The following is a 288,358-nucleotide window of genomic DNA, read 5'->3' on the forward strand; positions in this document are numbered from 1 at the left end:
GGCTCCGGCCCCCAGGCCCAGGGCAAGCCCCATGAACCACGCGGGACAGGAAACCAGGTCGCGAGCGTCCTTAGCCCAAAATGCCTTCTGTTCTAGAATCAAGGGGAGGGCGCCCCAGCTTATCAGAGTTGGCCCCTAAAACTAGCACATTATATGAAAATCACCAATTGCCAAATGACTAAAATCCCTGAAAGGATTTCCCTATTCCACATCCACAAACCATCCCCAGAAAATGCACCACAACCCCTTGCCCTGAGAACCCGAGGAAGGCGGGCGCTGGCAGCCAAGTCGGGTGAATGCGGCTCTGGAGTCCCTTTAGCTGGGGGAAAACGGGGTCTCACCTCAAGGGGGACAGGAATTAGGGCCCAGCAGAGGGACTTGGCGTCCGTGAGTCCTCGGGACATCCTGCATGCTGGAGGAACGCTTCCACATTTGGACGCCCCCACCCAGCGGCCTCCGTGGCACACACCGCAGGGCGGGCGGTGAAGATGTCTCCTGTTTTACTCTTGTCTGAAGGGTTCCCATCTGAGAGTGGGAATCCCAGCCACTCTGGAACCGCGTGCACCTGGAATTTAATCTGGTCTCTAACTGTCTCAGAAATTAGCTTAAGTGTTTGCCAGGCCCTCACCTGCACCGTATCTGAATCTGACAAGCCTTTCAGTTGCACACAGCTTGCAGGTGGGAGCTTCCCCACTCTGCCCAAGGTCCACCTTACTCTGGGTTTTACAGTCTCCCCCCAAGTTCTGCTTTCCCTCGCCTGGGGTTACATGCAGAAAGGGAGAGCTCTTCCAGGGGGTAGAGACTCGTCCATCCCAGGCTGGAAACCCCCAGGGGCCCTGGCACCTGGAGATGCTGAGTCTTGCATGGGAAGCAACCGGGCCTACGAATGGCTCACTGACGTCACACCCCTCAGCCTGGTGTTGGAGACCAAAGAATGACCACTCTGTTGATGCCACAAACAATAGCTATTTTTTTACAGGACATTGCTTGGGAATTGTTGCAATATATATCTTGCTGCCGTGAGTCTTCTAAAACTCATAGGTTATTTATCAATTAAATAATTTGCCCATGTGGACTGATCTCATTTGTCACGCTGTAGCGAGCTTTTGGGATTCTGAGCTGTCTCCCACTTGCACACTTTTATGATTGTGTAATTCGGCTCCTGGGGTGTGGGTGCTTCTTTCTGACTATCTCTGAAGCTCTGGCTAAGCTTTGGGTGAAGGAGAGTTGAAAATGCACGAAAAGATGCACACACACTCGAGCTTCACCAGGCACCAGCCTTGTGCGGCACGCAGCACCTGGCAGCACCAAGCAGCTCATGGGGACTGGCTGCTGCCACGCACCCCGATGCGGCGGCTGGAGGAGCTGCTGGGATGGACCCACAATTCACATCATTTCCATTAGGGTCATTCCAGTCACTTATGAAAGGGGAGATGGCCCAATGCAAAACACCACAATTCCTCATCTCCAGCCTGCCCGCTCCTGGGAATGGGTGAGAGCTCACAAAAACCTGAGCATGCAAGAGTCAGTCGCAGAGCACAGGATGGGGGCCTGGGAGGCCTGCGGGCCGCCCAGTCTCCACAGATGAGGACCCAGCAGCAGAAAGTCCAACTCCTGCCCTCCTCCCACAATCAAGCAGCAAGGTGGGAGTGTAAGGCCCGGGGCACTTTGCAGAGTGCCTCGTGGGACTCCAGTTGTCAGTGTCTGTGAATGCACAAGCCTGGCCCAAGGACATTCAAGAAATACAGGTACTCACCCAGGTGACATAACAGCAGAGACACCCAAGAGGACTCGTACTACCTCCCCCAGAGCCTGGAGCATAAAGAACACGCTGGAAAGCCCTAACTGACCTCCTTCTCATTCTGTGTCCAAAGCTATAGCCTTCCCACATCTTCACAGCACTAAGCCACTAAGAGCTGCTCTGCTCGGCCTTTATTGGCCCCAAAGCTCTAAAACCAGAATCTTTAATATTGCCCAGTGCAACACTTCAATTTAGTAACCTTCTCCAATGCCAGCAAACGACCATAAAACTCAGAGGTCAGCTTAGGGTTGGCAGCAGGTGAGTTATAAGCCAGCGATAGAGGGAGGGAAATAGGTAGGTCTATGCCCTCTGAGACCTTTCTAGACATTACTGCTCTTTTATTCACCTGCAGCCTCAGCAGTACAAGGCATCGAGGAGGGAGAATGAGAGGCAAACAGCCTGGGCTCAAATCGCCCAGTGGGGAACAGTGGTCTTTGCGAGCCATCACCTCCCCTCCCTCCTCTCGATAACATAAATCTGATTCATGTTAAGTCATTCACAGATTCACTGAATTTATCTTCCCAGATAGAATGCAGAGAAGGGGTGGTGTTGGCTCCAAATAGAGTATATTGAGTTGATACAGCTGGATAAGCTGCAAGGAATTGCCCTAATTGATACCCACGGGGTAGATGGGATGGAGCAGAGTCAAAATGCTTTGCAGGGGACCTATCAACCACCACCCTCCCTGGTAATCTGATTATTTGAAATTGCAAGGAGCAGAAAGAGGAGTAGAATTTGCAAAATTGTGTTTTCCAGAAATCAGTTTTGCAGGATATCAATTGTAGTAATGGGGGCAAGGGGGGAAGGGTGTCATAATTTGGGAAATGCAGGGTTTGTTGTGGTGGTTATCATCATTGTTACGTGGAGGCTTCTGGAAGCTGTTAAGATACAAATATGCATTGTGAAGCTCCAAGAAAGGCATTAAGCAGGCAGCACCCCTCCCGTGGCCTTTGTGGCTGCTGCACTGACCTGTGGCACTGCCGTGGCCCCACACTGGCCCCTCGCCTGACCTGACCGTGGTCTGCTCTCTTCCACCACCACACTAGCCCGAATGATGCTGTCCGATCAGAAGTGCAATGAGCTCACCCTTCTGTTCCAAACCCTCCAGAAGCTTCTCAAGTCACTTGGGAACAGAGCTAAAAGCTTTACCTTGGCCTGGAACACCTGCACACGTTGCCCTCCCTCTTCCTTTTTTTTTTTTTTTTTTTTTTGGTTGTTGTTGTTGTTGTTACTGAGACGAGGTCTCACTGTATTGCCCAGGCTGGTCTCAAACTCCTGGGCTCAAGTGATCTGCCCGCCTCAGTCTCCCATCATGCTAGGATGACAGATGTAAGCCATTGTGCCTGGCCCCTCCCTCTTCCTCTTGCTGTTTCTCAAACCCCCAGGTTGACTTGCCCACCAGGTCCTTTGTCCCATCCCTCAACCTGGATGCTCATCCCCAAGTTGTCCAACTGCTCATCCCTCACCTGCATCAGTGCTTCCCCGAGACCTCCCTGTGTAAACTAGCACTGTCGCCCGTGCTCCATCTCCCACCATGCTTTGTTTTTCTTGTTAATGCCAACTACCGCTTAATAGAACACGATCTGTCTCTCTGCACGAGAACATGAGTCCCACCAGATCAAAGTCTTGGTCTTGTCCATGTTGTATTTCCAGCACCTACCAGTGCATATATTAGGGATTCAATCAGTGTATATTTGACAACAGTGTCCATATCACAGGTTCTTTCAGAAGGCTGGCATTCCATTTCCACTCTTCCTGGAAGTTAGAAAAATCTTAGCTCTTGCCCCTGCCATGCTAACCTCTGTATGGCTTTGGGTAAGTGACTGCACCTCTCTATAAAGTCAGAGGGTGGGGCTCAATCCAAAGTCACCAACTGAATGTCCTCAGGGGCCAGCAAGGAATGACACTGTGTGATGTAGACAAGGGGTCAGACAAGAGGGAGTGGTAGGGACTGGGGTAAACTGGAGAGTGTACATGGACACCTAAAAGTATTTAAAACTGTTAAAGGGCAGCCTACAAGAAATACTTCTGCAGGCCACAAATCAGCAATGCTCGGGCCACACGGTCTCTAAAACCCACTTTACATAAAACTTCTCACTTCCAAGATTTATATGAACTGAGACAAATCATTCCCCCAAAGAAATCTGATTTTATTTGGTTGTCTGGGATATGATTTATTGTAGGGTACAGATTTCAGGGATCCCCAAAGTAGCTGGAGAAATAGGCACAGGGGTCCTTCTAGGGACCTCAGCCAAAGGATTCTATGCTCTTCAGCCTAGTGACTCCCATTAATGAAATGAGCTACCATGCAAGCACAAGCTTCTCCTCTGTTCCTCCACTCTTGGCTCAGTCTGTAAGTGCCCGCTTTCAAATTCCTATGGGACGATCCTCTGGGCCTGTCTCAGAGCCAGCTCTGGAGCAGCAACGACCCAAGAAGGGCCAGGACATGAAGTCCAATCCTAGCCATATGAGCACACTTATTAATTAGACAGCATGATATAGTTTGGCTGTGTCCCCACCCAAATCTCATCTTGAATTGTAGCTCTTTAATTCCCATGTACTATAGGAGGGACCTGGTGGGAGATAATTGAATCAAGGGGGTGGTTCCTCCATACTGTTCTCATGGTAGTGAATAAGTCTTATGAGATCTGATGGTTTTATAAGGGGAAACCCCTTTCACTTGGTTCTTATTCTCTTGCCTGCCACCATATAAGATGTGCCTTTCACCTTCGGGCATGATTGTGAGACCTCCCCAGCCATGTGGAACTGTGAGTGCATTAAACCTTTTTTTTTTTTTTATAATTACCCAGTCTCGAGTATGCCTATATCAGCAGTGCAAAAACAGACCTGGTGGGGGTGAGCAACAGAACTTCCCAATACAAGATCAAAATGGACAGTTTCAAGTTTCCCAGTTACATTTTCTCTGGACATTTCTGGTTTTCCATCTGTCTAGTGGCACCCTCAGGCTGTAGTTGCTGCTTTCTTCCCCTCCTAAGCTCGAGGATGGGATCGGTCCTGGTGCCACTCTGGTGGGCGTGGCTTCCCACCAGCACCCAAAGGGCTGCCTGCCTCTGTCTGTCTGGCGTTTTTCTGTTGGGTGGGAAGGGAGCCTTGGCCACTGAGCACATGGATACAGTGTTCTCCTGTGAGCAGCCGTTTTGCCTCCTTGTCATTCATTCTCAGCACATATGAGATGTCGTGGGACTTTATGAGTACTAAATCAGTTTTATTGGCCATATGATTTGATTGATCTTGTTAGACCTGACAAGAAATCAATTGGAAAAAAATATATGTACCTTCCCGGAATGTGCTCTCCACTTTAAGGTAAAAGAACAATCTAACACGCAAAGAGGAAGATCCAAGAAGCAGCCTTGGTAAAATATCACCATCCCTGTGGCCTGGAAAGAGGCTACTTTATGACCTCCAGAACCTAGAAGGAAATGAGGAGGGAGGCAGATGAAGGGGACTCCATAAATTTAGGAACGTCACCTAAATTTAGGAATGTCAGGAAGGCCCTGAGAGCTTCAGAAAACGGGAGCTGCACTGTGCCCAGATGTTCTCCAGGCTCCTACCACAAACACCAGAGACAAGGGCATAGCCACGGAAGTCAAGGGAAAGAGACTTGAGGGGACCCCTGGGGAGGTGACAATGTCAGCGTCCACCAGCTGCCCCATGTGATAAAAAGATGAAGGTCATCTTGAATCACAGTCGTGCTGACTCTGCCATTCTCTGGCTGGGTGACCTTGAGCCAATAATTTTCTTTCTCTGGCCCTCAACATGCTTATTCATAAAATAGGGACAGTGCAAATATCACACCATACAACCCTGCAGCATGGCATGAGGCTGACGTGAGATCACGTGCAGAGCACTGCATAGCTGGGAACATACCAAGCCCCATACATGCTCCTTGCTTCCTTGAGTTGCCAGTTATGAAGGTTAGTCCAGTGTTGATTCAACAGAGAGGCAGAATGACCCCATGTAAGGAACCAGGCTGTGGAACCTAACAGACCAAGGTTCAAATGCGGATCCTGACAGCATGACCAGCTGTGACTCCCCAGGTCACTATTTCGACTTTGTTTCTTTGTCCATCAAATGGCCCTGTATCAGAATCACCTGTATGGCTTGGCAAAAGTTCCCATTTCTGAGGCTGGGCATCTGTAATCCCAGCACTTTGGGAGACCGAGAAGGTGGGATCGCTTGAGCTCAGGAGTTCAAGACCAGCCTGGGCAACATAGCAAAACCCTATCTCTACAAAAAAAAAAAAAAAAATTAACCAGGCATGGTGGAGCACGCCTGTAGTCCCAGCTACTCAGGTACTAAGGCGCGGGGATCACTTGAGCCCCAGGAGGTCAAGGATGCAGAGAGCCATGATTATGCCACTGCACTCCAGCCTAGATGACACAGACCCTGTCTCAAAAAAAAAAAAAAAAAAAAAGAGTCCCGATTTCTGGGTCCCAGGCTCACAGAATCAGACCCTCTGGGGGTGAGACCCTACATACTAAATTTCTAACAAGCTGCCTCCACCCCCACTCCAGGTGGCTGGATTGCACAGTGGATTTGAGAACTACCAGGCATGTTACAGGCAGGCTGGGACTGCTGTCGCTGGCTCTCCAGTGGAGCCTTTCATAACGGGGGCTGAATTACCAAAGGTCTCTTGTAAGCCCCCAATTTGCCCATCAGACATCTACGCAGGGGCTGCAGTCATCTCTGTGCCCTTCCCGTCCCTAGGCCTCCCTATCCTGCTGCCAGGGAGACTCTGTGGGCTTGAAATTAAATTCAGAGGAGCTTTTCAAGACTCCGACATTTCCGAAGTGAAAGGTGGGAGGAAATGGAAAAGCAAGAATGATCTCCTCCCTCTGTGGCAAACACTCACCATCCCGACCACTGCCAACACTGTTCTCTTCGTTCCATTTCCTTTCTCACTTTTAATCATTTTGGCCAGATAAGACTTTAGAAATTAATCCTTAGATTCTGATAGGGTCATTTTACAGGTGAAGAAGAAGAGATTAAGAGATCTAGGGATTCTGGTTTCAAATTAATTTGGGTCTTTAGCAGCAAAATTCAGAACAAATGAGAGATTAGTATTTTCAAAATGCAAATATCTAAAGAATTCAGGGGTTGTGAGTCAATCTCACGTTTCTGTTAAGTGGACAATTGAGCACCTTTTCTCTAAGCCCCCTCAACAACTGTGACAATGGGGGTGAAGGGGGAGGGAGATGGGGAGAAGTAGCTACCTGGAACATGGGACACGTCTCGTGACACCAGCCTGGGTAGAGTGCCAGAGTGGGATGGGTGGATACGAAAGGTACCCTGAGGGTCCTAGGACTGTGTTAGCCAGGAGTAGAGTGGGCTACAAGGTGAGATGGGCTGTGAGGAAAAAGATAAAAGGATTAGAATGAGAACTTCACTAGATTCTTTGGCAACAATGAGACACTACTACACACCTCTCAGAATGGCCAAAAATCAGAACATGGACATTACCAAATGCTGGGGAGGGTGTGGAGGAACAGGAAATCTCATTCATTGCTGGTGGAAATGCAAAATGGTACAGCCACTTTGAAAGACAGTTTGACAGCTTCGTATAAAACTAAGCATACTCTTAGCATTTGATCCAGCGATCTCACTCCTTGGTATTTGCCCAAATGAGTGAAAACTTAGGCCCACAAAAACCTGTACGTGAACATTTGTAGCAGTTTTCTTCATAATTGCCAATACTTGGAAGCAGTCAAGATGTCCTTTGGTGGGTGAATGGTTAAATACGTTGTGACGCATCCAAACAACAGAATATTATTCTGCACTAAAACCAAAGTGAGTTGTTGGCTGGGCAAGGTGGCGCATGCCTATAATCCCAGCACTTTGGGAGGCCGAGGCAGGTGTATCACTTGGGGTCAGGAGTTCAAGACCAGCCTGGCCAACATGATGAAACCCCATCGTCACTAAAAATACAAAAATTATCCAGGTGTGGTGGTACACACGTATAGTCCCCGCTACTTAGGAGGCTGAGGCAGAAGAATCGTTTGAACCTGGGAGGCAGAGTTGCAGTGAGCCGAGATCACACCACTGTACTCCAGCCTGTATTTAAAAAAAAAAAAAAAAAATTAGCTGTCAAGACCTGAAAATACATGGAGGAAACTTCAATGCATATTCCCGAGTGAGGGAGGCCAATCTCAAAAGGCTACATACTATATGATTTCAACCTTATGGCATCTGGAAAAGGCAAAACTACAGAGACAGTAACAGGATCAGTGGTTGCCAGGGGTTGGCAGAGGGAGGGAGGGGTATAGGTGGAGCCCATAGGATTTTTAGGGGAGTGAAACTATCTGATATGACACTACAATGGTGGATACATTTGTCTAAATCCATAGAATGTACAACACCAAGAGTTAACCCCAATGTAAACTGTAAACTTTAGTTAATAATGTATCAATGTTAGCCCACAAATTGTAACAAATGTGCCACATGAATGTAATTATTATATTGCATAATTATTTATTATTGCATAATAGAATAATATTACTATTAATATATTATTAATATATTAGTAATAAGGGAAACTAGGGGTGGGGTTTGTATAAGAATGCTCTGTACTTTCTGCTAGATTTTCCTGAAATCTAAAACTGATCTTACAAATAAGCTCTATGAATAAAAAAAGAAATTAGGGCAGCCATGGTGGCTCACGCCGGTAATCCCAGCACTTTGGGAGGATCACGTCAGGTCAGGAGTTCGAGACCAGCCCGGCCAACATGGTGAAACCCTGTCTCTACTAAAAACACAAAAATTAGCCAGCCATGGTGGCACATGCCTGTAATCTACTCGGGAGGCTGAGGCAAGAGAACCTGGGAGGGAGAGATTGCAGTAAGCCGAGATCGTACCACTTCACTCCACCCTGGGCAACAGAGAGACCCTGTCTCAAAAAAATAATAATAAAGTAAATAAATTAGAAAGAAAACACATGCAGAAATTTTTTTAAATTGTGTTTGAGCTGGCCCCGTATCCGTTAAAAAAATAATTCTTTCATCCCCAAGTCCACAAACTCAGGCCAGGACTGTGCTTGCCGCAGCTCTGCTGCACTGTCTATGGGGAAGGCTGTCAGCAGGTAAGCATCACTGGGAACAACGGATCTTTGAGCTAAAAGATCTGGGCTCCAAATGACCAAACTGGAATCAATCTTCAGAAAAGCAGCTTGTTCCAGAAGTAGCCCCAAGGTGCAGATGTGGAAGGCGGTTTTCTACTAATGGGAAGCACAGGAAGATACCCGTCTCCTCTGTTGTTATTATCCAGGAAAATGGCGGGGAGAACATCACATCACTTTTCAGTTACCCCTGAGGGAAGAAGGCTGAGGCCCCTCTCCACATGGAGGTCTGGGGCCTGGGAAAAGCCCTCTCTGCCTTTCCAACCAGTGGACATTAGAGGAGCAGCCTGTGGGCCCAGGGTGAGTGGAGCCCTTGGTTATAAGTGGGAGGACAAGCTGGTCTCCTGCACTCAGCTTCCTGGGTGCTGCACAGCCACCAACAGCAATGGCCACTCCCTTGCTCTGTCCCAGCACCCCAGCCTGGCCAGGAGTAAGAGGAAAAATGAGGAGGAGGAGGAAGAGGAAGAAGAGGAGGAGGAGGAGGAGAAGAAGAAGAAGAAGAAGAAGAGGGGAGGGGGAGGAGAAGGAGGGTGAGAAGGGAGAGAAGGGAGAGGAGAAGGGAAATAGTGAAAAGGAGGAAAAAAGGGAGGAAGGGGGAAGAGAGCAACAAGAACAGCATTTAACATTGATTGAGCTCTTACCATGAGCTATTATCATTGTTTTAAGCACTTTACATGTATTATCTTCTTGACAACCTGGTGAAGCAGGTACTATTATGATCTACATTTTACAGTCCTGGAAAGTTGTCCAAATTGGAAAACCCTGGGGTGATGCACTTCTATTCATAGCACCCACAAACTTTTCTTTGCTTCCTTTTATTTCGGTAACAATTGAAGTTTGCATGGGTCCTTCTATCACTTTCATGAAGTCCTGTCCCCTCTTTCCTTACTGTCTTCTTGTCTTGTTTCTGACCTGAGACTAGAGATTGTCATTGGTTGTCCAGGCGCAGTCAGCTCCCATGACCAGTGGCTCCAGATTCCATAGACCACCTGTGGGTGGGACCATGCCCTCCAGAGGATGCCTGCAGCTGGGAGCCACGTGTGCCCTGATTGGCCCATCGTGAGCCCTCCAGGCTCTATGTTATGTTCTCTAGAGCACTCATTTTTGCCATACTTGAAATCAGGTGGCCTAGGCTCTGATCTTCCTGGGCCTCATTATTCTGCCTATAAAATAAGAATAATAAACCATGCCTTGGAGGTCATGCAAATTTATTACATTCTGACTGTGAAACTACTTTGTAACCTTCAATGTTCTGCACAAGTAAGGATGATGATGGTGTTGGTGTTGAAGGTAAGAATAATGATGCTGCTGATTGTGATGATGGTGATGATGATGATGGTGGTGGTGATGATGGTGTTGGTGATGGTGATGATGTTGATGATGATGTTGATGATGGTGATAATGATAATGATGGTGATGATGGTGATGATGATGATGATGTCAGTGATGATAATGGTGATGATAGTGATGGTGATGATGATGATGATGCTGATAGTGATGACAGCAATGATGGTGGTCATAGTGATGATGGTTATGATGATGATGATAGTGATGATGGTATAATGATGATGACAATGGTGATGATGATAGTGATGATAATGGTGGTGATGATGATGATAGTGATGATAATGGTGGTGATAATGATGATGGTGATGATGGTGGTGATGGTGATGATGATGATATGATGATGGTGCTAAAATTTATTCAATGTTTCCATGCCCCAATTGTCTTTTCATTTCACCATCTTTGCTATTATAGGGCATACTTTCCCACATACCTGTCTTTTCATTTGGGGCAGTCTCATTTCCTTTTATTTGCCCATTCCTAACTTTGAATTTTCTCCAGCAGCACATCACAGTCCTTGTTGTCCTCTGTCACGGACCCTCTTTGGATGTCTCCCAAATGCAGTCATCAGCTTCCTTCATCTCCTCTCTTTGTCTTGTTTGTCTGTGAGAGACTTTAGACTGTGGCATAACCAGGACTGGAAGCAAGATCTTTGTATTAATCTCCTGCTGCCTCCCTGAGCCCACAGCACAGAAATGTGTGTGATTCATTCCCAGCTGGATTACCTCCCCATGATGTCCCTTCACCTCCCCCCCAATCAATTTGTTAGAGGCAAAGACAGAGTCACTGGTTGTGGGTGCTCAAGTCTTATGGTGGGAGTGGGAACAGATCCTCTGCCCCTTTCTATTAATAATGGTAAAGGCAAGTGTTGTAAAAAAAAGAAAAAGAAAAAAGGTTGCAATTAACTTTGAAGTTTGCATTCCTTAATGACCTTCTTTCATCCATCAAGTTTCAAATGCTGGCGCCTTCTGTATACCTCACTTCTAACTGACAGAGCCTGGAATTAAATGCAGCTTTAGGCTCAGGTGGTGCAAAAAACAGTTATCTGTCTTCCAGCAGCCTTATGGGACACTGCATTTCTCACCTGCTGCTGCAGTAATGAGCCACACCCACTGCATACATCTGGAAGACTCAGGCGATACTCGGTGGAGAGTGGCCTCTCCATTGGGCTGAGACTCAGGAGAGCCTGGTTCTCCAAATCACTACTGTCTTCAGAACATAGTTTCTCTGACTATAAAATAAAGAAGCTCTTCCAACTGAAGCCTCTAGCTCCCTGGTCCACATTCCTCAAGTCCTAGCTCAGGCTCAGCAGTCCACGTAAACCTACAGCCTGAAGCAAATACCACCTGGCACGCGCACACACACACACACACATCTCAACTCACACACATACACACACCACAAACACACACCAGATGCACACACTAACATACACACTACCACCACCATCACCTTACACACAAATGCAACACACACTAACCACACACATGCATACACACACCAACTAAACACATACACTAACCCACACACTAACCACACACGCACACACACACACCAGATGCACACTCTAACATGCACACTACCATCACCGTCACCTCACACACAAACAACACACACTAACCACACACACAACTCACACACATAAACACCAACTCACACACTAACCATACACACCAGATGCATACACACACACTACCACCACCATCACCTCACACACAAACAACACACATTAACCACACACATACACATGTATACACACACCAGCTCACACACACACACACATACACACCAGGCATGCACAACCACACATACAGATACACACACTACCACCACCATCACCTCACACACAAACACATCACACACATTAACTATACACACACATGCACGCACGCACACGTCTGCACACACATCCCCCTGGAAACTAGAGGGTAACCAAGGATGGCCTGGGAGGAGGAAGGCCTTTGAGAGCAACCCTAGGGAAGTGCACAGAAGGGCAGTTCTGTACCCCTCCCACACCCCACACAGAATGGTCCCTGAAGGTTAAAGAAAAGGAGTCACATAGGCTGAGCTCATCAAGGCGTATGGTGAAGGCTGCTCCCCTGTGCAGGGGCCTCCTGCTCTCAGGCCCCTCAGCCAGCAAGGGAGCCACCCCTGGTCTGCAGGGGGATGCAGCCAGCTCTGAGGCAGCCTCATCCGTGGTCCTGGGAGACATCTGCGGGGAGCTGTGGTCAGCACGTGCCAGGCACCATTGCTGACCTACTTATGAACTGGGGGCCACCGCTCCCCACACCACAACCAGCCTCCTGCCAGGGCCCTGGGAGCTGGACCAGCCAACAACCCTCTGCCCATTCCAGGCAACCCTGGCTGAGTTAAACATACTGTACGGTGGATTTCACTTTCAGCCGGTGTGATTTGTCACAAAGGTATTTTTCACTAGGTGACAATATATGCCAGTCAAAGGGTGGTCGCCAACTGAGTATATTGGTGCTGTGGATCTAAATCGGTTGCTTTGTGTCTGGGTAGGGCGGTGATCTGTCAGAGTCAATGAGTGCTAGATCTGGTTCAGTGGCTGATGTATGTGAGTCCGGGTGATAAATCTGGTCTGGTGGGTCGTCTATTTCTATTTCCAGCTGGTAATTACACATTAATGTGTGATATATCCTTTTCGGGCTGAGGTGTATTAAATCCCTGATAACTGCGTATTTACCTCCCGTGTTATGTATGCATGCAGCTATTAATATACATTTCCAAGTTTAAAGCGCCCGCTTTAGCATGCCAAAGATCCCTGGCTCTTTCTGAAGTTCAGGACTGAATGGCACCTCATAAAACGCCACTTCATTAAGAATCAACAGGAATAACCCAACCAGAAACATTTTTTATTGATGAAGGTTGAACAGAGAAATATCAAGTTCACTCATCACTTTTCACAGGGGACGGAGACAATGAAATCTTTATTGGAAAGTTCTGTGCGTCAGGAATGCACTTCATCTTGTCGGGGAAGCACAGCCAGGAAATATATGGCCTGACGTGAATCATCAGCACAGGAGGAAGCCCCAGCCAAACACGCCGTCTCGGCAGCTTCCAGGGCTGTGTCCGATGGCTTCGACATTTTCATTCCTTGGTGACTTTTTTGTCAGTCAGTCTGACATTCCAGTCCCTTCCAGAAGCCCCTGGATGCTGAGAGAGTTGAGCCTCCTGAGTACCCTATTCCCTGCCCCACGCTGAGATGGCTCCAGGTGAGGGGTACCTGTCAGGCACGAGCACCTGTGGAGGGCTCAGGAGAGGGACACGTCAAAAGGAGACGCAGGCCCTGTGAAGGGAGGCCTGGGGTGATGTGATGCCACAGAGTCCTCTCGCACCTGCAATTAGCCCTGGGAGGTGGCCACCCCAGGGAGGGGTGACCGCAGCAGCAGTGACCCCCGCAGAGACAGATCCTGGCAGCCCTGCCCCCGGCAGTTAGAGCAGCAGATCCCTCCTGGGGGTGCTGGGTGTCGCATCTCCACAGCCCCTACAAAATACACAAAGTACATGCCACTAGCTCTAATGAGGCTCTTGGCAGTTGTCCAGCAAGTCCCGCTCCATTCGACCTTCTGAATTTGCAGAAAGAATGCTGTGAACGCGTTCCTAGAGATCAAGGTCAAGCACACTTGTGGAGCGAGTGAGGTCGGTTTCCAGCACCCCCATTCCCCTCCCTGTGCTTTCCCCTCAGCTCCCCCAAAAACTCACCCTTCCCATGAGATCCTAGTCCTGCCTGTCACCAAAGAAGGATGTAAACATGAACAGCATAGGAGAAATGAAGAAAGAATCTTCCCTAAAAGCCAGCACAGCCCTGCAAGCAGTTGGGAAGACTGTGCTGGGTGGGCTAGGAGTTGGCCACAGCCGGTAATTATGCTTAGTAATTAGTACATTCCTGACACACGGGATTTTCCAATAAAGATTTCTCTTTCTCCTTCCCCTGTGAAAAGTGGTGGCCACCCGAACCTTCATCTTTTCCTGAAGTTCTCAATGTATGTATGTATGTAAGTATGTATGTATGTATGTAAGTATGTATGTAACTATGTATGTATGTAACTATGTATGTATTTTTAGGGGCAGAGTCTCTCTCTCTCTCTGTCACCCAGGCTGGAGTGCAATGCTAAAATCATGGCTCACTGCAGCCTCAAACTCCTGGGTTCAAGCAATCCTCCCGCCTTGGACTACCAAAGCATGAGGATTATAGGTGTGAGCCACTGCACCAGGCCTAGATTTTGATTTTCCAGGGTTATCAGTTATCCTCCTATAAAGCTGTGATGCAGGAAGAGAAAAAACAAAGAACCCTTTCTTCTTTTCTCTTAGGCCAGGGTGCCTCACTGCGGGCACCACTGACATTGGAGCCCCGAAATTCCTTGTGTGGGGCCGTCCTGTGAGTCATAGGACATCCAGCGGGTCCCTGGCCTCTCCCCACTAGATGCCAGTCACACCATCAAAACTGTCCCCAGACATGAGTTAAAAGTCTCCTGAGAAGCAGAACTGTCCCTAGTTGAGAACACTGCCTTAGGCTAATTATTTTCTAATGGAACATAACTAAAAACTAATGAAAGGCAAAAATGATAAGTATGGGAAACATGAGCAGCATAAAAATAACCAATCTGAAGTCTACGTTTACTTCCCAAGAATCCCATTCAAATCCTCAAAGAACTTCATGACATCCAAACGCCCTCACTCCAGGGCGGCGGCGATGCAGCTCTAGTGGCATAGGCTGCCTGGCGTCCCTTCCCCTGTGCCGTCTCTTCACATGGGAGCAGAGTACCCGTGCTCTTCTCGACACTGTCAAAAAGCAATGCCTGCTCCCCAGTTCAGAAAAATGTTTTTTGAAAAGTCAGAGGAGGAGGAGAAAAGAAAAAAGTAAGAAGAGGAGGAAACTGTTATAAACATTTCAAAGATTTCAAAGACATTTCAAAGGCAAAATTGTTTTCTCTTTAATAACTCGTAATTACCAGTATGCAGCTATAAAAAAGAATGAGTTCATGTCCTTTGCAGGGACGAGGATGAAGCTGGAAGCCATCATTCTCAGCAAACTAACACAGGAACAGAAAACTCAACACCGCATGTTCTCACTCATAAGTGGGAGTTGAACAATGAGAACACATGGACACAGGGAGGGGAACATCATACACAGGGGCCTGTTGGGAGGTGGGAGGCAAGAGGAGGGAGAGCATTAGAACAAATACCTAATGCATGTGGGAATTAAAACCTAGATGACGGGTTGATGGGTGCAACAAACCACCGTGGCACATGTATACCTACATAACAAACCTGCACGTTCTGCACATGTATCCCAGAACTTAAAGTAAAATTAAATGAAATTAAATTTAAATTTAAAAAACTCATAATTCCCATCAGTTTAATACAAGTATTTTCATTTTTGGATATTCCTATCCAATATGGGCCCAAGTGCACGTGTACTTTTACGTAAGCATACATCAAACGCAAGCAATGTTGTAGCCTGAATTTCTCACTTAACCTTGTATTATAAGCATTTTCCCATGATGCTATATCACTTTTTTTTTTTATGAGACGGAGTCTCGCTCTGTCACCCAGGCTGGAGTGCAGTGACGCAATCTCGGCTCACTGCAAGCTCCGCCTCCCAGGTTCATGCCATTCTCCTGCCTCAGCCTCCCGAGTAGCTGGGACTACAGGCGCCCGCCACCACACCCAGCTAATTTTTTGTATTTTTAGTAGAGACGGGGTTTCACCATGTTAGCCAGGATAGTCTGGATCTCCTGACCTCGTGATCCACCTGCCTCAGCAAAGTGCTGCGATTACAGGCGTGAGCCACCACGCCCGGCTGATACTATATCATTTATTGGATTATAATTCATATCAGTTGAGCAATACTCAACAATGGCAAATCAGCTGAGCTAAGCTGGGTTTTGCTGGGATGATCATCGGCTCTGAACTATCCAGTGAGGTTTATCTTGTACTCACGCAGAGCCCTGTGTGTCTGGGGGACTGTCCCGGTGCTGTACCGCAGGTGACTGCTCACGACACAAATCGCTTGGGTCTGGCGGTCCCTCCCTCTGAACGTGACTTCCAGGCTAACTGCAGGAGGGAGGGAGCATAAAGAATTGCACACCAGTTTTTCCTGCTTCACCCGGGCGACACAGTCACTTCTACTTCCAGTCCATTGGCCAGAATCTGTCACCTCCATGGGGCTGGAAAATAGTCTTCCACGTGTCCAGGAAGGGAAGAAGGACCTGAGCTACCTGAGCCCTGATGCTGCCTGACCCACTTTAGCTTTGCCGTAAATGAACTCTTCGTTCCCAGTGCTGACCTTTGTTTTCAAAAGTCAAACTTTGATGAACCAAACTCCCCATTCCCTGTAGGAGACTCCCAGTCACTTAATCTTTGATCTCAAACACGTCGGTCCTTAGAACAGCCAGGGCGACACTCCGAAGGGACGGGGTGAAGCCTGGGAATCGCCATTTTTAAAGGGCTCGGTGATTTTGCTCACCGGCCAGGCTGGAGACCACGACTTGAGTCCCAAGTCATCTTCAAGGCTATAGTAATTGTGCTTCTCCACTCCAATCTCCAGTGATCCATCAGACGGATTGCTAGGCTCACGGCTTTGGATCTCTGGTGGAGCCTGAGAAATAGTTACAAGGGACCTAACCCAAGCATTGATTGAATCGTGAATAAATAGGAGGGACTGTGCATACAATTTCAGAAATATACGTAATGCTATTGTGATTTATCAAATATAGATTCACTAAGCACATTCCTAAAAATGTAGCGTAGTTCTGATTTTGTGAATTGTTTCAAGATAGACTGTATCAGTTGGGGTCCCAGAAGGAAATAAACAGCACGCTCAAAGGGGGAGATTGAAGAGTTTAATAGAGGGACTACTCCTAAAGGTGAGGGCAGGGTTACAGGACATCAAGAAAAGACGGCGAGGTTCTCACAGCCAGTATCAGTGGAGAATCTTATCATCCGCAGTCAGAAGGCATAAGGGAGGGAACAGTCACCACAACCCAGAGAACAGTTCTGAAGGTTTTCATCAGAAACAGATAATCAGATTTCATCAAATATTCTTTCCACATCATTGAGATCATCATTTGTTTTCTTTTTTAATTTGTGAATATGGTGAGTTACACTGATTTTTGAATGTTAAACCAACTTTACATTCCTGGGATAAATTCCTCATGGTGGTTGGATTAGGGTCTTCCAGAGAAACAGAGTGAAAAGAGAGAGCGATTGATCAATCAATAGATCAATCGATCAATAGATAGATGATTGGTAGGTAATTGATAGATGATAGGTAACAGATTATAGATGATTGATAGAGATGATAGAGAGATGACAGATAATAGGTGATAGGTAGATTAGATAGAAGATAGATAGATAGATAGATAGATAGATAGATAGATAGATAGATAGATAGATGGATAGGGGATTTGCTATGGGAATTAGCTCACAAAATGATGGAGACCAAGAAGTCCCACACGGTGCCATCTGCAAGCTAGAGACCAGGAAAGTAGGTGATATAATTCAGTCTGAGTCCTAAGACCTGAGGGGAAGGGGAGTGGTTGCTGGTGTAAACCTCAGAGTCCAAAGGCTGGAGAACCTGCAGTTCTGATGTCCAAAGCCAGAATAGGGGATAAATTTGCCCTGCTTCTACCCAGGTCCTCCGTCGGGTTGGATGGTGCCTCCCACACTGGTGAAGTGGGTCTTCCTTAGCCCACTGATCCAAATGCTAATCTCTTCTGCAAACCCTCACGGCCACACCCAGAAATCGTGCTTCACCAGCCAACCGGGTGTTCCCTAACCCAGTCAAGAGAACACCTGAAATAAACCATCATGGTCATGGTGGGGATATATAAATTTATTCATATAATTAACATATGTATATAACTAGATAAATATACAAACCTATTTTTATACATTTTTAGATTCACGTTACTAACATCTGAAAGCATATGTGCCTCTGGGTTCATGACGGATAATGACCAGCAGCTTCACTTTCTGATGAAGTCTCTTTCTGGCATAGGAATCCAAGCAATGCTTGTAACGCTGGCCTTATAGAGTGAACCAGAAGCTGTTCCCTCCTCTTCAGTTTTACAAGTCTGTGTAGAATTCGTATCATTTCTTCTTTAAGTTTGGCACAATTCAGGAATTAAGCTATAGTTTTCTTTATGTGAAGACTGTTAATTACAAATTCAATTGTTTAACAGACTCAGGAATATTCAGTAGATCTAATCCTTCCCGAGTCAGTTCTGATAGTTTGTGTCTTCCAAGGAATTTTTCAATTTTATCTAAATTGTAGAATATTTTGGCATAAAGTTGTTCACAATATTCTCTTATTATCTTTGTAATGTCTGCTGAACCTGTAGGATATTCCCTCCTGTTCTGACAGTGGTAACGTGGACTTTATCTCTTCATTTCCCAGTCAGTCATGCCAGTGATGTATCAACTCTGTTAATCTTTTCCAAGAACCAACTTTTGGCTTCATTGATTTTCTCTACTGTTGATCTTCTATTTCACCGATTTCTGCTCTTATCTTTATTATTCCTTTCTTCTGCTTACTGAGTTCCATTTGCTCTTCTACTAGTTTGTCTGTTAGGAAAAATCACCTGTGAAAATGTAACATCTGCATTACACTGAAAACATTCTATTTGCCACTTGCATGTGGTTAATTCACGGTATAGCAACACGCACTGTGGCAAAACAAAACATTCTCTCTGCCAAAGGGGACAGGTTTCCTTTAAGATTAAATTGAGACCAGGCGCCGTGGCTCACGCCTGTAATCCCAGCACTTTGGGAGGCCAAGGCGGGCGCATCACGAGGTCAGAAGATCGAGACCATCCTGGCTAACACAGTGAAACCCCATCTCTACTAAAAATACAAGAAAATTAGCCGGGCATGGTGGCGGGCACCTGTAGTCCCAGCTACTCAGGAGGCTGAAGCAGGAGAATGGCCTGAACCCGGGAGGTGGAGCTTGCAGTGAGCCGAGATGGCGCCACTGCACTCCAGCCTGGGCGACAGAGCAAGACCCCGTTCTCAAAAAAAAAAAAAAAAAAAGATTAAATTGAATACGCTCTGTGTCAGATGAGTGTAACTGCATGCTCTGCAGAGGATATGCAGCCTCCATCCTCAGGGAGCTTGTCCTTCTTACCTACCCATGACCTTCAACCTACATCAACTCATGCTTCCCTTAAACATCAGTGATAAGAAATTGCATACATTAGAATATGCTTGTTATAGCAGATCACGTAGTTCTCTTAGAGTTATGAACGATGTTTGCCATAGAAAATTGAATTCATTTGCCAACCTTGTTACAATTAATTCAGTAACTCTGACCTAACCAATCTCTTGAGAGTGAAATTACCTTTATATAAACTGAATACATTATCTTGCTAGCTTACAAAATATCTTTGATTCAGGGTCTAGGCCTTTCTTATGGAAAACTAAACAAGTAAGATTTAATTGGAGGTATGAGTGTTCATTTCCGAAAACGACGTGAAATCTCGTTCCCCACCATGAGCACCTTGCAAACGGGCACCCAGTGGAAGTGTCTGGATCCGATGGTGACAGCAGCTCTCCTCTCTTTAGGGACTTTTCTTCAAAGCCTTGGAATCCTCTGGCACCCACGCATGCGGGCTGGCCCACAGGACAGGACAGTGAGCTGCAGCTCGTGGGGTAGAGTAACCCCTAACTGCCCACCCGCCCGCTAGGAAGTCCTTCCTGTTCTTTTGGTCTCCACAGCTCTCTCGGGTTTTCCTGCACTGCCCAGGGGGACTGGCTTCTCCCTATCAAGCCGCTTACCTGACAAGTCACATCATCTTCAGGAAGCTCTGGCGCCAAGAACCACACAAGGCTTTCTCTTTGCGAGCAGGTGTGATGCGATGAGGAGACATAAACAAAGAGAGACGGTGGAACCACCAGGCAGGCTTTGCCCGCCTGAGAGCAGAGGACCTATGTGAAGAGAAGACTTGGCCCCATCTCTGTTCCGTCGGCATCAAGTCTGAGCCTCAAGAAGTTGCAGTATCGGCTCCTTTTCAACACCGTTGTCTTGGTGATGTCGTCACGATGACCCTTCTCTGCTTCTGCTCCCCATTCCTTTCCCTGTGCCTTTTTCCTTCATCCACCGCCAATCTCAGAAATGAAAGACATCACTTGCATCTCTCCCGCAAGCCCTACAGACCTGTGAAGGTAAAGGAAGCTGCACCCATATTTCTTCTCTCTTCCATTTTATAGGGAACATCTTAAACTAAAAGTTATTAAGCATTTATAGTGAGCCAGGCACTGTGGAGCGTGGAAACTCATTTAACTCTCACAAGAATCATATGAAGTACATACCATTATCGTCTCCATTTTACAGGAGAAGAAACTGAGGCACATGGGAGGTAACGTAACCTGCCAAAGATCTCCCGCCTGGCAGGAAACAGAGCTGGGACTGGGTCTCAGTCTCTCAGAACTCCCTACTCAGCCCCACACTGCAGGTTATATGTTTTTAATGTCACTTCAATGTAGGTTATTATCTAATTATTGAAAATATTATGTGGATAGATAGTGGAAAATACATAAGGACACGTCTATGAGTGCCATTATTTTCCATGGCAGAATCCATGCTGACCCGTGTAGCCTCCTGTGAACTCATGTCTGTCACATGAAGCAAGAACTGCCGGGTGCCTTCCAGTTCTACTGGCAGCCTGCAGGCCAGAGCGGCCAGTGGTCTCCGTGACCTCGGATTTCATGTTGCCACCGCAGGCAGTAGACAGTGTGGTTTTGGTCATGGCATGGTCAGAATGCCCACATGTTCGCTGTGACAGCACACGCCCACGGGAATTGACAAACCACAAGCCAGCTCCCAGCCAGGCTGCTGTACAAAGGTCACCCGTCCTGTCTGTCATAACGCCAACCTCATAAGGTCAGTGCCATCGTCTGCCACCCTGGCCTGCTACTCACCTAACGAGGTGCTGCAGTGAACAGGTGACAGGCGGGTGTGGAAGGAAAGCCCTGAGAGAGGCGACACAGAGGACAGGACATGGCTCGGAATGGCGGGCGGCGTGCAGCCTGAGCGGGAAGGTCTGGGGCTCACTCCATATCATCCCTAATGGGAAGGAATTCTTCCCTAGGGTGTGATGGCCGCCCCAACGGATGCAGCAGGGATTCCATTTTGGAACAGAGACCCCCTACCTCTGTTCAGATGTGACCTCCTGGAATATTCAAGCACCTGGCCAGACCCCAATGCTGTGTATGTGATGCACGGACCCACCCCACGGCCACCTCAGGCCTGAGGACCCTCGAGGCCAGTGCCCACCACACACCACACGGCCAGGGCAAAGTCCAGAGGCAGCCTCTCCCTTCCTCCACCTCGCCCAGCACACGCCCTGCCGTCAGATCCTGCGCCCATCCTCCACCCCTTCACCACGAACTCACCACCCTGCCCGCAGTCTCCAAGGCCCACTTCCCCCCGAAACGTGTGGGCATGTAGCTCTCCCAGGAGTGTGTCCAGCCCTCCACTCCCTACAGCAGTGCCCACAGGTTTGGCACCCAACCTGCTCTGATCGCCTGCTCAGCTGCCCCACACTGCCCTGCCCTCCACTCCCAGCACCACCCCTCACAGAGCCCTGGCATCACCCAGCTACCCGGGGCTCCAGCATTCAGCCGAGGCCGGACCCCACAGCCCCCATGAGCCTCGGACGCCTTCTCCATACCCGTCAGCCCTGCTTTCAGGTCCCACAGGACAGATGGGCCCCTCGGTCCCTGACCCCCACAGCCCTGCCCTCCCCAACCACACATCCATCCACCTCTCCACCTCTCTCAGAAGTGGAGAGAATGTGGAGAGAAGTGAACAGAATGATGACGATTCAGGGAACCTGGTGGCCATTTTTAGGGACACAAATAAAATAACAAAAGCAGGCAGAGTGGAAACACAGCAGTGGCTGGGGGTGTGGGGGGGCAGTGATAGTGGAGTAGTTCTGTGAGTGACGCAGCCAGACGTGATTATCTATCTTTCCAGAATCTGATGTACCTCATGGTGAGGGAGGGAAGGGACAGGCCCAGGAGGATCCTTGCACTCATAAGCTGTTAGCTGTTAGCATCGCTTCAGAGGTTCCCAACAGAACACTCTAGAAGCATATAGTTCTACAGGGGAGCTGCAGCATTCTTTTGTTTCGGAGCTGCTCAGGTCAGAAATGCAAACACTGACTTCTCTGATGAGGCACGGGGTCCCAGTGCCCAAGGGGCAGTGGCTCCACTACAGAGAAGAGAGTCGCGTAAACCAGGGTGATTTTGTTCCTGCATGTGGCCAAGGCCTGCTCCAGCTGCACAGAGCCGGTTCTTACAGACTCCGTTTTAAATAAATCATCCTGCAAAACAGCTTGAAACCCAACACCAGTTTCCGCAGCTCTAAACTAGAAGGTTTGCACAGGTAATTTAATGTTTAAAAATAGTCCAGGTAACACTGCAGATGGTTTCCAGACTGCAAAAAGAACATTTGCAAGCATATTCCTAAAGCCACACAGCCTCCTTTCCTTTTGCCCCGGAAGTCACTCTCCCATGGGGAAAAAATTGCCCAGGAAGGCACTGAGTCCTCGCCGGGTCCCTGCTGTGGGCCCAGCCCTGAGACAGGCATGGAGGGGGAACATGATCTGACCGCGTTTCATGCAGCGCATGCTAGAACTGCAAGTGTCAGACGTGTTTGACATTTTCCCACCTGAGAAAAAGTTATTAGCTCCAAGCATGACTCAGAAAGTTTTTTCATTAAGGAAAGGACACAAGAGAGGCAGCTGGAGTCCTGGTTCAGGACGGGGCCACTGGACCCAGCACCTCCAGCTCCTCAGCAAGAGAAGGTCCAGGGAAGAGATGCTAGAGGCCACGGGCCGGGGTGGGCAGGTGTCTGCGGAGAGGGAGACGGACCCACATGTCACACAAAACCACCCCAGCAGAGGAGTGCCGGTCACACCTGCCCCGTGTCCCTCTCCCCAACACGTCACCCCTGACACTGAGCTGGTTATGGAATGAAATCCACACTCACACGTTCTCAGGAAGTCTGCTGCTACTTTTTGCAAATTATATACATATAGACACGAGAGACATTGATGTTGATATTGGTTGGTTGTGTCCCCACCCAAATCTCACCTTGAATTGTAGCTCCCAGAATTCCCTTGTGTTGTGGGAAGGACCCAGCGGGAGATAATTGAATCATGGGGGTGGTTCCCCCCCATACTGTTCTCGTGGTAGTGAGTAAGTCTCACCAGAGCTGATGGTTTTATAAGAGGAAACCCCTTTTGCTTGGTGCTCATCCTCTCTCTTGCCTGCTGCCATGTAAGATGTGCCTTTCACCTTCCACCATGATTGTGAGGACTTCCCAGCCACATGGAACTGTGAATCTATTAAACAGCGTCTTCTGGATAAATTACCCAGTCTCAGGTATGTCTTGATCAGCAGTGTGAAAACAGACTAATACAGATGTCAATATAGACAGAGCTATAGATAGATATAAATACAGACATAAATATAGACATCGGCATGGGCACAGGTGTAGATAAATATAGACACAGACCAAGGTAAAGGTGATGTCCTTTCCCTTTACTGTGTGTGTCTGTCTGTCCCCACAAACCTGCCCCCCCCACAATCATCTGTCCCTCTCTCCACTCCTCCCCAGTGTACAAGTGAATAGAGTGATGACAACTCAGGGAACCCGGTGGCCGTTTTTCAGGACACAAATAAAATAACAAACACAAAAGAACGGGGGAGTGGAAAACATGGAGTGGTGGCTGGAGGGGGAGAGGGGAGCCGAAACCACCTTCTGAGCAGTGGCAGGGCGAGGCCACCTCACGGAATAGTGCTGGGGCAGAGTGATGCAGCCTGGCAGAGAGAGACACACAGTAAAAGGGAAAAGAACATCAGACCTTGTCAACCATTACAGGTTAAACTGTGCCCCCCAAGCCCCCAAAATTCATATGCTGACGTCCTAACCCCCAGCACCTCAGGATGCGAACTTATTTGTAGACATGGTCTTTGCAGAAGTTAAAATCAGGGCAGTAAGGGCAGGCCCTACTCCAATATGACTGGAGTCCTTATTAAAAGGGGGAGTCTGGACACAGACACCCAGCAGGGAGGGTGTCAGGTAGAGACGATGACAGCATCTACAAGCCAAGGAGAGGGGCCTCAGAAGGAGCCAGCCCTGCCCACAGCTTGGTCTTGAGCATCAGGAACTGCAAGACAAGAAATCTCTGTTGTTAAATGTAAGCATCCAGATTGTGGTGCTTTGATATGGCAGCCACGGCAAAGTCCAGTGCAGGCAGATAACAGGTCCTCTACTAATATCTGAAGGACTAATAAATCATGTAATGCTTGCTACTTGGGAAAACTCCCAAAGGGGACTGAAGCGCGTGGTGCTTCTTTGTCATCCTTTTCCCGTCTTCAGGAGCGAGTGGGTCTCACCATCTGACCCTGGCTCTGAAGCAAGGCCCAGCCCAGGCACCAGCATTCTCCCGGGACAGGCCCTGCACTGCGCTCAGGAAACACAGGGAGCACCCACACATCCCTGAGCTTTGCTCCCTCTGGCAGGAATCCTGCTTGCTTGTTCTTTCTCGTGGGTACTGTTAAAAGAAAAACTTCACCTGAATTAAATGTTAAGGAGTTTAACTGGGCAATGAATAATTCATGAATCGGGCAGCCCCCAGAATCACAGCAGATTCCGAGAGACTCCGGGGGTGCCTCGTGGTCAGAACAAACTTATAGACCAAAAAAGTAAAGTGACCTGCAGAAATCGGAGGTGAGGGACAGAAGCAGCTGGATTGGTTACAGCTCGGCGTCTGGCTTATTTGGACACAGTCCGAACACTCGGCAGCATATGAGTGGTTGAAGTGTGGCTGCTCCGATTGACCAAGCCTCAGCGATTGTGACAGGTACACACTCCTAAGTCAGGGTTTCAATCTTGTCTACCTATTAAGTCGGGTTGCAGTTTGTCCACAAGGACTGAGATATAGCAGCACGGAGTCCTTCTCAGGCCACATTTAGTTCGCTCTAACAGTACAGATTAGAGACAAAGAAAGCTGTAACTGGATTTCTCCAAGGTGGACAATTTCTGCCCAGAGAAAAGTCATACATCAGGGAGAGATGCACCCTTTGTATTCCAAAGAAGGCAGAAGGAAGTTGTCCTTGGTGCTCACCTCGCATCTTTGGTTATCTGAAAATGCCTATTTGCCATCGCTGGAAAGGTGGCCGGGCTTCCCTCTGCCCACGGCCCTGTGCCCGCGTTCCAGCACCTCAGGACAGGGCGCTACCCAGACACCTGGAGGTCCCCACCTCAGCCGGGGCCGAGCGCCGCACTCCATGGCACATCAAGGGCACCCCACAGGCTGCCAGCTTCTGTATCTTGGTTTTTCGAAGCATCTTTCTTATCGTGATTAAAAGAAGCCAACGTTGGATTGGATCTATCCAGACAGCCCAGGCAGCCCCAAGGATGGCACAGCCTGTGGCTGAGGACTCTACAGGGACTGCCGGCGATGCCACAGGATGGGCTGTGGACACACAGGATTCCGCGAGCCAGGCTGTGTGCTGCACACAGGGAGGTCTGGTGGAGTTTAGGAAGGGAGAAATCCATGCAAGGAAGATGGGATCAGGTGCATCCTAAAGGCCCAGGAGCATTTAAATAGGCAGAGAGGAGAAACCAAGGCTTCCAGCCATCAGTGGAGACCTTGCTTCCCATCCCCCGGGCTGTGAACTGTGTGGCCCGAATGGTCTTTCTTAAGATGCTCATAACACCCCAATGCTTGAATTCCTTCCTACCCCCAGCTGCCCCCGCCACTGTCTACAGAGCACAATTGCCACTCCTGAGCACGGCCCTCAGGCTCTTGACAATCTGTCCCCAAACTCCACCTCCTGCTCATCTTTCCATGTTCCCTCACCACCATCCCCACTCTCTGGCTACAGCGCTCAGCTTCCTCCAGCCCCACCCATCCGTGTCTTTGCCTCTCCGTACAAGGCCATCTCGGAAACTCCTACATCCTCAGAAGTCCTTAAAGCTTCAGCATCGATATGACCCAAGAGTGGAGGCTCCAATGCCCATGAAAGCCCCTCTGGATTCTCCCGTGCTCCAGGTGTGCACATCTCTGGGCTGCGTCTGCCTCCTTTGCAAAACTGTGAGCTCCTATGTCAGGAAGGTTCCAGGAAGCCAACTCGGAGATGGAGATGAGCTTACTGGGGGTATACTGGGGGCTGCTTTTGGGATTTGCAAGAAGGGAAGGGAAAGGGGCCACACTGGGCCCAGGGAGAAGTTGCGCTGTGGCTGGGATGCAGTCTGAACGGAGACCTCGCCGATGCTGGGAGGCAGGCATGGAGTCAGAGACAACATTTTAGAATTGTCCAGGTTGAAGCAGGAGGCGGTGATCTTACTGCCCCTCCTCCCCACACTTCAACTAGTCACTGACTCCAGGAAGTGGGGGTGGCGAGGCGTGGGGGTTAGGGTTAGGCTTAGGGTTGGCTCTCGGCAGCCCAGGTAATCCCAGAGGGAGCCAGCAGCTGACAGCTGTCTGCTGGGGGACCAGCCCTTTATTCTGGACAATCCGGGTGACACATCACTGCATCCACTACTCCCGGAGGGTAGAGTCTGACTCAATCAACTTTGAATTCTTATTACTTAAGCACAATGTCTTTAAAAATGGAATATGACAAATTTTTGTTGCCTTAAATTAAATATCCTCCCATCAAGGGCTTTGCTTTCCTCTCATCATCTTCAGTAAAGCAGACCTCGCGAGGCTATCTCAGGTGTCTCCTGAGGCCAGCACTCAGCTCCCCAGGCTCTGATCTCCAAGCGCCCAGCTAAAAAGGAGCAGCGGACTTCACCTGCTGCCCGAAGCCTCTGGCTGTGGAGCCTGTTGGGGACAACGCACGCTCAGATTTCTCAGATCTCGAAGGGCCCAAGGCGGGCAGCACTGCACACATTTCCAGAGCCAGAGCTCCATGCACAAGACATGCAGAAGGCATGGAAGCCCAAAAAACATATCCCACCCAATATTCTGGCTTTAGTGTTTCAAACCCGACTGACACAGATTACATGCTCTTTCGAACAGAACTCCAGTTAAATCTACTGGTCAATTTCAGACTCCTGTGGAGGCAAAGCAAAAAAGATCTGCCTGGCATCACAGCCCAATACTTCGTCGTCAGTAATCTGCAGAGGGCCAATGCACTAAGCCTGAGACTGCAGAACTATAAATCGCCTTTGTGGGGTCATAAGCTAAGTCTGGGGCAGACGCTGGCCTGAGGGGAGCCAGCCTAGAGGAGAAGGTGTGATTGGTATGTGCCTGGGCTGTATCCATGGAAGCTTCTGGAACGACTTTGACCTGCAGCGAACGCTCCAGCGAGAGCCCTGCAGTCCCAAGAGTCCCAAGGCCACCTCCTCAGAGCCCCCAGCCGCTGTCATCCCACCCTCTGCTCTTGATACCACATGAATGTGCATGTGTATTTATAGGCAAACATATTGTCTATGCTCTGACGGGGAGGAGCTGTGTTTTTCCAGTTCTCCCTTTGGATGAAAAGTGCCTGAAGTCACAAGTGTCATTCCTCTACATCATCACACCAGTGGGGCACACCACCACTTCCCCCCTAGTCCTGCAAACTGAGAACCACGCCGGGATTAACCCCAGGCTAAACCACCCAAAGCTTCTACCCAATATTCAAAGCCCCGTCCAGTACCACCCTTTCCCTCTCTTCTCTGAAATTCTACAGCATTTAGAGATAGATCAGGGCCCTCCACCTTGATTGCATATTAATTTTTAGAGTTTCCTTTGTGCGAACTATTTCCTTGATCATTAAAATTATGAAATCCTCCAGGTAGAGAATGTGCCGAATCTTCCCTGTCCCCACAGTGCCTGGCACAACGCTGGGTGTCTTGGCACTCGGCAAAGGGGGCCGTCGGCTTTGTGTCTGGTCAACAGATGGAGATGGGGAGGCAGCCCCAGTCAATGTGTAGTGGGGGGCACCTCAGGTGAGGTCCAGCCAAGGATGCAGCTGCCGTACCCCAGGTTTGCACACTCTGGTGCAGAGCCAACATCAGAAACACGGGATGAAGGCAGCCACGGTGATGGGAAGTTAGTGTTGCCATGGGGGTGGGGAGGGGGCTCACCAGGTGGACATACCTGAGCCTCGCAGTGGGGCCCCCTCCCTCCACTCACATCCTTCCTTGAGCCTCTGTGCTGGTGTCCCTCAGGTGCACCCTGGAGACCTCGCTTAGCTAGGGGTGGGTACAGCCCAGCGAGCTTAAACCTGGGAAGATCCAGGGCTCAGTGTTAGATGGCAAACCACACCTCCTCAGCCTCTTTCCTCAGCCGTGTGGACAACTGACCACATGTCTGACACATCGGAACCGTCCACCCATCCTCCGGCATTATACCCGATGGCAGAGCTTCCCAACAGGTGTGTGCAGGCGTCCCAAACTCTGTTCACCTTTCCGTTCCTAAGCCTGTGGCCTCCTCCTCTCCTCCTCCCCTCCTGCCAGGGAACCTCAGTGTTACCGGGTGTGGACAACAGCCGGGCAAACATCCACCGCCACTCTCTGAAGTCACCCCGGTGCCCTCTCTCAGCCCCAAACCAACACACACGTGCCCGCTCACTAATAACCAGAGGCGTTGGAGAAATGTCTTTAAAATCATTACCCTCCATGTAAACATTCAAAGCCTGACATGCTGCACAGCGTAGAGAATCGTCATGAGAACACGATCGCTGCAAATGGGCACAGCAAGGTCTTCATTTCCAGGCCACCCTGTGTAAATAAGATATTAGCTGAGTCGCAGCTCCAAATGGGTTAATGGGTTAAACCCATTAATGTAAAAGCTTTCCGAGACCCACACACACCTTCATGCCTTCCGAAACAGTGAATCCTCCTTAGCTTTCAGCCTCACCTTCAGCCACAGGGTGAATACTTAGGCCGTGCTGAGCTTCTCGCCTTCTTCCTCATCATCAGTAGACTTTTTCTGTGTGTGTGTGAGACAGGGTCTGGTTCTGTCACCCAGTCTGGAGTGCAGTGGCACCATCTCAGCTCACTGCAACCTCCACTTCCCCGGCTCATGTGATCCTCCCATCTCAGCCTCCCAAGCAACTGGACCACAGGCACACATCATCACGCCTGGCTAATTTTTGTATTTTTTTAGAGACAAGGTCTCCCTATGTTGCCCAAGCTGGTCTCAAACTCCTGGCCTAAAGCGATACTCCTGCCTCAACCTCCCAAAGTGCTGGGATTACAGGCCTGAGCCACCGCGTCCGGTCCCAGTGGCTGTTTCTGTAGTTGGTGGCCAGCCGCTTCCTCCTCCTTCGCACTTGTGAATCTGGTGTGCAAGGAGAGAGATGCTAGGAACTGTAAGAGATCACAGGCTCTGGGAGAGGGAGGCCTGGCCTCGCAGCAGGGAGCTGGGCAGCAGCCTGGCGCCACAGTCGTGGTCCAGGGCATTCGGGGGCCCACTTCTCAGCACCGTCCTAGCAGCTGAGGGCTGCTGGATTCGCGGCCAACAGATGGGTACAGCGTCCAGGGTCTGCCTCTGGGTGCTTATTTCCAAAGAGCGCAGAGGGGCTTTTGGGCACATTTACTCCAAAGGCAAAATCACAAAATCCTTCGCTCTCTCACCCAAATCCCACGTGGTTCATTGCTGCTGCACATAATGAAAAGATTTTAACATCACTTAAAAGGGCTGCTGCAGGCCGCTTTTGCTCCATTCCTTCAGATTTCAACCCAAGGGACCTCTGAGAATGAACGGCCATGCATGGGTTCAGGACTTTAAACCCCCAGCGCTCTGCAGACAAAGGGCGGAGCGTGGCGGCGGCCCGGACGCGGGCAGGAGTGGGGGGCGCGCGCCCTCTGGCGTCCGCCTCGGGTACGGGCGGGTCTGGAAACCACGGCCCAGGTCAGAGGCGCCCACCGAGGGCCAGGGGGACGGGGAAGAGCCCCAGCCTGCAACCCCCGCCCTCCAGAACCTTGGGGGACAGAGCACAGAGCCGAAGGCACCCGGCACCCAGAGGGGTCCCGGCCAAGCATCCTCGTGTCCCCTCACCGTTCCTGCCACCAACCTTGACCTCAAGCCACAGCCTCCATTTGGAGGCCTGGAAACCGGGTTAAGAAAGCTGCTGAGGTTCACCCAATTCAGAATCCACATCGCTCTCCGACTCTTCCGGCAGGGTTCACAAGTACAGCTGTGAACGAGTGATGAGGGGAGCGCATGAAAGGCGGAGCCGGGGTTAGGAGGGCAGGATGCGGGCACCGGGCCGAGTGGGCACACTGCAACGGAGAGGAACCCTGAGCTCTCGGAGAGGTGCGGGGCGCTCAGAGAGGTGCGGGGCGCTCGGAGAGGTGCCGGGTGGTCGGGGAGGTGCGGGGCGCTCGGGGAGGTGCGGGGCGCTCGGGGAGGCCATGTAGGGAGGAGTTGAGTTCTATGAGGGGGAGTCATGTTCATATCTGTATCATCACTCATAAAACCGTTAAATTGCAAACTGAAGATTAACCTACCCAATCAGTAATTCATACAATTCCACAACACACACTTTTTTTTTTTTTTTTTTTTTTTTTTTGAGACAGGGTCTGGCTGTGTCGCCCAGGCTGGAGTGCAATGGCACAATCTTGGTTCATTGTAGCCTCGATGTCCCGGGCTCAAGCAATCCTCCCACCTCAGCCTCCCGAGAAGCTGGAACTACAGGTGCACGCCACTACACCCAGCTAATTTTTTGTATTTTTTGGTAGAAACGTGGTCTCTCTAGGTTGCCCAGGCTGGTCTTGAACACCTGGACTCAAGTGATCTATCTGCCTCGTCCTCCCAAAGTGTAGGATTACAGGTGTGAGAGACCACACCTGGCCACACATTTTCTTCCAAAAAGTTGTTAAATCCACTAATGTCTATGTTTGCAGGTATGGTGGCCAGATTTAACAAAGAAAAATACAAGTCACCCACGTAGTTTGATGTTCAGATAAACAATGAATAATGTTTTAGTATAAGTATGTCCCATGCAATATTTGTGCTGTAAATATCATACGGGACATGCTTATGCTAAAAAATGATGTGTTGTTTATCAGAAATCTAAGTTTCTGCTGGGTGTCCTGTCTTTTTTCTGCAGTTCTATTTGCAAGCTGGCTCGGGCAGTGTTCCGGACTCAGGAGTGACTTTAGGGTGCCGTACGTGAGGACTAGAATGTGGCAGGAGTGTGGGGAGGGGGTAGCAAACAATGAGAGAAACAGGAGTACCCAAGAGAGTAACAAGGCACCCCTTCAGAGCCAGTCTTCACATATTTGACAGTTCAGGTAGGAAGAAATGACTTTTCTATTCATAAACATGTAACAACTCTTTGTATTCCAAATAAGACATGCATTAAGTACCCTGAACGTAATATATCATTTTGCCCTATTTGGAGTTGCTGGCGGTGAATTATTTTAAAGATAGTCTCTGAGATGTGTGAAGCTATAGCTTTGTTCATCATGGACAAACAAACATGGGGAAACCAGAGGCAACTGGCCCCGTGTTTCATATTATTCACGTATGGTCTCAACACATATCAGTGCCTCAGGCAGCTTCCTGGCAAGCCCATCCCTTAATTCACTATGAATAACATCTCATTACATAGAGAGGAGCTTATATCTTTGCCTAAACAATGTATTGAATAATATAAATACGGCACATTACCTGAGCTGGCTTTGCCGAGTTTCTTTCTTTCTTTCTTCCTTCCTTCCTTCCTTCCTTCCTTCCTTTCTTTCTCTTTCTCTCTTTCTTTCTTTCTTTCTCTCTCTCTCTCTTTCTTTCTTTCTTTTTCTTTCTTTCTTTCTTTTATACCTCTCTATGCCTCGCTTTCCTCATCTGTAAAAACAGGGCATACACAGAGTTTGTGAGAAGCAGAGTCACTGATACATGCGAGGCACATAGAGCCACGCCCAGCACAGTAAGCACTCAAACCAGCCGGTATCGTTATTATTATTTAAAAACAATGCAAGACAGCATCCAGGGGAAGATAATCTTTCTAAGTTTAAGCAGAGTTCTCATGTTATTTCCCTTTTCCAAGCTGGCTTGGTCAACATCCAAAAACGTCCACCCCAAGATCCCTGGTCCAGCCGGGGGGAAAGTCTGCAGGCAGCTTTTACCAAGTGACCTCTATCATTTGAAACTTCGCAGGTCCGGGCTGTGGTGGCACACAGACCATTTTGGTTTGGTTCGACAGGCATTTGCGAAGATTTTAAATACTGTACTCGTTTGCTAGGGCTGTTGTAACAAAGTGCCACAGATGGGGTGCCAGAAACAAGAGCGGCTTCTTTCCTTGCAGTTCTGGAGGCTGGAAGTCAGAAATCAAGTGTGGCAGGGTGGGTTTCTCCTGGGCCTCTCTTCTTGGCTTGTAGATGGCCGTCTTCTCCCTGTGTCTTCATGTGGTCGTCTGTGCATGTCTGTCCTCATCTCCCCTGGTCATAGGAACACCAGTCCCACCAGGTTAGGGCCCACCCTGATGACCTCGCTTTAACTTCATTACCCTTCATTACCCTTGAAAGACCCTATTTCCAAAAGCAGTCACATTCTGAGGTCCTGCAGGTGAGAATGCAACACACAGATTTGGGAGGCACCATTCAGCCCACAGAGGTGCCTTTGCATGCCTCAGTGCTCTGTGGGGACATGCTGTGGGGACGCCCTGCGTGTATGCTGTGGGGACGCTGTGGAGGCACTGTGATGTGCTGTGGGGGTGCTGTGGGGACGCACTATGGGGATGCTGTGAGGACGCCCTGTGTGTATGTTGTGGGGACGCTGTGAGGGTGCACTGTGGGGATGCTGTGGGGAAGCGCTATGGGGGTGCTGTGGGGACGCGCTGTGTTTATGCTGTGGGGACGCTGTGGGGACGCCCTGTGGGGACGCTGTGAGGGTGTGCTGTGGGGATGCTGTGGGGGCGCTGTGGAGACGTGCTGTGAGGACACTGTCGGGGCACTGTGGGGACACGCTGTGGGGACGCCCTGTGGGGATGCTGTGGGGATGCTGTCGGGGCACTGTGGGGACACGCTGTGGGGACACCCTGTGTGTATGCTGTGGGGACGCTGTCGGGGCACTGTGGGGACACGCTGTGGGGATGCGCTATGGGGGTGCTGTGGGGACATGCTGTGGGGACGCGCTGTGGGGACATGCTGTGGGGACGTGCTGTGGGGACATTGTGGAGACACACTGTGGGAACGCTGTGGGGATGTGCTATGGGGACGCACTGTGGGGACGCGCTATGGGGGCGCTGTGGGGTCACGCTGTGGGGACGCACTGTGGGGACTCCCGGTGGGGACACGCTGTGGGGACGCACTGTGGGGACGCGCTATGGGGACGCGCTGTGGGGTCACGCTGTGGGAACGCACTGTGGGGGCGCTGTGGGGATGCCCGGTGGGGACGCTGTGGGGACGTGCTATGGTGGCGCTGTGGGGACGCCCGGTGGGGACGCTGTGGGGACGCCATGGTCCTGCGTTCGCACAGACCCCACCCATCTAAATCCTGCCTCCTGCATTCACTTGCTGCTCAGTCATAGGCGAGTCAGCCTGTTTCCTCATGAATGAAAGGACAATAAGAATAATAAGACCAGGCCAGGCGTGGTGGCTCAGGCCTGTAATCCCAGCACTTTGGGAGGCGGAGGCGGGTGGATCACCTGAAGTCAGGAGTTCAAGACCAGCCTGGCCAACATGGTGAAACCCCATCTCTACTGAAAATACAAAAATTAGCCAGGCGTGGTGGTGCGCACCTGTAATCCCAGCAACTTGGGACGCTGAGGCAGGAGAATCACTTGACTCCAGGGGGCAGGGCTTATAGTGAGCCAAGATCACGCCACTGCACTCCAGCCTGGGTGACAGAATGAAACTCCATCTCAAAAAAATAAAAAACCAGAATCCTAAGTCCACAGGTGGATCTGCGGATTATATGACCAAACCTCCACGAAGCCGCCAGTTTGGTGCCTGGCACACAGCAAGGATTCCAGAGAGGCAAGCCCTGGCCTCTGCAGTCTTGAGGAATTGTGCTTCTGTCGCAGGGGTGATGGAGCGCTGAGAATCCACCCGCTGCGGACTGCATGCTTGTGTCCCTCAAAATTCACATCTTGAAGCCCTCATCCCCAGTATGATGGTATTTGGAGATGGGGTCTTTGGGAAGTGACTGGAGTTAGATGAGGTTACGAGGATGGGGTCTGCCTGAAGAGATGAGTGTCCTTATAAAAACAGAAACACAAGAGGTCCTTCTCCCTCCCACCCTCCCACCAGGCCCTGAGTGCACCCACCAAGGAAAGGCCATGTGAGGACATATGAGAAGACAGCCTTGTGCAAGCCAGGAAGAGATCTGGCTTCCAAACGCCAGGCTCCAGATCTGCCCAGTTTATAGTATTCAGCAGCCCAAATTGACTAAGACACAACCTTCATAATGCAATTTGCCTAACTCAGTGGTTATAAACTCTGGAGCACCTTACAACCACTCTGCTAATCTTAAAAGATGGTACCCAGGCCGGGCACGGTGGCTCACGCCTGTAATCCCAGCACTTTGGGAGGCAGAAGCGGGTGGATCATCTGAGGTCAGGAGTTCAAAACCAGCCTGGCCAACATGGTGAAACCCCATCTCTAATAAAAATAAAAAAATTAGCCAGGCATGGTGGTGGGCACCTGTAATCCCAGCTACTCAGGAGGCTGAGGCAGGAGAATCGCTTGAACCCAGGAGGCAGAGGTTGCAGTGAACCAAGATCACACCATTGCACTCCAGCCTGGGCAACAGAGCAAGAAAAAAAAAAAAAGACGGTGCCCAAGCCCCAAAAACAGACATCCAGGCCCATGGAAGAGAATAGAGAGCCCAGAAACAAATCCACACAGTCACAGTCAGATGGTCTTTGACAAGACCAGGAACACACGCTGGGGGAAAGGACAGGCTCTTCTATAAAGGGTGCTGGAAAAATGGGACAGCCACATGCCAAATAATGAAACTCATCTCCCTCCATCTACAAAAATCAACTCAAAATGTATTAAAGACTTAAATGTAAGACCTGAAGCTAGACATCTACTAGAAGACAACAGTGAAAAAAATTCCATGGCATTGGTCTGGGCAATCATTTCCTGAATATGACCCCAAAAGCACAGGCAACAAAAGCAAAAGAAAATTTTAAAAGACACAAAAATCACACAGAAGCTAGCCGCTAACAATCAAAAAAGCTCCTGATGTATGAGGTGTCAGACGTCCAAGACCATTGTCCACTGTTCCAGTGCCAGAGTCCCCCTTTGTTTCCAGGCCCCTCGGTCCTTCACTTCCTTCCAAGCCTTCAATGGCCCTGCTCACACTTCCCAGCAGTCACCAGACACTGTTCACAAGGTCAGGCACGTCCCAAGAGCATCAGAGCAATGCAGGCCCAACGCAGGACCACCTGCCCTTTGACGCACCACGGGATGGAGTGAGAGGGAGGGCTGGACAGACAGAGTAGGACCGCGGCCCAGCAGCGCACCCTCGGCAGCAAGGGCTGCAGATCCTACGTTGCCTTCCTTGGCACATTCTCTAAGATGTTTCAAAGATGACTACTTGGGTTCAAAAGTGAGCACGCCAACTCCCCCAATGCCCGAAGACGCCGGCATCTGAGCCCGCTGATTGACACTGGCTTCACACGCACTAAGAATTCCCTGATCTCTTCTCTTTAATAAGCCATTCTCGAAAGGTCTTCATTACTTCCTAATTGTCGGAATTCATTTGCTTCATTTTTCTGGTTAAGAAACATTTAAAAAATTAATCTCCAACCTTGGGCTGCTGTTAATTTAAAAGCTCCTCCACGCTTATTAATGGCATCATTTGTTCTATCAGTCTTACCCTACAACCACAGTGCCACCCGTGTGAATGCACACACACGTGCACACACACACACTGATTTCAAAGTCCTTCCTTTGTTCTCTCTCTTTCTGGTTAAAAATTTGATTCACTGGGCGCAGTGGCTCACTCCTGTAATTCCAGCACTTTGGGAGGCCGAGGCAGGCGGATCACCAGAGGTTGGGAGTTCGAGACCAGCCTGACCAACATGGAGAAACCCCGTCTCTACAAAAAATACAAAACCAGCCGGGCATGGTGGTGCATGTCTGTAATCCCAGCTACTCGGGAGGCTGAGGCAGGAGAATCGCTTGAACCCGAGAGGCAGAGGTTGTGGTGAGCTGAGATCGCGCCACTGCACTCCGGCCTGAGCAACAAGAGCAAAACTCCGTGTCAAAAAATTTTTTTTTATTCTTTCATCCATCCCATAACCACTGTCCCTGTAATATCTACTTGACTTTTATTTTGTAGCTATTTATTTTTATATATTTAGGAGGCAGGAGTGCAAGCTTCTTACTTGTACATATTGCATAGTCGTGGAATCTGGGCTTTTAGTAGATCCATCTCTCAAAGAGTGAACATTGAGATGTCAGAGGTCACTCTGTGAACACCAGAATGCAAACAGGGCAGGTGGGCACGCCCTCTCTTTCGAAGAACCCCAGGCTGCTCTGGGATCAAGTTCACAGGTGGCTACAGGTCCACTCCCAGCTTCCCTCCTCCCTGCAAGGGGTGCCGTCCTTGCCTCCCTCTCTCTTCAGTTCCTGGAAAACCATCATGATGGTGAGGTCATGGGAAACTAGTCGGACTCCACCCCTGCCTCATCCTGCTTACCCCACCCTGTACTCCAGGACCTCCCGCCGAGGGTGTGGAAAGAAATGCTCCGCCCAGATCTCTGCTGCTCTGTGTCTCATCCCTCCTGATATCCACCATAACACTAAACACAGCACTTGGGCATCAGAAGCCCACAAATATTTGTTGAAAAATTAATTAGACGGTACCTAACATGAGAACGTCCATTTGTTTTATTAGTCAACATCCAGGAAGAATATCCACTACAATTAGAAGAGCAAGCACGTTTCCTCTCAAGTGCTGACTCCAAATCATCACAGTCCCCCCAACCTGCAGATGATACTGAAGCTGCATCTGGGATCAGAAGGAAGGAGCATCAGCAGCGGCTACGACCCATCATCACGCTGGGCCTGAGAGAGCGGCTGGTGGTACGGGCGGGGTGCCAGTCAGCGTTCTCTGGAGAAATGGAACCAACAGGAGAGAGAGAAAAAAAGATATACACTCAGATCTAGACATAGATGGAGAGGGAGAAATGCTAAAGAATTGACTCACAGCATTGTGGGGGCTGGCAGGACAGACCAGCAGGACTGGACACTCAGGTAAGAGCTGATGGGCCGGGCACGGTGGCTCATGCCCATAATCCCAGCACTTTGCGAGGCTGAGGTGGGAGGACTGCTTGAGGCCAGGAGTTACAGACCAGCCAGGTCAACATAGCAAGACCTTGTCTCTACAAAAAATTTAAAATTAGCTGGGTGTGGTAGCTTGCACCTATATAATCCTAGCTCCTCAGGAGGCTGAAGCAGGAGGATCACTCGAGCTGAGATCACGCCACTGCACTCCAGCCATGGATGGTGGTGTAAGACCCTGTCTCAAAAAAATGTTAAAAAAAGAACCAATGATGACTGATGTTTCAGCACTGAGTCCAAAATCTGCAGGGCAGCCCAGCAGGCTGGAAACTTAGGCAGGACTTCTATGTTACAGTCTTCAGACAGGATTCCTTCTTTGCTAGGAGCCCTCAGTTTTGGCTCTTAAGGCCTTCAGCTGATTGGGTGAGGCCCACCCATATACTGGAGGGTAATTTCCTTTACTTAAAGTCAACTGAGTGTAAACGTTAATTGTATCTACAAAATATGTTCACAGCCAGGCACGGTGGCTCATGCCTGTAATCCTAGAACTTTGGGAGGCCAAGACGGGAGGATAGCTTGAGCCCAGGAGTTTGAGAACAGCCTGGGCAACACAGTAAAACCCCATTTTTACAAAAAATAAAAACATTTATCAGGCATGGTGGCACATGCCTATGGTCCCAGCTACTCAGGAGACTGAGATGGAAAGATCACTTAAGCCTGGGAAGTTGAGGCTACAGTGAACCATAATCGTGTACTGCACTCCAGCCTGGGTAACAGAGTGAGACCCTGTCTCAAAAAAAAACCAAATATATATATTCACAACATCTGGACTAACATTTGACTGCACAGCTGCACAGCCTAGCCTAGCCTAGCCTGGTCAGGTTGACACCTAACATTAACCATCACAGGTACCATTAATTTTCCATCCCTAGTGTAGGAGTTCCCCCTCATCTAATCTGCTGTACCTCTGAGAAACCCTTGAGACAGTGCTGATGACATCCATCCAACAGGTTCTCAATGACACCACCTCTTCACGGAATAGGGAATTCATAAAGCTGATGCTTGATTGTAGAATTTAGAAGCCTCAAGGACTTTCAGAATTCAATCAGAAAGTTCCTTGAGGCCCAAAGACATGCCAGTGTGTGTGAGTCTATCCCGATTTCCTGGGAAGCCCCCCATTCACAGCCTTCAAAGTCGACAGTTTCCGCCCCTGTAACAGAAAAAGGGGAAGTGGGAGAGAAATGTAAAGAAAAAGGCAAAGTTCATATCCAACGGGCACTAATGGTTTAATGTGCCAAAATGAATTGATTTTCTGTTAAAAGCCAAAAGGCAGCAGTTAGACTAAATACGCCTTCCCTTGCTTATGGCCTGTGTGCATGGTAATGTATGGATGCAATACAAGTTAATTGGTTTTGTTGGGATTCACCAAAGAAAAAATTGCAGAATCCAATTGTTACCACTAATTAGAATTTCTGAGAGCACCGTAGTAAAAACCGATTATCCACTTCCTCGGTCATTTTCTAATCTTCTTGATCAAATTTATGCACTCAGTCTCTCTAGTGAGTCCCCAGTACAGCCTTCTATCAAATCTGTATAATTAGTGCACCCTGCAGATAGTCGCAGATTTTCTGCCCTGGCTAACAGTTGGGAACCAGTGAACGTCTCTGTTTGCTCAGCTTTCTCTCTCCAACCTAGGAGAGCCCCGGTTAAGTCTCACACCCTCCATAAGACTTTGCCCAGTCATGGAGACCACGTGGCCTCACATGGTTTTGGCCCTCAGAGCCCCTCCCCATAGCCTCGTTTGACATTAATATGTTGTGTTGTTTAGCACGTCGTGACGATAACTTCCCTCTGCATCAGAACTGCACATTTTTAGAATAATAGCTGTATCTTCTATCCCATTATTTTGGTCAACAAATGCTCCGAGAATGATGTCCCTTTAGAGGGGCATCTTCCACACTCTAAAAATCATCGTAACAATAGTCATTTGGCAGATACCTGACAAAGTACTTCTCCACATTATTATCCTGTTGGGCAGTCCCAATGCCCCTGTGAGGTCAGTCGATGTCTCTGTCACGCACGTCCGTGTGAAGAGACCACCAAACAGGCTTTGTGTGAGCAACAAGGCTGTTTATTTCACCTGGGTGCAGGCAGGCCGAGTCCAAAAAGAGAGTCAGCGAAGGGAGATGGGGTGGGGCCATTTTATAGGATTTGGGTAGGTCGTGGAAAATTACAGTCAAAGGCGGTTGTTCTCTGGTGGGCAGGGAGGGGGTCACAAGGTGCTCAGTGGGGGAGCTTCTGAGCCAGGAGAAGGAATTTCACAAGGTAATGTCATCAGTTAAGGCAGGAACCAGTCATTTTCACTTCTTTTGTGATTCTTCACTTGCTTCAAGCCATCTGGATGTATTGGATGTATACCTGCAGGCTTTGGCTCAGAGGCCTGACACTCCTGTTGTCTTATATTGATAAGAAAAACAAAAAAAGATAGTGTTGAAGTGTTGGGGTGGTGAAAATTTGGGGGGTGGTATGGAGAGATAATGGGCGATGTTTCTCAGGGCTGCTTTGAGCAGGATTAGGGGCGGTGTGGGAACCTAGAGTGGGAGAGATTAAGCTGAAGGAAGATTTTGTGGTAAGGGGTGATATTGTGGGGTTGTTAGAAGAAACATTTGTCATACAGAATGATTGGTGATGGCTTGGATATGGTTTTGTATGAATTGAGAAACTAAACAGAAGACACAAGATCTGAATAAGAGAAGGAGAAAAACAGGTATTAAAAGACCAAGAACTGGGAGGATCCAGGACATGTAATTACAGAGTGCCCAAGGGGGTTCAGCGTAATTACTTGCTTGGTTGACGAGTTGTTGGGCTCTATCCTTGACAGAGTCCTCCTTTCTAAGTAGGAGGCTGAGCTTGGTGAAGAGTGTTTTTAAAAGACCATTAGTCCATTCTACCTTTCCTGAAGACTGAGGACAGTAAGAGGTATGAAGGTTTTACTGAATATCAAGAGCCTGAGAAACTGCTTGGGTGATTTGACTAATAAAAGCCGGTCTGTTATTGGACTGTATAGAGGTGGGAAGGCCAAACCAAGGAATTATGTCTGACAGAAGGAAGAAATGATCACGGTGGCCTTCTCAGACCCTGTGGGAAAGGCCTCTACCTATCCAGTGAAAGTGTCTACCCAGACCAAGAGGTATTTTAGTTTCCTGACTGGAGGCATGTGAGTAAAGTTAATTTGCCAGTCCTGGGCAGGGGCAAATCCCAAGCTTGATGTGTAGGGAAGGGAGGGGGCCTCAACAATCTCTGAATAGTAGTAGAATAGCAGATGGAACACTGAGAAGTGATTTCCTTGAGGACAGATTTCCATGATGAAAGGAAATGAGAGGTTCTAACAGGCAGGGTAGCAGCGTGTAACCTACATGGAAGAGGTTATGAAATGACGACAGAATAGAATGGGCCTGTGAGGCTGGAAGGAGATATTTTCCTTGGTCCAAGCACCATTTGCCTTGTGTGGGAAGAGATTGATCGGTGGAAGTTTCAGTGGGGGAGTAGGTGGGAGTGACCGATGAGGAGGAGAAAAACTGCTGTAAGGGATAGAAGTTGGAAGCTAGCTGCTTTTTTAGCTACCTTATCAGCATAAGCATTACTCTGAGCAATGGGATCTGATGCCTTTTGATGGCCCTTGCAGTCAATGACTCCAGCTTCCTTTGGAAGTAAAGCGGCCTTGAGGAGAGTTTTTATTAAAGAGGCATTAATGATGGAAGACCCTTGTGTAGTGAGGAAACCTCTTTCTGCCCATATAACAGCATGGTGGTGCAGGATATGGAAGACATATTTAGAGTCAGTATAAATATTGACACATAGTCCCTTTACAAGAGTGAGGGCTCGAGTTAAGGCAATGAGTTTGGCTTGCTGAGAGGTAGTGGAGAGGGGCAGAGCAGTAGCCTCAAGGATAGATGTGGAAGATTATACTATAGCATAACCTGCCTTTGCTGGTGAGTGGTAATTAGGCCTGGTGGAACTGCCATCAATAAACCAAGTGTGATCAGGGTGAGGAACAGAAAAGAAGGAAATATGGGGAAATGGAGCGAATACCGGGTGGATTAGAGAGATACAGTCATGGAGGTCAGGTGTGGTATCAGGAATAATGTGGGAGCCAGGCTAAAACAGTAAGGTCAAGTTGTTTGGACAGAAAGGCTACAGGGTGCAATCCCAGCTCTTGTGTAAGAATTTCGACCACACAGTCCTGCACTTCGGCTCTGTGTAATGAAAAAGGGTTGGGATGAGTTAGGGAGAGCTGGTGTGGGAGCAGCTTCCAGGGCTGTTTTTAAGGAACAGAAAGAGGAGTGGGGAATGGATTTAGGATCTATGGGGTCAGCTAGGTTTTCTTTTGTAAGTTCATATAATGGTTTAGTCAGGATGGTAAAACTAGGTATCCAAAGGCGGAAGTACCTAATCATGCCTAGAAAGGAAAGGACTGGACTTGTTGCTTTGTAGAAGGGGTTGGGGTTTGGGAGATTAGCCAGACATGATCAGCAGGGAGAGCATGTGTGTTTTTATGAAGAATTATGCCAAGATAGGTAACGGAAAAGGAAGAAATTGGGCTTGACTAAAGTAACGGGGGCCGTCCGTGAAGCCTTGCGGCAGTACAGCCCAAGTAATTTGCTGAGCCTGATGGGTGTCGGGGTCAGTCCAAGTGAAAGTGAAGAGAGGCTGGGATGAAAGGTGCAAAGGAATAGTAAAGAAAGTATGTTTGAGATCCAGAACAGAATAATGGGTTGTGGAGGGGTTGTGCAGGGAGGTATTGAGGGTAGGAGAGGATATGGGTTTGGCACCATGGGGTGGATAGACAATTTGGTTGATAAGGCACAGATCCTGAACTAACTTGTAAGACTTGTCTGGTTTTTGGACAGGTAAAATGGGGAATTGTAAGGAGAGTTTATAGGCTTTAAAAGGCCATCCTGTAACAGGCGAGTGATAACGGGCTTTAATCCTTTTAAAGCCTGCTGTGGGATGGGATATTGGCATTGAGTGGGGTAAGGGTGATTAGGTTTTAATGGGATGTAAGGGGTGCATGATCATCACCAAGGAGGGCGTAGAGGTGTCCCATACTTGTGGATTAAGGTGGGAAGATACAAGGGGAGGATGCAAAGGAGGCTTTGAACTGGGGGAAAAGGGCAGCAATGAGGTGTGGCTGTAGCCCAGGAATAGTCAGGGAAGCAGATAATTTAGTTAAAATGCTTCCACCTAATAAGGGAACTGGGCAGGTGGGGATAACTAAAAAGGAGTGCACAAAAGAATACTGTCTAAGTTGGCACCACAGTTGGGGAGTTTTAAGAGGTTTAGAAGCCTGGCCGTCAATACCCACAACAGTTATGGAGGCAAGGGAAACAGGCCCTTGAAAAGAAGGTAATGTGGAGTGGGTAGCCTCCATATTGATTAAGAAGGGGATGGACTTACCCTCCACTGTAAGAGTTACCCAAAGTGTCTGTGATGGTCCAGGAGGCTTCCAAGGTGATCAGGCAGCATCAGTCTTCAGCCGCTAAGCCAAGAAGATCTGTGAAGGAGTCAGTCAGAGAGCCTTGGGCCAGAGTTCCAGGGGCTCTGGGGAGTAGCTGCCAGGCGAGGTGGACAGTCAAATTTCCAGTGGGGTCCCACACAGATGGGACACAGCTTAGGAGGAATCCCAGGCTGCGGGCATTCCTTGGCCCACTGGCCAGATTTCCAGCACTTGAAGCAAAATCCAGCGGGAGGAAGTCCTGAAGGAATCCCTGACCGCTGTGGCTTAGGCATTTTGAAGTTCTCGTGTGTTGGAGATGTGGCTGGGGTTTCTCTTACAGCAGAGGCAAGTAATTGCAACTCTTCTCTATTATTGTACACCTTGAAGGCAAGGTAAATTAAGTCCTGTTGTAGGGTTTGAGGGCCGGAATCTAATTTTTGGAGCTTTATTTAATATTGGGAGCAGATTGGGTAATAAAATGCATATTGAGAATAAGATGGCCTTCTAACCCTTCAGGATCTAGGGCTGTAAAGCATCTCAGGGTTGCTGCCAAATGAGCCATGAACTGAGCTGGGTTTTTATATTTGATGAAAAAGAGCCTAAACACTAACTGATTTGGGAGAGGTCAGATAAAGAAAAAGGAACATTAACCTTGACTATACCTTTAGCTCCAGCCACCTCTTTAAGAGGAAATTGTTGGGCAGGTTGGGGAGGGCTAGTTGCGAAACAAAACTGTAAGACGTAAGCTGGACCGGGTGTGAGGAGGGGAGGTGATAGAAAGATTATAGGGTGGGGGAGCGAAGGCTGAGGAAGAATTGGAGCCTGATTCAGCCTGGTGGAGAGCGACCTGAGGACGAGCAGTCTGGGGAGGAGAGGTAAGGTCAGATGGGCTGGTAGAAAAGGAAGATTGAAAAGATTCAGTGACGCTTGGGGTTGGGACTGAGGGGACAGGCCACTTGGGGTTGGGACTGAGGGGACAGGTGGGAAGGAAAGGAGGAAGATTTGTGACAAGTCACATTGGGAACAGAGACTACAGAGGGACCGATGTATAAAACAATGCCTGGACATCAGGCACCTCAGACCGTTTGCCTATTTTACGACAAGAATTATCTAAATCTCGTAGGATGGAAAAATCGGAAGTGACATTTTCTGGCTATTTGGAACCATTATTGAGTTTGTACTGGGGTCAAGTGGCATTGCAGAAGAAAATAAGGCATTTAGGTTTTAGGTCAGGTATGAGTTGAAGTGGTTTTAGGTTCTTGAGAACACAGGCTAAGGGAGAAGAGGGAGGAATGGAGGGTGGAAGGTTGCCCACAGTGAAGGAGGCAAGCCCGGAGAAAAGAGAGGGTAGAAACACGGAGAGAAGCGGCAGGGGGTGCTTGCCCCCTAGGAAAGTGGTACTTGCCACTAAGGGTGAAGGACCAAGGCAGGTGTCCCCGTGATGATTAAACACCTCTGAAACGTGGGTGAATAATCAAGCAGGCATCCTGCAGTGATTAAACACCAAGGGAAGATTGTCTTCCCAAGTCCGTGACTGGCGCCGGAGTTTTGGGTTCATGGATAAAACGCATCTCCTCTGTCTCTACCAGAAAAAGAAAGGAACTGAAATTAAGAGAAAGGAGAGATTGAAGGATGGTGCCAAGATTGAAAGGAGAAAGAGGTTGAGGGATAGTGAGAGAGGTTGGATAAGAGAGTAAAGAGTCCACTTACCCGATTTAAATTTGGTGAGATGTTCCTTGGGCTGGTTGGTCTGAGGACCTGAGGTCGTAGGTGGATCTTTGTCATGGAGCAAAGAGCAGGAGGACAGGTGATTGATCTCCCAAGGGAGGTCCCCCGATCCGAGTCACAGCAACAAATGTCACACGCATCCGTGTGAAGAGACCACCAACAGGCTTTGTGTGAGCAATAAAGCTTTTTAATCACCTGAGTGCAGGCGGGCTGAGTCCGAAAAGACAGTCAGCAAAGGGATATAGGGGTGGGGCCGTTTTATAGGATTTGGGTAGGTAATGGAAAATTACAGTCAAAAGGGGTTGTCCTCTGGCAGGCAGGGGCAGGGGTCACAAGGTGCTCAGTGGGGGAAGCTTCTGAGCCAGAAGAAGGAATTTCACAAGGTAATGTCATCAGTTAGGGCAGGAACTGGCCATTTTCACTTCTTTTGTGATTCTTCACTTGCTTCAGGCCATCTGGATGTATATGTTCAGGCTTGGGTTCAGAGGCCTGACAGTCTCATTTTGTCAGCAGGAAAATGGAGGGTCCTGCCTCTGGTTACAGAGACTGAGGGGCTCACCCCGGGCTTGACCTCCAGATCTGATGTTCAAAACATACACTCTGCTCTGTCACAGGGAGCAGCGAGGGCTGGGATTCCCTCCAAGCTGCGGGTGCGCGGGCAGGTGCAGGAGCCAGCCTCTAGCCTCCCAAGCCACTGCTTCTACATCGTGGAGAATCAAAAGTAACTAGATGGGGGCCACCACGTGTCCCTGGTGTCAGCCTCCCCCTTCCCCAGCCTCCGCCCTCAGGCATCTTCTGCCTCCTGCTCCCCTGGTTCCTCATTTGTCACTTTACTACTTCAAGGAGCTCACTGTCTCCACTTGACATTTGCATAAGTAACTGTAAAATTTAAAACCTTCATCTATTAAAAACCCAGTCACTCAACAGTAGATAGTAAATTTTATGAGGTGTCAACTGGTGAGTGGGGGAGGGGACAGAGACCAGCATGGAGCGCCCAGCACCCTGCGGGGCATTTCCAGCACCCCTGCCTCTCCTGGCTCACCCCCTGCCCATGCGCACCCGTCTGCCCGACTCCTTCATGCTGGGAAGGGACTCTGCAATGCACAGTGACCTCAGCCTCTCACTGCAAACCTTCCAATGACCCCTGCAGTCAGCCCCAGGGCATACACGGCTCTGTCCCTCACCACCTACCCTGCCAGCCTTCTTCCAGTGTCTTCCCAGTGAGAGGCCCTCAGCCATTAGACCAACATCCCTTCTGGATTTAACAGGGCCAGGCCTTGCGTGAATTATCAGAGCACTTTAGCGTCAAGCCCAAGGGCCTGTGGTGGCTCTCCTCCTTCCTCCACCCTTTAGTCCAGTGTTCCTCAAACTTAACATGCACACAAGTCACCCTGCAGCCTGTACCATGAGGAGCTGGACTCACTAGGACTGGCAGGGCCTGAGAGCCCTCATTTCCAGCAAGTTCCCAGGAGATATCGATGCAACGGCTCCACCCAGCACGCACACGGCAGCAAGGATCCAGTCTCAGAGACCACCGTGCTGGGGGCCAGCGCTTCTTCCCAGATGCGTAACCAAGAGTCTCGGGAAGACTTAGGTCTTTTTCTTTCTTTTCCTCCCCACCCTTTAAGATCCTGTGCTACTGGGACCAGTAGAAGAGCTAAAAGACCAAGTGCAGGTGGGGTGTGGTGGGTCACACCTTTGGGAGGCTGATGCGGGCGGATCACATGAGGTCGGGAGTTCAAGACCATCCTGGCCATCCTGGTGATTCTGGGGTCAACAATGAAATCAAGAAGGAAATTTTTAAATTTTTCAAGATGAATGATAATACTGACAAGTTATAAAAAACCTCTGGGGTAAAGCAAAAGCAGTGCTAAGAGGAAAGTGTATACTACTAAACGCCTACATCAAAAAGACAGAAAGATCACAAACTGATAGCCTAACCACTGTTTCTTTTTTTGTTATTTGTTTTGAGACGGAGTCTCACTCTGTCACCCAGACTGGAGTGCAGTGGCGTGATCTTGGTTCACTGCAACCTTCACCTCCTGGGTTCAAGCAATCTCATGCCTCAGCCTCCCAAGTAGCTGGGAATACAGGTGTGCACCACCATGCCCAGCTAATTTTTTGTATTTTTAGTAGAGACGGGGTTTCACCATGTTGGCCAGGCTGGTATCAAACTCCTCGCCTCAAGTGATCCACCTGCCTTGGCCTCCCAAAGTGCTGGGATTACAGGTGTGAGCCACCATGCCTGGCCCTAACTCACTATTTCAAGTATGTGCTGTGGATGGCAACTGCCTCTTAACTTCCTCAAGCAAATCACTGAGGTGGCAAAGGTCAATGGGAAGACAGTCAAAATAAGTGAATTATTTTATTTACAAATAAAAATTGCCTTCTTACACCAGCACAATATATACATGGAGGAGGGAAAATTAGGCCTCTATAATCAGTATATTTTTTTTTTTTTTGAGACAGGGTCTCACTGTCGCCCAGGCTGGAGTGCAGTGGCGCAATCTTGGCTCACTGCAACCTCTGCCTCCCGGGCTCAAGAGATCCTACCACCTCAGCCTCCCAAGTAGCTGGGACCACAGATGTGCACCACCACACCCAGTTAAGTTTTAAAATTTTGTAGGGATGAGGTCTCACCATGTTGCCCAGGCTGGTCTTAAACTGCTGGCCTCAGGTGATCCTCCTGCCTCAGTCTCCCCAAGTGCTGGGATTACAGGCACGAGCGACCGCACCTGGCCTACACCCAGTATTTTTAACCAACCTCCTCTACCTCAGAAAGCTTGTTTGTAGATAATTAGATTCATGAAATGGGAATATTTTCTTACTTGCTTGACAGCAATCATTACTCACCCTGAAGGAGAAGTTAGAGAGGTACTGCAACAAGAGCAGTTTAAATTATTTCTTTTTGGTTTTTCACTGCTTTAATCCTTGGATATGTCTCATATTTCAATCTAATAGTAAAATGGAGCCTTTGTCTTCAGTTGGCCTGGGTTGTTTCTGCTCCTGGTTCTTAGTCACTGGATAGCATTTTGATTTCTAAACTTATTTTAAAATTTGATCCTACAAAGAATACAATTTAACTAAATTTGGAACTAGAGTTTACATCTCCATGTATCTCATGACAAAGGGGACAGGTGGGCCCCGGTATTTCCTTCCACACAATCGTTTTTCTTTTTCCTTCAGTTCTTCTGTCTCTTTCTGTATTATTCTGACTATCCTTTGGTTCAGCCTCTTTTGTGCCTCTGCTGCTTCCTGGGAGGAACTCAATCTGCTTTTAACTGTGTTGAAGACAGTGTGCAGGTCTTTTAAATAAACACAGGAAATAAAGTATCATAAAGTAGAACCAGAGTACTGGCAAGGAAGGTGGAGAAAGAGCTGAGGTCAGAGGCAAATTAAAGAGAACTGGAATTTCAGTTTATTTCTACAAGACGCAGCACCATGGGCAACCCACCAAGAGGGCATCATCTACCTAAAAGGGCACCATCCACCCAAGAGAGCACCATCCACCTAAGAGGACGCCATGTACCCAAGAGGGCGCCATCCACCCAAAAGGGCACCATCTACCCAAGAGGACACCATTTACCCAAGAAGGTACCATCCACCCAAAAGGACACCATCCACCCAAGAGGGCACCATCCACTCAAGAGGGCACTATCTACCTAAGAGGGCACCATCTACCCAAGAGGACGCCATCTACCCAAGAGGGCTCCATCGACCCAAGAGGACACTGTCCACCCAAGAGAACACCATCCACCCAAGAGGGCACCGTCCACCCAAGAGAACACCGTCCACCCAAGAGGGCACCGCCCACCCAATAGAACACCATCCACCCAAGAGAACACCATCCACCCAAGAGGACACCATCCACCCAAGAGGGCACCATCTACTCAAGAGGACACCATCTACCCAAGAGGATAACCATTTACTCCACAGAACAGCATCTACCCAGGAGGGCAGGTGGAGGGAGCATCTTCCTGACACATTCATAACCACAGGTTGACAACAAGAGTGCCTGTTACAACCAAATACTTTTAATAAGCATAGAAATATAATGAGATGGAAATTTACACTCAACAGAATTCCAGGGAGTTCCTCCTCACTAGAGAAAAAAACTATGTGGGCATGTGACTGCCCTTCCCAGGGGTTGTGGGCTACAGTAGGGAGGCCCGCGTGTCTGCAGTGGAATGCAGGTAGGTGTACAATGATGTGCAGATGTGGGAGAGGACAGTGAGGGCAGTGGGTGGGAATGAGGGTAAGTACAGGAGGCAGAAAGAGGAAAGACTTGGGAGCCATACTGTGGAAGTTGCTTCATGTAGCAAGCTCAACTCCCAGCCCCGGCACATGCCTGTGGTTCTCGTACAAACTGTATAGGAAGGCCAAGATCACCCAGATGCTTTGCAGCTACCATTCCACATGTGACCAGGGCCCTCCAGGCAGAAGTCAGTGTGGGAGGTGGCAGCCCACACAGGGAAATTAGATCTCGTGGCAGCAATAGGTGGACACCTGGAGCTCTCCTCCAGCAGCTCTGGAAGGGGTTTTCCCGTCCCAGCTCTGGCATTGGGAAGTGGGGAGCCCAGTGGGGGATGAGGTGGGGTTTCTGCATTTCTGGGTGGACATATCTCCTGCCTGGTTTGCCCGTGGCTCAGTGGCATATATGCCATCTCCCTGCCCTCCCAGGTTTGCTGAAGCTCCTAACACTCTCTTCCTTCAAAAGCTAACTTGGACAGCACTATTTATAACAGCAAAGCCATGGAACCAACCCAAATGCCCATCAATCATAGACTGGATAAAGGAAATGTGGCACATACACACCATGGAATACTATGCAGCCAGAAAAAATAAACAGTTTATGTCCTGATTGCATATTTAGAAAACCCCACCATCTCAGCACGAAATCTCTCTAAGTTGATAAGCAACTTCAGCAAAGTCTCAGGATACAAAATCGATGTGCAAAAATCGCAAGCATTCCTAAACACCAATAACAGACACACAGAGAGCCAAATCATCAGTGAACTCCCATTCACAACTGCTACAAAGAGAATAAAATACCTAGGAATCCAACTTACAAGGGATGTGAAGGACCTCTTCAAGGAGAACTACAAACCACTGCTCGACGAAATAAAAGAGGACACGAACAAATGGAAGAACATTCCATGCTCATGGATAGGAAGAATCAACACCATGAAAATGGCCATACTGCCCAAAGTAAATTTATAGATTCAATGTTATCCCTATCAAGCTACCACTGACTTTCTTCACAGAATTGGAAAAAACTACTTTAAAGTTCATATGGAACCAAAAAAGAGCCTGTATAGCCAAGACAATCCTAAGCAAAAAGAACAAAGCTGGAGGCATCATGCTACCTGACTTCAAACTATACTGCAAGGATACAGTAATCAAAACAGCATGGTACTGGTACCAAAACAGATATATAGACCGATGGAACAGAACAGAGGCCTCACAAATAACACGACACATCTACAACCATCTGATCTTTGACAAACCCGACAAAAACAAGAAATGGGGAAAGGATTCCCTATTTAATAAATGGTGCTAAGAAAACTGGCTAGCCATATGTAGAAAGCTGAAACTGGATCCCTACCTTACACCTTATACAAAAATTAACTCAAGATGGATTAAGACTTAAATGTAAGACCTAACACCATAAAAACCCTAGAAGAAAACCTAGGCAATACCATTCAGGACACAGGCATGGGCAAGGACTTCATGACTAAAACACCAAAAGCAATGGCAACAAAAGCCAAAATAGGCAAGTGGGATCTAATTAAACTAAAGAGCTTCTGCACAGCAAAAGAAACTCATCAGAGTGAACAGGTAACCAACAGAATGGGAGAAAATCTTTGCAATCTACCCATCTGACAAAGGGCTAATATCCACAATCTACAAAGAACTTAAACAAACTTACAAGAAAAAAACAAATCACCCCATCAAAAAGTGGGCAAAGGATATGAGCAGACATTTCTCAAAAGAAGACATTTATGCAGCCAACAGACATAGGAAAAAATGCTCATCATCACTGGTCATTAGAGAAATGCAAATCAAAACCACAATGAGATACCATCTCACACCAGTTAGAATGGTGATCATTAAAAAAAGTCAAGAAACAACAGATGCTAGAGAGGATGTGGAGAAATAGGAACGCTTTTACACTGTCGGTGGGAGTGTAAATTAGTCCAACCATTGTGGAAGACAGTGTGGCAATTCTTCAAGGATCTAGAACTAGAAATACCATTTGACCCCACGATCCCATTACTGGGTATATACCCAAAGGATTATAAATCATATTACTATAAAGACACATACACATGTATGTTTATTGCAGCACTATTCACAATAGCAAAGACTTGGAAACCAAAATGTCCATCAATGATAGACTGGATTAAGAAAATGTGGCACATATACACCATGGAATACTATGCAGCCATAAAAAATGATGAGTTCATGTCCTTTGCAGGGACATGGATGAAGCTGAAAACCATCATTCTAAGCAAACTATCGCAAGGACAGAAAACCAAACACCGCATGTTCTCACTCATAGGTGGGAATTGAACAATGAAAACACATGGACACAGGGCGGGCAACATCACACACTAGGACCTGTTGGGGTGTGGGGAGCCAGGGGAGGGATAGCAGTAGGAGAAATACCTAATGTAAATGACAAGTTGATGGGTGCAGCAAACCAACATGGCACATGTATACCTATGTAACAAACCTGCACGTTGTGCACATGTACCCTAGAACCTGAAGTATAATTAAATAAATAAATAAAGAGATCTTGTCCTTTGCAGGGACACAGATGAAGCTGGAAGCCATCAACCTCAGAAAATTAACACAGGAACAGAAAACCAAACACCGCATGTTCTCACTCGTAAGTGGAAATTGAACAATGAGAACACATGGACACAGGGAGGGGAACATCACACACTGGGGCCTGTCAGGGGGTATAGGATGAGAGCATTCAGACAAATACCTAATGCATGTGGGGCTTAAAAACTAGATGATGGATTGACAGGTACAGTAAACCACCATGGCACATATGTACCTACGTAACAAACCTGCACGTTCTGCATATGTATCCTGGAACTTAAAGTAAAATCTAAAACATTTAAAAAGCTATCTTGGCTTCCATAGTCTGTAACTAAAACCCTGAGACGGTGGGAAAGTGGAATACTTAAAATGCTGTATTTTATATGCAAACTCCTGCCCTGTTCCTTCAGGAATTCTAAACTAAATCTTTGTATTCAAGCTTTCTTCAGTTGGATCTTATTTAAGTTTGAAAAATCAAGAACAGAAGCCTCAATGCAAGTATTTCTTAAAATCCCTTTTCTACCTAATTCTTCAGCGAACATACTGTGTTTTCAATACATTCTATCTGTAGACAAGCAACACGCTTTGCAAATGGAAAGTGAGAAAAACACATTGTGAAGGATAACCTCAGTCTTTGCCAAAGCACTGTGACAAAACTCGAATAGAAGACTCTTGGAGAAAATGATACAACCTATAGCAGTAAAAAGTAGATGAATGTCGTGTGAACTTATCAAGAGTTTATAAAAATCCTTGCCTAAGATCTGTGGACACACTGGTTCTTGAAATTCTGTCTTCACCTGAGTGACCCTCCAGTTTCCAATATGACCAACGTACAGAGAATGGTTTCTTCTTTCCCTTATTGAGGCCAGATCCTGAAGCTGGGCAGCTCAGAAGTTACTCCTGATCCCCATCCCAAGCAGACCTTTGCAGGACAGAAGGATACCATCTTTCCAGGAACCTGTCTTGCTAAGTAAGCTGTGCTCTCAGAGCATCCCAGGAGTAGACATCTGTTACGTACCACAGCAGACCCAAATGGCCTCACGTGTACCTTCCTGAGGCCACCGCTGCAGCGACCAGCTTCCTACAGGTGCACCTGGCAGACATCGCCCCCAGCCCGCCCCATGCACCATCACTGCCACCCTAGCCTCCCTGTTATGTGCAGGAGAGTACATCACAGGGACCTGCTGGGCAAGTTCCGGGCATGAGTGAGATGCGACATGGGGCAAACTTTGAGCAGGAGGGGGGCAGGAGAAGTGGGTAACACTCCCTCCTCTCTCCCCAGCAAAGGGGTGACTCTGAGACACAGTCCACATGGCTTCCAGGCGCTCACAGCACAGACCCACACAGGTCACAGCATATACAGATAGATAGGCAGGTCAGAGCAGGCATCCTGCACGGCCACACAACCATCCCCCTGCGCGGCCACGCGACCAACCCTCCTGCCCGGCCACCTGGACGCCCCTCCTGCAGTGGCGGCCTCGGGAAGGTACAGGTGAGGCCGCCGGATGGCCCCTCCTGCCCAGCCACCAGACCACCCCTCCTGCCTGGCCGCCGGACCGCCCCTCCTGCATGGCCTGTCAGCACTGCCCTCCTCCCCGCCCACTCCATCCCCTGTGACCACATCCACAGCAAAGCACTGCACTTCAGTCATCACCTCACGTGCTGTGTTCTGGGGAACTTGGGCTGAGATCATCTGGCCCCCAGAGCCACTGCTGAGGACAGCAGGTAACACGACCCCACACATACAAAAGTCACGGCTGCCACAGGTTGCCCAGGAGTCTGTCATTGTGGGATCCAGCTCTAGAAGTAGAATCTGGGCCAAAGACAGTCTTCAGAATTCATGAATTCCCAAGAATCTGAGCTAAGTTTCACAGTAGTGAGCGCTGGAGTGAAGAAGTCCTGCCATGTTAGGCCCCGCTGTGTCCATCCCCCTCCTCTTGGTAACAGTACCCTGATGTTCAGGCTCCTCAACGCGCTCATGGGTGTCAGGAAATGGGCTGACCACCACAGCTGCAAGACCGGGACCTGCTGGGCTTGGGCCCTGGCTCTGGGGACTGGTTCCGTGATGGGTCATGAGTGACACAGAGGTGATTTCTGGGGTATCTGGGTAAGAAGCCTGGCTGCACGTTGACACAGTGGAAGGACGGCCTCTCTCCCTGGGGGTCTGGTGTGTGGCTACGAGGCCTAGAGCTGCAGCCGCCATTGTGCTGCCACGAGGGTGTCTATCCTGGGGATCAGTCAATCCCCAGAAAAGCAGAGCCCTGGGACCCTCGGCCAGCCCCGGCTTGGAAGGCTGCCAGGTGCTCTCCCCCTTCGGCCATGCTCAGGATAGAAGTGGCGGCAGCAGCAGGCGACATTCTGGAGCTGGCTCTGTGTCAGGCCTCACAGAGAGGCTCTGTGCCCCGGCTCACAGGGCCCTCTCACCAGGGAGGGAGCAGGTGGCCAGATGCAAGTACATGGAGTGCAGTACCCCCCACAGGGGACCCCGAGTCAGGAAGTGCACTTGCCCAAAGGGTGAGGGCATCGTCTGCGTCCCAATTCAAGAAACCAGCCCTGTTCCGGGGCCATCCGAGAGAACCTCCACTTACAAGGTTGGTGCTGCTTTTCTAGAACCTGGGCCCTTTGCCACTTGAGAGGAGCTGCATATTAAGTTGGAGAAATCAGGGTGCGACCTGGAAGGAGAGGAAGGGTCTGGACAAACACGGGTGTCCTCGGATCTCAGGAGCACAAGGCGTGAGCACTGAGACTCGCCGTAGGATGACAGAGCCTGGCTCTCCCCAGAGGCTGGCGGTGCTGGCTTTCCTCCCTCCTCCTGCAGAGACCCCCTGCTCCGGATCCTCCTGCAGAGACCCTCCCACATCCATGCTCCCCTTGCCTGGGCCTTTTCTTCAAACCACAGCTTTCTATTCATTCCTTTCTCCATCAGACACTCGCTGAGCACTTCCACGCCGGGCCTTGTACTGGAGCTGCAGAAAGGAAGCCGTTCTCTAGCAGGACTGATAGGTAAGTGGGGGCCCCTAGGATCACCTCACTTCTGACCCCAACTGTGTAGCCTGGGGGTCCCAAGACCACCTCACTTCTGACCCAAACTGTGGACCTTGGGGGTTCCAAGACCACCTCATTTATGAAACTAACTGTGGAGCTTGGGGGTCCTCAGAACCACCTCACTTCTGACCCCAACTTCGGAGCTTGGGGGTCCCCAAGACCACCTCACTTCTGACCCTGGCTGCCTTCCATGTCCAGCCCTGGGAGGTCAAGTCAATAGAGTGTGGCCCAAGGTCTCCACTATAAACACCGTTGTCAGCATGCACTATCTAGGGGGGCCTGAGGGGCTCAGGTAACAAAAACGCTCCCATCAGACAGGACACCCCAGGGGCCTGGACACCAACCTCCCAGGGACCAAAGGTCAAGGGCCAAAGCCAGGCACTCTGCTGGCAGGGTTAACTGTCTAGCGTATGGTCCATGAGCAGTGACCATGGTGCAGTGTGCCAGACAGTTAGAGGTGAGTGCAAGAGAACGCCTCACCCCTGAACCCGAGGACCCCCGAACAGTGCAGCAGGAGAAGCAAAAGGCCCTTCCAAGCAGACCCGCTGTGCTCTAAGTCATGACTCAAGTGTGAAAGCCTAATGGATGACTTAAAAAATTAGACCATATTTTTCCGCACATCATTGCGTCTGTGCTCTGCTTTACAGGGAGACGCAGGAATCGATAACTACCACGGCCCAGCACGCTGTGGCTTCTTTATCCCAAGCCCTTTGTCTCAACCACTTCTCCCAGAGGAACATGGTGCTCTCAATAACAGGCATCAGTCAGAACGCCCCAGAGGTGCTGAGGGGCTTCACACAGGTCTTCGCTCTCGGGAGGGATCCAATTTCGTAGGTGGTGACAGTCGGGGTGGGGCTGCGCCAGGCCGGGTCCTCTCCCCTGCGTGCTTCTCTGCACCCCGGGATGGCATCGCATTTTGAACAATATGTGCTTCTGGGAGACTGTGGCTTATCTGGCACCAGCCAGGGCTTCACGGGTGTCCAACCGATGGAGTCACACGCAGACCCGACACTCATGCTGAACACCTGCTCTGCCATCTTGAAATTCTGAATCATTTATAACAAGAGGCCCCGCATGTTCCTTGTGCACCAGGCCTGCCGATGAAGTGCCCACCCTGAGACCCGTCAACAAGAAGCTGCTGGGAGGCCTTGCCGTGGGGTGCATGGTGCTGACTGCACAGAGAAGGCCTCAGAACAAGGCCCTGCCTGCGAGGGGCAGCACCAAGGGGTGGATGGGCACCACTGCGAGTCCATGCACCAGAAGGCACAGGCAAGTGCCAGGGCATGTTGGGCAGATCTGGGGAGCAGCATGGCCTGTACTGAGTCTTCCATACCTGCAAGGTGCTGAGGGGCTGAGAGGAGTGGACTGGACCCGCCCTGGGGACGGGTGGAAAAGGAAGTGCTCCCTAGAAGCAAGACGCCCAAATCCCTTAGGACAGGAAATGCCTGTGTTCCTCTGCCCCCGCTCTGCATGCGGCCCTGCAGACTAGGGTTCCGCTCATGTTCTGAGGTGCTAATAACAAAAAGGCCATCAGGCTCTGGGACCTGCGCCAAGCCCTTTCCATGTGTCTCCCCTGCTAATCCCTCCAACCACAAGAAGTGCACATCCCTACTCTCCTTAGAGTGAGGACAGAGTTAGAGTTACAGTGATTGGCTCACTTGCCCAGAATTGGCCGGACAACACTCGAGTCAACCCCAGGAGTACTGAGGGTACCCATCGGTTCGCAGGAAACAGGGAGACTCGTGTGCCTGATATTAACGACGTGGATTTAAAGTCTTGCTGTGGCTTGAAGTGCATCCCCCTTAAGAACTCATGTGCTGAGGTCCTAACTCCCAGGACCTCAGAATGTGACCTTATTTGGAAGTAGGATCATTGCAAAGGAAAGTAACTGAGACAAGGTCACACTGGAGTAGGGTGGGCCCTGATCCCATATGACTGTGTCCTTGTAACAAGAGAAATCTGGACACAGAAGCAGACAGGCACACGGGGAGAACGCCACATGCAGAGAGAGCAGGCGACGCTGCCACAGGCCGGGGGACCACCGGAAGCCAGGAGGGGCCCGAGACTGAGCCTCCCCCAGCGCCCTGAGTGGGAGCCCAGCCCTGCCCACATCTTAACCTTAGACTTCTCACCTCCAGGCTGTGACAAAATAAGTTTCTGTTGTTTAAACCGCCTAGTTTGTATACTTTGTTACAATAGCCCCAGGAAACTAATACGGGTCTCCTCAACTATATTCAAATTTTTGGTATCATCATATTTTCCAGGAGGGTCATGGGCATGGAGCTCCTCATACCCACTTTAAAAAGCCATCTCAGGCCAGGCTGGTGGCTCACGCTGCAATCCCAGCACTTTGGGAGGCAGAGGTGGGTGCATCACTTGAGGTCAGGAGTTTGAGACCCCGTCTCTACCAAAAATACAAAAATTAGCCAGGCATGACGACTGCGCCTATAATCCCAGCACTTTGAGAGGCCGAGGCAGGTGCATCACTTGAGGTCAGGAGTTCAAGACCAGCCTGGCCAACATGGTGAAACCCCATCTCTACTTAAAAATACAAAAATTAGCTGGGTGTGATGGCCGCGCCTGTAATCCCAGCTACTCAGGAGGCTGAGGCAGGAGGATCGCTGGAACCTGGCAGGCAGAGGTTGCAGTGAGCCGAGATCACGCCATTGCACTCCAGCCTGGGCAACAGAGTGAGACTCTATCTCAAATTAATTAATTAATTAATTAAAATAAAAGCCACCTCAGGCCCATGGCAATGGAATGATTCGTCCAGACCAGACAGCACGTCAAGGGCAGGGGCAGGATTAGAACACAGGCCTCTGCCTTAATTTGAGGCTTTTTTCACAAACCCACAAGGCCACAATCAGGAACCTAAATTCTGTTAAAGAAAATTGTGTGATGCGGTAGAAAGGCACTGAAGGTTTGATTTCAGTAAAGTGACAGCAGTATCACAGCACAGATTCAGGATTGAGGCCTTCAACTTTTGTATTTTGAGTCACAGAAAAATGTAGAATGGACCGGCCACACCTTATTCAAACTTCCACTTTTCCAACTGAGACCGGAATACACAAATGGACAATGGTAGATTGTACATAAACCGACCCACAGTCTGCAACCCAGGAGGAGAAACTGTGACCTCTGCAGCAATTGGCCCCAAATGCTCAGGACTTGATCAGTGTCTGCCCGCTCCCCTCCTTTTAGCTGCCGCTTTCCATTTGGGACCCAACAGAGAAAGGTGCTCTCCTGACCCATCACACAAGGACCTGACTCTGGCGAGCCGGCCTCCAGCTCCACGTGCCTACAGCACCCCCTCAGCACCCCAGAGCTTCCCAGCACTTTGGGAGGATCCCAGATCCTCCCCAGATCTCCATGACGCCTCCCGCTCCTGTGCCCCCAGTAGGCTCTGCCATGCGGGCAGGACGGCGCCCAGGCCCTTGCAGAGCGGGCTTGGAGGGAACAGCCTCTGCTGCGCTCACGGCGCTGGCGTTCATTTATTCCCACACAACCATGTTTTATCTTCTTTATGACACATAATTTTTCCCAGAACTAAAAGGAAAGCCGTTCTCATCGTTAATTTTCCTCTGCATTCTCTGAAGAGGTGCTGCCACGAAGCAAAATAGCCAGGGGGGCAGCAAGACCACCAGAGTCCCCACCGCAGGAAAGCAGTGACCCAGGAGGCTGGGAACGGTGCTGGTCACCCGAGTTCCGAATCGAAACAGCCACAACACGGAGAAACTCTGTCCACAAACACGATGCCCGCTACAACTGTTCACAAGAGGTGAGTCCGGATGGCACCACAATGTATCCACGTTTATCATACGCACAGAAGGAGTTTGTTTTCCCTAAGCAGCGGACACTTCAGCTGGGCACAGCCGTGTGCACCAGCTACTTAGGAGGCTGAGGTGGGAAAATCGCTTGAGTTCGAGAGCAACCTGGGCAGCACAGGGAGACCACAAAGAAAGGGAAGGGAAACAGCAAGGGGAAGGGGAAGGAAAACGGGAAGGGAGAGGGGGAAAAAGGGAAGGGAAGCTGGGCACGGTGGCTCATGCCTGTAATCCCAGCACTTTTGGGAGGCCGAGGCAGGCGGATCACTTGAGGTCAGGAGTTTGTGACCAGCCTGGCCAACCTGGTAAAACCCTGTCTCTACTATAAATACAAAATTAGCCGGGTGTGGTGGTGGGCACCTGTAATTTCAGCTACTCGGGAGGCTGAAGCAGGAGATGCTTGAACTCGGGAGGGGGAGATTGCAGTGAGCCAAGATTGCACCATCGCACGCCTGGACCACAGAGAGTCCATCTCAAAAAAAAGAAAAGGGGAAGGGAAGGGAAGGAAAATCTGATGTCGCACTGATCACAACCACACTTACCACCAGCTCCCACTGGTTAATGCTGTCAATCACCAGCGTCTGTAACTCCTTTCCCTCCGGCGGTTTTGTTTCTATTTGAAATGGAATTCCAGCAGATGGAAATTATATCCTTTTCTAAAAGAGGCTGCTTAAGCGCATTCTGAAGAGAGTAATAGATTGAATTTCTCCGTTATCTTAGATGATGAGTATGAGCATAAAAAAGAAACAAAAAATAACAAAAAGAAATGCCAAACAGTCCATTTTGTTAATTATAATCTTTCTGCTGAGTACCAAAATACCCTGTCACTTCAGTTCTCCTTATGTATCACCAATGACCATCAAAAGCACAACAATCATTTCTCCTCAGTCCACAGTAAAATATGCCAAAGTAAAAAAAAAAAAAAATCCTTTTTAGAAACCAGCTTCTCTCTCCCACTAAACACAGTCCACCTACACAAGTCCCCCCACAGATGCCCCATCTGAAGGCGACGCTTCATGGGGAGCCCCATACGATGGCTCCCCCGCTCTGAGTTCTGGTCTGGAGGTGCGGCGGCCTGGTCTCCGGGTTCTCGTCTGGAGGTGCGGTGGCCCCGACTCTGCGGTCTGGTCTGGAGGTGCGGCGGGACCCACCAAGGCTTTGTGCCAAGTCCCCGCAGGCTCCTGCTCAGGACACAACGCAGCCCAGCACATTAACAACAGTCTCACGGCCTCGAGGAAACAAACGTTTCCCTTTGTTAGCCGGAAGTTTCCTAAACACATCTGACTTGGAGCTAGATTTTCACAACTCTGCTGTACAAGCGAAGGCAGGAGCAGCTGCTCAGTAGGAAGCCACGGTCCCCCGGGCCAGGACCGAGTAATCAGTGTTGTTCCCCTCCAGGGGGTCACCGGTTTGACTCCTGTGTAACAGTGGACTTGACTCCGTCTTATGGACACAGACTGGATTCTGATCCCATCGGCCCTTTCTCATCACAAGTCATCAATCGCCTCCTTGGTAAAAGGGGAGGGTGGGGAGAGGTGAACTTGTCAGTCTAGCAGTCTGTAATTCTGTCATCCCCATAAACCCATCTCTAATACAGGGGAAAATGGACATCAAATCCAGTTCCTGATCTATTCAAACTGGCCACGCACATCACCAGGGGGTAAGGATGGAGCAGGTGCAATTCCAGTGTTCATAGCCCAAGGCTTCCCAGAGCAATCTGCTGTAATGGTAGAGTTTAAATTAAATTATACACAGACACTCAAGATGCATACCTCTTTGTGTGAATGCATCAGTGGTTTTATTTTTAAGAAAAGGTGAAAAAAAACTGAAAATCTGTCCCTGGGTGTGGTTACTAAGCCTATCAACATTACTGTTATTTCACTTCCAAGGGAAATCAAGCACCTACTTTACTCTGCACAAATATACAACGTCTCAGAGCACTGGCACAAACAACTTAGTACACACATGATTACTAGCAGTTTAGTGATTAGCGCTAAATGACAGAGGACGCTCCCCCCAGAAACGATGCTGTTCATAAAATCTCAGCACAAGGGCTGTCAGCTCTTTAAAAGTTACCCAACTGTAAATCAACCCGGACGTGAACTGCACATTACCAGAAAGTTTATAATGCTATTAATCTTTGCCATTAGGGGACATTAAGTTACGTAGAGTGTGGCAATCACATTCTTAAACTCTAATTCAGGAGAGCTGTAATTATATCATGCAATAATGTTTTGATTACCTATAAAGTTTAATTTATCATGGACATAAGACCTAATGAATAAATATGTAAAACATGCTAATTCAGCTCAAGAAAACGATTGCATAATCAGAAATGCCCGTTCAGTATACCAACCTAATTAAGATAAAAGATGTCAGTGAAAAACATCAATTAGTCATTTGTACCTTTATAGCTCACAAAGTTACTTCTCCAATCAGCGTATTCCTAATTAGTGTCTATGTGTCTAGCTCTTTCTCACTCTGGGTTATATCCTAAGTTCTTCTTTAATAGTTCTCAAATACCCCTGATCCTGGACAAATCACAGAAGCTTTTTTCCTACAAAAGAAATAAAGCAGAGTTGGAGGGTGGAAGAGAAGACAAACTACTTCTAAATTAAGCAAGACAAATGATCTTATTGGTACTTTCCATTTTAAAACTAAAATCGAGCCACATCCAACTAGCTATATATTTTGTTACACTAAACCTCAAAAAGCTCATTCCCTTCCTTCACCTAAAGGTCGTAGTCAGTGACCCTGCTGATTCTGGAGTCTCTCCTCACACCCTTTATTAACTGTGCCCAGAGGGAGACACACAGTTCCTCCGTGGCTCCCATGCTGTATCCACCAAACCACGCGCCCTGTGTGCAGAGGGCATCTTTCTGGAGCTGCCGTTAGAAAGTGCAAGAGCAGGCCGGGTGCTGTGGCTCATGCCTGTAATCCCAGCACTTTGGGAGGCCGAGGCAGGTGGATCATTTGAGGTCAGGAGTTCGAGACCAGCTCAATCAACATGGTAAAACCCCATCTCTACTAAAAATAAAAATAAAAAATAAAAAATGAGCCAGGCGTGGTGGCACGTGCCTATAGTTCCAGCTACTCGGCAGGCTGAGGCAGGAGAATCTCTTGAACCCGGGAGGCAGAGGTTGCAGTGAGCCGAGGTCATGCCACTGCACCAGCCGGGGTGACAGAGCGAGGCTGTCTCGCACAACAGCAGCATTCCCACGCAGCCTGTGCGGCCCGCCTCACCTCTCCTCCTCCAGGCCTGCTGCATGACTCTAGAGAAAAGCTCCACCTCTCGGGCAGACCTTCTAGGTGTGTCTATGCAGCACACATCCAGGCACCCACTCTTCTGTTAAACACCTTTTCATGTGTCCCGGGACTTTGTTCCTAGGATAAGGACCAAAATATGCAGCCCAGCCCCACACGGACAAATTTACCTCTTTTCCTGAACACCCCGCACACCCGGCCTTCTTTCTGAAAAAGCCAGGCTTCCTTCTGCTCCAGGCATTTGTCTTAGTGACTCACTAGACACTGCTGACACTTCGCTACATCTGACCTACAAGAAACAGCCACTTCAAGCTGTTAGGCTGGTGCAAAAGTAATTGCGGGTTTTGCCATTAAATATAATTGCAAAAACTGCAATTACTTTTGCACCAATCTAATAATACTTGCCTCTTCCTGCACTGCTCTCCCCTCCACCTCGTGGCCTGGCAGCCTCCACTCCCCTGCAGCTCTCAGCTCCACCTCCCCTCGGCGCCTCCTTCACACCCCTCGCTCATACCCCACTCCGGGCCTGCTGTGAGTTTCCTGGCACCCTGTATTTCCTCTCACGGGCCTTTGTGGTTTGTGACGATATAGCATGACGCTGGCACCCATGTCCCTGTCTTCTGCTAGGATAGAAGCTCCACATCATCAGGACTGCATCCTCCGACGGGCACTTGGTAAACATGTGACTCAGAGCCGAGCAAGCGTTCGATAACTGACGGCTTTTCCTTCTGTGCATGGAAGGCCCTGGAACCGTGCCACGGCCGCCGTTCCACATCCACACGCCCAGTCCCTCACATCGGCTCCAGCCCCTCACATCGGCTTCCTCAGTTGCCCCTCACAGCTGATCTTTCTACCACATTCTCATTCTGAGCAGCTCAGAAATGTGGGATCCTGGGACCATGAACTCCACTACTGCTTGTTACCATCGTCTCACTGGGTGAAGGAAAGGAAAGAGACAGAAACGGAATGACGGACATGAACGCAAACGGAGAACCAGCCAATGGCAACGCCAGGGTCTGCACTCGATTCTGGGTGTCCCACTCTCTGCTCAAGCCCCCAGGCTCCTGCAATACAATTATAAAAATGTCGCATAGCTCACTGCGTCAAAAACACCTCATCATACGGTCACTATTGCCAGTCACAAATGAGAAGCAGAAAAAAGATGACTCAAGGCAAACGTACATCTGATCCCTAAATATAAGAAATACAGCCAATGTCCTAGCATTTAAATTTTGCAGGCCAGGCATAGTGACTCACACCTGTAATCCCAACACTTTGGGAGGCTGTGGTGGGAGGATCACTTGAGGCCAGGAGTTTGAGGACAACCTGGGCAACATAGCAAGACCCCATCTCTACAAAAAATAAATTAGCCGGGCGTCGTGGTATGGGCCTGTAGTCCCAGCTACTCCGAAGTCTGTGGCAGGAGAATCACTTGGGCCCAGGATATTGAGGCTACAATGAGCTATGATCACACCACCGCATTCTAGCCTGAGCGACAGAGTGAGACCTCGTCTCAATAAATAAACACATTTTGCTTGACATCATAAACCCTTAGGTTTTTTTTTTAATAATTTAAAGCTTTGTTCTTCTCTTACTGATTAAAACATTTAAAAAATTGAAATTCCTAGCAACAATATGACATTAACAACTACATACATACGTGATTATACACACATACACACACACAGAAAAAATAATCCACAGCACCCAAAATGAAAAACAAAAAAAATCAAACCCGAGAAGTCAATCTGCAGAGAATGAGCTGCTGCTTACTTTTGAGAACCAATATAGGGTAAAAAGAGCTAATATTTTTAAAACTTAAAAAAAAAAAAAAAAAAAAAGAACTTTCACAGTGATACTAAGATCAAGCTATAGTTTCTCTTTCTCTTTTTAAAAAGATTTCTATCTGACCAAGTGACATTGATGTAATTGCCAATTAGAACCCCATGCAATTATTTTGCCAATCAAGTTATATTTTTATTTAACAAGGGTGACAGTTACTTTTAAAAGAAACATTATGAAATATTCTTCAATTAAGTAAAGAATTATTTAACAGATAAATATTCTTAATGGGCCTCTCTTGCGGTTTTCAATAAGCTGTGCACTTGATTAACCCCACAAGCCTGTCTGGCACAATCGTAATTTCTACAAATGAGATAGAAAGGAGGGATCATAAAGAACGGATTAATCACCGAACGATCTGCACTTCAGTCACACGAGAGCTCATTATTCATAGGAGTAAAGTTGTGGAATGAGCTACGACTACCATAAAACACACGCACGTCTTCGAGGATCCTGCAGGGGGATTGCTCATCGGCCTCTGGCTGACAGCACTGCACACGGTGACCAGAGTGCAGGGAAGGCCACTTCGAGACAGGCGGCAGTCTTAGGCTTGATCCTCTACTCTTCAGGTTCCCGAAACCCTCCTGGAGTCTAAGCGCAAGAACTAGATTTTATGATACCACTAAACTCTCAAGGTAACGATAACTACATCCTGGGCGCTCACCATCCTACAGTTATCCAAACACACAATGTGTCTCAGCACCAGAGCACACGCAGCCTGGGAAAACCAGTGATGCCTTGTTCTTTTTGAATAGGAACTTAGCGTCTACTGGGCACCTACCAGGCCTTGTGAAGGCCCTGGGCAGTCCCAAGATAAGCACCATACGGCCCCCATGTTCCAGGATGTCAGTCCAGCGAGGGACACAGGTGTCACTGGTGCACTAGTGAAGGAGGGGCTGCCTTCTACACACAGAGGGGCAGCAGCAGAGGAGGGTGAACACCCCGGACAGGCAAGAGCACTCCAGGGAAGGGAACAAACACCTCCAGAGGGGCCACTCAGGGCACCTTCCACCATATTGCCCCCAAGTAGCAAGCCTATGGAACACGCACAGCCGAAAATAGAGACGTCCTCACATGGCTGTGATGGGATGACTCGGTCTGGAGCTCAGTGGGAGACAGCTGCCATGCAGGCAGCCCAGGGCTCCAAGCGGCTTCCTCTTCCTTACATGGACGATAAAAGTGATTCGATCCTATCAGCTGCAGTGGTAAGAAAAGGCCCTGTGAGTCTGCATTCTACTACTACATACTAGTATCTTTTTTCTAACCCTTTCTTAATGAAATTCCAAAAGGCAATACAGTTCATGAATCTAAAATTCCCTTTTCCTATACTGAAACTTTTTTAACACCATGTTGATAAGTAGAGCTCTTAAGACACAGCAACTGCTCTGTAACAGAATAATAATAATGGCTAAAATTTATTGAACACTTACTAGGGGCTAATTATGGTTCCAAGCGCTCAGATTAACAACTGTCTTGTATGTGCCTTGTGACATAAAGCCAGTGCACCTGACAAGACATATATTAACAAAGCACTGTGAACAGAAATGAAAATAATTTTACATCTAGACACCCTGCATCAGTAGCTCCCCGGAACACGTTACATACCGAGGCATCCGGATTCGAGGGGTATTTCCATCTCCCCACAGCCATTTCCAAACTCTTTCTACTCCGCTATCTGATGAAGTCATGCCGCAGATTCCCATCACTGGGTTTTACCACCCGGTCTCTCACCGGTTGCTATGACCTACTTCTACAAGACTGAAGAAAATAGATTCAGTATGCCTTCTCCGCTTCCTGGCTGTGTGGTTTTGGCACGTTGTTGAATTTCTTTCAGCCACAGCTCTCCTGTCCGGAAAATGGGAAGAGCAGCACCAACTTCACAGGGTTGCGTTCAGATGAAAGGAGCCTACGCAGCATCACTCCCGGCGTGGGTCACTCTCGGCGCAGTGCCCAGCTCACGGTCGGTGCTCAGCTCCTTGCTACCCCGAGACTGAGGCGGGACTTCAGACAGCTGGACCAGTCTTCATCTCCACCCCCACAGCCTCCTGCGTGAGCCAGCACCCACCGGACAACCTATCCAATGCTCTTCTCTCAAAATTCCCTACATTCTTCCATTTCCAGTGAATTCAATCTCTACACAATGACCACTTCGATGACCCTGTTATTGCTGAGAGGTGCTCCACCTCTGAAATCTTAGTCAGTATCGTTCTTCAGGACCACAACCTCCTAATCTTGAAGCCCAGGGCCTCCAGTCCTCAGATGCCTCCATTCCTCCCCATCTGTCATCTCCCTCTGCTCCCCACCCTACTTGGAGTCCGTGGTCCCTCATGTTAGCAGCAGAGGAACCCCGTCTACACCTGCCTGCCCCCAGGACACCTGCCCCACCCATCATCACACTTGCCTGGCAAAACCCAAACCCCAACCCCTAAGAAAGCCTTGCCCTCTTCCCTCCTCCATTTGGGCCACGTGGAAATGGAAACTCAACCGGGGTGAGTCCTCCGCCCACCTGCAGTTGGTCAACGCAAGCACCGGGTGCCTTCCGCGCTTCCCCTTCCTCCCTCTGCAGGGGATGCAGTCACCTCCCCCGTCCTCAGCAGCCCTGATCGGGTCCTCTTCTACGGCCCCCACTTCAGGAGTCTCCATTCCTCTCGTTTCTTCCCCAACCCTCACCATACGCAGAAACAAACTCATAAGCTTCATATTACTTAATCTAATCTTGGCTTAAAAGTTCATAAAACCGAAGCTAAACCCTCAGGAACAGCGGATGAATATCCCCAAAGAAGTGAGAGGCTGTTCCCACAGGTGTGTTGGAAAGAGCAGCTCTGAGCCAGCCATCGTATCTTCTTAGAAAGATAATGTTAAATATTCACATTCGCCAGGCGCGGTGGCTCAAGCCTGTAATCCCAGCACTTTGGGAGGCCGAGACGGGTGGATCACGAGGTCAGGAGATCGAGACCATCCTGGCTAACACGGGGAAACCCCGTCTCTACTAAAAAATACAAAAAACTAGCCAGGCGAGGTGGCGGGCGCCTGTAGTCCCAGCTACTCGGGAGGCTGAGGCAGGAGAATGGTGTGAACCCGGGAGGCGGAGCTTGCAGTGAGCCGAGATCTGGCCACTGCACTCCAGCCTGGGCGGCAGAGCGAGACTCCGTCTCAAAAATAAATAAATAAAATAAATAAATAAATAAATATTCACATACTAGTTGCCACATTTTAAGTTAAGGCCATTCGTATAATATTCCCACCATTGTAAAGCTGAGTTTATGTCTAAATCTGTTAAATGGGGCAAAGCAACTTCCTGCACTTTTTAAGAAGGTCTCACTGTTGCTGGAGTGTGTGGCACGACCCTGGCTCCTGCAGCCTTGAACTCCCGGGCTCAATGGATTCTCCCACCTCCACCTACCCAGTAGCTGCGACTACAGGTACTCGCCACCACACCTGGCTCCTGCACTATTAAAAGGTTTGCTTTAATAGTCCTAAAGACTGTAGACTTGTAATTTTAGAATTTAACGAGTATATTTGGTGAAATGTTTTCTACAGAAAACTGCTCACCTGGCGTTGTAATTTTGTCATAGGAGGTCAATTTCACCCATCAACTCTAGGAATACTTACCTCATTTCTAGATTATGACCTAATTAATTCAACCTGAACAAAAGGTAAGTAGAGATTTTATCAAAATTACTAACTGTAAACATTTTTCTTCCTTATAAAGTGAATGGTACACATGGCAGAATTACAGTTTGTTTCTATCTATAGTACCTGCCAGGCTTATTGAATAAACAAAAAATTATAACTCACCTCTGTTAACAGCAAAAGGACCATTACAATTCTCCCACAGATGAGCAAACAGAAAACAGGATCTCATTTGCTTAAGGAACAGCCAGAATTCATACTCAGATCTTTCTGAGTCAAAAACCCATCCTTCTGCTCATAAGCCTTTCAGATCCAGCTATGCTGGCAATGCCTAAGGAGTTTAAAAACAGAAAGCAAAAATAGGATGTCTTCCCTGGGGCCCGTATTCTGATTCTCTTAATTTGGGATGGATCTTGCCCAGGGTTGAGAACCACAGCATCATACCTGTCACATTCTAATGGATCACTCTGTCCTGTCAATGTAGGTTTAAAACAAAATGTGCTCAGCCTGGCATGGTGGCTCACACCTGTAATCCTAGAACTTTGGTAGGCCAAGGTGGGTGGATCACCTGAGATCAGGAGTTCGAGACCAGCCTGACCAACATGGAGAAACCTTATCTCTGCTAGAAATACAAAATTAGCCGGGCGTGGTGGTTCATGCCTGTAGTCCCAGCTACTCGGCAGGCTGAGGCAGAAAAATCGCTTGAACCCAGGAGGTGGAGGTTGAGGTGAGCCAAGATGGCACCATTGCACTCCAGCCTGGGGGACAAGAGCAAAACTCCATCTTAAAAAAAAAAAAAAATTTCCCACAGTCCTTTAAGTTGACAAACAGAAGTACAATCTCAAAGATCATCTTGTACCAAACATGGAAGCTTTGGTGTCCTGTGGTGGAAGGACAGGTTATACAGCTCTAGCTTAGCCAGGCTGCCACAGCACTGACATACAGAGCGGTGTTATTCCCGGGGTTTGGAGAAGGTGCAACACAGCACCTGCCAATGCCCAGATGCAGAGCAGAGGTGGGAATGACAGTGCGCACTGTGAGATGTGCAAAGCATGCTGAACCGGGTGGGGCAGGGTGAAGGTGGGAGTATCAGGTAGGTCCCTGAATAGCATAGAACTAAGAGGAAAATGGCGTTAGAAGGAATGGCTCTTGCTACCATGTTCAGGGTGCAAAGATGTGACTGAAGGCAGGCAGACCAACCGGGAATATGATGCAATAAAACGGCTGGAAGATCATGAGAAGCCAATGGTACAGCAATCCCGAGAAGCAGCAAATCTCCAAGGGAATGCAGAGAAACACTTTGGATCAGGAGAGAAGCAGGTGGTACGAGACTCTTGACTGGGGAGACTGAGGGTTGAGCACAGTGACAATATCAGAGATTTGGGCAGCTGAGGCTTGGTAAACTCAGATTTCACCATACTGAGTTCAATATTAAACTTATTTCTAAACTCAAATAATAACATCACATTTTTGTGTTGTTATTCTTGTTTTTGTTTCATTTAAGACATGGGGTCTCACTCTGTCACCCAGGCTGGAATACAGTGGCTCAATCCTAGCTTACTGCAGTCTTGACTTGCTGGACTCAAGTGATCCTCCTGCCTCATCCTTCTGAGGAGCTGGGACTACAGGGGCACACCACTGCACCTGGCTACGTTTCTTTATGAAGGCAAATTTTCTGAGAACAAAACATACTTCATTCACCTCCTTTGAGAGTGGAAGTAAGGAAAAAATTTTAAAACAGAACAAAAAAAAGCACACTTCACAACTTAGAAGAAATACCATAAATAGCAATTTTTAAAGTAACATAAGAATTATATGAAGAGCAAAATAAACCTAAATCTATTAATTGAGCAAATTACCTTTCAAGCCAACAATTCATTCAGCAAACATCAGAGTAGTTACTGAAAGCTTACAGTCATGAATCCTGAATTTCTAGGAAAGAATATCAGAAATCATTAGTCGCTCCTTCCCACTATACCCCAGATGCCAAAACCATCTCTGACAGGTTATCCAGACCCACGATACCCCAGCGATGGACTGGCCACTGCAGGGCAGGCAGCCCACACCATTCAGAAAAAGACGTTTCCTCCCACAAGCTGGGTATTAATCAAATCCGCCAATGATGTAAAACAATGTCAATATTCTTTAAAAGAAGCACAGCGACAGGGAGAAAAACAACAGACCACCACACTACAGCAGAAAGATATTTATAAATATTCTAACAGCTTTTATTACAATGGTGCAAGGAAGTATTTCATCCAACACTCACCGACAACAAACCATCATCTTCTATAAAACAGTTCCAGAAAGTTCAAACAAAAAAAACTAAAACATACAAGATCTGTAGTAATTCTCATACAATACTGTTTAGTGTTCAAACTTCATGTCACTCCAATAAAGTATAATCATTTTCTAGCAAACATGTGGCAAAAAAGTTTGCTGTTTTATTTGTTTGCCTGTAAACATATCAGAACATGCCTCACAATTAAAAACTCTGGATCACAGCACTCCATGACATCAATATCTATTCGTGCTTAGTATCAGCCAGTTGTACCAAATACCATAAAATACAAAATGATAGGAAATATAAACATCGATTTGTATTTCAAGTTTAAACATTTTATTTACAAAAATAGGCTGGGAGGAAAAGGGTTTGCACCCCCACATTCTCTCCCGGGGCAGAATGATTTTGCGCCATTTTCTAATGTTGTTTTCTCTAACAATTTTCAGTCACATTTGGATTCCTTCAGAATTGTATTTGTCAGCTAGCAGCTCGGAAGAGGAGGAGGAGGCGGGAGAGCGAGGGCGAGGAGGGCGGGTGAGGGAGGAGGCTGGCAGACAGCGGTCGCACACGGATAATGGCTTTTACTGAAGGGCCCGCGCCGCGCCTCATGCACCGGCAATGCAAGCACGCTGCTGGGCAGCAACACCGACGTCGCTATTTACAGAACGGCGGCCTTCTCTGGGTTCTGAAGGACACTTGTTCCCCAACGTGACACCATTGAACGACGCTTTCAGGCAGACACTAGGACATGACTCCGAAGACGGGGTTGTGGCGGCAGATGCTGGGCCCGTACTCTTCATAGTCCTTCTTGGTGTGGCAGACCTGAAAGAACTCGGGCTACGAGAGGCAACAGGCGGACAGAAAGACACACATTTCAGAAGAAAGTCAAGCTACCAAGCAGGCAAGACACTCTCCTCATCCCGGCCTCCACCCTCCCTCACGGGACCACTGCTGCAAGGTTTTACCTCTCTGATGTACGGAACTACTAAATGGGGGGCATTTCACTTTTTAGAAATTTCATCAGCCTCTATCTTCCCAGGACCAACCAAATGCTGGTCCCCCACTAACAATGTGTGATAATGTGTAAGCTGTTCACAGACCCCCCACCACCAACGTGTGAGCTGTTCACAGATTTGAGGGGAAAAGTAAGAATTATTTGGAAAAGTCACTGAAATTAATGATTAATGCAGGATTTGTTTAGATTATTTTTGGATTCCACTTACCATGTTATCTGTAACCCCTAATTAGCAAGGATAAGTGATAAATGTGTTGTGTGATTATTAAGACCATAGTTTATATTGGGCCGGGCGCAGAGGCTCAGGCCTGTAATCCCAGCACTTTTCGAGGCTAAGCGGGAGGGGGGGGTGGATCACCTGAGGTTAGGAGTTCAAGACCAGCCTGGCCAACATGGCGAAACCCCATCTCTACTAAAAACACAACCAAAAAAATTAGCCAGGCGTGGTGGTGAACGCCTGTAGTCCCAGCTACTCAGGACGCAGAGGCAGGAGAACTGCTTAAACCTGGGAGGCAGAGGTTGCAGTGAGTTGAGATCGCGCCACTAAACTCCAGCCTGGGTGACAGAGTAAAACTCCATCTCAAAAAAAAAAAAAAAAGATATAATTTATATTTTACAGAATTGTCTGTTTAGAGCCACACGATTAGGGCACACACTATTTCACCTTCAGAGACGATATTTACCCAAACTCAACAGAGAGCACAGGAATGGGAACACAGAGCCCGAGAGAGGGACTTACAGTCGAGGCCAGCATGGAGCCTCCGAACCACACGGCGTAGCGCTGCATGTGATGAGTGACCACCTGGACCTCCACAGGCTTTGGCTGGAAGAGAAAGTAGCTCTCACTTACTCCACGCGCACAGACACATCTGTGATCCAATCATCCCCCAGCTGATGAGACCACGGCTTCACCCGGGGCCGCCCTCCTCTTACTGGCATAAGCACAACCTCACACCCAGCACTCAGTGACTCTGCCCCTGCTGCCAAATCCCCCCTAAGACCCACCACAATCCCAGCCCCCAGGGCTCAAAGGAACACAGTGCGCCCGGCAAGCAGAACCTGCCTCTCACAAGGCTGAAAGCATTAAAGCACAAAAGCACAAAATCCAAGCAATTAACCGCACTGCTTTTTCTTGACCAAACATATCAGATGTTCTGGCACTGCAGAGATCATCCCAAATAAGATTAACCATCCCCAAAATACTAAAAGAAACTGTGCTTTTCCGGCTGGGCGCGGTGGCTCATGCCTGTAATCCCAGCACTTCGGGAGGCCAATGCAGGCAGATCACGAGGTCAGGTGATGGAGACCATCCTGGCTAACACAGTGAAACCCCGTCTCCACTAAAAATACCAAAAATTAGCCAGGTGTGGTGGCGGGCACACCTTTAGTCCCAGCTACTCAGGAGGCTGAGGCAGGAGAATGGTGTGAACCTGAGAGGCGGAGCTTGCGGTGGGCCGAGATCTCGACACTGCACTCCAGCCTGGGCGGCAGAGCGAGACTCTGTCTCCAAAAAAAAAAAAAAAAAAAAGAAAAGGAAACTGTGCTTTTCCAACAGTGGACTCGTGCGCGCTCTTCCTTGCGCCCACTGCCGCTATCGAAGCCCGCTCTTGGTTAGAAGCCCACAGTGATCACCAGCTACTTAAGAATTACTATCTTGGAGAAACGCCTTGTAACTCCCTGCTAACGTTAGTTATTTTCATTTAACGAGAACGTTTCCGAAGGAAATGAGAGATCCTCACCGTAAATCAGTCCCATCTCCTTGGGACACTGGTCATTACACCCCATGCCTGATCTCTACGACACAAAAGGAAACTGCCGGCAGGTATGGTCAGGGAGAGTGTGAAGCTGCCATTGCTGTGTCGTCAGGACCATCGGTCTGAACCACCAGCCTGGAAGGACCTCAGGCAGCAAACCTCCGCGGTCATGTCAAAATGCAGCTCAGAAAGCGAGGCACACTTGTTTTGATTTCACGCGGCCCAGACAAGCTCCTTCGGCTCTGTGTCAGGAGGGCCCGAGTCAGGCCTGGCGCAGAAGCCCCAGGCACCACGTGGAGGCCCCTGGCTCCTACCTTGATCCTCCCGCCGCTGAGCTCCTCGCTGAGCCTCAGCCTAGCATCCACCACTCTCTTCAAATCCCTCTGTAGTCGGCGTCCGAAATCCCTGAACATGGTGGAGCCTCCTGAGAGAACGACATTCTACAAGACACAAAGCAGAGGGAGCCTTGGGTGAAATCGCCCGCCCATAGTTCCGGGAACCACCCACAACAGAACTCCCACAGGTCCAATCGCTTGTGGGCATGACACACCTGCCCTATGAAAGACGTGAACAGAAGCGAACTTAACGCTATTGGAAAAGTGTAGTTTTTTTTTTTTATGGCAACAACCATGTGCCACAGATGGCTCCTTAATCCTTTCCTCAGTTACAGCAAAGCAAAAACAAGGCGATTCTCATGCCCCCCCTGCCAACCCCTCACATAGACCAGGAAGCCAAAACCAGTAACAAAAACTGTCCAGCTGACTTGAGCCAAAACAACACTGGCTCTCCCGCTGCTCCACCTTAACCATCACCGGGGGAACGTCTTCTAATGGGTGCTTGGAGCTTCTCAGAAGGACGATCTTGGGAAGAAAGCATCCGAGTTACCAGAAGGAACATTCTCAGATGAGCCACCTAGCCAGCACTGCCCTCCAGTGCCAAGACTCGCTCGGTGGCCACCCCAGAAGCTCGGTGGGGGGCAGAGGAAGGGGAAGCACTCGCCTGTCCCGCTCCGCCTGCCCAGAACCTGAACCAGCCCTCTGTCCAGCATCTCCGCATTGTCACCGTGCCTGCCTGTCAGTCATCCACACCGTCTGCTCCTGACCTGCAGCCACTGACATCCTCATGGCTCGATGGCCCAGGTCACCCAAGCAGCCGGTCCTCTTCTGGTGTATGTCAGAGGCCACAGTGGCCTAACCTACATCACTCACCTCTCGCCTCTCACCACAGGGCACTGCATCATCTCACGTCCTCACAAGATGAGGAAGGGTGATATTTTTAGACAGAGAGACCACATTTATGTAACTTTTCCTACAGTATATTGTTACAATAATTATTCTATTAGTTACTGCTGTTCAGAAGTCTCTTACTGAGCCTAATTTCTAAATTAAACTTTATCATAGGTATGTATGTACAAGAAAAAACACAGTATATATAGGATTTGGTACTATCTGCAGTTTCAGGCACCCACTGGGGTCTTCAATCATATCCCCCACTGGCAAGGGGGACCAGTGTATCTCCTGGTTGAACTTTCTTAGAGAAAACACCTTATGTGAAAACTACATAAGGAAATTAATCCTTCAAGGAGTCAAAAAGCCCTATTTCCTTTAATCGTCTAAATATGTTAGCTCTTCCCGAGTTCCTGAGCAACTGCAGAGCTCTTTTTCAGGCACTCCTCCCAGTCAGCTCTGGGTGCGTGAACAGTGAGTCCCTCACCAAGTTTACAGTTAAGCAGAAGTCACATGGAATCAGTACAGAGAAAAAAAAAAAAATGCACTTTTCTGTCCCTAGCAACCCAGGTTCTAAGTTATATGATATGAGAGTAGTCCGTTCCTGCTTACTGCTGTTCTGGGGAAAGACAGCCAGCATTGAGTGCAAAGGGATCATTTTTCTCTCGTGCCAACTCCTAGAACTGCTGTGACAGCACCCACGTGGACTCAGAATTAGATAGTGAAGTCAGAGCAGGAAGAATGAAAGGGGGCAGAAGCCATGGGAAGCCACCAGTGATCTGGCCTTCCACCTGGAGAAGTGACCAGTGATCTGGCCTTCCACCTGAAGAAGTGACCAGTGATCTGGCCTTCCACCAGGAGAAGTGACCAGTGATCTGGCCTTCCACCTGGGAGTGCCACCAGTGACCTGGTCTTCCACCTGGAGAAGCCACGAGGGATATGGCCTTCTACCTGGAGAAGCCACCAGTGACCTCGTCTTCCACCTGGATTCTGCTCCAATTCCACCCTGAGTGTCTGTAGAGAGAAATTTCACCTCCGGTTACCTGCCAGCAGCAGATGTTTGATAAATCACCTAACATGCTGTAGCTGCTCCAGTCGCTAAGGTGAAAGGCTGTCAGGAGCTGAAGGAGCCATGTCCAGCCCTTTCAATGCAACAATGGTTTTGCTCATCTGTGGTGGCAAATACCAAAAACATGATGCACAGGACCTTTTTCTTCACTCGTCAGCTATTAGTGTTAGTGTATTCTATGTGTGGCCCAAGAGTTTCTTCTTCTTCTGATGTGGCCCAGGGACGCCAAAAGGTTGGACACCCCTGGGCTAAAGCTTCTACAGTGGCTTGGCCAGGGACAGAGCCTCACAAAACTGTGATCTCATAAAACTGTGCCACAATATTTTGTTATCAGCTTCGAGAAAGTCAAGGCTAATATATTGTTAAGGGAGGATCTGGGCTTGGCCTTCAGGGCCAGGAACTGGGGTGGTCCTGAGGCCACCCTTCCAGGACTCTCTGCAGCGGTGAGAGACCCCCCGGAGCCCACGCTGTGCCCCATTCCTTGGTGTCTACCCCACACTTCTACTCACAGGGAACAGCCCTGAACACGGCAGACACTCTCAGGGGTACCCATGCCTTACGGAGACGACCTGATCATGAACACACTGAATAAAATACCTGGCAATGGTTTTCTGCCCCGGGAACTCTGCAGTCTGTCCTCATCTGGGGGTTTCACTGCTACACACTTCTTTGCTTTCTTAAAACTCTGTGGGCGTGGCCAACCGAGGAAACCGCCGTCACATCCATTTCTCGAGAGGCAACCCCGACGCCCCTCGCCACAGGGAGACCACAAGGTCACTGGACACCTGCCTTCTTGACCCACTTTCAGTCTAGTTTTCAAGCCAACATCCTGTCCCAGGATCAGCATGATGAATAATCACTGTTGTCCTCTGTCACCCTGTGGAGAAATCTCTCGTGACCAACCTGAGAGCGCCTGGCTCCTGTCAGAGTCTAGGGACCATCAACCACAGCTGCAGCTATGGAAACACCAAACTCAGGGGAGCCCCTGGTTACCAACACTCAGGTAAGGTGTCACCAAAAGGGGAGGACTGGCAGGAACAAGTCCCTGACAGACGGGGTGGCAGCTTGAAATCACATAAACAGGGTTATATTCTGATCCCTGGCTTCCTTCAGACGGGTCTCCTGGCCTGGTTGCTCTTTCAGACACACGGCATTCCTTGTTGCCATAATATCAAGAATCATAACTTAGAAGCATTCTTGATATTTTGATCATCTCATCTTAGAATAAGCCTCAGCTGATCCCTGGTCCTGCTCTCTCATGACTGGCCACGCTCGCCGATGATTTCCTGGAGAGACAGACCCTGGCTTATATCCAATTAAGAATTAAGTGAGGACTGGGGAAGAACAAGGATGGGTCAGTGCTTGGAATTAGACATTTCTAAGGGTGCTTTTGCTGAGGTTTTGTGATTTTTTTGTTCTTTTGCTATTGTTTTTCATTTACTGTTTTGTTTTTTGTTTTTGTTTTGTGGTTTTTGTTTTTTTTTTTTGAGATGGAGTCTCACTCTGTCACCCAGGCTGGAATGCAATGACGAGATCTCGGCTCACTGCAAGCTCCGCCTCCCAGGTTCACACCATTCTCCTGCCTCAGCCTCCTGAGTAGCTGGGACTACAGGCGCCCGCCACCCACACCCGGCTAATTTTTTTGTATTTTTAGTAAAGACAGGGTTTCACCATGTTAGCCAGGATGTCATTTACTTTTTTAAAGCCCACTGCAGACAACTCCTTTAAAACTTCTCCAGGCTAAGATTCCTACAGCCTCGCTCTCTGTCAGGGAATGCTGCAGCCTTGGGAACAGTTCCTTGGGACACTGTCAGGCGATCCCAAACAGTGTCGCAAGGAAGCCCGGGCTGCCTGAGAGCTTTCTCTTGGCCCACCGCAGTGAGGAGAGGGGCCACGGGGCCAGGTTTCTTGACTGTCACCCTGGACTTGGTGAGCTTATCCTTCCCTCAGACAACTGTCGAAGACACGGGTCCGCTTCTCACTGGCTGTCACCCAATGGCTGACACAGCACCGTGGGCACACCTGCTGCCTCAACTCCAAATTCTGGGCCATTGTTATTTTGAAGGATAATCTGAGGGATACACAGTCCGTTCACACCTCTGAGTCTTCTAAATTCTATCACTGGATCCAAAAGTCCCAGGGGAATGCTCCCTGTCTGCTTGGCGTTCTTTCATTATTCACTCACAAGACTGTTTCCCCTCTGAACTTCACCGCGAGCCATTAGAAGACCCAGCAGGAAGAAATCCATGTCATTATCCACTGTAGGGATGGGTGGAGGACATATTCTTAGCGAGGGTCTAACGAAGAAATTTCTCTCAGATCTCAGTGTCAGAAAAAGCTGGGCCTCTTAGGAAAACTCACTGGCCTTAATCATATGTCCCCTGTGCCTGCCATTACAGACTGGGTTCCCATCTTTCCCCAGCTGCTGAGAAGCTGAGAGCCACAAGGGGCCTCTCCCGTAGCTGGGCACGACCACAGAATGGTCCACATGGGTTCTGTCCTCGTCCCACCCTGCTGCACTATTCTGCCACCCTCACTTCTCCTCACCCAGACTCCTTCAGCTACTTCATCCTTGTATATTGGATATACTTTCCTGCCTGCTTCAAATTTTCCACACTAGAAGGCAAGCAGGCAGGAGGGGCAGGGGTGTGGGCTTGCATGATCTTCAGGCAAAATACAGTTAATCATTCCCTAAGTTTATGAAAGGATGCTGGGTCCTCATTCTGAATTCCTTTCTTCCTTCAGTAACTGAAGGACAAACCTCAACAGCCTAAACGTCCCTGTGATCAGCAGCAAACATCCCACTGCATTCAGCAGGCAGTTACTGCGTTAAAGACACTGAGCTACAAACACAAAGAAAACATCACAGTGAGCCCTGCGGAGCGGACCGCAGCCCGGGCGCCGGGGCTCACCGCGGACCGCAGCCCGGGCGCCGGGGCTCACTGTGAGACTTGAAGAAGATGCCTCAACCTCCCAAACCTAGAGATTCCTAAAAGTTCAGAAATGTAAACAGGGAACTTTAAAACACACACTTTTTCATTCTGAGGATCTGCATCTTCATAACAATCGTGAATGTTTTCAATGCTTCATTTCAGTTTTGTCTTCTAAAAAGCAATTCTATTTGTTTCTTACATTAAAAATAAATAAATAAAACAAAAATCATTTCATGGCTGAATCTTTATTTTCACTTTAGAAAACGCCCAGGAAGACAGCTGCAGGTGGAAGCTACGCTGAGCTCTCAGCGGGGCTAAGGCAGGCAGGGCCCTGGCCGATGGCAGATCGTCCCACAGGCATCCCTGTACTCCACTTTCCCCGAGGGCCGGGAGAGCTGCACACACCACCGCACGAGTAGGCCCCTAAAACAGAGCCAAGTCACTTCAGGAGTGGCATCCATTTCAAGAGATTCTGTGAGGGGAAGTCACAAACCAGCAATAGGCAAGGGCCAAAGAGCCCTCCTTCGCGCTGCTCCTCTGCAATTCCGAATCCCTGCCTCCTCACCATGAAACGTCACTTGAGCTCCAAGAGTCCAGCTCAGCATGGAATAGAGCTCCTTGTGGTCAGCACTCTGCATGGGCACGATTAGCGTGGCCACAGATAGTGAACTCTAAAACTAGGCAACAAATAAAACCTGAAGACAACACTGCACGAATACTGCAAGATTCGGGATGACCTGTGCCGTCAAGGTGCTTCTGGAGAAGTTAGGAAACTCGGAAAGGAACATCATGAGCTCAGAAAGTACTCAGCAAATGAGACGAATGTGGAACAGGAGAGACAGAAAAAGGGCAGAAAATGAAAACACTAACTGAGGGGTGCTCTGAGTCCAGGTTATAATGTATATCATATTACCCAGCATATACTGTATATAAATGTATATTAAAACTTCAAAGCAAAGACAAGTTGAAGAAAACAAAAGTCCCTAAACCGAGTCAATTAAGACACTCAAAGTTGCAAGTAGTGGATAAGACAGCAATGGGTCCCACTTGGCCATGGCAAGTGGACAAGACGGTCTCACCAACCAGGTCAACCACTGTATGAGAGCTCACTGGTTGTACTGATTTCCTCCAAATCCGCTCAGATTTCTGGCCTAGAAGTAGATAATCTGTATCCTAGCTTGTTCTGTTGACTTCGTTGTGGTAGAAAATAGACCAAATACAAAAGAGGACTTAACAAATACAATTAGATTCACATTAAATCCTTGCAGTGATACCTGAAATGAACAGTAATTCCACCCTTTAAAGACATACACGGGCTCTTGTGCAGAGGGCTCCGTAGTAACTTTTACCGCTGTAATCAAACTAGGCGACCAAAAAGATAGTGAGAGAGAAAATGTATCCTCAGAAAACTTCAAACAGGCCAGTTTACCCGGCAAAACTGAGAGCTGGATTTCAGACATTAAGAGAGAATTTGTAACACAAGACATCATCATAAAACTTTTTTTTTTGAAATGGTAAATGATCATTACCTCTAGAATGGCCATTTAGTTTTCAGAGAAATTTCTATTTCAAATAAACGTAAGCCTAACAACCTAGATTTTAAAAATCACTATTAATGGCTATTTTAATATGTTTAAATTCTACTTCCATGTAAAAGGCGAATATTAAGCCAACAAATTAATGTAATAGATTTTTTTAAAAAACATTTTATTAAAAAAAATTTTTTTAGGTCTGGAGTGATGGCTCATGCCTGTAATCCCAGCACTTTGGCAGGCCAAGGCGGCCAGATCACCTGAGGTCAGGAGTTAGAGACCAGCCTGGCCAACATGGTGAAACCCCATCTCTACTAAAAATACAAAAATTAGCTGGGCGTGGTGGTGTGCACCTATAATCCCAGCTACTTGGGAGGCTGAGGCAGGAGAATCGCTTGAACCCGGGAGGCGGAGGTTGCAGTGAGCCAAGATTGCACCATTACACTCCAACCTGGATAACAGGAGTGAAACTCCATCTCAAAAAAATAAAAATAAATAAAATAATTTTTTAATTTAGAAAGAATTTCAAGCTTAGCAAAAGTGATACATTCTTTATTCAGATTCACCTACTGTTAACATTTATGGTAGAGTGTTTTTATTTATCATTTGCATGCATTTATTCTGTCCCCTCCCACACGCACACACATCTGGGGCCGGGGAGCATCTGAGCGTAACTTACATACCTCATGGCCCTTTACTACTAAATACTTTAGTGTGTATTTACTAAAACTGAGAACATTCTTTCATGTTACCACAGTACAACTGCCAACTTCATAAACTTAACATTAATACAAAACTTTAATCTACTGTTCCTATTCCCATCTTGCCACTGGATTTATTAATATTCTTCATGGCATTTTTTTTTCTCTCCAGTCCAGAGTCCAGTGCAGGGTCAGACTGTGCAATTATTTGTCATGTCTCTGTAATAGGTTTTTTAATTAAAAATTATTCACTAGGGTATGAAAATAAATGTTCATTATAATACTTGAGAAGCATTACATGATCTTGAGTTGCCTTCAAAGATATTATATAAATTCATTTCTTTCATTTATTCATATAACCATACAAACAGTGCTATGCATGTGTGGGCAAATGATTTTACACCAAGTCACCCAGATATTTCAATAGGGAAAGAATAGTCTTTTTCAACAAATGATGTGGGAATAATTTATATCCATGGGTGAGAGGATGAACATTTATTTACTTTCTCATTTCATATACACAAATTAACTCAAAATTTATCACTGGTTTAAATGTAAGGGCTAACAGTACAAAATTTCTTTTAAAAACCATTTTTTAAAAACTTCGTAATTTTGTGGCAGGCAAAAATTTCTTAGCACATAAAAAAGCATGAACCATAAAAGAAAAAAGTTGATAAATGGGGTTCCATACATTTGTTCTTCAAAAACCACCACTAAGAAAATGAAAAGACAAGCCACAGACTAGAAAAAAAGTCTGCGACACATAAATCTGACAAAGGATTTGTATCCAGGATACCTGAAGAACTCTCATTATTGAGTTGTCACTCAATAAACAAATCAGTTAAAAATGGGCAAAAGATTCAAACGGACATTTCACAAAAGAAAATATACAAATGACCGCTAAGTACAGGAAACGACAATCAACAACATTTGTCATCAGGATCATACAGCTTAAATCCACCACACACCAAGTTTGGGTGAAGACGAACAACTGCAACTCTTGTGCGTTGCTGGTGGGAGGGTAGATGCTGTAAGTACTTTGGAAAAAGTCGGGCAGTTTTCACAAAGTGACAACGATGTACACTTACCATACAACAAAGCGACTGCACTCCCAGCTATTTCCCAAGGAGCATGAGACATGTCCAGCAGACGCTGAGTACATTTCCAGTGTTCATAGCAGGGTTTTCTGTAATAGCCAAGACTGGAAACAACTCAAATGTCCGCCAGCAGGGTACGGCTGACTTGCAGCACCGCTGCTCGCTGAGGCGCTCCCAGCAGTACGAAGGGACAAATGACACGCACACCTCAAAAGCACCAGCTGAGTGAAGGAAGCCGGAAACAGAGAATACGTGGAACACTCCATTTCCAGCAGCCCCCCATTATCTGTGGCTCACGCTGCAAGGTGTCAGTTACCCGTGGTCAACCACAGTCTGAAAAGATTAAACGGAAAATTCCAGAAGAAAACACTTTGTTAAGTTTTAAGCTGCACACCATGCTGAGAAGCATGATGAAATCTCGAGCTGTCCCACTGTGTCCCGCTTAGGGCACGAGTCTTCCCTTTGTCCAGCATGTCCATGCCACCCGCCCTGAGTCACTCAGTAGCCACCTTGGTGATCAGACCAACTACCGCACCATCACAGTGCTTGGGTTCAGGTGACCCTCACTTTATTTAATAAGAGCCCCACAGCACAAGAGTGGTGATGCTGACACACTGTTGTAACTGATCCGTATTATTAGTTATTGCTGCTAATCTCTTACTGTACCTAATTTGTAAACTTTATGAAAAGTATGTATGCACAGGAAAAAAAGATCGTATACAGAGGGTGTGGCACCACCCACAGTTTCAGCCATCCACTGGGGGTCTTGGGACACATGCCCCACGGATAAGAAGGGACTCCTGTATACGAAACTCTGGAAAGTCAAATCCCACAGATGGACGCCTTCCTGGAGCAGAGGCTGAGGAACTCCCGCCAGCCATGGTCCCCGCTGTCCCTTAACTGTGGTGATTATCACCTAAGTATGTAAACTTTCTTTTCAAACCATACACTTAAAATGGGTTCATGTGACTCTATATAAATTACATCTCAAAGTCGAACTTTTAAAAACAGAGCAACATAAGAGAAAGTGACGGCAACGGGTCACTCTGAGTTGAGACGGCAGGAATGGCCTTGCTGAAAAGGTGGCATCAGGGACTTAAATGAGAAGAAAGACGCCCTAAAGAGGGGGCACATTTAGCCAATGTGTACAGTCTCTAACTCTTCATTTCTCAATGTTCTGTAACTGTGTGAGGACGTAAGATTGAGCCAAGTCGCCCAATTTTATTTTAACATTTTTAACATTTAATCCCCCATAGTTGCTATGGACAACAGGAAAACAATACGCACTATACTTCGAGACATTTCCTAAAAGCAAACTCCAGCTCCCACTCTAGTTCCACGTCGTGCTTTGTGTTGAGAAATTCTCATGTAAACTCAACAAACCCTTTAGTATTGAAGAATGAACAACCCTTGATCTGTTACCAAAGTAACTGTCCACCCTGTTCCTTCCGCCCTCTGAATACACTCCTGTCGTCCCCACCCTCCAACCCAACTCCTCCCCACTGGCAAATATCCCCTTTCACACAGACACACTTTAGCGAGAACTCCGGGAGAAAGCGAGAGCTTCTGTGCCCCAGGCCAAATAACAGGTTTAAATCTCATGTTTTGCTCCTGCCTGAGCTTTGGAACACAACAACTCCCAGCAGACATCCCCACGTCCACTGTCTACACGGATGTGGCACGCACAGTGGGTTCCGGATCCGTAAGAACGCAGAGTTGGTGAGGTCTCCTGCACACGCTTCCTGCACAGGCAGGCTGCCGTCCTACAAGTCTTCCACTAGCTCTGCCCAGATACTATTTCTAAATTAATGCTGCAAAGTACTCTCGTTTTCGTCACGTTGAGCTTCGGCCTAGAATTACTGAACTGAACTTTAGCTCTATGCACAGAACGACAGCCTCCGGGTTAGAAGGTCCCTGTGTGGCGCATCCTGAGGGAGGCAGGCCAGAGCAGACCTGCCCCAGACGGCACCTCCCAAGGACAAGGTCAAGGGACTGGCTCGTACTTCAGCAGCCCCTGAACCCCTCGCCCTAAGCTGTCCCACACCACCCATGGGGCTGACTCCCGGATGCAACTCTTTCCCCACGCCCCGCTGCCGACGGCAGAAGTTTCAGGGGACAAGGGGGACCTGCCAGAGCGACAGTGGAGGGTGGAATACAGTCTAAAAGGAACATACAAGTGCTAAGTGATAGGCTCTATCGAACTGTCAGCCTGACAGGAACACCAGATGAGAGCAGGACCCGACAGAAGACAAGCGTTTAAGAAGACGAAGCAGTACTGGCCCCAAACCCGGTTTTCCTTACAGGGCGTTTGGAGCCCTTCACAACCTGACCCAGCCTGCTCCCTGGAGCCAGGTGGGGATGCCCAAAGGCCTCACACTTCCCTCCACTGTCTGGTGCTGGGGCCTGAAGCAAGCAGCAAACCCCCTCACCCGTGAGCTCTCACGCCCTCATCTGTGACGACATCACCAGGCCGCTGGCAGGTCTGGGGGTAAATTAGAGGGTAATGACGTCAGCACCGGCCCAGGGAAGGCAGGACGGCGACAAGCACAGTGGGTTCTCTTGTTTGGCCCTCTCCGCCCTGGGCCATGCAGAGGCTTGAGCAGGGTCAGGTCTACACCCTGTCTGTCCACTCCTCCCTGAAGCCACCACTACACACAGCGCTCGGTAAGCAGGGACCCTCCACAGCCATCGTGGAATGAACGAGGAGCATTTCATTCGCTCTCCCCTCTGGAATAAAGGGGGGGTCAGTAAAGGAAAAAAGACTCCAGCAAGTAACTCAAGAACCAGAAACAATAACTGACAATTTCTGATTAAGTCCTTGGATTCTGGTAACCTCCTAACATTTCTCCCTAGTGCACAGGTTCTCAATCAGGGACAATTGTGCCTCCAGGGGACATTAAGTAACATGTGGAGACGATTTTGATTGTCGGGACTGGGTGGGGGTGGGAAGGTGCTACTGGCACTTTGTGGGGAGAGGCCAGAGATGATGCTAAACATCCTACGATGAAAATGTCAATAGCACCAAGGCTAAGAAACCCTGCCCTAGTTAGCGCTGAGCAGTAAAACCAAAGATGCCTGCGCACCAGCAAAGAGGGCCACTGGGGAAGTGGTGTGCCACTCTGCAGCTAATCCAAGACATGTAGGAGTCCCAAAAGGCAGCAGTTGCCCGGGGCAAAAAAGCAAAGGAAACCAGGCAAAATCCCTGGGAACTTTAAAAATAGAAAAGTCAGTCGGCTAGAGGCCGCAGCAGGTGAGGAATCTGCTGCCCTGGCTTGGATGTGGAGCGCCATTTCAGAGTATCACTTGAAGTCATTTCATGGAACACAATGACAGTGCCTACTCACTGCCTGACACAGCTGAAGGCAATTCCACACACCAACTCCTTTCACCTTGCCAAAAATGGGATAAAGCAGGTACTAGTCCCATCCCCATTCTGCCGAGAAGGACGCTGAGGCACAGTGAGATCGAGTAACCTGTCAAAGTCACACAACTGAACAAGCGGTAGAGAGGGCAGCACACACACCTGGCAGTCTAGAAGTTCACGGCCACGTGGCATCCACACCTGCAGACCTCGTGCTCACCACCATGCAGGATCCACGCACTCACCACACGGGGGCACCACCCCCCACAGCCCATGCACTCAGCACAGCACTCTAACCACCAGTCCACACAGCCTCCCTTCCCGTGTCACAGAATTCGGACCCCACATTGTATAGACCAATTTGTAAAGTAGCTCTCCCTGTGCTGAGCTGAAATCTGCCACCCACCTGGCCCTGGTTTCTCTCCTTCCTCGGCACTGCTCACCGTCCAGCCAGCTGCCCATCACATGTCCCAGGACAGCCTCATGCTCCCTGCAGGGTCGCCAGTCAAACAATGCTGCTTCCCTCAACCATTTCTCACAGGCCATCTTTTCAGGGCCTCTTGCTGTTCTGGGGACCCTCCTCTGATAAACTTCAAAATCCAACAACAAGCCTCTTATAACGTGGACTCCCCTCCGCAGCAGAACACAACACCATCGACACAGCATGTCTCCCCAGGACAAACAGAAAGCAACTCTGAAGCAGTGAGGTGGAGCCCTGGCCTTGAGGGCCAGTCAAGGTCAAAAGACTTGCCATCTCCTAATAGAGCAAAAAGTGCTCTGTGGCTGTAAACACCTCCATGTCCGATGCAGTGGGAAATGGAGGAAGCGTTACTACTTTTTAAATTATTATTATGCTTCCATTCTGGGGTACATGTGCCGAACATGCAGGTGTGTTACACAGGTATACATACACGTGCCACGGTGGTTTGCTGCACCCATCAACCCGTCATCTACATTAGATATTTCTCCTAATGCTCTTCCCTCTCCTAAGAGACCCACCAACAGGCCCTGGTGTGTGATGTTCCCCTCCCTGTGTCCATGTGTTCTCATCGTACAACTCCCACTTATGAGAGAGAACATGCAGTGTTTGGTTTTCTGTTCTTGTGTTAGTTTGCTGAGAATGATGGTTTCCAGCTTCATCTATGTCCCTGCAAAGGACATGAACTCATCCTTTTTTATGGCTTCATAGTATTCCATGGTGTATATGTGGCACATTTTCTTTATCCAGTCTATCATTGATAGCCATTTGGGTTGGTTCCAAGTCTTTGCTATTGTGAACAGTGCTGCAATAAACATATGTGTGCATGTGTCTTTACAGCAGAATGATTTATAGTCCTTTGGGTATATATCCAGTAACGGGATTGCTGGGTCAAATGGTATTTCTGGTTCTAGATCCTTAGTCCGTTTGAACCCATTCTTACCATCAACAACCACGTTGCACATGACAAACAGAAAATCAAAAATTAAGTGTTATAGTAACTGAAACCAAGGAAAACCTTTCTTAACACTCAACTACAAAAGCAATACCTCCCCCCTCGCCCAGATTAAATGGAAAAACTTTAATGGAAGGGTTATTTCCATTCTAAACAGAAAAGTTGCTTTATCAAGGAAAAGGAAGACGCCCTAGACCCAACTTCGCAGCCTTCACAGCCCCTCACACTGTCAGCATCCCTTTCCCGGTGCTTGAAAACACAAGAAATAAATCAGAGAGCAAACCACAACAAAGTCGGTCTGAAGCCTCTCAGCCATGCCCACAACAAACCATTTCTCAGTGTGACAGGTACTGTTATTACCAACACACAATCCAATTTTCTCTGAGAAAATGACATGGTTGAGAGTCTCCCTCTCATGCCTAAAATGTATTCAGCAGGAGTCTTGATGGGAGATTAAACACAAGATGTCCCCAGAGCAGCTGAGGGGCGGGATCAGGAGAGAACAGACTGTCCCCACTCATTTTCTTAGTACCCCTTCTCTAACTTTAGCTAGCTTGTTTGCATCAAAGTAAAATTGGTTTTCTAACTAGTCTTTTATGAGGATTAAAACAGTATCTGAGCTTATTATTTTTAAACTCAAGTGACTATCCATCATTACTCTGATGGCTTAAATGTGGCTTACGGTATCATTTGCTTTAGTTTCTTATTAACTATGCTTGTTTCACCTTCACAGTGAGGAAAAAGCAGAAAAAAAGAGAAATATGTGAAATTACCAATAAATGCATTCTTTCCATCTCATCTCAAAGTAAAGCAACAGTGCTTATTCTAATAATTCTGTACCTCAGAAATATAAACATTTAGCCTAATAGGGTTTTTTTGTTTGTTTGTTTGTTTGTTTGTTTTGAGACAAGGTCTCACTCTGTCACCCAGGCAGAACTGCAGTGGTGCGATCCTAACTCTCTGTAGCCTCCACCTCCCAAGTTCAAGGGATACTCCTGTCTCAGTCTCCCACATAGGTGGGACTACAGGTGCACGCTACCACATCCAACTAATTTTTTAATTTTTTCTTTTGTAGAGATGGGGTCTTGCTATCTTACCCAGGCTGGTTTCCAGCTCTTGGTCGTAAGCAATCCTCCTGCCTCATCCCCCTAAATTGCTGGGATTACACACATGAGCCACGAAGGCCGGCCTGCATTCTTAATCAATTTCCACAAGGAAGAGTAAGCAAACATTTTTTCTAAGAAAGAAAGGAAAGATGTCACAAATAATAACATTTTAGTATTTTAAAATCAAACCCCTTTATTTATAGAAAAGAAGCAGATTATCCCACACAACAGTCTAGAAAGAAAGCTCTCTCGGCAGCAAATCTAGCACAGACGAAACATTTTTAAATGCCCTATTAATCTAATACTGTTTTCAAAGTATGAAAAAATAGCATACATCACTGTTTTATTTCACTGCTTATAGAGCACAGACCAACGTGACAATTTTTTTTTTTTTGAAACAGGGTCTCCCTCTGTCGCTAAGGCTAGAGTGCAGCGGTGCAATCACAGCTCACTGCAGCCTTGACCTTCTGAGCTCAAGGGATCCTCCCACCTCAGCCTCCCAAGTAGCTGGGACCACAGGTGCGGTGCATTCCACTACAGCTGGCTAATTTTTTTTATAGATGGGGTCTCCCTGTGTTGCCCAGGCGGGTCTCGAACTCCTGGGCTCAAGCAATCCTCCTACCTTGGCCTACCAAAGTGATGGGATTACAGAGGCGTAAGCCCCTGCACCTAGCTTAACATCACTTCCTAAAGTAAGATTCTGAACTCAAGGTTTACTTTCGCAGTTTAACAAATATTTACTCAGCCTATCTGTTGAAATACTTCTTTCAGTAAGATTATAGAGTTGGTCTTCAAATCTAAAGTCAAACCCCCCAGACAGCAGACAAAGGCCCCTCAGGTCTCACCCCAACCTGCACCCCCGCCCTCCAGCCTCCACATCTCTGTGGTCTTGCAGACTCTGAGCATCTCTGAGGGATGTCTCCAGTGCCTGGAAAGCCCTCGCTCACCACCTCGCCAACCTGGCAACCCCTCCTTCCCTGACTCCCCTGCGAGAGCGCAAAGCCCCCAGGCCCCACAGTGTGCCGTGCATCTCATTCACTAGGTCAGCAGCACTTACTGAGCACCCCGCACGAGCCAGGAGTGTTCTAAGCACCGCAGGTTAGCAATGAATCTGACATATCAAAATGGTTGCCCTCTTGAGACGTGTTTCAGGTAGAGAGGCAGAACTATTAAGTTTAAATAAGTAAACATATATAGCAAATTAGCAGAACTATTAAGTTTAAATAAGTAAATATATATAGCAAATTAGGAAATGAATGTCATGGAGAAAAAAATAAAGCAAGGCAGGGCAAAATGGTGTGGGAAAAAGCTCCAAGGTGCAGTCTAGAGCAGGTGGTGAGGACGCCTCACTAGAAGACGGTATTTATTGCACTTCGCCCATAATGTGTTTGTTACCAACTGAAGGTCTGAGGAAACAGCACCAGGCAGCTCTGTCAGTGCCATTTTCCCAAAAGCACACACTCACTTCATGTCTCTGTATCAGCATTTTTTGCAATAACGTATTTTTTAAATGAAGGCATGTACACTGGTTTTTTAGACATAATGCTATTATACAATTAAACCATAATATAGTGCAAACATAGCCTTCATGTGCACCGGGAAACTAAAAAATGTGTGTGCCTCACTTCATTGTGCCATTCACTTCATCGGGATGGTCCAAAACTGAACCCACAAAATCTCCAAGTCACGCCTGTAATATTATTTATCACATATCAAGCTACTACACTTCACCCTCTGTAAGTGTGACCTGGTAATTCCATGAGACGCTTACACCTGGCCCATCCTGCACCTGAGGACACAGGGGCTGGGGAATGAGTGCAGTCATGATGCTAGGAAGCAGCTTGGCCCAAGTGGAGACCCACGTGCTGGAGCCTATACTCTTAACCACGACAATCTAAAAATAATACTGCTCAAAACGCTTCCCACAAAAGCCAAAGTCCGATATGACTGATTCTAAAAAAACATTTAATTCAGAAAACAAAGTGATCCCTTATCACTTTTGATACAATGTGAGAAATCGGCAAATCTCCTGGGTTACATTCTGGCGATCGGCAGTCTTCTGGACACTTTCCTGACACCAGCCCACAGTCATTCCCTCCCACAGCCCACTCAGAACTGTGACTGGAAATCCAAACACATTCAAAAACCGGTTAAACCGGGTCAGCATTTTAGCCAGAAAATATCCGCTCCACTCAAGCCAGCAGATTCTCAAATCACAATCATTTGATTCAAAAAGCACCATTAGTTACAGACTCCTGTGTATGCCAGATTATGCCAGTGAAGCATACATATCCTGGTAATGCAGTAAATCTTGACCTAAGCTAGAAAAGTATCAAAATTACCTAAATACAAAAAAAAAGAGTTGGTGCTGAAACGGACACAGCAGGGAGCATCAGGCCTCATCACAAATCATGTTTTTAAAGAATTTTAATCGCTTAAGAAAGTGCTTACAACACAGTGGTGTTAATACACAGCATATGAAACATACATGTAACAGGATACAGGATATATCTACCTAACCATATACGGTTCACGAAAATAAAAGGGAAAGATGAAGTAAGAACACAAACAGCAATGACCAGGTGTGGTGGCTCACGTCTGTAATCCCAGCACTTCGGGAGGCTGAGGCAGGCGGATCACCTGAGGTCAGGGGTTCGAGACCAGCCTGGCCGACGTGGTGAAACCCCGTTTCTACTAAAAATACAAAAATTAGCCAGGCGTGGTGGCGGGTGCCTGTAATCCCAGCTACTCGGGAGGCTGAGGCTGGAGAATCACTTGAACCCAGGAGGCAGAGGTTGCAGTGACTGGAGATTGCACCACTGCAGTCCAACCTAGGTGACAAGAGCGAAACTCTGTCTCAAAATAAATAAATAAATAAATAAACAAACAAACAGCGACTATAAAGGAGTAACTTCTGCTTTGTAATAGTGTTTTTTACATCTCAAATTTTCTATATTGAACATGAATTTCAGATTGGAAATCATGCACTCCGCTCATGTGTAGAGTCTAAGTTCTTTTCAGTGAAACTCTGACCACCCTCCTCCCTCCAACCCTGTCTCACAGCACACCTTTCACTTCCCACCTGGTGTCAGCCGTCGTCTATTTATTCAGTTCCCCATGTCAACTGGATTTCTCAATAGCCTGCAACCTTACCTTGCCGGATAAATGTATATTTCATGATGCCAAATAAAAGTCTCCATTTTAAACCACCTCTGCAGATGGAAAGGCCGTGTCTTTAAGCTGGTAAAAGAATCCCACAGCACATACCATTATAAACACCACACATGACCCAACAATCTCCTGAAATTTATGTCAGAAAGACTGGAAATAAAATCCATATTAACAGCAAGTTCTTAATATCAAATGTGGTATGAAAATTTTTGTTATTTTTAATTCCTGGAATACTAAGAGGCTCTCTTCTTAACTCCATTTGGCAGACACGCAGTGCCACCTATCAGCCATCCTCTGTAACTGCGGGTGCAAGGCAAAGAACCGCTCACAGACACGCCTTCCCCTCTCCCTGCTATTTCCGTGCCCACGACCACGACAGGCTAAGAGGACAGCTCTATTAGAAGCCCCTGCTATTTCTATATTGTGTTCTTGAAAATTTTTACTTCCTTAGGAACTGGAGCTTTTCACTGTCGAACTGAACCCAGAGATTGCAATCCCAGCAAAGTCTGAACAAACCTATGTCTAAAATACGGGCTGTTATGATACCCAACAGTGTCCAAGGAGAAATCCAAGCAAATCTCCAGGTCCGGCTCCAAACAGCTGCCTGACGGGAAGGGACATAACAACGAATGGCAAATGTCTTATAAGGATTACCCACACATCTTCTTTCCTCTAACCACCCCCTCTTCGGCCTGCAACTGCTGTGATTTGGCCTCTGCCGGGTTTCTCTCACGAGGCTACTCACCCCTGTGTGGTGAACCCAAGGGCTACCTCTTGAGCCTCATCCTGTGTGACCTCTCAGTGTCACTTAATAGGGCCCCCTAGCTTCTAGAGATTTCTTTCTCTTCTCTGGCGACTCCTTCTTGACTTCTGTGACAGTTAATTTTGTGTGTCAACTTGGCCAGAACACAGCACCCAGTGATTTAACCAGACACTAACCAAGGTGTTGCTGTGAGGGTATTTTGTGGATGGGGTCAGCATTATGGAAAGATTACCCTCTATAATGTGGTTGGACCTCATCCAATCAACTGAAGGTCTCAAGAACACAAACTAAGATTTCCCCGAGAAGGAATTCTGCCTGAGTGTCCAGCCTGCCAGCCTTCCTACAAATTTTGAACTTGCCAGCCTCAAAGGAAGCCAATTTCTTAAATTTTATAGATAATAGAGAGATAGTGGCCAGGTGTGGTGGCTCACATCTGTAATTCCAGCACTTTGGAAGGCTTGAGCCCAGGAGTTTGAGACCAGCCTGGTCAACACAGCAAGACCCACCTCTTAAAAGAAAAAGAGATTGTAAAATACCCACTATTGGTTCTGTTTCTGAAGAGCCCTCACTGACAGTCTCTCTGGTCTCCTTTCTCTTGCCCATCCTTAAAAGCCTGACCTTTCTGCTGGTTCAGGCTAAGGCCGTCTTGTCCTCACCTGCTACTCTCCCCCGGTGACATCCATTTGCAGACCTTTTATTTCTGTTAGCACACCTTTGGTCCCCAAATCTCTATGTCTGGCCCAGACCTGCAAAGCCTTCAACCTACAAATGCAACTCAACATCTCCACCACACTAGACTTAGTCTTTCGCTGCCTCAAAAAGGTGCCCCGCCCCTGTATCTCCTGTCAGTAAATGACCCCCCGCCCTCCTAGATAAGCAGCAAGAACCCCGAACCTTTTCCTCGCACTCGTCAAGCTCTCACCTATGCTCTGGAGCCTCTCTCCTCTCCCCGCTTCCTCCAGGAGCCACCTACGGCCACTTCCCAATACAGGCGCTGTCCTGCCTCCACGTGGTTCTACAGTGGCCTTCCGCCTGGTCTTCCTGAATCCAAACTCCATCTCCAATCTACATCCCCTGGTGCAGCCCAAGTGCCTTTCTAGAACTTAAACTGGGTCACATCACACCCCTGGAGAAAATCATCAACGCCCTCAGGATAAAATCTAACTCCATGCGAGGCCCCTCCAGGTGGATGTGCCTGTCTTTCCTCGGAGGCCCAGTTGGTAACGGTGGCCCCTGTGCCTTCCCCATAAGCCCTGTGTAACCGGGCCCCAAGCACATCCCAGGCTTCACACTCCCCATTCCCATGTTCAAACATGAGGTCCAGGGAAGCCAAATTCCCTCCAGACCCACAGGATCGTGCTACTCTCCTTCACCCTAGCGCTGCACACAGATCCCGCTGCTGGAAAATCCTTCCCCTCCCATGCTGCATTCCCTGCACTGACCAGGTCACACCAGCCTTCACTCCGATCTGAGTTGATCTGAGTTGTCCCATAGGGTAGCCGTTAGCCACATACGGCAATTTCAACTCACAATAGTTAAAGTTTAAAACGCTGTTCCTCAGCTGCACCAGTCACATGCCAGGGGCTCAGTGGCCACCCTGGGCAGCACGGAGAAGACACTGCCATCACCACCGAGCACCACTGGAGAACACAGACCCGGATCCTCACACTCCTGTCCACTCGGACACCCACCCCAGCTCCTGTGGCTCTCCTAGCACAGCCCTGCCATGCCCCGCTGCTCAGTGCCCACAGGGGGACCTGGCGCTCTGCAGGTGCTCACTGACATGACTCGATGCTGCCGCAGTGGCGGAGCTCCACCATCCATGTCTCCACCAGCCTCCCACGGCCACAGGTGTCTCAATGTTCTTGTGAGCTGGGCAAGTCAATGTCCAATTTCCAGTTGTTAACATAAGCCTTCCCTTCCCAGTAAGACAAAACCATGCCATTTTGGGATGTATCAACAGGAAGCATCAAACAGATGTTACGAGGGTTATTAGTGTGGAACTGGGGCTAAAAGAGCGGAACTCTGGAACGTTCTCTGCCCACTACCCTGACAAAACCAGAGCAGCTACCTTTTTATCTGTTCACATATTACACTTCAGCCAGGACTTCATCTGAATAAAAGACCTATTTGAAAAAAGATGAAAAAAACCAATGGTATGTATTTTTTTCTGATTTTCTCTCTTCAAATATTAAAGGTATTTAAACATACCTTTAAACATTAAAAACTAAAAATAGAGCCGGCGCAGTGGTTCATGCCTATAATCCCAGTGCCCTGGGGCTGAGGCAGGATGATCACTTGAGGCCAGGAGTTTAAAACCAGCCTGGGCAACACAGCAAGACCTCAATTCCACAAAAAAAAAAAAAAAAAATTTTAATTAGCTGCACGTGGTCGCCCACGTCTGTAGTTCCAGCTACTTGAGGGGCTAAGGTGGGAGGACTGCCTGAGCCCAGAAGGTCGGGGCTGCAGTGAGCTGTGATCACACCACTGCACTTCAGCGTGGGTGACACAGCAAGGCTCTGTCTCTAAATAATAAGTATATATTTATTATAAATATAACTCATTTACCCTGCAACGTGCTTCTCTAGTTTAAAATGCATTAACATAATTATACATATTCAAGCAATTTGTTACAGAAAAATCAATCCCTTTGCTATAGTAGGATGTATTCACATCTGCTTCACAAACTTCATGAAGAGGAGTTTTTAACAACTCCCAACCCACTGGAGCAGGCTAAAGATATTTTGTTGCTGGCCCCACCCTCCCACCTAGGTTTGTTTCCCACTACCTTCCCCACCACCGTAGGCTTTGGCCAAAACAGGCACCGTAGGCACCTGCCCACTCTCCTTCTATCTGCGCTCATTATCTTCCCTCCACCTGGCCTGTCCACCCACCCCCAGCTCTGCAGGCCAAGCTCTCAGATTCAGCTCAGACGGCAGCTTCTCAAAGCCTTTCTTGATCCCCTCTAATTAAATGCAATCTGCCCCTTCTCTCAATTACCATAATTTGCATGATTCACGTTAATGACATTTAGCTTGTAGAGGTTCCCATTAGAGTTATTTCAGTATTTTTAGCTTTTTTATAAGCTCTTGAAGACAAGAACCATATCTCGTATATACTTAAATCCTCTAATTTAACAACACTGTCTTGTACCTAGTAGGTACTCAAGTACCTCCTGAATAGAACTGAGAAGTAGAAAGACATCCATTACATTACAAAGCGATTCAAATTGGCCTCCCCCTCAAGTAAAAGCTGCAAGTTACTAAACACTGGCTGATCCAAGAGTGGGCAGGCGCTGATGGCGGGTCTCAAGTTAGCTGCACATTAGAGTCACCTGGGAAGCTTTTAAGATCCAGGTGCCCAGGCTCCACCCAGCCCAAGCCCAATTACATCAGAATCTCCTGGGGTGGGACCCAGACTCCGGTCCATTTCACAGCTCCTGGATGAAGCCCACAGTGGGCCGAGGCTTATGTTCACCTGCTCTCACACGGAGGCTTTCCCACAGGCCCCCGCCCCTGTCATTCCCGGAGGCGGAACAGATAAAGCAGATGTGTAAATACCCTTCTCATCTACAAGTCAGACTGAAATAAAAATCAGCCAGATGATGGCTACTTTCATCTAAAAAAGCTGTTTTGCTTGTTTAAAGATTCTGAATTTTTAGTCAAACTCGTAGAAGCAGAGAGCGAAACGGTAGTTACCAGGCACCGCAGAGTGGGGAGATGTTAGTCACACAGAACAAACTTGCAGTTACAAGATGGGCAAGCTCTGAAGGCCTAATTCCAGCATGCTGAGTAGTTAGGAAGAGGGTATGGTGTAGTGGAAATCTGCTAAGAGAGGAATCTTACATATTCTCACTGCACACACTGAAAAAGGTAGCTGTGTGAGGTGATGGGTGTCTTCACTAGCTTGATTGTGGTAAACATTCCACGAAGTATATACCTGTATCAAATCATCACGCTGTACACCTTAAATACACACAATTTTCCTGCTCTTGATGTGTGTGTATATATAGACATATAATTTTTACTTGTCAATATACCTCAATAATATACCTAACTACTCATAAAAATTAAAAATTATATTTCAATAGAGCTAGGGGAAAAAAGATTCTAAATTTTCCAAGCCATCTTTTATTCTCCTTCTATATTCTTGTCCTCTCCTCGTCTGTTAGTCTGAGTAACATAACTCAACAGCCAGGAGGGTTTCAGCAGAACCTAAAATACACACCTCCTACTTGCTTGGTAGTGCTCAATCCTACCAACCGTCCGGTGAAATAGAAACAGGCCAGCCCCACTGGTCCAGACAAGCACCTCAAGGCGCAGGTGTGGCAGAGGGAGAGAGACCACCTCTTCGGAAGCCAAAAGCACATCTTCAGGGCACCCACTCTGCTGGTCTATGTGGCCAGCAGAGCTGGTCAAATGAGGCTGTGAAACCAGTGAAAGCACACAGGTAGCCGAGGTCAGGAATCGGCAACATCACTCCTGGAGACAGGGCGTCTTACCTGGCAAGAGTGGCCCAGCAGGTTGGAAGCGCCACACAGTGAACCAAGAGGAAAGGCACACCCCTAAGACACAGGAACGCGCGCCGTCCAGAGAAAGGCGACTGCGTGCTCTGCAGAAGTACTTGCAGCATGTCTTCTAACCAGAAGAGTGTTTTAAAATTATTTTTAAAAACCCACAAACCTACCGATCTGTGCACTTGCACACACAGATTAGGGGCGTGCTCTCCGCCGCACTTAGGAGTAGGAGTTAGAGAAGGGAGCATAGCAGGGAGTGCACTGAGCAGGAGCGAACCTCGTCAGTGCAGCTTCACTGCTCAGATACTGCTTCTGGAGGGACCCTCCTCCATCCCACACAGTGAGAGTCCACCTGGGAGGGCTGACAGCTTCCAGAAACCGAGTCAGCAGAAGCCCTAGCCGAGCATGTGTGACTACCCTGGGCTGTCAGCAGAGCTCAGCAGTGACTCTTCCAGTCTTTCCTAAAGGCGGCACTGACTTGCTGAGGAACTAGCAAGGCCACACCTCCACATGCACCACCTGAGGAGGGTCCGCAGATGATTATCACCAGCCAACCCGGACAGTATTAGAACGAGGCTTTCATAAGTATCTCCTCACATGTCTACAACAGGCTCTCTCCTGCTTTTGTAAATAAAACTTTATAGGAACCCAGACACTCCTAGTCGTTCAACACGGTCTTCGGCTGCTCTGGCAGAACTGAATAAATGCAGCACAGACCATACGGCCTGAGGAGCCAAAATGATTCACCATCTGGCCCTTTACAGAAAAAGTTGGCCAACTCCCGGTCTCATATCACCATGGGGAAAAAAACACTAGAGCAGCTGTTACCTGGCAGGCTAACGCACAGAAACGGGCATTCTTAGGCCTCAGTATTCAACTTCAACTTAGTCATCAAGCCCCATACCTTGGAAAGAAGTCCCTTTCTTGGTGGCTACAGGAGAGGCAGCGGTGCCCACCAAACATTCTATCACCCTCCTGCTTCCAGTGTCCGGTGGAGGCTGGCCCAGGTGACGGCCCAGGGAGGAGGGGCAGAATGGCCCGCCAGCTGTCTCCTCCCCGGCAGCAGGGACCCGAAGCAACGTGTTCCCAAGGGCAGCCACAATATGGTGGCAGAGCCTACTGCCGACCACACCAGATATGAACCACATGCAAAGAAAGAAACCTTTGCTGCTAAACACTGAGATTTTGGATTAATTTTTCTCGTAACACATACTGGTCTACTCTAACTTAGAAAGATGGCAAAGGAGGTGGCCTCCTTTGTGTCTCTCCTTTCCCACAGCGGGGTACAGAGCTCAGCTATGTGACAAAGGAGAAAGCATGGCCAGCCCTAGGACAGTCGATCCTTCCCCCTCTCAACCCTACTTGAATTCTCTATCACTTGCAAGGCACTTGTAACACTGGAGAGGTCCTGTACAAATAACCAAGACGGCTGAGGGAAGACAGGATTTATTCTGCACAAACTTGACAGCCAGGGCCAAGCTACACCCTTCTGAAAGCCACAGAGAATAAATGGTTATCCTAGTGACAAAGTGGTCAGGGACAGGGTTTCCCTCTTTGAAGAATAATCTTGCTGGCTGTAGTGGCATGTGCCTGTAGCTATTTGGGAGGCTGAAGCAGGAGAATCGCTTGAGCCCAAGGTCGAGTCTGCAGTGAGATGTGATCATGCCACTACACTCCAGTGTGGGCAACAAAAAGAAGAATCCTCTTCCCTCTACCTTTTACATAATTTTCGTGTGATATGGTGGGATAAGCATAAGTCTTCAAAGACGCGGGAAATGGGCTTAAAAGTCAACCATGCCACTTGGCAGCCATGTGATCTCACCTAGCACATAACCCAGGTGCCTTTCACCACCTTTTCCCAACTCTGGGGCTCAGTGTCATTATCTACTAAATAACGGACTCCATCTACCTGGTCTCCAAGACCATCTCTACTCCAAAACTTCTATAGAAGTCCAGGGAACTAAACTGTCAAACAAGAAAATTCCCACCCCATCAGGAACAATCCGTAACTGCTGGCAGTTTCCTCTGCTTTATGGTGGGATTAAGATGGAACAGTGCTCGCCTGCTGCTGCTTTCACGGATGAGAAGACACAGCGAATGTCAGCCGGGACTGAAGTGGGAAGGACATGACCTGCTATCTTAATTTTCATACTCCAGTCTCTTTTTAGTTTCCCTTTCGTTGTACTTTTTATTAGACAAGTGTTTAAGAATATGCAGTAAAAACTGAACTATAATTTGTTTATACCCACAAAAGTTATCTAAACAGAAATAAATTTTAATTATAAAAAAATTTTAACAAAATTTTAAACAACTTTAAAACACAAAATGGAGAAAGTAAAACTTACTCATCATTCTACCCCAAAGACATTTTATTTACTTTAAGAGTTTAGCATATATAGTTCAAAAAATATGCAAACTATATTTTATATCAAATGAAATATATAAATTTTACAAGTTCCTTTTTCACTTTATACTGTAGCTATCTTTTCATCTGAATTTATATTGATTTACCTCATTCTTTTTAAAGAATGTATTTAAAATACATTTTAAAGAATGTATATACAAAGTATTGCACGGTACAGGTGACGCAATGCTGAGTGCTGTCTGTTGAGCCTGATTCTCTTCTCCGTACAGTTCAGCAACCTGAGTCTGAATGAGGCGAGTGAGTCATGCCACCGAGCTGACGGCAGGACTCCCTCAAGCAAACACTGATAAAGGTGCAGGAAGGCGAACTGCCCATCACCACCCGCTCGCCATCTCTGGCTGTCAGCAGGACTTCTTTTTACTCAATAATCACATAGACTAGATTTTCCTCATTCCAGGTTTCAAAATTCCCTGCAATCAAAGAATTTTGGGGAAAAAAAAATACATGAGCATATTCTATCGGACTGTCCCATTTTGGGTTCTAACTTCTATCTGACAACACCACATCAGCACTAAACCCACATATGCATAAAACGAAATCAAAGGAGTTCACGGAAAGCATGGGAGAGCGTATCGCTCTTACTTTCAATCAATATGTGTGGCTAAAACTGTTCAACTTAAAACATATCTTGTCAGATAATAATAAAATATATTTACAATACTTAAATACTTCCAGTCGGCCGGGCACGGTGGCCCATGCCTGTAATCCCAGCATTTTGGGAGGTCGAGGTGGGTGGATTGCCTGAGCTCAGGAGTTTGAGACCAGCCTAGGCAACATGGTGAAACCCTGTCTCTACTGAAATACAAAAAAAAAAAAATTAGCTGGGCATGGTGGCATGCACCTGTAGTCCCAGATACTCAGGAGGCTGAGGCAGAAGAATTGCTTTAACCCAGGAGGCAGAGGATGCAGTGAGCCGAGATCGCACCACTGCACTCCAGCCTGGGTGATAGAGCAAGACTCCGTCTCCAAAATAAAATAAAATAAAATAAAAATTCTAGTTAACTGAGTCATTTCCATTTTCTCTTACAATTATACTGTCTTTAACAAATCCTATGAAACAGAAGGTGAAACAGGAATATCTACTAGTAATAAATAGTAATACCGTCTTCTAAGAATGATGGGCCTTTAACTGTGGAATGAAATCAAGGTACCTTACCCACACAGCTTATACCTTATACAGCGGACGCCGCACATCAATGGGGCAGTTCTGTATGACTTCATCAACAACATCTGAGATGGATTCCATAAAGTCTGGGTTGGCAAACTGAATTGTATATCAATAGAAAAGAAACATTACACATTTCTCTCAAATAGAACAACATGAACACTTTTTTTAAAGTAACTTTAACAAACATACAATTTATTATAACTTAAAAGAATTCACATTGGGGCCAGGCACGGTGGCTCAAGCCTGTAATCCCAGCACTTTGGGAGGCCGAGACGGGCGGATCACGAGGTCAGGAGATCGAGACCATCCTGGCTAACACGGTGAAACCCCGTCTCTACCAAAAAAATTCAAAAAACTAGCCGGGCGAGGTGGCGGACGCCTCTAGTCCCAGCTACTCGGGAGGCTGAGGCAGGAGAATGGCATGAACCCGGGAGGCGGAGCTTGCAGTGAGCTGAGATCCGGCCACTGCACTGCAGCCTGGGCGACAGAGCGAGACTCCGTCTCAAAAAAAAAAAAAAAAAGAATTCACATTGGAATGAAGGATATGTCAAATGAATCCCACGTGACTACATGTGCGTGGGGTGGTGATGACATATTTCTCCTCATGAGGTAAAATGTATGGATTTAGTGAAGAAAAAATACCGATAATATCAAAGACAGACCATCCCCACACCATGAGCACACAGTGATTCAGCCTAATAAGAGCAGTGGAGAGTATGTGCACGATCCACGTGATACGCAGTGAGAAACGTGAGTTTGACATATCATTTGGCAATATTCGTATTATGAGAAAATCAGGATATAAGGAAAAAGAAACAGGTTCAATGAAAGATTAATTAAACCTGGTCTAGAAGATGGAGGGAAGTGTTTTGTTTAACGAGAAGTGTTTGTTTAAAATGAAACAATCCACATGATAATCACGTTATTGAATAAACAGCCTTAGATTCAATTCCATGAGTTAAACAAGCGTCAACTCAATTACATTTCATTTGAAATATGTTAAAAATCAAAGAAAGCTTGAATGTGCACTCTCAGAGGAAGGAGGAGGCCACTCAGGGGCTCACAAGCTGTTCACTGGACATTTGACCATTCTATGTCCACTTCAAATCCATAGATTAAAAGCGGGCATTCGCTGGATTATCATTGCCATCGTTTTATTCTTCAGATTACTAGTGAGGTATACTTTCCAAGCTGTTTCTCTGCACAAAACAGCCATATACACATCTAAAACCAAACAGCAGCTTGTAACCCACCTATCGAATACAAACTGAAGTAGCCAGGAATATATATCAAATATAAATAAAATGCATTATATGTAAATCTTAAAATGTGCCTCTTAATTACTGCTTTCTGCAAAAGTACTAATAATTCCTTACAACTACTAGTTAAATGATGACATTTCTAATTCTTAAGATTACCTAAATAACAGAAATGCTGGCCTTAGACAGAAGACTAACCTAACTTGCAGCAGGGAACAGAGCAGGATCAACTGTCCAGGGTTAAAATTAGAAGTTAGGAAGGGCAATCACCAAAGATGGAAAGGTTATATGTTATCCCACTCTGAGGCACAGGCAACCTCCACACAGTCCCTGAGATTATAGCTACTCGTAATACTAGCATGTGACCACCCCACAACCCTTGAAGATTACTTTTAGTTCTATTATCGTCTATTGCTCCTATAAGTCTTCCTATTTGTGGTATAACCCATCTTTAATTATTAACACAGACAGCCAAGAGGAGAGGCAAACTGAACAATCTGTCAAGCAGACAAACGGCCCGGGGGATGCGGGGAGACAGAACGACGGCCGCCCTGCTCACAGGCCCTTTGCTGGGAAATGCTCTTTCCGCACTCTGGGTGGCAGTACCGCTCCATCCCACACACTTGAGCACACACAAAAGGAAACATCTTACCTCCGGGTGAAAGAATATTTCAGGTCCCAGGAACCTTTCATAACCAACGTCTATAACAAACTTCTTCTGGTTGATTGCGTTGATACCCGTGTACTGTTTGATCCACTTCCGGGGATCCACATCATACTTGGCAAATTCCTTGACTATATCAGGGCAAATGTAACAGTATTTCTCCTGCATACACACACAAAGATGTTGCCAGGCATTAACAACCGCCCAGTGTCTCTGCCCTCAGACAAATAACCAGGAACCCCAGGCAGTAAACACGCCCTGGGATCAGAACCACCCCCACCGTCACTCCAGTGTGGATACGTGTCAGGTCTCACATTCCATCGTCTTTCACATTAGACATGGTTACACCTGGACTCTGGACAGGTAAGTCTGCTTTCTCTGCAACTCAGCTATTAATCTCAGCCTTGGTCTATCCAATTCTATCGCTGTCATATCTGAAATGATGTCTGCAGGTGTCTAGAAAGCACGTCTTGCCTTGTTCCTCTCAGGTGCCCCCTATGGCCTGCCCTGGCACCCCTCTGTTGTCCACACCGGACCAGCAGACCCATGCTGCAGCCTCACCTACCGAGAGCAGCACTGTCTACACCCTAACACCTGACTGCAGAGGCTTCTTTCGGTCCCAGCATCCACAAGCTGGGTGGCCACTGTCAACCTGCCGGTTGTTAATCTGGTGTGGAGCTGGCCACAGCACTGTCACCGGCTCCACTGACACCATCTCTTTGCCTAGACATAGTGTACCTTGTTGACTGGGTCTTCTAAGTCCCTCAATTAACACAGATTTACTGTCTAGGCACTTGGGAGACACAAGTGAGCGAAACACACACAGATCCCTGCTGAGATTACACTCCAGCTGGGAGTCAGACAACAATAAGCAACCATAACAAGTAAATGACATGGTAGGTTATAAAGTGATAGGTCCCAGGGAATAAAGGAAAAGGAGAGTCAGGGGGGAGGACTGGAGCTGCCAGGATGCTGCTGCTGTGAGAGAACCCGCTAACGATCCCCGCCCTGCACCGACAGGCAGCCTGAGGGATGCGAAGTGTTTCCTGAGTATCTGGTGAGATTAATATTCTTGGACACCTTTGTGTTGATACGTGTCCTTAGAGCTGGCCTCAGCCAAGCAGCAGGTGACCCCCAGGTACTCGCTGCCTACGGGAAACACCAGGTGGGCTGCCCAGCTGGCACTCAGCACACCGTGGAAGGAATGGTTCTCTCAAGGACCTCCAAAGACGTTCTTGTGGTATTAAGTTTAAAGTTTCTTAGCATCCCTGAAACATATTCTAATGCCATCTTCTGGGTATCTTGGATATACTCTAGCAGAATTTTAAGAAGACTGACAGGCAAGAAGTGTTACACAACCCTGTGTTCCTTGATGACACAGAGAAACAGGGTCAGCTGATTACAACCTCAAATCAACCAAGACTGGAGACAAAGGCATTCAGTTCTCCTCACAGGCCTGGTCAACATCCCACAGCATCTCAGCTCACTTAACTCAAATGCTTCCTATGAAATGCTTCCATGGAGTTGGGTGCAGAGTAACAGGCTTAATCTTAAGGTTCAGGATTCATGATGCAAGGGTGGTGTGTTCACGGTACACACTCCCTCAGGCCTGCTCACGACCACAGAAGGCCATGGCAGTAAAGGGAAGCAGGGGGAGCTCTAAACCACGCCTTTCAGGATCTGTTCCTTTAAAGAGAGAAGTGAGGCAAGAACTAACAGGGCTACCCCACACAGCAGGGCCAGGGCAGCTGATTTGGAGGCTATGAACAGAGTCTCTTTTACTCCCAGCCTTCACAGGAGGGTGACACACAGTCACATCGAGCACACCAGCCCAGATTTCAGGGTCCAAATTGGAACTCCAACAGCCCTGAGGAGAGTGTAAGGCCCAGCATGAGGGTCAGGAAAGCCCCTCCTTAGCAGTGCCGCTCAGCAATCCTGGTGGAAATAGGAAGGACTCAGACCCACTGGAGTGGACCCTGGGTATCAGTAACAAGAGGCTCAATTCTTTTTTTTTTTTTTTGAAATAGAGGCAAGATCTCGCTATATTGCCTGAGCTGGTCTCGAACCCCTGGCCTCAAGCAATGCTCCCGCCTCGGCCTCCCAAAGTCCTAGGATTATACGTGTGAGCCACTATGAAGGGGCTCCATTCTGACTTACATTTCTAACAGAGTTGGAGTGGCAAGGGAGCTTGGATCAAATAGTCAAATATTCTTCCACTGAGGAAAGGCAAAGAAAGGAGACGGTAACCCCTTAGGAAAAATTTTAGTCTAAAAAAGAATGTCTAATGATACCTCAGGAAACCTCCCCCTGAGATGGAAGGGACCACGTCTTCCCCATGTCACCATTTCAGCACTGAGAGCCTCCTTCCCAGGAATCTCTGGTTCCAGGTAAAGTACGGCAGGTCATACCCAACTGCAGAGCCTGCCCCATGCCAGTGCTTCCTGTCCTAAAAACACCTCGGGAATCATCTCTGATGCTTCCTTTCCTTCAAGCAGCCTCAGTTACGAGGTGCTGAGAAGGGAGGAAGGCAGTGAGGAGAAGGGTGGGTGTCAGGCTCACCCTCCTCAAGCTCCACTACACTCAGAAACTGTGCAGTAAAGGAAGGAGATGCTTATGGCCACACGTCACACCCACACCTGTGTGTGAATTTTGTGCAATAGCTCTGGATTCTAGGGTGGCAGTGTTCTGCTGCTGCAGTCGCCTCCTGATTCTACAGTGAAGCATGGAGGCAGTATGGAAGGAGCGCTCTGGTAGTTGAGGCTCTGGCAGTGAGGTTCCAGCTGAACAATGCGCCTCTGCATGCTAGTACACTGCACCAGCTACCAAGCTGTTCTCAGTGATAGCTGGAACCTCAGAGCACCTAGTTTGGAAGAGGTTAAGCTTTACATCTTCAGCCCACTTAACTCAAGGGGTAAAACAAATCAAGCCCCACACTCATGGGAAGGGGAGAGGAAGGAAAGGAGGAACAGGGATGATGGCACCAAGGGGAAGTGTCCAGAACACCATCTCTCTCACCCCCAAACCAGCCGGTTTCCCATCTGTTTTTACCTTAATGGCTTTTGCTGTCTCCAGTGACTGCTCAGGAGGGATTCCCACCTCCCTCTCCCTTAGCAGCTGTTGAATGAAATACGTAATATCTCTACCTGCAATCGGGATGTGTTTGATGCAGCTTCCAATAACATAACCTTCTGCCTAGGGAAGAAGAGGAGGCAAAACAGCTGTGTTAGTGATTCTGTAGTGGAGAGCAGCCTGGACTCACAAGGTTTCCTGTCTCAGCCTCCCTGTCTGCACCTCACAGCATTAACAAGCATTTACAGAATCCCCACCCTCTGCAAGCTCGGTACAGAAGGTCTTTCAAAATGACTGCATACGTAATTCCATTTATATTCAAACTTCCAGATTATTCCAATAATCTGACGCTCTCCGAAAGCAACCAAAATGATGTCTTCATTAGGAATATGAAAAGAAAAAACACACAGGATAGTTCATTTCCAAAAAGTAATGCTGTCTGTGAGAACACTAAACCCAATAGGTTTTTTCCCTAACAAAAAGGAAAAAGTTTTATTTATAAATTGTTAAGCCAACTATAAATCTACTTATGTTTAAAAGTCAGCAATTTGGTTAATACACAGGGCTTAGATTCTAACAACCTGGACTCCAATTCCGGCTCCACATTTGCAAGTTTCACATGCTTCAGCCTCAGCGCATTTGTCCATCATATGGGGCAAACAATACCCTGCAGGGGCCAATAATACAGTTCAGATGAAACTGTGTGTGTTGAGCACATAGCACTGCTTTTGGGGGTGGGGAGCCTCTCATTCCACTGCCTCCCTGAGCCAGTGAAGGTATGTCTGTGAGGGACCAGGAAAGAAGGGTGACCACCACCTGTGCCGATCAATGGCAGGACCGGTGTAAAGTATCCACATGCCCACAGCAATGATGGGTCCAAAGCTCCCTCATCAGCCTTCCTGTGGGCACAGACCTGCCACAGGAGCCACAAGCTTGGACACACATCCAGCTTGTTCCACAGGGGTGAGCAGGATGCTGACCGTCAGAGTGGACAACGCCTACCGCTGGATCATCCGGTAAAGACCCTCAGGTTTCACGTTACAGCAATCACAGCTTCTGTGCCACACTCCCCAAGTGAGACAGAAGGGAACAGAAGTGAAACGCTGACTTCATTTTACACACGTATTCATTCTAATAGTTGCATCTAGTCACCAGTAAAGTTCCAAGGACAACTTACTGAATTCCTCCTATGGTTTTTTTCTGATGTACCTAACTTCTAGAAGCAAAAAAAGATTTAGCCTTTCTGTAGAGTCCAAGTATTTGTAAAGTATTTTAAGATGGAGCTAAAAGATATGTACAAATTATTAAAAATCAACTTAAACCCATAAAAATAATATTAGCTTTCTAACACATAAATTATTCAAAATTACCACATTCTATGCATTACACGTAATATTTTCTAAAATACTGTTAAATAAATATCAGCTCATGACAGTGGTAAAAATATTAAAACAAGATACATGTCCAACAACAGAAAAATAAATTATGTACTTCTTAAATGTATTTTCACAGAATATTTAACCACAAGACAAAAAAATTAGGGTTAAATCAATATGCAAAATATAACTTTAGGATTGTATTATATATAGAATCCCAGACCAGACATGAGACATTCCAATTGTGTTTAAAGTGTGTGCGTGTGACATGTGTCTTAGAAAAAGAGCTCAGGCTGGGCACGGTGGCTCACACCTGTAATCCCAGCACTTTGGGAGGCCAAGATGGGCAGATCACCTGAGGTCGGGAGTTTGAGACCAGCCTGACCAAGATGGAGAAACCCCGTCTCTACTAAAAATACAAAATTAGCCAGGCATGGTGGCGCATGCCTGTAATCCCAGCTACTCAGGAGGCCGAGGCAGGAGAATCTGGGAGGCAGAGGTTGCAGTGTGCCGGATCGTGCCATTGCACTCCAGCCTGGGCAACAAGAGTGAAACTCCATCTCCCAAAAAAAAAAGAAAAATAGCTTAAAGACTATACAAATAAAGGCATAATACAAGTCTTTGGGTGGCTTTACAGGTAATTTTATTTCTTCAAATTTTTCTATTTTATCCAAATTTTCAATGACAATGTAATTTTTATAACTGGGGGAAAAACCGAACTAAGATACGATAAAAAATCTTTTCAAACAACTTTCTTGGTGGGCCTGGACATGCTGTGAAATGTATTTTCTTCCCTTTTCCTAAATCAGACATAAGAAATAGGCAGAGAACCAAAGGCGGAGCAGGCCAGGGGCCTAGGGGCCTCATCTTGGATCTCAGCAGCGCAGCTCTCTGAGTAAACAGCAGCCTGAGTTCTCAGTGAGTGCTCTGCACCCAGGGCACTAACTCTTCTCGAGATCCACGGACAGGAGTGCTGAGACTGGCTTGAAGGAGGCTCAAGTCTAGAGTACACTTCACAGGGCAGGGCAGCCACCTCTCCTCCCCACGGGAAGGCCCATGGCCAGGAGTACAAGGCACGGGTGCAGGAGGTTGGCCTTTTTCTCCCTGACTGTAGGCACATGGACCATGAAGCCTTTCCACTGCAGTGATTCCTAACCTTCAAGGAATTAAAGGCATTAGTATTAGTACATCATCCCATCACCTCTCAAAATGAAATGGTGACTATTTTTTCAATTAAATGGTCTTTGAAAATCCTAATTTGCATTTTAAAAGAGCTATGTGTGTATGTAAAAATATACACATACACACACCCCCATATACATATGCAGAAACACATCTGTAACATAACAGAAGTAACTAGCAATGGTGGTTCCTGAGGAGGAGACCTCACAGGAGAAAAACCAGGATGAGTCTGACTTCCCTCTGAATACCTTCTTCAGACACTTCCGATACATTTTCCAAAAACATGAATTTAAGATAATTCCTTTAAACAGTCCATTGGACCAAAAGAAAAATTCAGAGATCTCTTGAGACCCAAATTAGGAATCACTTATCTAAAACCAAAAAGTGGTATTGCGGAGCCTTCTGCAAGCCAAAATGTACAATCTCCCATTCTTGGCTTTTAAATAACCTTTTTTTTTTGAGACGGAGTTTCGCTCTTGTTGCCCAGGCTGGAGCGCAATGGCGCGATCTTGGCTCACTGCAACCTCCGCCTCCCAGGTTCAAGCAATTCTCCTGCCTCAGCCTTCCAGGTAGCTGGGTTTACAGGCATGTGCCACCACATTCGGCTAATTTTGTATTTTTAGTAGAGAGAGGGTTTCTCCATGTTGGTCAGGCAGGTCTCGAACTCTCGACCTCAGGTGATCTGTCTGCCTGGGCCTCCCAAAGTGCTGGGATTATAGGCATGAGCCACCGCGCCCAGCCCTTAAATAAATTTTTAAAACAAGAAGCAATTTTTCCAAGCCTGAGCTGGTTGCAATTCACATCTTTTCACAGAACACAGATGTGCTCCTTCAAATGGCCATGCACTGCACCTACAAATTGAACATCCAAAATGATGTCTATCTCCCAACACGTCAGAATGATAACTCTGGAAAATATTCTTCTGATGTTACACCCATGGTGTAACAGAGGCTCTGTAGATCCAGAGACATCCTGGACATTCTCTGACATTCTGACTGTAGAAATATGCCACCATGAATTTAAAATTGCCAAAGCCACAATAATTGGCCATCTTTTTCATTCTTTCCCACATACTTGGGGAATTCAGTCAATTCCCTTATATAAGGTGGCAAAAAAATAAAAAACTTTTATTACCTTTTCTAAGTATAACTATCATCTGAAATGTATTTTCATTGCAGAAGGCTGTTTTTTTTTTATTTGCATCCTTACCTCGAATCAGGTGTTAAGCCTACAGAGACATACATACATTAACCATTCTGCTTACCACTGGGATAACATGGGTGACTCCATCTCCGCTGTCAATGACTATCCCCGTTAACGTACGTTCGCCCACTTGTCGAGATGTCCAAGATGCCGCCAAGGCCAGCACTGCCTGGAGAAAAGACATGGAAACCACTCGCACATGGGAACTCTTTCTAAAGCATCTGTGGGCCTTTCCAGGTCCAATCAACAAACTCTCTTACTAAATATGTCTGAGTAACTCTTTCCTTTTCCTATCCATTCTCTGACCCCTGTCCCTCAAATTCCAATTCAGACTTGGACAACTAACACGAAAATGTTGAGACTTAAAACTATAGGAGTCAAGTTTTCGATAAAGAAACCTGGCTGAATGTGGTGGCTCATGCCTGTAATCCCAACACTTTGGGAGGCCAAGGTAGGCAGATCACTTGAGCCCAAGAGTTCAAGACCAGCTTGGGCAACATGGTGAAACCCCATCTCTACAAGTAACACAAAAATTAGCCAGGTGTGGTGGCACGCACCTGTACTCCCAGCTACTTGGGAGGCTGAGGTGTGAAAGTTGCAGCTAGAGTGAGCCATAATTGCACCACTGCACTCCAGCCTGGACAACACAGTGAGACCTTGTCTCAAAAATGAAAGAAAAAAGAAAAGAAAAGAAACCTGAAGTTTTGCAAAGAAAAGCCAGTGAAAAAGATATTTCATTATAGAATCATAAGATTTTAATTTCTAATTCATTGGTTTCCAGTGTGGGGCCACAGATTGGCAATGAGGTCACTTGTGGAGTTGTTTAAAATACAGACTACTAGGCCTCACACCCAGGAATTCTAAACTGGAAGGTACAGGGTAATTTTTCAACCAAAGAAAATGTTGCCCCAAAGGGAACATCTGGCAATGTCTGGTACCATTTTCTTTGTCGGGGTGGGGAGGCTTGAGGTGGGGCTGCTGTCTTCTAGTGGACAGAGGCCAGGGATGCTGCTAAGTCCCCTGTAATGCACAGTGCAGCGCCCAAAACACAGGACTACCCAGCCCAAAGCACTGAGGGTGGAAAACGCTGCTCGAAGATGAAGCCCAAAATCTGTACTTCTAAAAAACATTCTCCAGGTAAACTTGCTGCACAGACCACTTTGAGAACCACCAGTCTTACGTCTCCTAAAGTGTTTCCCTATCCCATGGAATACAAATAACTTAGCCAGGGGGAAGATCTGTAGTTAAATGAATTTGGAAGTGCTAGAATACATAGATTTCGACACAGGAATCCTCAGAGCCTGGACTGTGCTGACAGGCACTGTGAATCAGCCCGAGAAAGCTGCAGGATGCAGCACCGCCCAAATTCATCTTTCTATGGAACTCTTCCTCCTTCTCCTCCTTAGAAGTGACTAGTAGTAGCAGGAAACATTTGGGCAACACCCATCTCATTTATTCCCCAAAATTTCAGTCAATTCCCTTATATAAGGTGGCAGGCAAATAATGACCAAATGCGACCAAATGCAACCAAAAACCATCATACCCAGAACAGCAGCTTCAGAACAAGTTCTGCGAGCTCATGAAAACACAGGGCCCCTCAGAATCAAGTACACCGGGGCTCATAAGAGCCCAAAATCAGAAAGCGGAAACCTCTAAAGGTATTTATTTTGTTTTTCTGATCAAAGTAAGTCAGAGATGCCAAAAGAAGAGGCACGTCTACACCTGTATCTTGTCACTCAGATAAAAATGCATTAGACTTTAATGCATGTAAAAAGAGCCAGACGACGTCTATACCAAAAAATGGCATAAATATGAAAAGAAAAGTCACAGGACACGTCCCCTGTAGTCCTGAATGGCATGGGGGCGGGGCAGGGAGTGGAAAAAGGAAGGGTGCACAGTGCAGTCTTCCAGCGGAGAACCTTGGGAAATGCCATTGCTTCCACTATTAGACAGCTCACGTGCTTCAGGAATCACAAAAACAACTGCTTTTACCTGAACTGCAATGTAGAGTCCTGGTACGTTAAACGATTCAAACATAATTTCTGCAAGATACTCTCTGTTTTCCGGTGTATTGAGTGGAGGCTCTGTCTGTAAGAAAACATTCACTATATTTAGTATTTGCCCAAATTTCATGTAAATACATCAGAACCATAAACAGGTTAACCAGAAAGTATGTTAGCAAGGACATTATACAACTCCCTGATTTTAGAGATAGAAGATGCCCAAAGTGTATTAAAGAAATCTGGCTGTGGGCCTTAAAAGCTTTAAGATGGCAGAGTAAAGACCTCTCTGAAGGCTTCTGTTCTTATTACCCACCCAAAATAAGAACAAGTTACAGAAAAAGAAACTCTGTCTTCAATAACATAACACCTAAACACCATGAAACTGAATATCCCAGAAGCAAGTTGCCAAGGGCTGTGAAAACACAACCAAGATGAGTGAGGACACCAAAGCCAAACCAGTGACTTCAGGTCTCAGCAAAGGAGAGCCAGAGGAGCAGCAAGCCCTTGCTCAGGACAGGCCCAGTGTGAGGAGCCATAGGGTGGCAGAGCAGGCAAGGTTAGGCCAAGCACCCTTACAGTCCAGTGGCAAGGGAAGAGCCCAGGGCAGAGCACAGCTTCCCCCAGACGCTGCCCAGGACCTCCCCAGCCTACCCACACGCCATTAGTTCAGAAGAACTCTGCTCATTCAGAGACGAGTAAGGGACACAAAGAAGCCAGCCAACAGTGATATAAAAACACTCAAAGAAAAAGAAAAGGGACAGAGAAAATAGGAAAAACAAATGGCAGACAAAAAAACGCCTATCTAGGGGCAGGTGGGTAGCTCACATCTATAATCCTAGCACTTTAGGAGGCTGAGGAGGGAGAATCATTTGAGTCCAGGAGTTTAAGACCAGCCTGGGCAAACTGGTCGAGACCCCACCTCTACGAAAAAATTTAAAAGTCAGTCAAGTGTGGTGGCACATGCCTGTGATCCCAGCTATTCGGGGAGCTGAGGTAGGACCACTTGAGCCTCAGAGGTGAAGGCTACAGTGAACCGAGACTGTGCCACTGCACTCCAACCTGGGTGACAGAGCAAGATCCTGTCTCCAAAAAGAAAGAAAAAAAAAACGTATCTGGAAAAATATTAAAACAAAGCAGATAAAAATTCCCAAGAATTTCCAAAGACATTTCCAAGAATCCAAGTATCTATTTTAAAATAACCATCATCAAACAGGAGGAAATGACAGATAACAGAAACAGAAAAAGAATAAATAAACCTGATTTTTGTCATTCAACAATATACTATGAACATTTTTCCTTGTCAACAAATATGGGTCTACATCTCATATTTAAAACTGAAAAAATAAAAAGTCCCTGGACCTTTGGACAAAACGTATACATTACCCTTTATTAAGAATGAACTGTGCTTCCCACACCTCCAATTCATAGATTAAAGCCCTAACTCCCACTGTACTATAGTTGGTAACAGGGCCTTTCAAGAGGTCATCATGGTTACCTGAGGTCATAGGGGTGGGGCCCTAATTTGATAGGACTGGAGGAAGGTCTTCTAAGAAGAGGAAGAGACACCAGAAATCAATCCCTCTCTCCTATTCTCTCCCCACTCTACACTCACACAGGGGAAAGGCCTGTGAGGACACAGCAGGCAAGGGGACCACATATAAGCCAGGAAGAGGGCCGCACCAGGAGCCAACCCCGACAGACCTTGATCTTGGACTTCTAACCTCCAGAACTGTGAGAAAATCACGAACTGTCTGCTGTTTAAGCCACCCAACCTGTGGTATAAACAAAATTACAGTAGCCAAGTAGACTAATACACCCCTACGACAGGGAAAGTACAGTCAGCCTCAGCCTTCAACACTGCTACATTTAACACTAGGACACATGCGGCCACACTTAGAGTCTTCAAGGGAAGAAGGTACAACCCAAGAATTCTACATCTGGCCACAGTGTCAGTCAAGTATGTTACAAAATCAAAATATCTAATATTTGAGACGACGGATATGCTAATTACCCTGATCTGATAACCACACATTATATGTATCAAAACTTCACTCTGTACCCCATAAATATGCACAATTATTATGTGTCAATTAAAAAAATAAAACAATAAAATAAAATACTAAGGAGAAAAAATATATATCCTTAAACATGTAAGAACTTGGAAAATTTCATTCCCATGAGCCAAAATGTACGGATTCATGAACTATTAGAGGATAAACTTTATCCAACCAAGAAGAATGCAGAAAGTCCAGCAAAGACTTACAGTGAGCAATGAAGCCATTTAAGATGTAGGAATAAAGACTTTTCTTTGGCCAGGCACAGTGGCTCATGCCTGTAATCCCAGCACTCTGGGAGGCCGAGGCGAGCGGATCACCTGAAGTCAAGAGTTTGAGACCAGCCTGGCCAACATGGTGAAACCCCATCTCTACTAAAAATACAAAAATTAGCCGGGCATGGTGGTGCACACCTGTAGTCCCAGTTACTTGGGAGGCCGAGGCAGGAGAATTGCTTGAACCTGGGAAGCAGAGGTTACAGTGAGCTGAGATTGCACCACTGAATTCCCGCCTAGGCAATGGAGTAAGACTCTGTCTCAAAAAAAAGACTTTTATTTTCTGGGAATTAAGAACAGAATGTAAATGTTATAAATTTTAACAGAAAAAATGGTATCAAGTTGAGCAGTGTACAAAGAAAGAAGGAGAGAGTGTAAAGACATTTGCCTCTTACAGTGAGATCAAAAGATATTATTTAAAACTGATAAAGAATCACAGGCATTAGTAAACATAAAGTTATAAATGTTAACATTGGAATAAGTTTAGTAACATCATTAATCAAAAGCAGGTGGTGGAGAGAAGGAAGGGGAGGCAAGAACATGTGGCAATACCAACCTGGTCACTGATTACAGCAGGAAGGAGATAGTTACCCCTAAACAAATACAGGGTAAATATATCAAATTATACTAAAATATGCAAAAATGAGTCCTTTTAATTATTACTAAGAACACACACCCAATACAAAGCAAAGAGAAAAATAAGTCTTCAGTTAAAAAATACTAATACACAAATAAAACACATTAAAAACATGAAGCATAACATTTTAAAAAAATAGTTAAATTAAGACCAAACATATCTGTCACACAGTAGCATGCCACACCAGTCTGATTAAGAGATCTGAGGTCAAACTGACTGGGATCAAATCCCAGACTTCCACTTTACTAGGCTTGGTAAACTATTTCCTCTCTCTCCCTGAGTCTCCTCATGGGTAAAGTGGAGGTTTAGTACCCCGCTCAGAGAGTTGCAAAGATTAAAGGCAGTCTAAATAATGTGCTTCGAGCAGTACTGGACACACAGATGTGTTCAATGGCAGTGAGTTGCTATTACTAAAATTATCAGCAAATATAAATGGGAAATGCAACTACTAAAAATCTCTCAGTTAAAAACAAAACCAAAATCAAATTACATTCTGAGGTTAAGAGACCCAACTAAAACAAAGTAGCTTTGAAAGGTAAAAAGTCAACACTGTCTGTATCAGAAGATCAGAAACAACCTAAATACCCACCACTAAACACTTTGGAACAATTTTAAAAAATGAACTCTATGAAGAAACAATCTCTATGATGAATTGCTAAATTAAAAAGAGAAAGGTGTCTTCATTCCATACACATTCTTAAATATCCTTCTGCTTCAACAATTTGTAATGAAAACTTTTTTTTTTTTTTTTTTTTTGAGACAGAGTCTCACTCTGTCACCCAGGCTCCAGTGCAGTAGCCCAATCTCGGATCTCTGGGAGACTCCACCTCCCAGAATTCAAGCAAATCTCCTGCCTCTGCCTCCGGAGTAGCTGGGATTACAGGCACATGCCGCCATACTCAGTTAAATTTTGTATTTTTAGTAGAGACAGGGTTTCATCATGTTGGCCAGGCTGGTCTCAAACTCCTGACCTCAAGTGATCCACCCACTTCAGTCTCCCAAAGTAGTAGGATTACAGGCATAAGCCACCATGCCAGGCCAAAAACTATTTTTAAAAAACAAAGTGTGGTAGCCAGGTGTGTGCCTGTAGTCCCAGCTACTCAGGAGACTGAGGTGGGAGGATCACTCCCGCCCAGGAGTTGGAGGCTGTAGTGGCTGTATGACTGCACCTGTGAATAGCCACTGCACTCTAGCTTGGACAACACAGAGACTTCCTCTCAGAAAAAAAAAAAAAAAGAAAAAGAAACAGGCTGAGCACTGTGGCTCACACCTGTAATACCAGCACTTTGAGAGGCAGAGGCAGGTGGATCACCTGAGATCAGGAGTTCAAGACCAGTCCGGCCAACATGGAGAAACCCCATCTCTGCTAAAAATACAAAAATTAGCTGGGCGTGGTGGTACATGCCTGTAATCCCAGCCACTCGGGTGGCAGAGGCAGGAGAATTGCTTAAACCCAGGAGGCAGAGGTTGCAGTGAGCTGAGATGGTGCCACTGTACTCCAGCCTGGGCAACAAGAGTTACTTCCATCTCAAAAACAAAAAACAAGGTGGGGGAAGAGGGGAAATATGGGGACTTGTTCGATGAGCACAGAGTTTCAGTTTTGCAAGACAGAAAAGTTCTAGAATCTCTTATGCAACAGTGTGAATATAGTTAACATTACAGAATTGTACACTTAAAAATGGCTAAGAGGGTACAAATAGTATTAGTTTTTTTTACAATTTAAACCAAAAAAAAAAAAAGTTTAATTCAAAATCCAAGGTGTACAACAGTATGCATACTGTGTTACCATCTGTGTAAAATAAAACTGTGTACTAGCCAGGTGCAGTGGCTCACACCTGTAATCCCAACACTTCAGGAGGCTGAGGCGGGTGGATCACGAGGTCAGGAGTTCAGACCAGCCTGACCAACATAGTGAAACTCCGTCTCTACTAAAAATACAAAAATTAGCCAGGCGTGATGGCATGTACCTGCAGTCCTAGCTACTCAGGAGGCTTGAGGCAGGGGAACTGCTTGAACCCGGGAGGCAAAGGTTGCGATGAGCTGAGATCGTGCCACTGCACTCCAGCCTGGGCTACAGAGTGAGACTCCGTCTCAAAAAAAAAAAAAAAAAAGTGTGTGCTAACCCATATGCCTACACACAATCACCCCTGAAATATGAACAATCAGCTGGCTAAGAACTGGTAAGGGCAGCTTCCTCTAGGCAGGAAAGAGGAGGGGGGGACACGCTCCCTAGAAATCTTCCAGCGCCTTTTCAATTCTGCACTGTGTGTGTATCACTTCTTCAAACAACAAGCAAGCAAATCTACCTACCAACTAGCCTGGCACTTTAAACTCTGGCACAACAGCTGGTGTAAAGTTCAAACATGCTGCCTCAAGTAAGTTTTAGTCACTGTAATTAGAATCCATCAATTCCTGGATGGGAGAGAGGAAGCCACCTCAAAATGTGGAAGAGAGAATAATGAAGTCATACTCAAACACAGGCTGCAAATAGGGAACCTAAAAAACACTCCACGACATGTTATTTATTTCAATGTGCCTACTCGGGGCTGAGGAGATTAAATTTGCTAATAGCAGTGAAGTGCCCAGAACACAGTTAATAGCATAAATGTTAGTGATTAATACTTTAAATTTCCTTCATTTAAAGCACACGAGTAAGAGCTGCAGATTCCAACAGTAGTGTGTACAATCGCTATCTTAAGGCACTTCCTATCAATCTGAAAAATGGGCCTAATAACATTACCTATCGCAGAGGGTTGTTGGTGGCATTAGAAAATGAGTTAATACTTGTGAACATTTAGAATGGGGCTGGGCACATAGAAGCACTCAATAAACAGCCATAATAGCCAATATTGTATCTCATTCCAGAAGAAATAACATATTAACTAAAGAAACCTATAAAGTTGTTTCTCATCTTGAATAGGAACCCAAGCATAATTATAAGTGAAATAAACAAACATTTAAACTGAGTAGAGGGGAGAGGTATCAGCAGAGAAACGGTAAGAAGGTATGAAGATGTCTGAGAACAGATGGGAAGGTTTCTTGCCTCCCAGCATAGAGCTGCGTATTAAACCTGAAGCAAAAACAGACCTGTAAGAAGACATCACCAACAAGAATCAGATTACCCTAGCTCCCTGCATGCTCTCTGGGTCTAAGTTCAGTGTGAAATGATGATCCAAATAAATCCCAGATGGATGAAGATTAAATACAAACATCAAAGGAAAATGAGTTTTACCACATACAAATTTAAAGTTATGGATGTCCAAATGAAATAACCAAAAGAGAAAGGCAAAAAATTAACTGAGTAAAACTAACCTGCTGCAAATATAACAACAAAAGAAGCTTGCTATCCTAATTACATGAGAGCTTCCAGAGAATAAGCAGAATGTGGTATATATGTACAATGGAATATTATTCAGCCTTAAAAAGAAAGGAAATCCTGGTGCATGCTTCAACATGGATGAAGCTTGAAGACGCTAGCTAAGTGAAATAAGCTGATCATAAAAGGATAAATACTATATGATTCCATTTATATGAGGGCCCTAGAGTCATCAAATGTATAGAGACAGAAAGCAAAATGGGCATTCCAGGGGCAGGTAAAGGAGTAAAGAGAATTTGTGTTCAATGGGGACAGTTTTAGTTTGGGAAGCTGAAAAGCCTTCTGGAGACAGACGGTGGCAATGGTTTGTGAATGTGCCTAATGCCACCAAGCTGTACATTTAAAAATGGTTCAAATGGTAAATTCTGTTATGTGTATTTTAGAATAAAAACATGTTAAGTAAAAACAAAGTTCATAGAAATCACAGCAACAAGAAAAGCAATAAAAATGATACATAAAAGAGCACAGGGCATGAATGGATAGCTCACAAAAGAGGAAATACAACTAATATGTGGAAAAATTTATAAGGTCAAAGTGACCAAAAATGCAAATTTAAAGCATATGGTAAATTTTAATCCATTAAATAATCAAAAATATTAATGCTGACAAGAGTACAAAGAAAGCAAGCCTCTTGTACGGTGCTGATGGCAGTCCGAAATAGCACACTGTGCAGAGACTGATAAAATTATTAACACTGCTGAACTCCATAGCTAGTTCTTTTTAAACAAAAAATACTCAAAATATAGGAAAAACTGTATGCACAAAGATTACATTATTTCTTATAAAACCGAGAAAATGACTAAAAATAGTGGAGCTGCTGCACAGGAAATACCTACTAGACAGCTAATCATATAGCTATTAAAATAAGGGTTATGAAAACTAAGAAAATGAGTACAATATTGAGTGTAAAATCATTTTTAAATGGGTAAAAAGATGAAATGAAAATATACTAAATGTCAACAGTACCTATGTTAATGTGATAAGACTATAAAAAGTCCCATAGACATCTTCCAAATTTTCTCTATCATACTTACAATTCTACTGTAATGGAGGGGAAATCATCTCTACAACAAGTGTTAAACTCTGAGTTAGGGCCATGGGGCAAGATCACACAAACTCCTAATATAACTTCCTAATTTCCTAATGTACTTTATCTACAGACAGAGAAACTTACGGCAGCAAGATGGCAACGCCAAGCAGGAGACGCAGCACATCTTGCCACAGCTTCCTCCTGGCCAGCGGCTCCCTAACGTGGGTGACACTCTCCAGATAGGTAAAATCCAGTCAGAGTTGTGAAAGCAGCCGAGTCTTTCCTTTGCTACTGTCTTCATGCCTGTGAGTGACATCACTACGGCAGGCATTGTGAGTTACACTTACTGACACTGCAAGTTTGTGACGGACAGACCACTGATCTATGATGGGAAACGGCAACAGGTCCAGACAAAAGCATTTCCCAGACGTCCTTGTGGACAGGGATGACTAAGTGAGTAAGTTCTGGCCAGTAAGACACAAAAGCTGGAGTATGGTTGCCAAGAAAGCTCCTTACAAAGCTGAGTAGACTTGCCTCCTGCCCTTAACACCCTCTTCCTTCGTGCAACACAGAGGCGACAGTTGGAGCTGCAGTAATCAACTTGTGATCATGAGGCATCCTTAGAACGAAAGCCATATATTCGAGACACTAGAGTAGACAGATCCTTAGCAACACCAGAGAGCTGCCGTATCAGCACTGGACTCTGCTACAAATTTATTTAAGAAAAATAAAACTTTAACTTTTTTAAACTACTGCTTTTATACTTCTATTACTTGCTGCCAAAAACAGTTCACCATCTTTGAAGAATTAAAATCTATGTACTTCCATTTAAGGGAACATTTACAATATAATGACGTTCTCCTGGTTCTTGAGTCAAAATCGACATTATTCAGGCCATGTCCTTATAGATTCTGAGGACCACAATCACAAATCCTCCATCTTCCTCAATCTCCCATTTCATCTCTATCCACCATTATTGATGTTGTAATTATTCCTTTAGGAGACAAATGTAATTAAAATTTTCTCAAACTATTATTTATAACAAGATCTAAATAGGAGATGTCCAGTTTTTCTGGGGGATTTCCTCTCTTTAAGACTAGTCAAGTGCAACAGTGAGAAGAAGAGAAAGAGAATAATCTGGTTTTTTTAAATATAGAAGCATATGATCAAAGCATCAATGAATGCAAGCTACATAAACATTTTTATACATAACAATGGTAAAATTATCACCTGGTATTGATTTAAAAATGAATAATGACTATCATAAAACCTACCCATATTTCTGGATAAAGACAGAAAATTGAACACATGTATCTAATATTACTCCACCTTCATGCCCCTCTAAAACTACAGTAAAGAAACATTTTTTAAAATACAAATCCTCAAGGAAGAGAGAATAGGAGAGGAGGCAACCATATACTGGAAGCTGGAAAGTACGTGCAGGAGGTGGCTTAGCAAATCCAAGAAAGCTGACCTCTACACTGGCTAGGTCTACACTGGCTAGGTCTACACTGGTTAGTGAAGTGCACAAGGCAGGTCTAACCATTCTCAAGAATTCAGAAAGGAAACTAGAGTAAGTCAGGACATAACGCAATTGTGATTCAGATGTAGGGTACTTCCATGGCTAACATTTTTTAATTTCACCAGGTTCATGAAGAAAATGATTTCACAGAGCACTAACTTTACCTAGAGATCTCAAAATGATCATATATTCGTACATTCATCTCTAAAATACCAAGGATGGTATGTTTTATCTTTAGTAATCAGAGTTAATTTTCCATCAACAATCAACACGTGAACGCTACTGACTCCTACATCAACACCTGCAGCTTGGAGCTGGCTGTTCCTCGGCTTCTTTACCTGTGCAGCCCAGTTAGACCCTTAGACCTCAGCATGTACAAAACCAAACTCTCCTTCTTCCTCCTCCCTCCCTCAAGTGAGTTTCTTCTCATGTCTCCCATCTTAACCAATCACATTATCATCCATGCACTGCCCCATCTCAAAATCTGAGTCAGCCTAGATTTCTCTTAACTGCTACCAATTCTCATCACTAAGACCCACCAAGTCTACCTCCTGTTTATCTCTGCTAACTATATATAACTTACCCCAACCAACTGCACATGCTCCAAAAACACAACAGCATACAAAAGCTAGTGAGGGTACAAGCCAGAAAAATGAGGCCAAATATGAGAGCAGGTGAAATAACTACATGAGTAATACGATGTCTGCCCCGGGCTCCTTAATGAGTACTGGCTCTGGGAGTCCAACTGCTCTCAGGTGGTCTCAGCTTCAACGTACTGGGACTGGGAGCAAAGTGCTGGACTGAGGGCAACCTAATGAACCATATGTGCTTCCACACACCACACTGTCCTCCTAAATGTAAGTCAACCACCCCAGCTGGTGCAGAAGAAAGTTCCTCTATGCTGAGGGAAAATCCATTTTCTCTCCACTGACTCAGAGCTGTATAAACGGGCCCTTCCTGAGGGATTTTCATGGGTGGTTTCGACCATACATATCCCATTACATAATTTTAAGAACCTCGCAAATGACAGAACTCCCCTCCACCCACTCCTGCCATTCTCACCGTATGCCCTCCTCACAGGCACCTGTTACCTCACATGGGGTCATCTTCTAGACTCTGTGTGCCGGAGGTGCCTGGCCATAAAGTCTCCCTAAAACACAAAACCGGCCTCGCGGCTCACTGTCTACACCGCACAAAGGCTGCCTGACCTCCTCTCTCCACACTCCCCTGCTCTAATCACCCTAACCCAGTCAGGTCCTCAGAGTCACCATGCCCTCTCACTGCTGGTCGTCTGCATGTGCTGCTTGTTTGCTCTTGCAGGATTTATATTCAAAAAGTTTGAAAATCCCTTCTGAAGTTCTAATCCAATTTCCACTCAGGAGCACTGCATCTCTTTGACATCTCTGAGTGCGTTCTGAGCTTTGGGCAATGCAGTATTGGGGAAGAGCGGAGTTCCCAGGTGCCGTGTGCTCAGTCCGCATAACCAGTGTAAGCTGTCTCTGCACCTCCTTGAAAACAGCCAGTGGCAAGGAGGTCATTCTCTCTGCATGTTCAGATGACTGGGCAAGGCTGTTAGGATAATTCTGTGAGCTCCTGGGGGTCCATCATTTGGGCCTCTTAGACCCTCTTAATGTCTTCAATTCACTTTGATGGCTTGGCCTTAAATCTTTCCACCTGGTTCACTCCCCTTTATTCCATCAACACACGGTTAAGGACATATACCTGAAGGAAATTTACCATTCTCACCACTTCCTCAACCACGACATGCAACAAAATGACTTGCAGAATTCAAAGCACAACACATGTAATACAGTATTTTCTTATCTTTTTAATAATAAACTTGATTGTTTTTGAACATTCATTGCAGGTACCCATTTTTAGCAAATGGCCTTTTCTATGTTCACACCAAACCTCTCCAATTCCATCCTGGCAAGTGGTTATGTTTTACTATCTCATATATGCCAGCTAAATCACAAAAAGAATCCCCTTTAATAAAAATTCTTGTGAGCTGTGTGGTGGTCCGTATTTGCTCCACATGCCTAAGATTAGATGTCCCTCTAAGTAAAGCAAGAACTCCTGGAACGGGAAGCTGAAGTAGACAGAAGGAAGCAGCTGGGCTCCGTGCCTGCTCCTAAAATCCTATCCAACAGGTAGTTGATGTGATATGCTAGAGAAGGAAAAATGCCAAATCTGACAGGTGGGAATCTGTGATTTGTTTTGGCTGTAAAGACAAAGCCACTCACACACAGTCAGTTTATTGGCTCCATTTGTTCCACATAAACCACTGTGGGCCGGGCATGGTGGCTCATGCCTATAATCCCAACACTTTGTGAGGCTAAGGTGGGAGAATCACTTAAGCCTGGGAGTTTGAGGCCAGCCTGGACAACATAGCGAGACCCCGTCTCCACAAAAAATGTTTAAAAATTAGCCAGGCTAGTGGTTTCTACCTGTGGTCCCAGCTACTCAGCAGGTTGAAGCGGGAGGATCAACTGAGCCCAGGGTCTGAGGCTGCAGTGACTGGATAGGATTGTGCCACAGAACTCCAGCCTGGACAACAGAGCAAGATCCCATTTCTAGAAAAATAAAATACAAAGCAAAACAGCAAAATAAAATAAAACTACTGTGGATGTACAGAGAAAACAGAGTGGCCTGTGAAACGCAGCAGCCATACTTGGCAATTTCAGTTGTGAAGACACAGCCAGGGAGAAAAGATCAAAGACCAGCTTTAATATACATTAAATATATATATTCGTTATAGAGTTATTCTATATTTAATAGTTATTCCATTAACTATTAGCCTTATAGTTAAAATATTTCTTATACCAGATAATTCTTAAAAACACTTCATATTCTAATGTTAGAAACAATTTTATAATTGGATCTGGGACCATTTGACAATGCACTTGCATGAAAAAAAATCCAAACCTAAATTATGTAGATTTAATATGCAGCTGACGTCACATGAAACTGCTCTCTATAAAGCAAGCATTCTGTACATGCAATTAATGTTAACTTGAAAAGAGCATCTCACAGAAGAAAACATGTAATGCTGAGTAGAACCACTAGAGAACCAGGAGAGAAGAAAACGCGTAACGCCGAGTAGAACCGCTAGAGAACCAGGAGATATTTCTTCTCATTTATCTGTGATGTTTCATTTCATTTGAATGAAATCAATTAAGTATCATAATTAGGGCCCATAACTCAGTTCAGTTATATTTTACAGTAACATTTGAACCCTAGAAAAAAATAACATCTTGACCTGGTTTCCTCTGCTATAAGTGGCAATAATTACAATCATCTTGCTATGTCTCAGGAAAACTAAAGCAGGTAGTTGGTTTATCCAAATCCATTCCTCCTTCTATTGTCCTTGCTTTTGGAGGCCTGTTTAGTTACTTACCCTCCTCCAGGGTCCAGAACATCAGACAGGTGCTCCTGGTCCCCGCACCAAGGAGAAAGTCTTCATGAATCTAAACCAGTCACAGTAAATCCATTCCTACTGCTCTAACCAGGTTAGGCATAGGCAGATGGGGCAAATCTGCTGGGAAGGTTTCTGGGAAAGGGTCTCTAAATTCTTAAAAAGTGAAAGGAAAATCTTCTATCTCTGTATGGAAATGTCCAAAGAGGTGATCTGGGAATTTGGCAGCCACGCTGGGACCCAAAGGGAACAAACAGAAGAGCTCAAGCTGTGCCCTAGGTTGCATGTGCAATTCCATCACTGAGCTGCTAAAACAACGCCCCAGAGCTGCCTCACTTGGGCTTCCTGTTTGGTGAGCTAACAAGCCCCTTTTGTTCTGAACATTTTTATTGAGCTTTCCAGTATTTTCAAAAAAGCAGCCTGATTCATGCACATATCTTTAGAAGAAATTTAAAACGCCCTAGAAAAAAATATCTTCAGTTTAAAATCTAAGCAATTTGGAACTTACAGGAATATATTCCTCTTAGTTCCAGTTACTCACCATTAAAAAATAATGGTCCTCAGGTTCAGCTCGAAGATATTTAAAAACCACTTGCTCCATGAACCTTTCCATAAGATCCCAGTCTTCAATGATTCCATGTCGTATTGGCCACTGGAGGAAGAGAAACCAGAGTTGTCAAGCCTCAGTTCATGACAATAAGAGCAGCAGTTTAACAGTGGCACAGAAGAAACTGTGTTATTACAGAATAAAGGTCTCCTTCTCATTGTAGTTTTTAATTCTTGTAAAGAAACAACAGCATTTGAAAAAAAAAGATTAAGTTATATTATTGTTCATATTCTCCTCCACTCATTTCTACAAACAAAGAATCACCTTAACAATGACAGGGAGACAGGCCAGGCACAGCGGCTCACGCCTCTAATCCAACACTTCGGGAGGCCAAGGCAGGAGGCTCACTCGAGCCCAGGAGTTCGAGACCAGCCTGGGCAACATAGCAAGACAGTCTCTACAAAAAATTTAAAAAATCAGCCAGGCATGGTGATGCGTGCCTGTAGTCCCATCTACTTGAGAAGTTGAGGAGAAAGGATTGCTTGAGCTCAGGAGGTCGAGGCTGCAGTGAGCCAAGATGGCATCAGAGCACTCCAGTCTGGGTGACAGAGTAAGACCTATCTCTAAAACAACAACAACAAAAAAAAAACAATGAGGAACAGATAGAATACTGCAGCTAATTATCATACAACTGGATCTGGAGCTTTAAAAAAAAAAGTCTGCTTAGGCTGGGCGCGGTGGCTCAAGCCTGTAATCCCAGCACTTTGGGAGGCTGAGACGGGCGGATCACGAGGTCAGGAGATCGAGACCATCATGGCTAACACAGTGAAACCCCGTCTCTACTAAAAAAAATACAAAAAACTAGCCGGGCGAGGTGGCGGCGCCTGTAGTCCCAGCTACTTGGGAGGCTGAGGCAGGAGAATGGCGTAAACCCGGGAGGCGGAGCTTGCAGTGAGCTGAGATCCGGCCACTGCACTCCAGCCTGGGCGACACAGCGAGACACCGTCTCAAAAAAAAAAAAAAAGTCTGCTTAAATAATGTTAGTGTTTCTTTTTAATTAACCAATCTACAATTTTCCCTCAACTGACAGGTTAGTCAACCTGTCAACAATTTTCCAGAGGGGGGATCTTGCTTTCATGTGTGACCTGGTGTTTCCTGAGTCTATTCTGCATTCCAGGGATCTGTTAATTCCCTTAATTCTCCAATTAAAAACACCCCCATTCAAAAACCAACCACCACCTCTATTCAAACATAATAGAAACACATTCCACAACTCACAAATACAACTTCTAGATGACCATTTTGCATTACTCATCCTACTGCTCTACACTTAGAGAAGCAAACACCCGTCGGACATTTACCTTTGTAGCATATGTAGGTTTATCGATGGCTTCATCTCCTATGAAAAAGTCAAGGTCATCAACTCCCCTCAACACTCTCCTTTGGGCTTGGTCAACTACCTTTGCCGACTCTCTGATGGCAATACCTTAAAAAAAACACACACACACAGATTTCTATCACTATCCATATCTATTTAAATGATCAAAAGGGATAATATCCCTATATACACACAAGTAAATTTTCATTGTTAGGGTTCCATGTGGGGTGAAGGATGCTCACAAAAAAGACAATGTCAATGAGTACATAAAATAATACAGAAACATGCTATTCTATTCTGGTATGATTTTCAGAATGGTACAAAGGAAATGAGCTGCTCTGCTTTTATACTGACAGAAGCTACATTACTAAATTTCTGTTTTATCTGGAAAAATCCCTCAAGATAGTAAGTGAAATGCCTATACATCAGTAGGTTCCAAATTTAAAATACAATATAGAAGGGGACAAAATTCTGTACAATACAGGAGAGTAAACAGAAAAATAATGTCTCATAAAACTCTACATCACATAACCTTAAAATGTATTTTTAGTATTGTTACAGGGAGAAAAAAAGCCACGACTTCCCATTAAAATGATAAATTAGAATGTTACTGGTTAATATCTGTAGCCAAAAAAAAGTACCATAATCAAATAACTATTACCTAAAAATTCCAAATATTAATGGCTTTATAATTCATTATTTTAGTAAGATCTTAACCTTAAATATTTGGGAATATACTTAGTAGTTAATAATCATATCAAACTTCACTCTAGAATTTAACATCTAATGAAATGTGGAGGGCATCACAAAGATTCCATTTTCCATTGAAATTCCTAACTCCTGGTCATACTCTTGAGCTCTCCCATGAGATATTTTCATCCATCAGGTCTTGACATCAACACCATCTCCTCCCTTGAAGGCTTCCTTGACAACCTGCAGTTCTGCACATGTGTTTGATGCTTCCACTGGCCCTTTTATACCTGCATTAAGGCATTTTTCAGGATGAATTACAATTGTTTAAGATCAGTCTACCAAACTGTAGATTCCTTAACGTCAAATAACACCCACCTTTCACTGTTTCTGCAGTGGGAGGCTCAGATATCAATAACTAAAAGTTTACATTTATTGAACACTCTGCTAAGTGTTTCCTTTTGCACGCTACTTTATTTAATCCTCACAACAGCTTATGAGACAGGTACTATTATCTGCATTTTACAGAAACAGAAACTTAACAATCTATCAAGGTCACACAGCTTCTAAGAGACACAGACAGGATTTGCACCTAAGCAGGCCGCTGACTATCAGAATAGGCATTAGAGAAATATTTGTTAAATTAACATTTTACTCCACTAAAATAGTTATTGTGGGTTTGAAAAATGGTCAAACTATACCTAAATAATTCTAACATAAACCTAATTCCATAAATACACTAATGGCATCTCACTATCCTTAATGTATTTTAGATGAAAGTACAACTCTCCTAGCTATACAAATACAAGTGCTAGATAAAATTTCTCCAAATTAAAACATCAAAATCTTTGTGACTTACTACCCAAGTGATGTACAGAATCAGTACAGTCCTTATCAAAATACCAATGGCATCCTTCACAGAAATAGAAAAAATAATCCTAAGTTCACATGGAACCACAAGAGACCCCAAATAGTCAAGGGAATCTTAAGCAAAAAGAACAAAGCTGGAAGGATCACACTACCTGACTTCAGAGTACACTACAAAGCTACAGTAATCAAAACAGCATGGTACTGGTATAAAAACAGACATATAAACCAGTGGAAAAAACAGCCAGAAATGAATCCATGTATTTATACTCAACTGATTTTACACAATGGGTAAAGTGTAAATGTTACTGGGGAAACTGGATATCCACATGCAGAAGAATGAAAATGAATGCTTATCTCTCAACCATACACAAAAATTAACTCAAAATGGATTAAAGACTTCAATGTAAGACCTGAAACTGTGGAACTATTAGAAGAAAATGGGAAAATGCTTTATGACTTTAGTCTGGGCAAGGATTTTTTTTGGACAAGACCTCAAGAGCACAGGTAATAAAACAGATAACTGGGACTACATCAAACTAAAAATCTTCTGCACAGCAAAGAAAACAAACAACAAAGTGAAGAGACAATCTATAGAATGGGAGAAACTATTTGCAAACTATCTACCTGACAAAAGATTAATAATTGAAATATATAAAGAACTCAAAACAGCAATAAAAAAACAAATAACCCAAGTGAAAAATGAGCAAGAGACCTCAATGGACATTTCTCAAAAGAAGACATACAAATGGCCAACGAGTATATGAAAAAATGTTCAACATCACTAACCATCGGGGAAATGCAAATCAAACCCACAGTATCAATCACCTCACCCCACTGAGAATGGCATTTATCAAAAAAGCAAAAGATAGTAAGTGTTGGTGATGATGTGACAAAAAGAGAACCTTTATACACTATAGGTGGGAATGCAAATCAGTCGAGCCATCATGGAAAACAGTATAGAGGCTCCTCAAACAATTAAAAATAGAACTACCATATGATCCAACAATCCCACTACTGGGCATATATCCAAAGGAAATGAAATCAGTATGTTGAAGAGCTATCTGCACTCCCATTTTTACCGTAGCACTATTCACAATAATCAAGATCTGGAATCAATCTAAGTGTCCATTAACAGATGAACAGATAAAGCAAATGTGGCTTTATAAACACTGGAAAACTATTCAGCCATTTAAAGAAAAAGGAAATTCTGCCATCTGCCCACAACATGGATGAACCTGCAGGGTTATGTTAATTAAAATAAGCCAGGCACAGAAAGACAAATATCACATGGTCTCATTTATACATGGGATCTTAAAAAGTTGACCTCATAGAGGCAGACTGTAGAATGGTGGCTACCAGGGTCTGAGGCTGTTCGGGGATGGGAAGGACAGGGAGATGTTGGTCAAAAAATATGTAACTACAGTTAGATAGGAGAAATAAATTACAAGAGATACAGCATACAACAAGGTGACAACAGTTAATGATGATATATTGCATTCTTAAAAAAAAAAAAATGTAGAGTACATGTTATACGTTATCACCACAAAAATGATGACTATATGAGGTAATGCATTTGTTAACTAGCTAGATTTAACCATTTTACAATGTATATATACCTCAAAACATCATTTTATATAAGATAAAAACACACAATGTTATCTGTCAATTTAAAAAATTAAAATCAGAGCCAGCTGTGGTGGCTCATCGCTCATGCATGTAATCCCAGAGACTCAGGAGGCTAAAGCAGGAGGATCGCTTGAGCTCAGGAGTTTCAGAACAGCCTGGGCAACACAGCAAGACCCCATCTCTTAAAAAGCTAAAAAATTAGCCAGGCACAATGGCACACATGCCTGTAGTCCCAGCTACTCGGGAGGATCACTTGAGCCCAGGAGGTTGAGGCTGTGGTCAGCTATGATTGCCCCACTGCACTCCAGCCTGAGCTACAGAGAGAGACCCTATATCAAAAAAGTTTAAATTTTTAAAACTGTTTTTAATCAAAAAATTTTTTTAAATCCTTGTGACTGAATTTCAGGAGAGAGTAAATAATGTTTCTAGGCTGGGCACAGTGGCTCACACCTGTAATCCCAGCACTTTGGGCGGCGGAGACAGGCAGATTGCTTAAGCCTGGGAGTTTGAGAGCAGTCTGGGCAACGTGGTGAAAACCTGTCTCTACAAAAACAATACAAAAACTAGCCGGGAGTCCCAGTTACTTGGGAGCCTGAGACAAGGGGATTGGGAAATTGAGGAAGCAGTGAGTCATGATCACACCACCACACTCCAGCCTGGGTAACAGAGCCAGACCCTGTCACAAACAAAACAAACAAACAAACAAAAAGTTTCTGATATGAACTAATTTCTTGAAACAGTCCAGGCAAGTTAATTTTTCCATACAGCTACTTCATGAATGAGCACACAGACTTTGAAGGGATGAAAACCTAGGTTTGAGCACTTACTAGTTAGCTGACTTGAGAAAAGTTATTATTAACCCTCAGTGCTCTCTCCTCTAAAATGCATATACTACTACCTATCAGAGTGGTGAGAATTAAATGGAACAATGTTTATAAAGTGTTTAGCAGAGACTGTGCTATAGAATAGTACTCAATAGGCCAAGTGCGGTGGCTCAAGCCTGTAATCCCAGCACTTTGGGAGGCCGAGACGGGCAGATCACAAGGTCAGGAGATCGAGACCATCCTGGCTAACACAGTGAAACCCTGTCTCTACTAAAAAATACAAAAAACTAGCCAGGCGAGGTGGCAGGCGCCTATAGTCCCAGCTACTTGGGAGGCTGAGGCAGGAGAATGGCATAAACCCGGGAGTAGGAGCTTTCAGTGAGCTGAGATCCAGCCACTACACTCCAACCCAGGCAACAGAGCAAGACTCCATCTCAAAAAAAAAAAAAGAGAATAGTACTCAATAAACAATATTATCTATACTAAATTGGAGACCAAATTTGTGACTGGCTGAACACTGAACAGGTACCCAGATACAACCATTCCAGAGAAGAACTGAGAAAAATATTATGTTTATCCAACAATTCCACTTCTAGAAATTCATTCTAAAGAAATAATCATTGAGTAAATAAAGGTATATATACAACAATACTCTTTGTAGAACTAATAATAGCAACAAATTGAAGGGGGAAAGTTAACTGACCTGAAATCAGAGATCAGGTAAATAAATTATATCAAATCCTTAGAAAGAGCTACTAAGGCCGGGCGCAGTGGCTCACACCTGTAATCCCAGCACTTTAGGAGGCCAAGGCGGGTAGATCACCTGAGGTCAGGAGTTCAAGACCAGCCTGAACAACATGGTAAAACCCCATCCCTACTTAAAAATACAAAAATTAGCCAGGCATGGTGGCGGGCACCTATAATCCCAGCTACTTGGGAGGCTGAGGCACGAGAATCACGTGAACGTGGGAGGTGGAGGTTGCAGTGAGCTGAGATCACATCACTGCACTGCAGCCAGGGCGACAGAACAAGACACGGTCTCAAAAAAAAAAAAAAAAACAAGAGCTACTAAGTTGCCTTTTAGAATATTCACAGTATGACTCCACTTCAGGAAATACACAGAGTTGCACGTGTGTGTTTAATGTATATAAGACGCCCAGACAAAAGATTAATACTGGTTAACCATGGATGGTAGAGCTATTGGTGACTTTTGCTGCTTCTACTGGGTATATTGGTTTTTCAACTATTAAAAAGAAGCTAACAAACAAAATAAAAGTAAAACCTAATCTTTTGTTTATGAGCTGAAGTATTTACTCTGTTACCTCTCAAAATCATTTACCCTTAACGCCTCATTTCCATATGAAAAGTTTTCAAGGTAAGTCAGGCTGTAGAATTTTCTCAGAGAGCTACTAAGCTAGCTAGAAATTTATATTTTGTTCCAAGACAAATTAGTAAACATACACAATTATTTCTAAAAGTAGATTATCTGGAATCCCCAATTTACTACAAATGAATAACAACACAGCTGTAAGAGTGAATTTGAGGCCGGGAACGTGGCTCACGCCTGTAATCCCAACACTTTGGGAGGCCAAGGTGGGTGGATCACTTGAGGTCAAGAATTCGAGACCACCCTGGCCAACACAGTGAAACTGTGGCTGAGGCTGCAGTGAGCCGAGATCGCACCACTGCACTCTAGCCTGGAAACAGAGCAAGACTCCGTCTAAAAACTAATAATAATCAAAAATAATAAAAATAAAAATAAATTAAAACACACACACACAAAGTGTACTTCTTTTAACTACTACACAGGAAGCAACTGTATCCACGCAAGAGAATAAAAGTATATAGAGCTTATATTCCAATATATACTTATATTCCAATAAAAAAAAAAATTACAAAACTTAGCTGGGCGTGGTGGCACATGCCTGTAATCCCGGCTACTCGGGAGGCTAAGGCAGGAGAATTGCTTGAACTCAGGCGGCAGAGGTTGCAGTGAGCTGAGATCATGCCATTGTACTCCAGCCTGGGTGACAGAGTGAGACTCCGTCTCAAAAAAACAAAAAAAAAAGAGTGAAACTGAAGACTTTATCAGAAAGGCATCTTGAAGTAACAGGATAAAAAGGTGAAAAGAAAAAGACACAGGGCAGAAATCACTTTCCCCACCTCCTTTTCTCATTCCAACTCACTGCCACATTTAAAGTCTCGAAGATATCAAGTTATAAACAGTGGCACAAAACTAAAGGACAGAACTTAAGCAGAACTGAAGAAAGTAAGAGTGAAGTGGAAACACTGAGGCTGAGAATGAGAAGCAAAGAGGACATCGGAGACCTTGGGCTGAACATGGGCTAGAAAAGTCTGGTGGGCCACGACAACTGCAATGATCTGCAGAAACAGGTAACACCCATCTCTGACCACACCATTCAGTGGCACACTGGCACCACACAGAACCATCTGATGCACAAGTTTGGTATTCCAAAGGGCCACTAGCCAAAGTGCCAATACAAGTGACAGATCGTATCCTCTGGGCAACATCAAACTTAATTGTGTGTGAAGTCAGAATTAAACTGTCAAGTCAATATAAAATATTGTAAAGAGACAGTCGTGTGCCGTGGCTCACGCCTGTAATCCCAACACTTTGGGAGGCCGAGGCAGGCGGATCACAAGGTCAAGGGATTGAGACCATCCTGGCCAACATGGTGAAACCCCAACTCTACCAAAAATACAAAAATTAGCTGGGCATGGTGGTGCGCACCTGTAGTCCCAGCTACTCGGGAGGCTGACACAGGAGAATTGCTTGAACCTGGGAGGCTGAGGCTGCAGTGAGCCGAGATCACACCACTGCACTCCAGCCTGGAAACAGAGCAAGACTCCGTCTAAAAACTAATAATAGGCGGGCGGATCACAAGGTCAGGAGATCGAGACCACGGTGAAACCCCGTCTCTACTAAAAATACAAAAAATTAGCCGGGCACGGTGGCGGGCGCCTGTAGTCCCAGCTACTCAGGAGGCTGAGGCAGGAGAATGGCGTGAACCCGGGAGGCGGAGCTTGCAGTGAGCCGAGATTGCGCCACTGCACTCCAGCCTGAGCGACAGAGCCAGACTCTGTCTCAAAAAAAAAAAAACTAATAATAATCAAAAATAATAAAAACAAAAATAAATTAAAACACATACACACACACAAAGTATACTTCTTTTAACTACTATACAGGAAGCAACTGTATCCATGCAAGAGAATAAAAGTATATAGAGCTTATATTCCAATATATACTTATATTCCAAATATTTTGTCTATACCTATGGAAACCAAGATGTGGCCCATTATGAACACAATGAAGAAATCTGTCTAAATATTCTATGTCACCCAAGCTATCTCTAGCACACTACAACATACCACAGTCCATCCCAACCCAGCAGTAACACAGAACTCCTCCCCAAGTGACTGTCAACAAAGGCCAAAAGAAGAACCTCAACTTTGACTCCCAAACTGGCAATAATGAAGTGGTATCCCCATTCCCCTGCTGGAGTAGTGTCAGAAAAGACTTGCTAAAACACAAAATTAAAATAAGAACCTCATAACATATTACCCAAAGTACCTAGGTTTCCATTTTAAAACTCTTACCATGGCAAAAACCAGTAACATCTCAACTGAAAAGAGAAAAGACAATGAATAGACAATGCCACCGAGATAATACAGACATTATACTTATCAAACAAGGATTTTAGGAGCCATCACAAAATGCCTCAATGAGCAGTCTCAAATACTCTTGACTCTTGAAACAAATGGAAAATAAAAGGAAGTCTCAGCAAGCAAATACAAAGCCACAGCAAAGAAACAAGATATAAAGACAAAACCATATGGAAATTACAGAATTAAAAATCACAATAACTGAAATAAAAATCTTAAGAGATGGCCTCAACAGAAGAAAAGGACAGAGGAAAGAAACACTGAACTTGAAGACAGAATAACAGAAATTAACCAGTCCAAACAAAAGAGAGAAAATAGACTGGAAGAAGGAAAAAAAAAAAAAAAAACCAGAGCCCAGAGCCTCAGGGACATCTGGGATATATAAGAAAAGATTCAGCATTCATGGATTACAATTCCCAGAAGGAAAAAAGAAAGAAGGCAGGACCAGAAGGGATGCAAAGAAATAATGGCTAAAACTGCCAAATTTGGCAAGAAAAAAAAAAAAGGGAAGAAGAAAAAGAAATAAACTAATAGATTCAGTACTTAACAAACCCCAAATAAGATAACCCAAAACAAAACAAAACAAAATCCATTCCAAAACACATTATACTCAAACTTCTAAAAAACTAAAGACCAAAAAAAGAAAAAAATTCAGCTTCCAAGGACATTTCTCATCAGAAATCATGACATACACACAAAAAAAGGTGCCACAACATTTTTGTGCTGAAAGAACTGTCCATCCAGAATTCTGTGTTCAGCAAAAATATCCCCTAAGAATAAAGAGCAAATCAAGACTTTCTATTGAAATAAAACTGACACAATTTGTCAACAGCATTCCTACTTCAAAAGAATGGCTTGGGATGTTCAGGCAGTCCATGATTTTGGGGTTTTTTTGTTTTGTTGTTGTTGTTGTTTTTGAGACGGAGTCTCGCTCTGTCACAAAGGCTGGAGTGCAGTGGTGCAATCTCAGCTCACTGCAACCTCCACTACCTGGGTTCAAGCGATTTTCCTGCCTCAGCCTCCCGAGTAGCTGGGACTACAGGTACACACCACCACGCCCAGCTAATTTTTGTATTTTTAGTAGAGACAGAGTTTCACCATGTTGGCCAGGATGGTCTCAATCTCTTGACCTTGTGACCCGCCCACCTCTGCCTCTCAAAGTGCTGGGATTATAGGCATAAGCCACCGTGCCCAGCCTATGTTTTTTTTATTATGAAAAAATAAATAAATATTAAAAAGAATGGCTAAAGGAAGTTCTCGAAAGAGAAAAGAAATGATAAAAGAAGGAATTTGGGTACATCAAGAAAAAAGAACAATGGAAAGAGCAAAAATGTGGAGAATTATTTTCCTTCTCCTCTTGAGTTTTCTAAATTATGTCTGGCAGTTGAAGCAAAAATTATAACTGATGTGAATCTCATGAGATTCAATGTATATCAAGGAAAGATTTTTTTTTTTTTTTTTTTTTTTTTTTTTTTTGAGACGGAGTCTCGCTCTGTCCCCCAGGCTGGAGCATAGTGGCCGGATCTCAGCTCACTGCAAGCTCCGCCTCCCGGGTTTATGCCATTCTCCTGCCTCAGCCTCCCGAGTAGCTGGGACTACAGGCGCCCGCCACCTCGCCCGGCTAGTTTTTTGTATTTTTTTTAAGTAGAGACGGGGTTTCACCGTGTTAGCCAGGATGGTCTCGATCTCCTGACCTCGTGATCCGCCCGTCTCGGCCTCCCAAAGTGCTGGGATTACAGGCTTGAGCCACCGCGCCCGGCCTCAAGGAAAGATTTAAGACAATTACGTTAGAATTGGGGGGGAGGCACGGTGGTTCACGCCTGTAATCCCAGCACTTTGGGAGGCTGAGGCAAGGGGATCACCTGAGGTCAGGAGTTCGAGACCAACCTGGCCAACATGGTGAAACCATATCTCTACTAAAAATACAAAAATCAGCTGGGTGTGGTGGCAGGCACCTGTAATCCCAGCTACTTGGGAGGCCTGAGGCAGGAGAATAGCTTGAACCCGGGAGGCGGAGGTTGCAGTGAGCCAAGCTCACGTCACTGCACTCCAGCCTGGGAGACAGAGTGAGACTCCATCTCAAAAAAAAAGAAGGGAAGGGAAAGGAAGGGGGAAGGGAAAGGGGAAGGGAAGGGGTAAGGGAAGGGAGAAGGAAAGGAAAGGAAAAGGAAAAGGAAAAGGAAAAGGAAAGGAAAAGAAAAGAAATGAAATGGGAGTAAAGGGACCTACAGGGAGGTAGGGTTTCTACATTTCATTCCAACTGGTAAAATGTTGATACCAGTAGACTAAGGGGGAAAATATATATTTCTTTAATTATAACAACTGGAACAACCACTTAAAAAACTATACAACGAGATGTATGCAAAAACACAATAGACAGGCCAGGCACAATGGCTCACACCTGTAATCCCAGGATTTTGGGAGGCCAAGGCAAGCAGATCACTTAAGTTCAGCAGTTCGAGACCAGCCTGGCCAACATGGCAAACCTCTGTCTCTACTATATATATATATATAAATTAGCTGGGAGTGGTGCCACATGCCTGTAATCCCAGCTACTTGGGAGGCTGGAGCACGAGAATAGCTTGAACCCAGAAGCCAGAGGTTGCAGGGAACTGAGATCGCGCCACTGGGCAACAGAGCAAGACTCTGTTTCCAAAAAAAAACTATAGATAAATGGAAATGCAATTCTAAAAAAAAATGTACAAATAACCCATAGAAGTTAGGCAAAACAAAACAGAAAAACAAAAAACAAAAGGAATAAACAGAAAAGCATTAATAATTACAATAACTATAAATGGTCTAAATATACCAATTAAAAATAGATACTGGCAGAGTGCATTAAAAAATAAAACAGAACTCTGCTGTCTACAAGAAACTCTCTTCAAATGTAATGATATAAGTAGGTTGAAAGTAGAAAGATGAAAAAAGATATTCCACACAAACATTAATCAAAAGAAAGCACAAGCAGCTATACTGCTATAAGAAAAAGTAGTCTTTCAAGCAAAGAAAATTACCACTTATAGACAGGGACATTATATATGATAAAGAGTCAATCCATCAAGAAAACACAGAAATCCTAAATGGGTATGCACAAAAAAACAGAGCTGCAAAATACGTGAAGCAAAAACTGATGGGGAAAAAAACATATGAATGCACAATTATAATTGTAAACTTCAATGTCTCTTTCTCAACACTTAATAGAACAAGTACACAGAAAATAAGCAAGAATATCAAATAATTCAATAATGCCATCAACCTACAGGCTCTGACTGACATTTTTATAGAACACTCTGCCAAACAAGAAATCACATTGCTTTCAAGTGCCCATGCAGCTTATACCAAAGGAAACCTTATGCTGGACCATAAAACAAACCTCAACAAATATAAAAGAATTTAAGTCATACAGAGTGTATTTTCTGACTACAATAAAATTAACCCAGAAATCAGTAACAAATAATAATGAGAAAATCTCCTACATATTTGGAAATTTAAAAACACAGTTGTAAAAGTCCATAGTCAAAGAGGAAGTTTCAGAGAATCTAAAAAATACATTAACAGGATGAAATGAAAACATATCAAAATTGGGAGGAATGTCACAGCTAACAAAATGCTAATACAGAAAATTTTAGCACTAAATGCTTATATGAGAAAAGAAGAGTCTCAAACTAATAATCTATGACCCCACCCCACCTTAAGAATCTAGAAAAAGAAAAGCAAAATAAACACAAGACAAGCAAAAGGAATGAAATGATGAAGATAACAGGAGAAATCACTGATATTTCAAACAGGAAATCTGAGAAAATCAATGAATCAAAAAAGCTAGTTCATCAAAAATAAAAACTTTGTGAAAAACTCTGTGAAGGTAAAAAACCAAGCTCCTGACTGGAAGAAATTATTATAAACCACACATTTGACCAATGGACTTATATCTGGTATATATAAACAACTCATAGTGAGATATCATCTCTACAAAACTTTAAAAATTTAAAAATTAGCCAGGTGTGGTGGTGCACACCTGTAGTCCCAGTTACTCAGGAGGCTGAGGCAGGAGAATCACCTGAGCCCAGGAGTTCAAGGCTGCAATGAGCTGCAATTGCACCACTGCACTCCAGCATGGACAACAGAGAGACACCCTGTTTCTAAAAAATACAAATTTTAAAATAAAAGTAAAAATAAAGAACTCTCAAAACACAACAGTAAAAATATAAATAGTCAAATTTAAAAATGAACAAAATACATGAAAAGGCATTTCAAGGAAGATGACATTCAGGTGGCAAATAAACACATGAAAAGATGTTTGACATCACTAGCCATTAGGGAACTGAAAATGATGAGAAATCATAACACACTTACTGATCAGCTAAATAAAAAATAGTGACCGGGCACGGTGTCTCACACCTGTAATCCCAGCACTTTAGAAGGCCGAGGCAGGTGGATCACTTGAGGTCAGAAGTTCGAGACCAGCCTGGCCAACATGGTGAAAATTCATCTCTACTAAAAATACAAAAATTAGCTGGGCGCGGTGGCGGGCACCTGTAATTCCAGCTACTCAGGAGGCTGAGGCAGGAGAATTGCTTGAACCCAGGAGGCAGAAGTCACAGTGAGCCAAGATCGCACCACTACACTCCAGCCTGGGCAACAGAGCGAGATTCTGTCTCAAAAAAAAACAGGCACACACTGTATGAGTAGTAGCATTACTGCTGAGTAGTATTTAGTATATGATATACCACCGTCAGTTTAAATATTAATCTATTGAGAAACATATATTATGGAGATGATAAAATTATAGAGATGGAAATAGAGCAGTGGTTAGGAATAGTGGAGGGAAAGAAGTAAGTGTAATTATATAGGAATAGCACCACAGAGATCTTGGTAGTGAGAAAAATAATTCTGTAACTTGATTACAGTGGTAGTTCAAGGAATCTACAGATAGAATTACAATGGCATACAACTATACACACACATTGTACCAACGTCCATTTCCTGGGGCTGGTCTGCTTTTGTTTTTTCGAGACAGGGTCTCACTTCTGGTTATAATATTGCACTACAATTTGTAAGATGCAACCTTCGGGGAAAAATAGGAAAAGTGTACACAGGACCTCTCTAAACTATCTTTGCAACTTCCTATTAATTTATAATTATTTCAAAATAAAATATTTTAAAGACAGAGTTTATAAATGACTTAAACTAGAAAATAAAACACTTCAGCTGTAATGATGAATCAAAACTAACAAGATTAAACTTAATAATAAAGAACAATGGGCCAGCGCAGTGGCTCATGCCTGTAATCACTTTGAGAGACTGAGGCGGGCGGACAGCTTGAGGCCAGGAGTTCAAGACCAGACTGGGCAACACTGTGAAACCCTGTCTCTATTAAAACTACAAAAATCAGCCGTGCATGGTGGCACACGTCTGTAATCCCAGCTACTTGGGAGGCTGAGGCAGAATTGCTTGAACCCAGGAGGTGAAGGTTGCAGTGAGCTGAGATGGTGCCACTGTACTCCAGCCCGAGCGACAGAGCAAGACTCTGTCTCAAACAAACAAACAAACAAACAGAACAGTTCTTTTTTTTAACAAGCTCTGCAGTTAAAAAAAAAAAATTGTTTGGGTATAGGATTACAGGACGTGGATAACCAACAAAAGATGTGACTACTTTCCTAAATGCCAAAAAAGTCATCTGAGGGCAATCTAAGGAAGGTCATCAAGAAGAGTGTATCTAAGGACTTAAGACACAGATACTTCAGAACATTTGCTACAACAGTTGAGAGACACGACAAGAGTCATTTTTTTAATCCAGCATATTTCTCAAAAGACTGTTATATATTTTTACTAAAGCCTGAAGGAATAAACAATTCCTATCTTATTCAAACTGTTCCAGAGAATAAAAAAAGAAAGCTAACAAACTCATTTTATGAAGCCCATATAATCCTGATACACGACCAGACAAAAACAAGAAATCAAAATTGCAGTCCAATCTCACTTTTGAATATTGACGCAAAGTTCTCAAATAAATATTTGCAATTACAGTTCAGCATGTACTTCATATTTCATAACCTAGTAGGATTTATCCCAAAAATGAAATAATTGTTCAAGCTGGACACGGTGGCTCACTCCTATAATCCCAGTGCTCTGGGAGGCTGAGGCAGGAGGATCACTTGAGGCCAGGAGTTTGAGACCAGCCTGGGCAACAAAGAGAGACCCCATCTTTACAAAAAGAAAAAAAAAGAAAAGAAATAACTGTTCGATATTTGAAAACGTATTAAAGTAATTCCTCCTATTAAGAGTAGGTGGGGTGGCTCACACCTATAATTTCAGCACTCTAAGAGACCAAAGTGAGAGGATTGCGTGAGCCCAGGAAGTTCAAGACCAGCATAGGCAATATAATGAGATCCATCTCCATGAAAAATTCAAAAATTAGCCAGACATGATGGCTCCCACGTGTGGTCCCAGCTACTTGGGAGGCTGAGGTGGGAGGATCTCTTGAACCTGGGAAGTCAAGGCTGCAGTGAGTCATGACCATGTCACTATACTCCAGTCAGTGTCTCAAAAAAAAAAAAAAAAGCACAAATGTCCAAAACCACATGATCATCTCAATAACAGAAAAGCCTTGACTACATGTCAATACTCACTGTCATTCATGATTTTTTTTAATTCTTAAAAAAAAACCCTCGGGGTAAACTAGGAATAGAAGAGCACTGTTTTAATCTGAAAAAGCATTTCTGCAAAAACCTACAGTAATCACTAGTAGAGTACTATAATAAAATCTCATTCTCTTTAAAGTCAGAAAGTCAAAAAGCACCTGCTGTCTCCAGTCCTGATTATTATTTTAATAGAAGCTCTAGTCAACACAGCAAGATCAAGAAAAGAAACACAAAGTATTAGAATTGGAAGATACAAAATAACCACTATTTGAAGGCAATACAATAGTCTGCATAGAAAACTTTAAAGAATCTGCAGACTATTAAAACAAATAAGAGAGGTCAATAAAGGTTGTTGGATTTAAAAAAAAAAAAAAATTACTTACAAACCTCAGTAGCATTCCCATATGCTGGCAATAATTAGAAAATATAATTTTTAAAGTATTTTGATGACAGCAACAAAAAACATAAAGGTACCTAAAAATAAAGCTAGCAAAAACTATGTAAAGAGTTGTTTTGGGGTTTTGCTTATTTTTGAGACAAGGTCTCACTATGTCACCCAGGCAGGAGCGCAGCAGGGCAGTCACAACTCCCTGCAGCCTCAATCTCCTGGGCTCAAGCAATCCCCTCACCTCAGCCTCCCAAGTAGCTGGGACCACAGATGAGTTTCACTACATGTAGCCAATTTATTTTTATTTCTGGTAGAGACAAGGTCTCACTATGCTGCCAAGGCTGGTCTCAAACTCCTGGGCTCAAGCAATCCTCCCACCTTGGCCTACCAAAGTGCTACAATTACAGGCGTGAGCCAGTGTCCAGCCCTCTGTGTAAGGCTGTAAGGGCTTTTTTGTTTTTGTTGTTGCTGCTGTTGTTTTAAGACAGCATCTGGCTCTGCTGCCCAGGCTGGAGTGCAGTGGCACAATTGCAGCTCACTGCAACCTCCACCTCCCAGGCTCAAGCGATTCTCATACCTCAGCCTTCCAAGTAGCTGCGATTACAGGTGTGTGCCACCACGCTAATTTTTGTATTTTTTAGTAGAGACAAGGTTTCACCATGTTGGCTGCGCTGGTCTCTAACTCCTGGCCTCAAGTGATCCACCCACCTTAGCCCTCCCAAAGTGCTGGGATTACAGGCGTGAACCACTGTGCCCATCCTGTAAGAGCTTTTTAAAGAATACTTTAAGGCCGGGCACAGTGGCTCACACCTGTAATCCCAGCACGTTAGGAAGTTGAGATGGGCAGATCACAAGGTCAGGAGTTCAAGACCAGCCTGGCCAACATAGTGAAACCCCGTTTCTACTAAAAAAAATTAGCCAGGCATGGTGGTGTGCACCTGTAGTCCCAGCTACTCGGGAGGCTGAGGCAGGGGAATCATTTCAACCTGGCAGGTGGATGTTGCAGTGAGCCGAGATTGTGCCACTGCTCTCCAGCCTGGGCAACAGAACGAGACTCCATCTCAAAAAAAAAAACTTTAGAACATTAGAACATTACTGAAAAACACAAGAGACATAAATAAACAATAAAACACATATACCATCTTCAAGGGTAGGAATACTCAATTCCAATCCACAAAAGTCAAATTTGATGTCAAATTTTTCCCCAATTAATCTATAAATAATAGGCCAGGCACAGTGGCTCACGACTGTAATCCCAGCACTTTGGGAGGCCAAGGCCAGTGGATCACCTGAGCTCGGGAGATCGAGACCAGCTTGACCAACATGGAGAAACCCCATTCCTACTAAAAATACAAAATTAGCCGGGCGTGGTGGTGCATGCCTGTAATGCCAGCTACTGGGGAGGCTGAGGCAGGAGAATCACTTGAACCCAGGAGGGGGAGGTTGCAGTGAGCCGAGATCATGCCACTGCACTCCAGCCTGGACAACAAGAGAGAAACTCCGTCTCCAAAAAAAAAAAAAACAAAAAACAAAAAAAAAAACTATAAATAATAATCAAGGCTGGGCGTAGTGGCTCACGCCTGTAATCCCAGCACTGTAGGAGGCCAAGGCAGGAGGATCATGAGGTCAGAAGTTCCAGACCAGCCTGGCAAACGTGGTGAAACCCCATCTCTACTAAAAATACAAAAATTAGCTGGGATCACACCTGTAATCCCAGCTACTCGGGTGGCTGAGACAGGAGAATCGTTTGAACCTAGGAGGTGGAGGTTGCAGTGAGGTAAGATCACACCATTGCACTCCAGCCTGCACAACAAGAGCGAAACTCCATCTCAAAAAAATAAAAATAATAATAATCAAAACCCCATTATAATTTTCATGGAACTTAAGCTGATTCTAAAGAGCCAAAGCTATTCTGAGAAAAAAAATGAGTAGGAATTGAATCCACTAGATTAAAATATGATAAAGTAATAGTATTTAACACTGTGAGTATGGAACACAGATAAATACATCAATGAAACAAAATAAAGACACCGAAAATATTCCCAAGCATAAATGGAACCTCAATATGATCAAGGAGGTGTGCCAAATGGGAACACACTTTTTAATAAATAGTGCTGGGGCAACCAGCCTTCCACATGGAAAACAAAATTACCTATCTCCTTCACACCATACTCAGAAGTTAACTTAAAATTTTCTTAGAAAAAATATAGAAAGTCTTTATGACTTTGGAGTAGAAATGCATTTTTTAAATAGAAACAATTTATAAAAGAAAAAGACTGAAAAGTATTACTATATCAAAATTTTAAATTTCCAGATGATAAAAGATAATTTTTTAAAATGTCCTAGAATAAAAAAGTGTCTGCAGAAAGTTCATATTTAACCTCTACAAAGAGTTCCTGTAATTCCATTTAAAAATGCAATAGAAAAATGGGCAAAGATATGAACAGGCAATGAAAGGTGCTGAACCTTACCAGTAATCTGAGAAACAGAAATTTTTTGAATGAGCCATCGTTTTACATTCATTAGACTGACCAAAATGTAAGTCAAACAATATCAATTATCAAAGATGTGTGAATGAAGCAGAAACTCTCACACACTGCCGATGGGATATACATCAGGACAGCCTCCTGCAGGAGCAATGTGGCAATACCTAATAAGGTGTTGCCTAAGGATGAAGGGGTGTACACTCTGTGACAAAACAATTCAATTTCTGATTCTTTCCTCTCAGGAAACTAGCAGATATGCATAAGGAGATTTTTACCGCACCATTTTATATAACAGAGAAATGTGAAAAATACCCAAAAGGAAAAAAATTGTTGTATATTCACGTTAGAACTCTGATGTACATCTGTATGTATCAGAACTGATACATGATAAAAACATAATATTGAGGGTTTTTCTTTTTAAAGACCACGGAGAAAGTTAGTTACAGTGTGATACCATTTTGGAAACGTTTGAACTCACAAAACAATGTATATTTGTACATGTTATATACCGATAAAAATTGAATAGAAATAGAATCAGAAAATATCCACCAGAGGAAAGAGGGAAAGAGGAGGGGGCTGATACTCGACCTATAAGAGAGAGGGAAAGAAGAAGGGGCTGATACTCGACCTATAATGTATTATTTATTCATTTACTCTGATACAGAGATGAAATACGCAGTAATGCTGATGTGTTCCTCCTCGGTGGTGAGTTCATGGCATGGAATGTGTGTGTGTGTGCGTGTGTGTGTGTGTGTGTGTGTGTGTGTGGTTTTTGTTGTTTTTTTTGTTTTTTTATTTTGAGACACAGCCTCACTCTGTCCCCCAAGGCTAGAGTGCAGTGGCTCAATCTCGGCTCACTGCAACCTCCACCTCCCGGGTTCAAGAGAGTCTCCTGCCTCAGCCTCCCGAGTAGTTGGGGTTACAGGCACCCGCCACCATGCAGAGTTAATTTTTGTATTTTTAGTACAGATGGAGTGTCGCCATTTTGGCCAGGCTGGTCTCGAATCCCTGACCTCAGGTGATTCGCCCACCTTGGCCTCCCAAAGTTAGGATTACAGGCATGATCCACGGCGCCCGTTATTATACTTTCTATCTGCAGCCTAACTCTCTTCCCTGGGTCTTAAACTTTCTCACACCTGAACTCTTCCCATATCGAATTTCCAAAATGTGTGCCCTTTCTCTTAGCCCCTCGCTGCTCCTCCTCCAGCCTCTTTCTACACCACACATTCTCTGATCACCACACATTCTCTGCCTGAAGCTGTGGCAGGACCACCGATATCCTCCAACAACTTAACAGAAAAAGTAGGGAAAAACTTTCTTCAAGCAACCAAATTCTGCACAGAAGCTTCAACAAACAGACACAAGCAGAGATGCCCCTGGAGGCAAGGATAGGGCTTGAGGATTCTCTAGTCCAGTGGGCCAGGCCCCAGAGAGAAGCCTCAAAAACAGTCTGAAAATTCCTGGTACGCAAAACAAAAACAGAATTCCTTAAGAGGACACTTGCAAGTCCCTCGCCACCCGGCCCTTCTCCACAGGTCATCTCCACCTCCTGGCGCTCTCCCCACCATCCCACAGCACCCCTGCTTCTCCACACCCCCACAGTGCCTCCCCTCCATGCCCAGCGGAGAAAGTCTTGCTCCAGCACTCACCACACATCCACACACTTGCACAAAACGGTTCCACTCCCAGTCCCAAGACATGCAGCAAGCTAACTGTCCACAGTGACCCAGGCCCTCACTTCCACATCTCAGTATCCTCACTTCTGCCCGAACATCTTCTAACCTTGACTCCTGGGGCCTCCATCTCTCGCAACAAACTCAGCCCAACAAAGTAACTGTTCTTTTACTCCCACCTCTTTGACATTTGTATTATCCTCCCAGCTTCTGCGACTGCTAAGGTTCTGACAGCCGCAGTCTGAGAGCTCTCCTGCTTTTTGACAGTGAATGAAATCCTGATAATAACTGTCTTCGCTTCCCGTCTCTATTAATGACGACAGGTTAAACGGGGCAGCCAACTGAATGCTACCGACAGCTTTAAATGGCAACACATTAAAGCAAAAGGTGCAAGGTCAGCCTTTTATAGCTGTTGCACTTAACAAGGTTAAAATCTAATCTTCTGCTTTGAAAAGTCAGGAAGTTCAATTTATCAACTCAGCATGGAATGATCGGGTTCTGGGGCATTCACATTAATGAAATTCACAAAAGACTGATTCATCCTACAGAATACCAATTGTCATGGACTGAACCATGTCCCCACAGAATTCACTATGCTGAAGCCCTAACCCTCAATGTGACTGCATTTGGAGATGAAACTTTTAGGGAGGCGGTTAGGGTAAATGTGGGGTCCCCATCAATAAGAGTGGTGGCCTTATTAGAAGAGAAAGAGACACCAGCGAGGTCCCCAGCAACCCCACACACTGACACGGAGATGAGACCATGGGATGACAGAGAGAAAGAAGGCGGCCCTCTGCAGGCTGTGGAGAGAGGCCTCACCGGAAACCAACCCTGACAGCACCTTGATCTTGGACTTCCAACCTCCAGACTATGGTAACATTAATTTCCCCAGTCTTTAGTATTTTGTTATGGCAGCCCAAGCACACTAAGACACTCATTTACGAATTCAAAATGAGGACACAGCAGACCAATCACGCCTGTCATCACGATAACCCATTCACGGCAGCACGTTTACATCTAGAAAATCACATTCATGGCCAGTTTTTCAGCAAGCAAGGAACTGGAATGAGGTTACTTAAATGTTTCCAAAGAATCTGGAGTCCACTTTCTAGTGATGTGAATACCCACATTCACCAAACACCGCTTTAGCCCTACCCTGAATAAACACGAATCAAGCACCTTCTCTCCAGCTGTTTTTTCCCTCTCCAAGTTCCTCACTCTTCGCAAAGCCTGTTATTACAACATCATAGCCCCCTAAAAACTTACGATTTCTAAAATCACAACTTATCTTATGAAAGCCACATGTAGAAAACAGAATTTCACTTACGCTTGATGAATACATCCTACTCTTCAGCAAACTGTTTCCAAATAATAACCTGAAATATAGTTAGTTCCAGAGAATTCTATCCCTTTTTTTTTTTTTGAGACGGAGTTTCACTCTTGTCACCCAGGCTGGAGTGCAGTGGCACAATTACGGCTCACTGCAACCTCCACCCACCGGGTTCAAGTGATTCTCCGCCTCAGCCTCCCAAGTAGCTGGGATTACAGGTGCCCGCCACCACACCCAGCTAATTTTTGTATTTTTGGTAGAGACAGGGTTCCACCATGTTGGCCAGGCTGGTTTCGAACTCCTGACCTCAGGTGATCCACCCGCCTCAGCCTCCCAAAGTGCCAGGATTACAGGCGTGAGCCACCATGCCCAGCCGAGAATCCCATCCTTTAACAACTGACTAACCTCGGGAAGACTCCTACAGGAAATAGTGAGTGAGCAGAACGCCCCATGCCAAACTGCAAGGACACTTCTGTTAAACTTATTCTCTACTGATTAAAACTTAAACAAAAATAGAACACTACTGAACACAATAAAAACAGTCACCAGGCCTATCATTTCCACCAAAAAAAAAAAAAAATCTTTCAATAGAGTGAATAGTGTAGTACAGGAGATATTCAGTCCATTAAGTTACTAAGCTAACAGATTGTATGTACTTAAAATTACAAATTAACCTTAACGACCAGATACACTTTTTCTAGGCAGTTCAGGCATTTATAACTGAATAAACGGACCTGCTGGCCACCCAAGCTGAGATTCCAATGACAGTGACAAGGGCTTTATCAGAATGGAACAAAAGGACTAGAAAGTTGTGGGTAACCAGAACAGTCTTCTAAAAGAAGATGGTAAGTACATAAGTACATTAATATGCCTTGAAAAACAGAATCAGAACACTTAGAACAATTCTGAGAAACACAAACCTTTATAAACCCAAGGATAGAGCTTTACTTACATGAAGGAATAATGAACTGGGGCTCAGTGTTGCCTGCGTAGCCAAGCTTGGTATACCTAAAAGCACAAAGTCATCAACACATGTTTAGATAATAATACTCTCGTCTATACTGGATTAATGTCTTTCATTATAAGCTCTCCAAGTCCTAAAATATCAAGCCTCAGAATACTCCTTGAAATTAAAAAAGAAAAAACTTGTGATTACTGAGAATCAAACACTAATTTCAAAGAAAGCAGTTTTGCAAAAACTTAAAATATTCTGCTTGTTTCTAGTAGAAAAAAAAAAAACATATATACTAACATATAAATTACATTTATGCATCCCTAATAACTTTAAAAGTGCTTTTACACTCTATCTTTACAGAAACCCTGTGAAGAAAGTAGAAATTATCCCTGTTTTGCAAATGAGAAAAGGGAGGTGCTGAGAAGTTGATTAAACTGCCCACACTAGTGAACTGCAGAAAAAGAACTCCAATCTACATATGCAGGCTAATTCCAACGCTGGCTCTCTAAGAAGTATACTTACTTCCTAGAACTTTCATACAAACTTCCTGAACTTTGCGGGGTGGGGGGCGGCGGTTAGAAAATGATTATATAATTTTCTTAAAATGTCATGGCATATGTCTAAGAAACAGCTACTGCCGTCTCCTGAGAATCATCTGACAAGAGCATCTCTTTATCATCTCATTTCAGAAGGAGCCCATTTTCTGTCAAGACACTGCATGATAGATTCCAAAAGTCTTAACTAAAACAAATGCCAAAATACTACTATCTGTTCCAAAAGCACTTGCTAATCTCCTAAATATAAAAGGGGGGGTGGTGGAAAAAAAAAAAAACACCACTCAGAACCATCTGCTGGAAATAAAGTTGAAAAGCGGTAAGTAAATTGAGAAGACTCATCAGCGCTTCCCTTCTTATTAGGATTACTCTAATTAACAGTAACGTCTGGACAACCAAGCCGTCATTCTGTAATAATGCTAGCTAATACTAGCAGTGTTGAAACTAACTTTATTCATTCATTCTACTTAAAAATTATTTCAAGATGCTTGATATTAAATTTTTGATCTGGTAATACTTCCAAATTCTAATAAATTAATTTTACAATTTTTAAATATATTTTGCCATATGCTAATTTTACTATTTTTGAACACACAGTGAATGGATAAGAGACCAAAAAAAAAAAAAAAGTCAGTTCCCCTCAAATCACATACGACTGCTGAACTTCCACAGGATCTGAGGTCTTCAAGCCACAGGAGCCAGGGCAATGCCAAGTCCTGAGACTCCTCAGGCCCTACAAGGAGCTTCTGGAGGTAAGACCATGTGAAGCCCTCTCCAGTTCCACAACTCAAGAGCTGCAAACAGAGTACGAGGCCAAGTGGACCCACAACAACTCCACTCCAGGGTTCCACCTACAAGGTGGAGTTCAGAGCCAACCGAGAGCCCACCCAGAATGGAGGCAACAGAGCCTGACCTTTAGAATTCCAGATCCTTCCCAATTTTAACATCTGGAATTATATTCCAGAAAATACATATAAATAAGTGAATTACTAACCCAAGGCTAAAGATGCCTACAGAATCCAACAAGCAGACCAGAAATCACTAAAATCATCAAATCTGTGTCTTTAACAAGCTACATCAGCTCCTTCCTACAAAAATGATGCACCTTATGCTTAAATAAATCCAACTTCCCACACTGTTAGACTGTGAGTTCCACACGCTGCCCAGAACAGGGTCCTTTCTCATAGTTATATCTACACCCCCAGCACAGTGCCTGGCACATGGCAAATACTCCAGAAATAACTGCTCAATGTATTCTCACCAGTCATAAAAAAGGTAATCATCGTCAGACTGCTAGGGGAAGGACCAATATTTGCAAGAAGGATGCTGAAAGTCAGAAAAAGAATCTGATGGAACCAGAAAAAAATCACATCTCCTACAATTTCCTACTTAAGCAGAAGCAGTGGCCTATGTGTAATGGGTTTCAGAAAAAGAAAAAAAAAAACCACTGAAACTAATATGGTAAAATGTTAACATTTATTAAAATTAGGTGCTAAGTTTGAGGCTGTTATATCATCTTCATATTTTGCACTTTGTCACCATACTGAGTTCAAATTCCAGCCCCACTATTTGCCAAATATGTATGTTCGGGCAAGTTACTTTACCTATCTGTATGTCAGTTACTGTAAAATGGGGATGATAGACTGAGGCAAGAGGACCCCTTAAGCCCAGGAGTTCGGGGTTGCAGTGAACTATGACTGCACCACTGCCCTCTAGCCTGGGTGACAGCAAGACCCTGTCTCAAAAAAAAAAAAAAAAAAAAATCTGAAAAGTTGAAAAAAACAAGCAATGTGTTCTGGGTCCCAAGTGATAGCATTCATTCTTTCCACTGTACACCATGGACAGTTTAATTTGTATAGTGGTGAGAATGAAATGTATGAAACAAATGGTAGATCTAGTAGATACCTGATAGGCCTTCAACAACTATGCCTCATTTCCATCCCAAAGTTTTGTACCCTGAAATCGTAACTACGGCCCACAGCAGGAAAATGTCAGAATACAAAAACAGACTTGAACGCTGTTAGGCCCACAGCTCTAAAATTCAACTAAGCAGCTGCTGGAACATTCAGATTCTGGAGCCACATCGTTCTTTTAGACAGTATCATCTTGGAAGGAGGCCTCTGTGTCAGGGTCACACGGGTACCTTAAGTATCAATGACATTAAGGCAATGATGATTTTCATGACTGAGGAAAATAATTTTTTTTTTTTTTTTTTTGAGACGGAGTTTTGCTCTTTTGCCCAGGCTGGAGTGTGGTGGTATGATCTTGGCTCACCGCAACCTCCGCCTTCCTGTTTCAAGCGATTCTCCTGCCTCAGCCTCCTGAGTAGCTGGAATTACAGGCATCTGCCACCACGCCTGGCTAATTTTTGTGTTTTTAGTAGAGATGGGGTTTCACCATGTTGGCCAGGCTGGTCTCAAACTCCTGACCTTGTGATTCGCCTGCCTCGGCCTCCCAAAGTGCTGGCATTACAGGCGTGAGCCACCACGCCTGGCCCTAATATTCTCATGTGCTAACAACTTACTATAAGATCCTTACCCTCCTAGCGGAACTGAAGTTATTTTAAAAAATACTGGCAAAAGCACAAATTATTCAGATCATTTTATCCTAATGTAATATCTTTCCATTTTCCTGGACTATTCCTTATACATTAATAGTATCAAATACACTTGAAGTTTTGTTACTTTGAATAATCATAACGTAACAAACATCAAACAAAATTTAAGAGACATTCAAATTTAAAATTTTAATAAAATCTGCACCGACACAGCCTCATCCATCCCAAACTTCAATGACAATCTATTAAATATAATTCAGCAGATGTCATCTAAAAAGTACGCATCCTCAAATTCTTTCCCAGGAAAATTCAGTGCTAGACTGGCCTGTCCCATGATAACATCACAGTTCAACGCCATGAAGAGCAGGACCAAAAAAGCAACAGCAAAACACAATTCTTAAATATGGCAAGTGCTCAAGACACCATTTACCAAAAAAAGAAACTTCCCTATTTCAACCAATTTACTAGCTAGAAACAATGTAGCAGGCACTGTACTAATCACTGAGCCGCACTCAGACTGAGGATGGGGAGGCGGGTGGACATGGCCCAGGTCCTCAAAGTGTTCCTCAGAATGTCTACCTATCCAATACAGGACTTCAGATTGAGTTTTCCGGTTGTATCACGGCTTACTTTACCTGGAAGGCAAGTTTAAGATCTTCGTAGGCATCGAGAAACAATAAGCTACATGTGGCTGACCAGATCACCTGGGGAACTCCTGAACAGATTCCCAGGGGCTGTGTGAGATTCAGTAAATGGGAATCTCCAGAGAAGGCTGGGCATCTGTGTTCTTAATACCTCTCCCTCACCCGCATGGTTCTGGTGGTCAACCAGCTTAGAACTCACTGACCTCAACTATACCACATGAAGTCACCTTTAGCATTTTTATATAATGCAAGCTCCCCAACCTCACTGTCACATTCTACCAAAACCTCCTTCCACCCACATTTAGCAAGATGTATCTATAATACTGAAGTTTAATACTGGTCAGAAGTTCAGAAGAAAGAACCCATATGTCCTTTTTTTTTTTTTTTATTTTTTTTTATTTTTGGAGACACAGTCTCACTGTCACCCAGACTGGAGTACAGTGGTGTGATCACAGGTCACTGCAGCCTCAACCTCCTGGGCTCAAGTGATCCTCCCACTTCAGTCTCCCAAGTAGCTGGGACCACAGGCACATGTCATCCCACTCGGGTAAGTTTTTTTTATTTTTTGTAGAGAGGGGTCTTCCTGTGTTACCCAGATTGGTCTCAAACTCTTAGGCTCAAGGGATTCTCCCACCTTGGCCTCCCAAAGTGCTAGGATTATAGGTGTGAGCCACAGAGCCCAGCTACCAAATGCAGCAATTTTATCTTATTATTTAAAACATGTGTGTGTGTAGGTACTCTATGAAAAAAAATGTAGGAAATGCTTTTTAATTCAAATTATGCAATTAAGAAGTAGTGAAAATAGGCCGGACGTGGTGGCTTATGCCTGTAATCCCAGCACTTTGGGAGGGTGAGGCGCTGGATCACCTGAGCTCAGGAGTTCAAGACCACCCTGGGCAACATAGTAAAACCTTATCTCAATACTAAAATACAAAAAATTAGCTGGGCATGGTAGCACGTGCCTGTAGTCCCAACTACTCAGGAGGCTGAGGCACAAGAATCGCTTGAGCCCTGGCGCCACTGCACTCCAACCTGGGCAACAGAGTGAGACTCTAGCTCAAAAAAAAAAAAAAAAAAAACAGAAGTAGTAAAAAAAAAAATCTAGGCTCAATCTAGGAAAGTAAAGAAAGTAAAAAACTTAAGCTAAAAAGGGAAAGATTCCTTAGGAAGAGATGATGGGGAAAAAAAAATCTCAAACCAAAATAAAATGAAACACTTAAGAATCCTTATTGAAGCCAGAATTAAGCCAAGGAGATCTACTATCATTATTCTGATTTTACACTGTTTAGGAAGAACTAGATATTACAAATCAAAAAGAACAGAGTAAAGGAAAAGATTATGGGAAGAAGGAGGAGATTAAAATTTCTTTTTTTTTTTTTTTTTTTTTTTTTTTTTTTTTTTTTTTGAGACGGAGTCTTGCTCTGTCACCCAGGCTGGAGTGCAGTGGCACAATCTGGGCTCACTGCAACCTCTACCTCCCAGGTGTGAGTGATTCTCCTGCCTCAGCCTCCCGAGTAGCTGGGACTATAGGCGTGCACCACCATGCCCAGCTAATTTTTGTATTTTTAGTAAAAACGGAGTTTCACCATGTTGGCCAGGCTGGTCTTGAACTCCTGGCCTCAGGCAATCCACCTCGGCCTCCCAAAGTGCTGGGATTACAGGCGTGAGCCGCCGTGCCCGCCAAATTTCATTCCTTATAGATGATAACTGTATACCTGGAATCACTAAGGAAATTAAGTGAAAAACTAAAAGCAATAAAAAAATTCAAAAAGATGACCGGTTACTAAATGAAGAGACAAAAATCAACAACTTCTCTAACAATAAGAACATATAATGGATGAAAACATCCCACTCAGAATGGCAACAGCAACAGAATATTACCCTTAAGAATACACTACATAACTACATGAATAAGCTATTACTCCTACCCTTAAAAATAACATTGCTCTTTAAATAAACTCTCTATATACAAGCAGACAAATAGAGACATACCTTAATCTTACACAGGAAGAGTCTTTTCTTTTTTTATATTTTTCTGGTCAATTTTCAGTTCAGGATGAGGAAGAGTCGATATTTGTAAAAATATTGAATATTACTAAATCTACCTACAAATTTAATGCAAAGCCACTCAAAACTGGTGCCAATACTGAAGGTGGTGGTAAATTATACACAGGTGATAGTAAAGGGTTAAAGAGCCATTATAAAAGATCGCACCAGCTATCAAAAAATTTAATGCATATACCCACCCTATTAGCCAAATAGCGCCTTTCTAGGAACTTACCTAACATAAGTATTTTTACATGTATGCAAAGATAGACACACAAAAAAATGTTTGGGGAAGCAATATAATAGCAAAACAAACACCAGAACCTGGAAACACTCAAAATAGAGGATATATTAAATTATATTATATTACATCCATTCAATAATATTCTATACAACCATCAAAAATGAAGATGCATAGTTACTGCCATAAACAGATGTATAATATAGCTTGAAAGTGCTTGAAAATATTATATATTTATAATGTGAGGCCAGCTTAATAGGGCCACAATGCTAGGTTCAAATCCCAGCACCCGCTATGTGATTTCAGGCAAGTAAATTAATCCGTTCATTCCTTGGTTTCTCCATCTCTAAAATGTGCGTAATAATCCCTACCTCAGTGTTAAATGTTGCCATTTTTGGATAATATTTCCTAATTCAAAAGAAGTAGGATTTCATCGTGCAGTGATTTATTTACTTACTACTGAATATTATTTTTCTGTATACTAGTGATCTCTATTTCTCTCATGAATTCTCCTTAGATTACTTTTCCACTGGAGTTTTAGTGCTTCTTATCAATTTGTGTGAATGCTTATATACTGAGGATATTTGTGCTTGCTCACAAACATTGCTAATTTTTCCCCGCTTGTTGTTTACCTTGCTCTACATTTTCTGAAATATAAATATTTAAACAGTCTAGGTGATCAAATCTACCAATTATTTTCCTGAATAATTTCCTTCCTGTTTCTACATTGAAAGTCCCTCTATATGCTAAAATTTCATATCGTTTCTCTTCCACATATATATTTTATCCCAAATGGGAAGAACTACACTAATCAATTTTCCCAAACACATGTATATAAGCATTTAAGACCATCACCTTTACATTAAAAGCCCTTGGTTTTTTTAACACTCCTTCCAAAAGCTAGCATGATGGAGGTAGGCACTACTCTCAAAAACACATAAACTATACTTACAGATTGCCAGCCATGTTCTCAAACTCATCCCACCTTCCACGGGTCCCTTAACTTTTCTGAAACCTTTTCTCATACAGAAATCAGGAAAGACAGAAGAGGAAGCCATGGAAGCAGACCCAGTCAACAGCTGCATAAAGCACTACCAATAATTACACCTCTGCCTTTTAAACAAAGAATATGTTATAGCTCAAAATTCAAAGCAATATAAAAAGGTATCCCTTAAGAAGTCTTACTCTACCCCATTTCTGCCTTCTATCCACCTTCTATTCCTGTGTATCTTTCCAATGCTTCTCTCTGTAGATACATCATTATTTGCCCCAAACTTTTTTTTTATTTTTTTTTTTGAGACAGAGTTTCACTCTTGTTACCCAGGTTGGAATGCAATGGTACAATCTCAGCTTACCACAACCTCCGCCTCCTGGGTTCAAGCAATTCTCCTGCCTCAGCCTCCCAAGTAGCTGGGATTACAGGTGCCTGTCACCACATCCAGCTAATGTTTTGTATTTTTAGTAGAGATGGGGTTTAATCATGTTGGCCAGGCTGGTCTCGAACTCCTGACCTCAGGTGATCCACCCGCCTCAGCCTCCCAAAGTGCTGGGATTACAGGCTGAGCCACCATGCCCAGCCTGCCCCAAACATTTTAAACAGTCCTTGCACAAAGACTCGTTCACTTTACTTGTTAGATGCTCCTATCTTTCAACAGCAGTAATATGTAGACTTTTCAGTTCTACAAAGTCAGGAGAATTAACCTATTGTTCACTCAACATATATATATATAATTAAAACTCCTCTTCCAAACATGTGTCTTAAGCAGAAGGTAATGACCCTAAGGTCAATTAATTTGTGTTTGAAAGTAGAACTGTTACATCTTAAAACAGTGTTTTACATCTTTTTTTTTTTTTTTTTGAGACAGGGTCTCCCTCTGTCACCCAGGCTGGAGTGCAGTGGCGCAATCATGGCTCGTTGCAGCCCTGACCTCCTGACCTCCTGGCCTCAAGCAATCATCTGCCTCAACGTTCTGAGTGGCCGAGACGATAGGTGCACGACACCACGCCTGGCTAGTGTTCTCAAACTGTGTCCTGTGATAAGTTCTTTAGATTGAGACCCCTGGTGAGGTCCAGTCTCAAACCCCAAACTTCAATCAGAATAGCTCTACTCTCTCCTAAGATTTTTCACAGTTTAAATACGGTTTTGGTCAAAGTAAAATTGTTCCCAGATCCTAACGATAGTTTTAAAACAACGCACAATCTCCATATTGTGCAATGTAAATTACATGACCTATTTTTTTAATGTTCCTTGGGTTGTTGCATAGAAAAGCATAGTCTCTATAGAACGAAGAATTCAATATATAAAGTTGAAACTTAAATGTTTTATCCAAATCCAGTATCTTTACCTGTGCTTAAATTTTCTATTTCTCCTTCTGAGTACTTTTCTTTTTTTTCTCTACGTTATTCGTATATACAAGATCATAAAGCATACTGCCCTTCTGTGGATTCTGAACATTATTATAAGGTAAACTCTGACTTCCAGTTAAAGTGTTTTAAAAGTGTTTTCACTGTTTAAATGATGGACAAAACATATTATCTAATTTCACTCTTACCCAAAGCCCCACTAAAACCAAGGCAAAAACAATTTTTAGCGATTATTTTAAAAATTTAAAAAAAAAAAAAATTTAGGCCAGGCGCAGCGGCTCACGCCTGTAATCCCAACACTTTGGGAGGCCAAGGCGGGTGGATCACCTGAGGTCGGGAGTTCGAGACCAGGCTGGCCAACAGGGAGAAAGCCCATCTGTACTAAAAATACAAAACCAGTCAGGCATGGTGGTGCATGCCTGTAATCCCAGCTACTCTGGAGGCTGAGACAGGAGAATCGCTTGAACCCAGGAGGCGGAGGCTGCAGTGAGTTGAGATCACGCCATTGCATTCCAGCCTGGGCAACGAGCAAAACTCCGTCTCAAAAGAAAAATAAATTTAAAACAATATTAAACCTTGAGGATGTGGAGAAAAGAAAAGGTGACAACAGCAAGGCTTTGGTCCTGGAAAGCTAAGGACCCATCGTACCTGACTTTAGAGATATAAGAAAGCCAGCAGTGGCAAGAGGTGAGAACCAGCCCAACATACACCCTAGATTCTTTTTTTTTTTTTTTTTTTTTTTGAGACGGAGTCTGGCTCTGTTGCCCAGGCTGGAGTGCAGTGGCCGGATCTCAGCTCACTGCAAGCCCCACCTCCCGGGTTCACGCCATTCTCCTGCCTCAGCCTCCCAAGTAGCTGGGAGTACAGGCGCCCGCCACCTCGCCCGGCTAATTTTTTTTGTACTTTAGTAGAGACGGGGTTTCACTGTGTTAGCCAGGATGGTCTCAATCTCCTGACCTCGTGATCCGCCCATCTCGGCCTCCCAAAGTGCTGGGATTACAGGCTTGAGCCACCACGCCCGGCCACACCCTAGATTCTTAAAGGCTCTGGAACTGGTTGGTGCCCAGCTACCTGTGGGACTGGAATTGGAGGACTTAGGAGCAAGTGTGGACAGCCCAAAATATTCAGGCTACAGTGAGACCCCTCTCCTGCCCCACACTGCTGGGCACTTGCCCTTCCCTGTCTTCAGCCTTCTCCAGAAGTTTTCTGGAATGTGTAAAGCAAAGGTTCTTTGCACTTACAGTTAACTGGCAGGGTCAGAGTACAATGATAAAATCAAACATTTATAAATAAACCAAAAAATAACAATTAAACCCTTGTTTCATTTAAAATTTTTTGCTTTGCAATCAATACTCATGCTTTCTTTTACTGTGCGTTTGGCTTATTTTTGAACCATCCTTTTGCTCTTTTTTTTTTTTTTGAGACAGAGTCTCGCTCTGTTGCCCAGGGTGGAGTGCAGTGTCACGATCTCCACTCACTGCAATCTCCACCTCCCAGGTTCAAGCGATTCTCCCGCCTCAGCCTCCTGAGTCGCTGGTATTACAGGAATCCACCACCATGCCCAGCTAATTTTTGTATTTTTAGTAGAGACAGGGTTTCACCATGTTGGCCAGGCTGGTCTCGAACTCTGACCTCAAGTGATCCACCCACCTTGGCCTTTCAAAGTGCTGGGATTACAGGCGTGAGCCACCCTGCCCGGCCCCTTTTACTTTCTTTTTTGAATTTTTTTCCATCCTTTTACTTTCTGAATGACTGACTTATATGTAACCAACACAGTTTTCGTTTAGTACAGAAAGTGAATTTAGTTGAGTCCATGCCAGGTGAGGTCGTCTCATGTGCAACAGAACAGTCTTACTCTTGTTTTAACTTTTGTACTATTCCTTGTTGTTGCCTGTTTCCTTTTACTCCCTAATCTATTTTATTTGCTTTTCTTCCTCTCAATTCGTACATTTCAAAGGTATACAAAGTCTGTTTTTAGTATAATAGCCTTCTCAATATATCAATTTCAAAAAATGAAACAGTATTCCTTAACTACATATTCTGAAAGATACAACAATTAGCACGGTGCTATCTCCTGCTCCCACTCCCACTCCCCGTCCCCAGCCCAATCCTAACCTAATCCCCCATGATATTGTTGACTTTCAGGAAATTTTGCTAGGGCATGTTATCATTGTGTTGACATTTTTAAGGTTGAGTCAGTATTTATTCAATTTTTTTTTTTTCGTTCTGGCTTATTTCTCCAAGAAAGATTATTCAATTATTGAAGCTGGTATCTTTATACTTCAACCTCTCTATTTCTGGAGCCCTCACTGATTCATCTTTCAGTTGGCTGGGTTATATCTGCAAGTAGATTTTTCAGTGAGGTTTCTGAATGCTATTAATTCCTGAGCTTTTGCCCATTTGTAAATGTCTTATTATGCTGCATTTTAATGACATTTCAATCCAATCACATTGTCTTCCTTCTTGCCCTAACTCCCCTACTCTTGTTTTTTTTCTTTTGAGCTATAGTCTCGCTTTGTCACCCAGGCTGGAGTGCAGTGGCACAACCATAACTCACTGTAACCTGGAACTCCTAGATTCACACCATCCTCCCACCTCAGCCTCCCACGTTACTGAGACTACAGGCACGCATCACCACACCCGGCTTTTTCCTTCGGGGGCCAGAGGAATAGAGACAGGGTCTTGCTACATTCCCCAGGCTGGTCTCCAACTCCTGGGCTCAAGCAATCCTCCTGCCTTGGCCTCCCAAAGTGCTGGGATTACATGCGTGAGCCACTGTGCCCGCACCCCACCCCACCCCCACATTCTTAAGCATTGCTTCATCACCTTTTGGCACATTACATTGCTGAAAACCCCCAGACTAAGGTGATTTTATTTTTTCCATTAGAGGTGGCCAGTTTGCTTTTTTCCTGCTTAAATATAGGATTCTTTTATCTTTCAGGCGTTTTTTTAAATTTTGTTTTGTTTTTGAGATGGAGTTTCACTCTCGTTGCCCAGGCTGGAGTGCAACGGCGAAATCTCAGCTCACTGCAACCTCCGCCTCCCAGGTTCAAGCAATTCTCCTGCCTCAGCCTCCCCAGTAGCTGGGATTACAGGTGTGTGCCACCACACCTGGCTAATTTTGTATTTTTAGTAGAGACGGGGTTTCTCCCTGTCAGGCTGGTCTGGAACTCCTGACCTCAGGTGATCCGCCCGCCTCAGCTTCCCAAAGTGCTGGGATTACAGGCACAAGCCACCGTGCCTGGTCTATCTTTCAGGTTTTATAAATTAACCAGGATACGCTTCCATTTTAATGACTCAGTGAATTTTTTCCAGTTCACAGTGAGTCCTTATATTAATATTATATGATCTTTCATTATATTCCAGGAAAACTTTGTCTTTTATTTATTAATGTTACATCTGTTCCATACACTCCGTTCTCTTCTTCAGGAACACCAGCTCTGACTACAGTAGATCCCTTCTGGACTCTTCTCCCACAGCTTCCATCTTCTCTCTAATCACCATTACCCCTTTGTTCTTTCCTACTGTGGTCTATGTAATTTCAGGAAGTTGATCCTCCATGTCAGAGATTTCAGAACCAGTGGTACTACCTCATGCAACCCCCAACATGCTTTTCACTCCTGAAATGATTTCAGTTTTCTATTTCTTTCCTTATGGATGTCAGCTCACTGACCTCCATGTCCTCCTTTTAGCTTTCTTTAATCTTTTAAAATTACTTCTTTGTTCTTTTGTTTTATTGAGCTCATGTTGTCTAAATTTAAAAGCAAAGTGGTTTTATCTAAAATTCCATTCTAGCCGGGCACAGTGGCTCACACCAGTAATCCCAGCACTTTGGGAGGCTGAGGCAGGCAGATCACCTGAAGTCAGGACCTCAAGACCAGCCTGGCCAATAAGGTGAAACCCCGCCTCTACTAAAAATATGAAAATTAGCCAGGCGTGGTAGCAGGCACCTGTAACCCTAGCTACTCAGGAGGCTGAGGCAGGAGAATGGCTTGAACCCAGGAGGCAGACGTTGCAGTGAGCCGAGATCAAGCCACTGCACTCGAGCCTTGGGGATAGAGCGAGACTCCGTCTCAAAAAATGAAGAATAAAAAAATAAAATTCCACTCTAATTACTGAAGTACTCTTTCCAAAGTATACTTTCTCATCTATTTTTGTTTATTATGTTTCTTTCCTTATTTTCTGTGCACAGTCCCATGGTGGGTCTTTTCTGCTTCACACTCAGCTTCGAATGGGTGCAGGTCTCCCTGGACCTGCTCGCTCGACAACTCTTCGCCCTGCTTACAATGATACTGAATACAATGTCTTGAAATCTCTGTGTAGTCCTCTGGTTGTTTAGAAGAACTGGCTGAACAGTGAGCAATCAGAGCCTGAATTTGGGTATACTTTCCTACTAATTCTACTAAATCCTTTGTTCTGGGCATATGTCTAATTCCGAAGTTCACTGTGGAGGACAGGCAGATTTAAGGGGAAATGCCTTATCTTAGATATTAGCAATTTCTGATCAGATGTAAGCTGGTCATCCTCACAAGTTTTCTCCTTTAGTGACACAAAGTCAAAGAACATAATGACACTGTTACTACATGATCCCTTTTTTAGCCCAGCATGCCCTGCCATATTTTAGGACGGAAAGGACCTGCTGCCAGAATATGCTTCTTTGGCAGTGGTCCATTCATCCATCAGCTCCTAGCTCTGCTATAAGGACTGTGAGTGGTACTTTCAGAAACGTATGCTTAGACACCTGCAACCAGCCAGAGATGGGCAGGAATGCCACATCTCAGTATCCTCCTGCAAATGGATCCACACTTCACTGGAAATTTCATAAAATGTGATACGAATTTTAGCTGTTTTGTTCTCTATTTTTGGTTAGTTTTGTTCATTTTTAGGAGGTTCCAGGAAGTAGTGTTACGTGAATGTGTATTTATAGCACCATATGCCCAATAAACTATTAAAGAATCTTTTAGTATGAAAAGGATATAAGACATATGGTAAAATCAATGCTACAGAGAACTTTTCTTAAATGAAGCTTTTATGGCAGTTGTAAGGGAAAAAGTATAGTAATTTATGGCTCTGTCCTCTGTCAATACAGGTCCAATGCAACATGAAAAGAATGCACATAAAATATAATAAACTTGTTGACTGCTAATAATTTCTATTAATTAGAAGGCTTTTTTTTTTTTTTTTTTTTTTTTGCAAATCAGATGCTGAAAAGGAGAAGTGGGAGCGGAAGAAGAGATGCAAGCTAATTTCATGATTACTCACAGTTGGGAGCCAACAGAAAACAGCCACGAATAAAAGGACTATATATAATGATAACCATTAGACAAAAATACAGTCTGCCCTAAAGTGCACCAAAAAAGATATAATATAAATCAAACAAAATGGACTATATGGCAAAAGATTATGTTTAAATACATATACATGTAAATATTGCAAAACTAAGGCCAAATATATAAATCATATCAATACATATAAATATGCTTAAATCACCTATCTATGAGTATAAATGAGCTTAAGTCATCCAATAAAAGGCAACATTTTCACACTGACTAAAAAGCAAAATCAAACAATATTTTGGGTACAAACAATTCAGAAAGAATAATAAAAGGATGGACAAACATACATCAGATAAACACAAGGAGAAGCAAGCAGGGATCACACATCTTGATATCTGACAAAGTAGAACTCTGCTGAGAAAACAATTAGAAGGCTACCTAATATGCTAAAACGACAACTCCAGTGAAGATACAAATTACTTCCATCTAGACAACCAACATGGCAGCAACAACTTTCATAAAGCAGGACCCACAGAAAACGCAAGGAGACCTTAATAGGAGACTAATAACAGGAGGCCTTAGTATGCCATTCTCAGTCCAAGACAGACTAGTTACACACACACACACACACACACACACACACACACCAAGTGAGTTCAGGTGCAGCGGCTCATGTCTGTAATCCCAGCACTTTGGGAGGCAGAGGTGGGTGGATCACCTGAGGTCAGGAGTTCGAGACCAGCCTGGCCAACATGGAGAAACCCTGTCTGTACTAAAAATACAAAAATTAGCCAGGCATGGTGGCAGGTGCCTGTAATCCCAGCTACTGAGGAGGCTGAGGCAAATAACTACCTGAACCCAGGAGGTGGAGGCTGCAGTGAGCCGAGATGGCGCCACTGCACTCCAGCCTAGGTGACACAGGGAGACTCGGTCTCAGTTAAAAAAAAAAAAAAAACCTGAAACCCTAAATAACATCATTAATAAGATAGTTCATATAGCTACATTAAACTCAGAACTTACAAAGATTATATCTCCTAGCCAGGCACAGTGGCTCATGCCTATAATCCCAGCACTTTGGGAGGTCGAGGTGGGTGGATCACCTGAGGTCTGAAATTCGAGACCAGCCTGGCCAACATGGTGAAATCCAGTCTCTACTAAGTATAAAAAATTAGCTGGGCGTGATGGCAGGTGCCTATAATCGCAGCTACTTGAGAGGCAGAGGCAAAAGAATCACTTGAATCTAGGAGGTGGAGGTTGCAGTGAGCCGAGATCGCTCCACTGCACTCCAGCCTGGGCGACAAGAGTGAAACTCTGACTTAAAAAAAAGAATACAAAGAACATTCACAAACCCTCTTCGACCACAATAAATGGGGGGAAAAGAAAAAAAAAACAGACTATCCCACTAAAATCAGGGATAAAATAATAATGCCCACTAACTCCACTCTAATTTAAGTTAACATTGTTTTGGAGGTACTGGCCCCTGCACTATGTCAATACAAAAGCAGTTAGAGTCCCTAAAAATGAAAAAGAAGAGGTAAAACAATCTCTTTTGCCATTGTCAGGTCTTGGTTTTGGTTTTTGAGATGGAGGCTGGCTCTGTTGGCCAGGCTGGAGTACAGTGGCTCAATCTCAGCTCACTGCAACCTCTGCCTTCCCGGTTCAAACAATTTTCCTGCCTCAGCCTCCCAAGTAGTTGGGATTACAGGCGTGTGCCACCAAACCCAGCTGAATTTTTTGTATTTTTAGAAGAGACAGGGTTTTGCCACATTAGCCAAGCTGGTCTCGAATTCCTGGCCTCAAGTGATCTGCCCGCCTTGGCCTCCCAAAGTGCTTGCAATTACAGGTGTGAGACACTGCGCTGGGCCCAATGACAAGTTTTTATACCTGAAAATCCCTAGGGATCAAGGGAAAAATTCATACAAATAACGTGAGTATTCTGTAAAGCAGCAGGTTATAAAATGAATAACTACCATGAAAAACCACCATGCAATCTAGAAATGAAAAAACTGTCTTCATATATTCAAGAAAAACAGAGGATAAAATGAAAGAGAAGGCACCATTTATGATAGCAAAAAAAAAAATCAAATACATAGATATAAATAAAGTTAACAAGAAATCTACCTGCGGAAACACCACAATATTCCTAAAAGACACAAAAGAGACTTGAACTAATGGAGAGATAAACCATGTTCTTTGATAGGAAGACTCAGTGTTATAAAGATGATGATGCTCATTAAATTAATTTTTAAGTTTAATACAATCCCAATAAAAATGCCATCAGGCTTTCTCTCCTGAAACTAGAGAAGCTGATTATAAAGATCACTTGGAGGAACAACAAGCAAAAATATATGGGAAAGCCCTAAAAAAGAATTAGATGGGCAGGGGAAGCTGGAACCATTAGAAATGAAATCATTCTAAATAGCCTAATTAAAACTGTGTGGTGCTGCTATTATGAACAGACCAATAGACTAATACAACGCCATACAAAATCCAGAAAGAAACACAATTGCATAGACAAATGTAGCACATGATAAAGGCAGCATCTCCAGTCGCTGGGTTTTTTCCATAAACTATGTTGAGATAAACAGGACAGCCATAGCCACACACACACAAAAGTGGATCCAACTGGGTTCATTCTTCATACCTTATCTCAGGATAAATTCCAAATGAATTAGAGATTTAAATGAAAAAAATGAAACCATTAAAAAAAAAAAAAAAAACTACCAGCTGGGCACAATGGCTCATATCCGTAATCCCAGCACTTTGGGAGGCCAAGGTGGGTGGATCACCTGAGGTCAGGAGTTTGAGATCAGCCTGACCAACATGGTGAAACCCCCATCTCTACTAAAAATACAAAAATTAGCCCGATGTGGTAGCACGCACCTGCAGTCCCAGCTACTCGGGAGGCTGCAGCGAGAGAATCGCTTGAACCCAGGAGGTGGAGGTTGCAGTGAGTGGAGACTGTGCCACCACACTCTAGTGTGGGCAACAGAGTGAGACTGTCTCAAGAAAAAAGAAAAAGAAAAAAGAAACCATCACATAATCTGGGAATGAAAAAAACCTTTCTTAACTATGGTTCAAAATCTAGAAACAATAAAGAAAAGATTAATAAATCCGACTGCCTAAAGAAAACAAACTTTGCATGGTAAAAGACAAATAATAAATAGGGGAAAGATATTTGCAATATATATCATTAAGGGTTAATATTCCCTACGTGCAAAAGAAAGTTAATGGGCCTGAGACTGCAGTCTCTTAGAAAGTCCTGCTTGGAGGAATGGCCTTTAATTGGCATCTAGGATCTTGGAGTTGGGGGGTTCCCATCATTCCCTAAATGCTAAAAGTAGTTCACTGCGCCTAGAGTGGCAAACAATGTGGTTTATGCCAATGCCTTGCTTTCCTTCTGGGACTCTGGAATTCCGGCACGTGCTATGCACAGGGTGCCTCCATGACAAGCCCCCAGTGAAAATCTTGGGCCCTGAGTCTCTGAGGAGCTTCCCTGGTACAGAGTATTGCACACATGTTGTCACAGCCTGATGTTGGAGGAATTAAGTGCATCCTGCGTGGCTGCACTGGGTGAGGACTCAGGAAGCTTGCCCCAGTTTCCTCTAGGCTCCACCCCACATCTTTTCCCTTGGCTGATTTGCTTTCTACATTTTCACTGTAGTCCTGATTCCTCCTAGCAAATCACTAGAACCGGGAGTGGTCTGCGGAACCCAAAAGACCCTAATACATGAAGAGCTTCTAAAAATAAAGAAGCAAAAGACCAAAACCCCAGAGAAAAGCTAGAGAAATGAAGAGACAGAAAAAATAAACCCAAGGATTATCATAATCATGAAAGTAGGTTGTTAAAATATGAAGTACAGCCCTCTCATGCTCGCAATCTCACCCGCTCTTACCCTTCCATCTTCCACCATGGGATGACACAGCACGCAGGGCCTCATTAGATGCTGGCACCATGCTCTAAGACTCTGCAGCCTCCAGAACTGTGAGCCAAATAAACTTTCTTTTTTTCTTTTTTTAAGGTGTGCACTTTTACTGAACTGGTCTCAAGTCAGTGTACAGGTATGCCCTGGCTGCCTCCACACTACTACCCACTCCCAGGGAGACCAAAAGCCTTCATACATCTCAAGTTGGGGACAAAAATGGGGACCATGATGGCTGATTATTCAAAATAAAACAAAAAGTATTCAGGTGAAGATTTTTTAAATTTTGCATTATATAATGTACATGAAAGCAATCCTGTCACCTCCCCTTTGTGGACTCAGGAGAGAACTGGGCCATTCTCTTGACAGAGAATTGGGGTAGCTTTTGGGAGGGCAAGGGACTTCCTGTAACAATACATCTCACAGTATTTGCAATGGCTATTTAAAAAAAAAAAAAAAAAAAGCCAGGTGCTCACGGCTGTAATCCCAGCTTTTTGGGAGGCCAAAGCAGGCAGATCACCTGAGGTCGGGAGTTTGAGACTAGCCTGACCAACATGAAGAAACCCCATCTCTATTAAAAATACAAAATTAGCTAGGCACAGTGGTGCATGCCCGTAATCCCAGCTACTTGGGAGGCTTAGGCAAGAGAATCACTTGAACCTGGGAGGCAGCGGTTACAGTGAGCCAAGATCACGCCATTATACTCCAGCCTGAACAACAAAAGCAAAACTCTGTCTCCAAAAAAAAACAAACAGGCCAGGGCAAGACCCAGTCTCAAAATAAAAATAAATAAGTAAAATAAAGAACAATGTAAAATCAAGCAATCAAGGTCCTCCGCCACACTGTAGAACTTTGGGAGATGCTCACTCCAACTAACTGCTGTCACCTTCACCATTCTATTCTTTTCGTTATAAATCACCCAGTGTGTGGTATTCTGTTACAGCAACACAAAACAAAGACATTTAAGATATCATTTCTCCTAGGCTGGTAATTTTACAAATTGGCAAAGGCTCTACTGGTGAATCTGTAAGACACAGGTATCCTCACACATTACTGGTGAGAATGCACACTAATGAGTGGAATTTGACACTGCCTAGCAAAATTACATACGCATTTGCTCTTTGACCCAGAAATCCCATTTCTAAAAATCTAAACCACAGATACTCAGGCAAAAAATACAAAAAGATATCTTTGCTTTTTTTTTTTTTTTTTTGAGATGGAGTCTCACTCTGTTGCCAGGCTGGAGTGCAGTGGAGAGATCTTGGCTCACTGCAACCTCCGCTTCCCAGTTCAAGCAATTCTGCTGCCTCAGCCTCCCGAGTAGCTGGTACTACAGGCGCATGCCACCACGCCTGGATAATTTTTGTATTTTTAGTAGAGACGGGGTTTCACCTTGTTGGTTAGGCTGGTCTCGAACTCCTGACCTCAGGTGATCCACCAGCCTTGGCCTCCCAAAGTGCTGGGATTACAGATGTGAGCCACCAGGCCCAGCCCCTTGAATTATTTTGATAACAGCAGAATGCTCAAAAAATGAAGACATGTCTAAAGAACATGGAAGGCCAGGTGCAGTGCCTCACGCCTGTAATTCCAACACCTTGGGAGGCCAAGGTGGGCAGATCACCTGAGGTCAAGAGTTCAAGACCAGCCGGGCCAATATGGCAAAACCCCATCTCTACTAAAAATACAAAAAAAAACAGCCATGCATGGTGGTGTACACCTATAATCCCAGCTACTCAGAGGGAGGCAGAGGTTGCAGTGAGCCGAAATCACATCACTGCACTCCAGCCTGGGCAACAGAGCGAGGCTCCATTTCAAAAAATAAATAAAAAATAAAGAATATGGGAGCCAGCCTGAATGAGCTTCACTTGGCCAAATCTGGGACAATTTAAGCATCAAAACAAATCAAGGCAATAGATAATAACCCACTAATGACAATAAGGACAGCATAATGGATTGTCACTCTTTGAACAGAACGACAACTGATACAGACAATCAAACAAATGAGGACTATGGATAAGTTCTCCCTTAAGATAAAATGTTAACTAATAAATGGAGACAGAATAATAGAGTTTAAAAATCACCATTTTGCAATCATCACCATAATAAGCAATTCAGGCAAGAATCACAGTGGGCCAGGCACAATGGCTCACGCCTGTAATCACAGCACTTTGGGAGGCCAAGGTGGGTGAATCACTTGAGATCAGGAGTTCAAGACCAGCCTGGCAACATGGTGAAACCCCATCTCTACTAAAAATACAAAAAGTTAGCCAGGCATGGTGGTTCATGCCTGTAATCCCAGCTACTTGGGAGGCTGAAGCAGGAGAATCGCTTGAACCCGGGAGACAGAGGTTGCAGTTAGCAGAGATTGTGCCACTGCACTCCAGCCTGGGCAAGAGAACAAGATTCCGTCTTTTAAAAAAAAAAAAAAAAGTCACCAATGGATGCTTAAATCTAATGGATGAAAGTTTAAGAATACTTACATAAAATACTTCCCCACAAATGACTTTTTTTTGAGACAGAGTCTCACTCTGTCGCCCAGGCTGGAATACAGTGGCCCGATCTTGGCTCACTGCAACCTCCGCCTCCCAGGTTCAAGCAATTCTCCTGCCTCAGCCTCCCAAGTAGCTGGGACTACAGGCATACACCACCAAGCCCAGCTAATTTTTGTATTTTTAGTAGAGACGGGATTTCACCATGTTGGCCAGGCTGATCTCAAACTCCTGACCTCAGGTGATCCACCACCTTGGCCTCCCAAAGTGCTGGGATTACAGGCATGAGCCACTGCGCCCAGCCAAATGACTTCTTAATTACAAAGGAAAACAGTAACTGAACAGTGAAGAAATCTCGTGGACATCACCCTCTCCAAACAATCCAAGTGGACCTCATCAAGAGTGAAGCAAGTCCCTATCTTAAGCCTTTTGATGGAATGCACTAAGAAGGATCCACAGGACTTCTGTGGCAGTCCTGACAAATATGCATATCCTGTATCTATCACAGAGAAAGACTAGGTAACAACTGGCTATCAAAAATGTCAACATCTTGAAAGACAAAAAAAGGCTAAGGAATTATTCCAGATTAAATTAGACTTAAAAGACATGACAACAACCAGATGCAATGTATGACGCTAGATGGGGAGGTCTTTTATGGGTGATATTCCATAAAACACAAGAATCTGTACTGTATACAGGATACTACTTGTACATATGTTAAATTTTCTGATTTTGATGATTAGTATGTGATTCCAGAAGAGAAAATGTGTCCTCAGAAAGTAGACATTGAAGTATTTTGGTATAAAAGGAAGTGATGTCTGCAACTTACTCTCAAACAGTGCAGGAAAGTAATAATAATATGTATGGACATACAGACTGTGACAAAGCAAATGTTAACAGTTGGTGAAACTGGAAGAAGAGTATACAGTAGTTTTTTGTTCTCTTCCAGCTTTCAGTAGATTTGAAATTATTTCAAAGTAAGTTGAAAAATGCAAAAGACTTCATTTAAAAAGTTTGGCTCAGAGAAGTGAGACTGGAGTTGTGAAATATTCTCTGAAAACTATGCAGCCTAGTCATCCCTTTAAATAGATGAAGCTTTATTTTTGGATTCGGCAGATCCCTTTGTCCATATTATCCTGGCCCCCAGCACACCAGTGCTCACTCAGTCTCAGAGTTTAGCAGAGGAGGATTCAAGGATACTGGGATGAAATTTATTTGTAAAAAATACTGTTTATCACACTGTCCAATAAATCATTAGTGCCCACTATGTATAGCTCAACATTAATGTTTTTACAATTTAGTACTACAAAAAAGGCTTTTTTCACCCAAGAAACAGATATTTCTCTTGATTTCTGATGACAGAAATTACATAACTATGACTCTTATGATGTTGTTGGATAGGAAGACTAAGCTCAAATGTGCGGACCAACTTCAGTAGCCACTGGGCTAAAGCTCAGGGTGACTTCCTAGGTCCCTTCTTTTCCTTTAGCTTGGTTATTTTTATCTGAATTTTACCATTTTTTTTCCTATTTTGAGGCAAAACTGAAGCCAAAAATCATTTTAGCTCTCTGGGAAATACAAGATGTGCTCAAGCTGGAAAATTCGGGCTCTTTCAGGCTCCTTCTGGCCATACACTGGCTATGGGGAATTTATACGGGGACTCCCTGCCACCGTTTCTAAGTCTTGACACCAACTTCTGAAGCATGACTTTGGGCCACAAAATAGCGATCTATAGAAGCTGAATCTCCAAGTGAGCCAAGCTACATTAATCACTTACCTCAAAAGGTCAAAACTGAGCATGACATTTTGGGTATTTATAGCAAGAGAGATGAGTAAGGTCCATGACTTACTAATATGAAAGGTATGACAACTCTGTGAGCATTATTTTATTGCTACTATCAAGAAATCCTTTATACTTCAATAGTTCTGCAAGACCAAAAATACAAAGCAAAAATCTCACATGCAAATATGGAAATGAAAAATACTTTCACCTGCTGGTTTCACTCTTGACACAATCAGACCTGAGGGGACGTGAGGTGAACCCACGGAGGGGGGGTGGGGAGGAGGGCATGAGTTAAGAGGAGTTGTAGTATCAACAACACTGACTTTGTCTTGTTAAGTTTTAGGTAGAAAAGCAAGTTCTAAAATATACAGCTACAAAGGTTGATATGATGTGTATTTCAAAAAGAACTCATACAAGCAAAGAGGCAGATTTTTCCAGTCCACAACCACTTCTGGTCGCTTCAGCAGCAAAAAGGAAGGAACTACCAGTAGGAGATGGACTGTAGCAAATTAAAGACGGCACCCCCACAAGGTTGTCAAGGAAACCAAACCGAGTGCATTTTTCTATAGAAAAGAATCAAGGGTAAGGTGAACATGCCGTGGAACATTCTGTGGCAAAAATGATTAAAAACCCTTCTTGGAAAAAATCTCTAAGAGACCAAATTTACTTCCACGCTATCTTACTAAGCACTACATCCATAACGCAAGCAGGCAAGCTTGTATTCCCAAACTACCAGCTACATGGATTCAGCAAACAGCTTACTACAACCAGCTAACTTGGGTCACCGATATTTCAATCCTAAGATCTATCTTTAATAGCTTAACGGCATCGAAGGGGTCACACTCAAAAAGTTAAAAACAAAAACCTGTACCACAATTCCACACACATGCTTTCCCAAATTTAGGGTGTTTTTCAAAATGGAGTCTTTTTAAACACATCCTTTTTCAGCGAAAAGGCAAATCTATGCAAACCAAAGCGAGAGCTTGGCCTGAGTGTGCCATTTCATACTGGAAAAGCGCAGGGAGGGCAGTAAAAAGGGTGTCAAGTTGGGAGATCGATGCAATTCTCTCCACAAGTAGGTGGTAAAGAATCCTCAGCCAGGAGGAATGACATGCACACGCGGGCACAGAACGAGGGCCAGTGCTGCGAACGCTGGAAGGCAGGGACACCGTTCGCTAGGAGGTGAGTGACGTTAAAGGATCTGCAGTGATCTGTGCCTCACGCTGGCGAATATTCCTAGGAGGGGAGATCCCGCGCTCCCGGTGCCCCTCAGGGTGTCCACCCCGGCGGCGGCCGGAGCCAGGCTGCGGGTCCAGGGACCCGGCCACGTGGGCGGGGGACGCGAGGAGCGCCGGGCTCGCTCAGAGTGGGCACCGCGTCCCTCCCCTCCGTGCTTTTCCTCTTGTGACCCTTCCCGGCGGGGAAGAGGGGGTTTTACGACGTCAAGGCAAGGCTTGGAGGGAAGCGGCGGCCGGCGCCCCACCTGCCCAGGTAGGTGGTCGCGGGGCTCAAGCCCGGGGCGACGGACACAGCTCGACCTCCAGGTGAGGTGGACGCCGGGGGCCGGGAGCGGGGCCGCGGAGGAGCGGGGGTGGGCGCCGAGCGGCTCTTACCCGGTGCCACAGTCCACCACGCAGGGAGGCAGGGAGCCCGCCATGCTCGGGACGCGCGGCGCTCGGCCCCGCCGGCCCCCCGGGAGCGCCCCGCCGCTGTCCGCTCGGCCGCCCGCTCGCCCTGCGCGCCGCGTCTCCCGCGAGCCTCCGCAGCGCCGCCGCCAGGAGCCCGGATGCTCGGCGGCCGACACGTGACGTCACTCCTGGGTTGGCCAATCAGAACGCGCGTGTGCCCCGCCCCCTCCCCTGGCGCGCCATCTTTAGTGCTGGCAGCGAGGCTTCTTGGCCCCACACGTTCAACGTTGCTGCTGGAGAGATTGGGGTTTATTTTTAACCGACTTACATGAACGTGACCCCATTTCCGAGGCCTGGCGCCTTTCTCATCCTGTAACTCTTCGCTCGAATGTCACCTTGCGAAGGAAGTTGTTCCTGATCACCCTGACTAGGTCCCCTAGCGGTACTGTATCCTCTGCCTCAACAATCTGTTGGTTTCATTCCTAACCCTTAAAGCAAAGTGTTTATATTTTTATATTTATGTATTTGTAGTCTGTCTCCCCTACTGGACTATCAGATCTTCTAGGATAGGGCTTGAGTCTGTCTTAATAACTATTGATGAGCAGCAGGTGCTTAGCACAGTATTTGCTGTATATGTGGAAGTGCCCAAATGCTTGTTGAATGACTGAGTAACCTTCCCCATATAGCAAAAAAAAAAAATTAGTTGGAATTGCCTGGGCGCGGTGGCTCACTCCTGTAATCTAAGCACTTTGGGAGGCTGAGGAGGGCGGATCACAAGGTCAGTAGTTCCAGACCAGCCTGGCCAACATGGTGAAACCCCTTCTCTACTAAAAAGACAGAAATTAGCCGGGGGTGGTGGCAGGCGCCTGTAAGCCCAGCTGCTCGGGAGGCTGAGGCAGGAGAATCGCTTGTACCTGGGAGGCGGAGGTTGCAGTGAGCCAAGATCGTGCCATTGCACTCCAGCCTGGGCAACAGGGCGAGAGTCCATCTCAAAAAAACAAACCAAAAAAAAAAAATTAGTTGGAATTATTATACTTAACACTGCCTAAATTTTTCTCAGAAGAAAAATCTGCAAAACAAATGCTTGGACAGCCTTAAGGAATGAATGACCTTAGACTGAGTAAATCACACCAAGATCACTCCTGGAAAATGTTTTCAAGTGTCAAAGATGGGATGATTGCCCAAAAGTTCTTACCGAAACCAAAGAAGGCAAACACCACCTACTATATTATAAAGTTACTGAAAGCCCCACTTGCCACTTGCTTCCTGCTTCTTGCCCGATCGTAAATTCTTGATACTAATTTTTTAGGAGCTTTCTGGAAACATGTCGTTTTTTTATTTTGTTTTTCGAAACAAGTCTCACTCTGTTGCCCAGGCTGGAGTGCAGTGGTGCAATCTCAGCTCACTGCAACCTCCGCCTCCCAGGTTCAAGCAACTCTCCTGTCTCAGCCTCGCAAGTAGCTGGGATTACAGGCGCCCACTACCATTCCCAGTTAATTTTTTGTATTTTTAGTAAAGACAGGGTTTCATCATGCTGGCCAGACTGGTCTCGAACTCCTGGCCTCGTGATCCGCCTGCCTCGGCCTCCCAAAGTACTGGGATTACAGACATGAGCCACCACACCCAGCTGAGACATGTTGTTTTTACAGGTACTTAAAACATTGTGTTTTTTACCTAGAAGTAATAGATATGTTGACCACTCCTAGGTAACCCATTATCATTTCTTTTTTTAACTCATAAGTACCCATTAAGGCCCAGACCTAGAGAATGTTCAGGAGAACTGAAGAGAGAAGTAAATGGGAAGAAAATAAAAGGGAGTAAGTGTGGAGGAATCCCAGTTTAGGAGCCCAAGGCTGGGGTCAAAGATTGGCTGGCTTGCTTTGTGTTTTGCCAAAGCCCTGCCTTGCTCCCTTTTCTTTTTCTTTTCTTTTCTTTTCTTTTTGCTTGTTTCTTAGAGATAGGGTCTCACTATGTTGCCCAGGCTGGAGGGCAGCGACTGTTCACAGGCACAATCCCACTACTGATCTGCATGAGAGTTCTGATCTGCTCCATCTCTGACCCGGGCCAGTTCACCCTTCCTTAGGCAACCTGGTGGTTCACCGCTCCTGGGAGGGCGCCATATTGATGCCAAACTTAGTGCAGGTCCGTCACTTGGGGTGGCACAGAACTCCTGGGCTCAAGGGACCCTTCCACCTCAGCCTCCCGAGTATCTGGGACTACAGGCAAGTGCCACTGCTCCTAGTCCAACTCCTATTTTTTCCATGGTCCTGGCCTAAACATAGATTAATTCTAAATTACAGACTGTTGACACTGCCATGTCTTTTATTTTATTCACTTAACAGACATATCAAGCGTCTGCTGTGAGTCAGGCTTTGTGTTAGACTGAGCATGCAGCAGTAAACAGGATGTTCAGAGTCTCTGCCCAGGAGAGTCCACTGGGAGACAGCAACAGGAAACAGGCAATTACAATACCGTGTAGTCAATGCGAAGACAGGGCAAGTCCAGGGTGCCCAGCAAGCCATAGAGGGGCTGACTTGGGAATCAGTAGAGACTTCTCAAAGCAATGGTATTGAAGCTGAAACCCAGAAGGTGCGCAGAGAGCAGCTAGGAGGAGACTGTAGGGTAGAAGAGTGTTTCTGGGATGGAAAACATGTATAAAGCCCAGGAAGAAAGACCTCAAGGCTTGTATAGGACCCAGCTACTACACCAGGGAAGAAGCATGTGTAGCAATTTGGGACTGACTAGTAATAAAGGGTGTGTGTGTTCAGGGAGCATCTTCTCTGCATAGGACTTACTGGGATTGATGGTTATGGTCAGCAGCTGGTAGAAAATAAAAGATTTCCTGACCTCAGTGATTTCCTCTAGATACCACTAACCCTTGAAATATCAAAGATGTTTTGTAGGCAGATATCAGAAAACCTAACTAAAAGTGGCACGAGGAAAGAGCAAATTTGTTATCTCACACAATAGGAAATCCAGTGACTCCAGGATAATTTGTCCACTCGATGGTATCATCATGGGCCTGTACGTTCAGCTCTGCCAGGGCCCTGCATGTTGCCGTTTGTCCTCAGCTTATCGCGTGCAGGTTTGAGATGGCTGCAGCCACTCCATGCACCAAAATCATGATAGACAAAAACAGTGGAAGAAATGCCCCATCGTGATGCCCTTTCTCAAAGGGAGTGCGAGGAAATGTTTCCAGAAGTTCCCAGCTGCTTCTCTTCTTGTGTCATTAATCAACTCTTTTTCTGTTCTTTTTCTGGGGTGGCCATGACAAAGAACAACAAACTGGGTAACTTCAACAAGAGATATTGATGCTCTCACAGTTCTGGAGGCCAGAAGGCCAAATCCAAGTGTCAGCAAAGCCATGTTCTCTCGAAGACTCTAGGGGAGGATCTGTTCCATACCTTTCTCCCAGCTTCGGAGGGCTCCTGGCAACCCTTGGCATTCCTTGGCTTGCAGGTGCATCACTCCAATCTCTGCCTCCATCATCACGTAGCCTTCTCCCGCTGTCTGCATCTTCACATGGCATTCTCCTTATAAGGACACCAGTCATATTGGATTAGTGCCCACCCTAATGACCTCATCTCAACTTAACTACATTTGCAAATATCCCGTTTCCAAATATCACATTCACCGGTGCCAACGGTTAGGATTTCAGCACGTTCTGTAGGAGACACACTTCAACCCACAATTCCAACCTATGCCAAAAGCAGTCACTGGATGGTTCATTGATGTTCATAGATGTGCAGCATTGCCAGCATCAAATGGTGTTTATCACAAGTTCCTTTGAAAGTGGTGCTGGGATGATGCAGGACTCAGAATAGTAGTTATAAAATAGTCACCTCTGATATACTGAATTCACTTAGATTATTGAAGAAGACCCCCTCGGGCTGGAGAGGGGCCTCATCTCCTCTGAAATATATGGCTGCCAATACCTGACTGAAATTGGGTTTGATCAACGAGAAGAGGAATAGCCACTGTGTGAAGACACAGCACTGTCTTGTGAGAACAAAAGAAGGCGGCTCTCTGCGAGCCAAGAGGAGAGGCCTCACCAGAACCCAACTCTGCTGGCACGCTGATCTCAGACTTCTAGCCTCCAGAACTGTGAAAAAATAAATTTCTGTTGTTTAAGCCACCCCATCAATGGTATTTTGTCATGTCAGCCTGAACAGTCTAAGACAATTCTCTGTATATTCTTCTGTGTTATTCTTCTTAGATTGTATGCTCCTATACATCAGAAACTAATTGCATCCGTTTTGACAGTACCTAAGGCAAAACACCCACAGAGGTATAAACCTCCTATTCTATAAGAAACACTTCACTGGGCGTGATGGCTCACACCTGTAATCTCAGCACTTTGGGAGGCCAAGGCAGGTGGATCACCTGAGGTCGGGAGATGGAGACCATCCTGGCTAATACAGTGAAACCCCGTCTCTACTGAAAATACAAAATTAGCCAAGTGTGGTGGCACCTGCCACCAGCTACTCAGGAGGCCGAGGCAGGAGAATCACTTGAACCCAGCAGGTGGAGGTTGCAGTGAGCTGAGATCGCGCCATTGCACTCCAGCCTGGGCAACAAGAGCGAAACTCTGTCTCAAAAAAAAAAAAAGCACGTCAAGTACTATCTTTATTAATTATATTGCTAAAGAGGTTTTGCCCTCTCCAATATACTTTTAAAAATTCCTGCTACTAAATGCATATTAACCTAGGAATCTTTTCTCTGAGTAGCTCAGCCTGCTTTCTGATTTGTGCCTTAAGTGTTTTAGTTGGCTTTTGTCAGCAGGAAGAAGCATCTCTTTATTGTGCTTCTACGTAACAATGGCCTCCTACTCCACCTGCTGCCAACAGTCAGAAACATGGAAACCAGAACACCTCCCATATACAATTCAGCATCTCCTCTAGCAGACGATGTGACAGTTTCATAACTACCATCCCAAGTACTGCCTTATATCCACACCACTCTCAAATGAACTTGTAATAAACACCATTTGATTCTGGCAATGCCGTATATTTGTGCATATCAAGACAGCTTAAGAACAAAATAATCAGGTCTTAGAGATTGTCTATCTAATGGGATTTAGTGCATGAGTCCCTGGACAATGGGATCTTAATGTCCTGCATTTAAGTAGTTGTGCTGGGCCAAGAAGGATAAAGAACACAAAAACTAAAGGCTGTCTTCAAAACCTGCCCACCCAGTAGCTCTGCGAATCTTAAATCTCAGAGCTGTAGGCAAGAGCAAGCTGTGTGTTCCCTGTTGCCATGAGGATGCAAACGAGAAAGGAGTACCAAAAAAATTAGAACCCCGTTCCTTTGAAAGTAGCTGGCATTCTCCTTTAAGAGGAAGGGCCTGTCACAGGACTCAATGGGCATCGCTGATGTCTTGGCAACAGCAGGAGAAAATGGTCCAAGCAAGAGTTGATTGGCCAGAGTGTGTTGAGTGTGTTCAGCGAGTTAATAACAGACCCCAAACCACAAGTCTTAAGAAAATTACCTAGAGAACTGAACGTATTCAGACCAACTCTGCTATGTTTTGTCTCTGCCAAGGGCAGTTACTCAGACTGTGACCCTCCATGCCCCCTTCTCTTCTTGCTTCCCTCCTGTACCACTCAGCTGCCAAGCCCTGGTCATTCAACCCCACCGCTTCCCTTGTGTCTCTGTCCCCTACTTTTCATTCCAACTGTCGTTCTTGCTCAACTGCTCAGTAGCCTCCCACTAGCCACCCTGTCTCCAGGCTTTTGTCTCTCCAAGACATCTTTCAGGAAAATTATACTGCTATGAGGGACATCATGACAGAACTCCAAAATGTATGTATTACGTCAGTCTTCTTTCCCTAAAACCATCAGTGATGTGTTTTTCTTATGGAATTTGATCCAAACCTTTATTATGGCATTCAAGGTTCTCTAAGATCAGATTCTAAATTACCTTTGCAATCTCATCTCACATTATGCCCACACACTGTTCTTCAAACCCTCTGTATTGTCAGGTGTTTGTGCAGGGCTCTGAGTCTAGAACATTCCTCACCTACCTCATTCTCATCATCCTTCAAAACTCTGTTCAAAGCTTCCCTCATCCTTCCAATTTCAATTCACATCCGCTTCATTTATTCATCCAACAAAGGAGGCTGAGTGCTTCCATGTGCCTCTCATCAGAATCAATCACTGATTCTATGCCCACTGCTCAGAATCCAGAGATGAAATCTGGGGAGCTGCATTTTAATAAGTTCATCCACTCTATCAGACAATATTTAGGGTTTGAGAGATAAACATAAAATTCTAAGCCCCACAACTGACTGAACAGACTCCCTCTTGGCCAAGGGGACCCCAGAGAAACCCTGAAAGCTGAGTTCCTAGCCATAATGGGGTGTCATATGGTTTGGCTCTGTCCCCACCCACATCTCATTTTGAAATGTGCTCCCATAATTCTCAGGTGTTATGGGAGGGACCCGTGGGAGATAATTGAATCATGGGGGCAGTTTCCCCCACACTGTTCTCATGGTAGTGAATAAGTCTCACAAGATCTGATGGTTTTATAAGGGGAAACCCCTTTCTCTTGGCTCTCATTCTCTCTTGCCGTTGCCATGTAAGACGTGCTTTTCACCTTCTGCCATGATTGTGAGGCCTCCCCAGCCATGTGTAACTGTGAGTCCATTAAACCTATTTATCAGCTGGGCATGGTGTCTCACGCCTGTAATCCCAGCACTTTGGGAGGCCAAAGCAGGTCGATCACCTGAGGTCAGGAGTTCGAGACCAGCCTGGCCAACATGGCAAAACCCCATCTCTACTAAAAATACAAAAATTAGCCAGGCATGGTGGCGGGTACCTATAATCCCAGCTACTTGGGAGGCTGAGGTGGGAGGATCGCTTGAACCCGGGAGGCAGAGGTTACAATGAGCTGAGATCACGCTATTTCACTCCAGCCTGTGTGAAAGAGCGAAACTCCATCTCAGAATAAATAAATAAATACATACATACATACATACCTATTTACCTTCCTAGTCTCAGGTGTGTATTTATCCGCAACATCAAAACTGACTAATACAGGGTGAGAGGCTGGACTTGGCTGGTTACACCCCCTCCCTTTCTAACTGCCTTTTGACTTTCTTCCCTAAAGGTAAACAGAAACCAGGCCTTTCAAAGATGCCACCACTGAGTTCAGTCAAAGCCTGGACTGCCACCCTTCCCTTTTTACGGTTTGTGCACAACTGAACATCATTCCTTCCTGATAAGAGACCACCAACCACAGAGCAGTTCTGGCCAGTCTACGGAAGATGCACCGTGAGGGTTTTCCACTCCTCTGCTTCACCTTTTGACATCAGAGTCCTGAAAACTCCACCCTGAGATCACACTTTCAATGCCACCATTTTTTGAACATGGGACCCATGGAGAAGCATGAAGTTCAATTGCACATGTGCATGTTTCCCGTCTCATGAATATTCATGGTTCCACCTATAGCTTATTGAATATGTATATTTACACTCCATTCAGTGTAAATCCCTGTCTCTTCTTTCAACCTTCAAAGTGCCTATTTCCAGCTTCTGGCCAGAGGCTACACTTCCCAGCCTGTCAGAATGGGCCCCTGCAGGCTGCAGGCTTTTCTGAGAAATAAAGCTCTCCTTTCCAAATATATGAACCTCATCATTCTTCAGCTGACAGTTTGTAACAATTTCCTGTTCATTTCTTATGGAGAACTGAGTTACAATAATATCTTCATTTCCAAAGCATTTTCAGCACACCATCACATTTAATCTTCCTAACATTCCCACGAGGTAGATATTATAAATACCTCTCTTAATCAAATAAGAAAACTGAGGCTCATACTTTGAAAATTAGCCTAGATTAAAATTTAATTTTGTTCTGAGCACCTTCTCTAGGCTCTCTTGAGAACAGGAGCCTCTAAAGCATTGCAAAACCAGCATCTGGTAAGCATAGGTATAATAGGTGTTAGAGCCAGAAGGAATCTCAGTGATCAGTCCTTCAGACTAACATTTTAAATACACTTTTCTACTTTTGAGCTCTTTACCTTGAATGTTGTCTATTTTCAGTAACAAATGACCATGAATTCCCATCACGCAATCACTATATGTCCTAGAGACTGAGTGCTATCCAATAAAAATTAAATTATTTTGCCAATAGGGAGGGAAACTGCTGAGTAGCATAAATTGGATTCCAGGCAATCTGGACACAGCGTACTGCCAAAAACTAGGTCCAAATGTTTCTTGCCATTGTGCAATCTCACAAGCAACAGGTTTTGGAGGAGCCGGCTTTCCAAGGGTCTCTCCTCTCCTTACTGATGTTCATTCTAGAACATTATCAGAAGCAGGACAGCAGGAATTCTCATGTAATTATAGTAGAATGAATAAAGCAAGACTATGTCATTACAAAAATATCTTCACCAGATATTAACTTGGTCCTTTCCAGCAGAAGTTGTGCTGGGAAACAAGGAGGTCACAGTGAATGGGGTGGAGCAACAGAGCAGGCACAGGATGGAGGAGGGTAAATGGGAACCCACACTTGCTGCCTTCACTGTTTCATTCAGCAGAACCTCTAGTTGCAACAATGTGTATCTGAAAACTGGGTGCAGAGTTACAATATGTTTCTGAGAAAAGACCTTTTATCAGAGGAATACCAGTCTTTTTCAACTGCCAGGCCCAGAGAGGCGCTGAAATGAGACAGCAATCGCGCCGTACTCTCCCCTTTTTGAGCTATGTATTCATGTCTTGAAACTGCTTACTATTGCCACAAGTAGCTATAAATTAACCTAATAATGCCACACTGGACACTATAGCCACAACCTACAGCTTAACAATGTAGAGCCCACCAATAGTTTATTTGATGTTAATGTAAATTGTTGGTAACAACTCAGGAATTGCCTTTTTTTTTTCTTTTGTTTTGTTTTGTTTTGTTTTTTTGAGACGGAGTCTCGCTCTGTCGCCCAGGCTGGAGTGCAGTGGTGTGATCTCAGCTCACCGCAACCTGCGTCTCCCGGGTTCAAGTGATTCTCCCGCCTCAGTCTCCTCAGTAGCTGGCACTACAGCTGCCCACCACCGCGTCCAGCCAATTTTTGTGTATATATTTTTTTAGTAGAGATGGGGTTTCACCATGAAGGTCAGCCTGGTCTCGAACTCCTAACCTTGTGATCTACCGGCCTTGGACTCCCAAAGTGCTGGGATTACAGGCGTGAGCCACCGCATCCGCACCCAACCAGGAATTGCTTCTTTTTTCCCTTTAAAAATCCACTTGTGACCAGGCATGTTGGCTCACACCTGTAATCCCAGCACTTTGGGAGGCTGAGGCAGGCAGATTACTGAGGTCAGGAGTTCGAGGCCAGCCTGACCAACACGAAGAAACCTAGTCTCTACTAAAAATACAAAATTAGCTAGGCGTGGTGGCACAATGCCTGTAATCCTAGCTACTCGGGAGGCTAAGGCAGGAAAATCACTTGAACCCCGGAGGCGGAGGTTCCGGTGAGCCGAGATCGTGCCATTGCACTCCAGCCTGGGCAACAAGAGCAAAACTCCATCTCAAAAAAAAAAAAAAAAATTCACTTTTAACTGCTGCTAACCTGAGTGCAGATTCAGGGTAACTGGAATCTACGTTCTCGGGTTGCAATCCTCAAACTTGGCCCAAATAAACTCTCTATTTAGATTAATTTTGCCTCAGCTTCTTCCCTTTAGGTCAACATTTCCATGTCTTATCCTTCTATTTCGTGTACTTGCCTTACACAAAAAAGTGCAAAGTGAATTCTCTGCAAGAATAACTTGCAGAACAACATATGGCCACTGAGTTCCTGATATCTAGAGCTGATAGTTAAGGTAAAAATGATACTGTATTTTTTTCATTCAATTGTCACTTTATTGCAAGATGGTAGAATTAATTGCAAATTTAAACTATAACCTGGTAATCTTTAATCAGGCAGCAGGTTTTAATAAAGGCAAACTGCTTATTCAGAAGTGGTCATGGAACTCAAATGCAGAGTAAAAAGGATGAGAAACATCTGACTGGCCAATAGATTTTGTGCTTTCACTATATGAAATAAACTTTTCATTTTTAAGAGAGGTAAATTATAACTTCAGTAGACACCAATATAGAAAGATTTTGTCGCATAGACTGGTTTCCATTTAGTCAGTCAACTATTTCTAGCTGTCTCAATTGGGATAGATACATTTACATAACTGGCTGTGCTTGAGCCTTCTTTGCCAGAAGCTTGAGGTCCGCAATGCACTTAGCAGTTGTCTCCTTTTCCTGCTGTGCAGAGATGCTCTGCACCACGTGCTTCTCCACCCAATTTATCATGTGCTGTTGTTCCTTTCGACGCATCATGTTCTGCACAGATATATGATAGTCCCAGCGATTCTTTACTTCCTTATATACTTTATACAGTCGTTCCTGGTAAGTAACTTCCAAAGCCACAGCAGTGTTATTCCTCTGCACATCGAAAAGGTAATGGAGCTTCTGAACCAGTGCCTGCTGTGACTTCTCCAAATCAATTGCATCCTGGATTTGTTGGATGGAAGCCTGCTTCGCCTCTTCTAGTTGGGCAAGTTTTTGCTCATTGAGTTTATCAGCAAATTCTGCAACAGAGGCACCATATTTTTTAATTGCATAGACAAGTAACGCTACTACTAATATGGTTGAGAAGGTCTCTGCAATAATCACATATATTTCTTTGGATAAAGCATACCGGATAAGCCTAGTTCCGAGCACATAAGGTCCTGTTACACCAGCTTTAAGATAAAGAAACTTGAAGAATTCCTCAAGGATCAGTCCAAGACGAACTTTTCCTCCACATTCAGGGAAAGGTGGTAGAGGGCCAAGGTGTGGCTGCCTGCGTGAAAGGTCCTTGTTGCCTGCAATACCCCTGGACCTAGGAAGGCTGCATTCTTCAGAGAGGGGGCCGCTGTGGCAGTGGCAGAAAGTTCCACCCGGGACAGCATGGTCAGCAAAGGTCCAGGCAGCAGTCTTAGCATCCCTGTGACCCCGACCAGAGACTGTCAGGGGCAGGAGCAAGATGGCTGCTCACCAATACTGTATTCTTAATCCAAACTTTTTTCTTTTTTTTGAGACAGAGCCTTGCTCTGTCTCCCAGGCTGGAGTGCATTGGCGCGATCTCTGCTCACTGCAACCTCTGCCTCCTGAGTTCAAGCAATTCTCCTGCCTCAGCCTCCCGAGTAGCTGGCACTACAAGTGCCCACCACCATGCCTGGCTAATTTTTGTATTTTTAGTAGAGATGCGGTTTCACCATGTTGGCCACGCTGATCTCAAACTCCTGACCTCAAATGATCTGCCTGCCTTGGCCTCCCAAAGTGCTAGGATTACAGGCATGAGCCACCACACCTGGCCCAAACATTTTTTTCTTTTTTTTTTTTTTTTTTGAGATGGAGTCTCACGCTGTCACCCAGGCTGGAGTGCAGTGGCAGAAGCTCCGCTCACTGCAACCTCTGCTTCCTGGGTTCAAGCGATTCTCGTGCCTCAGCCTCCCAAGTAGCTGGGACTATAGGCATGTACCACTGCACCCAGCTGATTTTTGTATTTTTTTTTTTTAAGAGATGGGGTTTTACCATGTTGGTCAGGCTGGCCTCAAACTCCTGACCTCATGATCCACCCGCCTTGGCCTCCCAAAGTGTTGGGATTACAGGCATGAGCCACTGTGCCCGGCCCCCAACATTTTTAATTATATTAATTTATACCAACAAAAATGCATAAAATTAACTGTACTTGTTTTTTGCAGAATAGAAAGAGCCCACATTTTGAAATCTCTAAGACCTGCATTCAAAGCCCATCTTAGAAGTGAGGCCAGGCGCGGTGGCTCATACCTGTAATCCCAGAACTTTGGGAGGCCGAGTAGGGTGGATCACCTGAGGTCAGGAGTTCAAGAACAGCCTGACCAACATGGTGAAACCCCGTCTCTACTAAACATACAAAAATTAGCTGGGCATGGTGGCGTGTGCCTGTAATCTCAGCTACTTGCAAGGCTGAGGCAGGAGAATCGCTTGAACCTGGGAGGCAGAGATTATAGTGAGCCAAGATCGTGCCATTCCACTCCAGCCTGGGCAACAAGAGTAAAACTCCATCTCAAAAAGAAAAGAAAAGAAAAGAAATGTATGTTTTTGTATGAGTAATTTAATATCTCTGAGCTTTAGTTTCTTTGTCTGTAAGAAAGGCTTTTTCTGAGTTTTAAAGTTAGTGTATAAAAATACCAAGGGCTGGGCATGGTGGCTCATGCCTATAATCCCAGCCATTTTGGAGGCCAAGGTGGGAGGACAGTTTGAGCCCAGGCATTCAAGACCAGCCTGGGCAACATGGCAATACCCCACTTCTACAAAAAAAAAAAAAAATTAGCCAGATATGGGAGTGTACCTGTAGTCCCAGCTGCTCAGGAAGCTGAGGCAGAAAGATCACATGAGCCCAGGAGTTCAAGGCTACAGTGAGCTATGTTCAAGCCCCTGCACTCCAGCCTGGGCAGCAGAGTGAGTCCTTGTCTCAAAAATGAATCAATAAATAAAATTTTTAAAAATAAAAATGCTAAGTAGTGTCACATGGCAAGTGTCCATATCATTACTGCCCTGGTCCTCAGCAGCTGCCTTCTTCTAACTCAAGGGGGTCCAATCTTTTGACTTACCTGGGCCTCATGGAAGATGAAGAATTGTCTTGGGCCACACATGAGATACACTAACACTAATGGTAGCTGATGAGCAAAAAAAAAAAAAAAAAAAAAAAATCACAAAAAAACTCATAAGGTTTTAAGAACGTTTACGAATTTGCATTAGGCCGCATTAAAGCCATCCTGGGCTGCATTTGGCCCACAGGCCATGGGTCAGGCTTGTTCTCATTGGTGATTCTCTCAACTTTAGATTTGTGTGGCCAACATCACACAGCTGTGTTTGGTTACCTGGATTATAACCAAGGTATAAAAAATGGTTGAAAGACACCTATCCTCAATATTACTTAAGATTTGAGACATCTTTTCATTAATAGAAATGAGCTATGTTGAATTATTCATGTCCTCATACCAACTCTCCCTTGTGTCCAAAGACACTTAATGGTCACGGTGCCAGAACTTCTGTAATTCAAAGCCAAATAGTCCATGTCGGTCAAAGGTACAGGCTTTGAGACCAAACTTCCTGATTTAAATCTCAGTTCTGACTTGATGCATTTGTTACCTTAGGCAAGTTACTTAACCTCTCTGTGACTCAGTTTCCATCTTGTCAAAAGGCAGGAAATGACTTCACAGGGCTGATGTGAAGAATAAAGACATGGTTTATTACTTTATTACCTTACAATTAGCTTATTACCTTACAGGTTCAAGGCCATCCTGGGCAACATGGCAAAACCCCGTCTCTACAAAAAAAAATTTAAAAATTAGTCAGGCATGGTGGCACGCACCTGTAGTCCAAGCTACTTAGGGGACTGAGGCAGGAGGATCACCCGAGCCCAAGAGGTCAAGGCTGCAGTGAGCCAAGATCATGCTACTGCACTGCAGTCCAAGTGACAGAGCGAGACCCCATGTCTTAAAAAACAAAGAAAAAGAAAAATTACCGCTGGAAAATGTTCCAGCCCCTCTTCAGTGTTTTCTTGTAAGATGCTATATTAGTCTGTTCTCATACTGCTATGAAGAAATACCTGAGACTGAGTAATTTATAAAGAAAAGAGGTGTAATGGACTCACAGTTCTCCATTGCTGGGGAGGCCTCAGGAAACTTAACAATCATGGCAGAAGATGAAGGAGAAGCAAAGATACATCTTACATGGTGGCAGGTGGGAGAGCATGTGTTCGAGTTCAGGGAAACTGCCCTTTAGAAACCATCAGATCTCGTGAGACTCACTCACTATTATGAGAACAGCGTGGGGGAAAGCCACCCCCATGATTCAATTGTCTCCATCTGGTCTCTCCCTTGACATGTGGAGATCACAGGGATTACAATTCCAGGTGAGATTTGGATGGGAGGGAACACAGAGACAAACCATATTAGATGCCATGGTGACTGTGAGTGCTTTCAGTGACCTTAAGTGCCTGACCAATGCTTCTTTGAATAAGACTGCCTTGAAGATGCTCACAAGGAAGCCCACAGCTTTGTGCCTAACGCAAGGGCAAAGCGATGCAGCCCAACCAGGCGTGGTGGTATGCACCTGTAGTTCCAGCTACTCAGGAGGCTGAGGCTGTAGGATCAATTGAACCCAAGAGTTGGAGAATAGCTGGGCAACCTAGCAAGATCCCACCCTCCCTGCAAACAACAAAAAACAAAAGCATACAGCTTGACATGGGCACGACTTGCTTTTAAATTGAGCTTATCTTTTCTTTGTTTTTGACACAAGATCTTGCTCTGTTGCCCAGGCTGGAGTGCAGTGGGACAATCAAAACTCACTGTAGCCTCACACTCCTGCAAGGGATCCTCCCACCCCAGCCTCTCAAGCAGCTGAGTGAGTGCTCACACTGCTCCTGCCTGCAGACCCTCTCCACTGCCCCTTTCACCATCTCTCTTTCTCAGCCTACCTGCCCAGGACTCACGTTCAGCCCCCCAGCTTCCTTCCTCCTGGCAGTAGTTATCCTTTCTCTCTCATCAGTTAACTCTTAACTCTTTCCAGAAAGATCCATCGAGCTCTAGAGTTTCTGCCCATCTCTCCCACTCTGGTCTGCAGGTCTCATTCCTGAGAAGGACATAGGCATTTAGAAAGTAACTCAAACATTTCAGCCAAAATACTCCCCAAAGCTCCTTACTGAGCAAGGAAGGGATTACTAATAATTTCCCTATCCCCTAATACTTATATAGATATGAATACTGGCCGGGCGTGGTGGTTCACGCCTGTAATCCCAGCACTTTGGGAGACCGAGGCAGGCTGATCACGAGGTCAGGAGTTCGAGACCACCCTGGCCAATATGGTGAAACCCTGTCTCTACTAAAAATACAAAAAAAATAGCCGAGCATGGTCATGGGCCTGCAGTCCCAGCTACTCGGGAGGCTGAGGCAGGAAAATCGTTTGAACCCAGGAGGTGGAGGTTACAGTGAGCCAAGATTGTGCCACTGTACTCCAACCTGGGTAATAGAGGGAGAGACTCCATCTCAAAAAAAAAAAATACTTATGCCGTCATACTGCAGATTTCTCTACCACGCTGGAACTAGTCTAAGTGTAGTTTCCCACTTTTGAAGTGGCTGAATCTTAATTTTTACAAAGCTGGATTCTGGTTCCCATGGACCCACCCACTGCAGGAGCTGGTGGCCCACAGTGTAGTAAACAAGAACCCTCTCGCTTTGGTGTGAACATTGCTATGGTTTGAATGATGGCGTGGCGTCCCCTCCAAAACTCATGTTGAAACTTCATCCCCAGCGCAGTGCTGTTGAGAGGTATGGCCTTTGGGAGGTGGTAAAGTGGGGAGGGCTCTGCCCCCATAGGTGGGATTAACACCCTTACAAAAGGGCTCACTGGCCAGGCGTGGTGACTCACGCCTGTAATCCCAGCACTTTGGGAGGCTGAGGCAAGTGGGTCACCTGCTGTCAGGATTTTGAGACCAGCCTGACCAACATGGTGAAACCTCGTCTCTACTGAAAATACAAAATTAGCCAAGCATGGTGGTACATGCCTGTAATCCCAGCTACTTCAGAGGCTAAGGCAGGAGAATAGCTTGAACCTGGGAGGCAGAGGTTGCAGTGAGCCAAGACTGTGCCACTGCACTCCAGCCTGGGCAACAAGGGTGAAACTCTGTCTCAAAAATAAAAATAAAATAAAAAAGGCTCACACCTGTAATCCCAGCACTTTGGGAAGCTGAGGCAGGAGGATCATTTGAGATCAGGAGTGCAAGACCAGCCTGACAAACATGGTAAAACCCCATCTCTACTAAAAATAGTAAAAATTAGCTGGGTGTGGTGGTGAATGCCTCTAATCCCAGCTATTCAGGAGGCTGAGGCAGGAGCATAGCTTGAACCTGGGAGGCGGAGGTTGCAGTGAGCCAAGATTGCACCACTGCACTCCAGCCTGGGCGACAGAGTGAGACTCCATTTCAAAATCAAAAACAAAAAACAAAAAAAAAGAAAAGTAGGGGGCTCAAGGTTGAAGGGAGCATTTTCTTGCCTTCTGCCTTCCACCAGGAGAGGACACCGCATTGGCCCCTCCAGAGGTCACAGCAACGTGGCGCCACCTTGGAAGCAGAGAGCAGCCCTCACCAGACACCAACACCAGGTGCCGTGATCTTGGCCTCCAGAACTGTAAGAAATAAATTTCTGCTCCTAATAAATTACTCGGTCTCAGGTGTTTTGTTCTAGCAGTGCAAACAGACTAAGACAGATGTCCATCATCACAGTCCAATACAGAGCTCCGTTCAGAACTCAGTTAACTAACAGCACATCTGCCAATCAAATTCTTGCTGGCTGGTTTTGGAAAATGCAATCTTTTTTTTTTTTTTTTTTTTGAGATGGAGTCTTGCTCTGTCACCAGGCTAGAGTGCAGTAGCGTGATCTGGTTCACTGCAACCTCCACCTCCCTGGTTCAGTGGTTCCCCTGCCTCAGCCTCCTGAGTAAGTGGGATTACATACACGCGCCACCACACCTGGCTAATTTTTTGTATTTTAGTAGAGACAGGGTTTTCACCATGCTGACCAGGATGATCTCCAATTTCCTGACCTCGTGATTCGCCCGCCTCGGCCTCTCAAAGTGCTGGGATTACAGGTGTGAGCCACCGCGCCTGGCCTAGAAAACGCAATCTTTTAGTCCAGTGTCAGTAGAGCTTTCCCCCTTCTTCTCCACCCCTTCCCCACAGGGAAGGACTTCCCTTTCCCGGATGTTCTCCTGACTCAGCTTTGGTGCAGAGAAACCAGGAAATACTGTCCTCTTCTATACACAATAACAAAAACCTAGAAGCATGGCAGAAGGTCCCCAGACGGGATTCTGAAAATAATTAAGGGATCAGGACACTGGCTGTATGAAAGCCCAATAGAAACGGATTCTTTTTTTTTTCTGAGACAGAGTCTCACTCTGTTGCCCAGGCTGGAGTGCAGTGACACGATCTCGGCTCACTGCAAGCTCCGCCTCCCAGGTTCACACCATTCTCCTGCCTCAGCCTCCCGAGTACCTGGGACTACAGGCGCCCACCACCACGCCGGGCTAGTTTTTTGTATTTTTAGTAGAGACGGGGTGTCACTGTGTTAGCCAGGATGGTCTTGGTCTCCTGACCTCGTGATCCAACCACCTTGGCCTCCCAAAGTGCTGGGATTACAAGCGTGAGCCACCATGCCTGGCCGAGACGGATTCTTTAAGAATGAAAACCAAGGGTGGCTATTGTGAATCTGAGCCTCCGATCACTTTACTATCAGCTACCTTCTTCCTCCCCTTCTCTTCCTACCACTTCCTCCCGCCTTCCCCGCTCCCCTCTGTCCCATCACTGGACAGGAATGTGGTGCCCAACAGGGCTGGCTTTCACAGTCTGTCACCCGTGCAGATGCACAAAGGCCGTGTGTTTGGTTTTATTTTGTTTTTGAATTGTATTGTTAATAGTATTGTGTATAGTCATGGGGTAGAATGTGATGTTACTATATATGTATACATCGTGGAGTTATTAAACCACGCTAATGAACACAGGCATCGCCTCCATTCTGACAATTTCTTTGTGATAAGAACATTTTAAAGCTACTGTTTTAGCCGATTAGAGATATAACAATACATTATTATTAACTACAGTTGCCACGTTCTGCAGTAGATCACTAGAACCCCATGCTTAGTTTAGTCTCTGTAGCAGCTGTCTTGAAGTGCTTAATACCCTTTTTTAGCAAAGGGTCCTGCATTTTTATTTTGCACTGGATGCTGCCAATTTTGCAGCTGGTACCAATGCCTGGTCTTATGGGGGTGAAAGTGCAGGACAACCACCCTGACCTACACCCTTGGCAGGAGGGGAGAAACGAAGCCTGGGCCGTAGGGCACAGAGCGGCGATCCCACCTTGTTCATCCCTGATGAGTCCCCCGCACCCAGCACAGAGCCTGGCACACGGATATGATTCAGTGTCTGTTTGTGAAGGAAAAGGAAGGAGAAATAATGAGGGGTGGGAGGGTTAACACAAGCACTGTTTCAGCTGAACACCCCCCCAGAAGAAAAGCACTGTCCTTGCCCCTGCCCCCTTCACTGTGTGAAATGAAGACGGGGCTGTGCCTTCTCCCCAGGGACCATACTCCAAAGTAAATGAACAGCGTATACTTGACCTCAAGACCTTCCTCACTGGCAACAGAATGAATTATCCCTTAACAAGTGAACTTAAATGGCCAGTATTTGGGTTACTGTGAGCAAAGGCAGTAACGCACTTAGAGAACAGGCACCCTGTAACCCCGTACACCTTCCACAGTCACCCAGCCAGGCAGAGAAGACCCTTTTCCCTCCCACTGCGCAGTCACGTGGAGCCTCTGCTTCACGCATCCTTCCCTGTGGCCGCCTTTGAGACTCCCTTCCCAGGGGAGGTCCTCCCGGAAGCTTCTGTGCCCCTCCCTGCCCACAGCCACCTTCTCGGCCCCCCACCTCCTCTGTGTAAAGGGGCAGTTGCTACTGCTACTTGCCTGTGACCTCCTTGAGGACAACTGGGACCTCCTTGTTCCTCTTGCCCCCTCACTAACCCTGCTCTCACCTCTCCCATATCCCAAATGACTCTAGTGCTGAAATGTCACCATTCTTGTAGGTTTCATTAAGAAACCAGTTTTTGGCCAGGTGCAGTGGCTCACGCCTGTAATCCCAGCACTTTGAGGGGCCGAGACGGGCAGATCACTTGAAGCCAGGAGTTCAACACCAGCCTGGCCAATATGGCGAAACCCCGTCTCTACTAAAAGTACAAAAATTAGCCAGGCATGGTGGTGCAGCCTGTAGGCCCAGGTGCTTGAGAAGCTGAGGCAGGAGAACTGCTTGAGCCCAGGGGTTATTTGTTGTTGTTGTTGTTGTTTTGTTTTGTTTTGTTTTTCTTTTTCTTTTTTTTTTTTTTTTTGAGACTGAGTCTTGCACTGCTGCCCAGGCTGGAGTGCAGTGGCACAATCTTGGCTCACTGTCACCTCCACCTCCCGGGTTCACACGATTCTCCTGCCTCAGCCTCCCGAGTAGCTGGGATTACAGGCGCACACCACCACGCCCAGCTAATTTTTTGTATTTTTAGTAAAGACAGGGTTTCACTATGTTGGCCAGGCTGATCTGGAACTCCTGACCCCGTGATCTGCCCAACTTGGCCTCCCAAGAGCCCAAAAGTTTGAGATCAGCCTGGACAACACAGTCAGACCCCATCTCTACAAAAAAAAAATTAAAATTAGCAAGGTGCAGTGGCAGTGCCTACAGTCCCAGCTACTCAAAAGGCTGAGGTGGGAGGATCGCTTGAACCCAGGAGGTCAAGGCTGCTGTGAGCCATGATGGCGCCACTGCACTCCAAAGGCAACAGAGCAAGACCCTGTCTCAAGAAAAACAAAAAGAAAAAGTGGGAGAAGCAGAACAACACTTGAAAGGCACAGAGGCTGATTTCAGGTAATGGCTGGTGGTTCTGTGAGCTGAAGAAGGCTGTGCTGGATGAGATAAAGTCAGAAAGAAAGGTTTCGGGCCAGGAACGGTGGCTCTCACCTGTGATCCCAGCACTTTGGGAGGCCGAGGTGGGCAGATCACCTGAGGTCAGGAGTTTGAGACCAGCCTGGCCAACACAGTGAAACGCCCCCTCTACTAGAAATACAAAAAGTAGCCAGGCGTGGTGGTGGGTGCCTGAAATCCCAGCTACTCAGGAGGCTGAGGCAGAAAAGTCGCTTGCACCCAGGAGGCGTAGGTGGCAGTGTGAGCTGAGATCTTGCCACTGCACTCCAGCCTGGGTGACAGAGTGAGACTGCAAAAAAAGAAAGAAAGAAGGCAAGAAGGGAAGGAAAGAAGGAAGGAAGGAAGGAAGGAAGGAAGAAGGAAGGAAGGAAGGAAGAAGTAAGGAAGGAAGGAAGGAAGGAAGGAAGGAAGGAAGGAAGGAAGGAAGGAAGGAAGGAAGGAAGGAAGGAAGGTTGGTTGGTTGCTTTTTGTTGTTGTTGCTGTTTTCTTTTTTGAGTTGGAGTCTTGCTTCTTTGCTCAGGCTAGTGCAAGGGTGCAATCTCAGCTCATTGCAACCTCCACCTCCCGGATTCAAGTAATTCTCCTGCCTCAGCCTCCTGAGTAGCTGGAATTACAGGTACGTGCCACCATGCCAGGCTAATTTTTGTATTTTCAGTAGAGACAGGGTTTCACCACGTTGGCCAGGCTGGTCTCACACTCCTGACCTCAAGTGATCTACCCACCTTGGCCTCCCAAAGTGCTGGGATTACAGGCGTGAGCCACTGTGCCTGGCAGGAAGGTAGATTGGAAATCAAATTGGAAACAAACTGGAAAATACTTTCAATACTATTCTATGACATTTGTATTTTATTCTAAACAATAAATATCAAGGCCGGGCGTGGTGGCTCACACCTGTAATACCAACACTTTGGGAGGCCAAGGCAGAAGGATCACTTGAGCCCAGGAGTTTAAGACTAGCCTGTGCAACACAGTGAGACCCTTTTTCTATTTAAAAAGATTTTTAAATCTCCAGCCTGAGCAACATGGTGAAAGCCCATCTCTACTAAAAATACAAAAATGAGCTGAGCATGGTGGTGTGCGCCTATAATCCCAGCTACTTAAGAGGCTGAGGCAGTAGGATTGGGGGAATCACACCACTGCACTGCAGACTGGGTGACAGAGTGAGACCCCATCTCAAAAAAATAAAAATAAAATTAGCCAGGTATGGTGGTGCAAGCCTGTATTTCCAACTACTTGGGAGGCTGAGGTGGGAGGATCCATTGAGCTCAGGAGGTCAAGGCTGCAGTGAACCGAGATGGGGCCATTGCACTCCAGCCTGGGCGGCAAAGCAAGGCCCTGTCTCAAAAGAATTTAAAAAAAAAAAAAGGGTGGCCGGGCACGGTGGCTCACACCTGTAATCCCAGAACTTTGGGAGGTGGGCAGATCACGAGGTCAGGAGAATGAGACCATCCTGGCCAACATAGTGAAACTAAAAATACAAAAATTAGCTGGGTGTGGTGGCGCACACCTGTAATCCCAGCTACTCGGAAGGCTGAGGCAGGAGAATCACTTGAACCTGGGAGGTGGAGGTTGCAGTGAGCTGAGATCATACCACTGCACTACAGCCTGGAAACAGAGTGAGACGCCATCTCAAAAAAAAAAAAAAAGAAAAGAAGGAAACAAACAAACAAAGAAAACAAAACAGGGCTGGGCACGGTGGTTCAGGCCTGTAATCCCAGCACTTTGGGAGACCAAGGCGGGCGGATCACCTGAGGTTGGGAGTTCGGGACCAGCCTGACCAACATGGAGAAACCCTGTCTCTACTGAAAATACAAAATTAGCTGGGCATGGTGGCACGTGCCTGTAATCCCAGCTACTTAGGAGGCTGAGGCAGGAGAATCACTTGAACCTGGGAGGTGGAGGTTGCGGTGAGCCGAGATTGCGCCAGTGCACTCCAGCCTGGGCAACAGAGCTAGACTGTTTCAAATAAATAAATATCCAAAGATTTTTCAAAAGGGAAATATCTTTTTTTTTTTTTTTTTTTTTTTTTAAAGACAGAGTCTTGCTCTGTCACCCAGGCTGGAGTGCAGTGGCATAATTTCAGCTCACCACAACCTCTGCCTCCCGGGTTCAAGCAATTCTCCAGCCTCAGTCTCCCGATTAACTGGGATTACAGGTGCACACTACCACGCCCAGCTAATATTTGTATTTTTAGTAGAGACGGGGTTTCACCGTGTTGGTCAGGCTGGTCTCGAATCCCTGACCTCGTGATCTGCCCACCTTGGCCTCCCAAACTGCTGGGGTGTGAGGGATGATGTATCTTTGTGTCTGTGTGTCCAGGTGGGTGTGTGTGTGTCTGTGTGCCTGTTTGTATGTGTCTGTGTCCATGTGTCTGTCTGTCTGTATCTGTGTATGTCTCTATGTGCCTGTGTGTCCAAGTGGACATGTGTGTGTCTGTGTTTGTCTATGTGTGTGTCTGTGTCTGTATGTGTGTGCCTGTGTGTACGTGTCCATGTCCATGTGTGTGTCTGTCTGTGTATGTCTCTGTGTGTCTATGTGCCCAGGTGAATGTGTGTGTCTATGTGGTGTCTGTGTATATATCTGTGTTTGTGTGTCTATGTCTGTGTACGTGTTTATGTGTCTATGTGTATATGTGTGTCTTTGTGTGTGTCTCAGTGTATGTATACGTTATGTGTGTGTGTGCGCATCTGTCTTTATGTGTCTGTGTGTCCAGGTGGGTGTGTGTGTGTCTGTGTGCCTGTTTGTATGTGTCTGTGTCCATGTGTCTGTCTGTCTGTATCTGTGTATGTCTCTATGTGCCTGTAGTAATCCCAGAGTGGACGTGTGTGTATCTGTGTTTGTATCTATGGCATGTCTGTGTCTGTATGTGTGCCTGTAGTATGCGTGTCCATGTCCATGTGTGTATCTGTCTGTGTATATCTCTGTGTGTCTATGCATACTAAGGTGGATATGTAATAATATCCTATATATATATATGTATGTATTGCCTGTAATGCAGTGTCCATGTCCATGTCATGTGTATCTGTGTCTGTGTATGTCTCTGGCAATATCTATGTGTACCCAGGTGAATATGTATGTCTATATGTATGTATGTGTGTGCCTGTGTGTACGTGTCCATGTCCATGTGTGTGTCTGTCTGTGTATGTCTCTATGTGTCTATGTACCCAGGTGAATGTGTATCTCTATATGTCTGTATGTGTGTGCCTGTGTATATGTGTCCATGTCCATGTGTGTGTCTGTCTGTGTATGTCTCTGTGTGTCTGTGTGCCCAGGTGAATGTGTGTGTCTATGTGCCTGTATGTGTGTAGTGTATGTGGCCGTGTGTGTGTGTGTGTGTGTGTGAGTGTGAGTGTGTGTGTTTCTGGGTGGAAGGAGGGTGGTGGGAGACACTGGACATGTGGTCGTTCACCAGAGAACTATTGAGGTGGCTCAAATGGAATATTGTGATGGCAGCTGGGCATGGTGGCTTACACCTGTAATCTCAGCACTTTGGGAGGCCGAGGCAGGCAGATCACCTGAGGTCAGGAGTTCTAGACCAGCCTGGCCAATGTGGTGAAACCCTGTCCTTATTAGAAATACAAAAATTAGCCAGGCATGGTGGTGCATGCCTGTAATCCCAGCTACTCAGGGAGGCTGAGGCAGGAGAATTGCTTGAACCCAGGAGGCAGAGGTTGCAGTGAGCCGAGATCACGCCATTGCGCTCCAGCCTGGGCAACAGAGTGAGACTCTGTCTCAAAAAAAAAAAAAAAAAGAATATTGTGATGACAACAGTAATAGAAAAGACACGTCAGAGGTAGAAATAAAAGGTCTCAGGGACCAGTTGGATGTTTTTAAGTAAAGAAGACAAAATAATCGCTATTTGTAGCTTGGATGGCTCTGCACGTGGCGGAGCTGTCAGCTGAGATGAATGAAGGATCAGGCCGGGCACAGTGGCTCACGCCTGTAATGCCAGCACTTTGGGAGGCCGAGGTGGGCAGATCACCTGAGGTCAGGAGTTGGAGACCAGCCGGACCAATGTGGTGAAACCCTGTCTCTACTAAAAATACAAAAATTAGCCAGGCGTGGTGGCCGTGCCTATAATCCAGCTACTCAGGAGGCTGAGGCAGGAGAGTTGCTTGAACCCAGGAGATGGAGGTTGCAGTGAGCCAAGATCACACCACTGCACTCCAGCCTGGGTGACAGAGCAAGACTCCACCTCAAAAAACAAACAAAAAAAAAAGAAGAAAAAAAGAAAGAAGGATCAGACGGACTTGTCCTTCGAAGAGCTGCTGGGATTTGCTTGGAGAGATGCTCAAGAGGAGGTTGGAGACATGGCTGCGGAGCCAAGAGGGCAGGTGCCTTCGCTGCGGACCGGCCACAGGCCTTGCTGGTCCTTGCTAGCATCTGGAAGGGGTGTGGCAAGTCGGACTGATTCCTGTCTGTCTCTGCCTCTGACACGGGGATATAGAAATATCAGAACTCGTCCCCTCTTCCCAGTGCTCTGCCCGGCTCTGGCAGCAGCGTGACTTGGGCTTTCATCCCGGTTTCAATTATTTGGTCCCATTGTCCCCATAAATTTATTTGTACTTGTCAAAATATGCGTTGCAGTTTTTGGCTTGGCCAATGCGCCCCTTAGTCATCGGTTGACCATAACCCACACGTTCTGTCACCGGTTTGAAGATGCCCTTGAGCCCTGCAAAGGCATAGACAACCTTGACTGAGTCCTGAGCAAGCCCAGACCCTGCCAGAGATCCCCACACACTCCCAGTTTTTCTAAGAGCCCCTTTATCTTTCTTTGAGGGGCTCCCCCCCACCAAAAAGAATCCAGGGGCTCTTGAGCCAGGCGCGGGGGCTCACGCCTGTAATCCCAGCACTTTGGGAGGCTGAGGCGGGCAGATCACCTGAGGTCGAGAGTTCAAGATCAGCCTGGCTAACATGGTGAAACCCCATCTCTACTAAAAATACAAAGTTAGCCAGGCATGGTGGTGCATGCCTGTAATCCCAGCTACTCTGGAGGCTGAGGCAGGAGAATCACTTGAACCTGAGAGGCAGAGGTTGCAGTGAGCCAAGATTGTGCCACTGCACTCCAGCCTGGGCAACAAAGAGCATAACTCTGTCTCAAAAAAAAAAAAAATCCAGGGGCTCTTAGAAAAACTGGCTCAAGAAACAGAAGAAGGAAAGCAGGGATGAAGAAAGACCAGCTTAAGAGAGCTGATCCCAGGTGGCCTTCCAGGGATAGCTGGTCTGCCTCAAAGCGCCTTCCAGCAGCAAAGGGTCACATGAGCAAACAGGAGGGGCGGGGAACCTACCTGAGGAACCCAGCACTGTCACGGCAGCTTTATAAGAAGGGCATGGTAGGTCGGGCGCAGTGGCTCAAGCCTGTAATCCCAGCACTTTGGGAGGCCGAGACGGGTGGATCACGAGGTCAGAAGATCGAGACCATCCTGGCTAACATGGTGAAACCCTGTCTCTACTAAAAAAATACAAAAAACTAGCCGGGCGAGGTGGCGGGCGCCTGTAGTCCCAGTTACTCGGCAGGCTGAGGCAGGAGAATGGTGTAAACCCAGGAGGCAGAGCTTGCAGTGGGCTGAGATCTGGCCACTGCAGTCCAACCTGGGCGACAAAGCAAGACTCCGTCTCAAAAAAAAAAAAAAAAAGAAAAAAAAGAAGGGCACGGCCAACATCCCACACTGCAGATGCTGGCACAGCTCTCTGCGCCACTCCTGAAACTCTGGATCTCACTCCTTACAAACATCAACAACTTCGGGAAGGTTAAGGGGCACAGGGCATTCCCAGGTCTCATAAATGAACGCTGGCTTTCCTGAGCCAGGGACTGAGGAAATGGGAGTTTCGATGCAAGGCACGGAGGGCGAGGGGTTGTTTATTTTTTTGTAAGGTTTGAACAACCGCCAGAGGCACTGAATATTTAATTACTACTGCAGGAAGACGGTAATTTTTGAAGCGGAAAATCTCCTTTAGAATGGAGGGCTTGAGGCAGCTGGAGGGCTCTTGGACTTGGCCTCCTAAGGAGAAAATTCCTAGTGTGCAACTGGTTCCAGCCTGTCCTCCTCCCCATCCAGCATTGCCCAGCTTCTAGGACGCATATCCAGGCCAATCAGCACCCTGTGAGCTACGTTATCCTAGTATTTATTGGTAATTGAATAGGATGTTTAGCATCCTTTACATGAGTAAATGTGTTCTGAGTTCAAACAACGAATGTAAAATGAACTTTTGGAACTCAATGCATATTCAAGCTGGGAGCTTAATAATAATAATAACAGTAACCGTAGTCTAATAATAACAGCTGCGAATATTTTTCAACACTTATTTGTCACTGTGCCAAATGCTTTATGACGTGGCTAATTTTATTTAATTCCCACAACAGCTCTGTGAGACTGATACTGTCATTACATTCATTTTATAGACAGAGGAACCAGGTTTCGATACCAAGTGGCAGACCCAGGATTCGAATGCAGCAGCCAGACAGTGGCAGTCACTTGTATTCATCCAGGGAAAAAGCAAAGGGTGTCACTCCCCAAGGCGATTCTGGGTGCTGTCCTCGTGGGAGGCACCCTGAGTGGTGACTTAGAGCAGTGACATTGAGCCACATCGACTAGGGCTCAGGTCCTAATTCTGCCGCTTCCTAGCTGAGTCACCTGGGGCAGGTTCCTCATTCTCCCTGAAACTTAATACCTTCGTCTGTAAAACAGGGAAAGTAACACTGACCTGATGGAAATGGCGTGAAGATTAAATAACGTGGACATAAATCGTGCCTGGCATTTAATAAGCACGTGGTAAATGGCAGCCGCCCCTCTGTGTGCCACCTCTGTGTCCCCACTCTGTGTACCACCTCTGCGTTGGACGCAGACGTGTAAGCCCTGGAGGGAGTACTTGGAAAAATGCAATATCCAACAAGAAATTGGGAGGATTTCACCAAAACAGGAGAGTTGGATAATGCCTTCTATTTTTTCCCTCGAGTGTCAGCATTTTATTTTATTTATTTATTTATTTATTTATTTTATTTTATTTTTTTATTTTTCCAGGCGGAGTCTCACTCTGTCACCCAGGCTGGAGGGCAGTGGTGCGATCTCGGCTCACTGCAAGCTCTGCCTCCCGGGTTTACGCTATTCTGCTGCCTCAGCCTCCTGAGTAGCTGGGACCACAGGCGCCCGCCACCATATGCGGCTAATTTTTTGTATTTTTAGTAGAGACGGGGTTTCACCGTGTTAGCCAGGATGGTCTCGATCTCCTGACCTCGTGATCCGCTTGCCTCAGCCTCCCAAAGTGGTGGGATTACAGGTGTGAGCCATAGCACGCGGCCTATTTTATTTTATTTTATTTTTTTTGAGAGGGAGTCTCGCTCTGTCACCCAGGCTGGAGTGCAGTGACCAGATCTCAGCTCACTGCAAGCTCCACCTCCCGGGTTTACGCTATTCTGCTGCCTCAGCCTCCCGAGTAGCAGTGACTACAGGCGCCTACCACCTCGCCTGGCTAGTTTTTGTATCTTTTAGTAGAGACGAGGTTTCACTATGTTAACCAGGATGGTCTCGATCTCCTGACCTCGTGATCCACCCGTCTCGGCCTCCCAAAGTGCTGGGATTACAGGTTTGAGCCACCGCATCCGGCCTTTTATTTTATTATTATTTTTTGAGATGGAGTTTCACTCTTGTTGCCCAGGCTGCAGTGCGATGGCACTATCTCCACTCACTGCAACCTCCGCCTCCTGGGTTCAAGCAATTCTCCTGCCTCAGTCTCCCAAGCAGCTGGGATTACAGGCACCCACCACACCCCACAAATTTTTGTATTTTTAGTAGAGATGGAGTTTCGCCATGTTGGCCAGGCTGGTCTCTGTGAAAAGTAAAAGTTCCTCTTCAAAGTTTCCTTTTTTTTTTTGAGACAGAGTCCCGCTCTGTCACCCAGGCTGGAGTGCAGTGGCACAGTCTCGACTCACTGCAACCTCTGCCTCTCGGGTTCAGGTGATTCTCCTTCCTCAGCCCCCCGAGTAGCTGGAATTACAGGCGTGTGCCACCACGCCTGGCTAATTTTTGTATTTTTAGTAGAGACAGGGTTTCATCACGTTGGCCAGGCTGGTCTAGAACTCCTGACCTCATGATCTGCCTGCCTCAGTCTCCCAGAGTGCTGGGATTACAGGTGTGAACCACCGCACCTGGCTTCAAAGTTTCCCTTTTTGTTAAAGAATAAATAATAAGTGTTAGAAATAATAGTTTCTGTTAAAAACTAATTTCCTTCCAGCTTCCTTGCTTTTTGCTAATAACTCTTTGTTAAGCCCTATGTAGCTATTAAATATAACAAGTGAATAAGTACATTCTATGTCCTTGTACTTTAACCAAGTTATTTATTCTGGCCTCTAGCCTGCTCAGACGTGTCCGAACATGCCTAGGCATTTCTTAGCTTACAGCCTATGCCCCTTCCTTATTTGGAAATGTTATTGTTCTCCTAGTTTCCCGTAAACAACCCCCTTCCTTTCTTTGTTCTCCATCGAGTGTTTACCTATTTAGGAAAGTTTTAAGTGTTTAGCCAATTGGGATCAGTCTAGATTGTGCAGTCCAGCTCCAGCCAATGGAGATAGGACAAAGTAAAATTGCCTTGCTGAGAAAATTCTTTGTCTTAGCGCTAGTTTCTTCTTTTTGGCACTGAGGAACAAGCATTTGTTTCTAACATCTCAAACTCAAGACCTCAGGTGATCTGCCCACCTCAGCCTCCCAAAGTGCGGGGATTACAGACATGAGCCACAGCACCCAGCAGATTCTCAGCATTTCATCGTGGGATATTAAACAAGATTTCCCCCAAGCACTATACAGGCAGACACATCATCAAAAGTATTTCCACACAGCCTATAGCAGCAGCCCACCTCATAGTAATTCAGTGATATTTATAGTCCTCACTGGGATTACCTACAGTTGACAAGAGTAAAACAATGAAAGTGGCTGGGTGTGGTGACTCACATCTGCAATCCCAGCACTTTGGGAAGCCAAGGTGGGTGGATTACTTGAGGTCAGGAGTTCAAGACCAGCCTGGCCAACATGGTGAAACCCCATCTCTACTAAAAATACAAAAATCAGCTGAACATGGTGGTGCGCACCTGTAGTCCCAGCTACTCAGGAAGCTGAGGCTGGAGGATCGCTTGAACCTGGGAGGTGGAGGTTTCAGTGAGCTGAGATTGTTGCCAGGGGGTCCTTGCTCCCAGAGCTCCCAAGATGGTGGCAGGCTGCATCCAAAATGGCGGCAGGCCACTTCCAAGATGGTGGCAAGCCTCATGTTCTCTGACCTGGGGTTCTTGGCCTCACAGATTCCAAGGAATAGAATCTTGGGCCATGTGGTGAGTGTTATAGCTCTATTAGAAGCCGTGGGTCATGGAAGAGAACCGTGGAACCCAGTGACTAGTGTTCAGCTCGATTAGAATGAACCCGGGCACTTAGCCATGCAGGAACAATGGTGAGCCTTTAGCCCTATTGGGGGTGGCAATGGGCGCCTTGCTGGATCAGAAGCACAGCAGACACTCTGCTGGATCCAGCGGGTTGGAAGTCAGTGGCGGGTCTGTGATGGCAGCAAACAGCAGTGGTGGACAGCAAGCAAAAGCTCAGCTCGAGCCGTAACAAAGCACAGACCAGAAGCGTGCAGTTGCAAGATTTAATAGAGTGAAAACAGAGCTCCCATACAAGGGGAGGGGACCCAAAGCGGGTTGCCATTGCCGGGTAGAATGCCTGGGTTTATATTCTGATCCTTGTCCCTCCTGCTGTGCTCTCAGGCAATAGATGATTGGCTATTTCTTTACCTCCTGTGTTTGCCTCATTATCATTTTAGTGAGCTCTCTGATTGGTCGGGTGTGAGCTAAACTGCAAGCCCTGTGTTTAAAGGTGGAAGTGGTTACCTTCCTACCTAGGCTTAGGGATTCTTAGTCAGCCTAGGAAATCCAGCTAGTCCTGTCTCAAGATCACACCACTGCACTCCAGCCTGGGCAACACAGCAAGATTCCATCTCAAAAAAAAAAAAAAAAAAAAAAGAAAGCTCTGAAGCTAAATTGGTTGGGTCACTGTGATCAATCACTAAGTAAAACAAAAACAACAGCAAATACCCACAGCCACACAATCTCCTTCTTCATTTGGCTTTGCAATTTTGTCTAAAGGATAGAAGATACTAGAATATACGGCGAAAAATACGAAAGACCATAAGATATTTTGGAAACTTATTTTAAGTCTCAGGGAGGATGCACTATTTTAAAACTTTCCATGGATTTCAGTAATACCTCCGGCTCAGTTTCCAAGCCTTTCTGCCAGTGACAAGTTCTATTATCTTGGACAATTTACTTGACCCCAAGTTTCAGCATCCTTATCTGTAACATTGGAATAGAAAAGTATGCTCTTGACCGGGCATGGTGGGTCACGCCTGTAATCCCAGCAATTTGTGAGGCCGAGGTGGGCAGATCACCTGAGGTCAGGAGTTCAAAACCAGCCTGGTCAACATGGCAAAACTCCGTCTCTACTAAAACTACAAGAATTAGCCAGGTGTGGTGGCACGTACCTGTAATCCCAGCTATTCGGGGGGTTGAAAGGGGAGAATCACTTGAACCCAGGAGGTGGAGGTTGCAGTGAGTGGCAATCGCGCCACTGGACTCCAGCCTGGGTGACAGAGCAAGACTCCATCTCAAAAAAAAAAAAAAAAAAAAAGACGGCAAACAGATTTAATATCTCCCACATCTGTTTTCCCAGAGCCTGTGCTATGCTCTGGGTGAGGCAAGAGTGAGCAAAAGCAGTCAATACTCATTCCCATCGAGTTTGTTGCCTCGCTGCGGGGGATTGTGAGAGTGCTGCACACTTACAAAAAGGTCGGGGAAAATTTTTTTTTTTTAATTTTTTTAATTTTTGTGAGACCAAGTCTCGCTCTGTCACCCAGGCTGGAGTGCAGTGGCGCAATCTCAGCTCACTGCAGCCTTCACCTCCCAGGTTCGAGTGATTCTCCTGCCTCAGCCTCCTGAGTAGCTGGGATTATGGATTACAGGTGTGTGCCACAAAGTCCAGCTAAGAACTTTTTTTTCTTTTTTTTTTTTTTGAGGCAGAGTCTCACTCTGTTGCCCAGGCTGGAGTGCAGCAACTTTGCCTCCCAGGTTCAAGCGATTCTCCTGCCTTACCCTCTGGAATAGCTGGGATTACAGGTGCCCGCCACCACACCCAGCTAATTTTTGTATTTTTAGTAGAGACAGGGTTTCACCATGTTGGTTAGGCTGGTCTTGACCTCCTGACCTCAGGTAATTCACCCACCTCGGCCTCCCAAAGTGCTGGGATTACAGGCATGAACCACTGCCCCTGGCCAGGACTTTTCTCTTTCTTTCTTTTTTTTTTTTTTTTTTTTGAGATAGAGTCTCACTCTGTAACCCAGGCTGGAGTGCCGTGGTGCCATCTCGGCTCACTACAAGTTCTGCCTCCCACATTCATGCCATTCTCCTGCCTCAGCCTCCCTAGTAGCTGGGACTACAGGTGCCCGCCACCACACCCGGCTAATTTTTTTGTACTTTTAGTAGATACGGGGTTTCACCGTGTTAGCCAGGATGGTCTTAATCTCCCAACCTCATGATCTGCCCACCTCGGCCTCCCAAACTGCTGGGATTACAGGCGTGAGCCACCTCACCCAGCCGCCAGGACTTAAGAGTAGGATTGGGCTGGGTGCGGTGGCTCACGCCTGTAATCCTGGCATTTTGGGAGGCTGAGGCTGGTGGATCACCTGAGGTCAAGAGTTCAGGACCAGCCTAGCCAACATGGTGAAACTCCGTCTCTACTAAAAATACAAAAATTAACCTGGCGTGGTGGCACGCGCCTGTAATCCCAACTGCTTGGGAGGCTGAGGCAGGAGAACCCAGGAGGCGGAGGTTGCATTGAGCTGAGATTACACTGCTGCACTCCAGCCTGGGCAACGAGAGTGAAACTCTGTCCCAAAAAAAAAAAAAAAATTAGCTGAGCATGGTGATGCATGCCTGTAATCCCAGCTACTTGGGAGGCTGAGGCAGGATAATTGCTTGAACCTGGGAAGCAGAGGTTGCAGTGAGCCAAGATCACGCCACTGCACTCCAGACTGAGTGACAGAGCGAGACTCTGTTTCAAAATAAATAAATAAAACATATATAAATGATAAAATGTAAAAGATTGAAACAAATATTACTTTAAATTCTCATTCCATTTCCTGCATTAATGAAACAAATTTGTTTTGTGATTGATTATGCTTCACTGTTTCATAAGATCTTTATTTACCAAGTGGCACAGTTATTTGAAGGCTGGTATCAAATCCAGTTACTTCTGCACTTGTTTTCATTACTGAAACTTGCTGGCAAGACTAGAAAAGATACTTCACAAAAATGGAGAAATGAATGGTTCATCCCTAAATATCAAGACTCTTGGAAGTACCTTCCAATGAAACACCCAGTGAAGTCACGTATAGATTTTCAAGGTAATTTCCCAACTCACCACAAACCTTTGTGAAGATCACACAACTTAAGATAATACAATACACATATGAGGCCATGCAGACTGCTGACCAGCACGAGGTGCGGAAAGCAACTCATCCTTTGTCACTTTCCATCAGTGGCGCACAGCCAAGGGAGAGTACCCATGTCCGTCTGTCAATTACAAATCATCAAAACCTTGTTTCATTTCTGAATATTTAAAAAATAGATATAGATACAAGCCTTATTCTTTTTTTTTTTTTTTTTTTTGAGACAGAGTTTCAATCTGTCGCCCAGGGTGGAGTGCCGTCGCGCAATCTTGGCTCACTGTAACCTCCACCTCCTGGATCCGAGCGATTCTCCTGCCTCAGCCTCCCGAGTAGCTGGGACTACAGGCGCCTACCACCACACCTGGCTAATTTTTTGCATTTTTAGTAGAGATGGGGTTTCACCATGTTGGCCAGGCTGGTCTTGAACTCCTGACCTCAAATGATCTGCCGGCCTCAGCCTCCCAAAGTGCTGGGATTACAGAAATGAGAGCCACCGTGCTCAGCCACAAGCATTACTCTTTGTCTTTCCTGCAACTTCCGTGAATTGTCTTACATAAACCCCACTTTGGAGACCAGTGGTCCAGGGAGAGGAAGATGCCAGGCACTAGTCAGGCTGTAAAGGCCCCATGTGACCCAAGCCTCAGGCCAGAACCAAGCTCGCTGAGGACCAAAGTCCCCTGAGAAGGGGCTGCTCTGTGGGCTGCTGAACCTCAGCCCCAACCACAGTACCCGAGGCCCCGGGCGTGAAGGTGACAAAACAAATCCCTCAAAATCAATCAATCAATCCTTCGTACCTATGGGGTGAAGGGAATCCTGATTGTTCTTGTTCTCTTTCTCTTTTTTTTTTACTCAGGGATTAGGCAGGACCATACTTAAAGGCTACAGATTTTTATTTCTGTAGTTGGACAGGGCTATTTATAGGCAGGAACTTGAAAAGTCATTCTGAAGATTCTGGTTCCTTATCAATTTCAAAATACGGGAGCTTCAGCCAATCACATAGCCTCGCTAGATCTCAGCTACCTCATTTGTAAAATGAAGGGGTTGGACCAGATCCTACTTAAAAATCCTTTAATTCTATGGGCTGGGCTTGGTGGCTCACATCTATAATCCCAGCACTTTGGGAGGATGAGGCAGGAGGATCGCTTGAGCCCAGGAGTTCAAACAAGACAAGCCTGGGCAATAAAGCAAAACCTCAGTCTCTACAAAAAATTTTTTTTTTAATTTGCCAGCTATGGTGGCACACACCTGTAGTCCCAGCTACTCAGGAGGCTAAGGTGAGAGGATCACTTGGGACCAGGAGTTTGAGGCTACAGTGAGCCTCAATCGTGCCACTGCACTCCAGCCTCGGCAACAGAGTGAGAGCCAGCCTTAAATAATAACAATAATAATAATTAATAAATCCTTTAATTCTATTAAGTGAAAAGGAGGTGAATACTAATCCACCTCTAGAAACTCAGTGTCATTCATAAATTTTATTTGTGCTTTCTAAGTCTTTATTTAAAAAAAAAAACAAAAACGTCTGGACACAATGGCTCATACCTGTAACCCCAGCACTTTGGGAGGCCAAGGCAGGAGGATCGCTTGAGCCCAGGAGTTCAAGACTAGCCTGGACAACATAGTGAGACTGAAAAATAAACACAATACCATGTCTACCAAAAAATAAATACAATAAAAATAAAAACAAAACCAAAGACAAATATTTAATACTTTTCTACAACCCTTCATCCCTATCCTTTGGGAGTTTGCATTTCAGAATTCAGAATGGTTTGAACTTTGGGAAGGAAACACAATACATACAGAGACCCTTACATCGCATCAGCAAGGTCTGCAGTGACACCTTATAATCAATCATGCTCATCCTTCTGCAGTGAAACATGTGGGCTTTTACACTAAGTAGGATAAAGACTAAAATAGTCTCATATCAGTTCAAGCCAAGTTTTGCAGCCAAAAAGTTTGCCGCATGCTGAGCAAAAACCTTTCTGTTTTCAGAGCTCTTTTGGACTTCAGAATTTCTGCAAGGGATGTATGTCCTTACACATGCCAAACCCTAGATAACACAATTTCATGGTATATATCGACCTAATATCAATAAGTTCTAAATATTTCACAACCTACCAGTAATTATGTTATTATTCAGAATATAAAGGCAAAAATTCACTGAAACTGAATTGCCTCATACCTATTCCAAGTCCTTTCAGTAATTAATCATCATTATGGAAGAAAAGTAGGATGAGTCTGATAAAGTGTGTCCCTTACAAAACCAACATTTGAGGCCGGGCGCAATGGCTCACTCCTGTAATCCCAGCACTTTGGGAGGCCAAGGCAGGTGGATCACTTGAGGTCAGGAATTTGAGACCAGCCTGGCCAACATGGTGAAACCCTGCCTCTACCAAAAAACACAAAAATTATCTGGGCGTGGTGGCACACGCCTGTAGTCCCAGCTACTGGAGAGGCTGAGGTGGGAGAATCCCTTGAACCAGGAGGCGGAGGTTTTAGTGAGCCGAGATCACACCACTGCACTCCATCCTGGGTGACAGAGCAAGACCCTGTCTCAAAAAAAAAAAAAATTGAGATTTTTAAAGTGGCGTGTTGGACATTTTAGAAATTAAAATTAAGTGAACTGGACTGTAATCCCTGGTTATATCCATTCTCCTCTTTTTCTAAATAAAGGCAGCACATTTGCCTGTTGGCATTAACTCTTCCCTTTGCCACCTCAATAGCCAGGCTTCTCCAACATCTGACAATCTAGAAGTTTCCAGCATGCAGCTAAAGCAGAACCGCTACCAGCAATGCACCACGTTGACAGGAAGTATGGGCGTCTTACTCTGATGGAGAAAAAAACAACCTGGAGAAAATGTGGACAAAGATCTTCAAGAAGTATCTTTTTTTTTTTTTTTTTGGAGACTGAAAGTTTTACTCTTGTTGCCCAGGCTGGAGTTCAATGGCACGATCTCGGCTCACCGAAACCTCCACCTCCCGGGCTCAAGTTATTCTCCTGCCTCAGCCTCCCAAGTAGCTGGAATTACAGGCACCTACCACCATGACCAGCTAATTTTTTTTTTTTTTTTGAGACAGAGTTTCACTCTCGTTGCCCAGGCTAGAGTGCAATGGCATGATCAGGGCTCACCACAACCTCCACCTCCCGAGTTCAAGCCATTCTCCTGCCTCAGCCTCCCGAGTAGCTGGGATTACAGGCCTGCGCCACCATGCCGGGCTAATTTTGTATTTTTAGTAGAGACAGGGTTTCTCCACATTGGTCAGGATGGTCTCCAACTCCCAACCTCAGATGATCCACCCACCTCGGCCTCCCAAAGTGCTGAGATTACAGGTGTGAGCTACAGCACCCAGCCTAATTTTTGTGTTTTTAGCAGAGATATGGTTTCACCATGTTGGCCAGGCTGGTCTCCAACTCCTGACCTCAGGCGATCTGCCCGCCTTGGCCTCCCAAAGTGCTGGATTGCAGGCGTCAGACACCATGCCCAGCCTTCAGGAAGTATCTTACTGGTCTGCCTCTCCTGAAAAAGACCTCCCAGAGTTTCTGTTTCATCACTGCCTGTAAATAGTGAACAAGAAATTGCAGGTCTTGGCTCAAATGATTTCTTTTACCAGGAATGCATTTGCTTGCACATGCATAACCTTTCGGCTCACATTCAGCTATCAATTGTAATGAGGGAGAAATCGTTTATTTTAACTGACCATTTATTATAATGATTTATACTCCAGAATATTAAAAAGCAGTAAAATAAACCAGGTTAATTTTTAACTTCTTTCATTGTGTTTCTCAGCTCTCCTTCAAGTGAAAGTCCTAACAATTTTTAAAGTATCACTCCCCTAGAAGAAAAATAAGCTGAGTTACCCTGAAATCGAGATGCAGAACTATCAAGGGACCATGTACTCGCTCTACTTTATGATGTCGTAACATCATATGTAAATGATATGTACCCCAAGACGTTTCATGCTTTCAAAAGAATTTTTTTTTTTTCCTTGAAACAGAGTGTCACTATGTTGCCCAGATTGCTCTTAAACTCCTGGCCTCAAGTGATTCTTCCGCCTCAACCTCCCAAGTATTAATAGCTGGGATTACAAGTGTGAGCCACCATGCTTAGCTAAAAATAAAATTTTTTTTTTTTTTTTTTTTTTTTTTGAGACAGAGTCTCACTCTGTAGCCCAGGCTGGAGTGCAATGGTGTGATCTCAGCTCACTGCAACCTCCACCTCTCAGGTTCAAGCAATTCTTGTGCCTCAGCCTCCCAAGTAGCTGGAATTACAGGCATCCACCACCATGCCCAGCTAATTTTTGTATTTTTAGTATGAACAGGGTTTCACCTTGTTGGCCAGGCTGGTCTCAAACTCCTGACCTCAAGTGATCTGCCCGCCTTGGCCTCCCAAAGTGCTGGGATTACAGGTATGAGCCAACGCACCCGGCCTAAAAAAATTTTTTTAAATTAATAGCTGCATAGCCTGGGCAACATGGAGAGACTCTGTCTCTACAGAAAATAAAATAAAATGAAAACAAATTAGCTGGTGCACACCTGTAGTCCTAGCTACTCAGGAGGCTGAGGCAGGAGGATCACACATTAGCCTGGAAGGTAGAAGCTGCAGGGAGCTGTGAACACACTACTGTACTCCAGACTCAGAGATGGAGAAAGAGACACCCTGTATCAAAAAAACCAAATTAATAGCTGTGCTTGACTGTGTTATTCAAAATATGAAACTTAAATGCTCAAATAAAATCAAAATATGATATGTCTTTTGCTTCACTCAGCCTAGCAATCAAAACACTTACTCCATTGAAGAAGAAAATTAAAAAGAATTGACAAGCCTTATTCTCATAATCGTGCTTTTAAGTTGATAGATTGACTGCTGTCAACTATTGAAAGCACTCTAATGTTGGTCAGTGTCTTCGGTGGATACATGGAAAATTAGATTTGCCTAGTTAATATAAATTTTAACATAGATATAAATAAAGCTCAACTAAAAGAGTATAATATTTCCTAATTAAAAGCTAAACTATCAATCCACAATCACTTTTTAAGGAAAAAAACTGCCTCTAATACAGAGTTTTTAGAAACTTTACCGAGGCCAGGCGCATTGGCTCATGCCTGTAATCTCAGCACTTTGGGAGACTGAGGCGGGAGGATCACCTGAGGTCAGGAGTTTGAGACTAGCCTGGCCAATATGGCAAAGCCCCATCTCTACTAAAAACACAAAAATTAGCCAGCTGTGGTGGCAGGTGCCTGTAATCCCAGCTACTCAGGAGGCTGAGGCAGGAGAATCGCTTGATCCTGGGAGGTGGAGGTTGCAGGGAGCCAAGATCGCACCACTGCATTCCAACCTGGGTGACAAGAGCGAAACTCCATCTCAAAAATAATTTAAAAAAAGAAACTTTAACAAATGAAAAAAAATATGACTTAAAATTGAAGAGAAGTTTGAAGTATATATTCCTGCAAGGTGCTAAGAGTTTATAACAGTGTCTTATATACTCAAGTGTAATCAATAGTAAAGAATGAGTCAACATTCCCCCGGGCAAACCCTGGATGGGCTTTTGCCCTAGTTTGGCTTTGAAAGGACATGTCACACACCTTTTGAATCTATTGCCAAGTTTTGGATAATTTTTTAAATAGTCTCCCCACCTTGGGAACATTAAAAAAAGATTATTTTTTATCATAAGCCAAGGCTGGTCTCCCTATGTTTGGTTTGGTTATTACAGTTACAGCAAGAGATTTATATTAACTTGTCCAGTGCGACTCCAAAAATATCTGTGGATTGAGAGTAATTCTTGTGTTGTTTATTTGATTTAAAAATTGCCTGGGTTAGGCACGGTAATTCACACCTGTAATCCCAGAACTTTGGGAGGCCAAGGCGAGTGGATCACCTGAGGTGGGGAGTTCAAGACCAGCCTGATCAGCTGGGCGCGGTGGCTCAAGTCTGTAATCCCAGCACTTTGGGAGGCCGAGACGGGTGGATCACGAAGTCAGGAGATCGAGACCATCCTGGCTAACACGGTGAAACCCCGTCTCTACTAAAAAATACAAAAAACTAGCCAGGTGAGGTGGCCGGCACCTGTAGTCCCAGCTACTTGGGAGGCTGAGGCAGGAGAATGGCATGAACCTGGGAGGCGGAGCTTGCAGTGAGCTGAGATCCGGCCACTGCACTCCAGCCTGGGCGACAGAGCGAGACTCCGTCTCAAAAAAAAAAAAAAAAAAAAAAAAGACCAGCCTGACCAACATGGAGAAACCCTTTCTCTACTAAATACATAAAAAAAATTAGCCAGGCGTGGTGGCACATGCCTGTAGTCCCAGCTACTTGGGAGGCTGAGGCAGGAGAATCGCTTAAACCAGGGAGGCAGAGAGTACAGTGAGCCAAGATCGCACCATTACACTCCAGCCTGGGCAACAAGAGCGAAATTCCATCTCATAAGAAAAAAGAAAAGATGGAAGACTAACGAGAATTGAATGTAGACTCTGGAGAAGAGTAAGAGGATGGTAAGAAAAATTATCCAAAATTGAAAGCAAGGTAAAAAGGTAAACCACACAGCTCCTCAATGACATACAAAGACAAAGGTCCATCGAAGTGGGACAATCTAGGGAATACATTTTGCTCAGTCACTAGGTACTATTGATTAAAGTTCCCAGGCTCAGAGAAGTGGCCTGTAACTTAGAAATTTTTGTCTGGTAGAAATGCAGGCTGGGGGCTGTGACTGGTGCCTGTAATCCCAGCACTTTGGGAGGCCAAGTGCGGGAGGATCGCTTGAGCCCAGGAGTTCGAGGTTACAGTGAGCTATGATTGTGCCACTGCACTCCAGCCTGGGTGGCAGAGCAAGACCCTGTCTCTAAAAATAACCCCCCGCAAAATCCAGAACCAAAAAGGCCAGGCACGGTAGCTCATGCTTGTAATCCCAGCACTTTGGGAGGCCAAGGTGGGTGGATCACCTGAGCTCAGGAACTTGAGATCAGCTGGACAACATGGTGAGACCCCTGTCTCTACAAAAACTACAAAATTTAGCTGAGCATGATGGCACGCACCTGTAGTCCCACCGACACAGGAGGCTGAGGTGGGAGGATCGCTTGAGCCCAGGAGGCAGAGATTGCAGTGTGCCAAGATCACACCCGTCTGGGCAACAGAGTGAAACTGGGTCTCAAAAAAAAAAAAAAATCCAAAAAACAGAACAAAACAAAAAGAGATGCAAATAATTTTCATCCAGCAAAAAAGAAAACCCCAAAGGTTATGGTCTGGTGCCCTCTAGGATATTAACCAGTTTTGGATCCATCAATTTTATCGTAATATTTATTTATTCACATGATTATAAATACCTAGCTCCTCATTTGTTCTTTGAACCAGTCTTAACATCTTACCCTTTTCCTCATTAATGAATTAGTTGAATAAAATATTTGAAGTGTTCATTTAATGTTATTATTGTATTTTGATATAGGCATGCAATGCATAGTAATCACATCATGGGAAATGGGCTATCCATCCCCTCAAGCATTTATCCTTTGTGTTAGAAACAATCCAGTTATACTCTTTTAGTTATTTTAAAATGTACAATTAAATTACTATTGACTATAGTTATCCTGTTGTGCTAATACTAGGCCTTATTCATTCTTTCACTATGAACATTTTCATACACGTCTTTGAAGTACGTATGTTTCCCTCATCTTGGATGTATACTTAGGATTGGAACTGCTGGGCCACAGAGTAGACATATGTTAAATTTAGGCATTACTGTCAAACAGTTTTCCAAAGTGGCTGTATCGATTTACACTTACATCAGCAATGTCTGAGATTTCAGCCTCAGGAACACTTGTTCCTGGACCTGGAGGCTCGATCTGATTGAGGCGGGATCCCTTTGGCAGAACTAGAGGTTGTATTTTGTTCTTTCATCAGACCACACATAGTATCTGTTTTTCTCTCTTCTTTCATGTTAGCAGCTACTGAGACCCAGTGTCTAGATCTATTAGTTCATTAGAGTTGCAAAATGGTGATGTTCTAATTCTTTAATCTATAAACTGAAATTATTTATTTATTCATTTATTTATTTATTTATTTTTGTGATGGAGTCTGGCTCTGTCGCCCAGGATGGAGTGCAGTGGTGCGATCTTGGCTCACTGAAACCTCCGCCTCCCAGGTTCAAACGATTCTCCTGCCTCAGCCTCCCAGGTAGCTGGGATTACAGGTGCATGTCACCATGCTCGAATAATTTTTGTTTTTTGTTTTTTTGTTTTTTTCTGAGACAGAGTCTCACTCTGTTGCCCAGGCTGGAGTGCAGTGGCGTGATCTTGGCTCACTGCAGTCTCTGCCTCCTGGGTTCAAGTGATTCTCGTGCCTCAGCCTCCCGAGTAGCTGATATTACAGATGCCTGCCACCACACCTGGCTACTTTTTGTATTTTTAGTAGAGGTTTCCCTATGTTGGCCAGGCTGGTCTCGAACTCCTGACCTTGTGATCTGCCTGCCTCAGCCTCCCACAAAGTGCTGGGATTACAAGCATGAGCTGCCGCGCCCAGCCTGAAATAATTTCTTCTTTTTTTTTTTTTTTTTTTGACAGAGTTTTGCACTTGTTACCTAGGCTGGAGTGCAATGGCGTGATCTCAGTCCACCATAGGATCTGCCTCCCAGGTTCAAGCGATTCTCTTGTCTCAGCCTCCTAGGTAGCTGGGATTACAGGCATGCGTCACCACGCCCGGCTAATTTTGTATTTGTGGTAGAGATGGGATTTCTCCATGTTGGTCAGATTGGTTTCAAACTTCCAACCTCAGGTGATCTGCCCACCTCATCCTCCCAAAGTGCTAGGATTACAGGCATGAGCCACTGTGACCAGCCTGAAATAATTTCATAAGAAGCTACCCCTGGGCCAGGCGCGGTGGTTCACGCCTGTAATCCCAGCACTGTGGGAGGCCAAGGCCAGCAGATCACTTGAGGTCAGGAGTTAGAGACCAGCATGGCCAATATAGTGAAACCCCGTCTCCATTAAAAGTACAAAAACGGCCGGGCGCGGTGGCTCACGCCTGTAATCCCAGCACTTTGGGAGGCTGAGGTGGGTGGATCACAAGGTCAGGAGATCGAGACCATCTTGGCTAACACAGTGAAACCCCATCTCTACTAAAAATACAAAAAATTAGCCAGGCATGGTGGTGGGCGCCTGTAGTCCCAGCTACTTGGGAGGCTGAGGCAGGAGAATGGCGTGAACCCAGGAGGCAGAGCTTGCAGTGAGCCCAGATCCCCCGCCACTGCATTCCAGCCTGGGGGACAGAGCGAGACTCTGTCTCAAAAAAAAAAAAAAAAGTACAAAAATTAGCTGGGTATGGTGGTGCAAGCCTGTAATCCCATTATTCAGGAGGCTGAAGCAGGAGAATCACTTGAACTCGGGAGGTGGAGGTTGCAGTGAGCTGAGACTGTCCCACTGCACTCCAGCCTGGGCGACAGAGTAAGACTGTCTCAAAAGAAAGGAAAAAAGAAGCTACCCTTCCCCTAAGTAACTCATTGGTAAAGTTCTTATAGGAAAGGCAGGATACATACTTGATTATTTGCTTTTATTTACTAAGTTTTCAAAGAATGAATTGGTTTCCTATCATCCTTAGAAGGTAAACAATTAAAATCATATATTATTGTGGCTGGGCACACTGGCTCACGCCTGTAATCCCAGCACTTTGGGCAGCTGAGGTGGGCAGATCACTTGAGGTAGGGAGTTCAAGACCAGCCTGGCCAACATGGTGAAACCCCATCTCTACTAAAAATACAAAAATTAGCCAGGTGTGGTGGTTCGTGTCTGTAATCCCAGCTACTCAGGAGGCTGACACAGGAGACAGTCTTGAACCTGCGAGGCAGAAGTTGCAGTGAGCAGAGATCGCGCCACTGTACTCCAGTCTGGGTGACAGAGTGAGACTCTTGTCTCCAAAATAAAATAAAATAAAATAAAAACATACATTATTGCAAATTTATTTGTTTAAGCATAATTGTTGATTGTTTATGGTTTTCAGAGACAGGGTCTCTGTTTCCTGGGCTGGAGTGCAGTGGCAGGATTACAGTTCACTGTAATCTCAAACTCCTGGGCTCAAGCACGCTTCCTGCCTCGGCTTTCCAAAGTACTGGGATGACAGGTGTAAGCCACCATGTCTGGCCTACTTGTTGGATTTTAATTCACTCTAATTCTTACTTTTCTTGAAACCCAAATGGTCCAGTCTCTGGCCAGCGTGGGCTTCTTTAGGTCCTTTTGCCATAACTTTAGTGGTCTTTGATAGTGTCCTTGCTTTCTGATATGTCAAGGTGTTCCAAGCTTATCTTGTACATTTCCTGCCCCAGATCGGGAACTAGCCATTTTCTTGAAGATGCTCTGATTGATTGATTGATTGATTGATTGATTGATTGATAAAATGAGAGAGAGTCTCACTATGTTGGCCAGGGTGGTCTCAAACTTCTGGCTTCAATCAATCCTCTCACCTTGGCCTCCCAAAATGCTGGGAGGATAGGTGTGAGCCACCACACCTGGACTTGCTCTGATTTATTTCGATGGGAAATGGTTTACAAGAGTATAGTCTGAGAAGGAGGCATGCTTTCTCCTACTGGGTTGTTCATTGTCTCTTGACTTCTATTGGCTGGAACTAGAAATTATATATCTAAAGATAAAAATACCTCATGAGCTCATATTAATATTTAAAATACAAATTTTGGACTACGGTGGTTTTCCTTAACCTCTTTCATATTGCATTTCTATCTTATTTCTTCCACAGCAAGGATTTTGGTTCTCAGGGGAATGATGGAATTAGAATAGCCCAAACTGACTCATGGAATTAAAATATCCCACAAGTAAACACAACACTGTTAAAATAAAAATAATAAATATATACATATATATTTAGCGAGAGAGAGAGAGAGAGAGACAGAGTTTTGCTCTTGTTGCCCAGGCTGGAGTGCAATGGCGGGCGAGATCTTGGCTCACCACAACGTCCACCTCCTGGGTTCAAGCAACTCTCCTGCCTCAGCCTCCCAAGTAGCTGGAACTACAGGTGCACACGCCACCACACCCAGCTAATTTTTTGGCCTATCCCAGATTCTCTTCCTCTATGGTCTGAATGTTTGTGTCTCCCCAAAATGTATGTGTTGAACCCTAATCCCCAGTGTGATGGTATTTGGAGGAGGGGCCTTTGGGAGATGATTGGGGCTTGAGAGTGGAGCCTCATGAATGGGATTAGTGCCCTTAGAAAGAGGCCTCAGAGGCCAGGCGTGGTGGCTTATACCTGTGATCCCAGCACTTTGGGAGGCCGAGGTGGGCAGATCACCTGAGGTCAGGAGTTTGAGACCAGCCTGGGCAACATGGTGAAACCCTGTCTCTACTAAATATACTGAAATTAGCCAGGCCTGGTGGCACATGCCTGTAGTCCCAGCTACTTGGCAGGTTGAGGTAGAAGAATTTCTTGAACCTGGGAGGCGGAGGTTGCAGTAAGCTGAGATCATGCCACTGCACTCCAGCGTGGGTGACAGAGCAAGACTTTGTCACAAAACAAAACAAAACAAAACAAAACGGGTCATATCTGGCTTTGGTGGCTCATGCCTGTAATCCCAGTGTTTTGGGAAGCCAAGGCAGGAGGATGGCTTGAGCCCAGGAGATTGAGGCTGCAATGAGCTGTGATCGTGCCACTGCATTCCCACCTGGGTGACAGAATGAGATTTGGCCCCCAAAAAAAAGAAAGGGAAGGAAGGAAGGAAGGAAGGAAGAAAGGAAGGAAGGAAGGAAGGAAGGAAGGAAAGAAGGAAGGGCGGGCGAGGGAAAAGAGGGTCATATCTTGGCACATCTTGGTCATTAATAGAAAACAGAGGCTCTATCAAGTCCCTTCATCCTTGAGTGCCCATTTCTTCACACGCCAAAAGGAGTGAATGATACCTACACTATCACCCACCTCAGAGGTGACAAGATTGCGGGAAAACAATTATGAACATGATTTGGAAGCCAACGATGCACTTGTTAAATGTAAGCTTTATTACTGGCACCTGTTACCATATAGAACACAAAATAAAATGGTCAGTAAACAACTGAGTGTTGATTGATTATTACTCTCTAGCCAGCCAGGCTACTTGAGGAAACCCTATCAGGGCACGTATCCAGTACATATTATCATTATCATTATTATTATTTTTTTTTTTTTTGAGATGGAGTCTACCTGTGTCGCCCAGGCTGGAGTACAGTGGCATGATATCGGCTCACTGCAACCTCTGCCTCCCGGGTTCAAGCAATTCTCCTGCCTCAGCCTCCTGAGTAGCTGGGATTACGGGCACCTGCCACCACGACCAGCTAATTTTTGCATTTTTAGTAAAGAAGGGTTTCACCATGTGGGCCAGGATGGTCTCGATCTCTTGACCTTGTGATCTGCCCACCTCAGCCTCCCAAAGGGCTGGGATTACAGGCGTGAGCCACCGCACCCAACCCAGCACACGTTATTTTTAAACATCTAATTGTCAACACCAATTCTCAATCTTGTCAGGTTGCCAAATTGTTACAGGTGGAGAGTATCTAGGTTCTTGGCCTTTTGAACAAAGAATTGGGGGAAACGCACAAACAAAGCAAGGAAAGAATGAAGCAACAAAAGCAGAGATTTCTTGAAAATGAAAAATGAAAGCACCCTCCACAAGGTGGGAGCGGCCCGAGCAAGTGGCTCAGGGCCTTGGTTACAGAATTTCCTGGGGTTTAAATACTCTCTAGAGGTTTCCATTGGTTATTTGGTGTGCACTGTATGTAAATGAAGAGGCTAAAGTGAAGTTACAAAGTTATTTACTTGGTGTACACCCTATGTAAATGGAGAGGATATTTCCTGCCATAGCTGGAGTGTTTCCATTTGATTTAGTTCTAAGGAGGCCGGGCGCAGTGGCTCAAGGCTGTAATCCCAGCACTTTAGGAGGCCGAGACGGGCAGATCACGAGGTCAGGAGATCGAGACCATCCTGGCTAACACGGTGAAACCCCGTCTCTACTAAAAATACAAAAAACTAGCCAGGCAAGGTGGCGGGCGCCTGTAGTCCCAGCTACTCGGGAGGCTGAGGCAGGAGAACGGCGTAAACCCCGGAGGCGGAGCTTGCAGTGAGCTGAGATCCAGCCACTGTATCCCAGCCTGGGCGACAGAGCGAGACTCTGTCTCAAAGAAAAAAAAAAAAAGGTCCTTAGGTTTTCTGCCTCTTAGGCCGTATTCTCCTGCCTCAAAATCAACCTTAGGATGAGTTTTTACTTGAGAGTCAAACACAGGACAGATCTATTCAACTAGGTAATAGGCCAGGCATGAGTAAGTCACAGAGAAATAAGCTAGTGCCCATGGTGTGGGTAAAAGACCATTCTCACCACATGGAAGCAGGTTACTGCCCATAAAGAAAAATGAGATGATGGGCCACGGTGGCTCATGCCGATAATCCCAGCACTTTGGGAGGCTGAGGCGGGAGGGTTACCTGAGGTCAGGAGTTCAAGAACAGCCTGGCATGAACCCCGTCTCTACTAAAAATACAAAAATTAGCCGTGGCGGCGGGCGCCTGTAATCCCAGTGACTAGGGAGGCTGAGGCAGGAGAATTGCTTGAACCCAGGGGGCGGAGGTTGCAGCGAACTGAGATGGCACCATTGCATTCCAGCCTGGGCGACAGAGCTAGACTCTATCTCAAAAAGAAAAAAAAAAGAAGGATGAGATGGGGGCAGCTACAGATACTGTAAAATCTAAGGATGGGACCTTAGAGGGCAGAGGAATCATCGTCCCTTAAGCTCAGCTGGACCCTGGCTGTTACACAGACATACTCTTTCCCTATGCACATGCTTTTCTCCTTTGATTTTACACTTTTGAGCTTTTATTTCATTTTCTTTCTTTGAGACAAGGTTATGAAACTGGCTAATTTTTGTATTTTTGGTGGAGACAGGGTTTTGCCGGTTTCACCGGGTTGCCCAAACGTCTTGAACTTCTGGGCTTAAGCGATTCACCCGCCTCAGCCTCCCAAAGTGCTGGGGATTACAGGGGTGAGTCACCACGCCTGGCTATAGTTCTAAGCTTTTAAAATATCCCCGCCATTCAAATTCTAGCGGCTCTCAGTGGTGCTGTCAAACAGCCCTGAAATTTTCTGTGAAAAGAGGAAGGTGTCCATTTTAAAACTACTGATATCCATTAATTCTTTTAAAACACTACTGTGTTTCCCTTCAGATTTGGAGAGTTGAGATTTGCTGTCCATTCATATAAATTTTTCTCCCTCCCTCTTTCCTTCCCTTTTCCCCTCTTTCCTGCTTTTCTTTGCCCCTGTTTCCTTTCTTTCCCGGATCACAGCCCTTTTCTTCTTGTTTTTAATTTTAAGGTATTGCTTGCTGATTTTGAGAAAGATTTCTAAGCATCTACCTCTTGCTGAATGTGGCATTCTCCACCACTCACCAGCACCTCTCTGGTCCCTGCTGTGACAATGGCTTCCCCATTGTCTGAAAGGTGCATGGCAAGGTCAAATGAGATCATACATGAGAAAGTGCTTTGATGAAGGCAGAAGAACAAGACAAATGTCAGGTGTTATTATTAATAATTCACGAACTGGAACACTGACTAATATTCTCTAACAGAGTAAATTGGTTTTTGGATTTTGATTTTTTTATTCCACTTAGTCTTATTACAAGATAGCTTTTACTAAAAACTGGAACCGAAGGGGTGGCTCATTCTCAACAAGTTGTCGGCATGCAAGACACTAAGCATTAAAGACTTACTATGTCCACAGAGACAATTAACCCAAGGCTAACGCCTATTGTACCATGTTCAAAAAAAAGAAGTTAGAACAAAAGGCTTTTAAGACTCTTCTCTGCTGAAGCTTTTGGGAAGGTGCTGATTGCCGTGGGGAATTAGCAGTCATTTAACAGGAGTTGATGACATCAGGCTGAGTCACACTAGTCTGTGACACTAGTATGAGGTCATTTTAAACTAATCAAATGGGTGCTGGAGAAAGGTGCCATTTACCATTTATTACCTCAACCACCAACAAAAGGGCTGGATTTAGTTCATGGAAACCAAGGGCTTAATGAATCCGACTAAATAAGGAGGGTGGTGGTAATTGTGTCATTAAGGCCCTAATGCTGAGAACCTGTCTACTTCTAAAATTGGCCCTAAGGCAACTTTTCGAAAGGTGATTCTATGGTCATTTAAAAAGCTTTCTGCTTTTTACGGTAGAGCTTTTCTTCTTGCAGTCACTGAAAAGTGGTTTCTGGGTTACTGGGAGTTTGTTCTGGGTCACTAGGAATGTTCATTATTGGGCTGCAAAAGTGTTGGTAATGCCTCTCAAACTGTCTCCCAACAGCAGATGTCTAATCAGCTAGTTGATGTGACTATATAAAAAGAAGAAAACCTGAGGCTGATTCTATTGAATGGCTTCTGGAAACCAGTCTCATTTTCTTTTCTTTCCTTTTTTTTTTCTTCTGAGACAGTTTTGCTCTTGTTGTCCAGGCTGGAGTGCAACGGCGTGATCTCAGCTCACTGCAACCTCTGCCTCCTGGGTTCAAGCGATTCTCCTGTCTCAGCTTCCCAAGTAGCTGGGATTACAGGTGCCCACCACTACACCCGACTAATATTTTGTAGTTTTAGTAGAGACAAGGTTTCACCATGTTGGCCAGGCTGGTCTCAAACTCCTGACCTCAGGTGATCTGCCCACCTCGGCCTCCCGAAGTGCTGGGATTACAGGCAATAGCCACCATGCCCGGCCCAGTCTCATTTTCTTACCATGCCATCACATCAGATGAGCACACAAGTGATTATAAGGTGGATCACTTGAGGTCAGGAATTCGAGACCAGCCTGGCCAACATGGTGAAACCCTGTCTCTACCAAAAAATACAAAAATTGGCTGGGCATGGTGGCGTACACCTGTAGTCCCAGCTACTTGGGAGGCTGAGGCAGGAGAATCACTTGTACCAGGGAGGCGGAGGTTGCAGTGAGCCGAGATCATGCCAGTGCACTCCAGCTTGGGCAACAGAGGGAGACTCTGCCTCAAAGAAAAAAAAAGATAGTGCTGGTATAAATATGGTAACTGGAGAGGAGCCACTAAGTGATAACAAAACAAACCATGAGGATGCACAGGCCTTGCCATTGTCACTGTGTGGTGACTCTGGCAGGTGCACTTCAACAGAGGACATGTGGCTGGGGTGTGGTGGCTCATGCCTTAACCCCAGCACTTTGGGAAACCAAGTGGGGAGGATTGCTTGAGCCCAGAAGTACAAGACCAGCCTGGGTAATATAGTGAGACCCTGTCTCTACAAAAATAAAAAATGAGCCAGGCGTGTTGGTGCGCACCTGTAGTTTTATCTAGGAGGCTGAGGCAAGAGGATTTCTTGAGTCCAGGAGGTCAAGGCTGCAGTGAGCCATCATTGCTCTATTGCATTCCAGGCTGGGTGACAGAGCCAGACCCCGTATTTAAAAAAAAAAAAAAAAATCAAAAGAAGACACAAACTACTCTGGAGTTGGGAGGCAAAAGATGGGACAGATTTCTGTTACCATTACCAAGACTCTTCTCTTTTTCTGGGTAAGGTTTAGGGCATAGCCCCATACCAAAGACATAGAGGATGGGCAGGAAATAGGCAGAAGAGAACGGAAGCAAAGGTGGCAAATTCTATTACATCCAAGACCCGCCACATAATTCGCAGTTCCCTGTGCAAAACGAAGATGCATATCCCCTGGTCAGAAAGCATTCAGAATTTCAAGATAGCAGCTGAAGTCTTGAACCAAGTGTGGGACTCCTAAGCGTGTTTAGGACCTGTTTGCACGGGTCACATACCCACAAAGCCAATCAAGGTTACAAGAGCCCATGTCACCTATTGTACTGAGGCACCCACTGGGAAAAATGAGTATCTCATGCTCGCAAACTCAGTAGCAGAGTTCACTAGGTTTGGCAACTTCTTAGAATTAAAAAGAAGCTCCAAGAGAAAGAAAATCTCTTTTCTCCCATTTAAAATCCTTTAGGCCAGGCGCGGTGGCTCACGCCTGTAATCCCAGCACTTTGGGAGGCCAAGGCGGGCAGATCATAAGGTCAGGAGATCGAGACCATGGTGGCTAACATGGTGAAACTCCGTCTCTATTAAAAATACAAAAAATTAGCCAGGGATGGTGGTGGGCGCCTGTAGTCCCAGCTACTCGGGAGGCTGAGGCAGGAGAATGGTGTGAACCCAGGAGGCGGAGCTTGCAGTGATCCGAGATCACACCACTGCACTCCAGCCTGGGTGACTGAGTGAGACTCCGTCTCAAAAAAATAAATAAATAAATAAATAAAATCCTTTAAATGTAAATTTGCACCTTAGTGATGTGGTCCTCAGACATGTTTCTGAGCTCACACGATGTTTTAAAAATTGAGGAAACTGAGCACTTTCACATGGGGCCTGCCTTTGCCACTCCTGGGATGTCACTTCCACGTGCCAGGCTCACGAAGGCGTGGGAGTGTGTAGACCTGGTTTGAATCCTGGTCACAAAAAGTCAAAAGTTCCTTGCTCCTTGCTTGGGATCCATTGTATAATTACACTTTTTTTTTCTTTTTTTTTTTTTTGAGACGAAGTTTTGCTCTTGTTGCCCAGGCTGGAGTGCAATGGCATGATCTCAGCTCACTGCAACCTCTGCCTCCCAAGTTCAAGCAATTCTCCTTCCTCAGCCTCCTGAGTAACTGGGATTACAGGCATGTGTCACCATGCCCGGCTAATTTTTGTATTTTTAGTAGAGATGGGGTTTTACCATGTTGGCCAGGCTGGTCTCAAACTCCTGACCTCAGGTGATCCACCTACCTCAGCCTCCAAAGTGCTGGGATTACAGGTGTGAGCCTCCACGCCCAGCCATGATTAAACTTTTTAATCCATAGCTTGTGCTGGCCAGTTAATAGATATTCACACATACTGCAAAACCTCCCCTCCAACAAACCGCAGCTTCACATCCAAATCTCTCAGGCAGTGTCTACCTTAGACACTAGGAGGCAGCGTTGGCTAGTTGTCTTTTTACAAGGCCACAAGTCAAGGAATTTTTTTCTCTCAGTCCCACTCGCTGTGATCCCTTATTGTAAAAAGGTGAAGGGCCATGCTTAATTGTCTATCTCACAACCATTTAAATATATTAGCTTGCCGGGCATGGTGGCTCATGCCTGTAATCCTAGCACTTTGGGAGGCTGAGGTGGGCAGATCACCTGAGGTCAGGAGTTCGAGACCAGCCTGACCAACATGGAGAAACCCTGTCTCTACTAAAAATACAAAATTAGCCAGGCATGGTGGCACATGCCTGTAATCCTAGCTACTAGGGAGGCTGAGGCAGGAGATTCGCTTAAACCTGGGAGGCGGAGGTTGCGGTGAGCTGAGATCGTGCCATTGCACTCCAGCCTGGGCAACAAGAGCAAAACTCTGGCTCAAAAAAAAAAAAAAAAAATATATATATATATATATATTAGCTTGATGGGAGGACTGTGCAAGAAAAATGCAAAGGGACTTTTGACTGCCATGATTAATTTGGTTGCCTAAACCGTTCAACCTAAATCCACTGTGTCAAATTCTAGTTTCAAGACAGGATGAAAGAGATTCTAGGGAATGACTGTCTAAATACTGAATAAGAGCTCAAAAAATTTTTTCCAAGTAAACTTGCAGTGCAACAAAGCCCAAGGCACTAGCTCTGCCTAGAAGGGAGGGACATTTCCATTCGATTCCTATGGCGGAGGCGTAACAGCTTTCTTTGGTTAGCAAAGCAAAGTAGAAGTGATCCTGAGCTTCAGCGGTTCCACCCCCTCAGGGGCCACACCTCCCTGCAGGTCTCATTTCTGGGAAAAGCCAGCAATCCGTGTCTTCTGGAAATACTCCCTGAACCCCCAAAATGGGTTTGAAAGAACTTTCTACGCATTGGTCTCTGTTTTCTTACAGGAGAATAAAGGAGATAATTCATGCACACAAATAACTATATGCAATATTACATTTAGGGAAATACAATAATTTCACTGTCCTTGCCTTAGGATTTCCATTTAGGTAGGCAGAGATCCCTTTGGACAGGAATAATCTCGTTTCACAAAAGGGTGACACCTGGCCGGAGGCCATGGCTCAGGCCTGTAATCCCGGCACTTTGGGAGACTGAGGCAGGTGGATCAACTGAGGTCAGGAGTTTGAGACCAGCCTGGCCAACATGGTGAAACCTTGTCTCTACTAAAAATACAAAATTAGATGGATGTGGTGGCTCACGCCTGTAGTCCCAGCTACTCAGGAGGCTGAGACTGGAGAATCACTGGAACCCCCAAGGCAGAGGCTGCAGTGAGCCAAAAAAAAAAAAAAAAAAAAAAAGCAGGTTGGGGGCAGGTGACACCTGAGAGGCTTTTCAGTAAGTTTGAGTGGCAGCAGTTAAATCTCTAGGAGCTGTGTCTCCAAAGATGAATTGGAGCACATTGTAAAAGGCCTTAAATGCCAGGTTAGAAAATATGAAGTTTTACATATGCAAATCAAAGGCCAGTTAGAGTTTTTAGAAAAGAATCATCTGAAAAGTATCTTGAAAGAAGACCCGGCTGACTGTGTAAGGTAGAATAGATTGAAGGACATACAAACAAGAAAGAACTTTACAAAAAAGTATACCAGAATTACCTCTGGAAAGGGAGAGGCAACGTTCAGGCTATTTGCATATGAAATTTCAACTCTCTCCAGGGCTGAGTGTCCTTGGGCAAGCTGGTTAACCCCTCTGAGCCTGTTTCTCATCTGTAAAACAAGGTTAATAAGGGCATGAACCTCATAGGGTTGATGTGTAGATTACATAGATCATCTTTGTAAAGCACTTAGTACAGTGACTGGCATATAGTAAATGCTCACTAGTTAATGATGATTATGACATTATGAGGAAACTGCAGTTCAAACACACTAAAAACTAAAAGAGGCACATCTGGGACACAACCCCAAGTCTTCTGATTCAAATACAGTGTTTTTTACCTTTGTTAGAAATGCAAAATGCTTGTTCCTTGGTGCCACAAAGATATAGCACTCAAACATATATTTAATTTTCTCAGCAAGGCAATTTTTACTTTCTGCAGAAAGAGTGCTCCTTGCAGATAGAACAATGGTGATTGCACACCTGGACAGGGGAGGGGCAGGAGTTCTTATTCCTGCCGCAGGTAATCCCTACTGCTGTGTCATTCCCCTATTGGCTAGGGTTGGACCACACAGTCTAAGCTAATTCCGATTGGCTATTTTAAAGAGAGCAGCAATACGAGCTGGAGTGGCAGTGGGGTGAGTAGTTTGGTGGGAAGGATGGTTAGGAACAGGTAACTAAAGGTGACTTAGGTCAGAGCAGGTGACCAGAGGTGACTCAGGTCAAAGCAGGTGACCAGGGGACAGATGTGAACTACTGATTAGGACTGGTGGTAAAGTTGTTTACTGAAACTGGAAGCAAGGGGGCAAAGAGAACCAGGAAGTTAAACTTTAAAATGGAGAATCAAAGAATAAGAGAGCTGAACATACTGACATACTGATTCTTTGAAGAGAAACTGGGGTTCACTATATTTAACACCCTTGCTCATGCATTTTCAGAATTTAGGAAATTCCACCTGTCCTGAAATAGCTCCTGCAATTCTGTGTCTTGATCTTTATGTCAAAGCACAAATTATTTGATAAATACAGATCCTGAAGTAGCTCCACTTGCATAACTCTGAGGAAGAAAGCCTAATTTATTGATGATGATGATTATTATTATTATTTTGAGATGGAGACTTGCTCTGTCGCTCAGACTGGAGTGCAGTGGCACAATCTCGGCTTGCTACAACCTCCGTCTCCCAGGTTCAAGCAATTCTCCTGCCTCAGTCTCCCGAGTATCTGGGATTACAGGCACCTGCCACCATGCCTGGCTAATTTTTGTATATTTAGTAGAGATGGGGTTTCACCATGTTAGCCAGGCTGCTCTTGAACTCCTGACCTCAAGTGATCCACCCGCCTCGGCCTCCCAAAGTGCTGGAATTACAGGCATGAGCCACCGCACCTGGCAAATTTACTGATTATTATAGTTAACCAGTTTCAGGTAAATGGAGAGTTTATATAACTGGGGATTTATAATTTTTTTTCATTTAGTCCATGTATTTTCTTTTCAATTAGTAAATTTGATACTATCTATAAACATCCCATACCATAAAATGTATTAAAACTTTTTTCAATTTAGAAGGTGTACTCTATATATTTTTTAAGTTGACCAGGTGCAGTGGCTCACGCTCGTAATCCTAGCACTTTGGGAGGCTGAGGCAAGTGGATCACCTGAGATCAGGAGTTCAAGATCAGCCTGGCCAACATGATGAAACCCCATCTCTACTAAAAATGCAAAAAATCAACCAGATGTGGTGGCAGCGCCTGTAATCCCAGCTATTTGGGAGGCTGAGGTAAGAGAATCGCTTGAACCCAAGGGGCAGATGTTTCAGTGAGCCAAGATCACGCCACTTCACTCCAACGTGGGCAAAAGAGCAAAACTTGAAACTGTCACCAAAAAAAGTTATCTTGATTTTTAAAGTTTACTTTTCCAGTTGAAAGAAAACAATCACATGAGTATCTGAGTATCTTATTGATACAGGCGAAATACAGATAATTCAGATATGGAAAGTCTTCACTCCACAACCTAGTGTTATGGCATAATATAGGCTACATAAGAGCATAAAGATACTATAACAGCAAAAACAAACAAACAAACCTTTCACCAAAAGTGATTAACTGGTTTTATCTAACTCAAAGCAAACTTCCTATTCTGAATGTTTTTCTTTGGCAAGAAATACATATAATTATTTCAATTCCACAATGCCACAGGAGGAATTGTTTAAAAAAAAACAAAAACTGGAACTATTTTGACTGGCAATGAATCAAGTGGTACAGGGATGGGCGAGAGAGAAGTAGACGTTAGAGGAGAAATGCAATCGCTGTCTTGAAAATCTTGCAGAGCAAGATCACTCCACAGTGCATAGAAGAGCTCCACTCATTCTATGATGTTCTGGAAGCCAAAACAAAGACTAACCACTTGAAATCCACCAAGATTTTAATTCAATTTTATTTTATTTATTTATTTATTTTTGAGACGGAGTCTCGCTCTGTTGCCCAGGCTGGAGTGCAGTGGCACGATCTCGGCTCCCGGGTTCACACTATTCTCCTGCCTCAGCCTCCCAAGTAGCTGGGATTACAGGCGCCCACCACCACATCCGGCTAATTTTTTGTATTTTTAGTAGAGATGGGGCTTCACCGTGTTAGCCAGGATGGTCTCAATCTCCTGACCTCATGATCCGCTCACCTCGGCCTCCCAAAGTGCTGGAATTACAGGCGTGAGCCACTGCGCCCGACCAGTTCAACTTTAGGTACAACTTTCTGTCAATTTGAGTACTCAAAATGGAATTTAATACCAGCCTGGGCAACATGATGAAACCCTCTCTTTATATATAAAAAAAAATACAAAAATTAGCTGGGCATGGTGGCACACACCTGCAGTCCCAGCTACTCAGAAAGCTGAGATGGGAGGATCATCTGAGCCTGGGGAAGTCGAGGCTGCAGTGAGCTGAGACCACTGCACTTCAGCCTGGGTGACAGAGTGAGACCCTATCTCAAAAGAAAGAAAAAATGGAATTAATCCACAATTATATTGCCATTTTCGTTGTTGTCGTCATTGTTTGGGACAGGGACTCGCACTGTCACCCAGGCTGGAGGGCAGTGGTGCGATCATACCTCACGGCAGCCTTCAACTGCTGGGCTGAAGCCATCCTCAGGCTCCCGAGTAGCTGGGACTACAGATGTGTGACACCATGCCTGGCTAATTTCTGTTTTGTGTGTGGAGATGGGGTCTTGCTATGCTGCCCAGGCTGGTACGATCTCCTGGCCTCAAGCAATCCTCCCTCCTCGGCCTCCTGAAGTACTATGTGAGCCACCATGCACAGCCTATTGTCATTTGTGTATAAAAATACATGTGTGGTGCTGGCTGAAGGAAGTGTACTTTATCATATTGCACGTGTACAAAACCCTCCTATTAAAAACATATAGCGACCAGGCACAGTGGCTCACGCCTGTAATCCTGGCACTTTCGAAGGCCAAGGCAGGCAGATCATGAGGTCAGGAGATCGAGACCATCCTTGCTAGCATGGTGAAACCCCGTCTCTACTAAAAATACAAAAAATTAGCCTGGCCTGGTGGCGGGCACCTGTAGTTCCAGCTATTCAGGAGGCTGAGGCAGGAGAATGGCGTGAACCTGGGAGGTGGAGCTTGCAGTGAGCCAAGATGGCGCCACTGCACTCCAGCCTGGGCGATAGAGAGAGACTCCATCTCAAAAAAAAAACACACAAACATAGAAACCTGACAATGGTTGCCACAGGGAGGGAGACTGAAAAAGGGTGGGGAATGGCCTGCCCAGCACACTCTTTTGTTCTGCCTGTATTTTATTTTATTTTATTTTACATATTTTTTTTTCTTTTTTTTGAGAGTCCCACTCTGTTGCCAAGGCTAGAGTGCAGTGATGTGATCTTGGCTCACTGCAACCTCCACCTCCCAGGTTCAAGTGATTCTTCTGTCTCAGCCTCCCAAGTAGTTGGGACTGCAGGCGCCCGCCACCACACCTGGCTAATTTTTGTATTTTTAATAGAGATTGGGCTTCACCATACTGGCCAGGCTGGTTACGAACTCCTAACCTCGTGATCTGCCTGCCTCGGCCTCCCAGAGTGATGGGATTACAGGTGTGACGCCCGGCCACACCCAGCTAATTTTTTTATATTGTAGTAGAGATCGGGTTTCACCATGTTGGCCAGGCTTGTCTCAAACTCTTGACCTCAGTTTATCCACCCGCCTTGGCCTCTCAAAGTGCTGGGATTACAGGCGTGAGCCACCGTGCCCAGCTTTATTTATTTATTTATTTTGAGACAGGGTCTCACTCTGTCTCCCAGGCTGAAGTGCAATGGTGCGATCTGGGCTCACTGTAACCTCTGCCTCCTGGGTTCAAGCGATTCTCCTGCCTCAGTCTCCCGAGTAGCTGAGATTACAGGCACGTGCCACCATGCCCAGCTAATGTTTTTTGTATTTTTAGTAGAGACGGAGTTTTACCATGTTGGTCAGGCTGGTCTCGAACTCCTGACCTCAATTGATCCGCCTGCCTCAGCCTCCCAAAGAGCTAGAATTACAGGCGTGAGCCACCATGCCCGGCCCTGCATGTATTTTAATATGCAATGAAACAAAAATAAAGGAATGTCCTAACAGTTTTTCCGATTTTGATAGCACTTAAGCAGGGTCTTGTCAACCAGGAGTCACAAATTTTTCTCTTTTTTTTTTCAGAAGGAATCTTGCTCTGTGTTGCCCAGGCTGGAGTGCAGTGGCGCCATCTGGTCTCATTGCAAGCTCTGCCTCCCGGGTTCACGCCATTCTCCTGCCTCGGCCTCCCAAGTAGCTGGGACTACAGGTGGCTGCCACCAGGCCAGGCTAATTTTTTGTATTTCTAGTAGAGACGGAGTTTCACCGTGTTAGCCAGGATGGTCTCGATCTCCTGACCTCGTGATCTGCCCACCTCGGCCTCCCAAAGTGCTGGGATTACAGGCGTGAGCCACCGTGCCCGGCTCACGAGACACAAATTTGTAAAAGGAATTCCTACTTTGAGTAAGGATGGGGTCCTGACGGTATCACTAAGTTCCCTATTAATTCACAGTTTATTAGGTGGACATAGAAGAGGCGAGAGAGGCAGGGGAAGTGAGGTCGTCTTGTTCTGCCCCGTTTCCTTCCAGAGGAGGGGAGAAAGGGGGCTTCGCCTCTCAGGAGCACAGCAACGCTGGATGAGCAGTGCTTGTCGGACCAAGGCAGGAGAGAAGGTTGCGACCCTGTCTTGATTCTTTCCTTATGCTTTTCTGCTTTTGCATTTAATCCCCTTTTCAGTTTCAAATCAGCACCATAGCAGATCCTATCAACAAACATTTTCCCTGTCCTGAAGCAGTTGTCAAGCCAGGGAGAGAAAGAGGATCCACTCTGGGGAAACAGCACCCTGGCTTTTGCTTCTGGAGGCTGCAATTGCCTGTGAGGAGAGGTATCAAATTCCACTTCCCAAGGCTGCAGCCAGCTGAGATCGCGTCACTGCACTCCAGCCTGGGCGACAGAGTGAGACTCTGTCTCAAAAAAACAGGAAAAAAAAAAAAAAAAATTCCACTTCCCTGTTTGCCCACAGAAGCCAGTGTGAAATCCCCTTCCCTTGCATTCCTTTGGACTGGTCCCATCGAGAAAGAGGCTGGCACTGGACAAGGAGAGGAAAGCAGACTGTCCCAGGTACAGTGTCTCACCAAGCTGCTTCCAGCTGCCGTGGCCCTGTCCAGGTCTGCTGACCTCTGGTGACGGCCAATGCCATCCCTCCTTAGCTCATGCCCACTTTGGCTGAGTTACTCTGGCCCAGCTTAGAATGCCGTGTTTTGTTTTGATGCCTGACTCTGCATAGTCCTTTTTATAAGGTCACCGGCCCTGCTTGGATCTTCCCCTTGGTGCTGCTGACACCCCTGATGTGACGTACGCTGTGTACGACTCCAGGTCACAGAGGGAGTAAAAAACAAGCTCTTTCCCACCTGATCAAATACCTGATTACTTTATGCTTTGCATGAAGAGACATTTGCCTCAAGGAACAAATAAGACATAAATACTGAAAATGGGATTGCCCTTTAAAAAGGAGGATGTCTGCTCAGTCTAATTTGGGGAACATCTCTTTTATCTCCATTGTTCAGGCTGACTACGTGGTTTGTGAATTAACCCGATCTTTTCCTTTGTCTTGTTTGGCCATCTGCCTTGCTTCTCAGTTATTTAGAAAGTGCTTTAATAGCATCTTCACCAATGACTAAAGAAACAGAAAGTGGCATTAAACCAAAAAAAAAAAAAAAAAAGCAACCCTGTATTTTGTTTACTATCAGCTTGTCTGGTAAGAATAAAATTTTCATAAGCATTGAGTTTGATATCTCTGAAAATGACAGACTAGATAATGAGGAACCACCCTTCCACTGAAAACAACTGCAAATGCAGCAGAAAGGCTAAGAATAATTTGCTTTAAGGCATTGGGGGAGCTTACAACACAATAAAGAATTAAAGAGTTACAGGACTGAGATCCACAGAAGAAGATGTGTCCGGTTTTAGGGCTACTGTTCTCCCAGGGCATTTAACGAGGTCACAAAAGATTGAGAAGCTGAGCAGATGTTTCCACAAAACGTGGTGAGGAGGACCTACAAATGAGAAGAAATCTTGGGGGAAAAAAATCATGCTTTGGGTTGGGAAACTCAAGGGCTAGACCCTAGGAATAAGGGTGAACTAGAGCCCAGCTTCCAACCATCTCAAGGCCTAAATTAAATCAACACTGGAATTGCCAGTGTCCCTAGGCTCCTGCAAAAACCATAAGTAGATCTTCCCTAGAAAAAGATAACATCAGAGTAGACTCAAATTATTTCTTCAATAATTAAGGCAATATTACTTCTACTTACTTGACTCCTCATGAGCCTATTTATTTTCTATTTTTACGTTTTTACAGAATGTCTTGCATAGTGAAAAGTAAATAGGCAGGCCAGGTGCCTGTAATCCCAGCACTTTGGGAAACTGAGACAGGTGGATCACTTGAGGTCAGGAGTTTGAGACCAGCCTGGGCAACGTGGCAAAACCCCGTCTCTACTAAAAATACAAAAATTAGCTGGGCATGGTGGTGCACACCTGTAGTCCCAGCTACTCGGGAGACTGAAGCTGGAGAATCACTTGAACCCGGGAGGCAGAGGTTGCAGTGAGCTGAGATTGCTCCATTACACTCCAATGTAGGCGACAGAATGAGACCCTGTCTTAAAAATAAATAAATAAATAAATAAATAAATAAATAAGTAGGTTCATGAGAAGTAAGTAGAAGTAATAATTGTCTTAATTATTGAAGAAATAGCTTGAGTCTACTACAATGTTATTATTTATTTATTTATTTATTTATTTATTTATTTATTTATTTGAGACGGAGTCTCACACTATTGCCTGGGCTGGAGTGCAGTGGCGCAGTCTTGGCTAACTGCAACCTCTACCTCCCGGGTTCAGTCAATTCTTCTGCCTCAGCCTCCCGGGTAGCTGGGATTACAGGTGCACACCACCACACCAGGCTAATTTTTTGTATTTTTGGTAGAGATGGGATTTCATTATGTTGGCCAGCCTGGTCTCAAACTCCTGATCTTGTGATCTGCCCACCTTGGCCTCCCAAAGTGCTGGGATTACAGGTGTGAGCCACCGCACCCGGCCATGATGTTATCTTTTGCTAGAAAAAATCTACACACGCTTTTGGCAGGAGCCTAGGGACACTGGCAATTCCAGTGTTAATTTAATACAGGCCTTGAGATGGTTGGAAGATGGGCTCTTTATTCCATTCAATATTCAACACATTCATTCTTTATTCATTCTGAGACCGAGTTTCAGTCTTGTTGCCTAGGCTGGAGTCCAATGGCACAATCTCAGCTCACTGCAACCTCTGCCTCCCCAGTTCAAGCGATTCTCCTGCTTCAGTCTCCCGAGTAGCTGGGACTACAGGGACACGCCACCACACCTGGTTAATTTTTGTATTTTTAGCAGAGACTGGGTTTTGTGTTTTTGTTTGTTTGTTTGTTTTTTTGAGACAGAGTTCCACTTTGTTGCCCAGGCTGGAGTTGCAGTGAGCCGAGATTGCGCCATTGCACTCCAGCCTGGGTGACAAGAGTAAAACTTCGTATCAAAAAAAAAAAAATCCCAGCACTTTGGGAGGCCAAGGCGGGCGGATCATGAGGTCAGGAGATCGAGACCATCCTGGCTAACATGGTGAAACCCCGTCTCTACTAAAAATACAAAAAACTAGCCGGGCGTGGTGGCCGGCGCCTGTAGTCCCAGCTACTCGGAGGCTGAGGCAGGAGAATGGCCTGAACCTGGGAGGCGGAGCTTGCAGTGAGCCGAGATCGCGCCACTGCACTCCAGCCTGGGTGACACAGCGCGAGACTCCGTCTCAAAAAAAAAAAAAGAAAGAAAAAAAAAAATTCTTCATATTTGAGTTCATGTCCCATATACTTTGTAAAACCAGGTTATTTGCTGTTTTTGCTTTGCTGTTGAATTGTAGGAGTTCTTTATATATTTTAGAAATCAACCCCTATCAAATGTTCACTGTAGCATTATTCACAATAGCAATGCTATGGAAGCAACCTAAATGTCTATAGATGGATGAGTCGATAAAGCAAGGGTGGTATGTACATATAATGCAATATCGTGGAGCCTTAAAACAAAAGGAAATCTTGCAATATGCAAGGATGTGGACAAAACTGGAGAACATTATGCTAAGTGAATTAAACGAGTCACAGAAGGACAAATACTACATGACTGAATGCATATGAGAGATCTAAAATAATCAAACTCAAAGAATCAGAGAGTAGAATGAAGGCTGCCAAGAGCTGGAGGAGGGGGAATGGGGAGCAGCTAATTAACAGGCATAAAGTTTCGATGATGGGGACTGAGTGAGTTCTGGAGATCTGCTGTGCAACATTGTCCCTATAGTTAACAGTACCATATCTTACACTTAAAATGTATTAGGAGCTGGCAGGCATGGTGGTTCACGCCTGTAATCCCAGCAATTTGAAGGCCGAGGTGGGAGGATCAGGAGGTCAGGAGATCAAGACCATCCTGGCTAACACGGTGAAACCTCGTCTCTACTAAAAATACAAAAAATTAGCCAGGCTTGGTGGTGTGCACCTGTAGTTCCAGCTACTCCGGAGGCTGAGGCAGGAGAATGGCGTGAACCCGGGAGGCAGAGCTTGCAGTGAGCCGAGATCGTGCCACTGCACTCCAGCCTGGGTGACACAGCGAGACTCAGTCTCAAAAACAAAAAAAAAAAACAAAAACAAAAAACAAAAAAAACCCCACTGTATTAGGAGCATAGACCTCATGTTATCTTATATTAAAATAAAGTTTTTAAAATTTTACTTTTTCTTCAATTCATTTTGCAGTTTCTGCTTTTTTTTTTTTTTTTTGAAATGGAGTCTTGCTCTTGTGGCCCAGGCTGGAGTGCATTGGAATGATCTCGGCTCACTGCAACCTCCGCCTCCTGGGTTCAAGTAATTCACCTGCCTCAGCTTCCCCAGTAGTTGAGATTATAGGCACATGCCACCACCCCTGACTAATTTTTTTTTTTTTTTTTTTTTTGAGACGGAGTCTCACTCTGTCACCCAGGTTGGAGTACAGTGGTGCCATCTCGGCTCACTGCAAGCTCACAGAATCCCTCCCGGGTTCATGCCATTCTCCTGCCTCAGCCTCCCAAGTAGCTGGGATTACAGGTGCCTGCCACCAGGCCAGGTTAATTTTTGTATTTTTAGTAGAGACGGGGTTTCACCATGTTAGCCAGGATGGTCTCGATCTCCTGACCTCGTGATCTGTCTGCCTCAGCCTCCCAAAGTGCTGGGATTACAGGTGTGAGCCACCGCACTCGGCTCTGTTGGCTAATTTTTGTACTTTTAGTAGAGATGGGGTTTCACCATGTTGTCCAGGCTGGTCTCGAACTCCTGACCTCAAGTGATCCGCCCCCGTCAGCCTCCCAAAGTGCTGGGATTATAGGCATGAGCCACCATACCTGGCCTGAAGTTTCTGCTTTCAGCCAAATTTTGTGAAATTAGAAGGGAAGATTCTGCCCTCAAAGAGGTTTTAGTCTTTTTTTTTTTTTTTTTTTTTTGTGAGACAGAATCTTGCCTTGTGGCCCAGGCTGGAGTACAATGGCTCAATCTCAACTCACTGCAACCTCTGCCTCCCAGGTTCAAGTGATTCTCCTGCCTCAGCCTCCCGAGTAGCTGAGATTACAGGTGCCCACCACCATGCCACGCTAATTTTTTGTATCTTTAGTAGAGACGGGTTTCACAGCGTTGGCCAGGCTGGCCTTAAACCCCTGACCTGGTGATCCACCTGCCGCAGCCTCCCAAAATGCTGGGGTTACAGGCGTGAGCCACCACGCCTAGCCTGAGGTTATAGTTTTATCAGAGAGACATTTAGGGAATTTTTTTTTTTTTTTTGAGATGGAGTCTCACTCTGTCTCCCAGGCTGGAGTGCAAAGGTGTGATCTCGGCTCACTGCAACCTCTGCCTCCTGGGTCCAAGCAATTCTCCTACCTCAGTTGCTCAAGTAGCTGGGAATACAGGTACCCGCCACTACACCCAGCTAATTTTTGTATTTTTAGTAGAGACGGGGTTTTACCATGTTAGTCAGACTGGTCTCGAACTCCTGACCTCAGGTGATCAGCCTGCCTGGCCTCCCAAAGTGCTGGGATTACAGGCGTGAGCCACCGCGCCTGGCCCATTTAAGGAATTTTTAAAACTACAGCAAGGTAGACTTACTGTTAAAGTCGCAGTGAAACTGGCAACTGCTATTCCTCTGGTTGCATTTTCCATTTCATAGTTCTAATCTATACTGTCACTCCACTTCCCAATTTCCAATTGACACCCTTTGGATGTACATTTTGGGTTGATGCCTGGGGACATTTAAAAATAGTTTAGTGCTGAGCATCAGCTAAATATATTCCCATAATTCCTATGCTAATCAATTATTTATCCCTTACAAATGCTAAGATCAAAAATGAAAAAAAAAAAGTTACATATTTCAGTTTGACAGGAGGTCTTGGGAGACTAGCAAGAATAAAAAAACTTTCAAGTCCAAAGTGAGTAAAATGGTTATACTTTAAACAAGGCAAAGAATACTCTTTTGCCACCAGTAGTTAAAAATAAATGTATAAATTATGAGAAATTTATAATTTATATGAAATATTTTAGTCTTTTAACATGAGAATCATTGGGATTCTCTACTATAATTGGCAAATATATTGTGATATCTGCCACACTTTGCCCTTCATTTTTGCTTTAATACAAAAGGTGATCGAATACAATAAATTATCACTTTAAATAGAATCTGTTTATCCTTAAATGTTTCATTTGTGCTCATATATGTGTATATATATACACACACACACACACACACATATATATATATATTTTCTCTCTCTCTCTTTTGAGACAGGGTCTCGCTCTGTCACCCAGGCAGGAGTGCAGCAGCGTGATCTTGGCTCACTGCACCCTCTGCTTCCTGGGTTCAAGCAATCCTCATACCTCAGCCTCTCATGTAGCTGGGACTACAGACACATGCCACCACGCCCAGCTAATTTTTTTTTGTATTTTTGGTAGAGACGGGGTTTCACCATGTTGGCCAGGCTGGTCTCCAACTCCCAAGTTCAAGTGATTCACCCACCTCGACTTCCCAAAGTGCTGGGATTGCAGGCATGAGCCACCACACCTGGCCTAGTTCTATAATTTTACATTTACCAAAAAAAGTGGAGACAATCGTGCAGAGTTCCCATATACTCAGCACCCAGTTTCACCCATGAATGGCATCTTACGTTGGTATGGTATATTTGTTACATTTAAAAATATTAAGCCGGGTACAGTGGCTCATGCCTGTAATCTCAGCACTTTGGGAGGCCGAGGCTGGCAGATCGCCCGAGGTCTGGAGATCGAGAGCAGTCCAACCAACATGGAGAAACCCTGTCTCGACTGAAAATACAAATTAGCCAGGCGTGGTGGCACATGCCTGTAATTCCAGCTACTCAGGAGGCTGAGGCAGGAGAATCACTTGAACCCGGAAGATGGAGGTTGCAGTGAGCAGAGATCCCGCCATTGCACTCCAGCCTGGGCAGCAAGAGCAAAACTCCGTCTCATTAAAAAAAAAAAAAAAAAAAAAAAAAAAAAAAAAAAGCTCCAGGCTGGGTGTGGTGGCTCATGCCTATAATTCTAGCGTTTTGGGAGACCAAAGCAGATGAATTGCTTGAGTCCAGGAGTTAGGGAACAGCCTGGGCAACATGATGAAGCCCGATCTCTACTAAAAAAATGCAAAAATTAGCAGTCATGGTGGTGTACTCCTGTAATCTCAACTACTCAGCGGGGTGAGACAGGAGGATTCACCACTGAGCCTGGGAGTTTGAGGCTACAGTGAGCAGAGATTGCATCACTGCACTCCAGCCTGATGACAGAGCAAGATCCTGTCTCCAAAAAAAAAAAAAAGCTTCAGACTCATTCTGTACATTTCTGCCCCAGTTCTAGAATCAACCATTTCTCTGAGGAACCCTGATTCCTTTTGTAGGAAAATGGTATTAGAAATCATGGTCTTAGCCCGAGCACTGGGGCTCATGCCTGTAATCTCAGCACTTTGGGAGGCCAACGCAGGTGGATCACCTGAGGTCAAGGAGTTCGAGACCAGCCTGACCAACATGATGAAACCCCATCTCTACTAAAAATACAAAAATTAGCCAGGCATGAGGGCATGTGCCTGTAATCCCAGCTACTCGGGAGGCTGAGACAGGAGAATCGCTTGAACCCAGGAGGCAGAGGTTGCGGTGAGCCAAGATCGTGCCACTCCACTCCAGCCTGGGAAACAAGAATGAAACTCTGTCTCAAAAAAAAAGAAAGAAAGAAAGAAAAAAGAAAAGAAATAATGGTCTGGGTGCTATTGTATTCTAATGATATCAGAAATCATGGTCTGGATGTGCTCACTACTACTGTGATATCATTGCTCCTAAGACCTCTCAGATGACAGAGCACATAAATATGCATGAGTATAGTAACCCTCCTCATATCTGTAAATATTTATATATGTTACTACATGTATCTATATTAAGCAACATACGAGTTCTTACTAATCCATCTAACTCTATTCCATTACCATATGATTGTTCTAGCCTACTTCCCTTGCTTATATGTAAATTCCCACCCCAACAGTGAGACACCTTGCTCCCATCATTCACTATCTATCTATCTAATCTATCTATCTATCTATCTATCTATCTATCTATCTATCTATCTATCTGTCTATGTTTATCTTTTGAGATGGAGTCTCACTCTGTTGCCCAGGCTGGAGTACACAGGCATGATCTGGGCTCACTGCAACCTCTGCCTCCCAGGTTCAAGCAATTCTCCTGATTCAGCCTCCCGAGTAGCTGGGATTACAGGTGTGTGCCACCACTCCTGGCTAATTTTTATATTTTTAGTAGAGATGGGTTTTTGCCATGTTGGCCAGGCTAGTCTCTAACTCCTGACCTCAAGTGATCTGCCCACCTCGGCCTCCCAAAGTGCTGGGATTACAGGCATGAGCTACCAGGCCTGGCCTTTACTGAACAATATTCTGTCCATACCATTTTCATACCTATATATAGATTTACATCCACTATGAGAGCTATGTACTATTTTGTTACACGGAATCACCATAATTTATTAAGCTAAGCATTTATTTACAGATATTTGTATTATTTTACGTTTTCTAGTACAAAGATACAGTACACATCTTTGCAAATATTTATGTATACGTGCTATTATTTCTTCATTTTATTAGATTTTTTCTTGTATAGATAGAGTATCACTATGTTGCCCAGGCTGGTCTTGAACTCCTGGCCTCAAGCAATCCTCCCACTCAAGTCCCCAAAGCGCTGGGATTGCAGGCATGAGCCACTGCACCTGGCCAGTGTGCTAGTATTTCTGACAGATGGATACTTAGAGGGGCATTGAGGAGTCCCAGGATATTGGCTGCAGTCTTTTAAGCCTTCTAGAAATAAAGATTTTGAAATAGTGAATCTGTTTTGTTAGTCTTATTTCTCCATCTTATTCACGAACTATTAAATGCTTGGTTTAATAAAAATATATCATCTCTATGACAATTGCATGATAAAAGGGCTTACTCATTTTTAGAGACTTATCTTTCTTTGACCCTATTCTCTTTCAAATTATCTACCCACACAGTTTCAGCTCTATTTTTTCCCTTCTCTGAAATTCTACTATTCTTAGGTCTAGGACATATCCGACTGGACCCCATGCTTCCTCTAAGATTACAAGCTTTTTTTCCATTGCCCTTTCCACTCTGTCAGAATTAAGTTGTTGCAGAATTAAGGTTTTTGTTTTTTTTTTTTTTTATAGATGGAATCTTGCTCTGTCACTCAGGCTGGAGTTCAGTGGCATGACCTCGGGTCACTGCAACCTCCACCTCCTGAATTCAAGCGATTCTCCTGCCTCAGCCTCCCGAGCTGCTGGGACTACAGGCATGCACCCCCACACCTGGCTCATTTTTTGTATTTTTAGTAGAGATGGGGTTTCACCATGTTGGCCAGGCTGGTCTCGAACTCCTGGCCTCAAGTGATCTGCCTGCCTCGGCCTCCCAAAGTGCTGGGATTACAGGCATGAGCCACCGAGCCTGGCCCAGAATTAAATTTTATGTAACAATTCCTCTCATTTAACATCCCTTGGAACAGTTTTTAAATTTTGTTACATCCAAGTAAAGTTTGTATCAGATGCTCTGTTTCCAACAGAACCAGATATCCACCAGCGAGCAGACGGCTTAACCCTTTGTGTGCTCCTGGGATGGCTTTGCCTCTCATTTTCCCCATGGGCCTGGCAGTCTCTGGCCGGCTCTCCCCACAGTCACCTCCCTTCTCCATTTCTGCTTTCCTAAGCTTCCCACCATCTTCTCCACCAGGATGTGTGTTCCCACTAATAGGAGCACAGGGTTTTTTGTTGTTGTTGTTGTTTATTTTTTAATTTGTTTTTGTTTTATTTTCATAGATTTTTGGGGAACAGGTGGTATTTGGTTATATGAGTAAATTCTTTAGTGGTGATTTGTGAGATTTTGGTGTACCCATCACCTGAGCAAGCACACAATGAACCACCCAATTTGTAGCCTTTTTTTTTTTTTTTTTTTTTTTTCCAGATTGTGTCTCACTCTGTCACCCAGGCTGGAGCAAAAACTCAGCTCGAGGTGTAACAAACACAGACCAGAAAAGAGTGCAGTTGTAAGATTTAATAGAGTGAAAACAGAGCTCCCATACAAAGGGAGGGGACCCAAAGAGGGTAGCCGTTGCTAGCTGGAATGCCTGGGTTTATATCCTGAGGTGGGCAGATCACAAGGTCAGGAGTTCAAGACCAGCCTGACCAACATAAGTGAAACCTGTCTCTACTAAAAATACAAAAAGTTAGCTGGGCATGGTGACAGGCACCTGTAATCCCAGCTATTCTGGAGGCTGAGGCAGGAGAATCACTTGAACCCGGGAGGTGGAGGTTGCAGTGAGCCGAGATCCCGCTATTGCACTCCAGCCCGGGAGACAGTGCGAGACTCCGCCTCAAAAAAAAAAAAAAAAAAAAAAATTGGCAGCAGTGGCTCATGCCTGTAATCCTAGCACTTTGGGAAGTCGAAGCAGGTGGATCACTTGAGGTCAGGAGTTCGAGACCAGCCTGGCCAACATGGTGAAACCCTGCCTCTACTAAAAATACAAAAATTAGTTGGGCATGGTGGCACATGCCTATAGTCCCTGCTACTGGGGAGGCTGAGGCAGGAGAATCGCTTGAACCCAGAAAGCAGAGGTTGCAGTGAGCTGAGATCACGCCAATGCACTTCAGCCTGGCCAACAGAGTGAGACTCCATTTCAAAAAAAGAAAATCAAAATAACAACAAAAAAAACTATCCAGACTGGATTTGAATAACTATTTTAGTGTAGCAGTTCTCAAACTTTTGGGGCCAGTAACTCTGTACTCCTAAAAATTATTGCTGGCCTGGTGCGGTGGCTCACGCCTGTAATCCCAGCACTTTGGGAGGCTGAAGTGGGCAGATCATCTGAGGTCAGGAGTTCAAGACCAGCCTGACCAATAAGGAGAAACCCCATCTCTACTAAAAATACAAAATTAGCCGGGCGTTGTGGCGCATGCCTGTAATCCCAGATACTTGGGAGGCTAAGGCAGGAGAATCACTTGAACCTGGTATTAGCGGCGGGAGCTCCCAAGATGGTGGTAGGCCACTTCCAAGATGGTGGCAAGCCTCATGTTCTCTGACCTGGGGTTCTTGGCCTCACGGATTCCAAGGAATGGAATCTTGGGCCATGCGGTGAGTGTTATAGCTGTATTAGAAGCCATGGATCACAGAAGAGAACCATGGAACCCAGTGACTAGTGTTCAGCTCCATTAGGATGAACCCGGGCCCTTAGCCGTGCAGGGACAATGACAAGCCTTTAGCCCGATTGGGGCAGCAATGGGTGCCTTGCTGGATCAGGAGCACAGCCGACACCCTGCCGGATCCAGAGGGATGGAAGTTGGCAGCGGGTCTGCGACAGCGGGAAACAGCAGTGGTGAATGGCGAGCAAAAGCTCAGCTCGAGCTGTAACAAACACCGACCAGAAGAGAGTGCAGTTGCAAGATTTAATAGAGTGAAAACAGAGCCCCCATAAAAGGGAGGGGACCCAAAGAGGGTAGCCGTTGCTGGCTCAAATGCCTGGGTTTATATCCCAGTCATTGTCCCTCCCGCTGCACTATCTGGCGATAGATGATTGGCTATTTCTTTACCTCCTGTTTTTGCCTAATTAACATTTTAGTGAGCTCTCTTTACTACCTGATTGGTCGGGTGTGAGCTAAGTTGCAAGCCCCGAGTTTAAAGGTGGATGCGGTCACCTTCCCAGCTAGGCTTAGGGATCCTTAGTCGGCCTAGGAAATCCAGCTAGTCCTGTCTCTCAGCGGAGGTGGAGGTTGTGGTGAGCCAAGATCGCACCATTGCACTCCAGCCTGGGCAACAAGAGCAAAATTCTGTCTCAAAAATAAATAAATAAATAAATAAATAAGAAATAAAAAAATTATTGCCAGGTGCAGAGGCTCACACCTGTAATCCCAACACTTTGGGAGGCCTAGGCAGGTGGATCTCCTGAGGTCAGGAGTTTGAGACCAGCCTGACCAACATGGCGAAACCCTATCTCTACTTAAAAATACAAAATTAGCTGGGCTCAGTGGAGCATTCCTGTAATCCCAGCTACTCGGGAGGCTGAGGTAGGAGAATCTCTTGAACCCAGGAGGCTGAGGTTGTAGTGAGTTCATTGCACTCTAGCCTAGGCGACGGAGCAAGATTCCATCTCAAAAAGAAAATATATATATATATACACACACACACACACACACACACACACACACACACACATATATATATTAAGGACCCCAACAAGGTTTTTGTTCAGGAAGGTTATATCAACTGATATTTACCATACTACAAGTAAAATGGAGAAATCAAAATTTTCCTTATTTATTCAACCGATTACATGTGCACATAAAAAACTTATTTTATTAGAAACATTTTCTGGAATAAAATATTGGGAAGAGTAGCATTGCTTTTCATTTTTGCAAATCTCTTTAATGGCTGGCTTGCTTGAATGGTTAGCTGCAAGCTCATGTCAGCTTCTGAACTCAGTCTGTCATGGTACCAACGTAATGCGAATAGCCAACGCAACAGAAAAAGAAAATGACCTCTCAGTATTTTTAGGAACATAGTTTTGATCTTGTGAACCCTGTGAAAAGCCATCCTGAAAAGTCTTCAGGGGTCATTATTATTATTATTATTTTTTGAAACAAAGTCTGGCTCTGTTGCCCAGGCTGGAGTGCAGTGGCGTGATCTCGGCACACTGCAACCTCCGCCTCCCAGGTTCCAGGGGTCTTTAGATCATACTTTTACAACCACTGGTTAAGGCCAGGCATAGTGGCTCACATTTGTAATCCCAGCACTTTGTGAGGCTGAGGTGGGCAGATCACTTGAGGTCAGGAGTTCAAGACCAGCCTGGCCAACATTGTGAAATCCTGTTTCTTCTAAAAATACAAAAATGAGCCGGGTGTGGTGGTGTATACCTGTAATCCCAGCTACTCAAAAAGCTGAAGTGGGAGAATCACTTGAACCCAGTGGTGGAGGTTGCAGTGAGCCGAGATCGCGCCACTGCATTACAGCCTGGGCGACTGAGCAAGGCTCCGTCTCAAAAAAAAAAAAAAAAAAAGAAAGAAAAGCACAGTTAGGCCTTAAAATATGGTGTCCATAAAAAGGGGGAAAACTAAATGTATCAGCGGGGGATTAATCAGGAAAACAGAAACTACTTTAAGTTTTTTTTTTGTTTTTAGACGAAGTTCCACTCTTGTCAGGCTGGAGTGCAATGGTGCATTCTCGGCTCACTGCAACCTCTTGCCTCCCGGGTTCAAGCGATTCTCCTGCCTCAGCCTCCCTAGTAACTGGGATTACAGGCGTGCACCACCACACCCGGCTAATTTTTTTGTATTTTTAGCAGAGATGGGGTTTCGTCATGTTGGCCAGGCTGGTCTCAAACTCCTGACCTCAGGTGATCCTCCCACCTCGGCCTCCCAAAGTGCTAGGATTACAGGCATGAGCCACCATGCCCAGCCCCTTTAATTATTTTTTTATTATAAATATTAACTCATTTAGACTTTAAGTACTTTTAAACTAGAATTTGGGCTGCTTCTGGAAAGGGAGCATCTGCCACCTTCCTCTTCCTCCCTCCTTTAGGCTCCCCACTGTAAGCACAGAAGGAAGCTCACCCGGGAACCTGGAAACGCAGTTGGAAAGGTCAGCCCATGCCTCCCCTCCTTGCCACCCCACTCTCCCGTCCCCTGCCCTCTCCTGCGATACAAAGCGGAACAAGGAAAGAAGAAGAGAATTTGAGAGTAAAAGGTACCAGCCTGAATACCGACTGATCACAACTCTTCATACAAATTACAAAAAAGAACGCGTTCAAAACAAAACTACTTTTTTTGGCAAGGAAGTTATAGACACAAGTAAATATTTAAAATACATTAGAGTAATTGCCTATGCAGGGATGAGATAGGGAGTAAGAAATGGGACTAAAAGGGAATAAATAAATGAAGAAGAGCAGGGCCTGCAGGAGCCGAGAACTGGCCACAAACTGAAAAGTGCAATTAACTAACCCCAAGGTACATAAAAAAGAAGTTCAGTGAGAATGACTTCAGCATAAGGGAATATTCATTTAGCTGATACTCATTTAGCTGTTGTTATTCCCCTGGGAAAAGGGAGTGGCAATTTAGGTTATGACCTATTGGCACCTTAATAAACATGCCCATTTCCTCGATCTTCTTGCTTCTTCATATTAAAGAATCACAGAATCTAGCCTTGTAAATGGCCTTCGATCCTTGGAATCATCTGGAAGCAACTTAACATGTTAGAAAGACCACAGGCCTTATAGTCTGATGGAAGATCTGTCATCTCATCCAAACCCCTCACCTCACCAAGAAAGAAGTGGAGGCCATCGTGTCTCAGAGGCTGGGCCCAGAATCATGTAGGGAGAGCAGAGCTGATGACAGATTTTGAATCTCTTGATCCTCATTCCAGAAACATTCCATCTGGCTATGCTGCTTCTGTTTGTCTGCTTCACCCTGAACTGTATTAATTGAAAGGCCAACGATTGAATGACTCTTTAGGCAGAGGTTTTTTGGTTTTTTTCTTTTTTCTTTTTTGGAGATGGAGTCTGGCTCTGTTGCCCAGGCTGGAGTGCAATGGCATGATCTCGGCTCACTGCAACCTCCGCCTTCCAGGTTCAACCAATTCTCCTGCCTTAGCCTCCCAAGTAGTTGGGATTACAGGTGCCCACCACTATGCCTGGTTAATTTTTGTATTTTTAGTAGAGACAGGGTTTCGCCATATTGGTCAGACTGATCTGGAACTCCAGACCTCAGGTGATCCACCCACCTCGGCCTCCCAAATTGTTGGGACTACAGGCTTGAGCTACCTCGGCAATTTTTTTTTTTTTTTTTTTTTTTTAAAGACAAGTTCTCACTATGTTGCCCAGGCTGGTCTTGAGCTCCTAAGCTCAAACAATCGTCCCACCTTCGCCCCCCAAAGTGCTAGGATTATAGGGATTAGCCACCATACCTAGCCAGGCTTAGCTTTGTAGATTGACTTTCTATTTGTTTCTTATGATTTTAAATAAGTGAATTTGAAATTAGTTCATACTAATAGAAATATCTTTAGGAAAAAATCTTGGCCGGGTGTGGTGGCTCATGCCTGTAATCCCAGCACTGTAGGAGGCTGAGGGGGGTGGATCACCTGAGGTCAGGAGTTTGAGAGCAGTCCGACCAACTTGAAGAAACCCTGTCTCTACTAAAAATACAAAAATTAGCTGGGCGTGGTGGTGTGCACTTGTAGTCTCAGCTACTCAGGAGGCTGAGGGAGGAGAATTACTTGAACTGCGGGAAGCTGAGGTTGCAGTGAGCTGAGATCGTGCCACTACTCCAGCCTGGTGACAGAGCAGGACTCTGTCTCAAAAAAAAAAAAAGAAAAAAGATGTCTAAAGACATCAGTGTATATTTTCTTGAAACAAAGGCTTTCTCTCAGAACATTAGAGCATCATTTCAACATTATGAAATTAATATTGATAAAAAATTATCTAAATTATATACGTGGCCAGGTCCAGTGGCTCACAGCTATAATCTCAGCACTTTGGGAGGTCAAGATGGAAGAATCACTTGAGCCCAGGAGTTCGAGACCAGCCTGAGCAACATAGCAGGACCCTGTCTCTACAAAAATACAACAACTAGCCAGGTGTGGTGGTGCATGCCTGTAATCCCAGCTACTTAGGAGGCTGAGGCCTGAGGATCACTAAAGCCCAGGATGCAGAAGTTGCAGTGAGCCCAGATGGTGCCACTGCACTACAACCTGGGTAACAGAGAAAGACCCTGTCTCCGAAAAATAAACAAATAAATAACAGATGTATTTGACTTTTGTCAACTGTCTCACTAATGTATTTTTCTGGTTCAGAATCCAGTTCAGGATCACACATTATATTAATATATAGGTGTCATGCCTCTTTAGTCACTCTTAATCTGGAATATTTCCTCAGCCCTTGTTTTGTTTTGTTTTGTTTGAGATGGAATCTCACTCTGTTGCCCAGGCTGGAGTGCAGTGTCATAATCTCTGCTCACTGCAATCTCCATCACCCGGGTTCAAGCGATTCTCCTGTCTTAGCCTCTGGAGTAGCTGGGATTACAGGCACCTGTCACCATGCCTGGCTAATGTTTGTATTTTTAGTAGAGACGGGGTTTCACCATGTCGGCCAGGCTGGTCTTGAACTCCTGACCTCAGGTGATCCACCCACCTCAGTCTCCCAAGGTGCTGGGCTTACAGGCAGGAGCCACTGTGCCCAGCCACGTTTTTTTTAATCTAGATTTTTCAAAGAATACTGGTTGGTTACATTCTAGAATATAATGTACCTCAGTTTGCGTTTGTGTAATGTTTGTGCATGATTAAATTTGGGTTATGCGTTTTTGGTGGGAATACCACAGAAGGGATGCTGTGTTCTTCCCAGTGCACGGTACTAGGAGGCACGTGATACCTATTTTTCTCATTACAGGTGATGTTAACTTGGATCACATGGTTAAGGTGACGTTTGATAGGTCTCTCCATGGCGCTAGGCATGGTGCCTCACACCTGTAATCCCAGCACTTTGGGAGGCTGAGGCGGGTGGATCACCTGAAGTCAGGAGTTTGAGACCAGTCTGGTCAACATGGTAAAACCCCGTCTCTGCTAAAAGTACAAAAAAATTAGCTGGGCGGCAGGGCACGGTGGCTCACACCTGTAGTAATCCCAGCATTCTGGGGGGCCAAGGCGTGCACATCACGAGGTCGGGAATTCAAGACCAACCTGGCCAATATGGTGAAACCCGGTTGCTACTAAAAATACAAAAATTAGCCGGGCATGGTGGTTCGCATCTGTAGTCCCAGCTACTAGGGAGGCTGGGGTAAAAGAATCACTTGAACCCGGGAGACAGACGTTGCAGCAAGCTGAGATTGCGCCACCGCACTCCAGTGTGGGCGACAGAGTGAAACTCCGTCTCAATAAAAAAAAAAAAGAAAAGAGAAATAAAAAAAAGTTTTCTCCATGGCATGGTCACTCTTTTCTTTGTAGTTAACAAGTATCTTGTGGGGACAGACTATAGTCTGTCTTTAATTATACTTTTATCTAATAATTTTAGTATCAATTGATTATCCTTAATCTCTTCCAAACTATTACTGTGGCAATTTTTTTTTTTTTTTTTGGGGGCAGTCTCGCTGTCACCAGGCTGGAGTGCGGTGGCGTCTGGCTCACTGCAACTCGCCTCCAGGTTCACGCCATTCTCCTGCCTCCAGCCTCCGGTAGCTGGAACTACAGGCGTCCGCCACCCGCGCCCGGCTAGTTTGCTGTTACCAGTAGAGCAATTTCACCATGTTAACCAGGATGGTCTCGATCTCGACCTCATTGATCCCGCCATGCGACACTCCCAAAGTGCTGGGATTGCAACTGAGCCACAGCCCGGCTTTTGGCGAATCTTGCTCTGTCCTCACCGGGCTGGGTGCGGTGGCACAATCTCAGCCTGCAACCTCCACCTCCAGTTCAAGTGATTGCTCCTGCCTCAGCCTCCGGTAGCTGGAACTGCTGGGTGACTGCCACCTGCCTTCCTGGCTAATAATTTTTTTTTGGGGAGGCGGGGTCTGCTCACGGTCGCCCAGGCTGGAGTGCAGTGGCTGGATCTCAGCTCACTGCAAGCTCACCTCCCGGGTTCACCATTCTCCTGCCTCAGCCTCGGAGTAGCTGGGACCACAGAGCCATACCCCACCTGGCTAGTTTTGTATTTTTTTAATTGTTAGAGGCGGGGTTTCACCGTGTGGCAGGATGGTCTTGATCTCTGACCTGCATTGATCACCCGTCTGGCTCCCAAAGTGCTGGGATTTCGGAAAACTGAGGAGCCACCCACGCCTGGCCAATTTTTTAATAATTTTTTAATAAGAGATGGGTTTCACCATATTTGTAGGATGGGTCTCCGATCCTCATTACTGGGAATAGAGTCACAAACCGCCCAGGCTGGAGTGCAGTGGCGATCACCGGCTCACTGCAAGCTCCGCCTCGGAGTTCACGTAATTCTCCTGCCTCAGCCTCCCGAGTAGCTGGGACTACAGGCGCCCACAACCGCGCCCGGCTAATTTTTTGTATTTTTAGTAGAGACGGGGTTTCACCGTGGTCTCGATCTCCTGACCTTGTGATCCGCCCGCCTCGGCCTCCCAAAGTGCTGGGATTACAGGCGTGAGCCACCGCGCCCGGCCGGTCTCGATCTATTGACCTTGTGATCCACCCGCCTTGGCCTCCCAAAGTGCTAGGATTACAGGTGTGAGCCACCATGCCCAGCCTCTCTCTCTCTTTTTTTTTTTTTTAGACAGAATCTTGCTCTGTCACCAGCCTGGAGTGCAGTGGCGCCATAGACATGAGCCACCGTGCCTGGCCTACTGTGGCAATTTGTAAACATTTTGATTTTGGGTTCAGGGGTACATGTGCAGATTTGTTATACAGATAAACTCATGTCATGGGGGTTTGTTGTAGGAATTATTTTGTCACAACTAAGCCTAGTATCCAATAGTTATTTTTTCTGCTCTTCTCCCTCCTCCCACCCTCCACTCTCAAGTAGGCCCCAGTGTGTGTTGTTCCTTTCTTTTCGTGCATGAGTTCTCATCATTTAGTTCCCAATTATAGGTGACAACATGTGGTATTTGGTTTCCTGTTCTTGCGTTAGTTTGTTAAGGAGAGTGGTCTCCAGCTCCGTCCATATTCCTGCAAAGGACATGATCTTGTTTTTGTTTTGTTTTTTTCTTGTTTGAGACAGAGTCTCACTCTATTGCCCAGGCTGGAGTGCAAGGGCATGGTCTCGGCTCACTGCAACTTCTACCTCCCTGTTCAAGCAATTCTCTTGTCTCAGCCTCCCGAGTAGCTGGGATTACAGGCATGCACACCACACCCGGTTAATTTCTGTATTTTTAGTAGAGACAGGGTTTTGCCATGTTGGCCAGGCTGGTCTCAAACTCCTGACCTCAGGTGATCTACCAGCCTTGGCCTCCCAAAGTGCCGGGATTACAGGCGTGAACCACTGATGATTTCTTTTTTAGGAGGTAAAACATTAATATGATTCTAAAAGTTAGAGCTGGCCAGTCATGGTGGCTCATGCATGTAATCCTGGCACTTTGGGGATGCCGAGGTTGGTGGATCACCTGAGATCAGGAGTTCCAGACCAGCCTGACCAACGTGGTGAAACCCCATCTCTACTAAAAATACAAAAATTAGCCAGGCGTGGTGGCAGGAGCCTGTAATCCCAGCTACTCAGAAGGCTGAGGCAGGAGAATCACTTGAACCCAGAGGCAGAGGTTGCAGTGAGCCAGAATTGTGCCATTGCACTCCAGCCTAGGTGACACAGCAAGACTCTGTCTCCAAAAAAAAAAAAAAAAAAAAATTGGAGCTGTCAAAAAAAGTTACATGTAGAGAAGCATCCCTCACCCCACCTCTTTTACCCTATTTTCATCCTCTATTTTTTCCAACCTATTTTTATCCACCCTCTGTAGATAAAGAATCCTGTTTGTTTCTCATGTATTTTTCCTGTGTTTCTTTTTACCCAGATGAGCAGAGACATGTGTATCTTTTTCTTTCCCCCTCCCTTGTTACAAGAAAGCTAGCAAACTGTAGACACCCCTTCCCATTTTGCCTTTTTCACTTAATGCTATATCCTGGAAATCATTCCTTACAAATGTATAGAGATCTTGGCCATTCTTTGTTGCAGCTGCATACTGCTCCATTTTGTGGCAGTGCCATATTGTTTTCAACCACTCTCCTATGTATATGCATTTAGGCCATTTCCAGGATTTTGCAATTACAAACCATGCTGCAATATGCTTTTTTGCATACATGTTTTTGCAATGTTGGAAATATGACTTCAAGCTAAATTCCTAGAATTAGGATTGCTGAGTGAAAAAGTTAATAAATGCATCATTTTGTTAGATAGTGCCAATTTCGGCCAGGTGCAGTGGCTCATGCCTGTAATCCCAGCACTTTAGGAGGCAGGAGGATCACTTGAGCCCAGGAGTTGTAAACCAGCCTAGGCAACATGGCGAAACCCCATCTCTATTAATTAAAAAAAAAAAAAAAAGATATTGCCAAATTCCTTTCCAAAAAGACCGTATGTTTTCATGTCTACCAGCAATTTCTGAGAGCGCTTCAAGTATCCTTTTAAACAAGAAGGGATGTTTCTGGAGCATTAAAACTGAAGTAACTTCAAAACCATGTTGTGCTCACACAAACAGGTGTGCACTTAATGGACTAAACTAGTTCAGCTGACATGTCGTCTTCATTAGGAACAGTGTGGAGACTGAAAAACTAATTTAGCCTAGAGCAGCTATTCAGTTGTAAAGTCTCCTTTCTCAAATATTTATTTACTATGTGAGGAAATATTTACTTTGTATAGAAGTGTGTGGAATGGACGAGGGGGTTGACCTACATATGTGGTTTGGTACACACATATCCTCATTACAGAGGGCATAATGAAGATAGAGGTGGTTTGGCACCATAGGAAAGGGAAAAAAGAAAAAAAAAAAAAAGACGGTAGAGGTGGCCTCCCAAGCATCCACTCTCACTCCTCTTGTTAGTGATTCACAATTTGTTGTTATTGTTGTCATTCACTGTTCTGCACACCTTTCCACAGAGCCTATGTGCTTTGAAAGAATGTCTGTACTCCAGATAGAAGTGGAGCACATGGGGCCAGGTGCAGTGGCTCACGCCTGTAATCCCAGCACTTTGGGAGGCCGAGGCGGGCGGATCACAAGGTCAGGAGTTCGAGATCAGCCTGGCCAATATGGTGAAACCCCGTCTCTACTAAAAATACAAAAATTAGCCAGGCGTGGTGGGGTGTGCCTGTAGTCCCAGATACTTGGGAGGCTGAGGCAGAAGAATCACTTGAACCCGGGAGGCAGAGGTTGCAGTGAGCCGAGATCGCGCCACTGCACTCCAGACTGAGTGACAGAGCGAGACTCAGTCTCAAAAAAAAAAAAAAAGAAAAAAAAAAGGAAAAAAAGAAGTGGGGCACACGGCTCAGGCCTAAGCTAACCAGACCAATCCCACTCCTGATGGTTGTTAATGTTTCAGATGTGGGTCTGCAACCCTAGGTAGAGAAGAGGCCAAGGTAGAAAATATGAATCTGAGGTAAAAAGAAATGAGGTACTTGTTTGCCTAATCAAGCCTCTCAATTAAACTAAACTTGAAGCCTGCCTTACCCTTGGACTTCTAGTGATGTCACCCGGTAAAGCCCATTTGTTTCAGTAAATAAGAGTTGGGTTTTCCGTGACTTGCAACCAAAACCATTCTAACTTACAAAACGAGCAACTTTAATATTACGTATGAGAAATACTTCATTGTTACATGCTCTTTCCCGGCGTTTTTGAAAACTAAACTAGGTGGGCGAAAAGTATATCTTTGCATGAAACTTTTTCATTCCAGAAAACATTTTGTCATCTTGATAATAATGACCAGTGCTACTACATCCAAATTTTTGTCTTTTTTTTTTTTTTTTTTTCCTGAGACGAAGAGTCTCACTCTGCCGCTCAGGCTGGAGTGCAATGGCGCAATCTCGGCTCACTGCAACCTCTGCCTCCCTGGTTTAAGCGATTCTCCTGCCTCAGCCTCCCTGAGTAGCTGGGATTACAGGCGCCCGCCACCATGCCCGGCTAATTTTCGTATTTTTAGTGTAGACAGGGTTTTTCACTATTTTGGCCAGGCTGGTCTCGAACTCCTGACCTCAAGTGATCCTCCTGCCCACCTCAAAAAGCAACTTGATAAATCCACAGGACCGGTATATTTTTAAAATTCTTTTAAATATAGTATACTTTTCTTTTTTTCCAGAATTAACCAGGAATCGCACACACAGCCTGAGGCTTTTAACCCGAGAACGGACAAAGGAGCCTGCTTGTGCAGTACAAGTATTTTTAAAGGTTAAACAAATTAAGTACATAAGGTCAGTTTTACCTAATGTAATAATAACGAACCAAAGTTTACAACAGGGAAGAAAAGCAAAGCACCAGCTGTCCCCGCCACCCCTGCCCGGTCTCCAAGGAGACGCTGGAGAGCGCCACGGGGGCCGCAGGAGTCTGACGTCACAGGAACTGGGGGCGGTGGTGGCCCGCACACCCTATTGCGCATGCTCCCGCCTCCCCGGCGCGGCCTGGCACAGTGCGCACGCGCGCGCGTGGGCTGGTTTGACGGGCAGTGGCGTCTGCGCCGTTGGTGAATGGCGCTGGTGGCGGGAAAGTTGAGTGTCTCTTGCGCCGAGCCTTCGGGGCGATGTGTAGTGACTTCCATAGGGCTGAGTCTGGGACCGAGGTGAGAGCCGCCGGGTTGGGAGCGAGGGAGATGGGAACAAGGCCGCAGGTGGCGAGGGGAGCCGAGGGAACCCGGGAGGCTGGGAGGCTTGAGGCGGCGCGGCCTGGCCAGGCTGGGACCGGGCTCTCGGCCTGGACACCGGCGATGCTTGCACCCTCTGCCACCTCTCACCTGGGCCCCAGGGGTCCGCCCCTGGGCAACCTGGAGTCCTCCGAGGTGCGAGGCCCGGGCGGAGGTGGAGGAAGTCTTTCTGGATAGTTTGGAAGACATGCTGTCTGCCCAGATCGATGTAACATAGGAGGTCTCTCCTCCCAAGAGTGATGGTCTAAAAACCCGTCACAAATTACTGTTGGAAGTGGCAAGCTATGCAAGAAAAGCTAGAAAAGAGAGGGGTCGCCCGTTGGAGCATTTGGAGCTTTTCTGGAACAGGTGGTGTTTGCGGAGGTTGCCTCACCTCCCTGTAGTCCACGTGTCTCTGCTTAGGGCATCTGGGGCCCCCCAGTATTCATTTCCAGCCCAGGTAACTCCAGAGCCACACAAGCCGATGGAGGCCCCTCAAGAATTGAACTAAGTGTCCAGCGCTTACTGTGTGTCAACTACGGGTTAAGGGATAGGAGTAAGCAACAAAAGACAACTTCTGCCATTAAATAACTAGTAAGGGAGGCTGCTGTAAGAATTACAGTATTGCACAACAGTTTGTTGTCCATTAGAGGGGCGGGAATCATGGAAGATGCAGGAGGAGATGACTGAAGTTCCAAGGACCATTTGAAATGATTTGGCAAGGAGAGGATGACATTCAGAGCGGAGACAGTCGGGAGTACATGGATTCTGAATTAAGCAAGAGCATGGCTTATTTAGATAACTGCAACTGTTTCTGTAAAATTGGAACAAAGGGAGTGAGGGACAATAGGTTGGGAAGTTAGTGCTCAGCAGTGGGCAGGGTATGAAGGAGGATCTTTTATGTAGATGAGAGAGGAAGCAATCTCAAAAGAGTCAGCAAACTTTTTTGTGGAGGGCCATATGGTAAATATTTAGGCTTTGCAGGCCATGCCGTTTCTGTCACAACCACTCAACTCTGCTGTTCTAACGGGAAGGCAGTCATAGATAAAGGCACATGGCAGCGTTCCAAGAAAGCTTTGTGTTTTGGATTTGGCTTTCTGGCCATAGTTTGACAATCCCTGTTCCTAAAGAGTAGAGCCACTGCTTAGTATAAGAACGGCTACAGTTAAAATCATATATATATATGTTTAAAAATATATTTATATATAATATATAGAAAGTATATAATATATAAAAACACATTTTTTATATATAAATATATATTTTTCGAGATGAAGTCTTCCTCTTCTTCCCAGGCTGAAACGCAGTGGTGCAATCTCAGCTCTCTGCAACTTCTGCTTCCCGGGTTCAAACGATTCTCCTGCCTCAGGCTCCCAAGTAGTTGGGACTACAGGCACGTGCCACCACACCCAGCTAACTTCTGTATTTTTAGTAGAGACAGGGTTTCCCTGTTTTGGCGAGGCTAGTCTGGAACTCCTGACCTCAGGTGATCCGCCTGCCTCAGCCTCCCAAAGTGCTGGGATTACAGGTGTGAGCCACTGCGCCCTGCCAAAACCTTATGTTTAAATGATTATTTGAAACCCAGGTTAAGGTCTGATGATTTTTGCCATCAGAACAAGCCTCACATCCAAAAAATGGGAGTGTAGCACAGTTAAGTCATGGAACAAAGAACTTAACATCCTATCATTTGCCTACCTTGTCTGTGTGGCAATCCTAAGCTAGTTCATATTATTCTGGAGTAGAGTGGGGTGGAATGGAGACTAGGAGCTAGGCGATTGGCGCTGCTCTGTTTTCCTTTTTATTAACAAAACCAGTTAAGCCAGCCTCTTTCCCTTTAAGTGTCTTGGGGAACTATGTGGCCACTGCCAAATTGGTTTGAACTCTAGCTTCTTTGCACATTCATCTACTTTGAGTTTACTTGGAGGGATTGTGTTGACGAATATATCTGAAGCCATAAGCTAACCCAAGAAACTGAAATAAGCTACTTTAAATTTTTTTTTTTTTTTTTTTTGAGGTAAGAGTCTCACTCTGTCGCCCAGGCCTGGAGTGCAGTGGCACGATCTCGGCTCACTGTAACCTCTGCCTCCTGGGTTCAAGCAGTTTTCCTGTCTCAGCCTCCTGAGTAGCTGGGACTACAGGCTCACGCCACCTTGCCTAGCTAATTTTTTTTTTTTTTAGCAGAGACCAGGTTTCACTATGTTGGCCAGGCTGGTCTTGAACTCCTGACCTTGTGATCCACCTGCCTTGGCCTCCCGAAGTGCTGGGATTACAGGCATGAGCCACCACGCCCAGCCTCCTTTAAAATTTTAATTCGCTAGAATTAGAACCTAATAAAATAGTTAACCTTTCTTGTGAATATCAGGGAAAATACATTTTATACGGGGTCTTCAAGAAAATAAAGTTGTAAGAATATTTTTTTAGGCTGGGTGTGGTGGCTCATGCCTGTAACCCCAGCACTTTGGGGGGTTGAGGTGGGCAGATCACCTGAGGTCAGGAGTTAAGAGAGAAACCCTGCCTCTACTAAAAATGAAAATTAGCTGGGTGTGGTGGTGGGCACCTGTAATCCCAGCTACTTGGGAGGGTGAGGGAGGAGAGTTGCTTGAACCCGGGAGGCAGGGGTTTCAGTAAGCCGACATCACGCCTCTGCAGTCCAGCCTGGGTGACAGAGCACGACTCGGTCTCAAAAAAAAACGAATATATTTTTAGCAGATTCTAGGGATGAAGTTTATGGTAAGCCAGGTGGAGAGTGGAGAACATATGTGCCCTTGATTTAAAGAAGACAAGCATTTGACTACAGTTTACAATAGACAATCTATTTTTACCTTTGCATAGTAGCAATCGGATTTTTACTTTTATGTCTCATTGAGATTGTGAGAAAAGATTCAGTAATTTGGGCAGTAGTTTGGTATCATCCACCAAATGGCTTCATTTGCGTATAGTTGTTAAATAATGGTGTACTTTGCATTTTTTCAAGAATGGTAATATGCCTTGAGTTTAAAAATAATTGGTAAATAAAAAATGGGAAGCGTGTCCAGTTTTGGTTGCTATGCACAGCATGCCATGTTTTTTTTCTTTAAAAAACTAACTCAATTATATTTATTTATAAAGCAGTTCATGTACATGGCAGAAAATTCCAATAGCACTGAAGTGAAAAGTAGGAAATGTCTCCACATTATCATTACCCAAGGATAGCCCTGTGAATATCTGTACATTCTTCCAGGAATTTTCTCATGACATATTTTGGAGGCTGAGATCTAGAGAATACTGGACTAGAAGTTCAGAAACCTTGGATCTGCCAGGAGCAAGCATTGTGATTTTGGATAAGTCATTTAACCTTTGCTGTACTTTTGTGAAATGAGGGTGGTAGACTGATTTCTCAGTTCCCTTATAGCTCATATACTTCTTTGTATCCTTTGAACTAAACACAGTGTCTGCATAGTAAACGTAGATTTACTGATAATAAAGGTTGGCTTTCTTAAAAAGAAAAGCTACAGGGTGGTCTTTTTGCTAGAGGCAAATATTACATAAGACAAATATTTAATATTTCTTGTAAAATAATAATTGGTGTTGTGTAATCACAGACTTTTAGAATAATGCTTATCACCTTTTATCTTTGCTTCCTTTTTACCCAGAATAGAATCCATATTCCTTCATTATAATTATTCCATTATAATTGCCATCAAATTACTTGCCTCTTAACACCTCTAATCTATTTACCCAACCATGGTGAAAACCAACTGTCTACTTCCACTCAGCTGAATATTACTGGAGAAAATCACAACTAGGCTGACTTGATTTTATTTTAAATTTGTATATTTTCATGTTTTTGAGAAAGGGTCTCGCTCTGTTAGGCTGGATGACACTGGCATGATTACAGCTCTCTGCAGCCTTGACCTCCTGGGGTCAGGTGATTCTCCCACCTCAGCCTCCCGAGTAGCTAGAACTAAAGGGACACACCACCTTGCCTGGCTAATTTTTGTATTTTTTGTAGTGATGGGGTTTCACCATGTTTCCCAGGCTGGTCTCAACTCCTGGGCTCAAGTGATCCACCTGCCTTGGCCTCCCAAAGTGTTGGGATTACAGGTGTGAGCCACGGTGCCTGGCTCCATTTTAAATTTATATTCATCAATCTTAAATGGGCACCCAGTCTAACTATATTTCTCTAGTAATTCACTTTCTCACTACAAAACATCCAACCTTCTCCTGGAATTCCAGACTCATGTTCTATCATCTTGACATCACTATGTGTATGTTTAATAGGAATCCCAGATTTAACATATTCATCCTCAATTGTGTCTAGATCCAGGGAAAATACAATAAAGAGTATATGTATTAGAGAAGGGTCTTGTATGTATCAATGTTAAATTTATGATTGTGATTGTAATGTGACTATGCAGAATACCTTTTTCCTCTTTTTTGGGTTTATTATTTTGGTTTTGTTTGTTTTTGTTTGTTAGGAATATCTTTTTGCTTAGATACATATTAAAGTAAATGAGGGGAAGTTCAACAAAAGAAAAAGTTAACTCAGATTTGGCAAAATGTTAGCAATTGGTGGATCTAGGTGAAATTACTGGGTGTTCACTGTACTATTCTTACACTTTCTCTGGAGGTTTTCCTTTTTTTTTTTTTTTTTTTGAGATAGAGTCTTGCTCTGTCGCACAGGCTGGAGTACAGTGGCCTGATCTCGGCTCACTGCAGCCTCCGCCTCCTGGGTTCAAGTGATTCTCCTGCCTCAGCCTCCTGAGTAGCTGGGATTACAGGCACCTGCCACCATGCCCGGCTAATTTTTGTATTTTTAGTAGAGATGGGGTTTCACCATATTGGCCAGGCTGGTCTTGAACTCCTGACCTCGTGATCCACCCGCCTTGGCCTCTCATAGTGCTGGGATTACAGGCGTGAGCCACCGCACCCGGCCAAATTTTTCAAAATTTAAAACTTGGGGGCAAAACCTTAATGTGCCTCAAACTGAAGTCTTGTTGACCACCACACACGTGCACTCACCCCCAGCCTGCTGCTTTTCAGGTCTTCCCTGTCTTGTTAAATGGCGGCTTCATTCTACCTGGTGCATAAGCCAAACACCTTGGAGTCCTCCTTGACTCTGCTTGTTCTCACATATCTCCTGTCAGTCCACTTGATTCATAAGCAAATTCTGTCTCCTGTACATTCAACATACATTGTGAAACTGACCACTCCTCACTGTCTTTACCGCAGCCATCATTCCCGCTGCTGTCGCCAGCACCTCCTTTTATTGCGGCAACCTAAATGGTCTCCGCTTCCAACCTTTCCACACTTACCCCAGGCTATTTTCTACATAATATCCAGAGTGATTCATTTTAAACATAAGCAGACTCTACTGCCAAAAGCTTCCCAGAGGCTCCCATATCATTTACAGTAAAATCCAGAGTCCTTATCCTCTAATATAGCATCACCCTGTAGCCCCACCCATACCCTCTGTCTCAGTCTCCTGCCCTTTTGTTCTCATCTCCTGCTCTCCCAGTCTTCTTCAGACATTGTCCCTTGAATATGCCAAACATGGTTCCATGTCAGAGCTGTTGGCACTTCCTGATCATTCTGCCTCGATTGTGCTTCCCTCAGAAATTCACATAGCTCACTTCCTCAGGTGCTTCCAGTTTTCGCTCAGATGTCAGCAAACAGGAGAAGCCTTTCCTGCTCATCCGTGTGGAGCAGCCCTCCTGTCAGCCCTGACTCCTTTACCGTTTGTTCTTTTTTTTTTTTGAGATGGAGTCTTGCTTTTTTTTTGAGGTGGAGTCTTGTTCTTGTCCCGGCTGGAGGGCAGTGGTGCTATCTCGGCTCAATGCAACCTCTGCCTCCCGAATTCAAGCGATTCTCCTGCCTTAGCCTCCCGAGTAGCTGGGACTGTGGGTGTGTACCACCACACCCAGCTAATTTTTGTATTTTTAGTATAGACCGGGTTTCGCTATGTTAGCCAGGCTGGTCCCGAACTCCTGACCTCAGGTGATCCTCCTGCCTTAGCCTCCCAAAGTGCTGGCATTACAGGCGTGAGCTACTGCACCTGGCCAAGTGTTCATTTTATATTTACTCAAATACTATGATTTTTCAGTTAATAAGGGTTGCTCCTAAAAAAAAGGGGGGGAATTATGATTTTATCCTTCTGAAAATTATATATACTGATTTCTTTTCAGAATTTCCTCTTCCTAAAGTAGAGTAATATTTTTTTCTCTTCTTGGGCCAAAAGAAGATAAAAGTAAATAAATAATAGAGTCATAATTTTTGCTCCTAGGAAAGGGCAACTTCTGTACTTGTGAGATGGGTCCCCTCCGTCCCATGCGTCCTCCTCAAGGACATCACACCTGCCGTCCTTCCCGCTTCAGTCGTTTTTTCTCTGCCTTGTGCATTTTTTCTCCCCGTCTTTTCCATCAGGATCCCAACCTAAACAATGGAAACAAGACAAACGAAAGACCTCCCTCTCCACCACCCGCCACCCCAGTTCTGTACCCTTCATTACAGCGATGAGTGGTCTGTGCTCTCTGCCCCCACTTCCTCCTCTCACAGCAGCCTTAGCCCACTGTGTTCTGCTTCCCTCTCCACCCTGTTCATTGAAAGTGCTCCCATCACGGTGATCAACCACCAGCTGCCAGCGCGGCACTCGTTTCTGTGTCCTCCTCCTACTGGACCTCACAGTTGATCACGTATCTTCCTTCCCTTAGGACTCTTAAGGGCCTGCCTCAGTCCAACTTAGGCCTAAAGGAATGCAGGAAAATGCATGCTTCCTGCAGGCAAGCTGTCTGAGGAGGGGGCAGATTCATGCATGTCTAGTTTCTGCTCTTAAAATTACCCGTAGAAAAATCTCTCTTTCCCGGAAGAAGAGAGAAGGAAAAGATGGGAGAAGATGCCAGAAGTATTTTTCCAGCGGAATTCTTCCCATACAAATGGGGTAATGAGTATCTCACCATCAGGAAGCTCCTGCAGTTTTGATTTTGTGCTTTCCTGCCTCTTGCTATGATCTTGCATATAGATTATTTTTATGTCTAAATGAAATTTTGAAGCAGTCTGATAAAATTTTCTAATCTTAAGGATTCATTTAATGGAATTAACAAACTGGGAAACTTTTTTTTTTTTTTTTTGAGACGGAGTCTCGCTCTGTCGCCCAGGCTGGAATGCAGTGGCCGGATCTCAACTCACTGCAAGCTCCGCCTCCCGGGTTTACGCCATTCTCCTGCCTCAGCCTCCCGAGTAGCTGGGACTACAGGCGCTTGCCACCTCGCCCGGCTAGTTTTTTGTATTTTTTTAGTAGAGACGGGGTTTCACCGGGTTAGCCAGGATGGTCTCGATCTGCTGACCTCGTGATCCGCCCGTCTCGGCCTCCCAAAGTGCTGGGATTACAGGCTTGAGCCACCGCGCCCGGCCTGGGAAACTTCTTAAATTTAAAATTTAGTACTACAATCATGATAAACTGTCCATGAAAACAACTTCTAAAAAATAGTCACGTATAGATAATTTTCGCTTGACTTTTTATGTATTCTTCTATTTTCCCTTTCCTCTTACAGGATGATTGCTTTTTAAAAAGTAATTATAAGGCCGGGCATGGTGGATCCACGGGGCCAGGAGATCGAGACCATCCTGGCTAACATGGTGAAACCCCATCTCTACTAAAAATACAAAAAAAAAAAAAAACATTAGCCAGGCATGGTGGCGGGTGCCTGTAGTCCCAGCTACTCGGAAGGCTGAGGGAAGAGAATGGTGTCAACCCGGGAGGTGGAGCTTGCAGTGAGCTGAGATCGTGCCACTGCACTCCAGCCTGGGTGACTGAATAAGACTCTGTCTCAAAAAAAAAAAAGTAATTAAGAAAGCAGCAGCCCTTCAGGGAATATACTTAGAAAACAATGGTATTTGAGTAATAGTTGTCTTTTCTATAAAATTTAGACAAATGCTTTACTGAAGAGCCAGTACCATACCTTGAAGGACAACTGAATTTTCAAAGTGGCAGAGAAGTCTGATTTCACATGTGATGGAGAATTAGTCCTCTGATTCTAGGAAATGCGGTGATAAGGGCCAAGCTTTACATCGATCCCACATGTCTTCACATCACTACAGCTCTCCTCTGCCTCCTACTCATTCCAGCTGCTCTCTGCTTTCCCTGTGCTACCAGGTTACACACACATTTTTGCTTGAAGTGAACTGCCTCTACATATCAGTAGTACAACTATTAAGACTTGTATTTGGTCGGGCGCAGTGGCTCAGGCCTGTAATCCCAGCACTTTGGGAGGCCAAGGCAGGTGGATCACCTGAGGTCAGGAGTTCGAGATCAACCTGGCCAACATGGTGAAACCCCATCTCTATGAAAAATACAAAAATTAGCCAGGCGTAGTGGCTCACGCCTGTAATCCCAGCTACCTGGGAGGCTAAGGCAGGAGAATCACTTGAACCTGGTAGGCGGAGGTTGCAAAGAGCCAAGATCCTGCCAATGCACTCCGGCCTGGGCAACAGAGCGAGACTCCGTCTCAGGAAAAAAAAAAAAAAGAATTGTATTCACTGTTTTGTATTCAGGGGTAAAAAAGACAAAGGAAAAAAAAATATTCAACATGTAGGTGGAAATCCAGGCCTCTTACAGAGCAAGGTTGGGAATATTTGGTTTCGCATGTTTGCTTCTTTAGGTAGCCTTTTCCACTGCTTAAACTGGTTTGAAACCTTGCCAGTGAGTGGGGTCCATTTCCAAGCAGATTTAATCACAAAAGGGGTGAGGAGATAAACCTTTATCCAAATGGGTCTTGTATTGGGCCATTCTTGCATTCCTAAGGAATACCTGAGTCTGGATAATTTATTTCAAAAGAGGTTTAATTGGCTCCCGGTTCTGCAGGCTGTACAGGAAGCATAGTGGCATCTACTTCTGGGGAGGCCCCAGGAAGCCTCCAATCATGGTGGAAGGCACAAGAGCAGGCCCGTCACCTGGTGAAAGCAGGAGCAAGAGGAGAGAGAATAGTGGAGAGGGATGTGTGACACGTTTTTAAGTGACTAGATCTCTTGTCATGGGCTCACTTATCACCAAGGGGATGGGCCCAACGCATTCAGAAGGATCTGCCCCCGTGATCCAAACACCTCCCACCATCAGGCCCTACCTCCAACAACGGGGATTATGATTCAACGTGAGATTTGGGTGGGGACAAATAGACAAACTATATCAGGTCTTATGTACATGTTTGTTTTATACATGTCATTCATTTCTGGTTAATTTAAGCACTCCTTGCTGTAGTGTAGGCTTTTTTTTTTTTTTTTTTTTTTTTTTTTTTTGAGGTGGAGTTTTGCTCTTGTCGCCCAGGCTAGGGTGCAATGGCATGATCTCAGCTCACTGCAACCACCACCTCCTGGGTTCAAGCGATTCTCCTGCCTCAGCCTCCTGAGTAGCTGGGATTACAGGCACCTGCCACCACGCCCAGTTAATTTTTTGTATTTTTATTAGAGGGCGGTTTCGCCATGTTGTCCAGGCTGGTCTTGAACTCCTGACCTCAGGTGATCCACCCACCTTGGCCACCCAAAGTGCTGGGATTAGAGGCATGAGCCACCATGCCTAGACTAGCGTAAGCTTTTCTAAAGGGTGTTTAAAAGCAATTATGTGGGCCAGGCGTGGTGGCTCAGTGAGCCTGTAATCCCAGCACTTTGGGAGGCCAAAGTGGGCGGATCACCTGAGTTCAGCAGTTCCAGACCAGCCTGACCAACATGGCAAAACCCTGTCTCTACTGAAAATACAAAAATTACCTGGCATGGTGGCACGTGCCTGTAATCCCAGCAACTCAGGAGGCTGAGGAAGGAGAATTGCTTGAACCCGAGAAGACGGAGGTTGCAGTGAGCTGAGATCATGCCACTTCACTCCAGCCTGGGTGATAGAGTGAGACTCGGTCTCAAAAAAAAAAGAAAGTCTATATAATATGTATTCTACTAAATAGCCAATATACTGATTGCCCTAAAACAGAGCAATGTTAGTACCTTGATGGTAGTCATAAGGATGTGTACTCATGGACTTCTGTGTAATAGAGGTTTGCATCAGTTATCCAAACCTGAACATCTAAATAGTTGGAGGTTCTTTACTCTCCCCATTCTTTCCCAGTTCTGCCTGCACATGCCTTGTTTGCCTATAGTTTAATAGGCAGCTATTAAGTTTCTACCAAGCATAAAGCATTGCATTTTGGAATTGGTAACCAAGCCAGTATTGATCTCTTTCCTTTTAAGTGTTTATATCCAGATGAGGGAGACTGGCTGGCAATGTGTTCTTAAGGATAGTAATAGCTTCATGGAGGGAAGGAGCCTTGAAGAGTGCCCAGAATTTTCATTCATTCAGTAGGGAATTTACTTGGAGGAAATAGGGTAAAGATATTCCAGGTAGAAGGAAAAAAGGCATTTCTCTATCAGTGCACAGTTTATATGTACCTGAAATAACTATGTACCAAAATCTCTCACTCAAAATTAAAAGTCACTCTCATGCAGGTTAGAATTGGCCAACTCTCTTTTATGCCCTCACAATGCCCCATGTGTATTTCTGTTACAGCACCTGCCTAACTTTATTGTACCTTTTTTTTTTTTTTACAACTTTTTGACTCCTTAGTTTAAATAGGTCACACTATGTTGCTAGTGAGGTCTCACTGTGTTGCTAGCCTTGGCTCAAGAAAGTGCTGGGATTACAGGCATGAGCCACGATGCCCTGCCTCCCCATCAATTTAGTTGAAAACAGCAACTGTGTTGGCTACATCTTTATATCCCTAGCACTTACCGCAGTTCCTGGAACATACTTGACTTGCATGAAATGTTCACCGGTAAATGGCCGGGCGCGGTGGCTCACACCTCTAATCCCAGCACTTTGGGAGATTGGGGCAGGCAGATCACTTGAGGTTAGGAGTTCGAGACCAGCCTGGCCAATGTGGTGAAACTCCATCTCTACTAAAAATAGAAAAAGTAGCTGGATGTGGTGGTGGGTGCCTGTAATCCCAGTTACTCAGGAGGCTGAGGCAGGAGAATCACTTGAACCCAGGGGTTTGCAGTGAGCTGAGATTGCGCCTCTGCACTCCAGCCTGGGCGACAGAGTGAGATTCCGTAAAATGTTTACCATTAAATGTCTGTATAATTGAGCATTATCCCTTTTGCAGACTACAAGCTTGCTCCAGCAATGCTGCTGCTGCTGAAGACGTTTGGGACACCTTGTTAGTGTTCAAGTTTCCACTAAAGGAATGGTTGAAAGAAGTCAGATAGTTGCCCAGACAGGACTTCAGATGGCTTTCCTCCTGTTTTTTATTTTTTATTTTTTATTTTATTTTTTTTTTTATTTTTTGAGACGGAGTCTTGCTCTGTCGCCCGGGCTGGAGTGCAGTGGCCGAATCTCAGCTCACTGCAAGCTCCGCCTCCCGGGTTTACGCCATTCTCCTGCCTCAGCCTCCTGAGTAGCTGGGACTACAGGCGCCTGCCACCTCGCCCGGCTAGTTTTTTGTATTTTTTAGTAGAGACGGGGTTTCACTGTGTTAGCCAGGATGGTCTCGATCTCCTGACCTCGTGATCCGCCCGTCTCGGCCTCCCAAAGTGCTGGGATTACAGGCTTGAGCCACCGCGCCCGGCCTCCTCCTGTTTTTTAATTTTTACCTTTATTTTTCTGTAGAGGTGGGATCTCACTATGTTGCCCAAGCTAGTCTTGAACTCTTGGCCCCAAGTACTCCTCCTGCCTCAGCCTCTCAAAGTGCTTGGATGACAGGTGTGAACCACTGCACCTGGCCTGATTTTCAGTTTAATAGGTCCAAAAACTCAGTTTAGTCCTTGTACTCATATTTGATTAGTCTTAGTGATACTGAGGTTGTATAGTGCAGTCGAAAAATTCCAGGCTTTGAGAATCACAGAGATCTTGATTAAATACTGGCTCTGGCATTTACCAGTTTTCTCATGTGAAAAGCAGAATAGTAACAAATAGGGTTGATGTAACAATTAAAGGATATAATATAAAGAATGTACTGCTGATACTGCAGTAAGCTCAAATAACTATTATTAGATAGCTATTGTTACAATAATAGAACTTAGCAGATGCTGATTTACAATCCAAATATCAAATCTATTGACTCACAATATTAGTGAAACTGTCAAATAGATTAAAATTGTTATGTCCACTGTGTATTCTTTTCTAGTTAGGAAATTTTGCCTTGGAAAGGTTGCTTAGAGAATTAAGAGAAACAGTTTGTCATAATGGCTACCATCACCAAGCTCTGATGCCTGATGTATTAGTCTTCCCTAAGAGGATTAAACTGTCACGTCAAGCAGAATTTACTTGGGTTCCCTTTATCCTGGACACTTAACAAACTCTTCTTTCGCTCTGAAACTGCAGGTTGACCATACCTTGCTTCTATTGACTCTTTCGTTGAATCTGCACATCATTAATTTTAATTTTTTATAATAGGCCTATGTCAGATTTTTGGAGTACCTCTTTTCTTGTCCATGGAGGATATGTTCCAAGACCCCCAGTGGATGCTGAAACTACAGATAGTAATGAACCCTATATATACTATGTTTTTTCCCATACAGTAATGAACAGGTAGTGAATACAGCATGGATATGCTGGATAAAGGGATGATTCATGTCCCACTTGGGGCAGAACAGGATGGTACGATATTTTATTATGCTACTCAGAATGACATGCAATTGAAAACTTGTATATTTCTAGAATTTTCTGTGTAATAGTTAAGAACTGTGGTTGGCTATAACTGAAACCACAGAAAATGAAACTGCAGATAAGGGGGGACAAGTGTATTTTCTGCTTATGTTTAGAAGTTTCTCTTTTTTTTTTTGAGATGGAGTCTCGTTCTGTCTCCTAGGCTAGAGTACGGTGGTGCGATCTCGGCTCACTGCAACTTCCACCTTCTGGGTTCAAGTGACTCTCCTGCCTCAGCCTCCCGAGTAGCTGGGATTACAGGCGCCCACCACCACACCTGGCTAATTTTTTGTATTTTTAGTAATGATGGGGTTTCACCATGTTGGCCAGGCTGGTCTCGAACTCCTGACCTCAGGTGATCCACCTGCCTCGGACTCCCAAAGTGCTGGGATTATGGGTGTGAGCCACAATTACAATTGTTAATTGTAATATTAACAATTCGCTTGGCTTGTGAATTGTAATAATATTATCCATTACTTGTAAATTTAAATCCATTTCCTATTTCTGGGAGGTTCTTTCACCCCCTTTATAATTCAGTATACTCTGCTTTGACATTGTAAAACATTGCTTTGGATATTCTCAATGGTGGACAGTTTTTCTCCTTTGAAAATAAATTTGATTTTTTAAGTAACAGAGGAAAGTCTGATGCAGATTGCCTAATCCTTGTGAGTAACTAAGAGGAGCAATACTATCTTCACTCAAAAGAGTCCTGTCAATAAAATTATAATGCTTTTTTTTTTTTTTTGAGATGGAGTTTCGCTCTTGCTGCCCAGGCTGGAGTGCAGTGGTGGGATCTTGGCTCATCGCAACCTCTGCCTCGGATTCAAGTGATTATCCCGCCTCAGCCTCCTGAGTAGCTGGGATTACAGGCATGTGCCACCACACTTGGCTAATTTTGTATTTTTAGTAGAGATACGGTTTCTCCATGTTGGGCAGGCTGGTCTCGAACTCTCAATCTCAGGTGATCCACCCTCCACCTCCCAAAGTGCTGGAATTACAGGCGTGAGCCACCACGCCTGGCCTATAATACTTTCTTGAATACTATTTTGCCAGGATTTCTCAGGGGTGAGGATTCTAAAGTGTTTTGAGTAATGACAGTAAGAGTAAACAATTGGAGTGTCTTCCCAAGTTAATCTAATGAGGATGTTATTCATTCGTATACATGCCTTTGAAGATATTTTGTAGTTGTTTCCACGTGCTCTTTCTTGTCCATGAAAGCCTCTCCGTCTTGCTGAGCGCGGTGGCTCACGCCTGTAATCCCAGCACTTTGGGAGGCTGAGGCAGTTGGATCGCCTGAGGTCAGGAGTTTGAGACCAGCCTGACCAACATGGCGAAACCCCATCTCTACTAAAAATATAAAAATTAGCAAGGCATGGTGGCACATGCCTGTAATTCTAGCTACTCAGGAGGCTGAAGCAGGAGAATCGCTTGAACCCAGGAGGCAGAGGTTGCAGTGAGCCGAACTTGTACCACTGCACTCCAGCCTCGATGACAAAGCGAGATTCTGTCTCAAAAAAAAAAAAAAATCTGTATTTTTCTTTGAGTTATACTCTTGCGGTCTTATAGCCCAGTGGTTCTTATACGTTGTAGCCTTAGAACTACAGAACACATTTAAAAATGGGAGATTCCACTGGGCATGGTGGCTCATGCTTGTAATCCCAGCACTTTGGGAGGCTAAGGTGGGAGAATTGCTTGAGCCCAGGAGTTCGAGACCAGCCCGGACAACACAGGGAGACCCTGCCTCTGCAAAAAGTAAAAAAATTAGCCGGGTATGGTGGCACATACCTGTGGTCCCAGCTACTCAGGAGGCTGATATGCAAGGATCTCATGGGCCCAAGAGGTCACGACTGCAGAGAGCCATGATGGCATCACTGCACTCCAGCCTGGGTGACAGAGCAAGACCCTGTCTCAAAAAAAAAATTGAAGAATCTAAAGAGCTTTTGTTTATGTTATATGTATCCATGAAACAGAAATTTAAATTTTTAAAATATTTACATTCATGTACAGTGACACACACATTGAATATTTTCATAAAACATTTTTATGAAAAATAGCTGTATTTTTCTAAGAAAAATCTTAGAAAAGTGACGTTGTTTTACATATTTGCAAATCTTTTTAATATCTGGCTTAATAGAACTGGGTTCTTATGCAGTCTGTTATCATATGTTGATCGGGTTAAAGTACACGAAGAACATCCATCCTCTCAGAGAAAGTCACGTTGGGAAAGGGAGGAGTATTTTAAGACCTTTTCAGAGAATTATAGATATTCTTCTTGGTTACTGTACCAAACCTTGACAAGTAGTAGTTTTCCTAAAGGCTAACTATAATGTGGGATATAAAATCTTAAGACCTTGGCCAGGTGCAGTAGCTCACACCTGTAATTGCAGCACTTTGGGAGGCCAAGGCAGGTGGATCACTTGAGCCTAGGAGTTCGAGACCAGCCTGGGCAACATAGTGAGACCCTGTCTCCTAAAAATAACAAAAAATTAGCTGGACATAGTGGCACGAGCCTGTAGTCCAGCCACTTGGGAGGCCGAGGTGGGAGGATCACTTGAGCCTGGGAGGTTGAGGCTCATCGTGCCATTGTACTCCAACCTGGGTGATGGGAGTAAGTTACACCCTGTCTCAAAAAAAAAAAAAAAAAAGTCTGTCTTACAGTTGGAGTGAAATCTACCCAGGAATGATTTCACATCATGCATCTTTTGGATGGTTCACTGAGTTATGTGTTAGGCACAGTTCTCCAGAGGAGAAACACAACCAATAGGATACATGTAGATACATAAGAGGAAATTTATTATGGAAATTGGCTCACATTGTTACCAGGGCGGCAAGTCCAGTTGGGATCCACAGTCCTCAGTTCTTGTCTTCTTGGAAGAAAGAATTCAGCCAAGACAGAAGTAGATTCAAGGCAGGAGTGAAGGTTTTTTGAAGTAACGTTCACTTGGAAGGGACCAAATGGACAACTTGAAATATTGAATGCCCCTATTTCCTGATCCTTCCTGGTCTCCTCTCATCCTTCTCCTTGGGTGGGCTGCTGGCTAATTGCCTCATGTGCAGTGACTTGCCAGTATCTGAAAGGGTCCACGGGTGCCATTTGGTGTGTGGAGTTCTGTGCATGCTTGCGTAGGGCAATTTTCCCTTACTGGTCTACTGCTCCCAGAGGAGGGTCATGTACTGGTCACACTCCACCATTTTGCTCCTTACTGCACATTCCTGGACGTATTTGCTCAATTCCTAGGATCTTATCAGGAAGTTGTTGCCCATAAGCCCAAGATGTTTCCTGTTAGGAAATTTTCCCCTCCCTGGTGCCAGCTGCAACCAGTTATCATTCCTGAAGAGGCCACCTGGACATTCCTTGGGGCCTGTCCTGCCCCACTCACACCTGCCTGTCTACCTACTCTAACAGCGTGATTATGGAGGCCAAGAATTCCCAGACACACCATCTGCAAGCTGGGGAACCAGAAAGCCTGTGGTGTAATTCAGTCTGAGTCTGAAGGGCTGAGAGGCAGGAGGGCCCATGGTGGAACTCCCAGTCCAGGGCTTTAAAGGCTTGAGAATGGTGAAGGGTTGTGGGACAGGCAGCACTGGGGTAAGTCCCAGAATCAGGGGCTCCGATATCTGAGGGCAGGAGATGGGTGTCCCAGCTCAAGAAAAGAGGGATTGGAGGATGCCCGTCCACATTGGTGAGGATGGATCCTCTTTAATCAGTCTACTGATTGAAATGCTCATGTCCTCCAGAAACACCCTCATGACACACCCAGAAATCATGCTTTACCAGCTATATGGGCATCTCTTAACCTAATCTAGTTGACACATACAATTAACCATCACAGCCACCTTCAGGCTTAATAAGTCTCTAGAAGAACTCAGAACTCAATGAAAGCTGTTATGCTCATGGTTATGGTTTGCAACAGCAAAAGGATATAGATTAAAATCAGCCAAGGGAAGAGACACAATAGGACAAAGTTCAGGAAGTTCCAAGCACAGAGCTTCCAGCTGTCCTCTCCCAGTGGAGTCATCAGCAGTGCTAAATTCTCCCAGCAGCAATGTGTGACAATAGACAGAATATTGGCAAGCAGGGAATCTCAGCTAGACTCTGATGTCCAAAGGTTTTATTGGGGCTCTGCCATGTGGACATAGTCAACTGCCTGCATAGCTGACCTTAGCTTCCAGCACCTCCAGGTTGGCCTGTCACTGCATGACCCAAAGCCCCCACTATAAATCATTCTTGTGTAGCCCAAGGTTCCCTTGTAAACAGACACTATTTTTTGGTGGGGGGTGGTAGGGGACAGGGTCTTGCTCTGTTGCCCAGGCTGGAGTGCAGTGGCACAATCTTGGTTCACTGCAGCCTCGACCTCCAGGACTCAAGCAATTCTTCTCTGTCAGTCTTCTGAGTAGCTGGGACTACAGGCGTATGCCACCATGCCCAGCCAATTTTTGTATTTTTTGTAGAGACAGCATTTCGCCATGTTTCCCAGGCTGGTCTTAAACTCCTAGGCTCAAGCGATCCTCCCACCTTGGCCTCCTGAAGTACTAGGATTACAGGCGCGAGCCACTGTGCCCTGCCCAAAGACACTTTTATCAGGCAAGACATTCCAAGGGTTTAGAATTACCGCTCAGGAGCCAAGGACAAAAACCAGACCTCCCTTTGGGCAAGGTTAAATTGTTCACTACACAGTATGTTTCTCATGTCATCACAAAGAATATTTTTAAAATATTTTTTACAGTGTACTCAAGGGTCATGATTTAGTAAAACCAGTCTTTTTTTTTTTTTTTTTTTTTTTTTACTTCATCAAAGACATTCTTACATAAAACTGGTTTTGTTTGTTCTGCTTGAGTGCAGGTAGTGCTTGGCGATGTGTGCTAATACATTTCCACACCACTGCCTTGATTACACTAGCTGTCAGCAGGTACCCACTATTGCTTTTACGACCTTAGTGTCAAACTAGGCAAATAACATCTTAATTTTTACTTTTTCTGTTTACGAAAATAGTTTTGGCCACGGTTATGCCCTCAGAACCTCTGCTCTAGCTAAGCACCCTATATCTTTACCTTGTTTTATGACATAAAGCAAGAGGACCGAGACTGTACATTCTTTGAGGGTAGGTTGCCATCTTCATCTTTGTAGTCAACATTTTACCTAGCACAGTGCTTCATATGCAACAGAAATTCAACGAACGCCTGTTAAATGAATGCATAGAACTTTTAATCACTTCAGGAAGTCTTTCCACAACTTGATTTGGTTTTAAAAAAATGCAAATAAAAGGTGACTTTTTCTTCCCATTTGTGATAGATTTTTTTTCTTTTGTCATATAGAAGCGTTGTCAAATCTGTGCTGATTCCCAAGAAACTGGAGAATCAGTTTTGATTCCCTAGAGAATCAGTTTTGTCTCCCTTGTGACAGTTAAATCCTTCACCGAGGTTGCCGCCTGTGATCCTAATGACTTCTGTCATGGTGCAGACACTCCTCCTCCAGACTAGGGTGACAGACTCCAGCCCTCTCCACGTATGGTTTTACTCTCCTCACATCTGTTCCCTGGTAACCACCAAGATGGTCTGTTTGAAATGTGGATAGGCTGGGCACGGTGGCTCACGCCTGTAATCCCATCAGACTGGGAGGCCGGTGGGGGCGGATCATTTGAGGTCAGGAGTTTGAAACCAGCCTGGCCAACATGGTGAAACCCTGTCTCTACTAAAAATACAAAAATTAGCCAGCCGTGGTGGTGGGTGCCTGTAATCCCAGCTACTCAGGAGGCTGAGGCAGGAGAATCACTTGAGCCCAGAAGGCAGAGGTTACAGTGAGCAGAGATCGCACCACTGAACTCCAGCCTGGGCAACAGGACAAGACTCTGCCTCAAAAAAAAAAAAAAAAAAAAAAAAGGATAATAAGCCAGGTACTCTTTTCACATATTTAATCCTCATCATCCTTATGAGGGAGGGTGCTGTTTGTTATCCTCACTTTACAGATGAGAGGCCTGAGGACCTCAGTGACCTAGCAGGTCTGGCTCTGGGGTCCCAGATGTCTCCTCTTAACTATGTGCTAAATACTTCTCACTGCTTAGTGTCACACCTGTTGGCTGTTGTCTACAAGCCAAAGATAAGCTCCCAAACATGACATCTGAGCCCTTCCATGCTCTGACTTCTGCTCTTAGGGCTTCCCTGTGTCCTGCCTGTTTGGTGCTGCTACAGTCTCTAGGAGTTCAAATCTGCACACAGCGTCCCTGTGCACAGTGCTGTTTATAGCCTCTGCACTGCGGCTGCTCCTGTCCCTGCTAGCAGGTCTGCTAGGCTTGCCTGTGCCCCTTTCACCTGGCAGAGTCTTACTTAGGAGAGAGCTCAGGTGGTGACTGCTCAAGGAAGTTCTCCACCTTTCTCCTTTGTCCCCTTCCCCAGTGAAATGAAGAGCTCACAATGAGTGGGGCAGACAGATGAAGGCAGGTAACTGTAACAAGTGTGGTAAGAATTACAATGTGAGAGTTAATTATAAGGAAGGTAAAAATGTTTCCATAGCAGTTTGTCCTATATCCTAAACTAGACTATCCATTCCTTTGAGGGTACAGACTCATACTGTCAGTATTTGGTAGATAAACAAAAAGTAAAATATCTGAAAAATAAGTAAACACAGCATTTCTCCTAGATTTCCTATTTCATATTTTCTTCCAAATCCACAAAATTATGAAAAATTTTTTTTGAGATGGGGCCTCACTCTGTCACCCAGGCTGCAGCCTCTGCCTCTTGGGCTCAAGTGATCTTCCCACCTCAGCCTCCTGAGTCGCCGGGATTACCGTGTGTGCCACCATGCCCAGCTAATTTTTGTATTTTTTTATAGAGTCGGTTTCACCATGTTGCCCAGGCTGGTCTCAAACTGGACTCAAGCGATCTGCCCACCTTGGCCTCCCAAAGTGTTGGGAGCACAGCACCCAGCCTAAAGTTTTGAAATCTTACAGACTTTCGGAAAATGGTATAAATACAGATGTGTAGGGTTTTCTATTTTTAAATAATGAGTTTTCCTTCTCGCTTTTCTTTTGTCAGCTCCTTGCCCGACTTGAAGGTAGAAGTTCCTTGAAAGAAATAGAACCAAATCTGTTTGCTGATGAAGATTCACCTGTGCATGGTAAAAATACAACCTTTATAAAAATATAAATGCAAATAAAAGCTTTATAAAAGGATTTTTCACATCAGCTCACATGTATACACATATTCCTGCAAGAGGTTATACAGGTTAAACTGTCCAATTGAAAACTGAGACACAGGTTGTGACAGGAAGCTTTTAAGCTTTCCTCACCGGTGTCAGATAAGGTAAGTTTGCTTCTCTGCAGTAAATCTTCAGAGTCTGCCTTGACCTCGGTCTTATTCCCAACACACAATATTTACAGTTTATTTTGAAATTATTTTTCTTTAGAAGTTTGCGGAGTTACAGGGAAGTCCTTAGGTACCCAATTGTTCTCTTAGTATTTCTACAGCAGGGAAAACTTAAAAAGGGCGTGTGCTTAGGTTGATTTTTTTTCTTTTTATATAGCGGCTTCATAGAGATAAAATTCACCCACTTAAGTGTGCAGTTAAGTGATTTTTAGTATATTACACAGTTGTGCAACCATTACCACAACTGATTTTAGAGCATTTTATCTCCTCATAAAGAAGCTCATTTCTAATCATTGTCATCTCCCATGTTCCCCAGCTCTAGGCAACTACTAGTCTACTTTCTAACTATAGATTTGCCTTTTCTGGACATTTCCTATAACTGGAATCATGTAATATGTGACCTTCTGTGACTGGCCTCTTTTACTTTGAATAATTTGCATTGTATAATTCATTGTCACCACATCATAACACATACTAGTAGTTCACTTTTTGTTAAATATTTCATTGCATGGGTATGCATGTTGCTTATCCGTTTGTTAGCAGATGGACATTTGGGTTGTTTCATTTGCTGGCTGTTATGCATAATGCTGCTGTGGTTATCTGTGTACGTGTTTTTCTGTGGATAGATGTTTTCAGTTCTATCGGGTAATACCTAGCATAGGCGTTGCTAGGTCATATGGCAATTCTACATTTGACCTTTTGAGAAACTGCCAGACTGTTTTCCAGAGGAGCTTCACATTTTATTTGCACCGTCATTGCATTGCCAGCAATGCAATGACGGTTCCAGTTCCCATATTCTGGGAATACTCGTTATTGTCTGTCTTTCTGATAATAGCCATCCTAGTCAGTAGGAGGTGTTAGCTCTGTGTGGTTTTTGACTTACATTTTCCTCACGGCCAGTGATGTTGAGTATCTGCACAGGCTTATTGGCAAATTGTGTATCTTTGGAGAAACGTTTGCTCATTTAAAAAAATGAGCAAACGTTTTTTCATTTTTCGTTTGCTCATTTAAAAAATCAGGTGATAGCCAAGCGCGGTGGCTCACGCCTGTAATCCCAGCACTTTTGGGAGGCTGAGGCAGGCGGATCACAAGGTCAGGAGTTCGAGACCAGCCTGGCCAAGAGACCAGCCTGGCCAATATGGTGAAACCCCATCTCTACTAAAAATGAAGTTTCCAACTCTTATTGTTGAATTGTCTGTTTCTCTCCTGAGTTTTATCATTTTTTACTTTTGTATTTTGGGGCTTCATGTATTGTTAAGCACACATAACTTTTTATTTTGTCTTATTGCTGGTTGACCCATTTATCATTATAAAATGTTCTTCTTCGTCACCTCACATCCATTAGGAAGGCTACTATCAAAAAAACAGGAAATAGCAAGTGTTAGCAAGGATGTGGAGAAATTGTAACCCTTTTGCACTGTCGGTAAGATTGTAAAACAGTGCGACCATTGTGGAAAATAGTATGGAGGTTCCTCAAACAATTAAAAATAGAGCTACTGTATGAGCCCATAATCTCACCTGTGGGTATTCATCCAAAAAAATCGAAAGCAGGATCTTGGAGAAATATTTGTACACTCTTGTTTATAGCAACACTATTCACAATAGCTAAGAGGTAAAACCAACCTAAATGTCCATCAGTGTACTCATGGAAAAGTATCCATCAATGGTTGAGTGGTATATGCAAAATGTGATATATACATGCAATTGATATATTATTCAGCCTTACAGAAGAAGGAAATTCTGTCACTTGCTACAACATGGATGAACCTTGAGGACATTGTGCTAAATGAAATAGGCCAGACAAAAAGACAAACTGCTTGATTCCACTTACATGTAGTTTCTAAGGTAGTTAAGGTAGTTAAATTCACAGAAAAGAAAGTAAAATGGTAGTTATCAGGAGCTGGGGAGGTGGAGGAAGTGAGTCATTGTTTAATGGATGCAAAATGTGAGTTTTGCAAGATGGAAAAGTTGTGGAGTTCTGCTTCATTGCTTCACAGCAATGTGAATGTACTTCACACCGCTGAGCTGTACACTTCTAAATGGTTAAAGTACAGGCTGGGCACGGTGGCTCATGCCTGTAATCCCAGCACTTTGGGAGGCCGAGGTAGGTGGATCACCTGAGGTCTGGAGTTGGAGACCAGCCTGGCCAACATGGTGAAACCCTGTCTCTACTAAAAATAGAAAAAATTAGCCGGGCGTGGTGGCGGGTGCCTGTAATACCAGCTACTTGGGAGGCTGAGGCAGGAGAATAGCGTGAACCCAGGAGGGATTCTGTGAGCTTGCAGTGAGCCGAGATCGTGCCACTGCACTCCAGCCTGGGTGACAGAGCAAGACTCTGCCTTAAAAAAAAAAAAAACAAAACCAAAGACAAAAAGCTTATGATTGTCATTTTGCTGTTTTTTATATATGTCTTATGTCTTTTCCGTTTCTTTCTCCTTTACTGTTTTCTTTTGTGTTATTTTCTAGTGTACCATTTTAATTCCCTTGTCATTATTTTCACTATATTTTTCTGAATTATTTTTCTAGTGATTGCCCTGGGATTACAAGTAACATCATAATTTCTAACAATCTAGTTTGGATTAATACAAACTTAATTTCCATATTTTGTAAAAAGCTTTGTTTACTGTGTAGCTATTCCCTACATGATTATACATCGTCTGGTCATCAGCACATTTAATATTATTACTGAATTAAAATAATTAAAATGATTACTTAAGATTACTTTCTGTCCAGGTGCGGTGGCTCACACCTGTAATCCAGCACTTTGGGAGGCTGAGGTGTGTGGATCACCCGAGGTCAGAAGTTCAAGGCCAGCCTGGCCAACATGGTGAAACCTCGTCTCTAAAAAATTAGCCGGGCATGATAGCGGGTGCCTGTAATCCCAGCTACTCGGGAGGCTGAGACAGGAGAACTGCTTGAACCCGAGAGGCAGAGGTTGCAGTGAGCTGAGATTTCACCACTGCACTCCAACCTGGGCAACAGAGCAAGACTCTGTCGCAAAAACAACTTCCTTCTTAAATCAGATAGATGAAAAAATAGTTACAAATATAAAAACACATTTATGCTATCTTTTTTTTTTTTTTTTTAGATGGAGCCTCACTCTGTTGCCCAGCCTGGAGTGCAGTGGTGTGATCTCGGCTCACTGCAACCTCCACCTCCTGGGTTCAAGTGATTCTCCTGCCTCAGCCTCCCCAGTACCTGGGACTACAGGTGTGTGCCACCACACCTGGCTAATTTTTTATTTTTAGTAGAGATGGGGTTTCACTATGTTGGCCAGGCTGGTCTCAAACTCCTGACCTCAGGTGATCCACCCGCCTTGGCCTCCCAAAGTGTTGAGATTACAGACATGAGCCACCACACCCGGCCTGTACTGTCTTTTATATTTACATAGATAATTACATTTCCCTATGCTTTTTATTTTCTCATTTGGATTTCAGGTACTGTCTAGTGTCCTTTCATGTAGCCTGAAGCACTCCCTTTAGTATTTCTTGTACAGCAGATTTGCTAACCAAAATTCTCCATAATAAAACACAAATTTTGATCGAGTACGTAAGACAAAAAACAGAATGGTCTTTGTACACTCTCTATAGGGAAGGATATTAATAAGGTGAGCCTTATGAAACTGACATTAATATGTTAAAATGTGTTTGTGGAACAACTTCTACATTAGAATATTATAGAAACATTGAAAAACATCATCATGTTTAGTCACTAACAAAAAAGTTTACTGAAAACTACTGAAGATCCTGTAGCTGTAAAACTAGTTAGATGAGTACTCCATTGGAACAACAGCAGATAGAAGACTGGGATTATAAAGATTATTTATTAACAATAGAAGTTTATCAGAACTTGTTATAGAAAAGCTTAAGTTGAAGTAGTAAGAGATTTAGGGGTTATAGAGTCTCGATGCCATTGTAAACTTTTTTTTTGAGACAAAGTCTTGCTCTGTCTCATCTGTATTTTTAGTAGACATGGGATTTCACTGTGTTGGCCGGGCTGGTCTTGAACACCCAACCTCAGGTGATCCGCCCACCTTGGCCTCCCAAAATTCTGGGATTAAGGTGTGAGCCACTGCACCCATCCAAACTTTTAAAAAATTTTAATTTTAATTTAATTTAATTTAATTTTAAATTCTGGGATACATGTGCAGAACGTGAAGGTTTGTTACACAGATAAACACGTGCCATGGCGGTTGCTGCACCTATCAACCCATCACCTAGGTTACTTGTCTTAGCTATTTGTCCTGATGTGTTCCCTCCCCTCATGCCTTCGGCAGGCCCCGGTGTGTGTGACTCCCCTTCCTGCATCCATGTGTTCTCATCCAAATGTTTCATTTTATTTTATTGTTTATTTTATATTTATATTTTATATTTTATTTTTTATATTTTATATTTTACATTTTATATATTTTATTTTACATTTTATATTTTATTTTATTATTATTATTTTTTATTTTGAGACAGAGCCTCACTCTGTCACCCAGGCTGGAGTGCAGCTTGATCTCTGCTCACTGCAACCTCAGCCTCCCAAGTAGCTGGAATTACTGGCGGGTGCTACCATGCCCAGCTAAGTTTTTGTATTTTTAGTAGAGACAGGGTTTCAACGTGTTGGCCAGGCTGGTCTTGACCTCAAGTGATCCACCCGTGTTGACCTCCCAAAGTGCTGAGATTACAGGCATGAACCATTGTGCCCAGTGCCAAACTTTTCTTTTTGAGACAGGTCTCACTCTTGTTGCCCAGGCTGGAGTGCAGTGGTGCAGTGACGGCTCGCTGCAGCCTCGACCAGCCCCGGGCTCAGGTGATCCTCCCACCTCTGCCTCCTTAATAGCTGGGACCACAGATGTGTGCCAGCATACCCAAGTAATTTTTGTATATTTTGTAGAGATGGAGTTTTGCCATGTTGCCTAGGATGGTCTTGAACTCCTGGGCTCAAGCCATCTGCCCACCTCAGCCTCCCAAAGTGCTGGGATTATGGGCATGAACCACCATGTCCAACCTGTAAACATATTTTTAATGCTTTTTTGGATAGGAGTTATTCAGTACCATGTACCAATTCATTACTTCTTTACTTCTGTAATGATTATAATCTGCAAATTCAACATATTTGTTATATAGTTGGTAGGCTGGTACCAAGATGATAGATTTTTTGGCTTTTCCTTTCTTTTCCTTATTTTGAAGGATCTTTAGATTCATAACTCTTTCTGACAATCTGTTACCCAAACTCCTTACAGCATTCTATTTGTAAGAGTAACTGTCAAGGCCAAATCATCCAGATTTTCTGATTTAGTTTAATATCTTCAAGTGCCAAACCTTAGGGTTTTTTTTTACTGCAAGTCGCCACGTTCCATACTTTGGCTGGACAAGCATCCTGTAGCAGCCACAGAAACATATGAGATGGTGACTTCAAGTACATTGAAAAGGATGATGTCCCTTCTGTAGGACATAATATTTGATTACAGGTTTTGATCTTGAGGATCAAACAGTAAATGTTTATAAAATCAGTAAAACTGATTTCAGTTCATCATTAAACGTATTTGTGAGGAATTTAGTTCAAGGACCTTAATAATAATTCATGTGTCTCTTGCAAGTTTGCAGTGTCTTCCCTGGTTGTTACAAATGCCTTTTTTATACCTGATTTGCTATTAATGTGTAAAAGGAAAAGAGTAAGCAGGGATTTAACCCTCAACTTCTTTGCCTCAGTTTCACTGGTTGGGAATCTGCTCTGTCATTGCTGTTACTCTAGAAGCAGTGAATGCCTAGGCTAGTCCTGTTGTCTCCTGTCTTCTGAGTATCTCAGTTTTAAAAGTTTGGTTCACAAAATAAGATGTTAAATATGCTTTTGCGGACTACACAATTAATGCTCCAAGGTCACTATTTTGGACAAACTCAGTGATCTTTTCCCGCCATTTTTCATTGTCATGACTTTTCTGCTGCATTTATTATTTAGTACTGTTGCATTTTCTTGAAACAGTCTCTTTTGCCCGGTAATGTTTTTCTTCCTGGTTTTCCTATTAAGTTTCTGTTTTAGCTGTCTTCTAATGCCTCTTCTAACTGTGGATATATCTCAAAAATTTAGTTTTGGCCTTAATTTTAGGTCCATATTACCCACCCATCAAAGAGATTTTTGGTTTTTCTCTATTATTTCTATGTGGATTACTCTTAGACTGCTATAACCAGCCCCTTATTACCATCTTGAATCTTTTTTTTTTTTTTTTGAGATGGAGTTTCACTCTTGTTGCCCAGGCTGGAGTGCAATGGCGCGATCTCAGCTCACTGCAACCTCTGCCTCCCAGGTTCAAGCAATTCTCCTGTCTCAGCCTCCCAAGTAGCTGGGATTACAGGCACCCGCCACCACGCCCAGCTGATTTTTATATTTTTAGTAGAAGCAGGGTTTCATCATGTTGGCCAGGCTGGTCTTGAACTCCTGACCTCAGGTGATCCACCTGCCTCATGCCTCAGCCTCCCAAAGTACTGGGATTATAGGCGTGAGCTACTGCGCCTGGCTTACCATCTTGAATCTTATATCTTAGTGGCTGTAGGACATTTTCATTTTGTGACACCTAGAGATACATTAAAAAAAACCCATACCATTTTGAAAGCTAAATTTTTGCTGGAATACTCAATGTGAATTATGTGAATTAAAAATTTCTACTTTGGGCTGGGTGGGGTGGTGCATGCCTGTAATTCTAGCACTTTGGGAGGCTGAGGTGGGTGGATCGCTTGAACTCAGGAGTTTGAGATCAGCCTGGGCAACTCAGCAAGACTGTCTCTACAAAAAAATACAAAAATTAGACAGGCGTCGTGGCACACACCTGTGGTCCCAGCTACTCAGGAGGCTGAGGTGGGAGGATGGCTTAAGCCCAGGAGGCGGAGGTTGCAGTGAGCTGAGGTCACGCCGCTACACTCTTGCCTGGGCGACAGAATAAGACCCTGTCTCAAAAAAAGTCTACTGTGTGTCTATATTTGATGTGTGCAGGTACTTCCAAGCCTATCTTTCAGAAGAACTTTTAAATCACCACATTAGGTTTACCTGCTGTAAAAGGTAACCATTTTCATGCTGCTGATAAAGACATACCCAAGACTGGGCAATTTACAAAAGAAAGAGGTTTAATTGGACTTACAGTTCCATGTGACTGGGGAAGCCTCACAATCATGGCAGAAGGCAAGGAAGAACAAGTCCCATCTTACATGGATGGCAGCAAGCAAAGAGAGCTTGTACAGGAAAATTCTCCCTTATAATAACCATCAGGTCCCATGAGACTTACTATCACGAGAACAGCACAGGAAAGACCTCCCCCCATGATTCAATTACCCCCCACTGGGTCCCTCCCACAATACGTGGGAATTCAAACGAGATTTGGGTGGGGACACAGCCAAACCCTATCACCTGCAGGACTGAGGCCCTCACCACGCTAAGTGTGAGACCCTGTGGTCTCTGGCAGCAGGCCCCACACCGGGCAGTTTGCTTCTCTTGCTTTGCCTCCTATGTTGGTCCCTGTGTCAACCCTGGTCTAGGACCTTCTTACCTGCTGAGCTCTGCCACCAAAGCCACACACCCCACCTGTCGCTCCCTACCAGACCTGCTTCCATTTAAAATGCCAGTTTCACAATTGGCTTTTAGGCCCTTAACCCTCACAAACCAAAACTCGTATTTTTATTCTTTAGATGTCTCTCATGAGGATCTTAAGAAGAAGGTAACTGATGAAGCACATTCAGAAGATCCTGGGTTTTGTGCTGGGGACAGAATACTCAAGTCCCAACCTTAGAGAAGCTAACAGGAAATGTAATCAAGTAAAAATAGTCAGTGCTTATATAGTGTGATCCGTGTGATGATGGGAGACGATAGAGTTTGTTATTTTCCCTACCTCAGTGTTATTAGGAGCAGACAGGACATGTCTGAAGCAGCCTCTTTAAGGCATGCAGTACTCTAGAAAGGTGAGTAGCTGTGGGTCAGCCTCCCTGGCTGCCTCTCTGGGAGCAGGAGAGGGAGGATTTGCTGTGGTCTGCTTCTTGGTTTCCCGTCTGCGCTTCTGCATGGTCCCTGTTCTCTATCACATAGGGCAGTAAAAGACGCTTGGTAGGAGTGGTGGGTTCAGCGTAGCTCCTCAGTAACATAGTAAGAGAGGGCACACTGAACATCAGGGTGGAATACAGGTTTAGCTGCTCTGTTAACTTTTAATTAGATGGACAGTTGTTAATATGAAAATAATTTTACTCCTTGAGCCTGGAATCTCTTTTTTTCTTTCTTTCTTTTTAGAGAAAGGGTCTCCCTCTGTTGCCTGGGCTAGAGTGCAGTGACATGATCACGGCTCACTGTAGCCTCAACCTCACAGGCTCCCACTTCACCCTGAGTAGCTGAGACTGGGACTATAGGCACATGCCACCACACCCAGCTATTTCTTTTTTTAAATTTTTTGTAGAGGCAGGGTCTCCCTATGTTGCCCAGGCTTGTCATGAACTCCTGGGCTCAAGTGATCCTCCCACTTCAGCTTCCAAAGTGCTGGACTACAGACCTGAGCCACTGTGCCCAGCCATGTGTAGAATTCTTAAATACAAAAGAGAAGTCTAGGAGAACTGATAACATACTGCGCTACAAGAAAGCCGAAGCCAGGTGTGGGGGCTCATGCCTGTAATCCCAGCACTTTGGGAGGCTGACACAGGCAGACCACTTGAGCCCAGGAGTTCAAGACCAGCCTGGGCAACATGATGGAATCCAGTCTCTACAAGAAATACAAAAATTAGCCAGGCATGATGACACATGCCTGTAGTCCCAGCTACTTGAGAGGCTGAGGTGGAATCAGTTTTTAAAGTTCTTCTTAAGGTAAATTTAGAATTGCAAGTTGTATGTAAGATTATGGTAGAAATTTGGTGCAGTCTTGGCTCACTGCAGCCTCTACCTCCTGGGCTCAACTGATTTTCCAACCTCAGCCTCCCAATTAGCTGGGACTAGTGATGCACACAACCATGGGTGGCTGTTTTTTGTTTTTGTTTTTTTTTAATTGTAGTGTCGGGGTCTCACTATATTGACCAGGCTGATATCTAACTCTTGGGCTCAAGTGATCCTCCTGCCTTGACCTCCCAAAGTGCAGGGAATTACAGGCATGAGCTACTGTACCCAACCTAGATTTCTTAAACATTATTTGTGAATACTCCAACTTACAACAGTTTGTTAATAAGAAGAAGAAAGGCCGGGTACGGTGGCTCACACCTGTAATCCCAGCACTTTGGGAGGCTGAGGTGGGTGGATCACCTGAGGTCAGGAGTTTGAGACCAGCCTGGCCAACATGGCAAAACCCCATCTCTACCAAAATACAAAAATTAGCTGGGGGTGGTAGCGCACACCTGTAATCCCAGCTACTCGGGAGGCTGAGGCAGGAGAATTGCTTGAACCTGGGAAGCGTTGCAGTAAGCCAAGATTGCACCACTGCACTCCAGCCTAGGCAACAGAACAAGATTCCATCTCAAAAAAAATTAAAATTAATCATAAGAAACAAAGTAATTGAATTCTTGTTTTGTTTGTTTTTTGAGACGGAGTTTCGCTCTTGTCACCTAGGCTGGAGTGCAATCGCGTGATCTCAGCTCACTGCAACCTCTGTCTCCCGGGTTCAAGTGTTTCTCCTGCCTCAGCCTCCTAAGTAGCTGGGATTACAGGCGCCCACCACCACGCCCAGCTAATTTATTGTATTTTTAGTAGGGTTTCACCATGTTGGCACATGCACCACGCCCAGCTATTTCTTTGAACTCCTGACCTCAGGTGATCCGCCCGCCTCTGCCTCCCAAAGTGCTGGGATTACAGGTGTGAGCCACTGTGCCCAGCCCTTGAATTCTTATATAGACCATCATTTGGTTGGGGATAATAGTTGGCATTTTAACATGGTGTTTCCAATCAGGTAGTTCAGCCATACATTAATAATGACAAGCAAGAGTTGAATGCCACTGCTGAGTGCATTTTGAAAAGCTCTGGAAGCAAGGCAACTTCCCCAGTGTCATTTGATTTAACTTGTGCTGTCCTCAATGAGTTATTTGAGCCTATATAGAAGGAGAGTTGGAGTCTTTAACGTTCAGAGTAGTTGACTTTGATTTTTAATGCTAGGAAAATAATTTCTAATGCAGCTGGACATGGTTTCAAGAGATAATTCAAATAGCAGAGAATAACTGAAGGCAGTTTGGGAACGTGTGAGGTTGTTTTCAGTTGAAGGGTGCTGTTGGCATTTAGGGCCTGCGAGCCATGGGCTCTTGCCTCAGTAATGTGTGAAACCACAAAATCCAGAATTGTTCACCCCATAACATCAGTAACATTGAGAAACCCTAATTAGGGAGTGCTTTCACCTGCAGGTCATAGAAATCCAACTTAGTGGCTTGCCCAGGTGGAGGCTTGTTTTCCTCACAGCCTGAGTGGCACAGAGGCAGGCTGTGCGTGGCTGGTGGGGGCTCCATATGCCCAGAGTCCTGGGCACCTTCTGTCTTCCACGCCACCATCCTGAGCGGGAGCTTTCATCCTCACTGCTTCCAGATGGCTGCTCCACCCCCACAGGAGGGCGCGGCAGGGCAGAAGGTGTCCCTGCATAGGAAAGAATCATCAACAGAGAGCAGCCTGCATCTCACTGGTGACAGCTGTGTTACCTGGTAACCTTTCTTTTCAAAGGAGACCATGAAAAATAGTTTTAAAGTGGACACATTTCCCTCCTCATCAAATTAGGATTTTATACTTTAGGAAGAGGGGAAGAATGGATACGGTGTAATCAACTACCAGAAATGGTGTGTACTGTAGTAATCAGATTTTTGAAAGGCCCCAGATCTGTGGCTCTTAATTTTCAAATCTTGCAAATTGAAGTGGAAGTGCATGTGAGCCTGGCCCGAGGAGAGTCCCCTAGCCTCTCCCAATCTTCTCACCGGGCTCTGATTTCCTTGTTTCTTGTGTTTGCTTGTACAGCTCCATTTTGGCAAAAGTGTATTTAGATTTTCTTTCACATTCCAGTAAATGTCTTTTTAAACTTTTTTGCAGACTTTGCATTTTGTAGCCTACCCTTGAGCTACTGCATTTTGACTGAGATTTTTAAATTTTTACACAGGTGATATTCTTGAATTTCATGGCTCAGAAGGAACAGGAAAAACAGAAATGCTTTATCACCTAACAGCACGGTGTATACTTCCCAAATCAGAAGGTGGCCTGGAAGTAGAAGTCTTATTTATTGACACAGATTACCACTTCGATATGCTCCGGCTGGTTACAGTTCTTGAGCACAGACTATCCCAAAGCTCTGAAGAAATAATCAAATACTGCCTGGGAAGATTTTTTTTGGTGTACTGCAGTAGTAGCACCCACCTACTTCTTACGCTTTACTCGCTAGAAAGTATGTTTTGTAGTCACCCGTCTCTCTGCCTTTTGATTTTGGATAGCCTGTCAGCTTTTTACTGGATAGACCGTGTCAATGGAGGAGAGAGTGTGAACTTACAGGAGTCTACTCTGAGGAAATGTTCTCAGTGCTTAGAGAAGCTTGTAAATGACTATCGCCTGGTTCTTTTTGCAACGACACAAACGATAATGCAGAAAGCCTCGAACTCGTCGGAAGAACCTTCTCATGCCTCTCGACGCCTGTGTGACGTGGACATAGACTACAGACCCTACCTCTGTAAGGCATGGCAGCAACTGGTGAAGCACAGGATGTTTTTCTCCAAACAAGATGATTCTCAAAGCACCAACCAATTTTCATTAGTTTCACGTTGTTTAAAAAGTAACAGTTTTAAAAAACATTTTTTTATTATTGGAGAAAGTGGGGTTGAATTTTGTTGATGTGTATCATAAAATAGTCTTTTGCAGGGTACTATGCAAACCTTAAAATTTTTCTTTCTCAAGACAGAGTCTCACTCTGTCTCCCAGGCTGGAGTGCAATGGCACAATCATGGCTCACTGCAGCCTTGAACTCCTGGCCTCAAGGGATCCTCCTATGTGTGCCTCCCAGAGTGCAGGGATTACAGGTGTGAGCCACTGCTCGCGGCCACAAGTTTTCTTTTCTTTTCTTTTCTTTTTTTTTTTTTGAGACAGAGTCTCACTCTGTTTCCCAGGCTGTTGGAGTGCAGTGGCACGATCTTGGCTCACTGCAACCTCTGCCTCCTGGGTTCAAGCGATTCTCCTGCCTCAGCCTCCCAAGTAGCTGGGATTACAGGCACACGCCACCACGCCGGCCTGATGTTTGTATTTTTAGTAGAGACAGGGTTTCACCACGTTGGCCAGGCTGGTCTCCAACTCCTGACCTCAAGTAATCCACCTGCCTCGGCCTCCCAAAGTGCTGGGATTGCAGGCCCGTGCCTGGCCCTAAAGTTTTAAACTCCAGGGGAATGAACAGTATTTCTTTACAGAATGGATTTGTTAAACTAGCACAGTAAAACTAAAGACTATTCTGTTTCTAGGCTGTTGAATCAAAGTGATTTTAGCAATTAAACTTTGTATTAAGCTTGCTTTAAAAGGAAATAAATAATATATACATATATTTCTGCCTAAATAAAATGGACATATTTAACTTTGTGTCACATTTTTGGAATTCAGTTAAGTCCTTTGTTTAATAAAGTTTAAATGCATTTATTTATTTATTTGTTTGTTTTGAGATGGAGTCTTGTTCTGTCACTCAGGTTGGAGTGCAGTGGCGTGATCTTGGCCCACTGTAACCTCCGCCTCCCAGGTTCAAGTGATTCTCGTGTCTCAGCCTCCCAAGTAGCTGGGAGTAGAGGCATGCGTCACCACACCCAGCTAATTTTTGTTGTTGTTGTTTGTTTGTTTTTTGAGACGGAGTCTCGCTCTGTCGCCCAGGCTGGAGCACAGTGGCGCAATCTCGGCTCACTGCAACCTCCGCCTCCCAGGTTCACACCATTCTCCTGCCTCAGCCTCCTGAGTAGCTGGGACTACAGGCGCCCGCCACCATGCCGGGCTAATTTTTTGTATTTTTAGTAGAGACAGGGTTTCACCGTGTTAGCCAGGATGGTCTCAATCTCCTGACCTTGCAATCCACCCGCCTCGGCCTCCCAAAGTGCTGGGATTACAGGCATGAGCTGTTGCGCCTGGCGTCTTTTCTTTCCTTTTTTTCTCTCTCTCATATGTCTCTTTTTTTTTTTTTTTTGAGACAGGATCTCAGTCTGTTTCCCAGCCTAGAGTGCAGTGGTACGATCACAGCTTACTGCAGCCTTGACCTCCCGGGCTCCAGTGAGCCTCCTACCTCGGCCTCTTGAGTAGCTGGGACTATAGGCATGGACCACCACATCCAGCTAATTTTTGTATTTTTTTGTGGAGATGGGTTTCACCACGTTGGCCAGGCTGGTCTCAAACTCCTGGGCTCAAACAATCCATCTACCTCGGCCTCCCAGTGTGCTAGAATTACAGGTGTGAGCTACCATGCCCAGCCAATTACTAGTATTTTCTTACCTATTTAGAATAGTCAGGCATACCTCAAAATGGATTGAATCATTTCCAGCTGAGAGCTGGACAGGCTCTTTTTTTGTTGTTTTTGAGATGGACTCTCTCCCTCTGCTGCCCAGGCTGGAGTGCGGTGGCACAATCTCGGCTCACTGCAATCTCCACCTCCCAGGTTCAAGTGATTCTCCTGGCTCAGCCTCCCGAGTCGCTGGGATTACAGGCATGCACCACCACGCCCAGCTGTATTTTGTATTTTTAGTAGAGATGGGTTTGCCATTTTGGTCAGGTTGGTCTTGAACTCCTGACCTCAAGTGATCCGCCTGCCTCGGCCTCCCAAAGTGCTAGGATTACAGGCGTGAGCCACCGCACTTGGCATGGACAGGAACTTTGGTACAGGGATGGCCCGAATGGGAGTGTGCACCTCAAGGGGTATACAAGGTGATATGGTGGAGGAAGAAAATTTTAGAAATTCTATTAATACATTTGAATTCAAGAAAAGATCCATTTATATTGGTTTGATATTTAGATTGGCTTCAGCAGTCTCCTTCAATCTGTATGTCAGAGTGTCATATGTCACATATGTATCTGAGTTACTGCACGGGAAAAACGGAAGGGATTTAGAGTAGTGTTCTCATGGGTTTGTTCATTTGTATGTTACTTCTTCAGTTAAAACTATTTCACTGTAAATGCACTTATCTCATGAACGTTCTTTTCAAGGGTTTAAGAGGAACACTGCAAAGAAACTGAGCTGGAAATCATGTTCTTCATAACGCAGCCTAGCAGATGCAGCAGGTCCTGTCCGTGCCCACCCACCAGTCCTGGTTCTCTGGCCCACCACTGTTTCCAAACAGCCAGGGCTTCTGAGGGTGTCTTCTGGACGTCACAGCCTGCTGGGCTGCATGTGGGGCAAGCTGGGCTGTCCTTCCATCAGGGGCATTTGGTGCATAAACACCTGGATGTGCTCAGCCCTCAGTGAGAGGACACTGAGCTGTTTCTCAGAGTGGCCCCAGCAGGAGGCACTCCCAGTTGCTTACAGCGATAACCTCTTCATGGACACATCACTTGCTGCCCTTCCTCCCTTCCATTCCTCACTTCCCACTTTCTCAGGGGCCTCCTGGGATGTCTCCCTCGTGAACAAGGCCTGTCTTAGGAACGTGTCAGCAGACAGTAAAAAGTCATCAGACTAACAGCCCTTCAATGGTGTTTGCCCTTCAGCCACATTACGAAATTAAACAGGATGGCAGTTGTTCACACCCACACACCTGTACGCTCCCACTAAATATTTTATCATGAAAATATATATGTATGTGGGCCGGGCGCGGTGGCTCACGCCTGTAATCCCAGCACTTTGGGAGGCCGAGGCGGGCGGATCACAAGGTCAGGAGATCGAGACCACGGTGAAACCCCGTCTCTACTAAAAATACAAAAAATTAGCCAGGCGCGGTTGTGGGCGCCTGTAGTCCCAGCTACTCGGGAGGCTGAGGCAGGAGAATGGCGTGAACCCGGGAGGCGGAGCTTGCAGTGAGCCGAGATCGCGCCACTGCACTCCAGCCTGGGCGACAGAGCGAGACTCCGTCTCAAAAAAAAAAAAAAAAAAAAAAAAAAAAAAAAAGAAAATATATATGTATGTATGTGTGTGTGTGTGTGTGTGTGTGTATATAAATATATATATATATATATATATATTTTTTTTTGAGACAGAGTCTCTGCCACCCAGGCTGGAGTGTAGTGGTGTGATCTTGGCTCACTGCAACCTCCGCCTCCTGAGCTCAAGCGATTCTCCTGACTCAGCCTCCCAAGTAGCTGGGATTACAGGCGCCTGCCACCATGCCTGGCTAATTTTTGTATTTTTAGTAGAGATGGGGTTTCACCATGTTGGCCTGGCTGGTCTTGAACTCCTGACCTCAGGTGATCCACCCACCTTTGCCTCCCAAAGTGCTGGGATTAAGACTTGAGCCACTGAGCCTGGCCATGAATATATATATATATTTTTTAATAGTTCATCTTTCTGAATTTTGTGTACTTTTATTATATGCAATACATGTTATACTTAAGTAATCTATAAACATTTGTAAGTTGGGGAAATATGTTAATTTTCCCCCATCAGGGTGTATGGTCAGTACAATTCAGAATCTTTGTCTACTCTAGACTCCTACTTTCAGCTCTGCAGAAAAGATGTGAATATTCAGTTACCTTCCCTTTCAAGCTCTAAATTGTGCGTGCCAAGTGTGTATGAAAAACTCAGCAGCTCACAGCAGAAGTCTAGCCTTGAATATGATAGGATTTTCCATTTCCCCTTTCTATAAAAGAAGTGTTAATTTAATGGACTGTTATTCACAGATTTATAACTTATTCTTCAGGAACATGATTAAAAAATAATGAGCTTTCATATTAAATTATCAATTATATATTAATGTATCAGACTAAAGACTTCATTATCTTAAAAAGATTTGTTATTTGACATGTTGGAAGGAATTAAGAATACTGGCTAGGCCGGGCGCGGTGGCTCATGCCTGTAATTCCAGCACTTTGGGAGGCCGAGGTGGACGGATCACTTGAGGTCAGGAGTTCGAGACCAGCCTGGCCAACATGGTGAAATTCCGTCTCTACTAAAAATACAAAAATTAGCCGGGTGTGGTGGTGCACACCTGTAATCCCAGCTACTAGGGAGTCTGAGGCAAGAGAATTGCTTGAGCCCCAGAGGCAGAGGTTGCAGTGAGCTGAGATTGTGCCACTGCACTCCAGTCTGGGCAACAGAGTGAGACTGCATCTCAAAAAAAGAAAAGAAGAAAAGAATACCGGTTAATAAAAAAAAAAAAGACTTATACACTAGAAATTTTAAGGCTGGCATGGTGGCTCACACCTGTAATCCCAGCACTTTGGGAAGCTGAGGCAGGTGGATCATTTCAGGTCAGGAGTTTGAGACCAGCCTTGCCAACATGGTAAAACCCCATCTCTACTAAAAATATTTAAAAAGTTAGCCAGGCAGTAGAGGCATGTGCCTGTAATCCTAGCTACTCGGGAGGCTGAGGCAGGAAAATTGCTTGAGCCTGGGAGGTGGAGGGTGGAGTAAGCCGAGATTGTGCCACTGCATTCCAGACTGGGCAACAGTAAGACCCTGTCTCAAAAAAATAGGAAAAAAAAAAAATTTTAGCACTTGTAAAAAGAATTTACCTTATAAAGAGAAAGAGAGACACCACATTGTAAGTTACATATGTAGCAGACACCAGGGATGCAGGATAGAACCAGAAGAATAATAGAAGTGCATGTTTACAAATCTTAGAATATCCCATGTATTTATTTACCTGCAAACAACAACAACAACAAATGAGGATCATAAAATACTTTTCTTCTCAGGGTCATTTTAGTGTTCATTCATTCAGAATCTAGTGAAAAAAATACATGTGAAAAACAGTTCAGACATTCATTTCATATATACTATACAAAATAAGGTATGTGCCCTATCACTTGCTTCAAATATATAGTTTTCTGCTTTTAACTACAAGATGCTGTATGATCAATATCATTAATTTTTTATGTAGACTACTCTGTTATATACGGGTTATCTAACAATGAGAGTGAAATAGACATTTTCAGATAAAAACAGAATTTACCACAAAAATTTCTTCACTAAAGGAACTTTTAAAAGATTATCCCAGAAAGTAAATCTGAGATGTCAGAAGTAATGATGAGTAAATGGTAAGTACTTGAGTAAATCTAAAGAAATATTTGGGAGGCCGAGACGGGCGGATCACGAGGTCAGGAGATCGAGACCATCCTGGCTAACACGGTGAAACCCTGTCTCTACTAAAAAATACAAAAAACTAGCCAGGCAAGGTGGCGGGCGCCTGTAGTCCCAGCTACTTGGGAGGCTGAGGCAGGAGAATGGCGTAAACCCGGGAGGTGGAGCTTGCAGTGAGCTGAGATCCGGCCACTGCACCCCAGCCTGGGCGACAGAGCAAGACTGTCTCAAAAAAAAAAAGAAATACTGACAGTAAGGCAATCCTAAGCAAAAAGAACAAAGCTGGAGGCATCATGCTACCCAGCTTCAAACTATACTATAAGGCTACAGTAACCAAAACAGCATAGTACTGGCACAAAAACAAACGTAGACCAATGGAACAGAATAGAGAATTTAGAAATGAGACCACACACCTATAATTTTCAGATCTTCGACAAACCTGACGAAAACAAGCAATGGGCAATAGATTCTCTATTCAATAAATGGTGCTGGGATAAATGGCCAGCCATATGCAAAAAATTGAAAATGGACCCCTTCCTTATGCCATATACAAAAATTAGCTCAAGATGGATTAAAGACTTAATGTAAAACCCAAAATAATAAAAATCCTGGAAGACAACCCAGGCAATACCATTCAGGACATAGGCACAGGCAAAGATTGCATGATGAAGACGCCAAAAACAATTGCAACAAAAGCAAAAATTAACAAATGGGATCTAATTAAACTAAAGAGCTTCTGCACAGCAAAAGAAACTTTCAACAGAGTAAACAGACAGCTTACAGAATGGGAGAAAATTGTTGCAAACTGTGCATCTGAGAAAGGTCTGAAATCCAGCATCTATAAGGAACTTAAACAAATTTAGAAGAAAAAACCACCCCATTAAAAAGTGGGCAAAGGACATGAACAGACACTTTTCAGAAGACATCTGTGGCCAACAATCCTATGAAAAAAAGCCCAACATCACTGTCATTAGAGAAATGCAAATCGAAGCCACAATGAGATACCATCTCACACCAGTCCAAATGGCTATTATAAAAACGTCAAAAAATAACAGATGCTGGTGAGGTTGTGGAGAAAAAGATATGCTTATATACTGTTGGTGGAAGTGTAAATTAAATTAGTTCAGCCATTGTGGAAGACAGTGTGGGGATAAAGACAGAGATACCATTCGACCCAGCAATGTCATTACCGGGTATATAGCCAAAGGAATAGAAATCATTCTGTTATAAAGACACATGCACGTGTATGTTCATTGCAGCACTGTTCACAATAGCAAAGGCATAAAATCAACTTAAATGCCCATCAGTGACAGACTGGATTAAAAAAATGTGGTACATACATGCCAGGGAATACTATGCAGCCATAAAAAGGAACAAGATTGACCGGGCATGGTGGCTCACGCCTGTGATCCCAGCACTTTGCGAGGCTGAGGTGGGTGAATTGCCTGAGCTCAGGAGGTCGAGACCAGCCTGGGCAACACGGTGAAACCCCGTCTCTACTAAAATACAAAAAAATTAGCTGGGCATGGTGGTGCCCGCCTGTAGTCCCAGCTACTCAGGAGGCCAAGGCAGGAGAATTGGTGGAACCTGGGAGGCAGAGGTTGCAGTGAGCCGAGATCGCGCCATTGCACTCCTGCCTGGGTGACTCCATCTCTAAAAAATAAAAATAAATAAAAAAATAAAAAATAAGGAACAAGATCATGCCTTTGCCAGGGACATGGATGGGGCTGGACGCTATTATCCTCAGCAAACTAACATAGGAACAGAAAACCAGATACTGCATATTCTCACTTATAAGTGGGAGCTACATGATGAGAACTCATGGACACAAAGAAGGGAACAACACACTGGGGCCAACATGAGGGTGGAGGGTTGGAGGGAGAAGAGCAGAAAGAAAAACTACTGGCTACTAAGCTTAGTTCCTGGGTGACAAAATAATCTGTACAACAAATCCCTGTGACACAAGTTTACCTATATAACAAACCTGCACACGTACCCTTGAACTTAAACATTTTTGAAAAGTTGATAGTATAAAACAATATTTGATTTGTGGGGAAAAAACATGACATAAAGTTAAAATTCAAGATAACCCATTGTCTCCTTTAAGCCTAGCATAGGTAAGGTAACTGAACTTATTCGACCTGAAGATCTTGTAGTATTCTTTTTTGTTTTGAGGCAGGGTCTCACTCTCTCACCCAAGCTGGAGTGATCTTGACTCACTGCAGCCTGCACTTTCTGGGCTCAAGCATCCTCCTACCTCAACTTCCTGAGGAGTTGAAATTACAGGTGTGCACCACCACGCCTGACTATTTTGGGGGCAGGGTTACGGACAGGTTCTAGCTATGTTGTCCAGGCTGGTCTCAAACTCCTGGGCTCAAGCAATCCTCCTGCCTAAGCCTTCCAAACTGGTAGAATTTCTTTTACAGGCAGCCCTTCCAAATTTCAACTTCATAATCAAGGCTAAATTTGGTCCATATCTTTACTCGCCTTCAGAATAAGCCTGTCTCTACAAAAAGTTTAAAAATTAGTCAGGCATAGTGGCAGCACCTGTAGTCCCAACTACTCAGGAGGCTGAGGTGGGAGGATCACTGGAGCCCAGGAAGTTGAGTCTACAGAGAGCCATGATTGTGCCACTGCACTCCAGCCTGGGCTACAGAGTGACACCTTGTCTCAAACTAAGAAAAAAAAAAAAAAAAAGAGGGGCCAGGCACAGTGGCTCACGCCTGTAATATCAGCACTTTGGGAGGCTGAGGCGGGCCGATCACCTGAGTTCAGGAGTTTGAGAGCAGCCTGGACAATATGGTGAAACTCTGTCTCAACTAAAAAATACAAAAATTAGCCGGGCATGGGTGGCAGGCACCTGTAACCCCAGCTACTTGGGAGGCTGAGGCAGGAAAATCGCTTGCACCTAGGAGGCAGAGGTTGCAGTGAGCCTAGATCATGCCACTGCACTCCAACCTGGGCGACAGCAAGGCTTCATCTCAAAAAAAAAAAAAAAAAAAAGCATCTAAAACAAAGATACAGAAATGTTGAAAACCAAAAGATGAAAAAAAGATATACTAGAGAAATACCAAAATAAATCTCCTGTAGTTGTATAAATAGACCTTTTTTTGGTAAAGATGGGGTTTCACTATGTTGCACAGGCTGGTCTCGAACTCCTGGCCTCAAGCCATCCTCTTGCCTCAGCGTCCTGAGTAGCTGGGACTACAGGCACATTTTTTTGGCTAATTTTTGTAGTTTTTGTAGAAATAGAGTCCTACATTGCCCAGGCTGGTTTCAAACTCCTAGTGATCCTCCCGCCTTAGCCTCCCAAACTGCTGGATTACAGGCATGAGCTGCTGCGCCCGGCCATGTGTAGAATTCTTACACACACAAGAGAAATCTATGAAAACTTAATGCTTGTAAGACAGCCTCAGCCGTGCATAGTGGCTCACGCTTGTAATGCTAGCACTTTAGGGGGGTGAGGCAGGCAGCTGGAGCCCAGGAGTTCAAGACCAGCCTGGGCAACGTGGCAAAACCCAATTTCTATTCAAACAACAACCAAAAATTAGCCAGGCACGGTGGTACATGCCTACTACTCAGGTGCCAGCTACTCAGGATGCCGAGGTGGGAGGGATCACAGGAGCCTGGGAGGACAAGACTGCATTGAGCCCCAGTCACTGTAATCATGCCTGTAATCCCAGCTACTCAGGAGGCTGAGGCAGGAGAATCACTTGAACCTGGGAGGTGGAGGTTGCTGTGAGCAGAGATCATGCCGCTGCATTCCAGCCTGGCAG

General features: G+C 45.3%; 2 protein-coding genes, 2 long non-coding RNA genes and 1 pseudogene across 15 annotated transcripts; 2 read left to right on the forward strand and 3 right to left on the reverse strand.

Moving 5' to 3' along the window:
- Window positions 1-37,072: 37,072 nt before the first annotated feature.
- Window positions 37,073-56,976, reverse strand: LOC103883356. The gene is made up of 3 exons (XR_645559.4): window positions 53,199-56,976; window positions 38,454-38,698; window positions 37,073-37,318 (listed from the first exon to the last, which is right to left on the reverse strand). It is a non-coding gene; the product is annotated as an uncharacterized LOC103883356 (long non-coding RNA).
- Window positions 56,977-69,354: 12,378 nt separating this feature from the next.
- On the reverse strand, window positions 69,355-168,539 carry ACTR3B (actin related protein 3B). Of its 11 annotated transcripts, none has more exons than XM_031664989.1 (12): window positions 168,354-168,539; window positions 144,861-144,916; window positions 123,680-123,804; window positions 122,313-122,423; window positions 109,452-109,547; window positions 107,521-107,628; window positions 103,773-103,817; window positions 100,618-100,791; window positions 98,710-98,802; window positions 72,520-72,645; window positions 71,191-71,274; window positions 69,355-70,273 (listed from the first exon to the last, which is right to left on the reverse strand). In XM_031664989.1, exons 1-12 carry the CDS (start codon window positions 168,395-168,397, stop codon window positions 70,178-70,180), a joined length of 1,158 nt encoding a protein of 385 aa, XP_031520849.1. In that variant the 5' UTR covers window positions 168,398-168,539; the 3' UTR covers window positions 69,355-70,177. The 11 variants fall into 11 exon arrangements, 10 of the variants coding, with proteins under 10 accessions (XP_031520849.1, XP_021792155.1, XP_031520848.1 ...); XM_021936463.2 differs by lacking the exon at window positions 144,861-144,916 and adding an exon at window positions 112,348-112,384 and having other exon boundaries at window positions 103,678-103,821; window positions 168,354-168,531; XM_021936459.2 differs by having other exon boundaries at window positions 69,364-70,273; window positions 103,678-103,821; window positions 168,224-168,526.
- A 73-nt stretch (window positions 168,540-168,612) lies between these two features.
- Window positions 168,613-175,990, forward strand: LOC108585216. Its single transcript, XR_001901347.3, has 2 exons — window positions 168,613-168,810; window positions 175,478-175,990. It is a non-coding gene; the product is annotated as an uncharacterized LOC108585216 (long non-coding RNA).
- A 2,205-nt stretch (window positions 175,991-178,195) lies between these two features.
- Window positions 178,196-179,485, reverse strand: LOC101011864 (annotated as a pseudogene). The gene has a single exon (XR_160484.4). The product of XR_160484.4 is annotated as an ATP synthase F(0) complex subunit B1, mitochondrial pseudogene (transcript).
- A 67,268-nt stretch (window positions 179,486-246,753) lies between these two features.
- Window positions 246,754-279,978, forward strand: XRCC2 (X-ray repair cross complementing 2). The gene is made up of 3 exons (XM_003896902.4): window positions 246,754-247,353; window positions 267,104-267,185; window positions 278,505-279,978. Exons 1-3 carry the CDS (start codon window positions 247,315-247,317, stop codon window positions 279,224-279,226), a joined length of 843 nt encoding a protein of 280 aa, XP_003896951.1. The 5' UTR covers window positions 246,754-247,314; the 3' UTR covers window positions 279,227-279,978.
- Window positions 279,979-288,358: the final 8,380 nt, after the last annotated feature.

Source organism: Papio anubis, chromosome 4 (genome assembly GCF_008728515.1).
Source record: "Papio anubis isolate 15944 chromosome 4, Panubis1.0, whole genome shotgun sequence".
Lineage (NCBI taxonomy): Eukaryota > Metazoa > Chordata > Mammalia > Primates > Cercopithecidae > Papio > Papio anubis.

Excerpts from the sequence above, each read along its gene's own strand:
- ACTR3B (XM_003896903.4), bottom strand. The coding sequence starts at position 168,397 with ATGGCGGGCTCCCTGCCTCCCTGCGTGGTGGACTGTGGCACCGG. Across the intron at positions 109,548-122,312 it reads AGGACCATTATTTTTTAATG|ACAGAGCCTCCACTCAATAC; the intron begins GTGAGTAACTGG and ends GTTTTCTTACAG. Across the intron at positions 103,822-107,520 it reads TCACCCATGTTATCCCAGTG|GCAGAAGGTTATGTTATTGG; the intron begins GTAAGCAGAATG and ends CTTCTTCCCTAG.
- XRCC2 (XM_003896902.4), top strand. The coding sequence starts at position 247,315 with ATGTGTAGTGACTTCCATAGGGCTGAGTCTGGGACCGAG. Across the intron at positions 247,354-267,103 it reads GGGCTGAGTCTGGGACCGAG|CTCCTTGCCCGACTTGAAGG; the intron begins GTGAGAGCCGCC and ends TTCTTTTGTCAG. Across the intron at positions 267,186-278,504 it reads TGAAGATTCACCTGTGCATG|GTGATATTCTTGAATTTCAT; the intron begins GTAAAAATACAA and ends ATTTTTACACAG.